Genomic DNA, 259875 nt, shown 5'->3' with positions numbered 1-259875 from the left:
CACTGTGAGAGGATACAATAGGGGGACCTGACCATGTTGGGGGTCATTTGGGAAGATATCCTAGTGAAAGTGACATTTAAGCTCAGACTTACAGATAAGTAGGGGTTTGTCAGGCAAAGGGGGTACAGAATTTCAGGCAGAGGGAAGAGCATGTGTGAAGGCCCTGGAGGGAGGTGTGGCTGGAACACAGTGACCAACAGGGAGGTTGTGCCCAAGATGAGGCTAGAGAGGTAGGCTGGGCCAGACTGTTGGGAAGCTTGTGGCTGTGGTAAGGATTTTGTCATTCTAAAGGCCAAGGGAAGCCAGTGAAGACCATTCCTGTCATTACAGAGAGCTCACTAGTAAAGACAAAAAGGAAAGCTGGACCCCCTCCTTACATGCCTGTCCAAAGTAGAGAGGGCATATAGTACCCCATTTTCTAGAGGAGGGAGCAGGCCCAAGGAGGGTAGGTGACTCACCAAGACTGCCACGCAGGGCGGTAGGTCAGCTGGGGAGCTTGATTCTGAAGTTTTAGTTCGCTCCTCTCGACACTTTACCACATTACAGAGTTGAGAGCTTTTTTCTCTCTTATATCCTCCAAATTGCTAAATTTTGGACCTAAATACCTTGTAATAGTAACTCTCATCTGAAAAATGAATGTCTTTTAAGCAACTTTTAAGCAAGTCCAATAGAGACAAATTTCTATTGAGCGTTATGCTTGCATTTTGCCTAAATACAACCAAATTTTGATGTGTTGTGGGTTGGCGGGGGGGGAAGATTGGCCCTGAGCTAACCTCTGTTGCCAATCTCCTCTTTTTTTTTTTCTCTCCCCAAAGCCCCAGTACATATTGTTGTACAGTTGTATATCCTAGTTGCAAGTCATTCTAGTTCTTCTAAGTGAGATGCCGCCACAGCATGGCCTGATGAGCAGTGTGTAGGTCCATGCCCAGGGTCCAAACCAGCAAACTCTAGGCTGCCGAAGTGGAGCATGTGAACTTAACCATTCAGACACGGGGCCAGCTCCTTGATGTGTTTTAAATTATCCTTAAGATAGATTCCTAGGACTAGAATTACTGTGTCAAAGAAAAAATTGTTAATAAACTCTTGACGCAGATTGCCCTCCCTAAGGCTGTACTGATTTTGATGCTCATCATCAGTACATGAGAATGACTTTCTCACTGCTTCCTAACAGAGACCGATCTAATTTTCCTTAAGCAAAACTGAATAAAGCTGAGTTTCCAGTCATACTTATTTTGCTCATTTGGAGACAGGAAATAACAACCCTGCTTTGACAGTTTTAATTGAGGAAAGAAGATGAAACTACAGAGATAGTGCCCAGGGGAGGCAGGAAACTGCCTGAGGCCTGGGAGAAGCCAAAAGGTGCCTCACATGGGGTCTGGTCATTCACTGACAGGGAGGTGCTCTTGCTTGTGCAGCTGCTGCTGTGGCTCTTGGAGACATAAGCAGGATCTGTAAAGCTGATAGAACTCCGTGAATTGGGGGCCTTAAAAGTACTGACAGTTTGCTGCCAGCAGAATTGAGAGAGTATCAGCACATGGGCTTGTTAGCTCAGCAAGTGGGGACATGGGCCCAAGAGTCAGAGATCTTGGTGGTTGTTACCCTCACTTGGGCTGGTGTGATGGGCCTGTATCTTTATCTTCTACAGTGCCTTACACAGAGTAGATGCTCTGAGTATATTGCAGAGCCAAGCTGAGTTTTCAGTAATTTGCTGTTAATTCAACAAATATTTAATGTGCTAGGCAGTGGAAATAAAATGAAGATTAGGACAACATGGTTCATGCCCCCACAGAGCTTACAATCTGGTCACGGTTAACTGTGGGTAATAACTGTACTGTAGGTAATAAGAGAAAAGCTATGAGAGGAGAAGTACAGGGTACCATGAAAGTATATAGCAGAGGCCCCAAGTCCAGACTTAGCGGATATGGTAAGGCTACAGGGTAAATTCCGATGAGGACAGGGATGGTATATGCCTGTTCACTGCTGTATCCCAGTACCTGCTACATGCTGGATCCTCCATAAGGATCTGATGAGTGAACGAACTGAAGAATGCATGAATAAAGTGATGTCTAAATTGGTAAGCCAAGTCGAGGATAGGAATAATGTTCCATACAGAGATAAAGGGAGTGTCAGGGCCTGGAGAGGTCAGGAAAGTAGTTCAATGTGGCTGAAGCAAAAGTCAAAGAAGCTCAGAGTGGCAGGATTCAAGGCCGAAGAGATAAAAGGAGGTCAGGTCATGGGTCTTTCAAGCCATATTAAGAAGTTTGGATTGTTTTCTTAAGGGAAATAAGAAACCAAGGAAATGATATAATCGGATGACAAAGCTAATAATAGCAGTTAGTTATTACATGTCAGCTATATACCAGAGACTTTACATATAGTATGTCTTATTTTCAGAATCACCTTGCAAGGTATATATTATCCCCTATTTTATAGGTGAGATTATGTGGCTTACTTAAGGTCAAGTAACACATCTGGGATTGAAACCCAGGCCTGTCGGACTCCAAAGCCTGTGTCTTCTTTTCACTATGTCCCACTGCTCTATTGTACTTGCTGCTCTCACTTTCATTTCTGGTTATGGACAATGGCTCCAAGAACACCATCCTTTAGCCAGGCCTGTCAGTAGCTGGTTGGGACAACCCAAAGGCCACACACTATGCCATTGCTGCTGAATTGTTGGGGTGTGGGATGGTGAGAGCTTGTGGCTTCAGGTATGATTCTCCACCTGACTGTTGATCTCCTGTTAGTCTTTTCCCATGGCATCTGCCCAATACAGATTTTAACGCACTGAAACCTAACCACAGTAACAAACAACAATCATTTATGGAGCTTCTATACATGCTCCAGACGCTAACAGGAATTCAGATAATTTCTTTTCATCTTAACAACAATATTTTGAAGTAGGCTTTATTAGCCTAAGTTTGACATGAAAAAATTGAGGCTAAAAGAGGTTAAGTGACTTGCCCAAGATCACACAGTTAAAAAATGATAGAGGGCTTTCTGCTTCTGCTCGTGCAGAGTAACTGATACTGAATTAGCCCTCCCACCGAACAATTATAAAACTGGATACAACATATGAAATAATTGTTTCAAATATTGGACAACAGGCAGTGTAGGAATATGATCCCTAATATAAAGAAAACAAATGCAATGTGCCTCATTATCTGCCAATTTGGAGGCATTTTCTAGACCCTGATGCAGGGAAGGGGAGGCCAAACAGAACATTTGCTAAGATGAGGAAACAAATTGGAATTCGGGGCTACTGAGACAGCTGAAATTTGCAGGACAGGGTTTCAGAGAAAATGGAGCTGCACAGAAAAGGAGCTCCAGTAATATGCATAGGTGTCCCCTACCCATACGTGCATAGGAAGACACTCCATAAGGCCAGGCAGAGAATAACTGCTGAACTGTGAGCTAAAGAACTGCCACTGCATGCAGAGAACTGAGATGTGCTTCCGTTATAACCAGCCAGAATATAGAGATCTCTTTTGAGTACGCTAAGCATTGAGTAGAGCTCTCAGAAAGCCCAAGCCTTAAGGGTAGGGCCAATCCAGCCTTCAATTAAAGGCTACTCCAGACACACCCTAACAAAGCTTTAAAACCAGCCTCAGAAGGATCAAGCTCGTCCACAAGTCAGTTATCTCCCTGTCAGCAAAACTCAACACCCCATTAAGGAAGACAGCAAAGTTCGGACATCCAGCAATGTGGCATCCATAATGTCCAGCATAAAATAAAATAGCAGTAGACGTGCAAAGAAGCAGAAAAGTGTCACTCATAACCAGAAGAAAAATAATTTAATAGAAACAGACCCATAAATGACATTAATGTTGGAATTAGCAGACAAGGAGCTTAAAATAGTTGTAAACATGTTCAAGGCATTAGAGAAAAGTGTAAACTTAATGAGGCAAAATAAGGAATCTCAATAGAGAACTGAAAATTATAAAAAAGAATCAAATAGAAATTATAGAACTGAAGAATATAATTTTTAAAAAATTCACTGCTTGATCTATAGATTCAATGCAATCCCAATCAAAATCCCAGCAAGTTATTTTTTGGACATGGACAAACTGATTTTAAAGTTTATATGGAGAGGTAAAAGATTCAGAAGAGCCAACACAATATTGAAGAAGAATAAAGTTCAAAGTCATTACCTGACAAGACTTACTATAAAGCTATAGTAATCAAGATGGTATGATATTGATAAAAGAATAGACAAATAGATCAGTGGAACAGAATAGAGAGTCTAGAAGCGGGCCCATATAAATATAGTCAACTGATCATTGACCTAGGAGCAAAGGCAGTACAACGGAGCGAAGATAGTCTTTTCAACAAATTATGCTGGAACAACTGGACATTCTCATGCAAAAAAAACCCTGAATCTAGACACAGACCTTACACCCTTCCCAAAACTCAAAGTAGATCATAGACCTAAATATAAAACAAAAAACTATAAAACCTCTGGAAGATAACAGGAGAAAAGCTAGATAACTGAAGGTGTGGCAATGACTTTTTAGATAAAACATCAAAACACGATCTATGAAAGAAAGAATTGATAAGGTAGATGTCATTAAAATTAAAAATTTCCACTCCATGAAAGATAGTGTTAAGAGAATGAGAAAACAAGCCACAAACTGGGAAGAAAATATTTGCAATAGATATATCCATGATAACACTGTTATCCAAAATATACAGAGAAGTCTTAAAACTCAAAAATCAGAAAATGAAGAGCCTGATTTTTTTTAAAAAATGGGCAAAAGACTTAAAAAGACACCTCACTAAAGAAGATATACACATGGCAAATAAACATGAGAAGATGCTCCATGTCATTTGGCATTAGGTAATTACAAATTAAAGCAATCAGATACCACTACACACCTATTAGAAAGATCAAAATCCAAAACAGCACCAAATGCTGGTGAGGATGTGGAGTAATAGGAACTCTCATTCATTTCTAGTGGGAATGCAAAGCGGTACAGCCACTTTGGAAGACAGTCTGGCAGTTTCTTACCATATGATCTGGCAGCTGTGCTCTTTGATATTTACCCAGAAGAGATGAAAACTTATGTCCACACAAAACCTGTACCTGGACACTTAGGGCAGCTTTATTCATACTTGAAGTAAAAACTAACAGAACTTTAAAAAGTAGATAAATCCACAATTTAGAAGGATACAGAATGATGGGGGCAGAACTTCTGGAATGCCATTCCAGATGCCATTCTGGAATGGCAGAATAAAGAGCTCAGAAAATCCTTGGGAAAGAAAAAAACAATCAAAAAGCCAAAACATTAAAATTGGACAAATTTGTCAAAGACAAAAGTGATTAAAGGCTTACAACAAATTGAGAAGCATTTATTCATGAAAAACTACTAAACTCCAGTAAGAACAGTGACAGCCTGTGACATCTTAGTCTGTGGTTGCTCCTAATTCCTCCCACCCCGCCCCCACACACACACACCCCACGCTAGTTCAGTCACCATTGTAATTGTTCTACGGAGAAAGGCAAGCTGTGAAAAACTGCAACTTTTCTTCAGGAAGGGGCTCACTCGATTTGGAATAGAGCTTGAAAAACTCCATGCCCAGGGGCATTGAAAGAAATGGTAGTAATCTTAGTGACAAAAAAGAAAACCAGGGAAGGCCAACAAGTCAGCTTGCTGAGGTTGAGGTACTGGTTGGGGCAAGCAAGGGACCAGAAATTTGACAAGGATATATACAGGGAATGAGAGAGCCATAGTGGGCCCTGATAAGCTCCCACATATCTTTGGCAAAGTGCATGAGCAGGAGAGACCAAAGAGTGCCCTGGCTGTCTACATATTTCTGGTAGAAACTGAGGCCATGCAAACAGCTAGAGGAAACATGAGAGCGCCCAACAGAAAGTAAAAGCTGGGGCAGACTTGTAAACTGCCAGAACTTTTAGTGTACTCTCTAACCCACACGTTAGATTCATCACAGACGCATTGAGGAAGATGAAAGTCTTATGGGCTCAACGTGTTTGAGCACAACTTCTGACCAATCATCGGCTGTCTACTTAGCAATGCTGACACAGAGGCAATCCCTAGAAAGCAAGGCTTGAAAATAAAGACAAGAATTAAAGAAAAAAACAAAAAGACCCCAGTGGCTGCGCACTGTAGGCTCCACAGATTTAGTCCAGGCAAATTACTAAACAAGCAAAAGCAACAACAAGCCCAAGGGGGAAAATATCAGACTTCAGAATTGCTAGAATATATTATCTAACAAAACCAAAAAATGAGATATGCAAAGAAATGGGTAAATGTGGCCCATATTTGGGGGAAAAAAGCAGTCGACACAATAATATACAAGACTTGAAAAATCTTAGCAACCAATTTGACCTGATTGACATTTATAGAACACTACACTCACTAGCTGTAGAATACCTGTCCTTTTCAAGTGCACGTGGAAGATAAACCATATGTATCTTTGCAGAATTCAACTTATTCTTGATAAAAAGAAAAAACCCAACTTTCTAAAAACTAGAAATACAACAAAGCATCCTCAATCTGTAAAGCAGAGTACAAAAAAACCTATGGGTAAATATGATACTTTATGGTGAAATATTGAACACTTTCTCACCAAGTTTAGGAAGAAGGCAATGATGTGCTATCATCAGTTCGTTCGATATTATGTTACTGGAGGTTCTAGCCAATGCAGGAAGATAAGAAAAATAAGTAAAAGCCATGCAAATTGAAAAGGAAGAAGTAAAATTGTTTTTACTTTCAAAGAACATGATCATATACGAATATACCACAAAAAAACCCACAAACCACTATTGAAGCTAATAAGTGAATTTGGTAAAGTGACAGGATACCAGGTTAATATACAAGAATCAATTGTATTTCCATATATTAGCAATAAGCAATTGGAAAATAAAAAAATTTTAAATACCATTTATAATAGCATTGAAACATAAAATATTTAGGGATAAATATAACAAAACATGCAAGACGTCTACACTAAAAAATACAAAACATTGAAGAGAGAAATTAAAATTAATGGAGACATGTACCATATTCATGGATGGGAAGAACACAATATGGTTAACTTTTCTGTTCTCCCCAAATTGATCAATAGGTTCAAAGCAATATCAATCAAATTTTTAGCAGTTCTTTTTAAAAAATTGACAAGTTGGTTCAAAAATTTATATGGAAATATACAAGATCTGGAATAAAGAAGTCTTGAAATAGGACAGAGGTGAAGAATTTACATAACCTGATCTCTAGGCTTACAATACTACAACAATGAAGACAGTGGCATAAAGATGGAAAAAAATTAGATGAATGGGACAGAATTGTTAGTTCAGAAATAGTGAGTGGTTAATTGATTTTTATCCAAAGAAGAAAAGCAATTCAATTTGGAAAGAAAAGTCTGTTCAACAAACAGTGCCAGAAAAATTGGCTATGAAAATGTTTTCCAGGAGAAAACATTAAAGATATATCCATGATCTTTGGATAGGCAAAACTTTCTTAGGCAGGAACCCAGAAAGCAATCACCATAAAAGAAAAATTAATAAAAGGGAATTCAAAGTTTAATTTAAAGCTTCTGCTCATCAAAAGATACCATTAAGCAAATGAGTACGAAAGCCATAGACAGAGTAAATATTCACTCTACATTATCTATCTGTCTATCTATCTGTCTATATGTTTGACCAAGGATTTCTATCCAAGATATATAAACAATTACTACAGCTCAATAGTAAGAAGACCCAATTAAAATCCAACTTTTAAAAAATGGGCAAAAGATATGAACAGACTCTGTACAAAGGGAGATATACAAATGGCCAGTAAACACACAGACATGTATTGTATCATTATTCATCAGCAAAATGTAAATTAAAACAACATCAATATATCACAACATGCCCACTAGAATGGCTAAAATGAAAGAGACTGGCAACACCTCACGTGGTGAGGATGTGGAGTAAGCAAAATACATTGCTGGTGGGAGTATAAAGTATAGTAATGCAACCACTTTGAAAATTAGTCTGGAACTTTCTCATAAAGTTAACATGCATCTACCAAATGACCCAGCAATTCCACTTGTAAATGTTCACCCAAGGAAATGAAAACGTATGTCCGTGGAAAGATTTGTACACTAAGGTTCATAGCAGCTTCATTCCCAAACTGGAAACAACACAAAAATTTATCAGCAGGTGAATGGATAAACAAATTGTGCTATATTCATATAATGGAATACAACTCAACAATAAAAAGGAATGAACACTACCAAACATTTAAAGAAGTGTTCATCCCAATTCTTCACAAACTCTTCCAAAAAGAAAGGAGAAGATACTTCTCAACTCATTCTGCGAGGTCATTGTTACCCTGATACCAGAAACCAGACAAAGACATCACAAGAAAACTACAGACTAATATCTCCTATGAGTATAGATGCAAAAATTCTCAACACAATACTACCAAACCTAATCCAGCAACATATAAAAAGGATTATTCATCATGACCAAGTGAGATTTATTCTAGGAATGTAAGATTGGTTTAACATATGAAAATCAGTTAATGTAACACACCTTATCAATAGAATAGAAGACAAACACCACTTGATCACCTCAATAGAGTCAGAAAAAGCATCTGACAAAATCCAACACCATTTCATGACAAAAAAAAACACTCAAAAAATTAAGAGAAGAGAACTTCCCCAGCCTGATAAAGGGCATCTATGAAAACCTACAGCTTACATCATAGTTAATGGTGAAAGACTGAAAGCTTTCCCCATATGATTGAGAACAAGATAAGGATGTCCACTCTTACCGCTTCTATTAACATTGTACTAGAAGTTCTAGCCAGGGAAATTAGGCAAGAAAAAGCAAAAAAAGGGACCCATATTGGAAAGGAAGAAATAAAACTATCTCTGTATTCAGATATGTTCTTCTATGTAGAAAATCCTAAGGAATCCACTACAAAACTATTAAACCTAATAAACAAGTTCAGCAAGATTTCAGGATACAAGATCAATACACAAAAGTCAATTATATTTCTGTGAACTTGCAATGAACAATCTGAAAATGAAAATAGAACACAATTCCATTTAGAATAGCATCAAAAAGAACACAAATACTCAGGAATAAATTTAACAAAAGCAGTGCAACAGTTATATTCTGAAACCCACAAAACATTGTTGAAAGAAATTCAAGAAGACCTAAGTAAACAGAAAGACATCCTATGTTCATGAATCAAAAAACTTAATATTACTAAGATGGCAATACTCTCTACCTTGATCTACAGATTCAATGCAGCCGCTTAAAATTCCGGCTGGCTCTTTTTTGCAGAAATTGACAAGCTAACCCTGAAATTCACATGGAAATATAAGGGATCAAAAATTGTCAAAAGAATCTTGAAAAGGGAGAACAAAGTTGGAGGACTCACACTTCTTGATTTCAAAACGTACTACAAAGATACAGTAATCAATACAGTCTGATACTGGCATAAGGATAGACATATAGACCAGTGGGACAGAATTGATAGTCCAGAACTAAATCCTTATATTTATGGTCAATTGATGTTCAGCAAGGGTGCCAAGACAATTCAAGGGAAAAGAATAGTCTTTTCAACAAACTGTGCTGGAAAAACTGGATATCCACATGCAAAGGAATAAAATCGGTCCCTTTTCTTACATATACATAAAAATTAACTCAACAGGGGCTGGGGGTAGGGAGAAATGGGGAGTTCTTTAATCAGTATGGAGTTTCAATTTTGCAAGATGAAAAGTTCTGGAGATTGGTTGCACAACAATATAATTGTACTTAACACTGCTGAACTATACACTTTAAAATGGTTAAGATGATAAATTTTATGTTATGGATATTTTACCACAATTAAAAAATTTTTAAAAACATTTAACTCAAAATGAATCATAGATCTAAATGTAAGAGCTAAAACTGTAAAACTCTTAGAAGAAGATGGGTAAATCTTTGTAATCTTGTGTTAGAGAAAGGCTTCTTAACTACTAAAGCATATGTGACAAAAAAAAAAGTTAAATCGGACTTCAAAGGACACCCTCAAAAAATGAAAAGACCACCCACAGAATGAGAGAAAATATTTGCAAATCATTTATCTGATAAGGGAATTGTATCCAAAATATATAAAGAACTATTGCAACTCAACAGTAAAAAGACAACCCAAATGAAAAATGGGCAAAGGATCTGAACAGACATTTCTGCAAAAAATATATACAAATGGCCAATAAACACAGGAAAAAATGCTCAGCATCATTAGTCATTAGGGAAATGCAAATCAGAATTACAGTGAGAAACACTTTACAGCCACTGGAATGGCTATAATAAAAAGGACAATAACAAGTGTTGGTGAGGATGTAGATAAATTGGAATCTTCATACCTTGTTGGCAGGAGTGTAAGATGGTGCAGCCATCTTGCAAAACTTTTTGGTAGTTGCTCAAAATGTTAAACATATAGTTACCATATGACCCAGAAATTCTACTCCTAGGTATATACCCAAAAGAAATAAAGCATATGCCCACAAAAACTTGTACACAAATGTTCATAGAAGCATTATTTATAATAGCCAAATGTATAAACAACCCAAATGTCCATCAACTGATGGACAGATAAATAAAATATGGTATGTCCATATCGTGGAATATTATTCAGCCATATAAAGGGATAAAGTACTGATACCTGCCACAACACAGGTGAATTTTATAAACATACAAAGTGAGAGAAGCCAGACACACAAGATTACATATTATGTAACAATGAGATGCAGAGTAGACTGGAGAGGTCTACATACAATCAGTATTTCCTGGATGAATAAATTGACTAAGTAAAATACCCAAGACCTGGCCAACTGGATTTAGAAGGTGAAAAAGAAATGAAACTAAGGTAATCCTGTTTTCTAAGCTGGGCAAGTGAGGGGCGGGTGGGAGCATTAAAGAGGCCTGGAAAGGCAAGGTAGGATCTGAAGCTCTCAGGTCCCAGAGGGAAGCACAGATTTAAGAGACATTGGCTCAGAGGTGATAGTCAAGGTGAGGCGATGGTTAAGTTCACTAAAGGAAAATTCAGAAATAAAAAGAGCAGGGGGGTTGGGCGCTGAGCCTGCTGCCTTTTCTTGTTCTTGGAAGAGGGTGTCTCAGACTGTGGGATTCAAGAGACATGAGGGGTGTTTTGTGCAGGAGAAAGAACTGAGGACTTGAGTCAGAGGACCCAGCTTCTTTGTTTTGGCTCCATCTTGTTGTGTGACCTTGGGCAGCTGATCTTACTGTGTGAGGCTCAGATTCCTCACCTGTAATCAGGGACGATAATGCCAGCCTGCTCTCTTTCCCCAAGCTGTCACATGGACCAAAAGGGAGAATACACAAGAAAGTGCTTTGTACACTGTGAAAGACTCATCAAATGTAAGGGATTATTATTATTGCAGTGGGAGATGCAGAAGGCCAATAAAATGGATTTGGTTGCAGTAAGCACAGGGGCTACTTTCTGTTTCTTAAAAAAAAAGAGAAAGAAAGAAAAACCAGCAGCAGCAAGTACTGCCAGGTGCACAGCGTGGTTTTTCCAACTTTGGGAAGCAAATAACAGAAAGGGGCCAACTGGCTCATCCCAGGAGGCCTGTCTTCACCAATTGAATCTGAAATCATGGCCTAGGGAATGGCTGCAGGCATGGACCCAGGACACAGGCCCTGTCCTGGTGGGGTGGGACCCAGGAGCATGGGGCCAACAGAGGTGGTCCATATGGGCAGAGACCTGGTCCCTGGGCCCCTGTGGCTTTGAGCTTCCTTCAGGCCCTGCCCAGCCAGATGTACGCCTTAGAGTCCCAGGTGGCCCATGAAGGATGCTGCTCAGCCCCCAGGCCACGTTCAGGAGCATCACCTCAGAGTTAGGCAGAGCAGTGACCATGGCTTCACCACAAAATAGGCCAGGCTGGGTTTCTATGGCTCCCCAGGTGGCCAGCCTCATTAGAGCTGAGGGCAGCATTGGGTTTGCCAGAACTGTGGGACAAGGTCCAGCGCAGGAGGCTTGGGCAAGCTACTTCCAGCTTTTTCCAAGTCAGAGACACATCCCCCCAATGCCTGGCTAGATGTGAGCCCCTGCCATTTGTGTGCCAGCCTAGAGACAGTCCTCTCAAAAGGCACCTTTTAGGCAGCCACACTCTTCTCAAATCTTGGCCAGGGCTAGAGAGGACCTCAGTGACCACCTAGTCCAGCCCACCTGTCCCCATTTTCAGTTGAAGAACCTGAGGCCCAGAGAGGCAGGAACTTGCTGAAAGGTCAGATCAGGGGAGCTTCTCTGAGGCTGCACAATGGTGCTTAGAGCAGAAATCAGGTCCCGGCCTCCCAGCTGTCCACCACCCCACTCCCGTCCTTCTCTCCTCATTACTGGTGTTTTCCAGGCTCTTGCCCTTGGGACTACAGTCCTCCCACCTCTCTGAGCTTCCTGGCCAGCCCTACGGGCCCGAGGTCTCCACCTGAGGCTAAGATCCTGCTTCCCCGCCTCTGCTCAGCACTGACCAGCTCCAAGAGCTTGCTGGCTGCCCTGAGCTGCCTTAGAGATGCCCCCTGGGCAGTGGGGCTGGGGCAGGGGGAGGTCAAGGCGAGGTCAGGGGCTGCAACACCAGGTCCAGTTCTGCCACTAATGGGTGTAAGTGGGCATAGAGAGAATGTCAGCTTTTGAAAAATGACTCTTCCACTGAGACCATATTGCAACTTCTCCTATCCTTCCTTACGCTGCCTCCCCCACCATTGGTTTTTCCCTTCGACACTCATTCTTCATTCCCTGAAACCCTGCTGAGGACTTAGACTCAGTGCCCTGCCTTGTGCCCGGCGCCAGGACCAAATAGTACTTACCAACTCAGCCCTGCCCTCAGTGCTCCAAGTCTGGTGGAGGAGACATCAGAGTTGGCACCGGTGTGATCAGCATATGATAGAGGGAAGCACAGGGGACTCTAGAGGCCCAGAGGATGCCCCCTCTACCCCAGCCTGGGTTCGTCAGAGAAGGCCTGGAGCTCAAAGGGAGCCCGAGGAGACATTTCCTGGGCACACAAGGTGGGGAAAGGCATCTGGGGATGCCCACACTGAGGTGAGGAGGTGAGAGGGATGACAGGGCACAGTGCTGGATTTCGTGTGGCTTAAACCACAGACTCTGCAGGGCTGAGGGTGGGTGAGGCTGAGAGGTTGGCGGAGGCCACATGTGACAGGTGCTGAAGGCAGGTCTGATTCTGACATCACTGTCTTCCTGGAGATAGCGTCAGATCCCACAGGCCAAGTGCTCAGTCCCACAAGACTGCCCCCGCCTGTGCTTCTGACCAATTGGCTATAAGTTGGAGCTTCCCCTCACCTCCTCCTCAGGTTCCATTAATTTGCTAGAGCAGCTCACAGAACTCAGAGAAGTACTTACATTTACCAGTTTAGTATAAAGGGTATCATAAAGGATACAGATGAACAGCTAGATGAAGAGATACAAAAAGCGGTGTCAAGTCCAACCCTCCCTTTTGCCTCATGTCCTGGGCCTCCTGGAAAGGTGCTGGGGTGGGTCCAACCAGCCCACGTCCTTTGTGCAGTGCCAGGCCAGGTATTTCTTCTCCTTACTGAGCCTTAGGCTTCCCATCCAGCAACAGGAAGGATGAAGCCCAATCACATCTCAGGAGATTTCACCCCTAGATGAATCAGAATCAACCATGGAACATTCTAAATGACAAACACGTGGCCCCATCCCAAGCTTACTAAAGTATCCCTTCATTCCACAGATAGTTGTTGAGCACATACCACGTGCTGGACACAGCTCTAGGCAGTGGGGATCCAGCCATGGGCAAGGTCCCTGCCCTGTGCTCATGAGCTGACACCCTTCTCTGGGGAAGGGCCCAGACATCTGTATTTGGAAAAGCTCCACAGTGATTCCAAAGCCCAGTGTTGTGGGCTGGATTGTGTCCCCCTCAAAATTCGTATGTCGAAGTCCCACCGCCAGTACCTCAGAATGTGACTGTGTTTGGAGATAGGGTCTTTACAGAGGTAAATTGAACGAGGTCATTGGGACAGGCCTAATCCTATAAGAGGAGGAGATTAGGATGCAGCCAGAGAGGGAAGACCATGTTAAGACACAGCAAGAAGGTGGCCATCGACAAGCCAAAGAGAGAGGCCTCAGAAGAAACCAACCCTGCCAACACCTTGATCTTGGACTCCAACCTCCTGAATTGTGAGAAAATAAATTTCTGTTGCTTAAGCCACCCAGTCCATGGTACTTAGTAATGGCAGCCCTAGAAAACTAATACACCCAGCCTCGCCCAGGAACCACGGCTTGAAAGAACTGGCCGAAGATGCAGAACACAAATGGGAAGCACGTCTAGGCAGTGTGAGCTAGGTAAGTAAAAGCTGAGAGTTAGCTCTGTAGGTCTGACCCCGGCAGAAGCCAGTGAGCTTCACATGCTTCCCAGAGGCATGACTCTCCGGGAAGCGTGGATGCTTCCGAGCGGCCTACTGCTGGAGCCCTGCCTCAAACCCTGATAGGCCTGGCATAGGCTCCTGCTTAGCCACAAAGAGCCACATCCACAGGAATGACCAGAGAGCCCCAGGTTCTTGCCCTCCACAAGGAGGCTCCAGTGGGACTAGGCCTTGGGAATAGCACCAAGTTACCCATGCTGTCCAGAGAGAACCAGAATGCGCAAGGACCTGGCCTGAGGTCACACAGCATGATGGATGGCAGCCAAGCTGAAATCTCACCCCCTGCTGGTCCCAGCTGCTGTCTCCTCCAGCCCCGGCACCTTGCCCAAACCTGCTGCCACCCACTCTGATTTCCCACCCTCTCCTCCCCACCTCTCTGGCTCTGACTAAGGCCAGGAGCATGATTTCAGAATGATGAAACCCAGCTCCTGAGGTCACGCCGGCCTCTTTGCAGTGGCTGTGATTTTGCACGGCCCTGTCCCCTCCAGGAGGCTGGGGAAGCTGCCAGGCCTTTGGCACATGTCTAGGGGGAATGTGAGGATGAGACAACCAGAAGGGATCACTTGAAGCCAGGTCAAGAGGAATTGTATGTTACAGATCTCCTGACCCAGTCCTGGTCTGGGGACACACAGACCGATAATACAACTTTATGCTCACATCGTGCCTCTGCGCGTCATCCCACTTAATCCTCATAGCATCCCCTTTACACTCAGGCTTTCTAAGTCAACACCACCAGGCTGCTTGTACCTCTGTGCCCCACGCCATGCTGATTCACATCTCTGGGGTCTTGCTTCTGCTGTTTCCTCTGTCTGAATTGTTCTTTCCTCCTCCTTCCCTACCCTCCTTTGCCTGGCTAACTTCTACTCATCTTTAAGGACCAGCTCTGGTGTTACCTTTTCCAGGAAGCCTTCCCTGACCATCCCCCCAGCAGGTGGGCCTATAGATTTGACAAATAAAAATGGCATTCAATAGGATATATTGGAAAATATGAGGAAGCCATTTGGTATAAACCTAATTCGGCCTGACCTTGTCTTTCCAAAAGGGCCTGACCGAGGCCGTTGAGCATGCATTGTATATCTGCTTTAGAGATTCCCTATGGCAAGAGCAAAGGCCCTTGAGATAAAGGTGCAACTTCCCTCCCGGTCCCAACGTTGGCATTTCTTTAAGGATTAAGCATCTTTCCTTAGGCTAGAAACTGATTGCTGCGCTCACCTGTGACCACCCAGCTCGAGACAATAGACTTGCCTCCTGCTACGCCCTCTGAGAGAGCAGACCCACTACCTGCTGTGTCCATCAAGTGCTGTGCTGACAGGGCAATCTTATGACTATTGTGGGAGGGACATTTCAATCACATGTGAAACGTCCTGTATGGGGGTATATAACCACTCTGTATACCTCACTTCTTTGGTGCCCTTTCTTCCTTTGGGAAGAAAGGCTCCGGGCCATGCTCCTCAGATTTCAGCTCAGAATAAACTCACCCAAATTTTCATTTATAGATTGGTTATGGATTATTTTCGTCGACAGATTTCTCTCTGTATACTCATAAAATCTATCCTTGTGTTCCTCACATTCTATTTTAATTACCTGCTTACACGTCGGTCTGTTTCCCTGTCCAGAATGGGAGCTTCTGAAGAGCAGGGATGGGGTTGAGACTAGGTCTGTTTCATCTTGGTGTCCCAGCCCCCAGCACAGAGCACAGCCTAGAATGAGTCACTGAATGTTGGACAAGCCCCCCGACCCGCCAAAAAGATGGATGAGGCAGGGAGTGTTAGTTCCCATTTTACAGAGAGAAAATTGAGGCCCAAGAGGAGTTACCTGACGTGTTCGAGGCCCCAGGGTGAGTTAATATCAGAGCAAGGTCTAGAATCCAGCTCTCCTGGAGCTTAGAATAGCTCTCTTACACTCCAAGGACAGCTTTCGTGGAGCAGCCAGCCAGAAAGACCCACTGAGCCACACTGGGCGTATTAGTCTCCTATTGCAGCTTCAAAAAATCACCACAAACTTAGTGGCTTAAAACAACACCTGTTTATGATCTTTTAGTCCTAGAGGTCAGAAGTTCAAAACGGGTCTCACTGGGCTAAAATCAAGGCATCAGCAGGTCTGCATCCCTTTCTGGAAGCTCTAGGGGAGAATCTATTTTCTTACCTTTTCCAGCTTCTAGAGGCTGCCCACATTCCTTGGCTCATGGCCCCCTCCCATCTTCAAAGCCAGCAACGGCTAGTCAAGTCTTTCTTAGACTGTGTCCCTCTGACACTCCCTCTTCAATGTATTAGGATCCTTGTCATTACACTAGGCTCACCCAGATAATCCAGGATAATCTCCCCATCTCAAGGTCAGTGGATCTGCAACCTTAATTCCTTTTGCCATGTAATCTATGTAATCTAACATGTCCTCAGGCTCCAGGGACTAGGAAGGGGCCATCTTTGAGGGGGGCATTATTCTGCCTACCACACTGGTGGGCAAGGAGGTAAGGGATCAGTCGAGAGTGGAATGACCAGACTTCCCAGTGAGCCCAGAATTGTCTTCGCTTAAACCTGTCATCCTGAAGTAATTATGGATAGCATCCGCTTTCACTCTCAGAAGTATTCTGGTTTGAAGGATTAATGATATGGTTACTATAATCACAGACTATTTGAGCAGGAAGTCCAAGCTTACCTTATTGCAGACGAGGAAACTGAGGCACAGAGAAGGGAAGGAACTTGCCCTCGTTGTCACACAGTTAGTGACAGAGTTGATACTAGAATCCTGATCTTTTGCCAGGAGGAACAGGCCAGCCTGATGCCCAAGTCAGACTGAAGTATTTCTTTCATCAAGTCAAGAAGGTTTCCTACAGGAAGTGGTAGGCAGCCATCGATGATGATGATGACGATGACAATTTATTAAATACTTCCTATATTCCGGGCACTGTTAATTAATGCTGAATGCTTTATGTGTATTATCTCATTTGATCCACAGGAAAATCTTGGATCATTGTACAAACAGGGAAACTGAGATTTAGAGTAGTTAAGTGACCAACTGGTAGGCGTGGAAGCTAAGTTTCAGACCCATGTCTTTCTTATAAATCTAATGTCTTTCCTTGCCACTTGGAGGGTTACTGGGCTTGAGGAACTAGGACTGGAAGCTTTGCTTTGGAGAAGCATCAGCTTCAGAGTAGAGATGGACAGGGACGGAGGGGCCAGGGATTCACTGAGCCTGTGAATCGATGAGGAAAAGGGTCTAAGGATGAGGTGGCTCGAAGAGTTGTGTTTAATTTCCACTGAAGATCAAAATTATCGTCATAGCAGGAGGAATTTATCTATTTATTTTAAGATGTTTAGTTACTTTTTCCATATCTGCTCACATAGAACATTTGGAAAATACCAAAGTGAAAAGAAGATAATAACAATCATGATAATTCCATGCTCCCAAGGAACCGCTGTTAAGGTTTTGGCAAATTTCCTTACAGGGATATTTTTCAACATATGAAAAAGTATAAGAATAATGTTATCGAACACCCACGTAGCCACCCTCCCCTTAAGAAATAAGTAATTACATACATAATTGAAGTGTGGTGCACCTGTTTTCATTGTATTCCCTCCCTCCCTGGCAAGAGATCCTTCCAGGCTTTTCTCTATACATATTGCTTTTACTTAGTTGATGTCACTGTGATTTTACAATTTTGTACCAGAAGAGTTCAGGAGAGACATCAGAGGGTCCCCAACCCTCCCACAGTTAGTGGTTCCAAATATTTTTCTCATGAAAAACAGCAAGCAGCTTTGGACTGGCTCCAACTTTCACGATCTGGCTCTTGGCGGCCCAGCGATGTCACTCCACCCTTGGCAGTTGCTGGTCCAGGTGTGCAGCTGTGGACCTGGTTCAGCATGGCCTCTCCCTGCCCACCCCCCGCCCCACCTGTCTGACCTGTGTGCTCTCCAGTCTCCCTCTCCGTTGCAGCCTCTCCCTTTTCTCCCATTTCAGCCTCACTGCCTTCTCCTGCCAGTCCTTTCCCTCGTCATTCCCGTCTCCTCTCTGGCCCTCTCCCTTCCTCTAAGTGTTGCTCAGCCAGGCCAAGCAGCTGCCCTGGGTGGAGAGAGCAGCTCTGCTTCCTGTCCTAAGGCCCTGATGCCCAAGGCTTATAAAGCTCCCCCCCATCTTCCCCGCTGCCGATGGATGCATAGAATTCCTCCATTTCAGCTAACTCCTTGATTATCAGGACTGGAAGCACACTTAGAGACTATCTAGCAGGCCCCCCCCCCCCCCCACCACCACCATTTTACAGCAGAGGAAATAGGCTGAGAGAGAGGGCTTATCTGCTTGATGTCACTCGGCAGAGTGGATGACAGAGCAGAACCAGACCCTGGGGTCCTGCCTCTTATTCCACTGCTCTTGAGACCCTGCCCACTGGATAGCCCCTGCCAGGGCTGGATCCTTCCTGAAGCCTGCTTCCAGAAGCCTGGTGTGTGGTGTGGTGTGTTGGGTGGGTGGGTAGGGTGTTTGTCACTGCCACTGTCCCATCTGGAGCAAGGGAGATCTGCCGGAGGGACATGGGTGGGGTGGTGAAGGCCTGGCAGCAGCGTCCACTCAGGGGAGATGCTGGCCTCTTTTCCTGAGTTCATGTGTCCCCTCTGTCTTGTTTGCTGAGACACCCTGCTCTCCTCCCTCCCTCCCCTCCTAACTCTCCTCCTCCTTACTCCCCTCCTCCTTACTCGCCCCTCTTTCTGTGCTGGAGTTCCTCCAGATGGAGAGGAGTGGGGCGGGGAGGGGGGCAGCTCCAGGTGGTGAAGGGCGTGAACAGTGGTGGGAAGGAGCAGGCCTGCTTGGGTACAGTGGGGAGGGAGGCTCGTCTGGTCGATGGTTGGAGGTCATCCTGCAAAGTCTTGAATGCCAGATGAAGAATTTGATCTTTACTCAAAAGGCTGTATGGAGTCAGGAGGCGGGATCGAGGCCCAGCTCCATCATTTGCTAGTTGTGTGACCTTGGGCAAGTCGCTAAACTACTCTGAGCCTCCATATCCTCATCTGTAAACCTGGATAATAACATTTAATGTGCAGATTAAATAAGGTGACTCAGGGCGAGCACCCAGCCCAGAGTCTGGGGCACACATTTAACTACGGCAAATGGCCACTGTGTGACTCCTGCAGACGTCCTGGGCTCACACTGGGCTGCTGTTGCTAAGACCCTGAGCTGTACCCAATTCCTTAAACCCCGAGGGCCTGAGCGCATGGAGGGTCAAAGGTGAGGGGGATTCCTTCCTCCAGCCTGTCGACTGTAGAGCTCACAGTCTTTCTGAGGAGCTAGTGATGTGTACACACAGGAGCTGCAGCTTTCACTGGGGAGGGGCCAGATGTGCTAGGGTAGTGGCGGGTGTGCTGGGAGGGCCACCGGGAGATATGGGGCTGAGAGGCAGTTCTGGCCACACCACGTGTTTTTCAGCTCAAGATTCTGCCCTGGATGCCAGTGCCCAGCACTGGCCAGGCCAGCACAGACTTCAGGGAGAGACAGGGGGCAGTCCCTCTGAGTGCATCCAGACCCCTGTCAACAGCATCCACAGGCTGCCAGGGATGCTGCAAAGACCACAGGCCTCAGAGGCAGCTTCTGGGTTCTAGCCCAGCTTCACCACCACTAACAGTGCAACATTGGACAAGCCTCCCCAACAGCCTCCCGGAATCTCAGGTCCCTTATCTGTAGACCCAGGATAATACTCTCCCACCTCCATGGGTCCCCTATTCAGTGGAACCATGCAGAGGGCACACCACACACTGCTGGTGTAGAGTAGGTGCTCTGGTGGTGATTATGTGTTGTGTGAATCCCATCTTCCCCGACAGACTGTGAGCCCTCGGAGGGCTGTGTGGGGCTCTTGAGCCCCCCAAGACCCAGATGGTGCCAGGCACCCAAGGGAGGCTTTTTCTGGATCCATTGACCCAAGGACTGAACACTCTGCTAACCTGAAGGGAGGGAAGAAGGTGAGGATTTGCCATTTGGTGTTTTCACGCTGGTGAGGTCATAAATGATGAATCACGTGTAATTGGATGCCGAGTCTCCGTGTGGTTTCCAATTTGTGATCTCATTTTATTCGCACAACCCCCGCCCCCTGCCAACATCGTGTCTTGTGGGAGGATATGGAGAAACTGGGATTGGTCTCCCCAATTTTCAGATAGGAAAATTGAGCTTAGGAGAGGTTGAGTGACTTATCTGGGTCACCTGGCAGTAATGCCATGGTTGGGGCTTCTCCCTTCCAGGCCAAGAGTGTTTGCAGGAGGCCAGCAGTCAATCTGGGTTGCTCAGGTTGCAAGGAACAGAGACCCACTGAGGTACTACGGGGATGTGCGGGACGGGATGGTGAGAGAGCACAGGACTTCCCAGGCGGCACAGCCTTTGTGATATCTGTGTCTAAAGCGCAGCTCTGCTGGCCCTGCGGCCCCTCCAGCGCCCTCCAGGAGCACATCCTCTGCTCCACTCTTAGCCTCTCCTTCCCACGACTCAGCCTCCTCTGCTTCTCTTTCCTGCCCACTCTCTGGGCCTCCCGTTTAAGCCCATAAGAGACAGAATCTATTAGCTGGACCAGTGCTTTGGTTGCAAGGAGCACAGGCTCTCTCAGGCCATCTTAGGGATCCTTTTTGGGTCTTGGGGAGGGGTACTGGGGGTGGTGGGAGGAGGACACATGACCTGGAACTGGGAAGGGCTCAGACAGCAAGGCAGCCCCCTGCATGCTCCATCCTCCTCCACTTTCGTCTGCCCACTCCTCTGGTCACCCCAGTCCAGACCCCTGAAGGCTAGCTATTCACCACTGGTGAGCTAATCTCCTCACTGGGCAAACTTTTCCCAGAGGCCCCCGGGAGCATCCAGGGAACCTGTGAGCTGGTGCTCTCCCCAACTCTGGTCCCATCAGTGACCTTCCCTGGGCAAACGCCTGCCTAGCACTGCATCCTCGAGAGAGGGTGGGGTAGCATAGCTGTATGACTAGAAGAAGACGTTGGACAGGGAAGGCAGGGCTGCAAACATCCTTAGCGCCTTCAGATTGTGTTTGCCTCTACTTACCCTGGAGTGCCCCTAAGGGGCAGTATTCTGGAGCCAGGCCCCCTCATAGAGCACTAGTCAGTCTCTCTTAGATCCAGCCTAGAGATGGGTGCCTTTGCCTTAGGTGTGGCTTGGGTGGAAGGGGCATATAACTCAAAAGTGGCAATTTATGTGTCCAGAGTGGCCATTTTCATCAGAAGGCGCTGTGCTGGTAGCAAGTTCTCCAGGCAGGGGATCCCAGAGTCTGTGAGCAGAGTGGGACAGCCAGGTACTCCCCAGGCCCACGGTCAGGGCCCTGTGAGCCTACCAGTTGTGTGATAGATGGGGACTCAAGGCAACATTGCATCATGGTGATCTGGAAAGTTCTAGGAAGCAAGTGGGGAGGTGTACATGTGGTGAGGTGCCCCTGCAGGTGTGGGGGAATGGCTGGGGACAATGTGCAGGCCCCAGATCAGCTCACCTGGAATGAGCCCACTGCACAGTAGAATTCACTGCATCAAAAGAGGAAGAAATGGTGCGCAGGTCCCCACCCAGGGTGAGCCTGGGGATCTAGAGGCCACGGAGGGGCAACGCCCAGGGGCTGCTGTGAGGGAGCCAGCACAGCCAGGTCCCCGCGAGGGAGGTCACGTGTGTTCACATCGGCTGACCACCACTCCCCCTGCCCCGCTACAGAACCTGACTGGGCCTGGGAGACTGCAGCTCTCGCTTCCTGTCCCGTTCCAGGAATGAGCGTTTGTGTCTGGTCGGATTGATCCATGCAGAGGACTGGGAGAGCAGGGTATGGAGCAGCCCGGCTTCCCATGAGTTCTCCAAGGACCGGGGTCCACCCACATTGTGTGTCCAGGGGATGCCACGGGATCTAACCGACAGTGAGGCCCTGCCGCGCAATGGGCGTTTCTGGTCATGGGGCCTCCCAGTGCCCTCTTAGCTCTCATCCATGGGGGCATCCAGAACAGAAGGCTTCCCCAAGGAGCAAGTGACTGGCCTCCTACAAGCCATCCCCACTGACAGAAGGAACCCAAGCCCTCCTGAGGCAACATGGGGGAGGCTCCAGTCCCAGCTTTACTGGGTGACCACAGACCATTGTTAACTTCCCAGCCTCCGTTTCCTCAACTGTAACCGGGAAACACAATATGTATTCTGTCTTGTGAGTTTATGTGAAAGCACCGTGACCACAGCAGAGCTCTGTGCACACCTGAGCAGTTCTTGCCATTAGACTGTAATGGAACATACCAGAAATTAGGAGCCTGCCTGTCCGGTTCACCTTTGTGTACTCAGCATCTGACACACAATAGGTGCTCAGTAAATCTTTTCTAAATAAACCAACGATGGAAAAGGAGCATTCTGAGACTCATTATTAATGATGGCCATTCCATCAGCCAGCGGGGAGGGAGACCGAGGGGCCTGCTGGAAAGGGCATCGGGTCAGCAGACCAGAGTTCCACCCAGTCCTGCCACTGGCCTGCTGAGGGACCTGGGACAGGTCACATCACCATGTGGGCCTTAGTTTCCTTGTTGAATGAAAGGGTTGGACAAGAGGAGCTCTCAGGTTGCTTCTTGGCTCTGATGTCCTAAGCATTTGCTGGGGGATGACCATGTGCCCACCCCCATCTGGGCCCATGATGACCATGGCACCACTCTCCTGGCCCTGCCCTCCTTGCCTCGGGTTTCTTTCTTCATCTTCTTGGAGTTTTTTACTCTGATCGGGCTATTTTCATTTGCAGGAGGTTAAACCCTGCTTTGGTCTTTTTGTACATATGTGTTCCCCCCGCCCCCATTTGGGGGGCTCCCTTGGACAACTGTCTCCCCCACCCACCATATAGGCAAGGCTGTCTTCCCCCTCATCTTGCACATCCCCACCCCTCTTCGGATTGAGACAAACCTCATCTTCTCACTGGGTCTCCTCCCTGGATGGGACCCAGGGCTGTGGCCGCCCTCACCACGTGTGGGGGGAGGGCAGAGTGACACGCTTGCTGACAGACTGAGGTGGTGCTCCGAGGGGAGCAGGCCAGCAGCCGCAAAGGTATAGCCTGTGCCAGGGGGGCCTTGCCAGCCGGAGCTATTTTTAGAAGCCATGTTTGCAAATTTTGTGTTAATAGTGTCTCTGTCCAGCTCTGGCTCCCAGGGCTCAGGGAGGGGGAGAGTGAGAAGCCCTCCCGCCTTGTTCTCCTCCTCACAGGTGGCTGGGATTAGGGGAGGACTCCCATCCAGGTCGGAGCCCTCTCCAGCCAGCCATCTTCAGACACAGGGCACATGGGGGTGGGGGTGGGGGTGGGGGTGGGGGTGGGGTGGAGGGAAGTGAAGGGGCTTAGAGCTTGGGTCACTGGAGACCCAGTCTCAGAGGGGCAGCAGGACCCCCAGCCACAGGACACCTCTGTCAGTGCTCATGTCACTGGATGGGAACTGTTAGTTGCTTTGTCTGACACCTTCTCCCCCCAGCAATGAACCTGGGCCCCCACCAGGGTTCTGTGTCTCTCTGACGGCGTACCCTCACCCGAAGTCTCCCAGCCAGTCCTGGACTGAGCCTGTTCTGGGCTAGGCTGAGCTCTGACCCAGAGGTACCAGAGGATAGAGTACTCAATGCATCTTCCCAGCCCAGTTCAGCAAGGGAGTGGACTGGCAGGTGGCAGAGAGGCGAGCAAGGCCCGGCCAGTCCCATCCTCAGGGGCCCTGGTCTGGCTGAGAAGACAATGGCCTTGAGCACATCATTACAACTGCGATGGGTATTCTGAAGGACAAATGGTGGGCGCTGAGAGAGTATAACTTGCTCTGAGCTGACAACTGAAGCATGAGAAGTCAGGTGAAAGGTGGGTGGAAGACAGATCCACCTGGTGGAGCAAGTTCTCACCACAGGAGGCCTGAGACTAATGCAAGAGCATGAGCCTGAGGTTCAGCGATTCTCTGACCATGGAGGCCAGGGGTCCCTCCAACCGTGGGGGCTCCTAAGGAGGCGGCTCCCATCTTTTCCTGGTCCCCACCACCCACACAGACCTGCACCCAGCCCACCCCGAACGCCCAGTACAGCCCGGGATGGAAGGGGCCTCCCCTGCAGGGCAGTGCCCTGTGCACAGCCAGGGATCCTAAAGACCCAGGCTGGAAGGGCCCTCGGAAAGCCACCGCCAGTTGAGTTTAGGGCTGTGCTTGAATACCCCAGCGCTGGGAAGCTCCCTCTAATGAGCAGCTCCACAGGGAGCGAGCAGGCTCTGACCAGGAAAACTCTTCCTGCTGAAACCCATCTTCCCGTGACCTTCCCGGCTGGCCGTAGCCCGGCTCTGCCTCTGCTGCGAGGAGCCTCTTGCAGCTTCTGGAGTCAGTCTGGGATTCCAGGCCTGGCGCTTTCATTGGGAACCTTGAGCAGGGTGCTCGACCTCTCGGGGCTTCGTCTGTAAAATGGGGCTATTAATAAAGTCGGGAGAAGTAAATCCAATGAAGAGGGAAAAGCCTTAGCCCTGGGCCTGGAATACAGCAAGCGCTCAGTAACGATGACTTCTTAGGCATACTACCAGGTTACCGCCATCACCGTGGACTGCATGGGGAAACCGAGGCCCGGGGCGGCAGGGACTGGACCACGGTCGCCCGGGAGGGAGGCGAGGCGGGTGCGCGGGGGCAGCGGGGGCGGCGGCCGTGGCCTCAGGGGACCCTCTCCGGCTCCGGCCCCCCCGCCGCCCGGGCACCGCTTTACGAGCGAAAACAAACACGGCCCACAAACGGCCCCTGTGCGCGCCGCCCCGCGCCGGCCGCCGCCGCTCAAAGCCGGCTTTGTGCCCGCCCCGCCGGCCCGCGGCCCGGGCGATTTAATTAGCGTCTGGGTCTGCGCCCTGCGCCGGGACAGGGAATCAAAGCCCCGTTCTTCCCGCGCCCCCGCCGCCCCCGCCCCGCGCACCCGCCGGCGGCCGCGGGGAGCGCAGCGAGTTCGAATCTCGCCTGTTCCAGCGGAGCGATTATTATTGGCGCTCTGAGTCTCAGTTTCCCCCTTAATAATGGCACTCCGCTGGGTCAGCCAGCCCTTAAGGTGTTGCTGGGAGCCGGGATGAGGACTGACTCGGGCTGAGGCAGCCGGCAGAGGAAAAGCTGCATGGTGGGCAGCGTTTGACCACCGAGATTGTGACTCCTTATGCTCTTTGATGAGGATCAAGGCTGCCCCTGCCCCAGGGAGAAGCCCAAGGGTCCCGCCCTACGTACTCATCTATATCATCCTCCGGGAAGCATAGGACTTCCTGACTTAACCTGGTCTGATTCTTATCTAAAGTTATAAGACCACCCAATAACCAGACCCCGCCTGCACTGATACCATTTTAGTGATTTGTTTTATCCTTCCTTTGTCTTGTACAGAAATAACTCACATGCCTATGCCTTATAAATTTAGCTCTAACCCTCAACACATTGCAGCTCTTACTGCCCATGGGTCCTGTCCCCATGCCTGCAGCTCTTACTGCCCATGGGTCCTGTCCCTATGCTACTCTATGCTATTCTCTGAATAAAAGAGCACTACTGCCAGACCTTGAGAATCCAAGAAATCTTTTCTTTCAACTTCTTGACTCACCGAACCCTCATCACTCTTAGGGGTTTCTTAAAGGGTGGCCTGGACCTTCGCGTCCGCCTGGGGTGCTTGTCCAAAATGCCAAAACCTGGCCTCACTCCACACCTGCTGAATCAGAACCTTTGGGCTTGGGGCCCCAGAATCCGCATTTTGAACAGTCCCCAGGTTGGTTCTGGCGCGTGAATGTGGGATGTGCAGAGGATGAATGCGTCTGTAGGAAAATATGTAGTTCCTGGTCCCCATGGCCCCAGCACCGTGACTGAAGGGGGACATTTGGCCCCACTCCTGAGCCTCATTCCCCTCATAGAGCAGCATGTCCTTCAATGGACCTCAGTGTCATTGCCCAGAAAATGGGCACAGCCTCGCTCACCACCCCCCACCTTTGGACTTAGGAGAATCAAAGGCCCCCTTGAGTGGGAAAGGCCATTAGAGGTAGGAAAACTCTAAACAGTCCCCTCTCCCACTGACTGCCATTAACCCCTCTAGAGGCATTTTTGTGCATGGCTGCTGCTGCTCAACACCCTTCTATGACTCCCAGTTGCCTTCAGAATAAGACTCTGACTCCTTATCCTGGTGTTCCAGATTGGCTCCTGGCCACATCCCCAGCCTCCTGTCTCACAGTCCCTCATTTTGGTCTGAAACAACCCTGCAGCCCCACTGCATCCCAAACACCGTGCATTCCTGCTTCGGTGCCTTTGCGTGGGCTGTCCCCTCCTGGGAAATGCACTTCCTCCCTTTCCCCCTCCCTCATTTTCAAATAGCCGAATTCGGTTATTTCCTTATGACCCTGTTGAAATTCAGGCTCCCTCCTCCATTCCTGCCCCACTCCTGCCCCGGGAGGAGTGATCTTTACTTCCCACGAACCCCTTCAGCACTCTCGTGTCCTCTGGTAAAGCGTTGACTGCCTTCTACGCTGGTTAAAATCTTGGGTTTGAGAGTTTGATAAACCGGTTTGTTGCCCTGACTCCACCACTGAGTGACCCTTAACCTCTCTGAGTCTCTATTTCCTCCGTGATTCCGGAGGGATTCGGGGACATAAGGAAAGGGGAAGGACTTGGGGCGGGGCCCGGTCAGTGCGGGGGTCAGGGTTAAGAGCGCAGGCTCTGAACTAGAGCGCATGGGTTTGAGACCACGCTCCCCCTCCACTCATTGGCAGTATGGCTTTGCGTAGGATTACTAAACCCCTCTTTGCCTCAGCGTCCCCAACTATACAGTTTGGATTGTAATAGTCCCTGGGGTGCCCCGGTGATGTTCACCCCCTGTGTGAGCCCCATCTTTGATCTTTGAGTGTGGCCGGGCCCTGTGATTTGCTTCTGGCCAGTGGAATACGGCAGAGGTGAAGGGATTTTGCAGATGTAATTAAGGTCCCAAATCATTTGATTTGAGTTACTCAAGAGGTAGATTATCCTGGATGGGCCTGATTTAATCAAGTAAAAGCCCTTAAAAGAGGAACTAGACCCTCCCTGGAGTCAGGGAGGAACTCTCTGTTCCTGACTTTGAGGAGGTAAGCTGTTCTGTTGTGAGCGGGCATATGGAAAGGCCATGTGGCAGTCTCTAGGAACCAAGAGAGGCCCCTGGCTGACAGCCAGCAAGAAAACAGGGACCTCAGTCCTATAACCACAAGGAGATGAATTTTGCCAACAACCTGAGGGAGCCTGGAAGTGAATCTTTCCCCCAGTCGAGTCTCTCATGAGACCACACCCCTAATGATACCTGGGTTTCAGGCTGGAGGGACACAAAGGCAGAGAACTCAGCTAGGCTGTGCCCAGGCTTCTGACCTGTATAAACTGTGAGATAATAAATGTGTTTTAAGCTGGTGAATTTGTGGTAATTTGTTACTCAGCATAGAAAACTGGTGAATATCGTATCTACCTCATAGGGTCCTGGTGAAGATTCAGTGAGGTCACTCAGTCCAGTGCTGGCTCGTGGGAGATGCTCAGTAGTTGGAAGTAATCTGCTGCCCTTGTTATTATGTTTAGAATATAACACTTTACAAAAATAAGTTTTTAATCATCAGCTTATTAATTAGCATGTCTTAAAAAAACCATAGGATTTGCAGGCAGGAAACCTACATTTGAGCAAACTTACTACGAGACCTTCCCCTCGCTGGGTTAGGTCTGTTAGGATGAGTTAGACCACGAGTACAGAAGGCCTGCCTGATAGGGGCTGTCTTGGGTTGGGATTCCTAGGAGCAGAACTTGAGACGAGGTGTCATGTGAAAATGATGTTTCAGGAAGTGTTTCTGAGACAAATCCATAGTAAGGAAGTGAGGACGTTGGTCTGGGAGGGGGAGTGTGACATCAAGCCGAGTCCCACAAGGGGGAACTTTGGCCCTATCTTGCAGAAGAGCTGTGGGGACAGTGCAGGTCACTCGTCAGAGCCTGTCCAGATCAGTGCAAGGCAGCTGGAGAACTGACACCTCCATACTCATCTGTCGTTGGTTAAGGGCCAGCCTTGGGGTGGGGTGGGGGGTGTAGATTCCCGGGCTCTTCTGGCTTTCCATGCTCCCAGGCTAAGTGGGCTCTGGCAGCCTAAAGGCGGTCCCCTGACAAGGAGGAGCAGAACACAGGTGCTGGCTGTTGGGAGTGAAGGCACAGTGGGAGCCAGTGTGTATGGAATTGTTAAAGGGATGAAAGCGTTATTGGCAGTGCTGCTACAGTGGCATAAGCTATAAAGACATCTGTTGTTTTCTTTTTTTTTTTTTGAGGAAGATTAGCCCTGAACTAACTACTTCCAATCTTCCTCTTTTTGCTGAGGAAGATTGGCTCTGAGCTAACATCCATGCCCATCTTCCTCTATTTTGTATATGGGATGCCTGCCACAGCATGGCTTTTTGCCAAGCAATGTCATGTTCGCACCCAGGATCCGAACCGGCAAACCCTGGGCTGCTGAGGCAGAACGTGCGAACTTAACTGCTGTGCCACCCGGCCAGCCCCATCTGTTGTTTTCTTAACAAGAAATGTGGGTGGTCCCCAGATTGACTCAGTGTGGGTCATCAATGTCATCGAGGGCTCAACTCCTTCAGCCTTCCTCAGCACTGCTCGCTTTCCTAATCTTCAGCCTCATGGTCACAAGATGGCTGCTGCAGCTCCGTGTCTCATGTCCTTAGCTGATGGCATCTGAAGTAGGAAGCAAAGGGATGGCAGCAGCAAAAAAGCTTTCTCCTCATGTGACTCTCTCCTATGAGGAGAAGCGCCCCCCAGCAGACCCCCATCAGAGCTGGATCATGTACTCAGCCCTAGACCAGTTGCCGGTGGAGGAGAGTTGGGTTGCCAAGGTTGGCTCAGGTCAGTCAACGGTTCACCCCAGGTGCTGAGCACCCACCGAAATTGGGTTCTGTTAGCAAAGAGGAGGTAGAGGAGAGGCTGCTGGGTGGCCAGCCAGCAGTGCCCGGCGCAGGGCATCACTTTTCCTCATTTGCAAAAGAGGAGTATTGGTACCTGCCTCTGGGATTCGTAGTGAGGCTCAAAGGGGCTGATTTTAATTGCTCTGTCTGTCCACGCTGTTTCTCCTCTCTTGCGCTGAGCTCATTGAAGGCAGGGGTCATGTCTGACTCACCCTTGCTTTCGTCGGTTCTGCCCTCTAAGGAGCGCTGAACTCGTCCACTTCTCTCCATCCCTGTCGCCACACCCTAGTCCACAGGCCGTCAGCTCTCACTGGTAGCTGTGCTGACTTACTCGCGGGTCACTCTGCTTCCATTTTTGGCGCCCTCTAAGCCTTTCTTCCACAGAAGCCTGAGGGATCCTTGTAAAATACAAATCTGATTGAGTCACATGGCTGCTGAAAAATCCTCCCAAGCTCAAAAAGTAGGGGTGATATTCAGAAAAACTGCTGGCTTGGAATAGGCCCTGGGCAGTCAGGATAGACACGAGCACTGACGGCCATGCCGGCGCGTTCTCCCCGAGCAGCCGCCTGTTCTGAGGGCCCCGGAAGACCTGGCCTCCGCCTACCTCTCTGGCTTCTCTCTCGAGACTGTTCCCCCGACTCCCTGAGGCCTGCACCACCCGCCTCCCCTGCCCCGCTCCGTTCCTTTGCCAGGCTGGTCTGCTCCTACTTCCCCAAATGTACCACAGTTGCTTGTCACCAGGCCTCTGACACACTGTTTCCTACGACTGGAGCATGTTTTCTCCCCTTTCTCTGGCTACTTCCTTAAAGTCTCTGTTTGCGTGTCCCCTCTTCCAGGATGCTTCCTCTGACACCCATCTCCCCACACCATGTTCTCTACGGCCCCCTGTGCTTCCTTCCATCAGAGTGCTTGTCGCTCTCAGTTGCTGTTGTTGATGTATTTCCCCCTTACCAGACTGGGATCTTTTTGAGGGTGCAGTGGGACAGAGGACCGTTGCATCACGAGTGCTGGTGGTGAGACATGCTGTAGTGGTGCTGATGATGGTGGAGGGCGGGTCCACCCTGAGACTCGGGCAGGAGGGACCCCACCCTGGGCCATGCCTTCTAGAAGACCCCACTCTGACCCTCTTTCAGCTCCACCCCTACCCATAGCACAAGGAGTCCATGGGTTCAAGGGGATGTGTGCGCCCACCCCTCTTCTGGATCATACTCTGGGAACCTAGGGTCCTGGAGTTCTCTGCTCAAACAGCCCAAATCTGCTTCCAGGACTGCACAGTCCTCTTCTCAGGTCTGTTCTCTAAGCCTGAGGGACAGTTTGCCCTGGGAACAGGGAGGAGGGAAGGGGGGTTGGATGAAACTTGGACATTGTTCCAGTGACTATTGCTACATAATAAATTACTCCAAAACTTAGGAGCTTAAAACAACTATTTTTTAATGCTTATGATTTCTGTGGGTCAGGAGCTTGGACAGGCCGCAGTGGGAATGGTTTCTCTCTGCTCCACCATGTCTGGGGTCTTAACCTGGAAGACTCAGTGGCTGGGGGCTGGAACCATCTGGGGGCCTTTATTCGTATGTCTGACGGATAATGCTGGTGGTTGCCTGGGAGCTCGGCTGGGGCTGCTGACTGGAGCGTCTGCGTGTGGCCTCTTCATGTTCTCTGGGCTTCCTCACAGCATGGCGACCTCGGAGTAGTTGGACTTCTTACCTGGTGGCTCAGGGAGCCCAGAGCAGGTTTCTCAGGATGCTGACCAGTGCACAGTGTGTTGTCTGCTTCTTGAAAGAGTTGGTTGGAAAGAAAGTGCTGATATGCAGGGGGCAACAGAGAGAGAACATTCTGATGGTGTCAGAATCCATGATCCAGGTCTTCCTGGAGCCCAGATCCATCCCAGATGGTCAGGAAAGGCAGCAAACTGGACGCTGGGGTGCTGCTGGGAGACACAGTGGGGGAATTGGGGCCAAGGAAGCAGCAGGAGCTGGATCCTAAAGGGCCAGGAGAGGGAGCTTTGATGATATCCTGAGGGCCGAGGGAAAGCGTGGAAGAAGGGGCTTAATGAAGGAGAGGCAGGGTAAGATTTGTTTTGTTTTGTTTTTAAAGGAATCATCTTTTTTTTTTTTTTAAAGATTTAATGTTTTCCTTTTTCTCCCCAAAGCCCCCCAGTACATAGTTGTATATTCTTCGTTGTGGGTGCTTCTAGTTGTGGCATGTGGGACGCTGCCTCAGCGTGGTTTGATGAGCAGTGCCATGTCCGCGCCCAGGATTCGAACCAACGAAACACTGGGCCGCCTACAGCGGAGCACGCGAACTTAACCACTCGGCCACGGGGCCAGCCCCATTAAAGGAATCATCTTTATTTATTTATTTTTTTTTTTGAAGATTAGCCCTGAGCTAACTGCTGCCAATCCTCCTCTTTTTGCTGAGGAAGACTGGCCCTGAGCTAACATCCATGCCCATCTTCCTCTACTTTATATATGGGACACCTACCACAGCATGGCTTTTGCCAAGTGGTGCCATGTCCGCACCCGGGATCCGAACTGGTGAACCCCGGGCTGCCGAGAAGCCGAACGTGCGAACTTAACCTCTGCGCCACCGGGCCGGCCCCAGATTTGTTTTTGAAAGATCGTTCTGGGTTGACAGGCGAGACTTGCTGGGAAGGGGAAGGGCAGGAGGGGAGAGGCTGGCGGCCCAGGAGCTGGTGAGAGGGCTGCTCTCCTCACCCTCAGCCTGGACATCCTGAGCAGAGGGAGAGGTGAGCTTTGGAGGCAGACCCTGTGGGTTCCAGTCACAGCCCCAGCTCCTGGTTGCCGTTTGACTTTGGGCAAGTTCTGTGAGCTCTGTTCTCTGTGGGGGGAGGATAAAGGTGGGCCTGGGGACGGACATCAGATGTCACATGGTCATTCAAACAGCCTTGAGCCTTGACAGAGATCCAGGTCCTAATTCTCATTCTAGAAGGTCTGAGATAGCTCCCTGTACATAGAAACCCAGGCCACCCCACCCCCTTCCAACCTCAGCCAACCTCCCACAGCGCTTCCTGTTCATCTTCTGTGAACTGACCCTGCGGGAGGACATGGCAGGCAGGAGGTGTCTTCCAGGGAGCAGGGTGAGGGGAAGGAGGGTGGCTGGGCCTGCCCTGGAGAGAGATGCCATTGTGCCTGGTGGGCCCCAGGCCTTCCCTCACCCCCAGGCCAGCCCCAAACCACAGGCCACGTCCTGTTTCTCAGAAAGACTGCCATTTCCCAGAGCCCAGGGTTCGTGGGGGGACAGGGGGAGGTGGCTTCACAGCCGCTGGAGGAGGAGGAGGAGGAGGAAGCCGCCCCAGGAAACCTGGAGGCCAGGCTTGACGTCGTAATAGGATGATCAAGTTTGGGGGCCAGCAATCTACCTGGAAAGGTCGACTCGAGCAGAGCCCAGGTCGGCTGCACCTGCCCCAGCCCAGGACCTGGCCCCTCCAGTTCTCTGGGTCCCATCAGGGCACAGAATCACAGGGCTTAGCTGGAATCCCAACCCTCCATTTATTAGTGTGTGATCTTGATTAGGTCCCTTCCTCTCCCCGAACTTTAGTTTCCTCATCTCGTAATGTGGTTGACAATCCCCACCTCCCTGGATTGTCCTAGGGATCGGATAGGACAATGGATTTGAAGGTGCTGTGTTAACTAATGGCGAGGCATTACTTCATCCCGAGCCCGGGCTGTGCCAGCCTGGCCACCAAGCAGGACAGTGGATCCCACAGGACTCCCAGGACTCGTGGAGGGCCCCAGGAGGGGAAAGCTGGGCAGCCCGCGGAGACCACCCCTTCCCTCTCCCTCATCACATTCATGGGGAGACCAGCCCGGGCCACACAGCGAGTTAGTGGCTGAGGAAGAATGGATTTTAACTTGCCCCTAACCTTCTCCTCCTCCATCCTCTCTTCTGTATCTTCTACTTTTCCCTCTCCTGTGAGATCTCCTCATCGCCAAGACTTGTTTAAATCGCTCCTGTGTGGAAAACCTCTCTTCTTCCATCCCATGCCCCCTGCCAGCCGCTGCCCTGCCTTTCTCTTCCTCTCCACCGTCAAAGTTCTTCAGAGACTTGTCTGTGTCCTCACCTCCCCAGCACCTGCTCCTCCCTCCCAGCTCTCCTGATGTGCGCTGCCACAGGCCCCAGAAGCCCCCTTGTCCCCGTGGAGGGCCCTTTCCAGGCCTCATCTTATTGGACTCTCAGCTTCACACTCTCCCGGGTTCTCTCTCGCCTCCATGGTGGTTCCTTTGCTGATGCTCCAGGGTTCTGTCCTACTGCCCCTTCTCTTTTCGCTCTACAATCTCTCCCACGCCGGTGTCTCCCGTCTCCTGGCTTTAGTTACCACCTACAGGCCAACAGCTCCCAAATCCCCATCTCTGGCTCGGCCTTCTCTCCATACCCTTCATACCCTCAAAGGGCTGCGGCTATCTCCTGAGACTCAACATGCACCAGGCCGAAATTTCTGGATGCTCCCCCCAGTCACCACATGAGACACCAGCTACACACTAGACTCTTCTCTCTCCCTCAGCCCTGCGTCCAGCCCGTCATCAGCTCTGCCTTCCCTTCCATCCCCATCGCCTCTCTCCTGCCCAGGCCATTGTCACCCCTCACGTGGATTCCCACAGCAACCTCCCACCTGGTCCCTGGCTCGCTCCGCCGCGCCCGTCTTCACCCAGCAGGCAGAGCCAGCTTTCGAAACCACAGATCTGACAGAAGCACTGAAGCCCTTTCAGGGCTCCCTGCCGCCTTCAGGGTGAAGCCAGAGCTCTCGGCTGGGCTTTCAGTCCCCCCACCCCCTCGCTCTTTGCCTCCAACTTTATTATCCAGCAACAGGGAGCTGTCTGTGATTCTCCCCATAACGTGCTGTTTCTCATCTTCCACGCAGATGTTCCTCCCGATGCCGTCACCCACCGTCCTCTCCCTCCCTCCTCCTTTCTTCTAACTCCTGCTCACCTTCAGAGCCTGGTGGAGTGTCCTCAGTCTGGGCAGGGACAGTGCTCCCCTCGGCCCTGATGCCACAGCTCTTAGCATGGGGCCGTGATGCCCCATCTCCTCCTCAAGACTTTGGCTCCCTGAGGATTGGCAGGGCCAGATTGGTTCCTGACACCCTGTCAGTCATCTAGCATAAGGCCTGCCCTGGAGTAGCTCATGAAGTGTTTTATGAATAAATACATGGAAGGGGAAGATACAACTCAGAGACGTGTATAATCTTGGGAGAGCTGCTCAGAGATTCCCGAGACAAGTCTTGTGTTTACACACGCAGAAGGGGCTGGACCCAGTGAGGAGGTGCTGCTGTGCTGAACACGCTTTCACGGGAAAAGGTTTGGGGTGAACCTCGCAGGTTTCAGCTAAGCCAGGAAGGCAGTCAGCCCGCAGCACCAGGAAAAGTATTGAGGGAAGTCCATTCTTGTCCTGAGGCCCCGGTGCCTTCTCTGATTACAGAGCCCGGCCTCCAAGCCCATGCTCCAGCAGAGAGAGGGGCCGCGGTGCAGAGGGCAGGGTGGGCTGGGGGCGGCAGGGACAGCTTCACTGAGAAGAAGACTTCTGAGCTCAGTTGAAGGATGACCAGAGTTCAGCAGGCGAATGGCTGAGCTTTCTTGTGCTTTAGACATAGGATGCTCAGAACCCATCCCCAGAGTCCAGGCTCAACCCCCGTGGTGAGCAGGTGACGGGGGAGCGGGTAGCTGTGAGGAGCTGATGTCTTCTGACTCAGGGGAGGAGGGAGAGATTCCAGCCGTGTTCCCCAAGCCCCAGACCCTCAGACCAGGCCCCTGGGGAGCTGGCAGAGGAGTTTGGGGAGGGTGAGGGCCCCTGCTCAGTGAGGTGGCGTTGGTAGGCTGCTTAGCACACTTCCTAGACCTCAGACACCCAGGTACAAGACTGGGGCTCGGGAGACAATAGCCAGGGCCCACTAAGTGGCTGCAGGTGGCAGAACTCCAGCCAAAAGGCCACTTTACATCATCTCCCCAGGGCTTCCAGTCAGGCTTAGGGACGGGGGGCCGTGGCTGTGGGATGACTGAGACCGGCTGTACTGGGGAGAGAGCGTGGTCTGGGAGTCAGCAGGCCTGAGTTCTAGTCCTGGCTGCACCGCTCATCACTGAGGCCTTGGGGAAGACGTTGGCCAACCCCTTTCTCTGTTTTCTCCTCTCTAAAATGGGGGTAATTCCTGCAGTATTCGCCTTACGTGGAATTATGGGCATTAAAATGGCTTTGAAATTGCCAGGAATTGTACATGTGGGCATGGTAAATTATTGGTGTTGTCTTCAGTTGTAACTGTTAGGCTTTCTTCCAGACCATGGTGCCAGGGTTGGCAGTCTGACTGGCACGTCTTGGAAATCCTGAGGTGACAACAATTGGGCTGGTAGCATTGCTCACGGTGGACGGTGGATGGGGCAGGGGTGCTCGCCCGGAGCAAGAGACCTGGCCTCCAATTCCCCATCTGCTGCTATCCTGTACTGGCTTCAGGCAAGTTACTGCTCCTCCCCAAACTCAGCTTCCTCATTGTAAAGTGTGGCTGACAACTGTAAGGAGCCCTGGAATATTTGCTGGGAAAGCTTTGAGGCTCCATTCACCCCTCCGCTGGCTAACCAGAGTCAGTCCCCCTTCCTAGGCTCAGTGCCAAAGAACTGTGAACGGGAGGCTGCCCATAAAAGCAGGAGGTGCCGTAGCCGGGGGCCAGGGCCAGAAGCAGTACAGAGCAGGGGAGAGGCCTCAGTGGCAGACAAGGGCCCGGGCGGGGAGGCTGGGGCCAGTCTCTGCCCCTTCCGCAGCTCAGTTTCCATCTCTGTGAAATGGCAACACCAGGCCTGCCTTGCAGTCACTGTGAGAGCACCCGGCGACAGGGTGTAAGCTCAACAGGCAGGGTTGAGAGGTAATGCAATTTCTTATTTATTCATATATAATAACAAAAGTGATAAAGCTCATCTCTGCGACTGTTTAGGTCTTCGTTATAGGGTCTTGGTCACTTTGTCTGGACTGGCTGTGACCTTCAGCTCCGGGGTCTGGGTTAGGAAGACGCTCCAGTGACCTGCATGGAGGAAAGCAGAAGAGATGCGTGTGTGTGTGTGTGTGTGTGGTGAGTACAGGGGTGTGTGTGCACGTGCACACAACAGGGGCACAGTGACTGGAGTGGGAAAAACTTAGGGCAAGGAGGACTGGGTGGGCCTGGGTTTGGAGCCCACAGGGAGGAAGGGGGTGGGTATCCCCATCATGCCCCGTATCCCCATCAGTTCTGGCGCATGACCCTGCAACCACCTTTGGGGGCTGGGCTGGTTTCCTGACACCTGCTGGTGAGGCTCGTATCTGTGCCTCCCTCTCCTCCACCTGAAGCCCCCTCTGGGTCCCTCTTCCTCAGAGTCGTGTAGAGCACAGTAAGGGCACTGGGAGCACAGTGGCGAGGAGAGTTCCAGTACAGAGGGAGTAGGCAGCTCCAGGTTTGGGGGCTCAGACCTCCCTCCTCTACAGCCCCGTCTCCCCCACCCCCAAGACCCAATCCAGCTGGCTCTGCTTCACCCTCCCGCTTCTGAGCTCCGAATTGGGAAATCTCTGGCGCAGACGCCCACTGGATTCCTGTGCCGGGAACTGACGTCTGTGCTGACAGCCCCCCCTCCCGGCACCAGCAGCCTGGAACTCTCCACGAGGCCCCAGCCTCTCGCCCGGCTCTCTTCCCAGGCCCCAGTCCTCAGCCCGAGGTCCCACCTTCGTGGGTGTCGGTGAGCAGCCGGAAGTTCTGTGCCTCTTTCTGGAAGTCTTGCTTCCTGACTTTCTTGATCTGAATCAAGTGGAAGATTCCTGAGGGCAGAGATAAGGGCGTGAGCAGAAAGTCAGGGCTGTGCAGTCAGTGACACAGGGTGACTTCGACTCGGAAGGGACCCAGTCACCTCCCCCCCTCTCCTAGTCTGATCAGACACCAAATCCTGGGGACTAAGTTTCCTAAATATTGTGAGTCTCTTCTCCATCCCCACCACCACCTTCCCCGTTCAGGCCCCATCATGTCTTGCCTGGGTCACTACCCTAGACTTCTGACCCCCTTTTCCCACCCAATCTCTGATCCTAACTATGGCCGTTCCAAAATATGCATGTTACCCTGTCACTCTCCTTCCCTGACCTCCCACTGCCACTCTGCTGACCCTGCTCCTGTCACCATCACCATCCGGCCCTCACACCACTCACCTGTCCCCAGTGTAGAGAGGAGCAGGGAGAAGGGAGGGAGGCGAGGCAGGAGTCTGCCAGGCCCGTATGGACTGGTCAAGCTTTTCTCTGGGCAGAGAACGGATGATAAAATCAGTAGACGTGCTTACTCAGACACCAGAGCAAGGGCAAGTGTCAGAGTCGTGGGCCGCCTTTCAGCACAGGGCTCTGGGCAGACCAACCCGGGGGGGCCTCACCTGTGCTCCAGCTCAACCCACTGCCTGAAACGCCCTGAGGGGGCCAAGCCTTCACATATGCCGCCCCTCTGCTGGAACACCTTCTCCTGTGGCCACAGGGGAACTCCTACTCATCCTCCAAGCCTGAGCTGGAAGTCTTCCTTGATTCCCTTCCCTGCCTTCCCCTGGCCCAGGTAGTTATAACTTCCTCCTTGGGGCACCCACAGCTCTTGGCATCTGTTTGTGATCGTCCCTATTTCTAATGTGCTATCATTGTGTCTATTCCTGCCTCCCCTACCAGCCTGGGAACTCCTGGAGTGCTTTCCTCTCTGGGTCCCCTAAACCTGGCCCACATTAAGCAGGTAGAATGAATGAGTGAATGAATGGATCCCTGGATGGAGGATGTATGGATGGATGGATGGATGGAAGGACGGAGGGATAAGCAAATGTATGTGAACCCAGTCTAGGCCAGGCCCGAGGGGGAATGAGGGATTAGCTGGACCTCCTGATGTTTGCGTTCCATGGGGAGCTGGCCATGGCACCACACGTGATGCTGAGGCCCTGAGCACATCGGCCGTGAAGTTGCACCAGCTGTTACCACCAGGGTCTGTGGCCAGAAAGAACAGATGTGACAGCAAGGCCTCTGCGAGGCCAGCACCGTCCTCAAGAAAACCAGCACTGGCCTTGCTCATGGGAATCTGAGTAGGATCCCACTGAGGTGAACAGACAGCACTGGTCCTGGGACAGAAGTCCAGGAGGCCAGGAATGTCTAGCACTGTCCTTGGGATCCCCCGCCCAGATGCCAAGGACCAGGATGTGAGAGAGACTCGCTCCAAAGGCCCAGGCTGGAGCACAAGCGTGAGATGGTCCTTCTGCCCCAGGCCTGCCACTGCACCAACCCCCGAGGAGGTGACAGGGAGTTGGGTGGGTCCCCACACTGTACCCTGTAAAGCATAACCAAAAGCTTTACAGGTGACTTTGAGCAAGTCATCGTACCTCTCAGACTCAGTTTTCCTATCTGCAGAATGGGGCATTAATACACACCCCTCAGGTTTCTCATCTGGATTAAATGAAGCACCTTACACATAGTGCCTGCTACACAGCACTCACAGAGCGCAGGGCCACAAACCTGGGTCGAGGGCCAGAGTTTGAGGCCGTTGCCACCACCCTGCCTGCAGTGTGCACCTCTTGCTTTTCTAAGTCCTGTCCAGCCCCAGGCCCATCTTCCACGGAGCCTCCCTGACCAGCTCAGCTCCCGGGGAGCTCTTGCTGCACCCAGGTCACATAAGGCCAGAGGCTGGGGTCTGCTCTCTGAGTCCCAGCACCTGGCAGAGGTGGGGAAGCCAGAGAAAACATGCAGCTGGCACCCTCCAGGGCCGATGGGATCTCAAGGTGCAAAACAACTATAAGGGTTAGTGAATCTAGCTCCCCAGCTGCTGGCAGAATCCCCCCAGCCCTTGCTTACACGCTCCTGTGAACAGAGCTTGCTCGCTCCCTTCCACTAGAGGAAGGCTCTAACTATGAGAGCTTCCTCTCATTGGCGGACACCCGCTTCTCTGCAATTCCAACCGACTAATGATGTGGGATGAGGACACTAACATTGTTAGCACCTATTATAGGCCAGGGACTGCACCTATGTTATTTCATTTAATCCTCCAGAAACCCTCCTCCCCAATTAACAGAAGAGAAAACTGAGGCCCAGAGAGGTCAAGTGATTGCCCAAGGCAACACAGCTAAGAAACGGCAGAGCTGGGATTCAAACCCAGGTCTGATTCCAAAGCCCCTGCTTGTTGTTCTGACCCTTGTGGTCACTCAAACACAACTGCTCCCTCTGCCTGGGGCAGTGCTGCAGAGCCATGAAGCCAGTCCTGTCCCCCTGAGTCTTCTCTTCTCCAGGCTGAACAGCTCCGCTTTCTTCGTCCATTCCTCTTACGACAGGGGGCAGAGTAGAGCAGGGAAAGAGCCGCATCTGACGTCACAAGACATGGGCTCTAGCTCCTCCACTTACTGGCTGTGTGGCCTTGGGCCAGGTACTTCACCTCTCTGAGCCTCAGTTTCCTCATCTGTAAAATGGGGATAATAATACCTAACTCTCAGGATCGCTGAGGATCAAATGAGATAACGAATGTGAAAGCACTTCATACACTCTGAAGCGCTTCACACATTGGTTGTTATCGTCATTGTCATCATTATTAGCATCCCCTCTTCCACCCCCACCCCACTCCCAGCCAAACCCACCGGTAGGAAAAGTGACTTCAGAGCTAATCCACACTTAAAGGGTTTCGTTTCTTTTATCCCACCCAGGGGATTTCTGTTTCACGAGAAGAGCCAGAAAACGGACCTCTCAGCAGTTCCCTTCTCAATGAATCTCCTGCTGACCCTCAGCTGGTGATATGAGCAGCCTGTTGAATATGGTGAGTTTCTCACGGTGTGAGAAATATCTTCTGATGTCAACTTACCTTGGAGGGAAAGAACCCACCATCTAGAAAGGGCTGAAGGGGTCTAGCCTCAAGGGCCTCCTGCTCTGAGGATGCTGGGGGGGGGGGGGGCCTCCTGCCTGAGCAGCTCTCCCCTCACAGGTGCTGGATTCTACCCAGAGACATCTCTTTGCTTCACCAGGACAGACATTCCTCGGTCCTGCCTCCCTGCAAGGTGCAATGACCCCTTCCCCCCAGGAGAGGGAGCACTTCCAGGCCCCGGCATCTCAGAGTGGGTGAGCTTATCAGAACTGTCAGTCACAGAATCATGTCTCCTCTGTCTTGGGATCAGGGCCTCTTGAACCTAGAAGGGCAGCCATAGGCCCTTGATCAACCAAATGCCCCTAAGGCCCCTGGGGGCCCAGAGCACAGGAAGGGGACAGGCAGAGGTACGCCCGGCTGGGATGGGCCAATGCTCACCTTCTACCAGCTTCCAGAGGTAGATGTCCACCTGCTCAGAGGCCTCACGCTCGAGGGCAAAGCGACGCAGGTTGTCTGGGCTTGGGGATACTGACGTGTGGACAAGGACTCGGCCCGGCACCTTCGGACACCTGGTGGCACTGATCTCACTGTGGCCAGGGTCTGCCTTGTCCTCTGGGAGAGACAAGGAGCTTGTGAACGCTCTGTCTCCCACCCTTGGTAGGCCCAGGAAGAGGGGCCACCAGTCTGACATCCCCCTCAGGGTGTCTACAGTCCTTGGGGAAGTTCTGGTGTCCCTGGGAAGAGAAGGAGGTCTCTGGGGAAAAGAGAGGAGCATCTCCCCCATCCACTTCCCACTGATTAGCGTATCAGAAAACTTCTCGCCCTTCAGGGCCCGGCTCACCTTCCACCTCCTTCAGGCAGCCCGCTCAGAACAGCTTAGCCCACCCAGTTTCCTCCCACCCATAGCTTTTAAAACCCTTTCTGCTTCTGTGTCCCGCTCATGCCCTCAGTCCCATGCTGCCTTGCCTTGCCTTGTAATTGTTTTACTGGGGTATGTTTTCTCACTAAAAGAGACTCACAAGGTGAAGGGCAGGAATCATGTCCTCCAAGTCTTTGAGTCACTCGCACGAGCAAGCACAGGCTCTCAATGAACACACAGAGAATGAAAGGTTTGGGAAGAATTGAGGTGATGACGGCAGCAGTGATGATGACGGTTGTGATGGTGGGAGAGGTGGCAGCAGTGATCATGACGATGGCGACTGTAGTGGTGGTTGTGGGGGGATGATGGGGATGGTGGAGACGGGGGTAATGTTCTTGGTGCCAAATTGGATCCAGTCCTAAAGCCTTGACATGCTGGAATTCTGAGGATATTCCCCGGGACTTGCCATGTCCCCACAGTCCCAGGACATTTTTCAGGGACTGGAGGACTAAGTCTCACACATACCTCCTTCCAGACTCATGCGAGTTATGGAGCCCTTCAAGCTGTCCAGCTAAGGGCTGTAAGGCTACAGTCTCAATATTTTTAAGGGGAAATAGACTGGGGTCTGGCGGGGGAGCCCAAGACAGGCGTGTTTGTGAAGGAACCCAGGAGCGAGCGAGAATTCAAGTCGAACCCCTACCCTTCATGAGTTCTGGGCACCACCTGTCTAGCTCCCTCCCTGGCCAGCTCCTAATAGCATATAACTCTGAGAAATAAGAGTAATCCCTGATGTTTGGATTTTGATTTACAATCCATAAAGCATTTTCATCACCTGGGGCTCAGAAAGGCAAAGTGAGTTGTCTGAGCTCACAAGAGTACGTTAGGTGAGTCGGTGAGGAAGCAAGCCAACGCAGAGCAAACTTCCTTAAATCCTGGGGGAGGCGGAGACTTAGGATAATTGGAGCCACTCAGCAATCGCCTTAGTGAAGTAACTGAGCGGTGAGGGTTAAAGGAAATGTGTGAAATCAGAGTCCATACCCGGCCCTCGCAGGTTCTCCACTTCTTTTTCTTCCCTGTTCCGCTCCTTTCGGTTTTGCCACCCGAGCTGTCTAAGCAGATGTGTCAGGGCGCAACCTCAGCTCGCACCTTCTACCCGCCTGCCTTCCTTCCAGGCTTGAGGGAATGGGCCCGCCCTTCCAACAGCTACTGTCGACTATCACAGGCTGCTCTGCTCAATGACATGCTGCGATGTTTTCTTCTGCACACTCGTTAATCCTAGGGTCCCATGACGTTGTTAAAAGAACTCAGCCAGCAAGTCTGGAAGCCTGAGTTCTAGTTCCAGCTCCACTACTACTTTGCTGTGTGACTCAGGAAAGTCTCTTCTCTTCTCTGGGTCTCAGTTTTCCCATACGTAGGTGATGGTTGAATGAAGACAACAGAGGTCAAGAGCATTGTCTTGGGAGTAAGACAGGCCAAGGTTCCAATCCCAGCTCTGCACTTACAGCCGTGTGACCTGGGACAAGGTACTTAGCTTCTCATTCTGTACAATGGAGATAGAGAGCTGCCTGTCCATTGTATTGTGGTGAGGGTTACCTTCTTTCATGCATGCAAAATACCTACCTGGCACATGGTAAGTGCTGAGTAACCCTGGCTGTTCCTCTTAAAAGTCCTAATATCCCAACATTTTATGACTTCATAGAATCCAGAACATTAGTTGATTCTATGTACATGTCTGAGAGCCTCCGAATCTGTTGCTGTAACATTCGATGGCTTCATACGTCTAATATTTTATGAGTCTGGCATTTTCCACTCCTGTGCTTCTAACAGTCTGTGCATCTAAAAACCCTGCCTCCCGTGGCTCTGAGTCCATGCCCTGTGCACAGGGGAGATGTCCCAAGTGTCTGTGCTCTGGGGAGAGAGACCCAGGGCTCACCCCAGCCAGTGCCCTCCCTGCTCTCAGCGCCTCTTGTACCTGGGCAAATCTTGCAGCACTTCCCGGGCACTTTCTCTGGGTGACGGCAGGGGTACTCGGTGGGGCAGGTCACCCGCTGGCAGTCCTGGTGGCCGTCCTGACAGGTGCACAGGATGCAGGGCAGGGGTCCGAAGGAGCGGAAGGCTGGGTGCCACACCTCCCCATGGGAGTACGTCTTCCCGCCGTGCACGCAGGCTGGGCCAAGGAGGGCGGGAAGGGAGGAGGGTCAGTGCCCAGGCCCCAGGCCAGAGTCCAATAATGGGTGGGGGCGGGGCCTCGGGGAGCCCTGCTCCACCAGTGTGCCCCAGCCACACTGCCTGCGAAGTGGAGGCCAGGGAATAAAACAGATCCCCTGTCCCTGACTTCCCCCACTCAGCACTCAAGGCTGAGATGTGCCCAGTATGTTCTTGCTGAAGATGGAGAGCCCTCCGCCTGCCCTTCACAGGCCCCTCTGGTGGAGCATGGAGAGGGCTGGCCTGGCCTGGCAGAAGGAGAATGGAGATCAAGTTCTGTCACCGCCTGGCCATGTGAGAGCTCTGGCAGGTCCCTTCCCCCTTCTCAGCCTCAGTGTCCCATCTGTACAAAAAGGGGTGGGGACAGATGCCTCCACAGTGGGAGGAGCACTGCCAGTGGGTGTCCTGCGGTGAGGCCTCTGTCCTCCTGCTCTGCTCCCGCCAGGCCTTGCCTGCTCCATCCCGACTGTCCTTCTGCAGCCCAGCTCTGCTCCCTCCTTCCTTTGTCAAAAACTCTCCCTTGGTGCTTCCTTATATTATAATAATTTATTTACATGCCTGTTTCCACTACTAGTCTACGAGCCCCCAGAGGACAGGAACCATTTTTCATCTCTCTGTTCTGTGCCCCTCAATTCCCAGCAAAGACATGGCAGATGCTCAAAAAAGTATTGTTGTGCTGATCCACAGTCCTGGTTCCAGGACTAGTTCTGTCTCTAACTCAATACTCTGATCCTCAGTGTCCTCATCTGACAAGTAGGGGTTTAGACCTGATGCCCTTAAAGGGCACCTTCAGTTTTTATGTTCTATTAGTCTACGAGCTCATGGCCAAGTTGAGATTGGGAAACCACTGAGTGGGGGTGCCGGGATGGGAGGTGGGAGCAGTCGGGTCCCTCTTTTCCACCTCATGGGTTGGCGGAGGTCCCAGTCCTCACCTTTCTTATGTTTTTCCTTCAGGACAATCTTGACTGTCGTGCTGCCTGCCCCCTTGGGTCGGAAGTGGCGGGGGACGAAGCCCAGAGGGGAGCTGAGGCCAGTGGGGGCTGGGGTGCCCAGGCCTCTCTTTCTCCCACCGTCCCCTGAACACGGATCCTGGGAATGTCTCTGCAAACAGCAGGAAGGATGAAGATCACTGATGGGCCACTGCCAGTGGAGGAGCAGCGGGAGCCCTGAGGGCAGACGCCAGCATGACTTCCGAGTGGAGGGCACAGGTTAGGGATAGAAGGAAGATCTGGATGGAATCTAGGATGTTCTCAGAAAGCATCTTTGAAAACTGTCAGAGGAAGTAGTTTGGAAATCCAGCCTCCCCCAAGCCCTTCTCAGGCTGTCAGAGCCGAGGCCTTGGGACTGGGGTGGACACAGGGTGCTGAGGGCTTGATCTGGGAGCCTAAGTCGTCAGGGACCTGGGGAACTTAATATTTAAGAAATAGAAGGTGAGAATGTAGTGCAGAGGAGAGTCAGGAAATTCTTCTTTGTCTAAGAAGACAGGTGGTGGGACAAGGGGACCAGCCTCTGACGCTCCCACCAGGCCCAGAATCCCACGGGGCAGGAAGACTAGGAGCAGGGCCCATCTAGAGACAAAGGGTCTCCAGAGCCCCTGGAATCCAATTCCCGAGAGCCTGCCCCTCCAGACTAGGCCTTGGGAGGGTTGGCAGTGCCAGCAAAGGGTGTGTGGTGAGGACAGCATGAGAGGGCAGGAGGCTCGCAGCTCCTAGTCTGGGGATTGGGAGCTCAGGCCATGGGAGAGGAGCCAGCGGGCTGGGGGCAGAGCTTATTCCCTCCCTCGCTGACCCTGAGCCACTTGCGCTCCTCCTTCTACTGCCCCTTCCTGCCCTCTACAGTCTCAGTCAGTCCATTGATGGCCCGGAGACTGAGCCCACACGAGCTCCCAGAGTGGAAACTGTGTCCCAGGCTCCAGCACAGGCCCAAGCATAGAGGGCTCCCAGGAAATGCTTGTTGAGTAAAAGAGGGGCAAGAAGGAATCGAAGAGCCCAACCTCCAAGTGGTGACTTGCCCACATCATCCAGCAAGTTAGCAAGGAGCTGCCCAGGGCCTGGAACTAAGCCTGGGTGGGCTTCACTTAGCACACTGCCTCCTGGGGAGAGGATGGGAAGGGAAGAGGATGGCATGGCTCAGACCCTGCGGCACAGGTCCCACCTGAGAAGGTCCAGCCTTGGAAGGGAGGATGAGCTGGGAGGCGAAGGGAGAGCTCATTAGCTCAGAGCCCTGGGGAGTCTCTGAGAAGGGGAACCTAGCCTCCAGTCCCCCAGGGCCCAGGTGACCCAGGCTGAAAGAGCAGGTGAGTTGTTCACACTGTAAACATAGCAAGATGGTGGACAGGGACTTGAGTCAATGTGTCAGCACATCTCCCACCTCCTTCCTCTCTGACCAAAGAGAGCTGAGCATTTTGGCCCATCTTACCTCTAGACCAAGATCGACAGGGGCCAAGACAGAGAGGGGAACAGAGAGGTAGCCCCCAGACAAAGAACCAGTACCTCAGAAGCCAGGTGGGGAAGGCTGACCCAAGTCAGAGGCCACTCCTCGGGGAACGTGCTGCCCAGAGGTGGCCTGAACTAAGGAAAGACACAGGCTCTGGATGGAACAGTGTCAAACAGTTTCCCAGGAGGGAAATCGGGAAGATTGAGGCCTGCTCCTGCCCTCCGTGGTGCTATTCCCCAGGTCCCTCCTGGCCCATCAGCCATCATGGGACCATGATGGGAGGCTGGGGAGAGGGGCTGGCACGTGGGGGGGCTAATGGAGCTGACCTGGAGGACAAATGAGAAATGAGGACAATAACTGGTATTGCCTGCTCCAGAGTCATGGAGATTTAGGCCCTGGGTACCGCCCCTCTCCTCCTCGCCCCACCGTCAGCAAAGCTGTGCACTCACCACCCCACGGTGTGACTGCGTGGAGTCCTCTTCAGTTGATATCTCACTTGACCCATCTGGAAACCCAAAGAGAAGTCGGGTCAGCCTCCACCTCCTCAGCCTTGCTGGCTGGAGCCCTGCAGGCCTCCACCTCTAGGCTCTGCCCCTCCAAGGCCTAGTGCCACTTCTGCAGCCCCCACTCACCAGCAGGTCCCTTTGCCCCAGCGGGGACTTATTCCCACTTCTCATTACAGCCTCTCCTCATCTTTGGGTTAATGAAATCCCTACAACTGGGTTGCTGACTCAGTTTCCCCACACTGACCTGATCATTGAACTACTTGGCTGGGCCAGAGTATCTTGTTCAGTGCCCATGACGGATGCCAAGGACCCAGAATCCCATCCCTGCAGCCTGCTTAGCTGCAGGCCCCTGGGCGGCCACTCTACCCAGCCACACTTGAAGTCACCAGGCCTTGGTCTAGATTATACACTCCCAGGGCCCCATGCTCCAGCCCCTCTGCCCCTCCAGCTGGAACACTCTAGGACTCCTCCACCTCCCAACCCCTGGGAGCCAGCACACAAGGCCCTTTGGAACCTCGTGGTTTCCTAAAGCCCTGAGTGGGATTCCATCTCCCTAGCCCCTGCCTTACACACAGTGTGGCTCCTTCTAAGCATTCCTGGTTGAAGACCGAGAACACTGGAATTTGACTGTCCATCAGAAATCAACAAGGCCAACCTCTCAGTGCACACACAGCACAACTGAGGCCCAGAGAGGGGAAGGAATCTGCAGGAGTTATCTGGAAGAACAAGGACTAAACTAGAGTCACCTGGCTCCTAGTCTAGTGCCCTTCCATGACCCCAACATCTGGGGAAGCATTCTACAGTGGAGCACTCCTCTCCCTGAGTCCTGCCTCCTCCAGGAAGCTTTCCTGGACTACCCCGGCCCACAAGGAACAGTCTGACTATCTGGGCACTTCATTCTGCTCAAGCCATTTGCCTTTCACTAGCCAACGTGTTGGCCTCTCTCTGTTCTATACAGAGACGCTACCTGGATTCTGCTTGACACACGTGCTCTGAGCCTCGGTGAGCCCAGACCTGTGCCCAGCTCTGCTGTGAGGAAGATCGAGGACACTTGGTCCCTGCCTGTATAGACCCCTCTGCTGTGCCTCTTCTGATCCTCTTGGACTCATCTGATTGCGGGGACTTTGTCCCTTCCTTGCAGGCACTGCCACAGTGCCTCCTTTGCACTGGCTCCAGCGACTTCCCTCAGGTTCAGCCCGCCAGCACCTGCCCTCACGCCCCTGCCTCCTGGCCATGTCTCCCCCTCCTGCAAGTTCGGACACCACGGCACTCCTGGCTCCTGCTCCCCAGGCGACACATGCATATACAAGAGGTGGCATGGGGGAATTAACACCCTTGGGGTGAACCTTTGACCAATGGGTGTTGGTAGTGGGTTGACAAATTCTCACTCTTCCTCTATCACCCCCAGACTTTTCTGAGAAGCAGAAGACAGCTTGGAGCCATAGGTCGCACTTGAATCGAGCAGAGGCAGCTCCCCAACACCTTCTTGCGTTGCTTCTCCCTGCTTCCCTCCCCCTTCCCCTCCTTCCTGCTCCCTGGGGTTGCAATAAAGAATAAGCACACATCAGCCTCTGAGACAGGCTCAGCTCTCTGGGGGCCCTGTGAGCCCCACCCTTGAGGAAGGCATGGCCTGCCACATGCTGGGTCCCCTGAGGCTCCCCTGCTCTGACAGGCCAGGGCCAGCTCCCCAGGGCAGGGTGCGTGGGCGCTGCCAGGGCTGCGGACGGACTCACCGTTGCAGGCCTGGCAGCAGGAGGCAGGCAGCGGGAGGGGCGCGGGGCAGCCGGGTTCCGGACAGGTCATGAGGCCGCAGTAGATCTGGCCCTCCTGACAGACAGAGCAAACAGGAGCTGGGAGATGAGCTCTGACGAGGACCAGCCTTGGGGCTAGGACAGTCCCCTTCTCTGGGGGCAAATGGCGTTGAGGTCTCCCCTGAAGTAGAGGAGGGAGCAGCAGAGTGTCCTGGGCAAGGCCCAGCCAGCTCAGAGGAGGGGTCCCCTGTACCCTCCCCGCTCCCACTCCAGCCCCTGAGGGAACATTCGCCCTTCAGCATCTAAAGCCTTTTCACACCCAGTCTCTCCCTAGGCTCTCACAGCAACTGGTGAAGTGAGATTCTCCCATCCTCTGGATGGGGAGAGCCCCGAGAGGGGCCTGGACCACCTGAAGTCGGAGGCGCAGCCCGGTGCGTGAGCTAGAGCCCAGTCTTCAGGCCTTTCCTGCTGAGGTCAATGTCCTTCTCCCCTGGCCTGGAACAGGGGGCCTGCATGGGGGAGCAGGGCGGGTGGGTGACCCCTTAGGCTCATCTTGCTCTTATCGAAAACCCCAGGTCCCCAACTTCAGGACCCAGCCTTGAGAGGCAAGACGGCAGGAGAAAAGGCCTTCTGGGAGTCGGGCGGTCGGATGGCCTTCGGTGAGTCACTTCTCTTCTCTGAGGCTCAGTTTCCTCCTCTGTGAAATGGGGGCACTCCCATCTGGGTTGTGAAGATCAAGTGAGGGAATGGTTGTGAAAACCCTTTGTAAAGTGTGAGGCACACTGTACCCAGGAGGCCTTTCCCTATTCCTTCTCCAATGAGTCTCAGAGGGAAGGATTCTGATTCCCCAGATGAGGCCAGGAAGTCAAGCCAGTCCCATAGCAACAGGGACAAGAAAAAAGAAGGGCAGACCCAAGTATCCAGGGAGAAGGGACCAGAAGAATGCTCTCACCACCCCCTCGCCATCATTTCCATCTCTTCCCACAGGGCCCTCCTAACCCAGGTGCTCGTCCCTTCACAGGAAGCAGCACGAAGCAGGGGAAGAACATGGGTTTTGGAGCCACGTGATCCTGCAACTGAATTCTGGCTCTGCCACTTAACTAACTGTGTGACTTTAGGCAAGCTTCTTAACTGCTCTGAGCCTCAGTTTTCTCATCTGAAAAATAAGACCAGTGCCATCCTTCTCCTAGGGTCGTTGGGATGCTATACATAAACACAAGGCATTTCCATGAACCTAGTAGCACAGTGTACTGGACCACTGCCAGAGGCTCAGGCCCGGCAGAAATAATTGCTCTCCAGGTTGATGTATAAGTGGTCACTCTTGATATTTGTAAACTGTTGGCTCTGCAGCACACAGGCTTTAAGACTCAGAGCCTCGGAGGGGAATGGACTCTCTCACTGAAAAGACGGGGAGGCAGGCGAGAGAGAAGTGACTGGCTCAGGGTCACAGACGGAGCCACGGCAGAGCTGGAGCTCAAACGTGGGTGTGCGACACCTAGTCCAGGCCCCTCGCCCCTGCAGCCCTGCTAAATCAGATGATTATCTGAAGCAGGGAGGACACTGGAGACCACCTGGGCGGACTCCCTCAGCACTCAGAGGAACTGAGGCCACAGCGGTTTGCTGACCAGGTGGTGAGGACACTGGGAAGGCAGGAAGTCTCTCCCACCAATGCACAGACGAAGAGCTGAGCCCAAGGGTGAGGAAGCCATGCTGAAAGCCACCCACAAACCTGTAGCGGGGCCACGCCTAGAACCCCCTGAGGAGGAGGATGAACTTTCCAGATCAGGCCCTGCTTGGCTTCAGTCTCTGTCCCCTGAGAACACGGCAAAGTCGGCGCTGCCTGTCCCTAGACCCAACTCTGACCACAGGCCGGGGGGGTTTAAGTGCTTCAGATTAAATTCCATTTGCTTCCAACAGTCTGGCCCTGTCTCTGTGCCCCAGGACTGATAACTGATCATTTACTCACTCCCTCACTCATTCATTCATTCATTCATTCAACAATCATCACACACATCCTCTGAGTGCCAGGCCCTGGGCCAGGAGCAATGGAGGACACAGAGATGAATTGGGGATGTTCCCTCTTCCAAGGAGTGCAAAGTCTACTGGGGGAACCAGAAACAGGCAAATGTCAGTGTGAAGTGACCCGTACTATAACAGGCAGCTCAGGAGGGTGTGGAAGCCAAGGGACGGGCAGGATGTTCAGAAGTCCCTTCCTCCTGTGCCCGCCCATTCACTCTCACTTTGCTCTGACCAGAGGGAGCAGCTCCCCCCAGTGCACACCACTGTGCTTCGCAGGCCCAGCCCACTGCTCTGCTAAAGGGAAGTAGAGGGGCTTACGGTACAGCTGCAGAGGACACACTGGTTGGGCAGGCGGGAAGGGAGCAGCTCATGGGCACTGAAGATCTCTCCGTGTTGGTACATGGTCCCATTGTGCTGGCAGGACTTTGGGGAGGCCCGGAGCCCAGAGGGAGTATGAGGTTCTGCAGGTGGAGAGAGGCAGGAGGGAGAAAAAAATGAGGTTTTATGTAGATCTAAGAGCTTCGCCAGAATTAACTGGGCCACTTTCCTGAAGATTTTGCATTTCATCCCATCTTGGGATTTAAACCGAGCTCTTGCCTCAGCCTTCTCAGCCAGTCCCCATATCAGCTAACCCAGAGGTCCCGCTGACACCTGTATCTATCTGACCATGTCACTCCCTCCCATGGCTCCCCACTATAGCCTTTCAGCCCCTCAGTCTCTGAGCTGGCCCTGACCAGAGCAAGAAAGCAAGGCCAGAGGCCTCAGCTCCACTGAACCCCACCCAGTGGGGACCTGCATTAGCTCATTCAGCACTCAATGAGTGTCTGTGGAGCAAGTCCTAGTGAAAGCGCTGTGCTAGGTGCTAGGGCTACAGCAGTGAACAGAACAAAGCCCCTCGTGATGTTGCATTCTAGCGGAGTCAGCTGGGGTGACCCAGCTGGCCCTGTGCTTGGCGTAAGCTCCTGTCATTCACTGGCCATCAGGGCCCTCCTCCTCATCACCTGCCAAGTAGCCAGTCCTCATCCTGCTGGGCAGAGGGGTATGCCTCCAGTCCTGAGAGAACCCACTCGTTCTTTCAAGACACCTTTACTAAGCAGCTTCTCTCTACCAGGCACCATGCTACACACTGGGGACAGAGTGCCGGATAAGACGCAGCCCCTCCCATCTAGAAACTCACAGTCTAACTGGGTAGAGACACATGGCAAGGGCTAGGGTGATGGAAGCATAGTTGTGGCAGCACAGAGGAAGAGACCCTAACTCAGCCGGGTTGGGGGGGTGATCAGGAAAGGCTTCATGAAGAGGCTGATGGCGAGCTGAGTCATGAAGAACATGTAACGCCAGGTAGGCAAAGGGGCAGGGCCCGGAAAGAGAGAGGGAGAGAGGAGCACGTGAGAAGAAGGGGCCTGGGCAAGGCACAGTCCACAGGGAGCAGTGGGGACTCCCAGAGTCAGCCCCAGCCCGGGAGGGTGGCTATGTCTCCTCATTGGGCAGGAAGCTCAGAGGCCCTTTCCCCGAGGATCCTAGAGCCAGGGATCTCTACAACCCATGTCAGAGCCACGGTCAGCTCCCTACGGGGATCCTACCTGGAGAATGAGCCCCTCTGCATACATACTCCACACAGGCCCCCAGCTCACCAGGAGAGCCTGGAGCCGAGGACACAGTCTGGAAGGCCCCTTCATCACCTTCTTGTTGCTTCTAAACCTTGATTCTCCTCTCAGTATCTCCCCCTCCTTCTGAGTTGGCCTCCCCACTGGCTGCCCCTCATCAGCCACTCGGTTATGGCAGTTTCTTCTTACCTCTCCTCTCCTCTTTCTTACCTCTGCTTCCTACAATCCCAGTCTCAGAATCTTAAGATCATAGAACCATGGACATTTAGCTTCAGGACACAGAGAGTCCCTGGACCTCGGCGCTGGGAGGAATCTCAGAGGGCGTGTTCTCCACCTCCTCTGGTCAGTCCCAGCCCCAGGGCGGGAATCCTGGGGTCTCCGTACAGGGCATCCCAGCCCCGGCTCACCAAGCCACCCACACAGGGCCTGTCCACTCCTCCAGCTCTGTCCAGAGAGAGGCTGGAGCATGTGTGTGCTGTCAACACACCAAGCAGCCCTCTTTCCTTCAGCTACTTTCCACGTCTCCCTCCGCCTGCCGTGCACAGCTACTTCAGAATGAGAAGTTTGCTACCCCAGTTCTCCTTGAGGATCTGGGATGTTTCTTCTCCTGAGCACCTTGGTGTCTCAATATCTCTGGTGGCTAAGGACTGCCCCTCTCACTCCAGGGTCCCCTGAGCCAGAAGCCTGCATCAGGAGTAAGAGAGGGGCCAGCAGGCAAGGGCAGGAGCAAGGCTACTCACCCACACACCGGGGACAGCACTGTTGTGGCTCTGTCACAGGCTGCGGGCAGTGGACAGGAGGGCAGTGCAGGCGGTAACAACTCACGTGGGCACTCTGAAGGGGACACAGGGGTCAGTCCTGGTTCCAAAGAGCCATTGCCTCCCATGTGAACCCATGCTCTCCCAAAACCCCATCCCACTGTGGGATACCGCCCTTGTTAAACAAACAATATAATAAAAATGATAAACTCCATTTGTCCACCCTCTCCCCTTCCCCTGCTTACTTGCAGGGCTTGCCCATCTGCGTCTCTCCACCACCATGGAGGAGGGCACAGTGTGCATGGATTTGAGCAGACTTTGTCTCCCCTTCATGATGTTTGAGAAATACAAGCAAAAGGCCCGAGTTATTCTGACACTGATCTGGACTGTGTTATTTTAACTCTGGGGCTTTGTTCTTTTACCTCGGGGCCTGAGCCTCATGGTTAAGAGAAGAATGTGACAGGAATGGGGACACATCTAGAAAGCTGATGTGAAGACTGGGGCTTTGTGATGTGCTCCCTAAATCTCCGTGGGGTTTGGGAGGCCCTGGCCAAGGCCTTTGGAGGTGGCACCAGAGAAGGAGGGGCCTGAAGTGCTTATGCTTTCTGAAGTGCAGCAAATGAAAGAGAACGGGGCAGAGAAACACATGGAAAGAGAGAGACGAGCAGACACAGAGGGCTGGAGAGAGAGGCCACCACCCCTTCTGGAGGTTTTCCCAGCTCCCTTGGCAGTTCGGCAGCCCGTCCTCGGCAGCCCACACTTTACTTTCCCTCGGTCATAAGGGTCACTGCGTGGTGTTGTAACGAACCATTCACATCTGTCTCATCTATTCAACCACGAATTCCAAAGAACAAGGACCAAGCCTCCCTCTATTCATCTCTGAATTGTCAGCACAGGGCCTTGCTCCACCTTCGTGCCTGCTAAAGTTTGAACGAATGAATGAGCGAATGAATGAGAGGCAGGAGAGGAGGGAGAGATGCTCTCTCTCTCTCAGGTGAATGCAGCCAGCTTTGTTCAAACTTTGGAGTTGGCAAGTTTGTTCCTAGCCACCTTGCCCGCTTGACTTTCCCGACAGCACCTCTCCCAGAGCAGCTTCTTGCCCCAAGGAAAACCCTGGACCACGCTCTAGTCCCTCTGAAGCCACCGCTTCCCAAGATGGCCAGAGGTGATCATAAGGACTGGTCGGTGCTAAGGGGCATCCTAGAATCCACAGAATTTGTCTGGGCTCCAACGGGGGCCTTCTAGAGGCTGGCACACATGGGTGCTTAATAAATGTCCAGAGGGTGAACTGAGCCCCTCAGATGAGGAATGAGGGTGGAGTGCGAGGAACTGTGTGGCCTGAAGGGTTAGAACCACTCCTTAATTCCAGCCTTGGAGGAGCCGAGGGATGGAGAGGATCAGCAACATGTGCAGGAAATAAGATGGAGACTGGCTAGGGGTTGAGAGGGCAGGGGGCAGGCTGGTGGCCTTGCAGCCAAGTTGTGCCTCTCAGGGAAGTTGTAACTACCATTTATCGAGTGGCTACTAGCTAGGGGCTTTATGTTATATAGAAATGCATTGTCTCACTTCTTCTTAGAGGTAGGTACTATCATCCACACTTTCAAAATGAGAAGAGAGCCTTCGAAAGGTTAAGTGGCCAAAGATCACACAGCAGGTAAGCACTGTCTCCAGGTCTGTGCGCTTCCCATGATGCCCAGCTGCCTATGGTGGATGGGGCAAGAGCTCATTCATTCTCTCAAGATTTCTGGCATTACTACTGGGGGCCAGGCCTTCTGCTGAGCACTAGTGATGCAGCAGTGAGTGAGAATGACAAGGTGTCTGCTCTCACCGAGCTCACCTCCTAGTAGCAGGAGACAAGACTATAAAAAATAAAGAAGTAGGAACAAGATCATTTCAGATGCTAAACTGATAATAATAATAAAACAAGATAATGTGATTGAGCTAACAAAGTTAGACTGTTTTAGAAACGGCTGTTAGAGAAAGCGTCGTAAGGAGGTGACATTTATGTGATGAGCTGTGAGATGAGAAAGGACCATTCATGAGAAGATCCGGGGGAAGAACATTCCAGATGGAGGAACAACAAGTGGGAATGAGTTTGAAGTGCTGGAGCAGGTAGGAAATGAGGTTGGAGAAGAAGGCAAAAGTCAGATGCTGTCCAGCCCACAGCAGGGAGTTTGAATTTTACTTTAGGTGCAATGAAAAGCTATTGGAGGGTTTTAAGAGCTTCCAGAATGACACGATCAGTTTTACATTTAGAAGAGATTCTTCCGGCTGCTGTGTGGAGGACCCATTTAGAGAGGGGGTTGGGGAGTCCCACTGGGAGGCCTGTGTAGCAGCCCAGGTGAGAGATGAAGGTGGTTTGGATTGGGGGGAGCGGTGATGGAGAAGCGGGGGGATTCAGCGTATGTTTGGGGGATCTCGGCTACAGCCCCCTGGGTTGAGGAAACCGTATGTGTGAACCCTGGGGAGGGAGAAATGAATTAGCTCCAGTGGATCACAAAACTTGGACTTTGTCAACTGGACCGCATGATATGTCTGGAATTTTCTGTTATGGTTTCCTTCCTGTCCTTTGGCTATATTTCACGAAGTTCTTTTTGAAAAAGTTGATTGGCCTCAGATGTGCTAAGGAAAACCAAGGCGAGGCAGTCACGGGGGCCTGTGCCTCCACCGGCGTCAGAGTTCTAGGTGGGGCCAACATGGTTGAAGCAGTGGGGAATCGGAGGGACAGGCTCCAAGAGGAGGGAGACCCCAGTGGTCAGGGTCAGGAGAGGGGCTGGCTCACACCCCTCCACCTCCCAGTGTCTCCTCAGAAGCTCTTCTCTGCTCCCACCCCGAGGACTGTTTTAACAAGGGAGGCTCTTACTGGCCTTCTGCATTCCTCTCTCGGCTTTGTGCAGGGAAAGAGGGCCTAAGGGGCTGGCTCCAGCTGGGAACTGGGTACCCCACCTCCGCAAGCACCAGCACCCGGACAGAGAGAGCTGAGGACACCCCACCAACAAGGCTGGGCCCCAGGCAGCTGAGCTAAAGCCAAGGGGGTTTCACATCATGACTCCTTCCCCGCTCCTCCAACCTCATATTGGGCCTGAGAATTCTGGACCACATGGGGGTCTCATTTATGCCAGCCAGTTGACTGTACAAGGCCCTGTGGCGGGTGCAGGGGTGGGGTGGGCCAGGAGCAGACAGAGGTGAACAAAAAGACCTGGTCTCTGCCCCAATTTGTTCAACCTTTGGCAGGACACCAAACTGGACATGAGTGAACATCCAGGAAGACCTGCTCTCAGGGGCTCCGTCTAGGAGGGGCAGTAACGGACACACACAGGGAACTACTATAGCGACCAACAGTAGTCAGAAGAGAGGGACAGAGAAACTTATGTGGCATCCCAGAAGAAGAAAATACTCCCAGGTGAGGCATCAGGTTAGGCTCCTGGTAGAGGTCGCAGTTGGGTGAAGCCTTAAAGGATAAATATTTGGACCAGTGGCATTGGGAGAACGTATCCTAAGGCAGGTTGGCAAGAGAGGTGACTGGAGGAAAGAGGACAAGGAAAGGAAGGAATGGGAGGTCAGGTCAGAAAGGGTCTGTCTTACTGCATGGGAGACAGGGAGGCTGGCACCAGCAGGAAAGAAGGCTGGCATGAGAGGAGGGAGGGCCTGGGTCCTCATCCCAGCCCAGTCACTGATCACTGTGTGACTTATCTCTGGGAGGTGCACAGAAGCCGTCTACTCCTACGTACTGAGTACTCACTAGTGAAGTGGCGTGGCCACAAGTCCCTCAGCTGCTGCTGACAGAGCAGGATTCTAGGGGGCCTGGTTCTAGAGTTCCCCTGATCTCCAGAGTCAGGCTGTCCTCCCTCCCTCTGGAGTGACTTCTCTGGAGGTCTCCCAGACATACCTGTGGCAGGTGGCAAGGTGGCCAGAGGAACCTACCTCGGAGCAAGTACAGCGCAGGCAGTACATCAGGCCCTGTGGCTCCAAGTAGGGGTGCCAGCTCTCGCCGGGGGAATATCTCTTCCCGTGGAAAAGGCAGAACATGTCTGGGCCTGGCAAACCAACCAGCGCATTGTCAGTCCCAGAGGGCTCCAGCCCAAAGACGCTGCCCCACCCCTCCTTCTTTCTGACTCTAGGAAGGATGTCATCAGGACCACTCAGGCAGAAGAGTCCACTGGACATGCTCTCCCAGTCAGGGGGCCAGAACGCCTGAGTTTGAATCTCAGCTTGACCACACACTTGCCGTGTGACGTTGGGCATGTCACTGCCCCTCTCTGAACCTTAGCACTTCTCTCACAGGGCAGTCAGGGGATCAAGCAGTGAAAGTGCTTTCCGGATTTAAATTGTGGTATAAATGTTAGTTACTATGATTAGATGAATAATTGAGGCCCAGAGAGGATAAATGACGCCTCTGAGGTCACATAGAAAGTGAGTCACCAAGCAGGGATGACAGCCCATCTCCTGACTCAGCCCAGTGCTCCTCCAGCCCTTATAATCACACTTGCTTCCTTCTCCTTTCTCCCGTTTTGTTAGTTTACTTACATCTCTGCACTCTCCCCTCCCTTGCCCTCTGCTGCTCCCCTACTGCCTCACACGTGCGTGCATGCACACACACACACACACACACACACACACACACACACACACACGGCCTGTCTCTGGGTCCTGTGACCTGCGTTTTGCATGAGACCGCTCACAGCAGCTTTCTCACTTCTCTACTCTACTGTGTCCCTGAATCCCAGCGAGCCGTGTAGGAAAGTGCTTGCACTGGGAAAAGAAAGTGCTGCTTGGTGAAAGATTCTTAGAAAACTGACCTTTAAACATCCTGAAAAATGGTTATTGGTACCATGTGATCGCCCAGTCGGTTGATTATTGTGTGTGTGATTGCACATCAATGGATTACTTTTGTAATCTGCATATCAGTCGTCGACATGTACATGAATGCCTCTAAGATGACTGAAGGAGTTTGTTTCCTTCTGTGGGTCAGACATCTCTCGGGCAATCCTCCTTCCTGACCCCTCCACCTCTCTCTCACCTCCCACAGCCAATCAATCACCCAGTCTTTCAGGCTCTCTCTAGAACATTCCTGCTCTCATTTTTACCGGCTCACCACCCAGCCCTGGGTCAGGGCTCACATTCCACGTGTGTTGCAGCCCCAGCCCTCTGCCTCTTGCCCTCTCCCTGCCAACCCTCTTCCATACAGGTACCTGGGGATTTTTACAACCCAGAAAGGATGCTATCATTCCCATAGGAAAACTCTCCATTACCTAAAGAACAGTCTGAGCTCTTTCAGGGATGAACTGGGAGGCCTAGCACAAGCTAAGCATCTCCGAAGTCTTGTTTAATTAAATGAGATTGAAATACGGAGAAAGGAACTACCATTTCTTGACTATCTTCTCTTTACACGAATTACTTATCTTATTAACATTATTGTTTCAAGAATTAAATTGGATAATGCTTATAAAGTGCGTACTTAGTTCACTTCCTGACACTTAGTTGAATCACTATTCAAGATGATAATGTTGGTTTTGCAGGGTCGTTGGGATTGCTACCATAATCATGAGAGAACTGGGGATCACCGAGACAAAGTGACTTGCCTAAGGCCATCCAGCTCGTGACTTGAACCCAGGACTCCAGGCTCCCAAGCAGAGCTCCCTTCAGTTCACCTCACCTGCTATGGCTTTCTGCCCAATCCCAGGGCGTCTAGTAGAGGTTCCTTCTCTCTCTGCCCCACCGGCCACCAGCCCCCACTCCCTCTTTTTCTTTCCTGGTCCCCTATTGGTCTGGAATCTAGAGGTTGCCTTTCATGCCTCCTGTGGCCCACTTTCTAGAATCTCATACTTTCTGAATCATTCTCTTAGACATTTAAATTCACAGAATCGTGGAGCATTGAAAGCAGTACACTAGCAGGGGCAACTCATGCACAATGCAGGAGTTCCCTCAGTGTCAGGGGTGGACTGGAGCACAGTCCAGGCACACACCTCCAGAGCAGAGAGGCCCCGGGGCTCCTCCTAACCTTCAGTAAGCTTCCTCTGTAAGAAGCTGAAATGGGCCCCCCTCTGGCTCCTCACACTCATGCTCTGCCTCCTGCGCCTCCCAGAGCAAGGATTTGAGGCCATGGTCATGATGCCCTCAGAGTCTGTGCTTTGATGGCCCCTGGGGACTGTAGGAACACACGGCTTAGTTCCCTTCTTACCCCCTCCTCAGCTCCCCAAAATAGAGGGGGGATCAGGCAGCAGATCCCGTTCCCAGCAAGGCCCGGCTGGCCCGTATCAAATGAGCTGTGTTTATCTCTCAGCCTCTGCTGGCCGAGAGGGCGGGACACAGGCCCAGCTGGGGTGCTTGTCAGAGCCAGCCCAACTCTCCAAGGATTGAATAACGTCTTTCTTCCTCAGGCCCCTCCCCCTACCAAGGAGGGGGTGATTGCAACACCACCGCGGCCTTAGATCTCGGCCTTGTTGCTGAAGAAAGCCTGTCCCCCCTTCCTCGGGGCGGCCCTGTAGCCTGGCCCCTGTGCCAACTGGCACCTCCTCCCCGTCAGCGCCTGCTCAGAGCATGAAGACAGAGAGAACGTCTCAGCCCATGCCCAGGCCAGGAGGCCCCTCCTCCACCAACAGACCTGGCAGTGGCTGAGAATGTGGGGGGCCTGGCAGGCCATTCCTCAACCCCAGGAGGCCTCCTGTGGCCACCATCTCCACCCTACCATGCCCTCCAAGATGAGAGACACAAGGAAGGACGGCATGGCTGGAGCTCCCTCTTCTTCTAGGGAAATGAGTGCCCAAGGCCATGCCAAAACCAGGCGGGAGAAGGAACTGCCAGGCCGCAGGCTGCCTCCCTCCCTGCAGTCCTGGCAGGAACCCCAATCCTTGCACGTGGCTGGTGGAAGGAGCTCTAGGTCCTTACGCCACAAATTCACTGTGTGACATTGAGGGAGAATTTCTTCCCTTTTCTGAGCCTCAGTTTCCCATCTGCAAAATAAGAGGTGGTGAACTTTGATCTTCAGAGGTTTTCTGCACAGATAGTTTATGAATCCATGATTTCAAAGTTCTAAGACTCCAAGATTCTAGGTTTCTAAGATTCTAGAATTCCATGTTTCTGAGAGCCTACATTTCATTCAAACATGAAGCTTCTAGCATTGTACGATTTTTTGGTTCTAAGATTTGACCATTTCAAGCTTCCATGATTTAGGATGTGTTGATGGTCCCATATACCCAGGATCTCAGGGGCTCCAGGTGGGCCAGGATTAGGTTCATGGAGCCAATGGGGCCAATCCTGAGTGACATGGAGAAGGAGGCAAAGTTTGTCTCTCATATCCCCTCCCTTCCCATCTGCTCCCTTTGGTCCTCAGTTGCCTTCCCACTTCTGCCCTGGCCTTTGGCCTGCCTTGCTTCCTCTCCCCATCCACCACCATATCACATCCCACCCACCTGTGCCCATGTCTCTTCCCCAACTCGGGAGGGCCAACTGGGCCTTTTCTCAGGGATCTTTAGGAGTGAATGGCCCCTGGCAGTGATGTCTAACCCAGGAAGAAGACGTTAGTGGAGGGGGTTTTTGTCTGAGGAGTTCAATAGGAGGGTAGGGGTGAGAGGTCAGCGATTAAGCTGGAGAGAGAGCCTCACCAAGGGCCTCAGAGCCCCGAGGGCAAAGGAAAGCCATGGAAAGTCTTTAAACTGGAGCATGCCTGTGATGGGGTTTTGCATTTTAGAATCACCACTGTGGCCACAGGAATGGAGAATCGATTGGAGGGCAAGGCTGGAGGTAGAGAGACCAGGAAGAGGCTGTTACTGTCATCTGTTTTGAGATAATGCTGCCCTGGACCAAGAGAGAAGCAGTGCTGATGGGCGAAAGTACAGGTTTGAGAAAGTGGGCAGTGGGCAGGCTTTGGGACAGGCTAGATATGGGAGGAGAGAGTGAAGGAGCAGCCAAGGATGGGATTGAGGTTTCAGACCTGAACAAATAGGTGGACATGGGAGACTTGGCACAATAAGCAGTAATTGTTATCATTAATTATGATATGTGATCATCATTAGGAATAGTAACATTATGTCCGCTATTCATTCATTTATTGAGCTTGTTGTACATCAAGTCTTATCCATGTCCGTGGGACTGGTACATGACTTAATAAGACACAGCCTCCACCCTCAAGGAGCTCACAGCCTAATGAAGATGGATAGATAGAATGCATAGAGTTTGGCAAGTGCTATGATATGGAAGCATAGGCTCTTCAGGGAAGGCTTCCCTGAGAAGATGCCTGAGCTGGGTGTTGGAGGAGTTAACAAGGTGCAGGCGCGCAGCAGGAGCTCCATGCATAGGCACAGAGGTGGGGTCTGCCTTGAAAGTCCCACAGTCTGCCTTGAAACTCTCCTGCTCTGAGAAAGGTCTCATAGCGGGTCAGTTAGGAGTGGATAGTGTGGTTGGGAATTTTTCCAACAGGAGGCAGAAAAGACAACCAGAAAGAAGCTTCTGGGCTGCGGGGGAGGCTGGATAAGGCCATGAAAATGGCATCAGGCAGGGCTGCGGTGAGAGGAGAGAGGGCTGGAACTGTGGCTGGCCTGTCCCCAGCCTGCAAGAACTCAGGAAACCTGAGTGAGCCAGGCTGCACAGGAATGTGAGACCGTTTACATCTTTCCCCTCACGCCCACACAGCCATACTTTCTCTATTTATTTATAGTCCCCTTTTCACACAAACAAACTTGCTCCCCTCGGAGACATAAGCTCTGCTCTGGGCGCCAGCACCCGATGGGGGAGGCCTCTTCAGGGAATCAGAAGTGAAAACCTCAGCTCTTCAGTGGCTGAGCTGTGCAGCCTGGGGACAGGGCCCTCACTTCTCTGAACCTGACTCCTCTTCACTGGCACATTACAGATGCTTGGGAGTATAGAAGGACCTCAAAGGAGAGTCTCGTCAAACCAGGAAAGGCAGGTCTGTTACCTGGCAAAGGCAGAGATGAGACCATGTCCATTCTACTCTGCCTTGGACATACACACTTAGATCCACAGAATCCTAGAAAATTACGGACTGAGAGATGATGTGCAATCCCTATTTTACAGATGTAGAAACTGAGTCCCAGAGAGGGACCAGGACTTGACTAAGATCACTGATTGATTCCAGCACAAACTCCACTGCCAGTCTTCAGATCTGAGGTGGGGGGTCTTATAGGGACACTCGTCCCCTAAGGGACAGGACCAGACAAAATGGCTTTAAACTGCAAGCAAATGGATTCAGGTGAGATATAAGGAAGCATCCTGACTACAAGAATGGCTAACAGAAGAAGACTGTGGAATGGCCGTCTCTGAGATGGGATCCCGCCCAGAGGCAGGGGAATGCCAGAAACAATCTCGACACTGCACCTCCCAGGGGCACGGCTCTCACGCCAGTCCTTTTCTTTGGGAGTCCAAGGGATTCAAGGTCCCTCTCTCAGAGCCCGGCGCCGTGGCTGGCGGCTAGGGGAACTTGAGAGGCCAGTCCCGGAACAGGTGCAACAGCTGGAGCAACTGCGCAGCTGTTGCCCTGCCCTGGCTCAGCAGCCTGCAGGCGAGTGAGTGAGACAGAGACCTCTACTGGTGGGAGAGAGGAAGTGCAGAGCCTCCTAGACAGACCCAGAGAGGCGCGTGACTGGAGCCAGATGTCACTCAGGTGCCCCCCACCTCCGCACGTACATCTGGTCAGGTGGATGCGGATGCAACTAAGCTGAACAGCAGGACGGGGTCCCCACTGGCCAGTCTCCCAGGGCCTCCAGGTACTTTCTCCTGGTGTCTGAGGGTCTGTCTATCCACTCCTCCCTGGCAGGCAGGAGTACCAAGCAGCAGACCCACACTCCCCCAACTCCCATTCCAAAGGTCAGAGTGGGCTCAGAATAAAGGCAACAGCATCTTTGGATCTTAGAGTCTTAGAATCACTGGATGTTAAAGCTGGAATGGTCCTCAATGATTATCTATTTGCGTCCAACCATCTTGCTTTACAGCTGGGAAAGCTGATGGGCAGAGAAAGGTGACTTGCCCTGGGTCACAGTTGGAATTGGTGGCAGGGTCAGGGCTGGAGCCCTGACTTCCTGATTCCAAGATTTCCCTCTGCACCACATCGTACCAGGGGAAATCCCTTCCCACCCTGTCTCTGATTCTGGGGTTTGGGATTCTGTTACCTGGAAACAAACACTTTGAGTCCCACAGTACACATAACACTTGGAGAAAGAATAGAGGAGTCGATGTTTTTACCTGTAACTGACTCTTTGCTGAAAGCAGGATTGGCTGGAGGGAGAGAAGAGAAAGCAGAAGCATGCTGGACACCTGAAGTGGGGAAGGGACAATTAGTAAGGGAAGAGCAAAAAGGAGAGGAGCTGACATAGGGGAAAGAGCACTGGAGAGGGAGTCAAGACACTGAGCAGGTTGTTGCTCCATAGAGTGGTGGGGGTGCCCAAAGTGACCAGCATCACACATGTATGCGGCTCAGCCTGGGGCTGTGATCAGTCCTGGTCAGTGAGCAGGTCAAGGATCCGGCCTGGCTAAAGGTTCTAGCCCTGGGGTAGAGTTGGGGTTCAATATACAGTCAGGGTTTGAGGATCAGAGCTCAATCTATGGCTGGAGTTGAGACTCAGTCTGGGCTGGGATCAGGGCTCAGTCTGTGGCTGGAAATACAGCTGAGGATAGAATCACCTTTGTTTGAACAGCCTTGCACTTTAACCGAGGAGCAGGCTGCCACACGAGCTCACAGCCCCTTGGCAGTGGGCAGGACTGGGCCACCTCAGGAGCCTGATGCCATGCAGACTTGAGAATTTCCATCTGTGGCACCACTTCTAAAAGCACCTAAGCTGTCACCAGGAGATGTCTCACCCACAAGAGGCCTGAGATCTTACTTAAACTAAGATAAGGACCTTCATAAGAAATCTTCAAATAGGACCCTGGCAAATCCAGATCTACAAATCTAGACTTATAGATTGTTAGCACTAGACAAAATGAGGCTCAGAGAAAGGAAGTGATTTGTCCCAGTTCTCACAACCAATAAGTGACAAATCAAGGACTAGGATCCAAGTCTCTGTTCTTTAATAAATTTGCAGTGTGACTTTGGGCAAGTCACTCCCCCTTTCTGGACTTCAGGTTAATTATAAGAATTGGTAAATTGAGGGGCAGAAGCAGATGATTATCAAAGGTTCTCCCAGCTCTGACAACCCCTCTGTCTACCAGGCCACTTCGCCTTAATGCAACAAGTCTGCTCCAAGTTTTTTTCTTGCGTGTCTGGAGCTAGGCTCCAGGTTGTAGGGGAGACGGAACACTGGTAGCACCCAGGGAGAGGTACGGGCCCGAAGGCCAGTGGAGGCACAGAAGGGGGGAGATCAGAGTGGATCAGGCGGCCAGGGAGAGTTTACTGGAAGCAATGTGACCTCAGCAAGGCTGTACACAGGAGGGGTGGGTAGGACATGAGCAATCCTGCATAAAGATCTGAGATTCTAGAACGTCTTTCTAAGACGCATCAAGGGCAACACATCTGGAGAAAACCCCTGGGGGCTAAGAATGATGTGCCAAGTGGAAAGGAGGCAGGCATGGAGGGCATCCTGTGCTAAGTTTCTTTTAAGAAACGGCAGGTAGGTGTTAGGAGGAAACCTCCAGGGCTCAAGGAGGGGGAGGAGCATTCACTGAGTAGTAGGCATTGTGCTGGGCACTTGAACAGTCACCTCCTTTCATCCTTCCAAGAACCCTTTGAGTTCCAGGTGATTATGTGTCTTGGACACATGAAGAAACTTTCAGAGAAGTTGTGATTTATGAAAAGTTGCACAGCTACTAAGGGGCAGAGTCAGGACTTGAACCCAACACTGAGTTCTTTCTATTACTTGCTGCTAAGGACTTCTATGAGTCTCATGCTGCTGGCAGCCCAAGACAACCAGACACGCAGCCTGTCCGGAGGAGCAGAGACAAGAATGAAACAAAATCCAGCACTGCCGGCTTCAGACAGTCACATGCAAAATAAAGGCAGAGATGGAGGAGCTGAGCTGTGGAAGGTAAGAGCACGAGGCTGACAGCTGGGAAACTGGGGTCTTCATCCCAGACTCTGCCCTGTGAAACCGGGAGCAAATCACTGCCCCTCATCGGCCTCAATTTCTTTATCAGGTATTTTGGGGTTTGAACTAAGCTCCTTCCTCCTCATTATGAGAATCTTTGGTTTTGTTCTCCAAACTCATAGCATTCTAAGAGACTGGCAGGGGACGGGAGGTGGTCCACCAGCCTATTGTGGGGCAGTGAGGAAACGGGGGTTCAGAGAGATTGTATAAACTGTTTGGGGTCACACTGTGTCTAAGTGGAAAAGCATGAATTAGGGAACTGATTTTTTTTTAACAACCCTACCATGTACCAGCTAGTTGCTTTACATATTTTCTCTAATTTAATCCTCACAACAGTCCAGGGATTTTTACTCCCATTTTATAGATCAAGAAACTGAGGCTCAGAAAGATGTCCTCCATGCCTGCCTCCCACTGGTTGGTATTCAACAGATCTGGGATGGTGAAGACCCTGGTCTCTCTCACTGTGCCCCGCTGCCTCCCAGAGTCTCACAGCTCCAAATCAGGGTTCCTTCCAGATGCCGTGGGGCAGGGAAAAAAGCATGGGCTTTGGAATTGGAGAGTTCTGGCTCTGGATGGCTTACAAACTCTGTAAATTCGAGCAAGTTTCTTCTCTCGGCTTAAGTTTTCTCATCTGTAAAATGCAAATGATAACACCCATCTCATGGAGTGTCCTGAGGATCAAGAGATGAAGGAATGGGAAGGTTATTCTAGTCAGATCTTCTTTCTTTCCAGGCTCTGTTTAAATGCAATAGACTTTTTGTCTCCTTCACACCGTTGCAGCCACACATACCGGACTCTCTACTAGGAAAAAGCACCCCCCTCCCCGGAAAAGCACAGTGCCCTGCCCTCTCCCACTGCCCTCAGTCCCCCATCCTCAGGTCCACGCAGCAGCCCCTTGGCTCTGAGTCTTGCCAAGTTCCCCATCTCCCAGACTTATCAGCCCAAACTGGTCCGCAGGGGAGTCTCCACGTTCCTGGCGCAGGTGCTGCCTGGATGGCTGTCAGAACAATTTGGGGTCCCAAGTCCTGACACTTTCCCACACATCCTGGGGACTCGCATCCCTCTTCTGCCCACCCAGTGCCTCCCACCCCTCTACTTACGGGCTCGAGCGTGGGAGTCCAAGGGGAACCAGAGCAGCGCGAGTCCCAGCAAGGAGGAGAGGACCCTTACCTCGGGAACCATCCTTCTTTCCCCCAGGGCCAGGCCGCCAGGCGCTGAGCCGGGAGGGGAGTGGGGAGAAAGTGAGATGAGGGGGACACTGAGGCGCAGGGGCCACAAAGCAATCCACACACCCAGGGAGGGCTGCCGCTACAGTGGAGAGTCAGAGAGGGGTCGAGAAGAAGGTGGTGAGGACAGAAAGGGATGTCCAAGGTGGGAATAAGAGGAAGGTGGAAAGAGAAAAAGGAGAAAGGAAGGAGAGGGAGAGATGGAGGAAGGTACAGCAAGAGGGAAAAGCAATAAAAGCAAAGGAGAAAGTGAGAGAGGGGAGGAGAAGAAAGACGGGAGAGGACAGGGGTCTGCAGAGCGCGCAGCGCCGGGCGAGGCGCGCAGAACCAGCCGCCTGTTCCGGGCGCGCGGGCTAGGAGCGGCCGGCGCCCCCTGCTCAGTGGGCTCGGGGTCGGGCCGCGGGGTCCTGGGGCCCGGCTGGGCGGCGGTACCGGCGGCGGCGACTGCGCGGCGGCCGCGGGGGCTGGCTGCGCGCGGGCCGGCTGTGCACGCCAAGGGCGCCAGGCGCCGCGCTCGGGCGCATTTGTACTTTGCCGCGGGAAGCAGGCAGCCCCGGCCTGACGCTGGCCTCGCGCTGGCGCCTCCTCTATGGCACCACCGGCTTGGTGGATTGGCCACCCGAGAACCAGGCCCACTTTTCCCCCTCCTCTCTCGTGTCGGCTCTGGGACGGACGCTCCAGGCGCGGCGCCGAGAGGAGACGAGGGGGCTGGGGAGGGGGAAGGGGCCCCCCCGGGCCACGGTCTTTAACCCCTGACTCCCCGCGACGCCCAGACTGCAGGAGGATGGAACCCAGTTAGGCTTCAGGTGGAACTTTCGGGTGGGGAAGGATGAGATATCGGGGTCGGAGAGGGGCAACCGGCTGCGGAACCGAGAGGCGCTCAGGCTAAGGAGCTCGGCGGTGCGCGCGCAGATCTTGGCCTCGGGATGGAATCAGGACACGTGCCGTTCTTAATTCTGTTGGTGGTCTTGGCCGCTCCACCTCAGAGTGTTTCCCCATCTCCAGGACGGGCATCTTAATATCTTTAGTGTCTTTTAATATTTTTCATATCTTCCCACAATTGTTGCGAACGTGAAATGAGATAATGAACGTCAAAACATGCAAATCTCAGAAAGACGGTCGTAATTCCAGGTGCCGAGAATGCCCTTACCAGTTCTCCGGACCTATGTGCCATGGCCAGGTTGAAATCCAGACCAGCTGGGTCCTTGGTCCTTCCTTCCCTCCTCCCCCTCCCCAAGCAGGACACAGTCTCTCCTTTGCCTCTGCAGGTAAGGCCTGCACCTCTCTGAGAGTGTTGGCCATGTTCAGTTCTCTTCAGTCACAGCTGCTTGTCTTCCACCAGACAAAAAGGAAGTGTTTTCTTTCCCACCAGAAGGCGAGCTACCTGAGGGCAGGGCCCTGCAGCTCCCCACCCTCGGTGCACGGTTGGTGCACTGTACCTTTTGTTGAAGGAGCACATGAGTTAACAGGACCTAAAGAGAGAACAACCAGCTCTGTTCAGACAAACATCCAGACTCTGAAATCAAAGAGCAGGATCTTTGTCCTGACTCTGTACCTAGCTTGCTGGGACATTTTGGGTAAGAACATCCACGTCTGCTTTGGAACTCAACTTCCTGCCCAGCTTCGCTTGCAGAGCTGCTGGAAACTCTGGTGAGTATTGGAGGGAAGAACACTGGGAGGAGTGAGAGATGAGATGGCATGCTGAGCCACATCCCACTCCGGTAGGGAATCACATTTCCAGGTTGAAACACTTCTGACTGGCTGTCTGTAAAGACACTTTCCTGGGCTAAGGCTGGGCTCCCCATTCTGCTGTGCTGCCAGTCCACCCTCTCCAGAACAGAGAGCACCAGGAGGAACCCGTGATCCCAGAAACAGTGCTTCCCTAGGGCTCTCAGAATCAGGGACAAATGTGATCTGTTTCAGGTGCCCTTCGTGCTTAACTTCTCCCACTCTGATCTGGCCAGTTTCTTCCTCTCCCCTGAGCGTACTTTAACAGATAATGAGAACCACGTAAATCATCATGCTTCCCTTTTTGCCTTGGCTTTTAGAGAGCTCAGAATTAAATTTAGTGCTTAACTGCAGAAATAATCTCATCCCAAGGATCTGGGAGAGATCTTTTCCCTTCTCCATTTTTGTTGAAAGTCTGCTATACACATAAATTCATGTTTCAGGTGTAAGAGGTAGATTAAGATTGGCGTTCCCTAGTTAATTTCCCAAATATATACAGAACTCATACAATTCAACAATAAAAAAGTGAATAACCTGATCAAAAAATGGGCAGAGGATCTGAACAGCCATTTTTCCAAAGAAGAAATACAGATGGCCCACAGGCACATGAAAAGATGCGCAGCATCACTAATTATTAGGGAAACCAAAATCAAAACTACAAGGAGATATCACCTCACACTCGTCAGAATGGCTATAATTAACAAGACAAGAAGTAACAAGCATTGGAGGGGATGCAGAGCAAAGGGAACCCTCATACACTGCTGGTGGGAATGCAAACTGGTGCAGCCACTATGGAAAGCAGTATGGAGTTTCTCAAAAGATTAAAAATAAAAATGCCATATGATCCAGTGATACCAGCACTGAGTATTTATCCAAAGAACATGAAATCAATAATTCAAAACAATATATGCACCACTATGTTCATCACAGCATTATTCACGATAGCTAAGACATGGAAGCAACCCAAGTGCCCATCAACAGATGAATGAATAAAGAAGATGTGAGATATATATATATATATATATACACACACACACACAATGGAATATGACTCAGCCATAAAAAGGACAAAGTCGTGCCATTTTCAACAACATGGATGGCCCCTGAGGGTGTTATGCTAAGTGAATTAAGTCAGATAGAGAAAGACAAATACTGTAAAATTTCACTCATATGTGGAAGATAAACAAACAAACAAACACACAGATAAAGAGAACAGATTGGTGGTTACCAGGGGGAAAAGGGGTCGGGGGAAGTTGAAAGGGGTAAAGAGGCACATATCTATGCTGATGGATAAAAAAGAGACTATTGGTAGTAAACAAGATGCAGTCTATACAGAAACTGAAATATAGTAATGTACACCTGAAATTTACACAGTGTTACAAGTCCATATGATCTCAATAAAATAATTTTTTTAAAAGATTTTATTTGTTTCCTTCTTCTCTCCAAAGCCCCCCGGTACATAGTTGTATATTCTTAGTTGTGGGTCCTTCTAGTTGTGGCATGTGGGACGCCGCCTCAGCATGGCCTGATGAGCGGTGCCATGTCCGCGCCCAAGATTCGAACCGGTGAAACCCTGGGCTGCCGCAGGGAAGCACGTGAACTTAACCAGTCGGCCCCGGGGCTGGCCCCTAGAATAATTTTTTTTTAAAGAGATTGGCTTCCCCTGCATCCTGTCCATTCTATTTCAGGAAAGGTCTCTACCATGAGACCAATAAAGGTCTCAACCCTCTTCTCTATTCTTGTTGTCCTCAGAGTTCAGGCCATCATCAGCCCTTACCGGACTTTCCCAACAGCCTCTTAACGAGTCTCCCATCCCTGGTCTGGGCCCCTCCAATCTATTTTCCTCACATTTGCCGTAAGAATTATATTGATCATTTCTACTGACAAATCAGATCATATCACTTTCCTACTTAAAACCCACTAACGGAAGTAAAAAAATAAATAACATTAAATGCAATGTGGTATCCTGGATTGGATTCTTGGGCAGTAAAAGGACATTAGTGGAAAAATTGGTGAATAAAGTCTACACTTTAGTTAATAGTAAGGTAACAATATTGGTTTTTCAGTCTTGACAAACGTGCCATGGCTCTGTAAGATGTTAACATTGGGGGAAACAGGGTGAAAGACATATCGTTCTTAGATAAGAATTCTGTACTATCTTTGCAACTTTTCTGTCAATCTAAAATCCTTCCCAAATAAGAAGTTTATTAAATAAGTAAATAACAGGAAAAAACCCTCATTATTAGCTTCCTATCACTTACAGATTAAAATCCAAACTTGTTGGCATTGGGTTCAAGACGATGCACATTTCGCCTCCTCCTTACCATTGCATCTACCCTGATTTTCACCAACCACTCGCCTCCCCAAACTGACCGTGCATTTTCACACCTCCTTATCTTTGTATATATTTTCCTTCTGCCGGACTATCTTTCTCCTCCTTCATCTAGTGAATTCCTTTTTACTTTTTAAAAGTCAGCTCTGGGTCACTTCCCTTCTGAGGTCTTTCCTGAGTTGCCCAAGCAAAGCGAAGTTTTGGTAGCACTTTGTATTGTAGCTGTTGGCGTGTAAATATTTATTTGCATTTTGGAGGGTAAATATTTATTTGCATTTCTACCCTGCACTGTGAGGGCAGGGGTCTTTTTTCATTTATATCTACATTTCCAGCACTTAGCAAAGTTCCTGTCACAGAAAGATACCGAATAAATAATTGCTTCATGACTGAGTGGAGACCTCAGTGATTTGAAAAGATTGTTCTTTCATGGGAGAGCCTTCAGCAGCCTATGGCCTTCATCTTTAATGAATAAGAAACAAGCACTTGAGGACAGTTTCTGTGTCTTCTCTAGAATTGCTGTTGCAGATGCTTGTCCATATATTATCTATTATCCTTTCAGAAAGGAGAGCTGATAAATTCTTCCAAAATCTAGACAGGAAAAAAAAAGGTATCTACCCATAACAATTTATTGCACCAAGTTTGTCTGGCACCTGCTTTTTTCCCTCTTAGGGAACTTGCTCACTGCCTTCCATGGCAGCCCATTGCACAGCTGGACAGCTCTGTTAGAAAGTTCTCTAACTGAAATCTGATTCTCTGTGACTCCCCGCATTGCTCCTAGCTCTGCCCACAGGGCTAGACAGAATAAGCCAACTCCTTTTGTCTTTTGAGAGCTCCACAGAGGTTCGAGGCAGACAGCCCCTCTTCCCTACTCTCATCCTTGCCAGTTCTGGCCCCTGGACCCCTCATGCCACATTAAACTTTCCCTTTCCTCAAATGTGCTGAGCTCTTTCGTCCCCCATGCCCCTGCACAGATGGTTTCTTCTAATGTCCTCCCTCTTCTCACTCTAATCTGTCTGACAAGCTTATTTTTCCAGGGTCAAGGTAATTGCTACCTCCTTCATTCATCCAATAGTTACTGACAACCCTGTGTCAGGCACTGCACTAGGTGCCAGGGATGCAGTGGAGAACAAGACAGACATTGATGCTTCTAGTTCAGGTCCTAGCTGAAGTCTCTTTCATGGCCTCTGAGTTAGCTTTTCTCTCCTCCGTGCTTCTGTATCTCCATTATAGCACTTACCACATGGTATTAGCAAAGGTTTTGTGTCACCTCCCTTAAAGTGAGTGCCTTGAGAACATGGACTACTGTCTATCGAATATCTTCCCTAGCCTTCAGCACACAGTTCTGTACACAGTAACTGCTAAATAAAAGTTTGTTGAATAATATCCTTGTTCCTTCAAATAATCCTCTTGTGACATGTTGTTTTGGCTAAAAGGCCTCCTCCTGGGCTGCAGGCTGCTTGATGATGTAAAATTAGCATAAGGATGAGGATCATAGAGATCAGTGTCAAGGAAAGACTTCTTAATCCAGTCTGGTTAATTCTGTAAGTAAGAGTCTAAAAGCAGATTCACCGTAAGCGAGTTAATATAAGAGGACTACATGATAGAAACTCTACACCAGTGCTGTGCTGGTAAATGTTTAACTATCAGCTCGCCAGGGGAAAAAAGCCCTGGTTTACGGCAGTTGCCACTTTCCATGGTGTAAATACTCCCACCATGGCCAATTTCAAGCTACCAATGTGACATCATCAACTGTGGAGTTGATGTGGTGTTTCCACCATACAGATCCAACAGATGTAAATAATTCCAAGAACACTGATAGTAAAATGGAGTAAAATAATTAGGAGGTGGTGAGTTTGAGTGTTTTAAACATAAGTTATTTCATTGTCAATTTATATAATTTAATGTTTAGCAATGATTGTGCTTAACAACCAGCTTGCAAAATTCTCGAAAACTTAACACTGAGCACTCCTGAGCCCTTACAAGCCAGTTTTAGTAAACTGCCTTTACCTTTTTTTTAAATAGAGGTATAATTGACGTAAACATTATATTAGTTTCAAATGTACAACATAAGAATTCAATATTCGTATATCCTGTGATCTCCACAGTAAGTCTAGCTAACATCTATCACCACATATACTTACAGAATTTTTCTTTCTTGTGATGAGAACTTTTAAGATCTACTCTCTTAGCAACTTTCAGATATGCAATATAGTATTATTAACTATAGTTGCCATGCACTGCTTTTACTAGATAATGTCCTGAAAGGGGGGAACAAACTGACTCTTTAAAGCTGGGTCCAATCTAGACAGATGAAGAGGAAATTCTTATTTGAGAAGCTGTCAAAGTTAATTTATTTGTAAAGTTAATAATCCCCACTCTATTCCCACCCTTCAGCCAGGTCAGAATTACTTATCCACGTAACAAATAGGTATTTAAAACCCACTATTAGGAGCCGGCCCTGTGGCTGAGTGGTTAAGTTCATGCACTCTGCTTCTGCAGCCCTGGGTTTTGCTGGTTCGGATCCTGGGCACGGACCTAGCATCGCCCATCAAGCCATGCTGAGGTGGTGTCCCACATAGTAGAACTAGAAGGACCTACAACTAGAATATCCAGCTATGTACTGGGGGGCATTGGGGAGAAAGAAAGAAAGAAAAAGATTGGCACCAGATATTAGCTCAGAGCCAATCTTTCAAAGAACAAAAACCTACTATTATTTTAGGACATGCTCCTTTGGATCTCCAGATAGTGTGCATATAGTTGGCCTAAATAAATGTTTGTAGAATTGATGAATGAATCCTTAACATACCCGAATAGTGCCTGGTACATTGTGTGTGCTCAATACATACATGAGTAAACGAGTGAATGGATCTTCTTAAAGTGAGGCTCACCTGCATTTATTTCTATGGTTCTTATGTGGCTATGTGAATATTCCCAGGTCTTTTTTCTCCTTTGGTGGGCCCTCGCTTCCCAGGACCACCCGCATACAGAAATCCTGACGGAGGAGGTATCAGGAAACCAGGATGGTAGGAATGAAGAGGCACCAGAGTCATCTTTTAAAAATGTAAATCAGGTAATGTCACTTCCTTGCTTAAAACCTTTTCATTGTGCTTAGAACAAAATCCAAACCCTTTACCACATTTTGTAAATCCCTTCCTGACCTGGCCTCTGCCTACTCTCTGACTTCAGAGCTTTCTTTCTGTACCCACTGTGCCCTCACACACTGGCCCTGGGTACACCAAGCTGCCTGGTCCCACTGCAAGGTTTTGCTCTTGAAGTTTCTCCTGCTTGGAATGATCTTCCCTCAGCTTTTCCCCTGGCTGACACTTTATTCAGCTCAAATGTCGCTTGCTCAGTGAGGTTTCCCTGGTCCAACTTATCTAATGATGTCCCAGTCATTTTCTATCATATTGGCTTGTTTTATTTCCTTTGTGTCACTTATTATCTAAAATGTATTTCTTCACTTGTGTATTATTATCTGCCTCCTCCATGAGCATGAAAGCTCCATGACAGCCTGGGCCTTAATTCCTGATCACCACTATATTCCTAGCTCCTAGAACAGTGCCTAGTACATAGTAGAGGCTTAGTGAATATTTTTTTTTAAATAAATGGAGGATAGAACACTTATCTGGGTTATCTGATTCATGTGAGGAATGAACCCTAAACTCAAGACTCCAAATCCTTAGAATTCAACCACATTAGTATTTTCACCATTATTATTACTTCCCTCACTTTTATTATCATCTCACAACCATCATTATCAACAACAGTGCTGCATGGCACAGGGGGGTACTTACTGCCTGTTGAATGAATGAATGGACAGGCGTCCAGTTTACAGCTGACCTCAAACTTCCTTTCTGGTCTTATTTACTACTATCTCCTCAGTCCAGCTTCTTATATATACTTTGCTCCAGCAACTCATAACCAGTCATTTTCATGTAACACACCATGTCTTCATGTCTCCGTGTGTTGGTTTATTCTACTATTCCTTCTCTCTGGAATTCCCATTCCCCTTCTTTGATGAGTTCACATTCTTCTTTTAGGATCTTGGGACTCATCTCCTGAATTATAGTTGTTTGCTGACATATCTGCCTTCTCTCTAGATAGCGAGCTCCTTGAAGGTGAGACTGTACATTTTCATCTCTGTATTCTCAGGAACCATTGCTGGGCCTGTCACATAGCAGTTTCACAGTATTTGTTGAAATCCTCCATCTGGTGTCAAGCATAGGCTGCTTGCAGAGCCGTGTGCTAGGTGCTAGAGGAAAAGATGTACAATGCTGGTCAAAACACGGTTCCTGGTCCAAAGGACTTACAATCTAATTGGAGAGACAAGTTGTTTTCATAGAGAAGGTATATTAAAAGCCAGTGTATTCTAGAATTAAATATGAGACAGGAAAAAGCTTGGTGTGGAGGAACACGTACAGGGCTGGAGCAGCCAGAAGGCTTGGTTTCTCGTTCCTGCTTTACCATTAACTCACTATGTGGCCTTGACAAATTACTTCTCTTCTTTAGACCTGGGTTTTCTTCCCTGTAAACGAAGAAGTTTGGTCAGAAGCCTTGGATGATTTCTGAAGCCGATTCCATCTCTGACATTCTGAGTTTGGCTCTATGGAAACTGGCTGGAAAGGAAGGTGGGGAGAGCTCAGTAGTCTCGGCTTGCCCCCTGGTGGTCGCTCGGCGAAATCACAGTCCCGGGAGACTTGGCCTCAGGCTTTTCCCAGGGATGGAGACAAGCAGAGCTCAGAGCCTAGTAAACAAAGAACTGTGGGACAACGACCATTCTAGGAGAGAACCAATCAGGTTTCTCACTGGTCTGTGGCTCTTTGTTATAGAATCCTATCCTCCTTCAGGATGAAAGAACTTGAGAGATCATGCTCTTTGTTCTCCCCAGACAGCCAAGGCCAAATCCGTCTCTTATCTGTTTCTTTCCAAACCAGGGGAAGTCAATCTTTCGGAGGCTGTCATTGTAGTTCCCCCTGACTTTTCCTTCTGCTCTCATCACAGTGCTCCGTTCTGAGCACTGTGTAACAGTGTAACTATTTATTTATGACGAAATGGGGGTTTTCTCTCCTTCTCAATCTTTTCCTGGAATAGGGCCATGAGTCCCTCTTTCTGGGTCACTTGGCCCAGACAAAGTGACGATAGAAGAAGAATTTCTTTGGTGAGATGAGGAAAAGAGACAGACTCTGCTAGAATAAGACAGGTGATTTACAGTGTCAACGACGGTCGACGGGAGCAGAGAAAGGGTTGTCTTTTAGGTGTTTCACTCCAAAGCGGGGTGGGGGAGGGCCATTTGCCCATTTACTTCCTTATTCTCTATATGTCGAACCTAAAGGACTTCTTAAAGCCACCTCTATTCCCTCAAAGAAAAGAACAGCTAAATCAGAGAGGGAATTGGTTGCTTGGAATCTTGGGCCAGAGCCTAGCGGAAGAAGAATAGGGGCTCTGAGGCTGGGGAAGAGAGGAAGAAAGAGTGAGGGATGGGAGAGAGGTGCAGAGAAAGAAAGAATGAGACCAGTTGCTGATTCTAGGCGAATTTATGGATACCTAAAGGGAAATTTAAAAAAAATTAAAGAACTGTTTTTCTCCACCAGTATGCTTGTTAAACAAAATTTTTTCTTTCTGACAATGCACTGTACTTTGAATCTTGCTAAACATTAAAGGCATAACTAAGGGGATAACATTCATTCACTCCACAGCATCTGGAATGTGCCAAATACTGTACCTAAAGTTAGCCCCACCAAAACCAGCTCAGCGTCCATATCTTGCCTCCCTTTTTGCTGCTGAATTCTCAGCACCCATATTATCCTGCCACACTGTAGGTGCTCAACAGCTATTTGTTGAACAAACGAATGTTAGCTGCACTATACTTTCTCCAATGATATCTCACCTCCATAGGGGTGGGATGAAGTCTGCTTAGGTTATTTTTATTCCTTACTGATAATTATAGGATCGAGAGTTACCCTTATAAACTGTAAATCCATAAGTAACACTCCTTTGGTCCAACTATTAAATCTTTCAATGGTCCACAAATATCATGAGTTTATTCCTTTGCAAAATGGAGATAACAGTATACTAACTTCACAGGGTTAATTTAAGCTTAAATGAGATACATACATTATTGCTTAGCATGTGCCTAGCATATGGTAGTTACTCCATAAATTCTAGTTCTTTTTCTTTCCAATTTTCCAGCCTAATGTCCAGCCCAATGTTCTAGCCACATCGAATTCCTTATCTGTCCCACACAGACCCTGAACCTATACACCTGTGTGCCTCTGCTCTTGTTTTCCCTCTGCCTGGAATGCGTTCACCTCTGTCGACCTGGTGAACTCCTCTTCATCCTTCAAAACAGAGCTCAAATGTCCCCTCCTCTGTGAAACCTTTCCCAACCCCCCATCTTTGCTCTCTGCTTCCACAGCACTCTGTATGTGTCTCAGCTATAGAGCTTTTAATTTTATTATAATTCGTTTTTTATGTTATAATTATTTATACTTGTGCCTCTATGTTAGGCCGTGAACTTGAGGGGGGCAGAGACCAAGTTTCATCTGTATTTGTAGAGTGGAAAGATTCTGGAGGAGGCTGGAAAGATGACAGGTAGAGGGTTTACCTTTGCAAAAAGAACTACTTCTTCCTCTGAAGCAAAAGGGAAGGAACTGAAGAAGAGTGATAGTAAGAATGTAGCAAGAATCTTTAAAGCAAAAGGGAAGGGGCCAAATCTCAAGGGGAAATCTGGCTCAACCAAGAGTACAGGAAGAAGATGCCACCCAGAGAGACGAGGAGGATAAAGGAGAGGTGGCACTGGGGTGGTCTGAGGAAGAGATCCTTCTCGTTCCTAAATGTGTGAGGTCTCAGGATGGACTCAGCGCCTGGGCTGGCAAGAAGAGGTTCTTGGGCCTGCAGGAAGAAACAGCCTGTCACCACCTGGAACTAGGCTGAATGGCCTTGCTGCACATCTGAGTCTTTCAGTCCCGCAGGGAGAAGCTGGAGCCTCCAGCTGGAGGGAAGAAGAAAGGTTTGCAGTGATGTGGGTGAATACTGAAGGGATAGTGGTGGTACGGAACTGTGGAGAGCTATTTAGGTGGGCACACTATGAGAAGGATGGCAGGGAATTTTGGCAGCAACGCAGTCCTCAGAAAGTATGGCAGCAGTGGCAGAGCCAAAGCTGCTGGAGAGGAAGCAGTGGTAGGTGTGGCCGCACTGCTATCTGTTCCAGTTGGCACCCTTGATGGCTGCATTAAAGTGACTCTGTGAGTACCTCCTCCCTTGGTGGTCTGTGGTACAGGTGGGGGCTTAGAAAAAAAGCAACACATACAACTCAGGCCCCTTCTACTCTAGATTGTTGGACCAAGCTCCTTGGGTCATTTTATAACTTACAAAGCACCCTTGACAACCATTTTCAGGTGACATTTCAAAAACAGCAACGAAGGAGCGGCCCGGTGGCACAGCAGTAAAGTGTGCACGTTCCGCTTTGATGGCCGGGGGTTCGCCAGTTCGGGTGCAGACATGGCACCGCTTGGCAAGCCATGCTGTGGCAGGCGTCCCACATATAAAACAGAGGGAGATGGGCACGGATGTTAGCTCAGGGCCAGTCTTCCTCAGCAAAAAGAGGAGGATTGGCAGCAGTTAGCTCAGGGCTAATTTTCCTAAAGAAAAACAAAACTCAGCAAGTCAATGTCTCAGTCAGAATACTTTGATGCAAACAACAGACACTGTGAGTAATTTAAGAAAAAGAAGAATTTACTGAAAGGATACAGAGAGTTGACAAGGAAAGCTGGAGAGTCGGATATGGAAAATGGGTTGTAACCTAGGAAGGCAAGGCAGCAGGCATCACAACCATCTTTGTACCTCAAGAACATGAGGCACATGTCAGGGCATGTCCACCCTCACTATGGTAGGGACACCATCCCTCACCCCCAACCCCCATCAGGGACCCAGTACAGGTGGACATCCATTGTCTCTGTTGAAACTTGTCAATATGCCTTTGTGTCATTCTCTGAAGATTCAAAGATCAGAAAGGAGTGGCCAGGTGGCCGAGCCCGGGTCATATGTCATGCTGGGGGAACGGAGCAGAGTATCTCCCTGCTTCAGCTCCCCAGTCTCAGTAATACTGCTTAGAATGGGGGCATTCCCACAAGCAGGAAGGAGGTTTGGATGCTGATGGTAATCTAAACTAAACAAAATATCCACCATGCCCTCATCTTCCAGACTGGTTTTGCTTTCTAGTTATTCTGTTTTTGTCAGTTGTCAATTGTGATCATAATTTCAGCGCCCTAAGCTTGAAACTTTAGAATTATCCTCATCTCCCTCATTTTCCCACAGATTTCTTAGATTTGCCTTGCCTTCTGTCACTGCCACTGCTTTGGTAAGATTACTTTGGCAACAGCATAGAGAAGAGAAGAGACTGGAAATTGGGAATAAGACTTGTGGAATGTTAGCGCTAGAAGATTCCTTCGCATTTATCTGTTGTAGTGGTCTTATCTAGGTGTAGACATTAGAATTCCTATGGCATTAAAAAATATACATGCTGGCGTCCCACCTGCAGTTTTGGGGTTCAGTAGATCTGAGGTGGGACTTCAGGGTGTGTGTGAGGTACATCCCAGGCTGAATACTGCTGAATTCCAACACCCTCATTTTAAAGATGAGGAGGTTGAGGCCAACACAGGCCAACAAAGACCTCTTTGAAATCACACAATGAGTTAATGAAGGCGGGGGGAAAGGGCCAGGAACAATCTCAGATATCCCAGCTTTTGGTCCAGGCCTACTCAGACCTTTTGCTTTTTCCTTCTGCAAAAGGAAATTTCCCGTCTTTATTTGTATCCAAGAAAGCATGCTACACTTCCGTGGTTCAGCTCCTCCAACAGCAAATAGGTTTCAGATTAAGAGCCCAGACTGTCAAGAGTGAGCAGCCTGTTTCTAGTGGTAGTTGGCTTGATCTCTGGACCACAGGCCTCCCTTGTCAGAATCTGGGCATAGTGTCCTCAAGCACCTTAAGTCGGGAGGGAAATGAGGAGGACCCCGGGATAAAGGACAGTCCAGTCCAAGCCATACTTCTGCGTTTGGCAGGATTCTGACTGTGTGGGCCTCTGTGTACACAAACCCTTATTTCAATTACTCATTGACCCTTCCTCAGTTCTTGACTGTCCTTTAGCCATCTGGTTCTCATCTTGGGAATCCACTTCTTTTTTCTGCTGACTTCCACCAATCACTCCACCTTGGATTTGTTTACCACCAGCTCAGGCACTGTTTCTGGGCAATCTCATGGAAACCCATGTGTTCCATTACATTATGTCGCTTTTTAAAATTTTGTTCTCCTTACAAAACTTGTGTTTTCCTATAAAGATTCCCAACAGGAAATGCCATTTACTTAATGCTTTCCTGCTCCAAATCTACCTTAGTGCAAAAAAGCAAAAGGTGGGAGAATTCTTTTTGTAGAACTATCTTTCTATCAGAGGACCATAGATAGACTTCACCCTCTGCATCCAGAAAGGGTCTGGCATCAAAGTCTAGGTACCTCACCCAGTGACTCGTCTAAACAGGAATGACACAGTCAGAGCTGTCTTTTAGGAAGCAACTCTAAGAGCTGTGGAGGATGGATTGGAGGAAGAGAGACTGGGCAGGGAGACCATCTGTAGAAGCTACTGAATAATCTAGGTGAGAGACGAGACCTGAATTGGGCAGTGGGAGTGGGATGAAGAAGAGAGGATAGCTGGGAAAACAGACGTTTGGTGAGAGACTTGACAGGACTAAGAAACTGACAGATGTGGGAGAGGAAGGAGAAGTAAAGATTACCAGATTTCGAGCTTGAGGAACTGGGAGGATAGTACCTTTAATAGAATGAGAGAAAAAAGAAGAGCTGTTTTGAAAGGAGGGTGGAAGACAGTGACTTTAGTGCTGTACATGAGTGATGCAGACATCCAAGATGATGTTTCCATCAGGGCTGCACTCAGGAAGTCTGGACTGTAGATATCAACGTGGGAGTTTCAGCTGGAAGAAGTGAGAGGCGGGGGCGGGGGGCGGGGCTCACGGAGAGAGTAAGAAGAGAAGAGGACTGAGGCCTGAGCCTAAAGGAACACCCACATTTAAGCCCAAAACAAGGGGGAGGGCTCAAGGAAGGAGTCTGAGAAAGAGCTGAGGGGTTGGGAAAAAGCAGGAAAGTATGGTTTTGCCAGCCAAGGGAGGGAGTTCCAGGAAGGGATGCGGAGAGGGAGCATATGGACACGAGGATGACAAGAAGCTGTTATTTTTGGCAGTTAGTTGCTGGTCACAGTAGGCCTGGTCTCAGTCACAACAGCTACCCTCGCATCCAATGAAGCGCTGAGGCAGGGCTCTGGATAATTTGCATACTCCCCACTCACTTCAGCTTCAGTTATCAGCGTACTGGAGGACAAATAAGAGTGATTCACAAAGTTTAAATATCGCTCAGAATTTCCAAACAAATCCCCTCAGTTCTCAATTTCATTTGGTTCAATAAGAGAAAATTGCATAGACTGGAGGGCTAGGGTGAAGACCGGATATATAAAGGGTAGCTAATAAATATTAATGAGTCTCACCTCCCACCAACCAGGTCCTGGGAGAGCCTCCTCCGGCTCCCTGGAGCCCCGCCCCCTCATGAATATGTAGATAGAGATGCCCGCCGCGCACTGCCCCGCCCTCTACTCTTCTCCCTCGCAACGGACTCTCCCCTCAAACGGGAAACAAGATGGCGGCAGCAGGTCCGAGTACTCGGGCCTCTTCTGCGGCGGCAGCGGCGGCTCTCAGTCGGCGGGGCCGGCGGGGCCGCTGTGACGAGATGGCGGCTGCCAAGACTGGGGCCCCGGGCCCGGCCTCTGGCCCCGCGCTGCTGGTGTTGCCGCCGCCGTTGCTGCAGCCGCCGCCACCGCCGCGGCCGGAGGAGTCGGGCTGCGCCGGGTGCCTGGAGACCCCGGGGGAAGCGGCGGCCCTGCCGTGCGGCCACTCGCTGTGCCGAGGCTGCGCCCAGCGCGCCGCCGACGCCGCGGGCCCAGGTTGCCAGCGCTGCCGCGCCCGCGGCCCGGCTTGGGCCCGCCGTCGGGCCCGCGACGACGGCCAGGCCGACGCGGAGGTGCCGGGCGAGCGCGCCCGCCGCGGCCAGCCCGAGCGCTGCCGCCCGCGCCGGGACGGGGGCGCGGCCGCCGCGGGGCCCAGGCCGGAGCCGGAGCCGCGCGCAGCGCCCGCCGAGCCAGGTGGAGCTTCCCCTCCCTTTGGGGTCCCGAGCGAGGCCGCGCGCCCGGCCCGGCCTGCTTAGGGGGTGGAGGGTCCCAGGCCCGACTCGAGCGGGGCGGAGAGTTCTCGTGGGGTCGAAGCGGGCTCTGCCAGGTGCGGAGTCCGCTTCTGCATGTGAACTTCGGGATGGAGTCCGGGCGCGATGGATTGGGGGGGCCAGGGAGGGGCCCCGGCGCTTTGCGTAAGTCAGAAGTTTGGAGGGAACCGTAGCGTTCTTGTAACAACTTAGGGCAAGGCTGGAAGCGGGCTGTGGGAAGAGGGCACTGAACTTTGCAGGGGCCGTGGAGGACCAGAGAAGTGCTTGATTTCGTGTTGTGGAAGAGCTTGGGTTCGAATGGCTTGGAGAGATGTGGCTCCTGGGCCCGAGTGGGTTAGTGTGGAGTGTCCGGAGTTTTGGGGACAGGTTGAATTCGAGGATGTGAAGGGAGCCTTTCAGACTTGAGAGTAGAGTGGGTTGAGGGAATGAGCTTGCCATGTCCAGTGTTCGCAAAATCTTGAGCAATGCCTGTTTAGCACAGAGCTTGGCACCTAGTGAGGAAGCAATAAATGACGGCTATTTTGTATTTATAATAATACTAATAATAAGCTTCAGTAGAACTCGAGGTAAAAAGCTGGGTGGGATTTAAAAGTTTTGGAAGTGGAGATTTGGAATGGAAATGGTTGACAGGGGCTGCTTCTATCTCCATGGCAGCATAGGTTTCCTTCTGTCATTCGGGCAATTAAAAGTCTGTTGCAGGACTGTTGACTTCAACTTCTTTGCCTGTCCCCCCCCCCCCCCCCCCCCCGAAGCCTGCCGCTCTTTGGTGCTGAGCTTGACATAGAAAGTGCCCTGTTTAAAACACAAAACAAAACTGTGTTATAAACTTAGGACTCTTTTTGACACACACCCAGTCAACACAAGATCTACAGCTCTTTGATAAGAGACACTTACCTAGGAGGAGATTTTAAAGACACATAAGACACATAATCAGGAAAGGCCAGATATTTGCACCTCTTGTGTTGGGAATTCTGCCATGTGTTATTTTCAGTAGGGAAAAGGAGGCGTTGCTTGTGAATGAAAGTCCAGTCCCTAGAAACTACAGGTTCCAGAATGCAGTCTGTTTTGGTTCAAGCGCTCAGACACTTGCCACCGTCCTAGGATACCTTACTTTTATTTCTGTGTCTTTCTATGTCCCTTATTATTTATATTCTTTTAAGCTTCACAACATTCTTATGAGATAGGTTTTTTAATTTCCATTTTACAGATGAAAAAGAGGCCCAAGGAGGTTAAGTAACTTGCCTAAGGATGAAAACCCAATTCCCTCTGATTCCTACTCAAATCAGGGATGAAGGCCTCCCTAGATGTCATCTAATTATTGGATGCTGTGTGATGATCTCATATGCTATTTAATTGCTTCAAATTCTGAGATTATGGCCAAAAATAAGACCCTATTTTTCTGGTCTCCTTACTAGTACTATTGATTATGTGGTCAAATAGAATAGAAATTTCTATTTTTATTTCCAAAGCCTGGACTCCCTTGTGATATATCAGGTCTGAAATTTGAACCATGAGAGGGAGTATGGCTTCATGATTTGTGCAGACTTCTTCCCTTGAAGAAATTCGTCATAAAATGTGTATCAGTGATCAAGGAAAATGATATAAAATGAGTTTCCAAATTAGGATCTATAGAATAACTGAGTATCCACCAATTGCTTTATATGTTTATATTTGGACCATAATGAAAAATATTTTTCCTTAAATGTTCTTGTTGGATCATTGAGGGTGTATAATTACATGCTTATTAAATCAGTGCATTATAGAAGAATATTACTGAACAGAGTTTAGAAATTATCTTCTAGCTTCAGTGGGTTGTCTGGACCTCTTGAGGTTATATATATATTTTTTTATTCAAAGTTTAATAGGGCATTCACTAATTCAAACAAAAATATAAGAAAGTATACAATGAAAAGGTTCCTCCTACCCCTTTCCTTATTTCCCACTTCCACCAAAGATTCTTGTTTCTTCTTCCACAGTTTCTTTGTGCTCCTACATGGAAATGCAAATATATTTATTTTTTGATCTTTTTATACAAAAGGTTGTACACTGTTCTGTAACTTGCTTTTTTCATGTAACAATACATGATGAAAATCTTTTCATACACATACATGGAAGGTTTCTTTACTTACAGTTGCAAGGAATTTCATCAAATAGATACAGCATAATTTATGTAACCATCTATCGGTGGACATCTGGGTTGTTTCCAAACTTTTGCTATTATAAATAGTTGTTTGTAAAATTGTTATTTGTGTATGTGCATTTTTATGGAGAGGTCACCTGTAGCTTTCACCAGATTCTCAAACGGTTGCAAAAAAACAGTTAAGAACTATTGTTTTAACTCAGGTCCCTCATTCTACAGAAGAGAACTGAGGACCAGAACGGAGAAGATAGAGACTAAGCTAAAGGTCATCGTTAGTTAGTAGCAGATAAACAAGGGGTGAGAGGGTAACCCATAAATAAGGGCTAAAACATAGCCTAATTTACAGTTAAATGCTCATCATGGCTTTTTTTTTTTTTTTAAAGATTTTGTTTTTCCTTTTTCTCCCCAAATCCCCCTGGTTCGTAGTTGTATATATTTAGTTGTGGGTCCTTCTAGTTGTGGCATGTGGGACGCCACCTCAGCATGGCTTGATGAGTGGTGCCATGTCCGCGCCCAGGATCCGGAACCAGTGAAACCCTGGGCCGCTGAAGTGGAACGTGCAAACTTAACCACTCGGCCATGGGGCTGGCCCCAACAATTTACTATTTCGTTTTTTTTTCTGCTTTTTCTCCCCAAATCCTCCCAGTACGTAGTTATACATTTTAGTTGTGTGTCCTTCTAGTTGTGGCATGTGGGGCGCCACCTCAACGTGCCTGATGAGCAGTGCCGTGAAACTGCGATCTGAGCCAGTGAAACCCTGGGCTGCTGAAGTGAAGTGTGCGGACTTAACCATTCGGCCACGGGGCCGGCCTCATGATGGCTTTTAATAGGGAAAACTAAAAATAACAGTGTCATAAATGTTTACATTGTACTTTTAGTGGTGGGAAACAGCAACAGAATTGGCAGTTTTAGGTATATTCAGAAATATATTGCTTAGCAGTATTCTTTTGGTGTAGTTAGGTCAATTGATAAAAGAAATGTCAGGCCTGCTTTATAATACTGGAAATGAAATTTTGTAGTAAATGCACTGCTGTTTAAGTGAAATCCTTACAGTTTTTGTTGCTGTTGTTGAAGCTCCATGGCTCTTTCGGAATTGAATTGTCTAAAAAAAAGTGCAAAAATTTGTGCTTGTTGAAAATTTTGATTGTGCCAGTGACATTTTTGTTTTTTGCCAGCTCTTTGGCAAGCTTTAAAGTTCAGAATCTTAATGAGTCCTGTGAAAAATGTTTTATTTTAGGTTCCTATGCATTGTCAGTTTGCTTTTGTGTGTAGTATCAGTTGTTTTGGGCAACACTGTGTGTGAGGGCTAAGTCAGTGATGATTTCAAGATGAACCCAGACCTCCTCTTGATGTTCCTTGAGGACCTGCAGCTCGTTGTGTATACTGACATGTTAAGTTTTTGGACCATCTTGAGCAGTGTTCAGCAAGTATGTAATGAATGCCTGCTCTGTGCCAAGTACTCTTCTAGATCCTTGGGAGACATCAGTGAATGAAATATTCAAAGATCTCTCCCTTTTGGAGCTTATATTCTAAATTTACAAAGAGTCCTAGTCCATTGATTTTAAAAAAGAGAATTTACCACAAAGATGTGTATGGGTAGATTTGCAGCTATGTACAATAGCAACACTTAAGCCTCACTGATAATAATTAATGAATTTTAAGAATTCCTTTAGTCTTTTGATTTGAAATCAAGGATCATCATTCTAAGTTATACTGGCTTTGAACTTGAAATCAAGACCTTTTTAGGACAGTCTTTTTTTTTCCTGCCATGGGCAATAATTGAAGAGAAAAGCTAGACAAAGGCTGATGAATCTTTTAAATTGACAGTGAAAAAATTTTTTTTATTTATAGTGTTAAAAGTACATTTCAGAAATTGAATAGATCAAAAAAAATTAAATAGTGCCTCATTTATCCCTCCCCTTTATCCCACCCCAGTCTCCCTGTTCACTTAGGGTTAACATTTATACATTTACAAAATTTCCTCTTTCTGTGAAAAACAAGTAGTTCTGGTTTATTACTCAGTTGGCAGACAATGTTTGCTATGTGTGCAGCCTAAATTGCATTTAGGACTAATGAATAATGAAGTCATGTGATTGCAGTGTAAAAGGACAGGAATTTCCCTCGTCTGTAAGGATTTGTTTTAAAATATATAAAGTAGACTCAACTTTTTATCCTTAATGACACATACTCCAGAATTTGAGTGTCTTTATGTGTTTACTCATGCAGGAAACATTTGCCTTGTGCTTATGTGTTGTTAAGACTCAGGATGAGATTACCTCACCAAGTAAACATTAATACCATTGAAGGACTGGTTCCATTCTATAGAATTGAGGATTGAGCAGCAGGAACTCAGGAGGTATTTGTTTTGTTCATTTGTATCTCTACTCCCTGTCTAACTTTCCGTTAATCTTGGAAGAGTTGCCTACCTTGAATTCATTTATATTTGAGTTTGCTTGAGTGTAGGATGTAGGATATGTTTGTCAAATTTCATTCCACTAATTCGGTGAGCATTTTGGGGGTACACACTGTGTAAGAGAATACAATTAAAAAGATGAATAAGACATGGTCCTTGTTCTTTAAGATTTCACAGGCTGGTCGGGGAAACACTGTATCAGATAACAATACAAAGTGCTAAGTGAGGTAAATGCACAATGCCAACAGAGTATAGGAATAGGATAACTAACAGCCTAGAGGAAACCTGAGGAAGGCTCTTGAGCTCTTACCAGGTGAGGGAGGAGGGGATGGCCATTCGAGGCAGAAGCACCTGCATGCACCAAGGCATGAAGGCACTTGGTGTATTGAGGGACTGAGAAGAAGTTATAGATGGAATGTGGGACTAGAGTGGGGAAGGAGAAGAGAAGAGACTGCAGAGGTTAGGTCATGAAGGCATGGTATGTCACGCTAGGAGAATCTGGGACTTTGTCCTATAGACAGTGCGGAGCCCTTAAGGATTTTAAGTAGTGGAATGACAGCATCATAATGTTCCTTAGAAAGACAATATTGGTTGGAGTGTGGAGGAAAGATCTGAGTAGAAACTGGAGGAAGGATGTCCAGTTAGGGGACTATTTTAGTAGTTCAGGCAAGAGATGAAGAGGGACTAGACTAAAGCAGTGGCTGTGGGGTGTTTCCTTCAGTCATTCATTAATTCAGTAACTGTTTGAGGGCCTTCTCTGTGCTAGGCACTGGAGCTTCAATAGAAATGAAGCATGATTCTGTCTCTTAAAGTCAGTGTAGTTGGGAAGATTGGTATATAAACATGCAACTGAAATGTGGTATAATGCAATTATAACTGTAATGTAAGGTATAATTGTAGAAGGCAGTGTGGTATATATTAATAGAGCAAGTGAATGGGGCAGGATCTGGAGATAGACTACCTGTGTTGGAACTCCAGCTCTGCCGTTTATAGCTGTGTGTTATTGGGCATATTCCTTAACCTCTCTGTACCTTAGATTCCTAATTTCAAAAATGGGGAAAGCAACAGTAGCAAAATTGTAAGGTTGTTGTTAAGAGTAAATGAGTTTTTAGAATGCTTGGTATTTAAGAGCTCAATAAATGTTAGCTATTTTCACAAAGAAGAGAACCCAGCTTGGATTGGCTTGGCTTGGATTGGTCAGAAATGGCTTCACTGAAAGGCAGACACTTGACCATGAGTATTCAGTAGGTGGATGAGGACAGGATAAAGATGAGGGAAATCAGTACATTTAAAAGCACAGGAGTATGAAACAAGGAGAGGTCTAGGGATTGTAAATAGGAGTGGTTGGAATATAGAGTTCGTCTGGGAGAGTGGAAGGAGGTGGAATTGCAGAAACAAGCAGTTACTGGATAATAGTGGACTTTGAATGCCATGCTAAGGAGTGAGGATCTACTGAAGAGTTTTAAAGAGGAGTTCGTCTTTTCTTAGAGAGATCACTCCTGTGGGGATAACGTAGCAGACGGATTGGAGAGCCCCAGTTCTCTTTTAGCAAGATGGCTAACTGAGATAAGCTGAAGATTCCTACGCTACAAATATCGAGAAAAGATGGGTGATATAGAACAATTCTTACATATTCCTGAGCTTGCAGGAAAGACAGGAAAATCTCCAGGTTCCAGAAACAAAAAGGGAACTAAAAACCAAAACTTTAGTAAGCCCTTGAGCTCATGCTGTGTTACACTGGAGCAGGGTGAAGGGGTGGAGTGAGGGGTTATTTCTAGTTTTCTATTCCTGGTGGATTGAATTTTAACCATGTGTAAAAGGGAACCAAAACTAAGACTTCTGCATAAAGCTGAGCTTCTTGATGTGCTGCCTTCTAGGTGAAAGGGTTGGTTCGAGAAAAATCTTCCCACTGACACAAGGCAACAATAAGAAATCTTGTCTTGATTTGCCTGGGCTCTATGCAAAGAGGAAATGGAAAAAAGCTCCTCTGAGAAATTGAAGCATAAGACATATGTGTTGCTCATATTTGAGATCTGAGTTTATAATATATGGTTTAGGTGTCCCCATGCTGAGAAATTAATGTAAAAGCTGGCTTCAAGCTAGTGAAGTCACCTGTGAAGGTAGTGAAGGTAGTGAAGCTACCCTGAGTCACCTGGAGAAAGGAAAAACAAGACTCCAAGGGGGTACTCCCATATCTTGGGCCATGAGGGATTCTTACAGAAGAAATAAGCCCAACTGAAGATGAATTTATAATTAAAAATGACACTTAAGGAAACAATTTTCTACCACAGATGAGAGTCAGCAGATATAACAAGCAAGAGGATTACAGCTCTAAGAACTGGGATAGTAGAATGGCAGTTTGAAAGATAATGTAAATTAGCATATTTTAAGTGACTAAGGACATTAAAGAATTAATTGACATCCTGAGAAATGAATAAGACATTATGAAACAGGCACATTTGAAAAAGAGCTAAGTATAATGAAAAATAGGTTAAAAAAAAGCTCAGTAAATAAGTTAAGCAACAGTTTACGCAGATGAAGAGAAAATCAGTAAGCTGGGAGTTAGATAGGAGGAAATCCTGAGAACGCAAAACAGTAAGATGAAGGAAAATAGGGAAGTCAGGTGAAGAGAAATGAAAGACAGATCAAGAAGACCCAACATCTAATAGTAATTCCAGAAGGAAAAAAAAAGGAATAAGGGAGACGTGGAATTTAAAGAGATGATGACTTGAGAATTTTTTGGAATTAATAAAAAGGCATGAATCCTTAGATTAAAGACTCGTGAGGCCCTAGCAAGAATGGAATGAACAAAACAAAACCTCTGCAATGAAACTGCTGAACGCCAAAGCCACTTTTAGAAGCAACCAGAAAGGAAAAACAGAGGCACAACACTCAGACTGAGAGCAGATGTCTCTTAATTAACAAGAGCGGCCAGAGGAAAGCTGAGTATATCTTCCAAGTGTTGAGAGAGATCTGAATTTCATACTCCCCTAAGTTATCGTTCAAGAGTGAGGGCAAAATAAAAATATATTCAAATAAACAAAACTATAGAGAATTTACTGCACTCTTTCTGAAAGAACTGTTATACTAAAAAATGTACTTCAGGAAGAAAGAAATGTAACTTAGGGGAGAGTAGGCTACAAGAAGTATCCTTAACAAAGAAATCAGTAGGTAAACTAAGGCAGCATTGACTGTATAAAACAAAAATAGTTGCGACTAATTCATAGGGGCTGAAACCAAAGTGGAACTAAAATTAGAGAAGGATAAAATGTAAGCTGAGGGGGAAAGTGATCAGCATTAAAGAGTCCTAAGGTTCTATATGTAGTTCAGGAGGAAGATAAAGATATTGATTAACTTTAGGCTTACATTCAGGTGCATATTAAAAATTTAAGGGTTACCACTAAAAGAAAAGAAATACAACGTGTAACTGATCTACTGCACATATATAGAACCATACACCTCCCAAATTAGAGAATATACATTCTTTCTAAACAAATACGGAACATTTACATAATTAGGCACAAAGAAAGTTTCAATAAATACCAAAGATTGATATATAAACCATGTTATCTGACCCCAATACAATAAAATTAGAAACTAATACCAAATATAACCAATTCCCTCTACCTCCAAACCATGTTTGGAAATTAAAAAAGCAAAACTAAAAGCAAACTTCTAAATAATGTATGGATGCAGTACAGAATCATGGGAATTGGAAAATATTTAGAACTGAATAACAGTGGAAACACTATTTGTCACTATCTGTGGAATACAGCTAAAACAATACTAAGAGGACAATTTAAGTGCCTATGTCATATTTCATTGAGTCTTAAGATGCCATCATTTGTAAGATGCACTATTATTTTCCAAATATACTTTCCTATCACTTAGACTTTTTAACTCTTGTAAATATATTTAGATATAGATTTAGCATATCACTCATGCAGACATTTATAAAAGGAAATGAAGTAATTAGTAGAATATTCCTGTGACGACCTCATATTCGGAGTCTGATTCTTCTAAATCATTTTTGACTGAATCCTAAAGGTTTGCATTTTTTTTACATAATGTTAGTCACTGTCGTTGAGAGCATTGGTGATACAGCATTTCTTAAAAGACTGCTCCACGGCTACCTCCAGCTGCTGGCACCTGTCAGGTTTTTTTTTTTTTTTTTTAAAGATTTTATTTTTTCCTTTTTCTCCCCAAAGCCCCCCGGTACATAGTTGTGTATTCTTCGTTGTGGGTTCTTCTAGTTGTGGCATGTGGGACGCTGCCTCAGCGTGGTCTGATGAGCAGTGCCATGTCCGCGCCCAGGATTCGAACTAACGAAACACTGGGCCGCCTGCAGCGGAGCGCGCGAACTTAACCACTCGGCCACGGGGCCAGCCCCTGTCAGGTTTTGATGGTGATGCTTTCTTGAGCTTGCCAGAAGGTATCAACAAAAGGTTTTCAGAAGAGATTCATAGTTTTTCCTCAGATGGTTTGTAGCAGGTTTGTTGGCTAACATTGAGCGGTTACCATTGTCCAGTCATGCCAGCACTGCTGATCAGAATCACTACATTTTTTTTGCAAGCTTATTATTATTATTGTTATTTTTGCTGAGGAAGATTTGCCCTGGACTAACATCCATTGCCAGTCCTTCTCTATTTTTTTGTATGTGGAACACCACCACAGCCTGGCTGGTGAGCGGAGTAAGTCCATGCCTGGGATCTGAACCCGCGAACCTTGGCCGCCAAAGCAGAGCACACAGAACTTTAACCACTTGGCCGTGGGGCCGGGTCCTGCAAGCTTATTTTTTAACTGTCTATGTTCATATATATAAGCAGTGACAATGGCATCATCCCTGCTGCTGACAATGATTCTAAGACTCCGATTGTAAGAAACATCCCAATTTGAGAGGTGTTAATATGAAAAAATGTATGTCTTAGAATCTAAAAGGTATTTGAATAAAAGAAAGCCTGAAGATAAGTGGCCAACTGAAGAAGTTAGAAAAGTCACAGCAGATTAAACCCAAAGGAAGGAGAGAAGATAGGAAAGAATAAAGATAATAACAGGAATTAATGGAATAGAAAGCAAACAGTGGAGAGGATTAATAAAGCCAAAATCTAATTCATTGATGATATTAATATAGGATTTATATTATAGACAGATCTGGCAAGATTGTTCAAGGAAAAAGAGAAGCAAGAAGGCATAAATAACATTAGGAATGAAACAATGCAACTGTAGATATGATAAAGATTTTTAAAAACCTCATAAATATAGAATGTAGAAAACTTTATGCCCATGAATTTGAAAAATTGTATAAACTAGTCAGTATCCTAAAAAAGACAACCTATCCCAGCTGACTCAAGAATAAATAGAAAGTACAAATAGAAATGAAACAAAAATTGAACAACTAGTAAAATCTATCTACTAAGTAATACATGGATGCGATGAGCAAAATCCAGAATGTGGTAAACAACAGGACAGGCCCATTTTCTTCCACAAATATGTGAAAAAGGAGAAGAAAAAGGAATAGAAGGGAAATGTATAGATTAAAAGACACAACCAATTTTAGTGTATGAACTTGCTTGGATCCTGATTTGAAAAACTATAAGAACTTCTGACAGGAATTTGAATACTGGTTGGATATTTGCTGGTATTAAAGATTATTAAATTTTTAGTGTGACAGTTGTTTTCTGGTTACGTATTTTCAAAGAGTCCTTATCTTTAAGAGGGATGCTAAAATGTATATAGGTAAGATGATGTGTCTGGGATTTGCTTCAAAATAATTTATTCAGAGGAGGGGGGCAGATAATGATTAGGGGAGTAGATGAAATAAGATTGGCAATGACTTGAATGAAGCTGGGTGATGGATATGTTGGGGTTCATTATACTGGTCTCTGATAAATATTTGAGACTTTTCCATAATAAGATGCGGAAAAAAATTCTATTCATTAAAGAAGCACCAGGCACAGATGGTTTTACAGATTACCCAAATATTGCAGGATTGGTGATCCTTATGCAGACTATTCCAGGGAATTAAAAATGTTTCCAGACTCATTTTGGGGGGCTTTTACAACTTAAAATCACACAAGGACAGTGTAAGAAAGGAAAAATACAGGTCAGTCTCAGGAATGTAGATTTTAAAAATCCCAAATGAAATATACACTAATCGAGTAGTATATTTAAGAAAAATGACAATCAAGTAGCATCTATTCCGGGACTGGGAGTTCAGTTGAACGTTAAGAATCTATTGTAGTTCACCACATTACTTTACTACAGGAAAGTAAAACCATGTGATTATCTCAAAAGATGCTCAAAAGAGCATTTGACAAAATTGACCATTCATTCATTATTTAAAAAACTAGAACACTTGAAATAGAGGGAAACTTTTTTTTGAAGTGGAACTTGTCAATAAGGATGGTTAGTGGCCAAAAACAGTCAAGATGATTTTGGAGCACATTGCTGTGTAAAATATTGAGCTATTATAAAGCCATATTAACTAAAACAGTGAAGTATTGGTGTCAGGATAGTTGAATAACCAGTGTTATTAATTATAGAGACCAGTAACGTGCCCTCATATATTTGAATTTGGTAGATGCCAGGTGGCATTACAAATCAGTGGCAAAGATACCATTATTAGTTGTGTGGGTAGTTAGCTGACCTTATAGAAAACAAGAAAAGATATCTCACACCGTACACAAAAAGTTAATTCTATATGGATTAAAGATCAAACTGTAGGGGCTGGCCCTGTGGCCGAGTGGTTAAGTTCACATGCTCTACTTCGGCGGCCCAGGGTTTTGCCGGTTCGAATCCTGGGCGTGGACGTGGCACCACTCGTCAAGCCATGCTGAGGCAGCATCCCACATGCCACAGCTAGAAGGACCCACAACTAAAAATATACAACTGTGTACCGGGGGGCTTTGGGAGAAAAAGGAAAAATAAAATCTTTCAAAGAAAACAAACAAACTGTAAAACTTAGAACATACTAAGAGTATCTCTAAGATGAAATAGAGAGGGATTCTTTATACAAAAAACACAAAGCATAAAGGAAAATATAATTTGGCCACGTTAAAATAAAGAACTTCTGTATGATAAAAGATAGTAGTAAAGTAAGAAGGTAGACCATAGGGTGGGAGAAAATATTTGCAATGAAATAACTGACAAAAGGTTAATGTACAAAATATATGAAGAACTACAAATCACTATGACAGATACCTCATTAGAAAAACGGTGAGGGGATTTCAACAGACATTTCACAGAAGAGGAAAACTGAAAGGCCAATAAACATCTGGAATGATGCTCAATATCAGTAATCAAGGAAATGCAAATTAAACCAGTGATGAGAGGCCGTCATACTGGCCTTATAATTTATGCTTGATTAATTATAGTTAATAATGGGAACCTACATGCTGCTGGAGGTGTATGAGTTTGTGTAACCATTTTGGAGAGCAGTTTGGCTATATCTAGTAAAAGTGAAGAGAGACATTCTTTGCCATGTGGTGATTCCATTAGTAAGTGTCTGCCCTACTGGAACACACAATGAATAATGAAAAACGATACTCCTTACAGTGCTGTAGTACTGGCAAAAGTAGTAACAGCTGTCCTGATAGGAAAAGGGGTAAAGGGATAAATTGTGGTTGAGACAGTTATTTGTCTTACCATAGAAAACCATTGTTAATGATTGTGTATTTCCTGCTAGACTTTACTAGCTTTCTTTTTCTATGTATAAATATTATATATGGCTTTTTAATTATAAGAATTAGTGGAAGAAATGGCATTCCTTTCTTTTGCTACATAGGGTCAGATTGATGTTTAATCAATTATGTGTTTTTAGAGATTCTAGGTTCTGTTGCCTCAGAATATCACTCACATTTTTCCTGTAGTATCTGAAATGCAATATGTATCATCTTTAGGTTCTTTTTTCTTGCGGTTCTTTTAAAATGCAGGTACTTCTGAGAGAGAAAATAGATAAACTTGTTCATGTAGGGTATGAAGGATTTATCAGATTTATGCATTGTTCCTTAAAGTTGGGATAGTTTTGGTGTGGGGAGATTAGCGTTTATGGAATTTACTTTATACTAGGTCCTATATGTTAGGTTTTATAGTTTATTCCTTAGACATTATTTATAGAGTGCCTACTATGTGTAAGGCCTTGAACTAGGTGCTTAAAAAGGATGGACTTGAAGAGATCAAGAGTGTATAAGAAGGAGGAACATTGAAGGAAGAATTATCTTTCATACTCAATAAGTGTGCCTCAGTCTATTTTAGAAGATTAGGTTAAAATAAGTTTTAGACAATTGTGATGGAGATGTGAAAGCAAAGAATGGCATTTGCTGATTATTCTTACTGATGAAGATGATGCGAGGATGTCCAATTTCAGCATCTCACTATTCTTTCTTGTTTTCCATACGAAATGGATAATATTACCGCGAAGATAGTTGTATGCTAAAACTGAGCTAGTTCATCCCAGATTGATAATAATAAATACCAGCCTTCAATAAGGCTGGCATTAGCTGTTTTGATTTTAAAGAGCCTTAGTTCTTAGGCTAAAGATTCTGTTTATCAGAGTATACCCATTCATGGAATTCATTTGTGCCTATACTATAAACCAACCCTGGGGTCCTTGGAGGTCTTTCTTGGTGACTTTAATAAGAGCAGTTTTGATAGAGCGGTAGGACAAAAAAAAAAAAAGGATCCTAATAGAAGGGGTTGAAGTGACAATTAGGAGAGAGAAAGCAGAAACAGTGAATATGTAGACTGCTTTTGGAGGAGTTTTCTATAAAGGGGAGCAGAGAGGGAAGTCAGTATGTGCTTGGGGACAAGAGCTCAGGAGTCTTTTAGATAGATGACATTAAGTCATGTTTCTGTGTTAGTTTTGTATATTATCATAGTAGAGAGGGGAAAATTGATGATGCTGGAGAAAGTGGAGAAAACTGAATAAGCTAAGTTTGTGAAGAGGTGAGAGAAGATGAGATCTGGAACACCCAGGAGACATTGATCTTATACATGAATAGGGATGCTTCTCCCATTCCAGTAACTCTGTGCTCATTGCTCTTTATTAGTGGACAATTTTAACTGTTTGAATGTTGTTTTCTAGTCAATCAAAATCTGCTTCCCTAGTTTCAGTGTTCAAGTATTTAAAGACCATGATTGTTTCTATCAAAATTTTTAGGTTAAACTTCTCAAATTCATTTCTTTGGTCCTCTTCCTCCGGTTCCCAAGATTCTGATCATACTACATTACTTAGAGCTCTTGGAATGTAGTATGCTTTTTGAAACCTTTTGACCTTTGTCACCTATGATTATTCTTCCTGGAATACTCTTACCTCTTATTTTCCTGTCAAATTATAGCCATCTTTTAAGACCCAGGTGCAACAAGTGCTCTGTGAAATTTTTTCTCACTCAGGTAGGAGTCAGTTACCTTCCTTTGTGTCACCACATAAGGAGGTGCATCCCTCATGTCCCTGGATTTCTGTTTCTTGTTGGTGTGTCTGTTTCTGGCACTACACTGAACTCTCTGGAGTCAGGGATTATGTCTTTGTGTATTTAGCACTTGATATGTTACCTAGAGCGTATTAGATATTCAGTAAATGTTTAATGAAGGAAAAAGATTCCTTTAAAAAAATCCTTAAAAAAAGTTTTTGATCATATGTCATGATTCCTTTATCTTTCTGGTCATCTTTAAGTATGCCATTCAGAACTGACCCTCATACTTTAAATATTGCTTGACCACTGCAAAGTGCAGTGGCACTTACTGTCTCTCCATCTGGATGCTAAATTCTCACTAATATTGCCAAAGATTGCATTGGCCTTGCTCATACTAAATTTATAGGCAACAAAACTGCCTTTTTTTTTTCTGCATGAACTGCTGTCAAGTTCCTCATCACATGTATGTACAATGAAAGTTTTAAGCCTGAAGACAACTTACATCCAATTTTGGTTTTTACTTTTTTGAATAGCAGTGGGCTTATTTTCCCTTTACTCCCTTCTGTTTTGCCATTTTTCATGTGTTTTTGTCTAGTGTTTGGTTCTGTATAACTATTATAGTAAAACCTTAAAAGAGTTGAGTCCATTAATTTGGGGTTGACCTCGACTTTACTAAAGTTTACCTTTGTCTTACTTATAAAGAAAAGCTTTACTAAATTCACCTCCCTCCAGACTACAGATTCTTTTATTAAAAGACCATAGTACAAAATGGTGCTAGTGTTAAAGCACCTTCTCATTGGTTCATTCAACAAAAAAACTTTTAAGCCCCTGCCGTATGCTGAGACACATACCTGCAAATCATACCTATCTTCAAGGAAATCTCTTAGTTTGGGGAGTCAGAGGAAGACACAAGTAATTATAACATAGGTAATTAATGCTACTACAATCAAGATAAGTGCAGAATGTCGTAAAGGCCTCCGGGAGGTTAACATAATTCTCTCTGTGTTAGTGGGAAAAGCTTCACAAAGGAGAGGGCAATAAACAGGGTTTGGAACTAATCATCATATAATTAATAGAGCGTTCTGGGAGGAGGAAGTGGCATATATAAATACAGTCTCAGAGGAGATAGGTATGGCATATCTAGGAAAAGTGAGATGTGGGAAGGCTAGGGAGGGGAGAAGTATTGTGGGAATAGTAGAAAATGTCGCTTGGAGTGGTAGATTGGGTCCTGTTTGTAAATCTTGGAGGCAGAGGAAAGCCAGTGAAAGTTATTAAGCAGAAGGATGATAGGGTCATTTCTCTGTTTTATAAAGAACTAAGGAAGCAGAGTTGAAGATAGATGGAAAGATAAAGAGTCTAAGAGACAGAGAGGCCAGTTAGGCTACCGTTTAATACACAAAGACTCTGTACTAAGTAGGTATTGGAGAATTAGATGAGATAAACAACCCTGTTAAGGTAAGTGTTACTCCCATTTTGTGGATGAAGAAACAGGCTTAGCAAGGATAAATACTGGTAGATACACAAAGCCAGGGGGTGGTAGATTTGAATGCAGGTTCCTATGGTTCTAAATCCTGCAGTCTTTCTCATTTTGGTATCATTCCACATTGTGGACTATTGTGAATGATTCTTTGCCTCAAACAGCAGAAATTAAGTCCGAAGGATTTTGCACCAGAGTGGTGGTGGATATAGTGATGGGGCAGTTGCATGATCTTGATCTGCATAGGTCTGCAGGGCCTTCATCTCTGCAGCATTCTCACACCTGCATTTGCTTCTGTGACTTCTTTTATTGTGTTCTTCATGTTAGCTTTGATTGTGCTGATCCATTGTAGACTGCCCAACTATGCCTTGTTGTTTGGGCCATTTCTGGATTCAACAAGGAACCTTATGCTTTGACTCTACTCTTGTTTAATACCTGCTTTTGCAAATCTTGTTGGTCTTTACTCTCTTACTTTGTCTTCTCTAATCTAGGTGTCTTAGTCAATTTGGGCTGCTATAACAGAATACCATAGACTTGGTGGCTTATAAACATCAGAAATTTGTTTCTGACAGTCTTGGAGCCTGGGAAGTCCAAGATCAAGATGCTAGTAGATTTGGTGTCTCATGGGGGCCGCCTTCTGATTCATAGACAACTGTGTTCTTGCTGTGTCCTCACTTGGTGGAAGGGGCAAGGGAGCTCTTTGGGGTCTCTTTTATTAAGGCCCTAATCTCATTCAACATATGAATATTGTGGGGAGCACAGTCAATCTGTAGCACCAGGGGTTGGCAAACTATAGTCAGCAGGCCAGATCTAGCCTGCTGCTTGTTTTTGTAAAGTTTTATTGGAACACAGCCATACTCATTCATAAATATTGTCTATGGCTGCTTTCATGCTACAACAGCAGAGTTGAGCAGGTGTGACAGAGATCTTAGGATCGGCAAAGCTGAAAATATTCATTGTCTGACCAAGAGTCTTATAGAGTCTCAGGCTGCTTAGGACTACTTCTTATTCTTCCCAGATCAAGATTCCAATCAGGTAAGGGGCCGGCCTGGTGGCGCAGCGGTTAAGTTCGCACGTTCCGCTTCTCAGCGGCCTGGGGTTCGCCGGTTTGGATCCTGGGCACGGACATGGCACCGCTTGGCACACCATGCTGTGGTAGGCGTCCCAGGTGTAAAGTAGAGGAAGATGGGCACGATATTAGCTCAGGGCCAGGCTCCCTCAGCAAAAAAGAGGAGGACTGGCAGTAGTTAGCTCAGGGCTAATCTTCATCAAAAAAAAAAAAAAAAAAAAAGATTCCAATCAGGTAAATTCTTCAAGCAAAGGGTGCAAGATGCACCTTGGAATTTGAATATCATCATTAATTTTTATTATCAGTTAATTTAATAAGCACTTTCCAGTTGTCCCACTAATATAAAGAAAAAAAATCTTTGGTGCCTTTTTTTTTCATTGAATTCCTTATACTTTCCTACAATTCTGAGAAATTTCTACCCCTGAAAAGGTTAAGTAGAATTTTTCTTCTTCCTTATAGGGAAGTATCTAACATTTAATGAATATCGGTTATATACCCAATGCTATACCAGACATTATATTAAATCATGTCATTTAATCATTCGCAACAACTCACTTGAGGAAGGTATTATCCTTTTGGGAAGTGGGGAAACTGAGGGCTAGAGAAGTTGTAGTGTGCCCAATGTCACCCTGATAAGTGCTGGAATCTGATTGGGCTCCACAGCCTGGAGTGTTTCTACTTATAGAAGTTGTCAGGCATACTGGTGTGGCTGGTGAAGTGCTACGTTAGGAAAAGATGTTGAGCTGAGTGACCAACCCAGACAGGCATTCCCGGTAGAGTTCCTGAAGTAGCTCCCTCGTACTGTGTGTAGGGAAGATTCTGCTCAGATTTGGCATTGTTACCACCTAAGATTAAAGAACACCCTATTCCCCAAGCATGCTGGATAACTGAGGTTTTATTGTTTATTCATAGTCTTACCATGTTGATAAGATTAAATATGATAGTGTTATCCAAGACAGGATGATGTTTAGATTCCTTAGCCTGATGTTGAAGGTTCTTTATAACCTGGCCCCAGCCTACCTTTCTGGCCTGGACAATTCTCCTATGTAAACTTTCTGCTGGTGCAGAATATATGTATTCATTATCCAGCTTTCACATTGAAAAAGTTTTTTTTTCAAATTGTGGTAAAAACCACATAACATGAAACTTACCGTCTTAAGTGTGCAGTTCAGTAGTGCTATCACACTTCTGATCCTACTTTGTTCCCCTGAATTGCTCTTCATCTTTTCACTTATCTGAGTTTTAGCAGTTCGACCCAGCTTCATCCCACCTTCTTAAAGCCTTGCCTCTCCTTCCCAGCCCTTGTTCTCTTCCTCCAACAGACGCTTGTTGCAACATTTGCTTGTAAGATTGATTTGGCAGTTGTTTATTTTGTGACCACGTATCTGAAATTCTCTCTGCAGTAATTTGTTTGTTTTTAAAACTTTTATGAATTTGTCTTAGCTAATAAACTCTATTATAAATGGCTTGGGGAAAGGGTCTCATGCCTTTCTATGTGTGTATTTTCTCTCCCACAGCATCTCCCTTCTTCCTCACTGCTCACTCCTTCTTGAACTTCCTAATCTCTGGTAACTGTTTCCATTATTATTACACACTTATATATGGTAACTTGATATGTTATCACTAATGTTTTCTTTTTCTCCCTTTGTGACTTCTACAGTTGTATTGCCCTTTCTTTTTCCATTTCTTATTGCCATTTCTATATTTAATGTTTTCTTATGTTTGAAATTATAAGGCATATTCAGTCTGGCAACTTGCATCTCTCATTGCACCCAAATGCTTTCCTATCCTGTTAAAGCAATATCTTACATTAAAAAATCTTTCTATATAATTTTAAAGGCAGAATAGAAGTACATTGTATGGACTGTCCATAATTAGCCTAACCATTCCCTCAATATTGGACATTTAGGTTTTTCTCAGTTTTTGTTTTGCAGTGAACAATATTGCAATGAAAATCTTTTTATGTAAAAGTTTTTCTATATTTTAGATTATTTTCTTAGATAGATTCCTAGAAATTCAATTATTAGGTCAAAAGTTACATTTTCTAAATTCATGGTATGTGAGCTGTGACATTTTGATTTGATTAGTTCTTTGCCGAAGGATGGTTTTAAAACACAAACAGTGTAATTAATGTGTAGTAATCTGTGATGTTAATTATGGTACTTGAGTAAGCAGCCTTAAAATTTGATCTTGACATTTTATTAGCTTTTAATGTTTTCTCTGTGTACTTCCTCTTCTTTTCAGGTAAACTATTTATATTGCCTACTATAAATTGCTGTTTGTCTTGCACGTGGGCACATGAGCAGCTGCATTTGTTTAGGACAGGTGGTACTTGGCTGTCAACTGTACTCTTCAAGAATTAAAAGGAGTAAACCAAAAAATAGTCGATGAAATGGAAACCACTTTAGTTTGGTTTTAGAACACATTTGTGGTCACTCCCCATGTTTCTACCTTCCTACTTCTAAGTGGTGTGCTTAATTTAACATTAAAATTTCTGCTTTCACATATTCCATTTGACAGTGGTTGTTCAGAAGTTTGGTGGGTAGTATAAGCAGGTAGTGTAGAGATTAATATGGATAATGGCCTCTTGTTTCCTGTGTACCTCTGCACTTACATATGTTTTGTGGTAGAAGATGTGCTTTGACTGTCTTCCTTTTGCTGTGTGTACTTCTACTCTTGCTGTTCTATGCAGCACTTAGGTGTTTATTTTTATAAGTTGCTGCCATTCTATAGTTTCACTCCTGTGTGATTTTCCTTCCCTAGTAAGATTGAAAGTTCCTTTAGGACTTGGACCACACATGTTCTACCTTTATTTTATCCCTTTCTTGACTTTCTTAAAGGAACCTTCTCTACTTTTGTCTTCTTCCTCACTGCTTATTCCCTCTTTAGTAATGGTTTGTGGTTTCATGATGAAAATCTTGCTTCTTCACTGCTTATGAAGAATGTAGATTTTGCGTCTGGCTATGATGGAGCAGATTGTGGCAGACCAAACCTCCTGCTGAGAATAACTAGAAAAACGCCTGATTTTTAAAAAAATCTATATGAAGGCATTGGTAAGTTGCCAAGGCAGCCAGGACTTCAGACATTCGTGGATTCTTGGCAAAGGGAGAGTACAGCTATTAAGAGGCAGAAAAGCCAGCAGAGCTTTCTTCATGGGGTTGGAGATACAAAAATTGTACTTTAGGGCTTCCAAGGCAACCAAAACTTGACAGGCCAAGATCCCAGAGAGAAGGGAGGTGCCTCCCCTTGTCCCTGCCCCCCTCCACCTGCTTTTTTCTCTTGAGCCATTTGCTGATTCTTAAACTGTGCAGGATGAAAGGCTAAGAAGCTTCACAGAAGGCTACTAAAAACACACTCTGTTAGCAGTTCCTCAGTGTTGAGAAAAAAGCTCAGGACCTTCCAAGGAAGGTTGGCTTGGTAAACACCCCAGACTCTGAGTTGGACCCTTGGAGGGCTAGACTAGGGTAGAATAAGCTTTACAAGCTTTGCAAAGACTGGCCAGCCTCAAATCAGCTCCTGTCCCGACTGGATTGTGAGGTGATCTACCCTCATGGTAACTGCCTGTCAAAGAACGTGGTGAATCCTCTGTAGGAATATAATATCGTCCAGAGCTTGTACAGTTTTTTATACGCAATGAATGGCATTCTAACGAAAATTACCAGGTAAACCAAGAAATGAGACCAGGAATAAAAACAGATACTATAGAAATAGATCCATGGTATCCCAGTCATCTGATAATTTATTCAGTCAGTCTAATTGAAGAATATTTAGGTTGTTTCCAGTCTTTAGTATTGTGAGTGGTCTTCATGAATATTCTTGTACATATCTTTGTACACATGTATGATGTTTTTAAGATAAAAGATACCTTTGCTAATTTTTGTCATTATCAAACTTTTTGATCTTTGCCAATCTGATACATAAAAGTGTTTTGATTTTAGTATTGTGAAATTGAACATATTTTAATATGTTTATAAGCTATCTGAATTTATTTTTTCTATGCCCGTTCATGTCTTGTGCCCATTGTTATATAGGGCTGTTAGGCCTTTTTTTTTTAAATTAAAGAGGTAATAAGGCATAGTGGATAAGAGCACAGATCCTGGAGCCAGATTGCCTGGGTTTAAATCATAGCTTTTCCACTTATAGCCATGTAGCTTTGGGCAAGTTAAATGCTCTGTGCCTCAGTTTCCTCCTCTGTAAAATGGGGACAATAGCCTCTCCCCATTGGGTTATTGTGAAGATTAAATGAGTTAGTAAATAAAGAGTGCTTAGAAGTGAGCCTGGTGTAAGTGTTACATAACTGCCAGCCATCATAATGATGCTGCTGAAGTGATCGAGTTAGAAATTAGCTGAACAGATTTTTTTATTTGCCCCAGGGCAAATAGCTAGGAAGTGGGAGTATTCAAATTTGGACCTAGGTCTTGGGAAAGTTCTTTTTCATGCTGCTGCACTGATAAGAAGTTGAACCTACAGGGGTGAAAACTGAAGCATAGTTTAGTACCAAGGGATGGTTACTTTTGGATTTGAGAGTTGTTAGGGTAGCATCTTCCCATTATGGTTGAGTGAGGTTCTTTTTCTAATTTTGTATTGATGTGGATGCTTTGACAATGACACTTCATTCCTGAGGGTTTGGTGCAATTAGCAAAATGCCTGTCTTGTAGTTTGTTTTGTTTGTTTGCCTTTATTAATAACCGGTTACCTCGCCCCAGAGAAAACCCTTTTCAGGAAGAACCTTCAAGGAAGTACAGCTGCTCCTACAGTTCATGTTAGACGGAATGCAATACTTAGCTTAGGTCACGGCCACAGGTGTGTGTCATTCTTAAGGCATTGGATCCTTAGAGAGTTTTTCTTCCTGTTAAACATAGTAGTCAGAGTACTGGCATTAAGAAAGTACCTCAGCCGTTGGATTTGTTTACAAATACGAAGATATTCAGCATCTCAGTGACACGTGAAGTAGTTTCTAGCATTTCTTTTCTGTGAGGTGAGGGAAGAGTGAGTGGTTGTTTCTGTGCTACTGAAACTCTTGAAAATCCCTGTAGAAGCTGGTGGAGGGATTGGTGGGTTTGGGACTAACTCCTCTGGACTAAAGAGAGTGATGTTGCCTTTTCTGGTTCTTTTGAGATCTTGTTGCTCTGACTTTTTTTTTTCCCCAAGAATTTTTTAAAGAATTTTGTTTTACAACAAAATTGAGAGGAAGGTACAGAGATTTCACATATACTCCCTGCCCCTACATGTACATAGCCTCCCCCATTATCAATGTCACTCACCAGAATGGTAGATTTGTTGCCAAGGATGAACCTACAATGATACCTCATAATCACCCAAGTCCATGGTTTACCTCAGGGTTCCCTCTTGATGTTATACATTCTATGGGTTCGGACAAATGTACAATGACATATATCCATCATTATAATATCGTGTAGAGTATTTTCACTGCTCTGGGAATCCTCTGTGCTCTGCCTACTCATCTGTACTCCCCTCCATCCCTGGCAACCACTGATCTTTTTGTTGTCTGCATAGTTTTGTCTTTCCCAGAATGTCATGTAGTTGGAATCATATGTATGTAGACTTTTCACGTTGGCTTCTCTTACTTAGAAATATGTATTTAAGGTTCCTCCATGTCTTCTCATGGCTTTGATAGCTCATTTCTTTTTAGTGCTGAATAATATTCCATTGTCTGGATGTGCCTTAATGTATTTATCTGTTTACCTACCGAAAGATGTCTTGCTTGCTTCTAGGTTTTGGCAATTATAAATAAAGCTGCTGTAAACATCCATGTGCAGGTTTTTGTGTAGACATAAGTTTTCAACTCATTTGGGTAAATATCAAGGAGTGCAATTGCTGGATAATATGGTAAGACTATGTTTAGTTTTGTAAGAAACTGCCAGACTGTCTTTCAAAGTGGCTATACCATTTTACCTTCAGACCAGCATGAATGAGAGTTCCTACTACTCTACATCCTTACCAGCATCTGTTATTGTCAGTGTTTTGGATTTTGGCCTTTCTAATAGATGTGTGGTGGTATCTCATTGTTTGAACTTGTAATTCCCCAATGACATATGACGTGGAACATCTTTTCATATGCTTATTTCCCCTCTGTACATCTTTGGTGAGCTGTCTAACGTCCTTTTCCCATTTTTTAAATCAAGTTGTTTGTTTTCTTATTGTTGGGTTTTAAGAGTTCTTTGTATATTTTGGCTAACAGTCATATCAGATATATCTTTTGCAAATATTTTCTTTCAGTCTGTAGCTTGTCTTCTCATTCTCTAGACATTGTGTTTTGCAGAGCAAAAATTTTTAATTTTAATGAAGTCCAGCTTATCATCCCTTATTTTATGGATCATGCCTTTGATAGTATATCTAAAAAGGCATCATCATACCAGCATCTTCTAGATTTTCTCCTGTTGCTCTGCTTTTACAGTAGTCTTGCAGGTATTTCAACCACAATTTCATCTTTTGGAGTGGAGGAAGCTGACATATGACCCTAGGAATGGGGAGGGAAGTAAAGAAAAAATTAAGAAAAATGAAGTCCCACATCAGCAGACAGAAGCTGTTTTATTATAAACAATTGTTCTTTCTTTATTAAAAATCAGAGAACCTGAAAGGTTAATTATGATTGATAAAGATCTTAGTTTAATTAATAATGTTGAGTGTCTACACGTCCTCCAATCAGCTTTAAGAGACGTTGTAAAAGATTTTGATTTAAAAGCGGAGATTTTTGTTTTTCTGGCCTTTTTCTGCCCAAAAGGCACAATGCCATTTAATGTAGCACAGTACTGTTTGGACAAAAAGTGGTCTTGACTATTTAGCATTTTGTATTTTTAAAGCATTAAACGTCGTTAATCTTAATCCAAGATTAAGTTAATCTATATCAGCACTAATTTTGGTGAATGTGAATTGGTGCTCCACCCTACCTCTGCTCATTCCCTTTTACTGTCAAGTGAGTGAAGGCATAATAAGATTTCCATCAGTATGCTGAGTTCCTCTTTGGCCTTATATATGAGCTTTGAGATTTCTTAATAAGTATCCAAAAGGGAGTTTAACTTTTCATATAATATGTGTATCAAAGCAGTTGGATCATTATCTTGGTTTCTTATAAGTTGTACTTGCAAATAAATCAGACCAAACCACAGTTTCTTTATCTCACCAATGCCAGAGACAATTTTATAGTTTTAGATTCTACTGCAGGCCACTTTACTGGCTGAAATAGTTTACAAAGTGTTTTCACTCTTGTTACACTCATTTTGATCCTCATAATAATAGCCTGTTGTGATGGATATTATTCTGATTTTGTTGAAGAGGAGGTTGGGACTGACTTATCCAAAGCTTGAGAAGCTTCTAAGTTGGGGATCAGGTATATTATTTACACTATATAATGAAGATGTTAAGCTCTTTGGACATTTTGTTCTAAATGTCAGCAAGAACCATTTTAGAGAAAGCAAATCCTCCAATAGTAAGTAAAAATTGTCATCATTTCCACCAAGCTATCACTAAAATACTTTTCATCCCTTGTGTTGGATAGTAGACTTACTTTTTTTTTTTTTAAAGATTTTATTTTTTCCTTTTTCTCCCCAAAGCCCCCGGGTACATAGTTGTATATTCTTCATTGTGGGTCCTTCTAGTTGTGGCATGTGGGACGCTGCCTCAGCGTGGTTTGATGAGCAGTGCCGCATCCGCGCCCAGGATTTGAACCAACGAAACACTGGGCCGCCTGCAGCGGAGCGCGCGAACTTAACCACTCAGCCACGGGGCCAGCCCCTAGTAGACTTAATTTTAAGCCTGAGTAAGATTATGCTCTTATGTTGCCCCCCCAAATAAAAATAAAGATTTGATTTTTTTTTTTTTTTAAAGATTGGCATCTGAGCTAACAACTGTTGCCAATCTTTTCTTTTTTTCTGTTTTTTTTCCTCCCCAAATCCCCCCAGTACATAGTTGCATATTCTAGTTGTGGGTCCTTCTAGTTGTGGCATGTGGGACGCTGCCTCAACATGGCCTGATGAGCAGTGCCATGTCCACACACAGGATCCGAACCAGCAAAACTCTGGGCTGCCGCAGCGGAGCATACAAACTTAACCACTCAGCCACAGGGCCGGCCCCCAAGATTTAGAATTTTTAAAAGTAGATATGAGAAGAATTTTATACTTTGTACCAGGAGAAATTATGATAGAATTTGTTATATCTTGGCCCGAAGAAGGTCTTTCCAAATATGATACAAAATGCAGAAGCCATAAAAGAGAAGTTTGATTAATATAACTACATAAAAGTAACCACTATAGACAAACTCAAGGCAAATGATAAACTAGGAAAAGAATTGCTATTCATACCACATAAGGCTAATTTTTCTTATATAGAGAAAGCTTTAACAAATCAAGAAGAAAAAGTCAATAGGAGTAAAGGAAATGAATATATGTTTCTTATCAAAGGAAATGCAAATTACTCAAACATGTGAAAAGCACTCAATTTCATAAGTATATAAGATACAAAATTTCACCTATTAGATTGGCAAAGTTAAAAAGTTTCAACACTGATTGTTGTGTTGGAAAAGGTATGAAGAAATACATTAGTGGTGGGACTATAAATCCATCCAGGCTTCAGGAAGGAAGGGTGATTTGGTATTGTCTGTCAGAATTACAAAAGCATGTATTGTTTGACCCAGCAATTCTGATTCTAGCAATTTAATCTATGGATATACTTGCAGACATCCAAAATTATATATATATATACAAGATCTTTTCTGGTGCTGGCTCTGTGGCCGAGTGGTTAAGTTCGCGCGCTCTGCTGCTGTGGCCAGGGTTCGGATCCTGGGTGCGGACATGGCACCACTCGTCAGGCCACGTTAAGGCGGCGTCCCACATCCCACAACTAGAAGGAGCTGCAACTAAGATATACAACTATGTACAGGGCGGGGGTTGGGAAGATAAAGCAGAAAAAAAAAAAAAGATTGGCAACAGTTGTTGGAGATTTAAATTCACCTTGACATCTGTATTTTGGTTTGTCTTCTTTATTCTTAGTTTGTCTTCTCTTTTTTTTTCCTTAACCGGTTTTACTAGAGATTAGTTTATTGGTCATTGCATAGTTCCATGTAAAAAAATAAAATCAACCAGGGTTGTTAGTTTTAATCAGCAGAAATCTACTCTGGCAAGTTTAAGCAGAAAAGGAATTTATTGAGAAAGAATGTTGGGTAACACAGACTAATCAGCCAGGTAGCTAGAAAATTTGGCTTGGAAAATGACAGCTAGGATCTAGGAGCAAAGTCTGCATAATATGAATTCTTTGAAATTTTTTTAAACTTCTTTGTGACATAGTGGTTTTTTTTTTTTTTTTAAGATTTTGTTTTTTCCTTTTTCTCTCCAAAGCCCCCCGGTACATAGTTGTATATTCTTCGTTGTGGGTCCTTCTAGTTGTGGCATGTGGGACGCTGCCTCAGTGTGGTTCGATGAGCAGTGCCATGTCTGCGCCCAGGATTCAAACCAACGAAACTCTAGGCTGCCTGCAGCAGAGCGCACGAACTCAACCACTTGGCCACGGGGCCAGCCCCTGACGTAGTGTGTTTTTAATTGTTCCTTGTTTGCTTTAAGGAATATATATCGTGTTCATTGGGTATATACATATATATGATCAAGTTTGTTAATTTTATTGTTCAATGTTTCTGTATTTTTACTACCTTTTGGTCTGCCTGATCTATCTGTTTTTAATTGTGGTGTGTTAAAGTTTCTTACCATTATTTTGGATTTATTAATTTCTCTTTATAATCTTATTAGTTTTTTCTGTGATGTACATTCATACAAGTTCGTGATTATTATATCTTGATTGGTTGCCTTTTAATCATTATGTAATTTCCCTCTTTATTCTTATTAATGTTTTTCTCTTGATTTTGCCATGTACTAGTTCTCTGGCTTTGGGCAAATCATTAACCTCTCATTTTCCTTATTGTAAAATTGGTATAATACCTACTTTATAAAGTTTCCGTGAAGATTCACTGAGAAAATATGTACGAAGTATCTTACATCTAATAGGTTCTCTATAAATGGATTGAAAGTACGTTTTTGTCTTAAGGGTTTTGCTTTTCCCTCCCTTCTTCCCTCATTCTTTTGAAGCATCTAATTTTAAATACTACTTGCCTATAATTGGAAATGTGCTTAAGGGATACAATTAAAATAGTCATCAGGGCTTTTTTTTTTTTAAAGTGGGTGAAGGTGATGGAATGTTTGCCTCCCAAACACAGGGTCCAACAATTCTCTGTACTTGATAGACCTTTCAGTTACTGTTTTCTGCATCTGCATTAGGTTCATGTTTCTATCTCAGTAGCTTCCACATTTCTCAGATGTACTAAATAAGAGTCTTTCTAAAATAGTTGAGACAACTGAAAAAGGACAAAAGTCAAGTTTTTGAAGAGCCTACTTTTCTGCATCAAATATTTATCAACCTGAATGGAGAGTTATTAGTAAGTCTTAAATACTGTGTTTAAATCACTAAATATACATAGGGGTATACAGAAATGTCATGTATATTTAAGAAGGCAGAAATGTGTACTTCCCTCCCCCTTTTTTTGCTGGGGAAAATTGGCCCTGAGCTAATATCTGTTGCCAATCTTCATGTTTTTGCCTGAGGGAGATTCACCCTGAACTAGCATCTGTGCCCCTCTTCCTCTACTTTATATGTGGGTCACTACCACAGCATGGTCAATGAGCGGTGTAGGTCCATGCCTAGGAACTGAATCCTGAGCTGCTGAAATGAGCACACTGAACTTAACCACTAAGCCACATGGCTGGCCCCTGTTCTTTTTCCTTTTTGATAGCATTTAGCACCTATCTTTTATTCCTGTTCTTAACTTGGATTTTTATCATCTGTTTATATAATCAACGTGTATTGTATGCCTCCTGTGGGCCTGGATATCTCAGATTTAAAAATATAGACAGAGGGGCTGGCCTGGTGATGTAGCAGTTAAGTTTGTGTGCTCTGCTTTGGTGACCCGGAGTTCACTGGTTTGGATCCCAGCCACAGACCTGTGCACCGCTTGTCAAGCCATGCTGTGGCAGGTGTCCCACATATAAAGTAGAGAAAGATGGGCACAGATGTTAGCTCAGGGCCAGTCTTCCTCAGCAAAAAGAGGAGAATTGGGAGCAGATGTTAGCTCAGGGCTAATCTTCCTCAGAAGAAAGAAAAGAAAAACTATAAAAATATAGAGAGAAGGGGAGAAAACAGAATTTTAGCTGAGAAAACAGTATAAAAGTTTAAAAAATATATGGCATATATATATTATACTATATATATATATATAGTAACTAGATAGTCAAGGGTTGAGAGATAACAGTGCTTTAGAAAGATTAAGTTGTGATCTGTCTCTGGAGAACCTTGAATGACATGTTGAAGAGTTTTGACTTTATTCTATAGGCTGATCAAAACCACTCAAGGCTTTGAGGATAAAAGATCAGGTTATATACTGAAAATACTCACAGGTTGTATATAGGAAAATATTCTGATGGCAAGGTTGAAAAAGAAATAGAAAAATACAGTATTATGGATAAAACTTCAGCTCATTTAAAGTGTTGCTTTGTAACACTGAACTAAAAGCTTAAAATATAGTTTTTCCTTGAGGCCTTTTAACATGTTACTTTATCAGTGAGGCCCTTCCAGACCACTCTATATAAAATAATCTTTTTCTTCCGTCCTACATTTATTTTTCTCCATGGTGCTTAGTACCATGAGTTGTATTATATACACACGCTTGTTTGTGTATTGTCTGTTTCCCTCCACAAGGTTATAAGCTCCATGAGAGTAATGACTGTATTTGTTCAGTTCTCCTCCCCAGTGGTTAGAATTGTGCCTGATTTATATCCCTTTTTTTTTCACTGAGGAAGATTAGTCCTGAGCTAACATCTGTCCCAGTCTTCCTCTAGTTTATATGTGAGTTGCTGCCACAGCATGGCTGACAAGTGGTGTAGGTCTGCGCCTGGGATCCGAACCTGTGAACTCAGGCTGCTGAAGCAGAGCATGCAGCCATGGGTCTGGCCCCATATATCCTTTAATAAATATTTGTTAAATGAATTTTGAATATTCACATTAAGATGACCACATTTTTTTATGTGGTTTATAATGTGGGGGCAGCAGTCAGACAAGGTCTTGATTCCTTCCTAGAAAGTCTGTTGAAAGGTGTTTTCTTTTCCCTTTCTTCCAGAGTTTATATTCAGAGCACCAATCAAATTAAGCAAGCCTGGGGAACTTCGTGAGGAATATGAAAGCCTGAGAAAGGTATAGTATACATATTGTTGTGCCATTCATTTTCTTAAAGTAAACTGAGATAATGACATTAAAGAATACTTAGTGGGAGTTTTTATTTACTAGCAGTTTTAAAAAATTTGCAATGCAGAGGGGCCGGCCTGGTGGTGCAGCGGGTAAGTGTGCACATTCTGCTTTGGTGGCTCGGGGTTCACCAGTTCAGATCCCAGGTGTGGACCTATGCACCGCTTGTCAAGCCGTGCTGTGGCAGGCATCCCACATATAAAGTAGAGGAAGTTGGGCACTGATGTTAGCTCAGGGCCAGTCTTCCTCAGTAAAAAAGAAGAGGATTGGTGGCAGATGTTATCTTAGGGCTAATCTTCCTCAAAAAAATAGATAAATAAATAAAATTTGCAATGCAGAGCCGTTCTCCACACTACCTTATACAGGCCCAGTTAGATTCTATAGCTATAATGGAGGTAGAGTAAACCTTAATTAAGAAGCCCTTTTTAGCTGTCCTTTCAAAGATGAAAATGTAGCTCACCAGGCCTTTCACACACCTGCTGCAATAACTGGCCACCAAGAAGGATATTCTTGGCACTGAAATGTTAGTGAAAAGCTAACATTTAAGCTTTAATAATAATAGCTTGTATTATTTTTCCTTATCTTGCAAAGTTTCTCTAATTACATGTAGCTCGTGTTATCTTTTACTGTATCTTAGGCCAGTAAGCAGGTAGTGGAATAATTTCCTACAGAACGTTTACCACTGGGAACGCTTTTAGCTGTGTCCACATCATCTTATTTTTGATATTTTCAAGCTGATTGTCTGGGAATTACTTAGAGAAGTAAGACTTGAAGATCTGTGTCATCCTTCCCTAGCTTTCTTTCTGTACCACCATCCCTTACCCACCTTTATAAATGATTAGATAATCTTCTACATGTGGATATTTAATATTTTGTAAAGGTAAGTAATCCACTTTATCTGAATCAGACATCATCATAAAACAGAGGCAAGACAATAATGTTATTGTAGCCTTTTATACGGAATATAAAAATTGATATTTAACAAGGTTATGTTAAAAAGAAAAGATAGTAGAAAACTGTGCTTAATTGCTATACATTCTTTGACCTTCTCTTTGAAATGAGGGTGTCAAATGTTGACTTGGGTCCTCATGTGTCTTTTAGATTGATACTGTGAGGGTTTTTTTTGTTTTTTCTTCTTTAAATCACTTACAGAGCATTTTTCTATATAGGAAGAAATTATTCTGAGGGGCCACATCAAAAGAATGACAGATTCCTCTTAAATAAAGTTCCAGAATATGCAGATATTTAGTTCTAATACACCTTTTCAGAAACTTGGAGAAATGGAACTTTTAAAGCTATCAGCTTGAAGATAAAGAGAAAACAACGAGTTGGAGGTAGAAAAAGGAGGTAAAGCAGAAAAGTATAGTAAGAGTAGAGGTTTTTAAAGCCTTGGGAGAGAGAAAGAAACCTGGGGGAACTGTACTTTTGTTCCTGTTAGGAGGGAGGGACAGGAAAATGACTTTAAAAGAGACTGATGGCATAATGTTGAGTGAAGCTAGGACACTCTCATCCTGTATAATACACTGGATTGGGTTTGAAAAACACTCACTTATGTCATTTAGGTTAAACAAGAGTTAGCTGTAGATCCCTTCCCCCGCACTCCCCTCCCTGCAAGTAACCAAGTTATCCTGTATCCATTGTACAACCGGGAAAATGGAAATCCAAGTTGTAAAATAAAAAAAGCACTAATGTGGCATATCCATAAAATGGAATACTATTCATCAATAAAAAGGAATGAATCACTCATACGTGCTATCACATGGATGAACTTCAAAAAAGATGCTAAGTAAAAGAAGCCAGATACAAGAGACCACACATTGTATGATTTCATTTCTAGAAAATGTCCAGAATAGGCAAACATTTAGAGACAGACAGTGGATTAATGGTTGATTGGAACAGGCAGTAAGAATGGGGCTTAACAGTAAATGGAGATGAGAGATTTTATTGTAGTGATGAAGATTCCTAAAACTGATTTATGGTGTGTTCTACAACTCAGTAATTTTACTAAAAATCATTGACTTATACTCTCGAAGTGGATGAATTATATAATATATAAAATATGCGTCAATAAAGGTGTAAAAAAATTAAAAGGCACTAGACATTTAGATGGAGAACTTGATTGAGAAAAAGATGTCTCCTAGAATGCATATTTTCTGAAACAAAACAAAGTAAATATATAATTATCTGGATGAATCTCTAGGGGAGGAAGATCTTTAAAAGCTTCTACTGAGCAAGGGATGGTAAGTGGAAATTAATTCTACAAAACTCATCATTGCTAATTTGATGTGTAACATACTACTAGTATACTTTTTATTTGGTATACTTTATTATTTTGTTTAAGAGACAGTAAAGGAGCTATAAAAAGTTAACAGAAAATTTTATTCCTCTAATTCTAGTTCTTTTAAAAGATGTTTACTTAGGGGGCTGGCCCAGTGGCACAGCGGTTAAGTTCACAGTTCACATCTTCCTCTTCAGTGGCCCGGGGTTCGCCAGTTCAGATTCCAGGTGCGGACATGGCACCGTTTGGCCAGCCATGCTGTGGTAGGCGTCCCACATATAAAGTAGAGGAAGGTGGGCATGGATGTTAGCTCAGGGCCAGTCTTCCTCAGCAAAAAGAGGAGGATTGGCAGCAGATGTTAGCTCAGGGCTAATCTTCCTCAAAAAAAAAAAGATGTTTACTTAATAATCATAGATCCTCCTACCTGTGGGCTAGTAGTATACTTACTGAGGTTACTGTGAGTTTCTAAATTTTATGATTCTATGAATAGGTTTATATTTCTAAGTATGTTTAAAATTTTCTTTCTGCAATGTGTTACAGTTAATTTTCTCTTTTTTAAAGAAGAAAAGTAATGTAGAATGTTATGATTCTGTAAATAGGTTTATATTTCTAAGTATGTTTAAAATTTTCTTCCTGACGTGTTTTGTAGTTAGTTTTGTCTTTTTTAAATAAGAAAAATAATGTGATGTGGAAATTTCTGTTTTCCGTATTTTCCACTGTCTTCCCCAGAAGTAACTAGTGTCAACAGTTTAGTGTATATCCTAGATCCTTTATATACTTACACACACATTCATACACTTTAGTCTTTTTCAATGTAAATGAGATCATGATGTGTATTCATTTATTAATCAGATATTTATTGTGTCCCTACCGTGTGCCAGGTACTACGAATATGGTGTTGAAGAAGACACCCAAAGTCCTTGCCCTCAGGGAGAGTCCATTCTTGTGGGGAAGACAGACAGTAAATAAACAAACATATTTAATATAAATAAAGCAAGATAAGCAGAATTATAGGGGATTGGAAAGGAAACTTGAAGAGACACAAAAAGACTGTTGTAGATAGAATGATCAGGGAAGGTCTTTCAGAAAAGGCAGCATTTGAGTTGTGAATATGAGGGAGCAAACCAAGTAAAAGTATGAGGAAAGAGCATTCCAGACAAAGGGAGCAGCAATTGCAAAGCCCTTGAGACAATCAAGTCTGGTTTGTTCAAGGAACAGTGTGGCTGGAGCTGAGTGTGCAAGTGGTGGGTGGAAGGGAGGTATGGGAATTTGGTAGGAGATGCGCTGGGAGAGAGAGCAGAGCCAGATCACAGAAGGCCTAGCTGACCTGGTGAGGAGCCAATTATATGCTCTGACTTATTCCTTTAAAAGGTCACTGCTTGCTGTGTGGGGAATAAACTGTAATGGACCTAGGAGTTAGGAACTGTATTTACTGTGAATAGTAGAGACCTAAAAATAGTGACTCAAATTAGGAGTTTTATTTTTTTCGAGTAACAACAACAACAACAAAAACGGAGATAAGCAGTCCAGGGCTGATAGGGCAGCTCCATGACACCAGGGATTCAGGCTCCTTTGTCTTTCTGTTTAGACATCTTCAAGTATGCCTATCTCCTTGTGCAGGATGGCTGATCCTTGTCTAGAATCACAGACGGAAGGCAGAAGGACACATGTCAGCTGAATTGGATCCTTTTAAAGAGCTTTCTCCAAAGCCCCACCCAGTGACCTCACCTTATAATTTATAGTCCAGTATCACAGACTCCCTCTAGCTGGCAGGGAAGCTGGGAAGCATAATGTTTTAGCTGGGTACATTAACTTCCTAAGTAAAATCAGGGTTCTTTTAGTAAGGAAGGAGAAAATGGATATTGGGTAGGCAGCTAGAAGTCTTTCCCTCATGGGACAAGAATGGAAGTAATACCAATTAGGACATTTTTGGAGTAAGCTATGTGTTGGGTTTATCTAGGATTAGGGTTTTGCCAGAAGTATGACAGAGGGAGAGATGCAGTGGACTTTAAGGTGTATACAAGGGTGGTGTTACAGTGTTGGATGATGGTTATTTAAGGAGGTGATTTAAGGAAGGAATTGAGGACATGAGGGATATAATGGACAATGAAAGAATGGTGGGGTCAGTGGACTGGAAGTGTTGATGGTGATAAAGAATTGTGAAAGCATGGTCCCTAGCATACAAGTAAAGCCTAGGAAGAGGTGGTCTAAATGTGAGAGGCTTAGAAGTGAGACTAGGAGGACGTGGTTTAGTTATTGGACACGACAAGGTTCAGGTTATGACCATGGGAGTAGATAACTGAAATAGGATGGAAGAAAAGATTTATTTAGGAGGAAGTGAAGGAACTGAGAGAGTATACTGATATTGAAAGCTTCAGGAATGATCACTGGAATAGTTGGAGAGAAACTTAGGTGTTAAGTTTTTCTGTGAATGAGGGGAATGACAGAGAGGTAGTAGGTGACTACCACAAAGAGAGGTTGTGGCCGTTACAGTCTGATGGTAAATATTTCTAAGAAGCTGGGATTTTTGAAGAATAGTATGATCTATTGTCTAACTTGCTTTTTTCCCCACTAACAATCAGATTTTTGGGGGGAGAGTCTTTCATGTAGGTACTTTTTCATCCTGAATATATTTCATAGTATGGATGAGGCATAATTCACTTAACCATTCCATATCATTGGTCATTTAAATTGTTTCCCATTTCCCCCAATTTTAATGAGATTCTTCACTGAACACATATATGTGAGGAAATAGTTCCTTAGATTCCAGAAGTGAAAGTGCAGAGTCAAATGGAATATAAACTTTCTATTTTGGTGGATATTAACCAATTGCCTTTTAAAAAGACTTTTTCAACTTACTGTCTCACCAACAGTAAAAGGGAGTCTCTTTTTTTCAAATTCTTGCCAAATCTTTATCATTATTTTTAATATTTTGCTGATCTGCTAGATAAAAATGGTATCTCGTTGTAATTTACATATCCCTGATTACTAGAGAGGAGAAGCATCTTATGCTTATGGCCATTTACATGTTTTCTGTGAATTGCTCGTTTATAACGCTTAGATGTGAAAACCAGCTCCATTTTTTGAGTACTTGTGATTTTGACTGCTAATGGGATGCTTTTGTTATTTTTCTGTGCTTTTATAGATGTAGTCTATTAAAAAGTTTTCTGGGGGCCCAGACCTTAACCCTGACCCTAAGTTCCATGTGCTCTGCCTTGGTGACCCGGGTTTGCAGGTTTGGATCCCCAGTACAGACCTACTCCATTCATCAACCACACTGTGGAGGTGTCCCACGTACAAAAAAATAGAGAAAGATTAGCACAGATGTTAGTTTAGGGCTAATCTTTCTCAAGCAAAAAAAAAAAAAAGAGGATTGGCAACAGATGTTAGCTCAGGGGGAATCTTCTTCAGCAAAAAAAAGTTTTCTGACATTTTGTGGAGTATTAAGTGGAAGGAGACTAGTAGCATGTGCTCAGTCTTCCATCTTGTTATGTTGCTTGAGGAAAGAAGTTATATTCATTCTTGAATATTTATACATATATTTGTTATATTCTTGTCTGCAGTAGATATATGTTGAAATGAAAAAGTAATTTTTAGGGGGAAATTATTTCAATATTGACTTCTTTTTATATTTCCATTCTATATGAGACTGACAGTCATTTTTATCTTTTGAAATAATTGATTCATCTCTATAAATTCTGTTCATTGGTTGGATTAAGCTTATTAAGTACACCATTATTTCTTCTTCTTATACAGTTTGTTAGGTGCTTAACTTTGACCACATGCTTTATGTTAGAGTTGGCAAACATAGAATCCAGCATGCTCTTGTTTGTCTTCTTTGAATCATTGGACTCTGAAAGGTTGAAGGTTGGGGAAAAAACAGCCTTTGCTTCCGGACTGCTTCTCTCCCTGGTTACTGTCGTGGGAAAGACGAATTGCTTTTGATAATTCTGTGGATCACATGAGTGGTTTAGACTTTCTCTGAGCTGGTTTACTGACCTATCTATTTTCTTTTTTCTCCCTCTCCGCTGGTTCGCTTTTGAGGATTATTTTCTCCCCATTGCTGGCTAAATTATTCAAGTAGTGAGTGTGCAGTTCTTAGTCCTTAGAGCGCAGAGTAATCAGATATGGTCAATGGGTTACTAAAGCAAGTAATGTCTCTATAAGGCAGATATTAACTTTTGTGAAGGAATTTTTTTTAACTTTTAGGACCTAATTATCTTTGAAATTATATTTCTTTAAAGTCCCTTTTATTATCTTTCTGCCATGAACTGTAAAAATATAAGGTACATTATTAAAACTCGAATATTTCGGGGCTGGCCCCGTGGCCGAGTGGTCAAGTTCGCGCGCTCCGCTGCAGGCGGCCCAGTGTTTCGTTGGTTCGAATCCTGGGCGCGGACATGGCACTGCTCATCAGACCACGCTGAGGCAGCGTCCCACGTGCCACAACTAGAAGGACCCACAATGAAGAATATACAACTATGTACGCGGGGCTTTGGGGAGAAAAAGGAAAAAATAAAATCTTTAAAAAAAAACTCGAATATTTCACTTAAATCTCTTTGACTGTGCAGTGCGTCATGAGCTTAATGTTGAGCTGTCCTTTCCCTTGTTTTAAATTTACTTCTTTTAAAAGAACCTTGTATTTACCTGGAAAGTTTAAAATATGTAACATCACACTGCAGAAGCTGCAGGTTATTGACGTGTTTTAAAATGTTTTTTCATATTAGATTATAAAAATCTTTCACAATGGATCTGCTTGTTTAGACTCTAACTCTCCACCGCATCTAATATAATATATCACACACAGGTATTCATCAAATGCTGATTGAATTGAATTGTTGATCATCTAGTTTCAAAGCCCTTTCTTTTAAGAGAAATGACATCTATAAGAATATATGGTTGGCTCATGATAGAAATAGATGTATTTAAGATTTCTAGAGTTCTTTTTGCTATATTATTTGTTATTTTTTCTTCTTCCTCTGAACTGTTATTATGTAATCTTTGAGGAAATGCATACTTTTGGCATGTGCTGACATGCCTCTTTCTAGAACCAGAAAATGGATACAGAATCTCATAGTACATGTTTAAGAGCAGGTAACTTGTATAGTATTAAGAAGGAAAAACTCTCAAAAGAACAAACGTTGACTGCATGAGGGAAGAACAGTTAGCTTATTTTATTGTTAGTGCTGTTGAGTTGGTTCTGGTTCCTATGGACCCTGTGTCCAGCAAGCAGAACCCTGCCTGGTCTTTTTTGTGCCATCCTCTCACCTTCTGGCAATATATTAGACAATGCTCCACTGCTATTCACAGGGTTTTCCTGACCAGTATTTTTGGAAGTAGGTGGCCAGGTCCTTCTTCCTAGTCTGTCTTAGTCTGGAAGCTCTACTGAAACCTGTCCACCATGGGCAACCCTACTAGTATTTGAAATACGGTGGCATACCTTTCAGCATCACAGCAACATGCCACAGTATGACAACTGACAGGCGGGTGGTGTGGTTCCCTGACCAGAAACCAACCAGGGCCGGGGTGTGAGAGTACCAAATCTCACCACCAGGGCTGGCTAGTTAGCTTATAGGATGCTCAAAATCTAAAAATGTTAAACATGGTTGTTTTCTCCTTTTGCTATTTACAACTACCAGATGAGGAGAAACAACTTTATCAAGTAATATGCTTTTCAAAGAAAGTAAGACATTTAGGAAACTCAAAGCATAATCAAATTGAATTAGAATAGCAGGTTATTTCTGTAATGTGCTGTCTTTCCTTGTCTCCTTCATTTATAAGAGGAGAGGATCAGTAGTTATAAGATAACTGTATTATTATAATAGTTTTTGTGGCTTAGAGAATAGTTTAAATAAAATCATTTCCATGCTACTTGAAGGCCAAATGAGAGAATTTTCTAGAAGCGATTGCAACTCTTCTGTCTCTAGTACAAAATATTTTGTTAAAATATCTGATTAGTGAGAGTTTTAGTAAATTAAAGTAGCTTTCTCCACCCACTTATAAAAGTAAGCAGAATTGTAAAATTCTATGAATTGTAAAAAGGAAAAAAGTTCAGGTTATAAAAAGATTAAGGCAGAAAGAGAAAATTATGAGTAATTCTGCCACCCAGTGACCATATTTAATGTTTATCATAAATTTAAACTTAAGACTTTTTACAGAATTTTAAAGTCTCATTTGCTGCTTACATCTGACAGTCAACTTTTTTGTTTATCTCCAAGTTTTTTAAAAAATGCATGTGCTCAACAAGTCACTATATAGATGATATGGACATTTAACCCTACACTGAGAGACAGTATAGGATAGTGATTAAGAGCCAACTGTCTGAGTTCAAATTCTGGCTCTGCATATGGATTTGGGCAGGTTAGTTAGTCTCTTCATGTCTTAGTTTCCTGGTCTGTAAAATGGACACCATAGTAACTAGTTTATAGGGTTATTGTGAAATGGTGCCTGGCACATAGTAACCCATATATAAGAATTATTCTTTAAAATTTGGAATTCTAAAAAATCTAGCACAAAGTAACCCCCCTCCATTGCTGCCATTTGTTTGCTTGCTCATTTGAGTAAGAAATGGCTAGCTGTAAAAAAAATCATGCTTGGAAGCTGGAAAGTTAGTGATATGAACCATAAATGAATTCCGTATTTTCTTGAACTCTGAACGGTGAAGGCCTGTCTTTACCTTTCATAATCAAAGACTTAGAGCTCTAACTTTCTACTTCTCCTAAGTGAAATGAAGCCCTCCCCGTCATTCAGCCTTTTAGTTTGGCCACTAAACATATGACTTAACTATATCTGCTGGTTCAATTTACATGTAGACTTGAATACCTACAGTTAATTTTATATGCATTTTTGCATAATGCATGTAATAATTTAAAACCTATATTGAAATAATTTTAAATACTGTATTACAGAAAGAAGAAAATTTGTAAAATGTTATCTTGGCATAAATATTTAGGTATACTTCATTCTAAACAGAACATTTAAATTGAAAGGTGTTTGAGAATTTAAAGTGAAAAGAGCTAGTATCATCAATGTTATTTCTTTAAAATTAGGTAAGAATCATAAGAGCAAATTAATTGCTTTGGTTCTATTTGTGTGATTGCTTGAGTAGAAGTCATGGCTTTAGCTTTGCATGCAAGAGATCATTTGCTGTGATTTCAGGATGCTATGAAATAGAAGCTTCGTGAGTAGTCCTAGTTTACCCAAAACACATTTCTTTTTGTGGCTAGCATTAACATCACCAATTGGACCCTATACAAGGGGTAACTGTTGGTATCAAATGAGAATCTAGGAACCAGATAGAAGATATAAAGCATTGATTGCTCTAGATACCAAAGTAAATTGAAGAGTTCTGATGCTAATTTGATTATCTAACAAGTTCATCATGTTCTGAAACAGTGATTCTGAAGCAGTGGTCCCTAGCTTTATCAGCTTGTGTTATACTTCTTTCATCACCCCCATAAGAATTTAAAATATTTTTTTAATCTCTTCTGTTAAAGAGTAAACCTTAGCAACAAAAATGTATGCAACCTATTTATTGAGATGGTGATATTTAGTGGGTACAATCTTATGGACTATAAGTGTACGATTTGTTAAATTATTAAAAATATATTGAAAATTAACTTAAAGATTCCCATCACTACCTTTGTGAGCCCCTTAGACGTCTTGGGTCCCAGTTTGAGGAACTTTGGCCCAGAGATAACTAGAAAATGAGTTAAAATGTGTGTAACTCATATAATTTAGTGAATGTTTTCATACATCATCATCTTATTTTATAAGAAAAATATGTTATTACATGTGTGTGTGGGGAAGATTAATGAAACACCATGTAGGACCATATGGTCCTACAACTCCCACAAATTATTTCTGTAGACTGCTGTCATTGGGTGGTAGACCTTTAACCAATTCAGATAAGAAAACGAGAAAATTATGGATTCATGAACTTCTAGTCTTTAAAGTGCCATTGGGCAGCACTCCTCCCACCAGCCATGTGTTCATGGCACTGTCAGGTTGGTTACCTTTTATTGTGGAATTGAGAGAAGCTCCCCAAATCATGGAGACTGGTACAGTCACTACAATAGGTATAGTTTGTGTCACAGAGAATATTTGTTGGAAGCATCTTTTAAAAATCCTCTAGTCCAACCTCATCATTTACTTCAACAACATTCTGCTAGAATGTAAGCCCCATGTGAACAACTTTGTCCTTTTTGGTCAGGCCTGTATCCTCAGCACTAAAAATAGTGCCTGTAAATATCTGTGGAACTGAACTTATTAAACACAAACCCTGTGTCTAGAACTCAAGTAGGAAAAGGGAAATCAAGGATGAATAGGACATGGTCCCTAACGGAAAGAAGGAAGCTCGTAGTATCTAGGGGAAGAGAGATTTGAAAACAATTAATTGGACATGAGTAATTTGTGTTAAAAATCCATGACAGAAGTATGTTCTGGGTGTTACTTCATTTGAAATGTATGTATATGTGTTGTATTCTATACTCTAAGGATGGCTGCAAAATTTTTTACCATTTTAATTCCTACCAGTAGTGTATGAAAGTTCTGGTTTCTCTCAATCTTCACCAACATTTGGTATGGTCAGTCTTTTTACTTTGATCAGTTCTCATTGTTGTGTAGTGGTGTCTCATTGTGGTTTTAATTTGCGGACTAAGAGATTTAATTTGAAGGACTAAGAGAGAATACATACTCTGGAGTAGTTACTTAGCATTTGAAAGACTATAATCAGAACCTTCACTGCATAGGATCTTATAAACTATTCAGTTATTTCTATAATCACCCACCCCTGAGGTTTGTTAACTAGCATAATGTATATTATAAATGATTTCTAAATTTTTAACTTTTGTAATAGTCAAACAAATATCAAAGTGGAGAGAACAATAAAATGAACTCCTATAGACGCATCACCCAGATTCTAAAATGATGAAGATAGATAAATTTTCATGATGAAATGAGTAATATTCAAGACATGTGGGTTAGCTACACATACTGTGTAGGCATCTCTGCCTTTGCATGAACATAGTTTAAGAATCTAGTGAGCTCAGTAGTCTGTTCCTTCTATGGAACATTACCCGGTGTGTAGGAATTCTGTTTGGCTCTGCGTTTAGCTGATAGTGGAAAATTCAACTACCTGGTTCTGACCAGATTAGTTGAATCCTGCTACTGAAATACAGCTGTGAGTAACTTGTCATGCAAGATGTTTATATTGTAGTATCTAAAAGGATAGAAAGCTAACTGAACTTCACAATACTTTTAGAATAGGTTATATGACACTTCAATTTTTTTAAGTGTTATAAAATTTGCCATTTTAACTATTTTCAGTAACCTTAAGTACATTTACAGTGTTGTGCAACCATCACTGCTGTCTTTTTCCAAATTTTTAAATCACTCCAAACAGAAACTCTGTACCCATTAATCAATATCTCCCCATTCCACAATGCCCCCAGCCCCTGCTATCCTCTAACCTACTTTCTTTTTCTACAAATTTGCCTATTCTAGATCTATATGTGGAATCATACAATGTTTGTCCTTTTGTGTCTGGCTTATTTCATTTAGCATGATGTTTTCAAGGTTCATCCATGCTGTAGCATGTTTTAATACTTAATTTCTTTTTATGGTTGAATAATATTCCATTGTATGTATATATCACATTTTGTTTATCCATTCATCTCTTGATGGACACTTGGGTTGTTCCCACTTTGTGACTATTGTGAATAATGCTGCAGTGAACACTGGCATACAAGTATCTGTTTAAGTCCCTGTTTTCAGTTCTTTTGGGTATATACCTAGGAGTGGAATTGCTGGGTCATACTATAATTGTATGTTTAATTTTTTGAGAAATCATCAAACTGTTTTCCACAGCCGCTGCACCATTTTACAATCTTACCAGCGATGTATGAGAACTCCAATTTTTCCACATCTTTGCTGACACCTGTTATTTTCTGGGTTTTAAAAGAATTTTATTATAGTCATCCTAGTGGGTATCTCATTATGGTTTTGATTTGCATTTCCCTAATGGATGATGATATTGAGCATCTTTTTCATGTGCTTATTAGCCATTTGCATCTCTTCTTTGGAGAAATGTTTATTGAAGTCCTTTGTTCCAATTTGAATTGGGTTGTCTTTTTGTTGTTGAGTTGTAAGAATTCTTTAGGTATTCTGTATATTAAATCCTTATCAGATATATGATTTGCAAGTATTTTCTCCCATTCCGTAGGTTATCTTATCACTTCTTTGATAATGTCCTTTGCACAAACTTTTTAATTTTGACGAAGTCCAATTTATCTGTTTTTTTCTCTTATTGCTTGTGCTTTTCTGTTTGGCTTTTTCACTCAGCATAATTGTTTTAGATTCATTCACTTTTTGCATGTATCAATAGTTTATTCTTTTTTATTGCTGAGTAGTGTTTCATTGTATGGATATGTCAATTTGTTTGTTTGCCTGCTGATAGACATTTTGGGTTGTTTTCAGTTCTTAGTTATTACAAATAAAGCTGCTATGAACATTCATGTGCAAGTCTTTGTATAGACATATGTTTCTTTTTCTCTTAGGTAAATACTTAGGCGTGAAATGGCTGGATCATATGGTAGGTGTATGTTTCATTTTTTAAGAAACTGCCAAACTTTTCCAAAGTGGTTTTACCATTTTAATTCCTACCAGTAGTGTATGAAAGTTCTGGTTTCTCTCAATCTTCACCAACATTTGGTATGGTCAGTCTTTTTACTTTGATCAGTTCTCATTGTTGTGTAGTGGTGTCTCATTGTGGTTTTAATTTGCGTTTCCCTAATGACTGATGTTGAGCATCTTTTCATGTTTATTTGCTTTCCATATATTTTCTTTGGCTTAACGTCTGTTCATATCTTTTACTCTTTTTTTTTTTTTTTTTAAGCAGGTCATGTATTTTCTTGCTGTTGAATTTTGAGAGATCTTTATATATTCTGGATACAAGTCTTTTATCAGGTATATGCCTTGCAAATATTTTTCTCCCAATATGTGTGAGTCTTTTCATTCTCTTAGAGTTTTTTGAAGAGCAGAAGTTTTTAACTTTCAAAAAATACAGTTTATACATTTTTTCTTTGGGGATTGTGCTTTTGGTGTTACATTTAAGAATTCTTTGCCCAGCCTAAGGTCACAAGGATTTTCTCCTATATTTTCTTCTTGAAGTTTTATACTATTAGGCTTTACATTTAGGTCTATGATTCATTTTGAATTCAATTTCATGGTGTGGGGTATAGATCTAAGTTCCTTTTTGTACATATGGATGTCCCAGTTGTTCCAGCACCATCTGTTGAAAAGGCTATTCTTTCTCCATTGGAATGCCTTTGCGCCTTTGTCAAAAATCAGTTATCCATATATTTGTGGGTTTATTTTTGGGCTCCATATTCTATCTGTACCATTGATCTTTTTGTTTATATTTACTCCAATACCATGCTGTTTTTATTACTGTAGCTTTATGATAAGTTTTGAAATCTGGTAGTGTTAATCCTCCAACTTTGTTCTTCTTTTTCAAAGTTATTTTAGCTATTCTTGGTTCTCTCTATATCCATTTGAACTTTAGTATCGGCTTGCCAGTTTCTACAAAAAAGCGTGTTGGGATTTTGATTGCAATTGCATTGAATCTATAGATCAATTCGGGGAAAATAGACGCCTCAATAATATTGAGTCTTCAGACCCATCAGCACGGTATATCCTTCTTTTTATTTAGATCTTTAATTTCCTTCAACGATGTTTTGTGGTTTTCAATTTCCACTCTTTTGTCAGGTTTATCTTAAGTGTTTCACATTTTTTGAAGTAACTATAAGTGATATATTTAAATTTTTAATTGTTTATGTGAGTATATGAAAATACAGTTGATTTTTATATTTTGATTCTATCCCACAACCTTGCTAAACTCATTTAGTAGTTCTGGTAGGTTTTTGTAGATTCTAGTGGATTTTCTACATGGAGGATTATGTTGTCTGCAAATAATGGCTGTTACTGGAGGACTTTATTACCAGATTTATTACCAGATTTCAAGACTTACTAAAATACTAGTCATCAAGACAGAATGGTATTGGCATAAGGAAAAGACATATAGATCAATGGAATAGAACACAATCCTGGAAGAGACCCACTCATATGTAGTCAACTGATGTTCACAAAGGCACAAAAGTAATTCATGGCAAAAGAATAGTCTTTTTGACAATGGTGCTGGAATAAACCGAATATCCTACAAATAAGTAAAAGTGAATCTTGATCTTTATACAATACACAAAAATTAATTCAAAATGGATCATAGACTAAATGTAAAAGCTAAAACTATGCCTAAGAAAACACAGAAGAAAAAATTTTGACATTGGAGTCGGCAAAGATTTTCTAGGTAGGAACACAAAACATCCTAATGGCAGAAGAAAAAATTAATGCATTGGACGTTATCAAAGTTAAAAGCTTCCACTCATTAAGGAAATAAAAAGGCAAAGCAAAGATTGGCAGAAAATATTCTCAAAATATGTAACAATGGACTTGTATCCAGAATTTATAAAGAACTCTTGTACCTAGTGATAAGGTTAAAAAAAAAATAGGGTAAAAAGTTTGAACAGAAACTTCACAAAAGAAGACATGCTACTAAGTATGTGAAAAGATGCTCAACATAATTAGCCAGCAGGGAAATACTTATTAAAATACAATGGGATATACCTTACATCCTCTAGAATGGCTAAAATTAAAAGGCTAACGATTCCAAGTGTAAGAATGAATGTGAGAATGTGAATCAGCTGGAACACTCATGCATTGCTAGTGGGAGTATAAAATGGTATAACCACCATGAGAAACATTTTGCATTATAAATTTAAACATATACTTACTATGTGACCCAGCAATTCCACTTGTACCTCTTTAGCCAAACAAAATAAAAACATCTCTCCACAAGAAGACATGAATGTTCATAGCAGCTTTATTCATAATAGCCCCAAATTAAATATAACTCAGATGTCCAGCACTTGAATGGATAAACAAATTGTGATATCTTCACACAATGGAATATACCTCATCCATAAAAGGAATGTATTAATAATAAACTCAGCAACATGGATGAATCTCGAAAATAGGCTGAGTGAGTGAAGCCTGATACAAAGGAATATATGCTGTATGCTTTTATAATAGGCAAAACTGATCTGTAGTCATAGTTATCAGATTAGGGGTTGCCTAGGGCTGTGTAGGGTGGGGTATTGATTGCTAGAGGACTTAAAGGGACTTTCTTGGGTGGTAAAAATGTTCTGTATCTCAATTAGGGAGATGGTTATGTGGCTAGAAACATTGGTCAGAATTCATTGAGCTATACATTCCATATGTGTTCATTTTATCATACGTAGATTATGTTTTAACATGGTTGATTTTAAAAAATCAATTCTAAGAGGATCGTAGATCTAAATGTATATGCTCAAGTAATAAGTTCCTTAAAGATAACATGGGAGAATTTCGTAAACAAGATATAAAAAGTACTAATGTTAAATTAAACTGCATTAAAACCTGGAACTTCTTGTCTTCAAATGTGCCACTAAGAGAGTGAAAAAGGCTAGCTACCATGTGAGAGGGAAAAGTATATGCATACACATATGTTTACATATATATCTTGTATGTATATGTATGTATATGTTATTTTCTTGAAAACTGCCTCATATCCAAAAAATATAAATAACTCCTACAAATTACTGGAGAAAAAAACCCACATATCTAAAAGAAAAAAGGGCAACAATGTGAATAGGCACGTCATAAAAGAGGATTTCCAAATAGTCAATAAATATGTGAAAAGCTGCTCTACAACTTTAGTCATCAGAGAAATGCAATTTGAAGTCATAATGCAGTACCAATATATACTCACTGGAATGGCTAAAATAGGCAAATAGTACTGAGTGTTAACAAGGCTGAGAGCAACAATCATTCTGCTACATTAGGGGGTAGGAGTGTAATTTGTACAACCAATTTGGAAAACTATGGCAACATATACCTTATGACTAAACAGTTTCTCTTCTAGAATATACCCCACAGAACTATATGTGTATCAGGTTACATATTCAAGAATGTTCGGTCCGGTGGCACAGCAGTTAAGTTCGCACATTCCACTTCAGCAGCCCGGAGTCTGCCAGTTCGGATCCCAGGTGCGGACATGGCACACTCATCAAGGCATGCTGTGGCAGGCATCCCACATATAAAGTAGAGGAAGATCGGTACAGATGTTAGCTCAGGGCTGATCTTGCTCAAAAAAAAAATGTTCATAGTAGTTGATTTGTACATAGCCAAAACTTAGTAACTATTCAAATATCCATTAACAGTGGAATGGTTAAATTGTTTTATAGTCAAACAATGGAATACTATAAAACAATGAGAGGGGACAAGCTACTATACGCACCTACATGGTTGAATCTCACACACAGAATAGTGACTGAAGAAAGACGGATTCAGTACACATATGAGATTCCACTTATATAAAATTCAGAAGTAGGTAAGATGGTTTTTTGGTGTTGAAGCTGGGATCTTGGTTACTTTTGGGTAAAGAGTAGGCACAAGGGATAGTGGTAATAAACAGTTTCTTGATCTGGGTGGTTGTTACATGGATATGCTTATTTTGTATAATTTATCATGCTTTACATTTATGATGTGTACACTTTTCTGTGTATAATGCTTTGATTTTTAAAAGTTTATTTTTAAAAATTAGTGAGAGCAAAGTAAAGATATTTTCAGGAAAAAACTGCATGGTATTCTTGGTAGTGTGACTGAGTATGAGATTAAACAGAAGGCAATAGTTTTTTCTAGTAGTTAGCATCTGAAAATGGAAGCAGTGAAAATCATTCCACTTAGAGTGGTGGGCAGTTTCACTTTGGTACAGCCTGAGATCTTATTTAGACTCCTACTGCTTGCCTCTTGCTTTTAGCTCTGGGGCTTCTCTCTTGTCACTGCTGCAGTGCCTGCTATAGGAATTTACTCAAGTTGTACAAGCTAGTGTGAGGGGTGTTTAACAGCCCATGGAGCAGATTTTGGTCAGTGGGGAGGGGGGAGTCAATAAATATTCCCTTTTTCGCACTTGAGACTGACAGTCTTGAGATGCATTTCATACAGTTTCTCATATTTTCCTCTATAGCCAACTATTGGGCCAACTGTTGCACCACTTTTATTGGCTCTCTGTCTTTCCTTTTTATGCTACTACATCCTTAACTCCTGCTCCCCAATAAAGTATTCATGTATAAGCCTTCTCAGGCTCTGATCAGCCCCCTCCAACAAAGAATTATCTAGCCCAAAATGTTGGTAGTCCTGAGGTTGAGAAACCCTGGTATCCGAAGCCAGTGGTTTGCTTTAAAATCCAAGCTCTTCAATATTCAATCATTGTGACTTTGAGTCATAGTTAACACCACTGAGTGTTAATTTATGTATCTAAAAAATGATAATGATAGATGCAAACAGAGCCATTAAGGAATAAATGAGGTAAGCTCTATAAACTTAATGCCTGGAACATAGAAGAGGTCAATAAACAGCAGCTATTGATATTTCTTATTCAAGTTTATATACTACTTTCTGACACTCCCTGAGGCATTTTCCCTGAGTATAAAAACTCTTTCCTAGAGAACAAGTTCTCAAGTCCTTATAAATAACCACCAAAAGGGACAAAAAATTAACTCCTACAGAACCCAGTTTGGAAAAACACCAATGTCATTCATATGAAGATTTAAATGGATATGTAGGTTTTTCAATTTTGTAAATTTTTAGCTTTGTTAAGATGATGCTTTGTTAGCAAAGGCTCAATATTACAATAAAAAGGTTGTTTTGCCAGCAACACAAGTCCATTGTCAAAAACTTTGAGAGCAGCAACAAAATTATTAGGAGGCAGAAGGATACATTCTAAAACACTAGAAAAGCCAGAGACGTAGTATGTAAACACCATTGAGCACTAAACAAAATAACTCTAACATATATATATATAAAATGAAATTTAATATTTCGTTTTTTAAAAAAATAGCAACATCTGTGTATGTACATATTGTTGGGGGCTGTCCTCTGCATTTAGGAGGTTTAGCAGCAATCCCTGGCCTCTACTCATTAGATGCCAGTAGCACATAGACCCCACCCCGTCAGGTGTGGCAACCAAAAGTGCTTCCAGACATTGCCAAGTAGACCCTGGGGGACAAAATCATACTTGGTTGAGAACCACTGAGATAAACCTAGATTTGAATTCCACCTCCAGGGCTATGGGTCTGTAAATTTGAACATATTACCTAACTCTTAAACCTTTTCTAAGTGAGATAATGTATGTCCAGTGCTTAGCTCAGCAGCTGACACCTAGAGTTCAGTAAATGGTAACTATTATTATGATGCTAGAACTTGTTCTCTTTTGTGCCACTCGGCCTCTGTCCACTGAAAGTGAAATGCCCCTTTGTGTAGGCTGTGGTCAAGTTGTTGAACAAGAATTTCTCATCTAAGTTCATCAAAAGGCATTGATCTTTCATGTGGGCAGCTAGCATACATTTCAGGTTTGCTTTCTCCCTGGCTAAGGATTTACTTTTTTTCCTCTCATGTTCTTGTTTGACTTGGGCAGAGTTGGGAGTACATTATTTCATTTGAATCTCCTCTTGGGATAGCATTGTGTGTGGTATTCTTTGCATATTCATAACCTCTTGAATTAGACTTACTATATTAAAGACTAGTTCACGCTTATGGGAATCAGACCTATAGAAATTGGAAAGATAAGACACTAAATCATTATTGTCATTTATTGTTATTGTTGTTTTTGTTTTTTAACCCTGAGGCAACAGCCAATGAAAAATATTTATTTGTTCTTTAGCTTAATTTTTTTTGCAAGTATGATTAAAAATGTTAGTAGCCTGTAATTGCTTTGATATATATTATGTCATTTAAATTTTATTAAAACTCTGGCCAGTGAAAAGAGAATAAAAGGAGATAAAGGGAACGCTTGATGTACTCTAAGTACACAGCAAGACACTATATTAAGTTCTTTTATTATCTCATTGACTTCTTACCACAATATTTGCCAAGTAAGTAGCATTACCCCTATTTTGTAGATGAGCATGTGGTGGTTCATTTGCCCAAGATCATATAGCTGGTAAATAAGTGACAGAACCACTAGACCCCAGGTTTTTTATTCCAAAGCCCATCTTATTTTCATAATGCCATCGTACCTCCCCCAAATGAGGAGCATATGCCTCTGCCTTAAATTTTTCTGTAGACCATGTATCTTGACCTATCCCATGGACCACAAGATAATAGCATAAATTATAGGACATTAGAACTGTGATAAGTCATTTTTTTCTGTTGCCACTAAGCTTAAAGAGACCTGTCTTGCCTAGCCCAGCTTCTCTGGCCCTCTGTGGCCTTCATCTTTGCTGTTCTCTTGGTCCAATGCAATTAAATCCATTTTATGGAAATAAGGAAAGTTTTTAGGTTCAGCCTTTTTTGGCTAAGTGAATAAACCTTATTTTTTGATTATGTGTATTTTAGCTTTTATGGCTTCATCCTGCTCAAGAATGCGGAGCAGTTAAATCTTAAGCCGTGAAGTGTATGTTTGGCACAAGTCAAGTAAAAGCAGACTTATTTGAAAATTACTAGAGCTTTATATCCAATGAGAAAAATAGTCTCAAAAATGCCATGTGATCTGTTTGTTCTAATAGACTACTGAGATGCCTGTAAGTCTATAGTTGCCTAAAACTCTACTGTCTTGGTGTGATTTGTATTTTTAGCTGAGAGAAGAAAAGTTGCAAGAGGAGAAAACTTCTGAAGATCAAATCCACAAGCTGTCACCAGAGGATACAGAAACAGGGAAAAGGAAAATGGATGAACAGAAAAAAAGAGATGAGCCATTAGTACCGAAAACAAATCTAGAGCTTGTAAGTAGATCACCTTTTTGATGGACATGTGCCGCAAAATTAGCAATTAGCCCAGGCGACAGGGATCTGAAAAACCTATGTTGGTGGACTATGAGACCAGTAACAGTCATTGCAGCTTAAGAGTACTGAAGAACTTAGTGTCCAGATGAGAGCTGGAGAAAATAATTTATGAATGGGACAATGGGACTCGCATGGAAAGATTAAGGGAACAGTGCGGAAAAAAGGCAAGTGAGAGGAAAAGTGTGGTATATAGTATACTACTTGTGGTAAAGTTTAAATGTATATTGTCATTTTGACTTGTGTTATTATTTGAATTTGAGTTTTGTATGTCTTATATCCTAAGCTAGATTTCCTTAAAGCTTGTGTTTTACTTCCCTTTATTCTTTATAATGCCCTAAATTATATATAATGCACAATGCTAGATATAAGGTAGGTCCTTAATATTAGATTAGTTTAAACTTAACCTAATTAGACTTCTAATTGGGCCAAATCCTAACTGAATTCTTTTCATTACTTATTTACCAACAAATTACTGGAACAGGTTGTAAGTGGTATATTTAACTTATAAAAGAAAGCACTTTTGGAGGGTCCACTGATTACACTCAAATGGACAATTACAATTGAATTTTTTTTTTAAGATTTAAAAATTTTTTCCTTTTTCTCCCCAAAGACCCCCTGTACATAGTTGTATATTTTTAGTTGTGGGTCCTTCTAGTTGTGGCATGTGGGATGTCGCCTGAGCATGGCTTGATGAGCGGTGCCATGTCCGCGCCCAGGATCTGAACCGGCGAAATCCTGAGCCGCTGAAGCAGAGCGAGTGAACTTAACCACTTGGCCAAAGGGCCAGCCCCTTCCATTGATTTTTTTTTCTTAGTAAGTCATATTGGATCAGACACTTTTTATTGCTTGCTATATGTACTTAACATATCAATAGAGTCATATCTTTTAAAATATTTTGTGATTCAGGCTTGTTAGTATTTTAGGTTATCTTTCTAATTAGCTGGAATTAACAAAGCTTTACCATAAAGGCAGACAACGTAGCAGAATCGAGGAAAACAATCTCTAGACCAGATATCTTCTCTTAAACAGGCCCCAGCATTGTAACAGGCCGTATATCTTTGGTTAGGTTACTTAATTTCTCTGTGCTTTTGGCTTACTCTTTGCAAAGGCATTTTTCCTGAACTTCAAAAATTGAAATCTTTTAAATTTTCTTGGATTGATAGTATTTGTTGACTGTCAACATACATGTGGGGCTTTTTGATTCTGGTTATAATAATAATTATTATTCAATTATTATTAAAAATAACCACTTGCATTTTATAGTTTCAACCTTCAAAAAGATTCAGTTTAACAAACGTGAAATACTTGTATACTCTTAATGCTCTGTTCGTTGGGAGCTACAAAAGGAAAAAGACTAGCTACTGGAGAGGATACAGTTTACGTAGGAAGGCAAGAATGAAATATATGATAGTCTTGTACCATATAGTATGTCTTCTGACTAACAGCCCCAACTGTGGTCTGTGGTCTCTAAAGACTGCAATTTTGCCCTTTCACCCCAACAGGACTATCCATTAGGGCTCTCAGGCAAAACAACCCAGAAGGACCTTTCTTTTTAGGATAAACCAATCCTGACAAAAGAGAGCTTACCCTTCACTGTGGGCCTTTGATAGAAAGAACCTGGTGTTTTTGGCCTTGCCAGATCCAGGTTTCCTCTACGAAATGATCTCTAGTATTAATTTATGTCAAGACTGGGAAATCGCTCTAATTATTTTTTCTTTTGCCACTACTGTCTCTGAAATAGAAATCAATTGCATCAACCTAGTTTTAATTTTAAAAGAAATCAAGAAGCACAAATTCTCAGACTCATTTTTATTGGTAATAGCCAGTTTTACAAAATTTTCTATGCAAAAACACATTGAATGAAATCCAATCTATGAACACTTCACATTTTAGTTTTTTGTGATTTTACCTTTTTTTCTGTTTGCTTTTATACTTTTGAGGACTTTTGAATGGCTCTAATTTTGCTTTAAATGTGTTTTAAGAGTTTTTGATGTTGAACAAAGAATTTCATTTAGTTTAGCCAAGGCTGCATTCAAATTGGGACCAAAGAAAAGCTCAAATGGTCTCAGTGGAAAGCTAGATGAAGGATTATATTTTATATAAAGAGTATTATAATTAGAGCTGGACTGATCATTTCACTCTCCTGCCCCCAAAACCTCAGTGACTCCCCATTTCCTGTGGAATTAAATGAGAACTCTTCACTCCCACATTCAGGTCCTTAGTATTATTCTAGTTTATCTTTCCATCCTTGCTTACATCCCAAAATTCTAGGGAACAGAGCTGTTTTCTTCCCCCAAAATATATATTCTATGCTTTCCCTCTTTAGAGTCTTTGCTCTTGCATTTTCATCTCATTGAAATGGCACCCAGCTTACCTGTTGAAAGGCTATTCACCTCTCCATGTCCAAGTTCAAAAACTGTCACCTTCATGGAACATAGAGAGATTCCTCACTTGTTTTTCCACTCCTATCATCCACTCTCTCCCCTCTCAATTCCCTCCCCCTACTTTGTAACCTTACAGGACTTATTTCATTCTTCCTTTTGTGGTTATTTGTGTGTTGTGTTTCTCTACTAGATTTGTAGGTCTGTTGAACGTAAGAAATGTGTCTTACCTATTTTTAAATCTCCTGTAGTACCTTCCACATCACAAATGTTTGGTACATGTTTATTATGTTGAATTCAAATAGAGGGAGGAAAGAGATTATTCTAGAAACAGAGATTATTATCTTTTATTCAGAATGGAAATAAAATGGGCACAATGTTTAATTTATTATGATTTGTTATGGTACAATTAATACCAAAAATAATTGTAAATTGTTGGAAAACAATTTAATATAACAATTATAGTCATACCAAAGATTTGAAAGCAGAAAGCGAAAAACTTCTTGTCATCCCACAAGCTAGAGATAACCTCTATAAACATTTTGGTAAATATCCTTCCAGACTTATTTTCTAAGTGCACATATACATACATACTATATATTCTTTCTCTTTTCAGAAAATGCAGCCAAGTGTACATACTGTTTTATAATCGTTTTTTATAAACTATAAATCGTGGATGTCTTTCCATGTAAATAAAGAACCCCATATCATTATTTAGTGGTCTCTTAGTATTTTTTACTGTAGAATTTATTTAATTAATCTCCCATTGATATTTTGCTATCTTAAGCCACCACTGTGATGAAATCCACTTGTCTCATTAGTTCCTTAGAATAAATTACTAGAAGTGGAATGACCAGGTCAAAGGGAGTATCCTCCCTAAGACTTTGGGTACTTATTACTAGTTGACCTCCAGAAAGTGTGTATATAGTTCTGCTCCCACCATTAGAACATGAAAGTACTAAACTAATTTCCTCACACTCTTGCCAACTCTGGGTATTATCATTCTTTTAATTTTTGGGGGTACAACATTTTCTAAAATATTGCTTCAGGGATTTCATTATGTGTGTTTTATACCATTTTTAGGAATCCATACTGCTATAGGCTTATTTTTATCCAAAGTGAAATATAAGAGGTAAATATTTTCCTATCTTATGATTCTAAGTTTTGTGGGAGTAGAAATATAGAGGGATGGGGGAGTACTTTTTGTCTATATAATTATTTATAATAATGTAAATTTATTTTTCAACAATTATTATAATACTAAAATTTTTTCTTAAAAGATTAATAGGATTTAAATTGATACAAACAAAATCTATGTTTTGTTGAGCACTTACTACTTGTTGGCTAATTTACTAGGTGCTTTTAATGGGTTATCACAATCTATGTGGTAGATGGAGCAATATTTATTTATTTATTTTGGTGAGGAAGATTGGCCCTGAGCTAACATCCATGCCAGTCTTCCTCTATTTTGTATGTGGGTCGCCACCACAGCATGGCTTGATGAGCAGCGTGTAAGTCCACACCCAGGATCTGAACCCGTGAACCTTGGGCCACTGAAGTAGAGCATGTAAACGTAACCACTGCATCACTGGGCTGGCTCCAGCAATCTTTATTTTATAGATGAGGAAACTGAGGCTCAGAAAGATAAAGCAGCCAACCCACAGTGACAGTGATAGCTAGGTAATAGAGTTGGGGTTTGGGCATTCTTGTATTTAGTACTGAATTGACTATAGTCTAAGACCTAAATAAACAGAAATTGCCATTATTTAGCTCCTGTTGAGTCTATTGATGTCAAAGCTTTTTCTTTTTCCCCAGAGTTGTGAAGAGAATATTGTATAAAATTTGATAATGGGTTAGTGGTATTAAAGTTTCTCTGGTGATTGATTTGTACAACAGGGTTCTTTAAGGAGGAATGCCCTATAAAATTGAAAAGCTTCTCTGTAAATTGTAATCCTTCAACTCTTTCTCAAAGGCTAACTGTTTAGAAACATAGCGTATTGTAAGTATGTGCCTATCAGCCTCCAGAATAACAAAACATTTAAGAAATGTAGGGTACTCTGAGCCAAAAGATGCCTTGTATGCGTCTGTCTATAACTCTGATAGTCATTTGATCATTAGATAACTGGTTAATCATTAGATGAGTAGATAGTTTTCATTTACCTGCTATATAATGGTTTGAGAGTTTTCAAGAAAAGATGGTCACTTATTCTCACAGAGTTTATTGTCTAAAGCAGAAGACAGACTCCTAAATAAGAAGCTACAGTTCAGTATGATTAGTTGCTTCCCTTAAAAAGAAGACGCTCATATTGAATCAAGAGGCAAATCCTCACTATATGTTGTATGCACAAGGCACATGTAAAAAAAAAATTCAAATGGAAATTGAAAGACTCAAAAAGAGACTCTAAAATAAAATGAAGGTAAATGAATGAGTATCACTAAGATGGGAAAAGCTGAGTGTAGGGGTATTTGGAAGTTCTTGCAGAGAAAGTAATATTTAACATTCTTCTGAAAGGCCAATGAGTATATTTTTAAATTTTTATTTTTTTTTAGAATTTTACTATTCTTTTTGGTGAGGAAGATTGGCCCTAAGCTGGTCCTAAGCTAACGTCTATTGCCAATCTTCCTCTTTTTTTTTTTTTTTCTCCCCAAAGCCCCAGTACATAATTGTATATCCTAGTTGTGGGTCATTCTAGTTCTTCTATGTATGATGCCACCACAACATGGCTTGATGAGCAGAGTGTAGGTCCACGCCTAGGATCTGAACTGGTGAACCCTGGGCTGCCGAAGCAGAACTCGTGAACTTAACCACTCAGCCATGGGGCTGGCCCCTATTTTATTTTTTTTGCTGAGGGAGATTAGCCCTGAGCTAACATCGGTGCCAGTCTTCCTCCACTTTATATGTGGGTTGACACCACAGCATGGCTGATGAGTGGTGGTAGGTCTGTGGCCAGGATCCAAACCCATGAACCTGGGCCACCAAAGTGGAGCCCACCAAACTTATCCACTACGCCACAGGGTGGGCGGCCAATAAGTATTTTATAGGCAGAGAATGTGGAAGGGGAATTTCAGGCTAAGGGAATATAGCAGGTCCAAAAGAAGAGAGGTTTTGAAAAACTGTGATGGTGCATGTGGAAAGTAGAAAGTAGTTGGGTTGTACTAGGGCTCAGGTAGTTCCCTGGGTGGGAGCTGATGGGAGAAAAACTATGAAAGAAGGTTGGGTCTTGTTTGTGAAGATTATTGTATCATAGACTTTATCCTGAAGTCACCAACTGTTAAGCAGGAAAGTGACAGGATTCTGTCTGTGTGCTTGATGGCATGGAGGGGATTGGAGGGAAGAAAGGCTGGAGAGAGCAAGACCAGTAATTAGATTATTGCAATAGTCCAGGCAGAAGATGAGAGAATCAAAGGAAAGGCACTGACAGTGAGTATATGTGGGAAGGGTTAGATCTGAGAGACGTTTGAGGAGTTGGGTAGAGTCGAGTGGAAACAACATGGAGGCAGTTTGGAGACAGACGCCCTGGATTTAAGTACTAGCATTAGCTGCTTATTAATTCTACAATCCTGGGAAAATTAACTACTGTACTCTGAGCCTCAGTTTGCCATCCGTAAAAGACAGGTAATAATCCCTTTTTTTATAGGGCTAATATAAAGAGTAAATGAAATGAAATATCCAGAGGTGTTGGGGTATCAAAACCTGTATACGATTTGGTTATGCCTTCGAAGAAAGGGAAAGGAGAGTTTTGTAGATGACATTTTGAGGCTTCTGCTGGGTTGGTAGTGGGGCTTAGAGAAGAGAAATAGTAAGTTGATTTTGGATATACTAAGTTTGAGCTGCATTTGGGATATCCAGATTGGGATCTCCTGGAGGCAATTGGAAACGTAGATTGGAGCTGAGAGAGAAGTGACGTGTAATAGATTTGAAACGATAGCTGTGGGAGATTCCATGGGAACCCCAAATGGACAGTTTTTTTCTTCCTTGTCTCCTGCTAGTGTCCTGCACGTCTCTCAGATTCAGAGAATGAAGAACCTTCACGAGGCAAGATGACACAGACACATCGCTCGGCATTTGTTTCCAAGAACAACTCCTACTCCTTAGCTTTCTTGGCAGGGTAAGAGGCTGATACTGAATTCAGTCATGGTTCTTTCATTTTGGGGTAGCAGACAAAAAGGACTGGGGGAGCAAAAGCGTTTGTTGTAACTACTTTGGGGGAGGGGGAGTTGGGAAAAGAGATGGGAACTGGTTTTCAAATATGGATTAGGGACAAGGGGCTGACCTGAATTTTTAAAGAAAAATAAAATTTACCCATATCTAGTTTCCTTTGGGTAGGATTGTGCTAATTGCTCTGCTGCAAAGTGTGAACTTTCTATCCTAGGAGGAAACAACAAAGCCTTCAGCTGACAATATTCATGGATTCTTTCAGTGGACTTTTCTCTCTTAGTAGGAAGTGAGGCCAGAGTTGATTTTATTTTCAATGCCTAGAACTAAAATATATTTAGATAGGTTCCAAGAGGGCAAACTGAAAAGTTTTTAAGACCCTTGTCAAAGAATCTCTTGATCCTCTAGACTTTGCAGGGCCTGTAGAGGAAAGGAGGGAGGAATTGGATGGATGTTGGATGATGGAGGAATACTGAAGGGCTAGATGGAAGGGAAAAAAGAAGAAAGGGTAGATAGACAGATAGAAGGAAGGAAGAAAGGAAGGGAGGAAGAAATGGAAGAAGGAAGCTAGGAAGGCATAATTCATTCAACAGGCATTTTGTGAACAGCTATTACACGCCATGCTTTCTGTTTTAATATAAAGATGAAAGGACACAATCTTTACCCATTTTGTTGTCTTTTAAACAACGAAAAGTGGTATTGTTCACCTTTATTTCTAGGGTTTCTCTCTTCCTTCCCTGCAGCACTGTGAAGTAGATCTTTCCTTGCTGCCCCTCTGAACATACACCTGGACCCTTTTTATCTTAAAGTTTTTTATTGCTAGTTACTAATAAATATGACCCAAAAAAGCTATTAAGTTTAAGAATGTTATAAAGTATGTACTGTTGTGATTTCTGATGTTGTTTTTATATCTGAATCCTTTTTGTCTATGTTCTTTTGGAGCAGTCTGATTTTTCTGTTATTTCTGAGAGTAAAATTCACTAAACCACCCCTTCCCCTAAATGCCTCCCTTCTCTAGGAAATGGTAACTCCTTCTTCCAGGAAGGCCCATTTGACACTTCTTGAATGGCCACTGTATTGTAGCCACTTAGGCTTGATTGATGTAATCAGGACCCAATAAGTAAGATGTAAGCCAGTGTACTTTCCATTTATGATGAAGATGAAACTCTTGCAATTGTGCATATAAGCTTGAACTATAGATGCCCTCTAAAGTTAAAACATTCAAGATTGCTTGACTAAGGGTTGTTAGCTGTTGATTGTGTATATGGATTTCCCCCCATTTATAGCAGGCATATCTTAACAATTATAAGAGGGATCTACTGAAAAGAGAAAAAGATCGTATTATTCATTCCAATCAAGTTACAATAATACTCCCCGAAACAAATAAATGTTGCTTTGGGCAATCTATGATTAGTTAATTAATATCTCATAATTTGAAATGACTTGGAAAAAGTTTTTTATTAAAGTCCAAATAGGATTCCAAGGCCAAATTGCCCCAATTAGTTGGAGTGGGTATTGAACAGGTGAATTACTTATTGCCAGTTTCACTCTCTACCCTTGTAACTCATTCTTTTAAAGGGAGTAACAGGTTAATATTTCATTACTTAGAAATGCCTAGCAAGGAACTTAGAAAATTCTTCTCTAAAGGGCAAAATGTAAAGTGTATACATAGGGGTGTGCTTTTGATTATGTGTGGCTCTGGAATATCTGTAATGTATCTTCTTTTCCTGCTCCTTGGCCCATTCTTGCCCTTACCCTATATTATTGAGCCACAATTTCCTAATTTATAGGAAAATATTCACTTAACATTTTACTCTTAAGAAATGTTTGTAATTGGTGTTACACATATCTGGATCTCAGCATTCATTTTTTCCAAATATCCAAGGCTGTTGGCTGAGTTCAATTATTAGTAAAGTTACTAAAACAATTAATTGGATTTGGTTTGTAGGGTTATCACATTAGGAAATAGTTTGCTCATGTCATGGAAATGAAACCTTAGGTTGGAAAATCTGTTATGGTAATATGGTGAATTGCATCTCTTATTTAGTCGACAAACTTTTTTTCTTAGATAAGAAAATATTAAGTTTCAGTTCCAAATGATATTTAGGAAAGCAATATGGAGTTGTTAGTGCTAGCAATGAGATGTAGCATATGGATATATTAAAAAAGAATTAGCGTGGCAATGGTTGCAACTCAATGTGACCGTAAACTTAGAATAGTTAAAATGGTAATTTTTATGTTCTATATATTTTACCACAATTAAAAAAAAGGAATTAGCACCGTCAATATTTTTTGGATATTTCAGATACATGTCTTTCTATCTGTTAAACAACAACAAAAGAAGAGGTTATCTCTACAAGTTCTTTCCTAAAGAGAGTTCATATGTAAAAGCTTTTAAAGTTTTCATAACTGTATTTAAATCAAATGAATCTACATTTGTTTTACTTATTTATTTTATAAACTTTCTTAAACTCAAAAGCATGGAGGTTAAGAGTGAGTTGGCATGATAGGATGGTTATTCAGGAAGGAATCCATCAGTGGATTCTGGCTATGAGTCTTGCCAGCAGCTCAGTCTATTTTCATTTGAAAAATTCAAAGCAAAGAGGGCTTTGCAGCACAATTAATGAAGTTCTACAGGCCTTTGAAAATGAACCTTCTTTCAAATAGGCAGATAGCGTAATAGTTAACCCAAGGTCCTTTCTAAGTTAATCACAAAATATATCTTAACTGAAAAAAATTAACTTGAACCATAAGATATATAATCATAAAGTCAAACTTTTAAATATCTGAAAAACTGGTTTGTTTAAATTTATTTCCCTTCACTCTTCATTTCCCTTTTCCCTACTAGAACTGAACAAAAAACCTGGTAACAAATTCTTCTAAAAGCTCAGCCTGAAAAATCTTTCTCTGTTGAGCTGGTGTCTTTTCGAAGACCTATGTGTCCAGTTGTGTTTTCATCTTTGCTTTGGCTGTCAGAAAGTTTAGGATTAGGACAAAGTTTTCAATTCGGTTATCATGGCTTTCCAAATGGCCTATAATTTTTAAAAAATAATTTTTGGTATACTCTTCCCATATTTATTACTTAATGTGGTCTTTACTTTCTCTTAAGGCACAGTCTTTATTTTTACTGTAAGTCACTTCAAATTCTTCTTGGAAATAGAGCATAACCATAAAAATAAATACACACACACAAATATAATCAAATCTTTCCAGTTTAAAAAACTTAAAAAACAAAAATGATGCAGTAACACCAGGACTGCCATTCCGTATCTTAAGTAAATGGTGCCTAGCAAGATTTCTGGCACATGATAAGCCTTCGGTGAGTATTGCTGCCACTATTTTATCTTCTTTTAGAACGTGGACTCTTAAAGCTGAAAAGGACCTTTTGTTGTTTGTGCCATTGAGTTCATTCTGACTCCCGGCAGGGGAACCCTGCCCAGTCTTTCTGCGCCATCCTCTCTTATGATGTGACATCAGACAGTGCTCCACTGCTATTCATAAGGTTTTCAGGGTCAATTTTTTGGAAATGGGTGGCCAGGTCCTTCTTCCTAGTCTGTCTAGTTTGGAATCTCTACTGAAACCTGTCCATCATGCATGGCCCTGCTGATACTTGAAATATTGATGGCACAGCTTTCAGCATCACAGCAACATGCAGCTGCCACAGTATGACAACTGGTAGACGGGTGGTGTGGTTCCCTAACTGGGAAACGAACCTGGGCCATAGTGGCAAGAGCACCAGATCTTAACCACTAGACCACCAAAGGAATATCTAATTCGTCTTATCTAATTCTTTTGTTTTATGATTGAGGAGACTAAAGCCCTGAGAGAGAACATGGCTTGCCAAATCTTAGACTACTAGAGTAGTAGGAAACTGAATTAGAACTGAGGTTTCTTGGCTCTTTCCACTCTACCCCATTATTCCTCATGACCTTTTTATAGATCCCTCTGCTGCCTCTGCCCATCTTCCCACTAGCCTTTAAAATCCTTTACAAGCAGGGCCAACATCTTGTTCACCATTATATTTGCAGTGCTTAGTACAGTGCCTGGCGCATAGTAGAGGCTCAATAAATACTTGTGGAGTGTTGGAATAAGTGTTATGCCTGTGGGTAGGTTAAACTGGGGTGTTGTCAGAATCGATTGTCAAACTTACAGCGTAGGGTCTTTAGGAGGGAGGACTGCAGGAGCTGTGGAGGAACTGATTGACTGGTGGCTGGTTTTTAGACTAGATTTCATAGGATAGATATGGGATTTAGGGTGTCTGGTGACCACATTGATAGAGCTTTTATACTATAAAGTTGCCTTTAGCCTTCTAATGCATTAGCAATAGCTTATGATCATACTTTTGATAGATTCTATAAAAGAAAAATCTGTATTTCACTGAGTAGTAGTTAAGCCTTAATTAAGTAGAAATTAGTTACATTGTTTTCTGATGTCCAGATATTTTAAGCCTGAGTCTGTGGTTCAGAGTGGGGCACATCCAAAGATATCTGAAATGGCTGTGCTTACTATAAGGTGTGTGTGTAAGGAGAGATATAGACAGAGACTGAGCAATGTTAAATGCATGCCCAGTCAGTGTTGGAGTGAATTACAATATGCACACGTGTCCCTCTTCCTTAAAATGAACAAATGAAAATACAGACGCTTTCAGGTAACAGACACCAAACAGACACATAAGTGATATGATATTGGAGGACTAGCTCTTATGGAAGGAGGCAGAGCCAGAGAGGTGAGGAGGCTAGTCTAGGGGAGGCTTTAGGGACGAAGCGGCAGGGTGAGCTTGAGTGAAATCAGTTGACCTCCTTCTATCTCATGTATGTAAAATGCAGGTTTGTTGTCATGTCCTACTTACATGCTGGGCAGGGGGTTTTAGTGAATGATTTCTTAAGATTCTTTTTGCGTCTAAAATTGAAGTGTTTAGAAGTGGCTTAAAGCAGAGTGTTAAAGAGCGGGGGAAATGAGGCCAGGGCTGAAAAGAAAGGGGTAAGGGCAGTTAGAAACTTCCATAAAAATCTAAAGATTAGACATAGCAAGTTGTGGGTGAGGAATAGTCAAACTGTAACCATGAGGGAGAGGAGACTGTAAGAGAAGGATGAGGTAGTGAGTTAAAAGAAACCACAAGGCTTTATGATGGCCTGGGGCAGGTTGTGTGTGTGTGTGTGTGTGTGTGCTGGGGAGGGATAAAGGAATTGAAACAAATCAAGTGGATGAGCTGGTTATTAAGATGTCAGGTCCTGTTAAAAGTAATGGAATATGGTTGGAAAAGGAAGATAGCTTAAGGAGAAGTGATGTGGAACTTAAGGAGAGTGGTAGGTTTTAAGGTGTCAGTAATATCTGCTGTATTAGAAGAAAAATATCCTGATAGTTTTTAGAGGGGCCTGGTGGGATGGTGAGGGATAGCATCAGGGGAACTAGCCTTTTCCCAGTGCTTCCTGCCATGATGAACTTTAAATATGCCTCATTTCATTTAGTTCTCACATTAATCCTACAAGACTTGCAATATTATTCCCATTTTACAGCTAAGGAAAATGCAGTTCAAAGAGGTTAAGTAACTCACCCAAGAACTTCTTACCTCAGTAGAGTGACAGATGGAATTGGAACTCAGGTCTCTCTTGAGTCCAAACCTGTGCTCTTTCTATCAAACCATTGTGAGAACCCTGTGACCAAAGGCCCTGCCCTTGGATCTTTGTCTTGAAATGATCTACCTTTGCAACAGAAAACTGCCTTCCTTTGTTTAATAATTTATGCCCTGCCTTGTTCTAAAAAGATACAAGGTAGCTACAGAGGTGGGTAAGAAGCTGTCCAGTTATCCTGCTGTTTGAGGGAACTCAAATCCTTCTGCATTATGCTAGGCCTTTCGAAATACAGCTGTGAAAACAGTGTTCCTCCCCATCAGCAAACAAATACTAGTGTATGTCCAGAATAGGTAAATATGTAGAGATAAAAAGTAGATCAGTTGTTGCTTAGGGCTGGAGGGGAAGGGGAAGTTTAGGAGGGATAGCTAAAGGATATGAGGTTTCTTTATGAGGTGATGGAAGTGTTCTAAAATTGTAGTGATGGTTAAATAACTCTGTGAATATACTAAAAACTATTAAGTTGTACACTTAAAAAAAAGAAAGAATACTAGTATACACAAGGCAGGTAACCCAGATCATAAAAATATAAGTGCACATCATATAAATATCATATAAATATATAAGGGAAGGATTGTTACAAAGTCTTACCTATTTCTGGGTGCATGACAGCTAAAACTAGGCCTAAGGAAGCTGCTGGTTTCATTCAAGTATGTGTTGGGATGCGGGGGGAGTCACACACGCAGGCGAGGGGCTGGGAGGAAGGTTCTCTCCAGCCTTCAGCTTCCTGGTGGGACTCAGCTCTTCCAGACCTGAGGGTTTGATTAAGAAACTAATGTGGTGTGGGTATGTGAGAGACAGAACGATGAGTGAGTAATTGAGAGCGTGAGCTGTCTGATGTTTTATATCATGTATTACCATTTGAAAACCCCTTAAGCAATGTTTTATAAGTATTAAATCTTTCAGCTTTCCAGCTGCACATTTATATTGGCTGTCCCTCCTTTTCTTTGTTTGTAAGTTAGATGCATTGTGGTTGAGGGTATTTTTAGCCTAACTAGATATCCCAGAAACCATCTGGTCTCTTGGCAGTGAAAATTTTAAGCCAGTTCCTTTCAGACGATGCTGCTTTCTCTTGTTTATGACTTCATTATGTGTTTGGAAGAGAGAGCTTCCCTAAATGTGCTGAGTCTGTTCTATGGCAGAGTAGAGTAGAACGTGAGATCAGTATGCTGTGGTAGAAAGAGCACCGTCCTTAGAATCATGATATAGGTTTAAATTTTGGCTTCAGCTCTGTGACCTTGGAAAGATCACTTCCCTCAGTTCTTTGTCTGTAAATTGAGGAGGATGATACTTATCTCATAGGGTTTCTGTATGGATTACATGAGATATTTAAAACACACTTGGCACAGTGCCTGATAGGTAATAGATTCCTAATAGATGTTGAAGTTTTCTTTCCTCTCCTTAAGGAGAAAAGAGGCATTTCTGTACATATTTTTATTCATTTATAATAAATTTATTGAATATATACACTCTATGCCAGGCACTGTGTGAGGATTTCAGGTTACAGAAATGGATGTGCATACAGGTGGGAGGAGTAGTTACTTCCTCTATTTTTTAGCACAGGTATTATTTAAGCTCTTTCAGTTCTAAGAACATTATTCACTGCTCTTGACCATTCTCAGCCAGCATTGTGAAGCCTCTTAACCTGACTATACTACAATAAATACTCCAATAATATCTGTATGTTTATGGTTTATACAATATTATCGCATTTATGATTTTTGTAACTCTTCATGTGACAATAACACATAAGGAGGGGATAGAGTTACATAGGAACAAAGTTTTTGTATGCTATTGAAAGTAAGTTGGTATTAATTTGAAATAGACTGTTGTAAATTAAGATGTTGATTGTAATTCCCAGGGCAACCACTAAGAAAATACCTAAAACATATATAGTGAAAGAAATAAGAAAGGAATCAAAATGATACACTAGGAAATATCTAACACAAAAGAAAGCATTAATGGAGGAATTGAGGAACAACAAAGGTATTAGGACATACAGAAAACAAATAGCAAAATGGCAGAAGTAAGTCCTTCTTTATTACTAATTACAATAAATATAAATCAATTAAACTCTCTAATTAAAAGGCAGAGATTGGCAGAATGGATTTTTTAAAATATGATCCAAATATATGCTGAGACTCACTTTAGATCCAAAGACAGAAATAGTTTGAAAGTGAAAGGATAGAAAAGAATATTCCATGCAAACAGTGAGCAAAAGAGAACTGGAGTAGCTAGACTAATATCAGACAATATAGACTTTAGGACAAAAATTATAACAAGAGACGAAGATGGGCATTGTATAATGATAAAAGGGTCAACCCATTAAGAAGATATAACAATTGTAAACACGTATGCACCTAATAATGGATCTGTAAAAGATATGAAGCAAAAACTGACAGAATTGAAGGAGTAATAGACATTTTAACAGTAATAGTTGGAGACTTTACCACCCACTTTCAGTAATGGATAGAATATATAGATGAAAGAAACAAGGATATAGAAGACTTGAACAATACTGTATACCAACTAGAACTAACATATATAGAGCACTCTACACAATAACAGCAGAAATACACATGCTACTGTAGTGCACATGGGATAGACTATCTTAGACCATAAAGCAAGTCTCAGTAAATTTAAAAAGACTGGAATAATACAAAATATCTTTTTTGACCACAGTGGAATGAAGCCAGAAATCCGTAAGATAAGGAAAATTCACAAATATGTGGAAATTAACACATTCTTAAAAAACCATTGGGTCAAAAAATGAAATCACAAGAGAAATTAGAAAATACCTTGAGAGGAATGAAAATGAAAACCAATGTACCAAAACTTATGGGATGCAGTAAAAGCAGTTCTTAGATGGAAATTTCTAGCTGTAAAAGCCTACATTTAAAAAGAAGAAAAATTTCAAATAAATAATCTAATTCTTTTTTTTTTAAAGACTGGCACCTGAGCTAACAACTGTTGCCGATCTTTTTTCTCCCCCTCTTCTTCTTCTCCCCAAAGCCCCCCAGTACATAGTTGTATATTGTAGTTGTGAGTGCCTCTGGTTGTGCTATGTGGGACACTGCCTCATCATGGCCTGGTGAGTGGTGCCATGTCTGCGCCCAGGATCCGAACCGAGGAAACCCTGGGCCGCCCAAGCGGAGTGCACAAACTTAACCACTTGGCCACAGGGCTGGCCCCTAAATAATCTAATTCTTTACCTTAAGGAATTAGAAAAAGAAGAGTACACTAAACTCACATCAAGCAAAAGGAAAGAATTAGTAAAGATTACAGTGAAGATAAATGAAATAGAGAGTAGAAAAATAGAATCAATGAAACCCAAAGTTGGTTCTTTGAAAAGATCAACAAAATTGACAGACCTTTAGCTAAACTCATCAAGGAAAAAAGAACACTCAAATTATTAAAATCAGGAAGGAAAGTGGGGATATTACTACTGACCTTATAGAGATAAAGACGATTATAAAAGAATAATAAAAGAATATTATGAACAATTTTATGCCAACAGATTAGATAACCTAGATGAAATGGACAAATTCCTAGAAACACACAGAGTACCGAAACTAACTCAAGAAGAAATAGAAAATCTGAATAGACTTATAACAAGTGAAGAGGTTGAACCAGTAATCAAAAAACATTCAACAAAGAAAAGCGCAAGATCAGATGACTTTACTGGTGTTTCTGCTAGACATTTAAAGGACAATTAACGTGAATCCTTCCAAAAATTAGAAGAGGAGTGAACACTTCCCAACTCATTCATTCTTTGAGGTCAGTATTACCCTTATACCAAAGCCAGATGAAGACATCACAAGAGAAGAAAACTACAGACCAATATCCCTCATGAATATAGTTCCAGCATACCATTGGAACAAAAAAAAAAAAAAAAAAAAAAGAAGAATTTTGACACATTTGAGAGGGTAAGGGGAAAAACTTGACTTTTTCTGCATCACCCCTTCCCCAAGGCAGCACAGCTCAGGGCCAAGAGAGATCTTCCTGACCCATGGTTTCCCCTGCAGGAGAAAATGAGAGCATGTGAGTGAGCACCTGGCTTCCCTTGCTGTGTGGGACCCTGCCAAAGAAGCCCATTTCTCTTCTGCTTCATCAAGAATACTGAATCATGAGCTGCATGACTGAGGGGAAGGAAGAGACTAGGAGAGTGGCAATAGGACTCTAATCCTAAATGGATTAGGATCCTACTGACTACATCACAGACTCCATCCAGAAGCCTGCCCACAAATCACTGGGGATGCCTTGCCCACAGATCCTCTCAGCTGGCCCACAGTCACTCTTAGCACTTTGCATGCCTCACTCACACACACCTCCACCCTGTGGCTGGCTCCCTGTGCATACTCCCTGTGGCAATGAGAGTGAGTTTTGGCAGATAGCTAGTGAGTATGCATAGAAAGTCAGCTAGAATCTGTGGGCAAGGGAGAATTCACAAACTAGAGCTATAGTGCCACCCTTAGGAAGGCAAAAGGGAGGCTGTTTTGAAGGCAAAAATTCAGCCTAGTGTGTTGCAGGATCAAGAGAAGACATACAAGCTTTAGAATTCTGCCACAAGAGGGAGCAAGTAGCAAGTAGTAGGTGTATTCATTGAAGGTCTGAGAAAGCCTTAGAATCCCTACCAGGGCTGATGGAAGGTATTTCTCTCCTGAAGGCAGTTAGTAAAGACTGGAGGAGGTGACTGCCAGTTGAAATGTGAAGACAGCGATGCAAAACTTAAAGGAACATGAAAAATCAAAGAAACATGACACCATCAAAGAATTATGATAATTTTCCAGTAACAGATCTGAAATATGTTGAAATCTACAATTTACCCAGTAAAGACTTCAAAATAGCTATTTTAAGGAAGCTCAGTGAGCCACAAGAAAACACAGGAAAACAATTCAATGAAACCAGGAACACAACACATAAAAAAATGAAAAGTTTAACAAAGAGATAAAAATCATTAAAAAGAACCAGTTTTGGAGCTGAGTAATACAAAGAATGAAAAGAAAAATGCAATAGAGAGCATCAACAGCAGAGTGGATCAAGCAGAAGAAAGACAAATGAAAAAGAGTGAAGAGGGCCAGGCCCAGTGGCCTAGTGGTTAAGTTCAGCGTGCTCTGCTTTGGTGGCCCAGGTTCAGTTCCCGGGTGCAGACCTACACCACTCGTCTGTTAGCAGCTATGCTGTGGTAGTGGCCCACATACTAAAAAAGAGGAAGATTCTTGGTGGATATTAGCTCAGGGTAAATCTTCCTCAGCAGAAAAAGAAAAGAAAAAGAGTGAAGAAAGCCTACATGATCTATGGGATACCATCAAAAGAAACAATTTGCAAATTATTGGAGTTCCAGAAGGAGAAGAGAGGGAGAGAGAGAAGGGAGCAGAAAGGTTACTTAAAGAAATAAGAGCTGAGAATTTCTCAAATCTAGAGGGAGATTTGAATATCTAAGTTCGTGAAGCTCATAGGTCACTAAACAAATTCAAAGAGATCATCTCTAAGACACACTACCATAAAACTGTCAAAAATAAAAGATAAGTGAGTATCTTAAAAGCAGCAAAAGAAAAGAGGCTTGTAACTTACAAGGGAACCCCCATAAGACTCTCAGCAGAATTCTCAGCAGAAACATTACAGGCCAGTAGAGTGGGATGATATATTCAAAGTGCTGAAAGAAAAAAACTGCAAACCAAGAATACTCAATCCAGTAAAGTTGCCCTTGAGAAATGAAGGAGAGAAAGACTTTCTTTCCCAGATAAACAAAAGCTGAGGGAGTTCATCACCACTAGACCTGCCTTATGAGAAATGCTGAAAGAAGTTCTTCAAGCTGAAACAAAATGATGCTAATTAGTAACATGAAAATATGCAATGCACTGGTAAAGGTAGGTATATAGTCATATTAAGAATACAGATCTTGGGGCCGGCTCTGTGGCCGAGTGGTTAAGTTCACGCACTCCGCTGCGGCAGCCTAGGGTTTGGATCCTGGGTGCGGACACGGTACCGCTCGTCAGGCCATGTTGAGGTGGTGTCCCACATCCCACAACTAGAAGGACCTGCAACTAAGATATACAACTATGTACCGGGGGATTGGGGGAGATAAAGCAGAAAAAAAAAAAAAGATTGGCAACAGTTGTTAGCCCAGGTGCCAATTAAAAAAAAGAATACAGAGCTTTGTCGACTTATGATGGGGTTACATCCTGATAACCCCATTGCAAGTTGAATATATCGTAAATTGAAAATGCATTTAGTAAACTTAACCTACTAAACATCACACCTTAGCCTAGTCTACTTTAATTGTGTTTGGAACACTTACGTTATCCTACAGTTGGGTGAAATAATCTAACACAAAGCTTATTTTATAATAAAGTGTTGAATATCTCTTGTAATTTATTGAATACTGTACTGAAAGTGAACAACAGAATGGTTGTATATGTACAGAATGGGTGTAAGTGTATCAGTTGTTTACCCTCATGATTGCGTGGCTGACTGGGAGCTGCAGCTCGCAGCCATTGTCCAGCATCAGGGGAGAGTATTGTGCTACATATCACTAGCCCGGGAAAAGATCAACGTTCAAAATCTGAAATTTGGTTTCTACTGAATGCATATTGCTTTCACACCATCATAAAGTTGAAAAATTATAAATCCAACCATTGTAAGTTAGGGACTGGCTGTACTCTAATACTGTAAGATGGTAGTGTGTTAACCACTTAACCACTATAAAGGTTAAAGGACGAGAGTATTACAAATAACTATAGCTAAAATAATTAGTGAGTACACAATATAAAAAGGTAAAAGCGTAAAGTTTTTTATGTGATCAAAGTTCTTATCAGTATAAAATAGACTGTTATATCTATAAGATGTTTTATGTAAGCCTCATGGTAACCACAAAGCAAAAAAAACCTATGGTCAGTTCCCAAAAAATAAAGAGAAGGGACTCAAAGCATACCACTATGGAAAATCATCAGTTCACAAAGGAAGGCCGTAAGACAGGCATAAAGGATGAAAGAAACTACAAAACAGCTAGAAAACAATGGCTAAGTTGGCATTTGTAAGTCCTTACCTATGAATAATTACTCTAAATGTAAATAGATCAAGTTCTCCAATCAAAGGGCATGGAGTGGCTGGATAGATAAAAAAAATAAGACCCAATTATATGCTGCCTACAAGAGACTCACTTCAGCTTTAAGGACATACATAGGCTCAAAGTGAAGGGATGAAAAAAGATATTCCATGTAAGTGAAAACCAAAAGAGAGCAGGAGTAGCTAATTCTTATTTCAGACAAAATAGACTTTAAGCCAAAAATGGTAACAAGAGACAAAGAAGGTCGTTATATAATAAAGGAGTCAATTCATCAAGAGAATATCACAGTCATAAATATATATGTACCCAACATTGGAGCACCTAAATATATTAAACAAGTACTAATAGATCTGAGAGGAGAAATAGACAACAATACAATAACAGTTGAGGACTTCAGTACCTTATCTTCAACAACGGATAGATCATCCATACAGAAAACCAATAAAGAAATGTTAGTGTTGAACTATACTTTAGACCAAATGGACCTAATACACATATACAGAAGTTTCCGTCCAACTGCAGCAAAATACACATTCTTCTCAAGGGCACATGGAGCATTCTCCAGGATAGATCATGTAGGTCACAAAACAAGTCTTAGCAAATTTAAGAAGATTGAAAGCATACCAAAGTATCTTTTCTGACCACAATCATATGAAACTAGAGATCAATAACATGAGGAAAAGTGGGAAATTCACAGATATGGGGAAATTAAACAGCATGCTCCTGAACAACCAATGGATCAAAGAACAAATCAAAAGGGAAATCAATAGTATCTTGAAACAAATGAAAATGGAGACACAACATACCAAAACTTATGGGATGCAGCAAAAGCAATTCTAAGAGGGAAGTATATAGTGATAAACACCTACATTAAGAAAAAAGAAAGATCTCAAATAAACAAGTGAACTTTACACCTCAAGGAACTAGAAAACTAAGTCCAAGGTTGCAGAAGAGGGAAATAACAAAGATCAAAATAGAAATAAATGGATACCAGAAAGACCATAGAAAAGGTCAATGAAACCAAGAGCTGGTTTTTTGAAGACATAAACAAAGTTGACAAACCTTTAGCTAGGCTAGCTAAGAAAAAGAGAGAAAAGACTCAAATAAATAAAATCAGAAGTGCAAGAGGAGACATCACAACTGATACCACAGAAATACAAAGAATCATAAGAGATTACTTTGAATGTTATATGCCATCAAATTGGATAACCTAGAAGAAATGGATAAATTCCTAGAAATATACAACTACGAAGACTGAATCATGAAGAAATAGAAAATCTGAACAGACCAGTAATGAGTAAGGAGATTGAATCAGTAATAAAATACCTCCCAATAAAGAAAAGTCCAGGACCAGATGGTTTCCCTGGTGAATTCTACCAAACATTTATAGAAGAATTAATGCTAATCCTTCTCAAACTCTTCCAAAAATTTGTAGAGGAGAGAACACTCCCAAACTCAATTTATGAGGCTAACATTACTCTGATACCAAAGCCAGATAAGGACACTACAAGAAAAGAAAACTGATGAATACAGATACAAAAATTCTCAACAAAATATTAGCAAACTGAATTTAACAGCACATTAGAAGGATCATACACATGATCAAGTGGGATGTATCGCTGGGTTGCAAGGATGGTTCAACACGCAAATCAATAAATGTGATACACCACATTAATAGAATGAAAGATAAAAATCATATGGTCATCTCAATGGATGCAGAAAAAGATTCAACAAAATACATCCTTTCATAATAAAACTCTCAGCAAATTGGGTATAGAAGGAACATACTTCACCGTAATAAAGTCCATATATGACAAACCCAGAGCGAATGCCACACTCAAGATTTTCCTCTAGGATCAAGAACAAGATGAGAGTGCCCACTCTTACCACTTCTATTCAACATGGTACTGGAAGTCCTGGCCAGAGCAGTCAGACTAAGATAAAAAAAACCAACAGGCATCTAAATTGGAAAAGAAGTAAAATTGTCATTGTTTGCTGATAATATGATCTTATATATAGAAGACCCTAAAGACTCTATCAAAAAACTCTTAGAGCCAATCAATGAATTTAGATGTCGCAGGATACAAAATCAACATACAGAAATCAGGTGTGTTTCTACACACTAACAATGAAATATTTGAAAAATAAATAAAGAAAACAACCCCATTCACAACAGCATCAAAAACAATAAAACACTTAGGAGTAAATTTAACCAAGGAGGTGAAAGTTCTGTACACTGAAAACTATGACTTTGATTTTTAAAAAAAATTGAAGAAGATACCAACAAATGGAAAGATATGCCGTGTTCATGGATCAGAGGAATTAATATTAAAAAACCCATACTACTCAAAGCCATCTAGATTCAATGCAATCCCTATCAAAATTCCAATGGCATTTTTCACAGAAATAGCAAAAACAATCCTAAAATTTTTATGGAACCACAAAAGACCTCAAATAGCCAAAACAACCCTGAGAAAGAACAAAGCTGAAGGCAACACACTTCCTGATTTCAAACTATACTAGAAAGCTATAATAATCAAAACAGTATGGTACTGCCATAAAAATAGACACATAGACTAATGAAACAATTGAGAGCCCAAAAATAAACTCATGCATACATGGTCAGCTTAATATGCAAAGGTGTGGAGAAAAGGGAACCCTTGTGCTCTATTGGTGGGAATGTAAGCTGGTACAGCCACTATGAAAAACAGTATGGAGGTTCCTCAAAAAACTGAAAATAGAACTACCATATGATCCAGCAATCCCACTTCTGGGTATATATTGGAAGGAAATGAAATTGGGATCTTGAAAAGATTGTTGCATTTCCATGTTGATTGCAGAATTATTCACAATAGCCAAGGTGTGGAAACAATCTTAAGTGTACATCCATGGATGAATGGGTAAAGAAAATATGTTATATGTGTATAGTGGAATATCATTCAGCCATGAGAAAGAAGAAAATCCTGCCATGTGCAACAACATGGGTGGACCTTGAGGGCACTATGCTAAGCGAAATAAATCAGAGAGGGGGTCGGCCTGTGGCCCAGTGGTTAAGTTCACACACTCCGCTTCAGCAGCCCAGGGTTTCGCCAGTTTGGATCCTGGGCACGGACATGGCACTGCTCATCAGGCCATGCTGAGGCCGCATCCCACATAGCACAACCAGAGGCACTCACAACTAGAATACGCAACTATATATGGGGGGCTTTGGGGAGAAGAAGAAGGGGGGAAAAAAAGAAGATTGGCAACAGTTATTAGCTCACGTGCCAATCTTTAAAAAAGAAAAGTCTGAGAAGGACAGGTACTGTGTGATATCACTTATACGGAGAATCTTAAAAAGCCAAACTCATAAAAACAGAGAGTAGAATGGTGGTTTCCAGGGAGTGGGGGAAATGGGGAGATGTTGGTCAAGGGGTACAGACTTCCAGTTATAAGATGAATAAGTTCTGGGCATCTAATATACAGCATGGTGATTATAGTTAACAGTACTGTATTAAATACTTGAAAGTTGCTAAGACAATGAATGTTAAATGATCTCGCTACAAAAAAAGAAATGGTAATTATGTGAGGTGATGGAGGTGTTAACTATCCTTACTGTGGTAATCATTTCGCAATATATAGGTATATCAAATCAACACATTGTACACCTTAAACTTACATAATATCATATGTCAATTATATCTCAGTAAAGCTGGAAAAAAAGATTGCAAAGGAAGAAGTAAAACTATCTCTATTCACAGATGGCATATTATTCATAAGAAGTCTTAAAAAATTCATAAAAAACCTTATTAGACCTAACAAACGAATTTAGCAAAGTTACAGCATACAAGATCACCACACAAAAATCAGTTGCGTTTCTATACACTAGCAATGAACAAATCTGAAAATGTAATTAGGAAAGCAATTCCATTTATAATAGCATCAAAAAGAATAGAATAGTTATGAATAAACTTAACTAAGCAGATGTAAGACTTGTACACTCAAAACTACAAAACATTGTTGAAAGAAATTAAAGAAGACCTAAATAAAGGGAAAGACATGTGCTCATGGATTAGAGGACTAATATTGTTAAGATGGCAATACTCCCCAACTTGTTTTACAGATTTATTGCAATATCTATTAAAATTCCAACCTCCTTTTTTGTAGAAATGAACAAACTCATACTAAAATTCACATATGGAATTGCAAAGGATCCCAAATAGCCAAGACATTTTTGAAAAAGAACAAAGGTGGAAAACTCACCTGATTTCAAAACTTACTGCAAAGCTAGAGCAATCAAAAGATTGTGTATCTGAAACAAGGGTAGATATATTCATCAGTGGAATAGAATTGAAACTCCAGAAATAAACCATGGGTTTATTCTATGGTCAGTTGCTTTTCAAAAAGGATGCCAAGACCATTCAGTGAGGGAAAGAATAGTCTCTTCACATACGGTGCTGGGATACCTGGATATCCACTTGCCAAAGAATAAAGTTGGACCCCAACCTCACACCATATACAAAAATTAAGTCAAAATGGATCAGATACCTGAATATAAGGGCTAAAACTGGGCCGGCCCAGTGCGTAGTGGTTGTTTGCATGCTCCACTTCAGCCACCCAGGGTTAGCAGGTTCAGATCCCAGGCGCCGACCTAACCTATACACCATTCATCAAGCTACCCTGTGGCAGCATCCCACATACAAAATAAAGAAAGATTGGCAGAGATGTTAGCTCAGGGACAATCTTCCTCAAGTGAAAAAGAGGAAGATTGGCAACGGATGTTAGCTTGGGGCAATCTACCACCCTTCCCCCAGAAAAAGCTAAAGCTATAAAACTTTTAGAAGAAAACACTTGGAGAGTTTAGCTGTCTAGTTACTGCTCTCTTATAGCACTTTTGTACTATGGTGTGGTAGACTTCAGTGACTGCATGCTCCTGTGGGTTAAGATTATCTTTTCATCAATCTGTCTCTAGTACTTTGTACAGAGTTGGTACTCAGTAAATTCTGCTGACCACATGAATGGGAAAGACAGTGACAGTTTCAGCCATACTCAGGTTTACCAAAAAGATTTTAGATTGTCAGAAACTACTTTGGGTGTTCTTGTTGTATGCTTGAGTGCTGCAAGTGTGAGTTTCCTCCCTGGGCCTTTTCTTTCGCCAAAGTGGAATTTAGGGGGCATGTGAAGAGGTTCTCCCCAGCAAAAGATAGGCGTCATTTGTACATCTGATAACTTAGGCATGTAACCAGTGTCTTTAAATTTGACTTGGTTACTACTGACAAAATGGACTCATAGTCTGTTTTTTAAAATTATATTAATTATGGAAGGTTTGGACCCTAAAGTATAGGTCCAGCTTCAGTTTGAATACCTGTAATGACATGGAGCTCAGTACCTTCCAAGGTAGCTATCAGTAAACAGCTCTGACTATTGAAAGTTACAAAGTTCTTTCTTATGTTGATCAGAAAACCTTTTCCTCTAAGTGTCTACTTGTTTCTCCAATGGAATCATGCCAAACAAGTCATATATTTGAAATGATAATGCTGTCTTTTTCAGCTCTATATTCATTCGTCCTGACCCAAAGTATATGTTATTCACCTCAGCATTTTAATCTGCCATCCAGTTTACTTCTAGGTGGCTTACACCAATGACAGTTTGTGTGAGTTCTTGGAATGCAAATGAATTTTGATACTATTCTAGGTAAAATACAAATGAAGCTGACATCTAAGCACCTGCCTTTACAGGATGATGTTGATGTTTCTTGCCTGTTCTAAGATACATCTCCCAGTAGATAATACAACTCTCACATTATTTGTTGAGGTTCAGTGTTGAATGTTCTTGGTTAAGTGCAGACATGTGATGCAAGTTGGCCACCACTTTCTCCTATTAATACCATAATATAGATTATCAAATTGGAGCCATCTAGGAGGGTGATGTGACCAGCAGACATAGGATGAGAGAGTTTCGAATGGGAGGAATAATACAGAAATTCTGGAATGGAAGCCATTGTGGGTAGGTAGGGCAGGTTTTGCTAGAGATGTAGGGAGAAGAGAGGCAGCACCCTGGGAATGTGCCTTATTACCTCCTTTATAAGTTTTCTCTGAGCTAATCCTGGCATGGTAAAACATTAAATGTAAATCTTTTGCTACAAAGGAGTAGATACGATGTGTTCCATTTCAAAGCTAAATAGAATCATTCAAGGAAGTAATTTCTGTTTGGGATCATCTGCATGGCCATGTGTCCACCTTGACTTCTGGCAAATTCTTATTTATCCTTAAAAATACATATGCCTCAGGAAGTCTTTCCCAACCCCATTCTCACTCCATCCCAGGTAATTAATAACTCTCTCTTATGCCATTCTGTCTCTTAGGCATACTTTTTTTGTTGTAACATTTCACTGTATCATACTGTAATATTTATTTGTCTGCCCAACTGGACTCTGATTCCTTGAAGACCTAGATTGTATCTCATTCTCCTTTGTATTTATTCCCAGCGTCTAGATAGTGCTCATTGGTGACTGACTTATAGTAAGTGTGTAATAAAAGCTTGTTGAATAGAATTATAGCACAGGTGAAATATCAGTGGCAAACATTCGTAAAAGCATTTTTCTCACGAGGTGTCTATTAGGCAAAAGTTGGAGAGTAGGAAACAAAGGTGAGTAATAAGATAATCAAGACCCCCTGTTTACAGTCTCTGGAGCAAATGACAGTCACCTGCACATAATTCTTACGCAGTAAGATTAATGTTAGAATACTGCTTCTGTGGGTTTTGGTTTGGGTTGCAAAGTCATAACGTAATTCATGCATAAGATTAAATAATCATGTGTTCTTGAAGTCTCTTAAATCACCAGGATTTAGGCCTTTGGAAGCTCAAATTTAATGGATCAAGGGAGAAGAGACTACATTTAATTTTGACTCCCTACATAAAAATCTAGTGTACTGCTATGCATTTTTGTAAGTACTTAAGTATGTGTTTCATGGCTGATTTAGATTGCTTGAGGAGAGGTCTGGGCCTCATAAAAGGAAAAAGTTTGTTGTTTGTAAGGTAATTTAACCCTTTCTTCACCCTATTAAGGCTGGCGAAGTACCCCTACATCTCTCTAAGCTTGAGCAAGACAGCCATTGGTCTTGCGTCATTTATGCAGGGTCTACTTGGAAACAAAGGCTTAAACCAATGTCCTTTCTGGAGAACTCTTTCTCTTTTGACAGCATTTGTTCTTAGAATGTGTTTTGTTAATAAATTAACTCATTTTCTATTGTATCTTCCCAAGGGAATTGTCTTTCTTGGTGAGTGGCTTTGAAAGCACAGAAGAGTTGTTATTCTTTTGCCTTAGCTAGCATATGGACTACTTTTGACTATTTGTCTTTTATTTATTCTTTTTTAGGAACCTGAATTCCAAGGTGGAAAGGAGTCAAAGCTGCAGTGACACTGCTCAGGACAGAGCGAAGAGCAGACTCAGAGCAGCCCCAACCAGCAAAGCCAAAGTATACCTCACATAGGCTTCTGGGCTTTCTAGTCCCATCCCGTAACTATTCCAGATGAGAAGAGGCAGAATGGGTCCTAGGCATACTAGTTATGTTGGGGAATTTTGCAAACAGATGTGAAGGAATTAGAGTTTGAATTAGTAGCCAGATGGGTGGAATGAGGGCCAATGGAACCTTTTTCAAAGTTCTAGATGATGTTTTTTTCCTATACATTTTCAGTTGTATTGTTTCAAATGTGTAGGAATTTCTGCAAATGGTGTGCATTCTAGGTTAGGGATTTTCCCTATCAGGCTCACATCACCCTTTATCCTGTTTCTTACCATTCCCCTCCCTATCCCTCTACCATCATGAAGGAATTATCAAGAAAAAATATATATATATATGTATGTATGTATAATCTTTTTAATCTCTTTCAGGTCACAACTATGACCCCTGCCTCCAACCCCATCATTGGTGTTCTCTTGTCCACTCAAAACAACCGCTGCCTCTCAGCCCCTGATTTGACCATCGAAAAGCGTCTACCCTTCAGCTCCCTCCCATCCTTGGCTTCCCTGCATAAGCCAGAGCGCTCCATCAGCCCTGAGAGCAATGACAGCATCTCTGAAGAACTAAACCATTTCAAGCCCATTGTCTGCTCACCATGTACTCCTCCCAAGAGACTCCCTGACGGCCGCGTGCTAAGTCCCCTCATCATCAAATCAACTCCCCGCAACCTAAACAGAAGCCTGCAGAAGCAGACTTCTTATGAGGCCAGTCCACGGATCCTCAAAAAGTGGGAACAGATCTTTCAGGAGCGGCAAATCAAAAAGACCCTTTCAAAAGCCACCCTCACCTCCCTGGCTCCAGAAACGGGGGAAGACTTCCCAGTCTCTGAGGTTATCCATTCTAACAAAGAGAAGCCACTTCCGGCTTTAAATACAAGACTGTCCAGTGGGCAAGTACTCTCTGAGTATACTGGGCCCAACCCCACTGACCTTGATTATTTCCCCTCTGTTAGCCAAACAAAAACAGAACAGGGCAGTGATAGTAAAAGGAGCACTGAGATCTCATTGGAAACCTGCTCTTCTTCAGAACTCAAAGTGGGAGCCAGTGGGACATCTTTGGAGAGAGAGCAGTTTGAAGGGTCAGGGTCAACCCCAAATGCCAAGTTAGAAAAAACCTGTGTAAGTACAGCCATGAAGATCTCAACAGTTAATTCAGTGCTGCCCAAAAACAGTGTTTTGGGTGGGGTCCTCAAAACAAAGAAACAGCTGAAGACAGTGAATCATTTTGATCTGCCTAACGGTGTTCTGGCAGACAACCTAGGTGAGGAGTCACTCCCTTCCTTGCGTCGGGGCCGGAAAAGACACTGTAAGACTAAGCACTTGGAACAAAATGGCTCCCTTAAGAAACTGCGACAAAGCAGTGGTGAGCTGGGTCTGGCCCCGACAGATCCGGCACTGCGAGAGATGGAGCAGAAACTGCAGCAAGAGGAAGAGGACCGACAGCTGGCTCTGCAGTTGCAACGCATGTTTGACAATGAGAGGCGGACTGTGAGTCGGCGGAAAGGAAGCGTGGATCAGTATCTCTTACGGTCCAGCAACGTGGCTGGAGCCAAGTAGCACCTAATGAACAGTGTTCCTATTTTTAAGAAGTCTTTGGGCTTGATCATTTATTCTGAAGAGCTGAGTGTTCTCACTTTGGGTTTCTTTTAATGGCAAAACACTGTCTGATATGGTTCTGAAAGGTTCCAGGGCCTTTGCAGTCCATATCTAAGGGAACCGTGTCTCTGCCTCCCTGTGACCCGCACCAGAAGCACTCCTCACCCCTCAAGTGACCCACCCCTGAGGGCTTCTGGGCCAAATCTGGCAGCACCCACTTGGAATGAGATTCAGGAGCACAATCGCCAGAGTTAGAAATGGTAGAGGAAAGAGGGGATACCTTCTCAAACCGACAGACCTCCTGACTTCTTTCAACAGGGTGTGGTTTTAAATCAGTCTTGCAGATAAAAATTAGTTCCATCTTTTTCAAAAGTCGAACAGTGTAGTTCTTTGGCAGATCTAAGAAGATTATGTTCCCCTGTCTCCTTACCCTTACCACAAGTAAATATACCTAATGAAATCAGTTGAGTTTATGCTTCTACGAAAGTTAATTTAGAGTCCCTGTTTAAAAAATATTTGATTAATGCTATATAGTTGACATGTGCAGTCATTGTTTAATTTGGTCTTCCCAGGAGACCTAACATGTAAGTGGTATTAGCTCCATTTTTAGATAGTGAGACTGCCATGCAGATGCTCAAGTTCTCTCAACTACTAAGTGGCATAGCCCAGACTGACTGCTGGGTCTCCCAACAACAAATCCCATGGATTTTCCACACAAACAGGCTGCCATAATGGGCTGCAACCCAAGGGCATGCCAGGGGAGCCTAGGGAAAGGTGGCTGGGCATTGCATACTGATCATGCAGATAATAGATACTAACTAGAAGTATAAAGATAGACTGTGCAGTTATGCCCGCCCCCACAGTTGATAGCCTTCTGTTTTCCTGGAGGGTTCCACTCTGTGAGATAAATTACAATTGGACTTCATTATTACTGTCCACATGGCCAAGGGTTATCTGCAATGTTGATCTAAAATCAAAAAAATTTGCCCAGAAGTCAGGCAAGAACAATGCTGAAACTCCATACTATGGAAACAAGGTATCTAGCTGGATGCAGCTGGTAAATTCAGTCCCATGGACCTTTGGGGTTTATTTTCCTTAGCAGCTGACACCATGTGTCTTTTGCATCCCTGGTGGTGCTTGGTGCTTCTGCCCATCTGGGCTCATTGAGAATAGGGATTAAGATATGATTTTAGGGAATCTCAGACGGGCTGGCATTCCCTGTGCATGTATGAGCTGTTGCTATAAGGTCATGTGACTGGCATTTTAACAAACCTTTCAGAGCTTATATATCCCAATGTATGTTGTTCCCCTTGAATGGTCCCAGCAGGATACTGCATAGTTTTTCCAATGATGTTGCCGTTGGCAAGAACATTTCTGGAACTGTCTTCAAAGTCTAGAAACATCGACTCCTAAAATGTTAGAACTGGAAGGGACCTTAATGGTCATCTATTCTAACCTCCTCTTCTTCCTAAAGCGGAAGCTAAGATCCAGAATACTGACTCACTGATCAAGGTCACTAGGGATTTACTATATCACCTTCTTTTGATTCTTAGGAGATTTGCCCTTCTTCTTCTCTGGGCAAATCTTTAATCTTTTGGGGTTATGGGAAAGAGAATTTTGAGTTTGAAACTAGCCAGAAGCTATTTGAAGCCTCTGGAAGAGAAGGTAGGTTGTCAAGAGGGTTGGAGTCCTAAGTGAGGTGCAGCTGGAAAGCAGTCAGAGCCATTTTCTAGTGCAGCTCATCGGCAGTTCCCAAAGAGAAGTTCCAGAGATGTCGTAAGCATTTTGGTCATCATTGAGATATGTGGAACTTCCTCAGTGACTACTTTGGTGGGGAGTGTCACTCACCTGAATGTGTGTATTCTGTGTTTTGTGTGTCTGTGCGTGTACACGTGCAGATGTATGTTTAAAAGACATACATCAGTCTCATTACTTTATATTGACACCACTTCAGTTCTAGGTCCCACCAGTAACATAGACCCTCCGAAGGCTGCTGGAGGGTGTGCTGGTGCCCAAGATAGAAGAGCTGGCGCTGGTCTGCAGAGGACAGGGAGGGTGACCCACTAAACGCCCTTAGAGAAAACAAGTTACTGCCGTTTCATGTAGTTCCTTTCTGGTTTTAGTAAATATTATTGGAAGGCTAGTCTCAATGGTAATAGCAAAGACACTTATTTTTCCACCTGCCATCTTTTTTTATAGCTCCAATAATTTGAAAAAATACTTTTCAGTTGGAACTGATTTTTGGTTTTGGGAAAAAGAAATATTTTTAATAGAAAAAGATATATATTTTAAATATTTCCCCAAAGTAATACTTTCGTTTTAAGAAATTGCATAGCAGTAGCAACAAATTTTAGCTTCAGGTGCAGAGTAAAAAGCTACTACTTCTTCTTAAGGGAATATTCCAAACGCTGGATCCAGCTGACTGACTTTCCCACTTTGTACCTACTGAGGTGCCTAGAATGGTATTGACAGTTGTTTTCCAAATTTCCAGCTGAGCAGTAGTCCTTCAAATATAGGCCAAGCAGTTAAGTTAAGGAGGGACAAGATTTAATCTTTATTCTGCTTGGCTTTGGAGGAGGAAAAAACCACTAAGGTATTATCTCTATTTTAAGATCCTTCCCATACTTAATAACTAAAACCTGAACACTTTTTCTTTCTGAAAAATTTCCCTCCTGTTTGCTTGATTGTGAAGTTGGTCACAAATGGAGTTGACATGAATTCTTTGGAGAAAAGGAAAGACAAGGAAAATAAAATGATGATGAGGGTTTGTGAGCTAGAATGAGAGATACACTATTTCACGAAACATATTTCTCACCAATCACTGGACTCTGATTCACCATACAAATTTCCCATGTTCTACTAACTCTGTTCCTTGTGTATATGCATTCTGTGTTTTTTCTCATTAAAGGGGAAGTTATGAGAGGTTGGAGGATGGAGGTCTTTCTGATGGGAAGTCCAGGAAATGTGGTGCCCTGAGAAGGGGGCTCTCGGCCCTTTTTCAAGAGTGGGAAAGACACTTTGGGAACACGTTCAGGATCCATTGATTGTATCTGCTGGAAGAAGGCATCTGGGCCTATTGGGTTGGTGTCAAATCATGGCATTATGCATCCAGCCCCTGGCTCCTTTTATATAATTGCCTCTTTTTGAAAGGTTAATTCTTCTTGGCTGAGGCTTCCCAGGAAAACCTTTTGTAGGTGGCTTCATTTATTTTAAAATTTTTAAAAATTTTGCCTGGAGGAAGCACTGGTGATGAATGCCTTCTGTGTTTTTCGTATTCCCTAAAAGAAAAATGCCCTTAAGAGATTAAAGCTGCTTAGTTAATTGCTGTATGATTACAAAATGACAGACTGACTAAAATGGGAAGCTGCCACTGTGCTTAACTGGTGAAGCTGATGACCGAAGGCTGTGCTGTCCGCCCTTTCTGTTCCATTTGACAGACATTTCCTGAGCTTCGAACTGTGCCAACCCTGTGCTGGGTCATGGAGATAGAATGATGGAAAAGACAGTCCCTGCTGAATGTCTAATGGAATGTATTTGAATGTGTGCATGGCTGGAGAGTTTGTTAATGGTCTTATAAAAGGCCGGTTCTTTTATAACGATGATCTTGGATGGTCCCATTCAAGATACTGCCCAGTACCCAGCAGGCTGCCTTGAACATTTTGGATACCCCCATCAATATTTGTGAATTTGATTGCAACACTGCTTTCCATTTGCTAAGTAATTTTACCAGAGGAGAGTGAATTTTTTCCTCCATTGATTACAGGACAATAACATCTCTTCAGGAGCTGCTTTTAGCATAAGCCCCAAGAAATGAGGCAGGTTGTGGATCACTGACATGGTCAGAGGAGGCCCACATCTCAATTTAGTAACCTCCTAACCTCTTCCCCAACCAGACAGACCTCTTACCAGAACTGGCAGCAGCCTGGGATTCCTTTCCTTATTCCTGCCTGGCTTTTCATTCAGCAGGAGAGGAAGGAAAGAAAAACTGAAGGCTTGATCATAATCATAAAATGTTAGAGCTGGAATGGGCATGGAAGTCATCCAAGTCAAACTCTTCCCCCTGCCACCCCTCTTTTCTTTTTTAAGAAACGAGGAACTTGATTGAGTTTCAGTGCCGTGCCCTATTTTATACTGTAGCTTTCTAGGGTCTGAATAAATAGTTCTTTAATTTACACACACACACACACATACATACATACATACATACACACACAATTTGCTAGTGAGGGGGACACCCAAATGATACAGGCTTTTTAACAGCTTTTTCTTCCTGATTTTTTTCAGTTAGAATTAAAATGTACCTATATCCCCTGAACATACACCCAGGTAGGGAAAAGCCTCAGAGTGTGAGTAATGTGAATATGGAATCTTGGAAGTTATATATTTTGATTGTAATAGTCATCATTTTGGCCTGCTTTTTAGAAGTGAGCATGGCTGCTTATAAATTCTGTGACTCAATGAGAAAGCAGGTCTGTTTTTGAAGGGGGTGGATTTGAAGGAAAGAGGCTGCCGAATAGATTTTCCTCCAAAGATGATCCAGAAATGCATCTTTACACGACCGTTGTCCACTGTAGCTTTCTGAAGATTGTTCTGCAGAAAAGAGACTGACAGATATGCAGAGGTCACCAGTTTAGAGACTGGTTAAATTGGATGAAGGAAAAGTGCCAAGACTGAATGTGCACATTGTTCTATGTATTAACAGTATTTTTTTCTTCCTAAGAAAAATATTTACACAGTTTGTGAGTAAATGCTTCCTTAATGTCTTGTCAGCGTGGGAGGCAACCTCAAACTTGGGGCAGGCTCCCTCTAGCTTTCCTGGTGTCTTAAATCAAGAACTAGTGTTCATCTTCCTTTCCTCTCTTAATAAGGGTAAAAACAGGCAGTGCATTCCTCAAAGATCAGGCCCTGTGAGCTCAAGAGTAGCTTTTGGGCCCTGGCTCTAGATGGCAGCAGTCAGATTCTCCCTTCTTGGCCCTGCCCATCCTCCAAGCTGTGCCACCAATGGGAAAAGGCGCTCTTCCTCAGTGGGTTCAACCCTTAGCCTCCAGCAGAACACTTAAAGTCCTAATGAGAGAATGGATAACTATGCAAGGGAAAAATGATTATCTTAAACGCCAGCTAATGGGTTTTTTGTGTGCGTGCCTGATGTTGTTTACTCTGTTCTTTGTACAAACACAGTTGTCCTTAGGGCCTTTTTCCCTCTCACCTAGAAATAGAAAATGGGTTGTATATTCGTTTTATTCAACCTGCTGTCTGTATTAGAATTGGAGAAGGGACCTGGATCCTTGTGGACTGCCACTGCTGGCTGCCTCCCTCTCCGACTCATCATAAAGAACATTTTGACAAAGACAGAGGACTCAGAACAGGGCGTATACCCTGTCAGGGATGCTTCTGCCAACAAGGAGTCAAGTGGGATGATGTGTTGTTTATTTAAACAGTACCAAAGTGCATTCTTCAATGTATGTTTGCCTGCTTGAGGAGAGGCCCAAGTGGAGAATACAGTAAAGCAAACTCATGAAAGTGAACGTTCTGGTTCTAGTCAAAGTCTTATCTCTGGAGAGCAATCTCAGACAAAACCCGGCTAAGCCTAGACTATGTGTGGTTGATTTTTGGTGTTATCTTGGCTCTGGGAGATGCCCCACATTGGAATGTCTTCCTTTGGCATGCAGATATTGGGAGAAATTAGGTGGGATGGGGTGGAAAATGGTGCTATATCTTTTGAGTTCTAAGTTATTTTCAATTTACAACCGCCATTCTCATATTTAACCATTCTTACTCCTAATAAGGCACCAAGAAAGAGTTTGAGTAAAGAACAAATGTACAGGATGACATTGTCCTTGTACATCAAGGCTGTACTCAGAACATCTGATTTTTTAAAATATCCCCTTTTGGAACCATTGCTCAGGAATTCATCAAAATCCCCTTGGCGTCAGTTTCTCATCGAACAGAGAACAAATGTATCCCTGTTCCATCTAAACTTGTAAAATCAATTTGAAAGACTGATGTAAGAGTCCATGCCATGCACAGTAAACCAGCACTTGAAGGACCTTTGAAATCATCTGGCCCAACCTCTTCCAAAGGAGGGTCATTAAAATGATTTGCAAGAAACAATGTAGCTAGTTGGAGATACCAGAACAGAACTCGATTGTCCCTTGGCCCCCAAAAGTAACAGAAAATGCTCTACATACCACTCTTAGTAATTCCCTTATAGCCTAGTGTGGTAAAGGGGGTGGTCCTCGTTTACGGCTGGGAAACTCTGGCCCTGACGTTGCCTGGAAGCTGGGTCCTCTGACTCCAAAGCCACTGATTGCTTTCTCCTGCTGCCCTGGCTCAAATCAGCCTCAGGGTGGTGCCATCCTCCTCCACTGGCCTTGGTAACAGTATGGTTCCAGTTGCTTTCTGGGTTGGATCTCCTCCTAATTGGGTCTGGCAGGGCTAGAGAGATCAGAGTCTTCCCTCTGCACCTACTGTAGGGGTGGGAGGTATCTTGAGGTAGCAAAGACTGTGAGGCACAATCTGCATCTGATGCAGTTTTCTCTCCTGTGGCCACATCTCACTCTCCTCTGGTGCTCAGTGGCATCATGGATAAGTGATTAGAAACACAGGTTGGACCTAATTTGGGAGAATTGGTGGTGGGAGAAACTATTTCTTCTGGTTTTCTCTTGTTAGAAGATTGGAGAAGGCTCAGAAGAGTGTGGCTGCTGGCTTCCCATCTGCTTCTGGAAAAGGAAGGGGGCTCCGGGTGAGAGGCAGCCAGGGTGAAGCATCCTTGTGGTAGACGAGATGTGGGGAGAGTGAGTGAGTATGCTGGCAACAGGGTGGCTACTGCCCCAAAGGCCTCCTTGATTAGTTAGGAATTCATGTTTATCTGATAAATCTAGTTTGAGGCTTTACTCGCTGAGACAAGCACTAGGTAATGTCTCTTCAAAAGTACAAAACTCAGAAAACCAAGCAACTGAAATTTGTTCACTCCAGAGCCCTCAAAGTTTTCTTTTTTAACACCACAAGACCCATAGAGATTGAAAACCCCATTGATGCTATGAGTAGGGTTAAATGACCTGCCCTATGTCATACAGCAAATAAGAGATAGGGTTAAAAATTGCACCCTGGTAATGTGACTAAGTCCGGATGACTCCTGAGATAGAATAGACACAACTGGTAAATGACTCTACGGCTTCCAGAGATGTAGCAATTCACCTGTACGGTGGGGCGGGGGTGGTGAGTGGACGGTGATACCCCACCTCGCATACTTAAAGCAGCAGGCAGGTTGGAGTGCTGTTTTTCTTGATAGGAACACATGGTTTTAATAAGGGGGTGCTCAGGTATTGCCTGTGGGAACATGCCCAGCACTGACTTCTAGTCGCCTTAGCCATAGCTGTGTATAATATGTATAATCTCATTAAGACAGCCGGCATGAGCTAGTTCCCATTCCTCCCAGCACATTCATTCAATAAATGTTGAGTGCCTCCTGGACCTAGACCCTGGGCTGAGCACCAGAGGTATAATCAGTTCTTGGTACATTGCAGTGTGATGCCAAATGAGGTCATACAGGGTTGCAAAGAAGAAAAGCCCAGTTCAGTTTGGGAGGGGAGTTCAAGGACATCCCTGACCTAAGGCTGAAAGGATGACTAAGAAACATTAGCTCCCATATGGTCTTACGTAGGGCTTCCTAGGCGAGTAGCAGAGTTGCTGGGTAGCCTCCTAGTGGCTTCCTTCCTGGGAGTTCTACACTGACATGATTTAGCTATACGTGCGGGCAAAGGGGTCAGAGCTCTGTACACTCACTCTGTAAACAGCCTCCAAGATGGGGAAGTTAACAATCGAGAAAGTAGAATGAGCCTGGCAGCCTGGAACGCCAGGCTGAGACTAAGATGATGAAATGTAAAAATCCTGCATCAGGTACCAAAGGTGAATTTAAGCATAAAACAGGGAAAGCAACTCTGATATTAGTAGTCTGCTGATAAAGGATCAATAAAGCCAAAAGAGTAATGCCATTGTTTTAAACAGTGAGCAAAAGGCAAATAAAATGTGAGGCTGTATAAAACAATGTATCCAGAGAAGGGAGTGGCAATGCTGCTGTGCCCTGCACTGGATACAGCTGGAGTACTGCATCTAGCTATCATGAGTAGGGGAGAAAACCACAAACTTAGCAAGGCCAGGAGAGGCAACCAATTTATTCAGATGGATCCTATGTAGAATAACTTAAGAGTATTTGGCCTGAAGTGTAGCCACTTGAGATGGTCTCACACTAGTGAAGGGTTGGCCTGGCTGCGCAGAGAGCAGATATACTCTTGGCCAGAAAGCAGAGCTAGGATTACTGAGGGGCTTAGGGAGACAGCTTAGCCCAAAGGCTGGAACTGTCCGATGGCTTTCCCAACAAAGGAAGGGATGGCCTTTCGAGGGAATGAGCTCCCTGTCCCTGGATGTGCAGGCAGGAGCTGAGTGGTTTGCAGGAGAGACTGCAAGAGGCTTCCTGCTTTGAGATTGGAATAGCATGTTCCCAGAAGCCTTCCAGGCCTGAGAGCCTATGGTTTGGTGGTGTTTCTGGCTGAAGGCAGCAGTCCAGTTCTCCAGAACTAGAACCTAGTGAGGTTTACAGTGTGACTGTTGGGGTGGATTCTCGTTCCTAATGTTAAGAGAAGGGTGGTTTTGGGCCTCAGAAGATCCAAGGGGGTGAATCAGAATGTGCCCCTGTGCATGAGTGTCACTGTGGGTAACACTTTCTTACCTGGATCCTTCCAGGTGCCTGTGTGAATGAGTGAGATTAACTGTGGAACTTGATATGTGTGACTGTACGAGTGTCAATGTGTGTGTCTGGTATGACCACAACTGGGTGTAAATATTTTCTGGCCAGATGTGTGAGACTGTGTGGTTGCATACAACAGTATGCAGATATTTCTGAGTCCTAACAGAGCCTCACTTGCAATACGGCAGATACTCCACTGCGCTTCCCGTCAGACCTGTGGCTACAAGACTATGCTTCTATACTCACCTTAATTGCAACTTAGGCTGTGGGAGTCTGTGCCTTGCTGAGGATCCTTAAGCCTTGTGCTACTGCTTCCTGGACCCTGGGAACTGCAGGCCTGCTGCCCAGGTCTGAATTGTAGGCACTCCCTGGAGAGTAGCCTTAGGAGCAGGGGTTGCCCAAGTGAGCAGGCCACACCCAGCATCCAGCCCCAAATGCACATCTCCTGATTCTGCCCTAGTGGCCTCCAGATCCTCCTCTGTAGCAGGCACTGACTGCTGGGTACTCACAAGAATGAGGCAAGCCACAGGCTGCCTTGGCCAGAATTAGTTTACTTACTGTGAGCCAGGGCTGACCTTGCCCAGGGTCCGTTATAGAGCCACAGCCCACCATGTCTGCATGTGGGACTTTGTCTTACGTCCTGAATTAGAGGACATTGGGAAACTCCACATAAGCCCTCCCCTCAGCTTGTCCCACCTTTGTGGCCACAGCCATCTGATAGGGGAATTCCAAATCTTCTCTTCCCCTTTGCCCCCTATTTGCCCTCAAAATGGAAAAAGCTGCCCAACAGAAAAAGCACCATTTCTGGAGCCTGGAGGCCTTAGTTTTGTTCCCCCCAACCTCACCCCAACACACACACACTTTATTGGCTGTGGGCGAGTTAATTAACGTCTCTGAGCTTAGATTCTGTGCTGCTTCTCTGTTCCATCAGCCCCGTTTTCTGTCCTAGTGCCTATCACAGCACTGCTGGACATGTGTGGCTTGGGCAGGTTTCCCACAGGACTTTAGGGATGCGCATCAGCCGGGGATCTATCCCCAGTGTGACAGCCCGGCCCAGGCTCCAAGAAAGAATGCAGGCTACCTTGTTCTATGCACCCACTCTTTATTGCTGCTGTGCCAGGCGCCGGGTCCTGCCCGGACCAGGGAGGGGAGGTCCTGACGAGCTCCCAATTCTGTGTGGCCAGTGAGCAAGGCCAAGCCAAACTCAGAGGCCCAGCTCCAAGGTTCGGTGGAGGGCGAAGAGCCCTCTGGGAGGGCGTGGGGCCCACGCTGGGCGGTGCGCATGGCCCCGTGCATAGCCCTAGCCTTTCGAGTCACCTGCCGTGGGCTCCTGGCAGAACTCATCCATGATCTCGAGGAAGCGGCCGAACTTAGGCTGGCCCTCGCTCAGTGCCGGGTGGGCAGGGGGTGGCGCAGTGGCCCTGAACACCGTCCGTAGCGAGCAGCGTACCAGCCTCCGGTAGCGCAACCGAAACTCCTTCAGCAGCCGCTTGGCCTCCAGGTACTGCTTCTGGTTCACCAGACGCTGCTCCGTCCGCTGCTGCAGGACAGCTCCTGCAGGGAGAGAAGCCAGGAGGGGAACCAAGCTCGCCCTGGGTCCCACCTAGCCCAAAACAGCAGGGACTGGGTCCAGAGCCCCCAGAAAGTGGGATGCGGTGGGAGGAGGATGTTAAGGGGACTTAAAATTGCCTCTCCAGCTTGGGGCATTAGGAAGCCAGCGATGTCCCCTCTTGATTCTATCTCAAGCCTTAGTTCATAGGTCTATAACATGCCATGTGACTTTAGGCCACTACCTGCCTCACTCAGGCCTCAGTTTCTCCATCTGCACACGGGAAGGCTGGGGCGCATGCTCTCTAAGACCATTCCTGCTGACACAAGCCCTTTGCCTTATACCATCAGATGAGTAAACCTGTAGATCTCAGGTCCTGGCAGCTGAGACTGGGGCCAGAGCCGTACCTAGTGGAGCCTCTGTAATATTCCGGGGTTCCCGCATGCGAATGAGGATGTCGTCCAGCAGCTGGGCTCGAGTCTTCCTTGGGGGTGGAATAGGGATCCTCTGGGCCTGACAGAAGGTAAGAGAGGCAAGTGTTATCCTAGTCTTATGCTCAGGCTTTCCTGGCCTCACCTCCTCACACAGTCATAGCAACAGGCAGGGAGCATGTGGGGCACTGGGAAAGCATGGCCTGTAGAAGGCCTGAGGCGACAGTCACAGCTGTACCTGTGGGAGTCCCAGGGGGCCATTCGCATGCTCAGGGAGGCAGAGGTTTACCCGTCTCTCCTTGGGAACGTAGTGTTTCTGAAGCGTGTCGAGCTTGGGCTTGGAGGAGCGGTAGAGCAGCGGGTGCTTCAGCATGTGCTGCAGAGCCTGGGCATTCTTCTGGATTCCTGCGCACAAGGGAGGGGCGAGTGAAGTCATTCCCTCTCCTCCGGCTGCAGGCCTCCTCCAGTTTCTTCATCCCCAGTCTCACAGCAACCCCAGCTAAAAGGATTTGCGAGGCCCCGAGGAGGAAACCCTGCTCCCACATCTCCCCCGGTCTGCTGCAGTGCCTGACCTTCCACCACTCGTTCAGGGCACACTTGTCCCCTGTGAGCACGGATCCTAATAGAAAAGTGACACTGGAGTGGGGAGAGGGGCTGACCCCAGTGTAACCCCATTAACCTCAGGGGGTTACACTGTGGGGACTGACACCCCAGAGAGCACAGCTGAGCGCCACTTCCTTTCAAAGGACAAAAGTGTTAACACATCTGGAAATAAGGGGCTCAGAGAGGGCACTGCCTCCTTTGCCTCAAACCCAATAAGGAGGATTTTGGACGTTCAGTTTGGGGCTTATGTGGGCTGCGGAGGAGCTCGGGAATCTGGCCGGTCTGGGTGTTTGTTCATCAAACCCTTCCTGGAGAGGCTTTTCCCACCAGAGTGTCTGGTCCCAGACTGGCTGGAATCTCGAAACAGCTGTGTCTCGCTAAAAGCCAGCGAAGACCTAGGCCAGGGGTCCCGACATGCAGGGCTCCAAACCGGGACACCAGCAGGGGCCCTTTGACAGACATTCAGACAGAGGACAACACTGGCCTGGAAGAGGCTTGGCGTCAGCCTTGGCTTCGCCCTGACTTGCTCTGGGCAGTGGAGAGGGCCCCTTGCCCTGGAGCCATTCTCCACACATACCCTTTGGCTCGGTGAAGGCGGGATCAGGCTTGGCCGTCAGCAGCTCCTCATAGCCACGGTACTTGCTGGGGAGGGAGGCAGATATGCGCTTCCTCCGAGTCCTCTTCACCTCTCTGGGTGCTTTGGGTGGTGGTCTTTGGTCTTTCTCCTTCGTCTCTGAAACCCCCCTCTCGAGGGTGGAGGCAGGCAGCCCACTCACCTGTGCCCAGGAAGAAAAACACATGCATTCATTTCATTAACACTCTGAGCATTAGCTCTGTGTGGGTCCCCATGCTGGGCCCTGTTTAGGGCAAGAAGCAAGACTGGGGTGAGAGGAGGCAGACATGAAATAGACAATGACCATTCACCTTGATGAATGCTGTAACAGAAGGGAACACAAGGGTTGTGGGTGAGCCGCAGGAAGCCCTGACCCAGCCTGGGGGGACAGGAAGCTTCCTGAAGGAGGTGATGCCTTAGCCTGAACTAAGTCTCGAAGAACCAGGAGAGCCATCCCCAGGCAGAGTCGGGAGAGGGGTGGGCCGCAAGCAATGAGGAGGACTGTTGCAGGCAAGGAATGGCATGAGCAAAGGCGCACAGGTCAGACACAGCAAGGTGCATGTGGGGGAACTCAAAATTGGTACAGCTGGAGGGCACTGTGAGGAGACAGGCGGCTGGAGCAAGAAGCAGGGCCCCGATCAGTAAGGACCTTCCAACACCAAGCTGAGGGTGTTTTGCTTCTGTTTATATTTTCTTTCTCCTCACTGTGATGCCAGCCATGGAGGAGTTTTAAGAGGCTGAGTGAACATTGTTTGAATTCACATTTTTAGCCTGCTCTAACGGTTTTATAAGAAACATCCTTCTGAAACCTGTATTTCATATAGGAATGTAGTTATACCCTTTATTAAAACTTATGGTTGTCTAAAGAAGAAACAGAAAATCTGAACAGACCTATAACAAGTAAAGAGATTGAATAAGTAATTTTAAAACTTCCCACAAAGCAAAGCCTACCAGATGGCCTCAGTAGTGAATTCTACCAAACATTTAAAGAAGAATTAATATCAATCCATCACAAACTCTTCGAAAAATCAGAAGAAGAGGGAACACGCCCAGCTCAGCCTCTGAGGTGAGTATTACCCTAAAACCAAACTAGAGAAACACATCACAATAAAGGAAAACTACAGACCAATATCCCTATGACTGTAGACACTAAAATCCTCAAAAAATACTGGCAAATTCAATCAACAACATAAAGAAGAACTAGATTCCATGACCAAGTGTGATTCCTGCCAGGTATGCAAGGTTGGTTTAACAACTGGAAATCAATTAATGTAATATACTATATCAAAAGATAAAGGACAAAAGCCACAAGATTGTCTCAAATAGAAAAAGCATTTGACAAAATCTAACACCCCTTCATGATAAAAAAAAACCACACTCAACAAACTAGGAATAGAAAGCAATTTCCTCAACCTGGTAAAGGACACATGAAAAATCCACAACTAACATCCTAATTAATGATGAAAGACTGAAAGCTTTCCTGCTAAGATTAGGAATAAGAAAAGGATGTCTCCTCTTGTCATTTATATTTAACATTGTACTGCAGGTTTTAGCCTGGGCAATTAGGTAAGGAAAAAATAAGATTATTTTTTTCAACCATGGTGACTCATAATTGATTGTATTGCCTTGGCTGCTGGGAAGCTCAGAATTGCATTTAAGCAATACACTTCTATTATGAGACAGCAGTGCATCATGTGCATGTTTGAGTGACAGATTATCCTTGGACTTATTATTTCCTTCCCTCTCTATATTTTTCCTTGATCCAACTCTCTCAACTGTTTTTTTATATTTATTTGTTTCTACTCTGCTTTGTTCTACAAAGGTTCAGATATAGTTCATAAAGATACTTTTATACTGTATGAATTTGAATGTCACCACAAGTCATCTGTGGAGTAAGTGAGAGATGGATGGAGGGAGAGTTAGACATAAATGTGTGGAGAGATGTCCATCTTGGAAAGGTCAGGCAGATTGGAGGGGCAAGACCGGAGGTGGGGAGATCAGGAAGGGCAATGGTACAATAATAAAGTTCAAAGGGGCCTGCCAACTCCTCCTGCCGTATGTTTCCCTTTTCCTACATGTCGCCCTTCTGCTGCACCGACACTGAACCATTCGTGGTCCTGCACATACCATTTTAACTTCCTCCCTCTGCACCCTGCTTCATGCTGTTCCCTCTGCCCAGAATGCCCTTGCTGCCCGCATCTTCACCTTGTTATTTCCACCTCAGCCTGCAAAGCTCAGCTCATCTGAACCTCTTCCAGGGAGCCCTCCTGATCTAGGGCAGAGACATCTCTCCTCCCTCTAGGCTCCCAGCCCCTGGGTTTTCCTCAGGCTCAGCACTGATTGCATGCATTGTTCCCATCCGTCTCCCTCACTAGGCTGGGGACATCTCAAGGGCAGGACCCACATCTCATGCATCTGTGTTGCCAGGATTCAGAGGCAGCATCAGAAGTGAGGTGACCTTAAGCAGACAGGCAGAGGCAGCAGCAAACCTTCCCCCCAAATTTGTCAGAACCAAGTCCCAGCCAGACCCTAGATGTTGTCTGTGCTACAGGGCCATGACTTGTCCCCACGGGTGTCCCTACCAGTAGCCTTCTATCAGTGGATCTCCCACAAGGGGCTTGCAGGCCCTGCCAGGGGTGCTGCCTTCTGGTTTCCAGACCTGTCTGTGCTTACTTCCAGCTGCCCACAGAGGTCCAGCCATCCACAGGCTACGCAGGAACCTGTGGGAGCGGGAACAGGCGGGCAGGGGCAGGTGGATTCAGACACCTGGGTCAAGAAGATGGACTCTGTGCTCTCGGTGTCCTCATCTGACTGGTGCGGCTCTGGGCTGAGGCGGCCGGCTGTGTCGCTCTGGTGGGCTGTCGTCTCTTCACTATGCACAGTGGAGTCGGAGCAGATGGGAGGCAGTGGTACGAATGTCCGGTGGGACAGGGAAAGGCCCGCCAGGCCCTCGACAGGCATCTCTGGCTCCAGAGTAGTACTTTTGACAGTGGACGGCTCTCCAGTCAGCCCTGCCACTGACTCCAGCATCTCCTTGGAGGAAGACTTGACCGGGGTCACGGGTAGGTGGTGGACAATCAGAGGCTGCTTTGGCACCTTCGGGACTTGGGTTTTCACCTGTCAGGGGAGAAGGGCTGGACTAATCTCTCCTCCTGGACCTCACCAGCCTAAGACCACTCGGTATGGTGATCAGAGCTCTGGGTGAGGGTTCATGGGGGAGACAGGGGACAAAATCACACTTACTGGGCATCTATAATGTGTCCTGTGCATGACATACGTTGTTTTATTTACACCTCAAAACTACTCAGTGAATAATTATCCTCATTTTATAGACGAAGAAACAGGCTCAGAGAGGTAAAATGACTTGTCCAAGGTCACAGAGTTATGCAGAGGCAGAGCCTGGACTATCTGATTCCTGTTCTGGGCTCCAGGCCTCATTCTGCATCCCTGACCATATCACTGCGGCCCTCAATAGCCTTATTCCTCAGATTGAGGTTTAACACCCTGCCCTTGACTTTCCTCAGGGACTCCTAGGAGGGCATGGGGGTGATGGTCCTGCACTTTCTGGAAGGCGGCAGCACCAGGCCCCTTTCAGGATGCTGGTCCCTGTCCCTCATATAAAGACCATGAGGCAAATCTCTCTCAGGCAGGTTCAGGACCAGGGAGACAACTTCTTTCCTGCTGAACTGCTCAGCTTCCCTAACTAGCAAACGACTGTCATCCATCCTCCCCTTCCTCTGCTTCAGCTGCCACGGGGAAGCCACGTGCTCAGCTTCCCTTGGCTGGCCTAGTTCCCCCTCTGCTCCCTAGTTACACAGTAGGTTGTTTTTATTCTTTGTCAAAGGTGTCTGGCCCACTTATGTCTGTCCTTTCACAGACCATGTAGTGTAGTGGAAAGATCCCAAGCACTGTTGTTAGAAAAGTATGGGCTGGAACACAGTTCTGTCCTCTGAGCTCTGTCTCCTCCTGGTGAAATGGGAGAGCGGTCCCTGCCCTGGCTGTCTGGTGGCGTTCTCCCAACAAGATGACAGGTGCAAAGGTACCTAACAGTGAGGAGTGTGCAGGATGACTGTTTTCTAAAATAAGGTTCTTTTTAAGAAAACACTTCCTTTTTACAATATGGAAAACTTCAGGGTTGAAACCTGAAGGCTGAAGGACCCAGAGTCTTTTTTCAGAACCCATGCCACAGCGTCCCAAACACCAAGTGCCATCATTTGCCGGCTGGGGGGAGGGCCAACAGGTATTCCTCCCCCTCACAGGTCTGTTCCTGAGTGCTGGGGGAACGCTCTTCCTCTATCCTGCCACCACTTTCCCAGTCCCTTCCCGAGGGAAGACTGGGCAACCTCATTGGTCAGAGGTTGACGGTCATGGGTCCTTGTCCCTGGTGAGCTGGACTGCCAAGCATCTAGGCAGGCAGTTTTGTCTTCCATTTGTGTTCCCACACGTAAAGGGCTCACTCAGCTGCTTGGTTACATGGTGGCTGGGTCTGCGCCTGCTCTGGCAGCTTCTCCAGTTTCCCTGTTCTGTCCGTGGCTAGGCACATGGGAGGGTCAGCAGCCTCCGTCCACGTAACTGACTGAGGGAAAGGCCCGGAGTCAGCTGCGCACCAGCACAGCGCTGGAAGCACACTGGCGACATGCAGGCATCTCCAATCCAGCTAGAGGCCTAAACCCCTCTCTCCAGTCTGGCCTGCACTGGGGGGTAGACAGTGCCCGCCCAGATTAACAAAGCTTTGCTCTGCTTCTCATTTGGCCACTGGTATTAGTGTTTCTCCTCTATCAGTCGGAACCTTAGAGCTTCCCTGGGCCCCAACACTAACTTTTAACAAGTAAGTTATTTCAGCTCTCCAAGTCTGTGTCCTCGTCTGTTGTGAGGATTATGGGATAGCAGAGCATCTGTACAGAGATCTGTACCTGGAGAGAGTATTAAGTATCTGGCTCACTCTGCTTCTGCCCCTCCCCCAGCTAGCTGACGGGAAGGGAGGTAGGAGGATCCTTAGAGGAGGCAACAGACAAGGGGAAGATGATGGAAAGCCTTTGAATTTCTGCCTATTTCTGACTTTAAATGCTGCTCTGGTCCTCTGAGGGCTGCAGACAAGAGCCTGGCTGGACAGACGCAGGCTGCAGAGGGGGTGGAAGGGAATAACTATATCTAACGTTTGGGACCAGCAATGCCCAGTCTAGCTTTTGGCTATAGGAAGACTAACGTTCAGAGGGGAGGAGCATTTCATAGAAAGTTCTGAAATCCTTCAGATCACGGAGGGATTTATTTGACTGATTAATCGCATCCCAGAAAGTACATCTAAGACCACGGGTTGGGGGAGGCCCAGAGACGGCAGATCTCTCTCAGCGTCCCGAAACTCTTCTCAGGCAGGAGGTGTGCGTCCTGGGCCGGGCGCAGCCCTTCACGACCACCGTAGGGGACTATCACTTGCACTGGAACGGATGCTGGGAGTTTACAATGTATTTTCCTATCTGCTGCTTCATCCAGGCTCTCAGCAGCTCTGAGAGGTTTTAGAGTTGAGAAGCTGAGGCTCAGAGAGTGAAACTCCTGCCCAAGTTCAGACAGTGATGGAAAGTGATGGAGCCAGGCTCATACTGGACTCACTTCTCCCCACGTCTCCACAGCTTTTTCTCTGGGCCTCAGTTTTTCTGTAAAATTAGGGGGCCAGACTCAAGGGCCTCCAAGGCTCCTCCCGACTCTGACTTTTGGGTCTCCTGACTGACTGTCCTGTTCCTCCTGGGTATCTGTATTAACAGATCACGGAAAGAAGACACTACTGCTCCTCCAAACCTAAGGGCAGGGTCCAGGCTTCGTGGGCGAGAGCAGCTCCACGGCCGGATGGTCTGCAGGCATTAACACAGGCTCCACTCCCCCTGGGGTTAGGGCTCCTGCCTTGGAAACCTTACCTTCCATGAATCCTTTTGAGGCATCAAAATATGGTGCTTAGCCTTTACTGTCTTCCTTCGAATTAAGTGGATTCCCAGCCGCTCCTGGAGGAAGCTTTTCAGCAGTGAAGGCAGCCCTGGGCCATGGTAGGAAAATAACATTACGATTAGCTAACGTTTACTGGGGGCTTACTATGTGCCAGGCATGGTTCAATTGCTTTACACGTATGAACCTACTTAATTCTCACGCCAACTCAGGATGTAGGTACCTATATTATTCCCATTTAATAGGTGAGGAAACTGAGGCACAGAGAGGTTAAGGAATTTATCCAAGGCAACAAAGATAGTTTGGAGCAAGGATGAGAACTCTGCTGGTATCACTCCAGGGCCCAGGATTCTAAAATGCCTCCAACTGCTGCATCTTGAACAGTGGGTCCCACTGCTCATGCAGCATCCACTGCATTCAGCATGCTCCAGGAGGGGAGGGCCCTGCACCCCTCCCCAACGGGGAAGTTGGAAATGAGGTCACTATAGACCTACTCTGCAAAGCGGGGTATCACCTAAAGAGCTCATGCAGTATCTAGATAATTCTGTGTTCCATTCCCAGCTCTGCCTCTTTCTTGCTGTGTGACCTTGGGTAGCTGATGAACCTCCCTGATCCTCAGTTTCCTCCACCCTGCATGGGAACAATAATGCCTGTCTCGCAGGGTTGCTGTCAGGATGAGCTGGTGCAGAGCAGGTGCTTAGCAGTGCCTGTTGTTTTCTCCACCCAGCACTGCACCATGAACCTCGTCCACGATGCAGAGCGGAGGCCAGGACTTGGCACTGAGGAGGTGGAGATGAGGGTGCCCACATGACTTCCTGGGCCCTGGGCTGGGGGCGCAGCTTTGTGGGCACCATACCTCGTGTATGGGCCACCAGAGGGTTGTTATGGAAGACGAGCTCACAGAGAGATGGGAAGAGAGCTACCGGCAGGATGGCGTCTTCCTTTGCGATCTGTAAGGAAGGCAGGAGAGGGCCTCAGGTTGACACTGCCCCCCAGCACTGCCCCAGTGTCTCCAGGCTCCACACCGCACACATGCTCGCTAGGACTGGGCTGCAGGTGGGGACAGACTCGCTGCTGGGCAGTGTCTTATCCCTGCCAACCTCACCTGCTCACATTCAGAATACCTTGCCCTTCCTGTCCCAAATTCCATCATCCCTGTTTTGTTTTTGAAAATTAAAAACTTCTCGCCCTTTTTTATACTAGCTGTGTAGCCTGTGCCAAGTATCGAGGATGTTAATGACAAAGTAAGAACAAACACATAAAGCACTTGTCTCACGAGGAGTCCGGCAGTTTGGCAGGGCACTGCCTTTGACTTCAGGACACAATCTGTCCAACACTTCACCTTCCTCTTCACACCCCATCAGTCTGTCAATGGCACTCCTGATGGTCTCTTTCCCTGAGGCGTGTCCTGGCACTGATCTGGGGAGGGACAGGGGACGGGAGGTCAGAGGGACCCAGTCCTCTAAGGCCTAAGCAGAGCCAACGGTAAGGGAGGCCTCCTGGCGGGCTGGGGCCCAGGGGCTGCTCTGTCCCCGTGAAGCCAGCTCAGAAAGGCAAAAACTACACAATCCTTGTCGAGAAGAGTGGCTGGAGAATCTGGGGAGGGTTGTCTATTAGCAACAGAAGAGCATCAGATCCGTCAGTATCAGAGGGGCCAGGGGTGGGGCAGCGGCCTTTCAGATGCCTGGACACGCTGAAAGCTGTTGGGTCAGATTCAGGGCCCACAGAAGGCAGTAAGGGCTGGGGGCTAGTGGGGCACTTCCGTTTGGCTTCCTCTGGAGCCTCACTGGGCAGCACTACATGCCCACTGGGCAATTAACCTATTCATTCGCTTTCATTTTTGTTCATTCAATCAACAAATATTTACTGAATGCCTACATGTGCCAAGTGCTTGGTTAGGAATAAGCAGGACAGACCCAACTCCTGTCCTCAAGGAGCACTGCCTAGTGAGAAACAAGCATTGAAGAAACAGGAACAGAAAGGAGAGCAGATTTACAACAGTGATTAGCGCCACAAGAGGGAGGTGCATGAAGTCCTAGGGTGATTTGACCTAGGCAGGGAGGTCACAGAAGGCGTCCCCACCATCGAAGGATGGGTAGGAGGTGATTAGTGACGCAGTGGGGGATGGAGTATGTGGCAGAGAAAGCTCTGTATTAACCAAAACCACTTCCTCTGCTTTCTGGGCACATGGCTAGACTGTATCTTCTTGCTTGCCAGGCAGGTGGTGTGGTCTGATGACTCTGTGCTAGCCAGCGCATCCTGGGTGGAAATGATAAACCCCATTCCAGGCACAGCCCACTCAACACCTCCTGCATCATCCTCTACATCTCTGCCACCCTCCCCCACGCTCAACCATCTACCCACCAGATGCATAGGCTCCAAAAAGTGCTCTTAAGGCTCTGTGGGATGACAGATCCACGGCCAGAGGGGACCTGGGTCTCTGAATGAACCTCTGAAAGGCCACCAGCCAACCTGGAATATCCACAGCAGACTTTGTGAAAGCAAGAAAGAAACTTTGATTGTATTAAGTCATTGAGATGTTTAAGTTTGTTGCAGCAGCTCGTATCACTTACTCTAACGCAGAGAGGAAGTGTTCCATGCAAAGAGCACACTGTATGAAAGGCCTCACAGTGAGGAGAAGAGCCTGCTGGTGGGCTTTAAAGAAGGCTAGTGGCTAAGAGCAAAGAGAAAGGGTGCTTGGAGCAAAATGAGGCTGCAGCTCCAAGTAGGGGCCAGACCAACGCTAGTTAAAGATTTTGGTCATTGAGAAGCCTATTAGGTGGATTCTTAGAAATATGAGGATCTCATCTGACAAGACTTGGTAATGGATTAGATATAGGTGGGGAGGAGAGATGTGAAGGAAAAAGAAATACCAAGGACCACAACCAGGTTTTGGCTGGACTAACTGGATGGATGATGAAGCTATTCACTAAGATATGGAACAATGGAAGAACACCAAATTTGAAGGGAAAGATCAATAATCCATTTTGGATATGTGTACTCTGGAGGTAACTTTGAGACCTACAAGTAGAGACGTCAAGTAGGAAGTGGATACACTGGTCAGGAGTACAGAGGAGAGGTCCGTACGGGAGTGATAAATTTGTGGGTCACTGTTCATGGGCCAAAGGGTATGTGAAGCCATCCCTGGAGAGAGAGCATAGGGTGAGGGGGGAAAGGGACTAGGATGGGCCTTGAGGGACCCTAACATTGGATTATCTACATCAGGGATTGGCAAACCCTTTCTGTCAAGGGACAGATAACAAATGTTTTAGGTTTTGTAGTCTATACAGCATCGTAACTACTCAACTTTGCTGTTATAGCACAAAAGCAGCCATAGACAATTCATGAACGACTAAGTGTGGGGGCTCTTTTCCAACAAAACTTTAGTTATGGACTCTGAAATCTGAATTTCATATAACCTTAACATGTCATGAAGTATTATCCTTCTTTTGATTTTTTCCAACCATTTAAAAATGTAAGAATCACTCCTAGCTCAAAGGATATATAAAAACCAGAGTTGGCAGATAGAGCCCACGGGCCAAATCTGGCCCCCAATCTGTTTAATAAAGTTTTGTTAGAGCACTGCCATGCTCGTGCGTTTTTGTGTTGCCTCTGTGCTACAAGGGCAGAGTTGAATAGTTGCAACAGAGTAATATATTTATTATCTGGATCTTTACAGAAAAAGTTTGCTGACGTCTTTTCTAGGCTCTAGAGGAGGAAAGGAGGATGAGCCTACAAAGAAGCCTAATATGCGTTAATAAATAACTACATAATGGTGGTTAAAGAGGATGCAGGGTCTCCTGTATGCAAATCAGGTGGTCAAGAAGCAGTCACAACAGTATGGGGCATTTAATTTTGTCAGGATGCAAAATTCCATCCATCTGAATCAGGCAGATAAAAAGTCGAAGAAAGTGACAATTAAAATTGGTAGAAAGCTGAAAGATACCCAGGTCATGGGTGTCACATTTTTTGTGAAATTAAGTCCCAGCTGAGAAATATGGGCTTAGGATTCTGGCCGATGTTGTAAGCAGAATTTGGCCCTCGGGCTAGCCTGTTCCCTATAAGGTGAGTTGAAGGCCCCTGGAAATAAATTCAGGTTCCAATGACAACTTGAAATTTCTGCCCAATTTCCTTCGGTTAAGGCGAATATAACAATCTGTCAAATTTATGAACTAAGTAAATATTAGGTAAAAGTTTAGTGAAAGTGATTATTTTACTTTTGGCACAAAAATTACTAGATTTCTCAGTGAATATTCTAGATGCATAAGGTCTGTTTGAAGGCAGAAGTGGTTTTAAAATTTGTAATTTTAATATACCAAACATTAATTTCAACACAGGCATTCCCTGATATGATCAAATCGTTTGTTCATCTAACAAACTTCCTGAGCACTCATCACGTATCAGGTGAGATGATGAGGATAGAGTTGTGAGTAAAACAAAGTGCTAGCTCTCAAAAACCCTACCTTCTGACAGCAGACAACTGACAACAGACATAAAGAGACACTGTTAGGTGGTAACTGTCATAAGGAAAACATCTCATTTAAAAACCCAAGTGAGAATGTAGAAAAACGGAAATAGTGCTGCTCCCCTCCTAACTACAAGAAAAACGCTGAATAACCTACAACATCATAACTTCTTGAGTCCAAGAGAGAGCTAAGGCCTCAAGGCAATCAAGTGGCCGCAAATCTAAGGAAAGACAGGCACCTCCAAGGATAGATGGGAAGCGGCCCCCAGCTCACCTGTGGCAGAACGTGGGAGGAAGAGAGGGTGAGCGCTACACAAGCATTTAAGAAGAAGTCAGCTAAAAATGTTAATGAATTGCTAAAGGCCAAGTGTGGGCTAGTAAGAGGCCAGAACTGCTGAGAGCCGCAGACACAGGGGAATTCATAGTCACTGGTGTGGGAGAGACTGGACGCAGGGAGGGAGACGGGAGAAGGTCTCCTCGGGGGTGTAGGCCTGGAGGAGGAGAGCAGCTGCCACCGCAGGAAAGGCAGGAAGCCTTGCTAAGCCTTCTCCCTAGTGAACAAAAGCCTTGAGTTGCTGAGGAAGGTCAGCAAACCCTGTAGGGCCAGGGCCCTGCATCTGGGGGAGGGAAAAAATTAAAACCTGGTCTCCAGCAGCAGGGCAGGAAACCAACCTGGGCCCACTACATTTCAGAAGTCTCCTGCTGCTGCAGGAAGGGTAGGACCCCTGAGAAAGGCCCGTTCCTGAGGCACAGGAACCTAGGGCCTGCTTAAGTCTGGGGCTGGACCCTCCCTTTGGCCCCCTACCACCAGCCTGGCAAGTGCTAAGTAACAAGCAAAAGCAGTCTATTGCTTGGCTGGGGAGGAACTAGAGTGTAGACATAAAGCCCTCAGTGTAGGAACCCAGGGAAGGCTGCAAGCTGAGGACAGAATGGGAACAGGAGAAAACGCTCCAGCACCCCAGCAAGAACCAACTCCATGCTGTCCAAAGGAGATGCACTTTCAATCCAGAGCCCTAATTAGGTTGAAAGTAAAAGGATAAAAAGAGGTATACTATGCAAATAGTAAGCATAAAAAGGCTGTGTATCTATATTAAAATCAGACAAAACAGACATCAAAACAAGGAGTATTATTAGAGGCAAAGCAAGACAGTCATAATAATAAAAGGATCAACACATCGGGTAGATATAAGAATTCTAAATGTATATGTACTTGATCTCCAAAATACATGCAGCAAAAACTGACAAAACTAAAGGGAGAAACAAAGGAATCCACAATCATGACTGAGGATTCTATCTCACCACTCTCAGTAACTGACAGGACAAACAGACAAACAACAGCACAGAAAAGATCTGAGCAACATGCCTAACCACCTTACCTTAACTAACATCTATAGAACACTGTCCCCCAAACTGACGAAGACACACTTTTTTATCTAAGTGCACATGGAATGTTCACCATCATAGAATATAGGATGGACCATAAAACAAGTTTAAATAGATTTCAGAAGAATGAAATCTTACAGATTATTGTTATTTGACCACAACAGAATTAAACGAGAAATCAACAAATGTAAGACATTTAGAAAAGTCCCATATATTTGGAAATTCAACAACTCAGACTTCTAAGCAACCCACGATGGGTCAAAGAAGAAATCACAACAAAAATTTAAAATATTTTAAGTGGGGCCGACCCGGTGGTGCAGCGGTTAAGTGTGCACATTCCACTTCGGTGGTCTGGGGTTCGCCAGTTCAGATCCCGGGTGCGGACATGGCACTACTTGGCAAGCCATGCTGTGGTAGGTGTCCCACATATAAAGGAGAGGAAGATGGGCATGGATGTTAGCTCAGGGCCAGTCTTCCTCAGCAAAAAGAGGAGGATTGCCAGCAGATGCTAGCTCAGGGCTAATCTTCCTCAAAAAATAAATAAAAATTTTAAAAATTAAAAAAATAAAATATTTTAAGTGAATGAAAATAAAAACACAAATCACAGTTTGTAGGATGCAGCTAAAACAGTGCTTAGAGAAGAAATTTATAGTTTTACATGCTTATATCAAAAAGAAGAAAGGTCTAATCAATTATTTAAAATTACACTACTTAGGAAACTACAAGAAGAGGAGAAAATCAAATTCATTGTGAGTAGAAGGACAGAAACAGAGTTATGAACAGAAATCAGGGGCTGGCCCCATGGCTGAGTGGTTAAGTTTGCGTGCTCCACTCTGGTGGCCTAGGGTTTTGCCGGTTTAGATCCTGGGCGCAGACATGGTACCAGTCAACAAGGTGCGCTGAGAGGATGTCCAGAGGGACCTACAACTAGAATATACAACTATGTACTGGGGGGCTTTGAGGAGAAGAAGGAAAAAAAAAAAGATTGGCAACAGATGTTAGCTCAGGTGCCAATCTTAAAACAAAACAAACCTGTTTGAGTTTAATTAAAAAAAAAAGAAATCAATGAAATGGAAAACAGACAAATAGTAGAGAAATCCAGTGAAAACAGCAGATAGTTTAATAAAAAAAAAGTCACTAAAAGTCAATAACTTCTATTTTGGATGAATAAAATAAGAGAAAAGACACAAATTACCAATTTCAAGAATGAAAGAGGGACCCATAATGCATTTTTGGTCCACTGACTTTCTACAAGGGTTAGAAGACCACACAATGGGGAAAGAATAGTCTTTTCAATAAACAATGTTGAGAAAACTGGATATCCACATACAAAAGAATGAGGTGGAACCCCTATCTCACACCATATACAAAGATTAACTCAAAATGGATCAAAGACCTAAATATCAGAGCTAAAATTATAAAACTCAGAAGAAAACACTTGGAGAGTGTAGCTGTACCAACTGCTTACCTTAGAAGGAATGTAAGCAGAGTACCTTAAAAGTTGCCTGCATTTCAGACTTAAGTAGGGCTCAATAAGTGGGGTTTACAGGAAGTCAAACAGGACACGGATATCGGAAAAATAAGTTAACACAGAAGATGTTAAGGAAAAACATGTTAAATCTGTCTCACGGACTTTACATCTGCTGTCCTTTAGGCTAGAACAAGTCTCATGTTACTCCACCCTTACTTTTCACCTCACTAGACTCATTCAGATCTTGGCTTCAACACCACTCTCCCGAGACCTTCCCTGACCCCGAATATTAGGTTAGACTCCCCTGTCGTAGACTTCCTAGCACTGTGAATTTCTTCAAAACACTAAGCATGCTTATATTATGATTATTTGCCCAGCATCAGTCTTCTCTATAGGTGACGAGCTCCACAAGCACAGAGGCTGAATCTGTCTTCATGCAGCTGTACACCCAGTGCCCAGCACAGACCCTGGCATGTGGTAAGTGCTAAATAAATATCTGTGACTGAATGCATGGACTCCTGCCTTGGCCTGGACTCCCTCCACTTCACCCACTCTGAGAATTCCTGAGCCCGCATACCTGTAATGCAGGGAATCGGAGGGCTGGCCTTGAGGCCAGAGCAGCTGGCATCCCACCCTCCCATCTGTGCCCCTGAAGAAATAGGGAGAGAAGCAGAGAGTCACCTTGTTGTAGGCCAGGCTAAGGTACCTCAGCTCTGGGAAGGGCGGGGCCAGCGTCTGGTTCCTGGCCTTCAGTGACTTCACAGGAAGAACCTCGAATATGGGAGGAAGTGCACATACCTTGGTCGTCTTAGAAGGAAAAAAAAGTCAAAGTCAAAGTGCCTTGATGACAAAGAAGCGGAATGCTGCCAAGGGCCAAAAGACGCTCTGTATGGAGTGTGGTAGGAAAAATGGCCATTCTAGAAAGGCTTGGCCAAAAGAGACCTCTAGGGTCATAAAGGGATATGTCACCAAGGAACCAGAGTTCTGGCTCCAAGTTCTCTGAGGTCACACAGTGAGCTAATTCTTTGGTACCCAAAGTTCCAGTTTCAAGTTCTGTAAGGCCAAAGGATAATATAGCAGTGATGTAGACATCAGAGGTTCTTTGCCCCCACCTTCCACCCTCTGTCCTACAGGAAGTTATCCTGAACTGGCTCAGTTCTACAAAGTTGGGCTAAAATTTCTCCAGAAGGCAAAGGGACAGGTGCTTGCATTGTTAAGGGGACTTTTCCTAGTGAGGAGATGGAGAGGAGGATTGACATGAGCCTTAAACACCCAGTTTGATGGGCTAGCTCACATCCTATAGTGGAGGCTCTTCATTCTAGGATGAAACGAGCTAAGCCCTGAATGACTTGAGGCAGGCCTTGGGGCCTGAATGTGGCATGGTGCATCTGGGTCATTTGCAGGGTCATGGTCTCTCAGCACAACCCAGCCTGCCTCGGGGTCAACATGTTTGATCAAGCAGAAAATGGAAACTGCTGGATTAACCATGCCTAAGTCAGTTCATTCACTGATTCCTTGAGTTAGACGGGACCAAAGGAAATTACAGGGTAGATGTTAGGCTAATGACTGGGTTCAGATGAACTAGATTCTGTTCCAAGCTCCATTAATTGCTGCATAATCTTACAAGTCACTTAAATTTCACTTGTTTGTTCAATGAACGTTTGTGGAACACCTACTTTGGGCCAAGTATTTTGTACGGTTCTGGGGTCTAACTTGTAAAGTCACACAAGTGGGACAGGTCAGTCACGGGCAAGAGTAAAACAAAAACCAGTGATGGTGCTTGGGAAGTTACAGAACTCTCCTCTCCAGGTGATCCGAATGCAACCTCCAAGAGGCCAGAGTGGAATGTGGCAGTAGTCTGGTAAGGCAGTCTCCTCAACTGTGCCATTCCCTACTGGAGCAAGGCTATGTGAGCTGAAGGGGGCAAGTCAGACTGGAGCACAGAAAAGAAAAAGCCAGACAGTCAGGCTCAGGGGTATCTAGTACTGTCCAGGAGCATGAGTGTCTTGACCTGAGGGCACGACTGACCCTGTTGGGGACAGAGAGGGCCCTGTCTTAGAGGAGGATGCACCTGACTTTGATAGAGACCACCAAAGTCTCAACCATCCCACTCCCCTCTACATTCTCAGATACCAAAAAGCTGGGTTCGGAGCACTGAGCAACCTACCAATTATCTTTCACTTCTGTGGTAGACTATTTAATGGCCACAAGGCCCTCCATCCCATATGCATACACTTTTGCATGTGACACTGATGTTCCTCCCATTCAGAGGTGGAGTCTATATCTCTCCCACCTTGAAACTTGACTGGCTGTTGTAAAATAAAGAATTTGTCTGGCCTTTGTCCTGGGTTCTTGGCACTGAGCTTCTAAAACCCTTGGAATTTCCTGAGTGATAGGAATGTCTTTGTTATTCACAACCCCTTGGATCACACCTGAGTTTACGCTAAAAAGAAAACTCAGGGCAGGGGCTGGCCAGGCCAGAAAGACAACCATGTGATTTGACAGTTGGGGCTTTGAGGCAGTCTGACCTCTGAGGAGGGGAGAGGGGCTAGAGATTGAGTTCAATCATGTGGCCAATGATGTAATCAACCATGCCTATGTAATGAAACCCCAATAAAAGCTCTGGACGCTGAGGCTCAGGTGAGCTTCCTGGTTGGTGAACATAGCAGATGTGCTGGAAGGATGACACACACTGACTCCATGGGGAAAGGGCAGAGAAGCTCTGTATTGGGACTCTCCCAGACCTCACGTTATGTGTCTTTTCATTTGGCTGGTCCTGATTTGCACCCTTTATAGTAAAACTGTAATCATAAGTATAGCACTTTTCCTGAGTTCTCTGAGTTGTTCTGGCAAAGTATTGAACCTGAGGGAGTCGTAGGAACTCCAGAATTTATAGCCAGTTGGTCACAAGTGCAAACGGCCTGGGGACCCCTAAACTTGAAGCTGGCATTTGAAATGAGGGCAGTCTTGGGGACTCTGCCCTTAACTTAAGGGGTCTGTGCTAACTCTGGGTGGGCAGTGACAGAACTGCTGTGCAGTATCATACTGGCCTTATGACTTGCTTTGACCAATAGAGTGTGGCTGAAGTGCCATTGCTCGAATTTCAGAGCCTTGCAATTCGCCCTTGCTCTCTTGGAACCCTGATGCCGCCATGCTGGAAAGAAGTCCAGGGTGAAAAGACCACATAGAGATGCCAAGCCATGCCAGCAGTCCATGAGCCCAGCCCCTAGCTAACCAGCCAGCTGCATGAGTGAGCTATGGCAAAACCAGTAGAACCATTTAACCAACCCAAATAATTGTGAGAAATAATAAATTGCTATTGTTTGAAGTTAGCAACTGTTGGGTTAGGCAGCAATAGTTAACTGATATAATTTCTCACCTAGTTGTATCTGTGGGGAAGTGTTGTACTGAGCTGCCTCTCAAGGACGCATGTGGGCTAAATATGTGGTTGTACTTACCGTAAATGAATAAATCAATATCTAGGTAGTGCATCAGTCTTTGTAAGCTTGGTTAGTGAGCGTCTACCTTGAGAGAAAAACCAATTTTCTGTGCTGACAAAAATCAAGTGTCTAAGCCTGTGACACCAAGGATAAGACCCCAGTGGAGGTGCATTTGGCAAGGATCACTCGCTTTTGGGAGCTCTTGTTAGGGAGCTGCTGGGCATCATCGTGGCAGCAGCCTCAATTCAATGCCAGCTTGACCACTTGAGGCAGCAACCATTACCACTGAACAGTATCTGAGAACAAGGTAGGCCAGCCTGTGGGCTGTGCAAGGTCAGCAACCTGTCTGTCTAGTCCACTTCAGCACCACCACAGGCCAGCACAGTGCCTGGCACACAGTAGGTACTCATTATTTGTTCAATGAGTGGGCTTCCTCAGTGCGATATATATAAATGCCTCTCATGGCTCCATTAGCTTATTTTTATTTATTAAAATTAATGTTGTAACCCAAGGACACAAATATAAAACAGGCAGTTCCTACCTCTGAGGTTGAAAATCCAGGGTAAGATGAGAACACAACCTCTGAAACAAAAGAGAAACAGAACAAACGTTGGTGACAGCATGGACTGACCCCCAGAGAGGCCAGAGTCTGAGTCTGCCACCCACTGTGTACAGCAGGGTGCCTCCTAGAGGGGGTCCTCAGCTCCACTGCTAACTGGGAAGAGGAGCTGGCTGTGACATCTGTCAGATAATAATCCCTTTGAACTTAGAATAAAATCCAAACTCCTTGGCCAGGCCTCTGAGGTCCTGCCTGATCTGGCCCCTGCCTACTTCTCCAACCTTATCTCATGCTGCCCTGACCCTCACTCACTCCATTTCAGCCACACTGACCTTCTTTCTGACTTGGGAACAGGCAAGCTCTTTGTAGCCTCAGAACTACTGGGCAGTCAGTATTGATCAAAGGCAAACCAACTGAAGAGAGCGACGGATATAAAAGATACTCTGTCAGAGGATTTGAAAATTCTGTGTGTTATATTAGAAACAGAATGTGTTAAGACAATGAATTCAGGAGAGATACCAGCAACGCGGTAGTTAAGGAAGAGGCTGCAGAGTGATCTCACTCCTGGGACTATTAGAATGAGGTGAGCCAATAAACAGATGAGTTCAACCTAATAAAGAACAGCCTCTGCTGGGACTGGATCCTGTGCAGGCATCACTCACCTGTGCCCTGGAAGACCACACGGCATAAACAATTTCCTCTACGACAAGTGTCTAGAAAGGAGTTTGGGAAAGGTTTGTGCAAGGAACAAAGGAGTCAGCAGGAGGATGGACCATGACTGCAAGTGTGGGTGCTAAGCAGTGATCCCCTGGAGAGACAGAGCCCCATATGTGGAGAGATGAGCTGCAGTCCACTTGGCCTGAACGCATGTCCCGCCCCTCCCCAAAGTCTCAGGAAGCAGCCCCAGAAACCAGAACTGCATCCCAAGCTTCTGATTGGATAATGTTCAACAAGAAGATGGACAATCAAGAATCTCCTAATATTTGAGGAAAATTAACACTATGAAAAAAAGCCATGAAATATACAAGACAGAAGAACTAGGATGGGAAAAAATCCCACAGTTTATTTAACAGAAAGAATAAAGACTTTAAAATAGAATAATTGGTATCCTCTGAGGAATTCAAAAGGCTATTTCATTCAAAAAACAAAAGCAGGTTATTATGGAAGAGAAGCTATTAACAATTCTGTGACTTTAAAATATGACAATCAAATAAAATATTTAAATGTGCTGGACAGAAAAACAGACCCAGCTGAAGAGCTAATTCATAAAATGGAAGACTGAGCTGAGAGACTCTCTCAGAATGCAGTACAAAATGGCAAAGAAATAAAAAGGAATAGAAGATAGATCCAAAACTTTCAGCATCTGATGGCATTTCAGATAGAGGCTACAAAGAGAATGAAAAGAGGAAAAGAAAATTTCTCCAAGATGAAGGAGACCACACATTTTTGATGGGAAGAACCCTTGAGGTACTTGACAGCATAAACAAAAGAGAGCTGCATACGTAGACGCATCTTAGCAAAATTTCCAAAGGATAAAAGGGAAATCTTAGGAGATTCCAGACAGCAAAAATAGGTTTCCTACAAAGAGATGAGAATCAGATTGGCATCAGACTTCTCTTTGGCAACAATGAATCTAGAGGGCAATGGAGTAATATCTTCAAAGTTTTAAAGGAAAATTATTTTAAGCATAGAATTCTCTATTCAAGCAAATTAGTATTCAAGTATGACAACAAAATAAAAGTAATTTTGGATATTTTAGGGACTCAGAAAATCTACCACATGCAAACTTTCTTTGAAAGAATCATTCAAACAGCAAAATGAAAAGCAACACAAAACAGGAAACTATCTTTGTGACTATGAGAAAGGGAGATACTTCTTAAATAAGAACACAAAGGCATAAAGCATAGGGTAAAATTGGATAGATTTGGTGTTACGGGCTGAATTGTGTCCCCCCCAATTCTTATGTTGAAGTCCTAACCCCCAGTATCTCAGAATGTGACTGTATTTGGAGAGAGGGTTTTTAAAGAGGTAATTAAAGTTAAATGAGGTCATTAAGATGAGCCCTAATCCAAAGTGAATGGTCTTCTTATAAGAAGAGGAGATTAGGACACAGAAAACACAGAGGGATGACTGCATGAGGACACAGCAAGAAGGTGGACATCTGTAAGCCAAGGAGAGAGGCCTCTGAAGAAGCTAAACCTGCCAACAGCTTGACCTTGGACTTCTAGTCTTCAGAACTGCGAGAAAATAAATTTCTGTTCTTTAAGCCCCCCAGTCTGTGGGTGTTTTTTTGGCAGCCCTAGGAAACTAGTATATTTGGCTAAATCGAAATTAAGAATTTCTCTTCAAAATGTGATCTAGACCATTATAAAGTTAATAGGCAGGTAATGACAGAATAAAAGACATTTAAGACATTAAAACTGTCAAGGGATATTAAATGAAAATTCATAGAAGTTGAAAACCAAATGGCTAAGAAAAATGAAGGAATGCTTAACATCACCAGTAATTAGAAAAACACAAATGAACATAATGAAATATCACTTTATACCTACCAGAATAACAAAACTTAGAAAATTAGAAAGTTGGGTAACACTAAGTGTTGGCAAGGGCATAGGGAAATAGGAACCCTAACGTACTACTAGTGTGTATGTCCACTAGACCCGCCATTTTGAAGAACAATCAGGTGGCACTTATTCAAACTATGTATGTAGACACCCTGTCATCCATCACTCCCACTCCTAGGTAAATATTCCAGAAAAACACTGGCACAGGGGTAAATGTAAGAGATATACACAAGGTTGTTCACTGCAGCACTATTTGTGGTAACAGAGAGTTGTAGGCAACCTATGTGTCCATCAGCAAGGGAACAGACCACAAATGTGGATAGAGCATAGTGTGGGATATGAAGCATTAATTAAAAGCAAGGAACTAGATGGGTATACAGCAACATGGAAAAATCTTAAAATAGTGTTGGGCAAAAAAAATGAAGTAGCAGAATGAGTTCAACAGCATATTACAATTATACAATTACAAACACATTACCCACAAAATAATATATATTTTACAAAGATACATATATCTATGAAAATATATCCAGCACAAGAAGAGATATTTATATGAACATGGGAAATGGGAGTAAGGATTAAGGATGAAGGAGAAAAAAGAAAATAGGGCAAGAGGAGCTTTGCATAGACTAACACACTGCACCATGCCCTGAGTTGTGTTACTAACTCAACTCTCTGCTTCGAAGTTACACAAACACACACATGACAAGGAATCTAAGAAGGAGGAAGACTGGAGTTACGAGCAGCTATGACAAGGAAAGACTAACAGTTTAATCTCTCAGTGTAAAAAATTGTTGATGCATAATTAAAAAAATTAAAACCAACTCAAATTATTAGGGTTTATTACATTAAGGGAAGGGACAGGGGTAGGGTGGAATAGATAAACACATGTTAAGATTTTTTTCTTATTAAAGAGGAAAGTTTGGATTTGGTTGGTTCTAGGTATTGATAGACAAAAGTGAGTTTAAACATGTGGATTAAAATTTTTAAGGTAATCATTAGAAATAGAAATGAGATGTGCAACTTTAACAACTGGAGGAAAAAGTGGAATTGAGGGAAAACTCAATTGGTGCCCACAAAAAGGCAAAAAAGAAGGAAAAAAAGCATGGTAAATAGAAAACATGAATTACTGATAGTAGAAATAAGTCAAAACGTATCAACATTCACCATGTGAGTGAGTTAAATTCTTATATTAAAAGAAAAAGATCCATATTGGGAAAAATAAGGATTATATTGTTTTTGAGATATCCTAAAATCAATATTCATATCAGATAAAATGGAGGCCCAGGCCAAGGCCAAAAGTATGAATAAGACAAAGTGGAGTGTTTTACAGTGATTAAAAGACACAATCTACCAAGATAATAGTCATGAACATAAAAGGGAACTGAACCAACTTAATAGTAAAAACTGCCAGAAATGCAAGGAGATACTCACAAATCCACAATAGAGGTAAGAGACTTTAATACACCTGTTTCTGAAGTTAACAAACCAAGCAGACACAAACATAATCTTAGGGGAAATCTGAATAACATGATTGTGCCAATTACGAAAGCTATTATTTTTTACTGCCAAACCTACCCATCTCTATTCTGCTGTGGGATGCTGGAGCTGGGGCTCTGAAAACCATGTTTCTGCTTTGCCAGCTGGTTTCTGTTAGACCCTGACAGCAGTGGGTGCTGCTACAGGGAGACTGTAAAGCCGGAAGAGGAAGAAGGGGCTTGCTTTCCCTGGGGGTTTCCCCTGGGTTTCCGGTCTGTGATTCCCATGAATGTCACCGGAGTACCGTTACTTCACCCCACCTTCAGCAAGTCCTTCCCTAGCCGCAGCTGAATCCAGTTTGCATTTCCCAACCTTTATAAACCAGCTTAGTTTTAACTCCCTCACAGATACCAGCACCGACTGGCCAGTATTCTCGCCTCAGCGAGCAGGGTCTCAGCTCCATGAGGCCCATCTGAGCTCAGAGCTACCAGCAGCCAAGCAGCGTCTCCTCCTCAGAGGTCTAAGTTTCAGCTCTAAGGGGCTTCTCCTCCAAGCTTCTACATTTTAATAATTCCAACCTCTTCCCACAAAGAAAACTCCAGGCTCAGATGGCTTCATGGTAAGTTCTTCCAAAATTTAAGGAAGGAATAATATCAATCTTCTACAAACTTTCCCAGGAAACAGAAAAAGAGTGAACACTTCCAAACTCATTTTATCCTAACAAGAACATGATAACAAAGGAAACTAACACACCCACATATCTCCCGAACACAGATTCAAAAATCCTTGACAAAATATCAGCAAGTTAAATCCAGTAATACACATCATGACCAAGTGGGGTTTATCCTGGGAATGCAAGGCTAAAATCAGTGTAATTAACCATATTAATAGGTTAAAAAAGAGAAATCACATTACCATCTCAACAGATGCAGAAAAAGCATCTGACAAAATTCAATACCCATTCATAGCAGAACTCTCAGCAAACTAGGAAGAGAAGGAAATGTCTTTAATCTGATAAAAGGCATCTACAAAAATTTACACATCTAACTCATAATTTTGAAATACTGAAAATTTACCCCCTGAGGTTGGGAACAACATAAGAATGTCCACTAGCACGACTTCTATTCAACATTGTACTGGTAGTCCTAGCCAGCAAAATAAAGAAATAAAAAGGTTAAGATTAGGTGTAAGATTGGAAAAGAAGAGATAAAATGGTCCTCATTTATAGGTGTCATGATCATGAACACAGATAATCCAAAAGAATGATTAAAAATGGTAAATGAATTTAGAAAGGTTACTGGATACAAGTTCAATATTCTATGTACCAGCAACAAACAGGTGGGAATGAAATATAAAAAAGCAATACCATGGACAATAGCGTAAAAAAAAAGACCGAATACCTAGGAATTAATCTAATGAAAGAGGTGCGTGATCTCACCACTGAAGACTACAAAGCATTCTTGAGAAGAATTTTAAAAGACCTAAAAAATGGGCTATATTATTCTAATGAATTACAAAACTCAATATTGTAAAGATGTCAGTTCTCTCCAAATTGTTCTGTAGGTTCAAAGCAATTCCAATAAAAATTCCAGCAGGATTTTGTGTAGAAATTGACAAGCTGATTCTAAAATTTATATGCAAATATAAAGGCCTTATAATAGTTATAGTGATTTTGAAGAACAACACAGCTAGAGAACTTCACTATCAGTTATCAAAACTAGTTATAAAGCTACAGCAATTTAGACACGCACACTGTCACTCGCCTTACCACAGTGCCTCGCCTACAACTCAGTAGGGAAAAAGATAGAGTCTTTTCAATAAATGGTGCTGGGTCAATTAGATACCCATATAAAATAAAGTAAACTTTGACTCTACTTCACATCATACACAAAAATTTTAGACAGATCATACACCAAAATGTAAAAACTAAAACAATCAAGCTTCTAGAAGAAAATATCTTCATGGCTTGAGATAGGCAAAAAAATTCTCAAACAGGAAATAAAAAGCACTAACCATCAAGGACTGGTGAATTGAACTTCATTAAAATTAAGAACTTCCGTTCATCAAAATTCATGATTAAGAAAATGAAAAAACAGGCCAGAGACTGGGAAAAGATTTTTATAATAAATACATCTACAAAGGACTTGTATCCAGGATATATAAAGAACTCAAACAAATCAACAAGAAAGAGATATATAACCCAATTAAAATACATGCAAAAGACTTGAATACGCACTTCCAAAAGAGGATATCAAAATGACCCAGAAACATATGTAAAGGTACTCAGCATCATTAGTCTCTTGAGAAATGCAATGAAAATGACAATGAGATACCACTACATACCTAAAAAATAAGTAAAATTAAAAAGACTGCCATTATCAAGTATTTGTAAGGATATGGAGTAACTAGAAGTCTCATTAATATGGGAATGAAAATTGTATAACCACATTGGAAAAGTATTTTGCGGTGTCTACTTAATGCTAAACATACTTTTATGTTCTATGACCCAGCAATTCCACTCCTGGGTATATATCCAATAGAAACGAGTACTTAAGTCCACCAAAAGATTTTTAAAAATATTCATAGTAGCTTTATCTATAATAGACCCAAACTAGAAATAACCAAACGTCTATCAAGAGTAAAAAGGGTAAATAAATTATGGTATAAATGGAACAAATAGGAGAAATGAAAAAGAGTAAACTATTGATATACGCAACAACATGAATGAATCTCACAGACATAATACTGAGTGAAATAAATCACACACAAAAGAGCACATGCTGTATGATTCCATACATGAATTTCAAATCAGGCAAAACTCATCCATGGTGACAGAGGTCAGAATGGTGATTATTCTTGGAGGATGTACTGATTGGGAGGGTACCACATGGGATACTGGAAAAGTTCTATATTGTAATATGGGTGGTGGTTAAAAGAGTGTACAGGGCCAGCCCTGGTGGCCTAGTGGTTAAGTTTGGCATGCTCCACTTTGGTGGCTGGGGTTCGGTTCCCAGGCACGGACCTCTGCCACTCGTCAACCAGTGGCCATGCTGTGACGGCAGCTCACAAACAAAACAGAAGACTGGCAACAGATGTTAGCTCAGGGTGAATCTTGCTCAGCAAAAGGAGGAAGACTGGCAATGGGTGTTAGCTCAGCAAGAATCCTTCTCAGCAAAAAAAAAAAAAAAAGAGCATATATATGTAAAAATTCAAGTTCTACACAAGATTTCTATATGTTACTTTGTTAGTTATTCCTCAATTTAAAATAGATGCTAAAAAAAAGACCAGTGTGGTATTGGCACAGTAATAGATAACTAGACCAGTGGAGCAGAATATATAATCTAGAAATATACTCATGTATAAAGGGATTTGGGTTTATTATAAAGGTGTCATTTCTTTTCTTTTCTGCCTCTGAATGTTCCCTTTTGGATGTGATTCTTGGCACTGTGGTAGCCATCTTGGGACCTAAATGGGAACCAGCCTACAGGGACAGGCAAGAAAGCCAAGGATGGCAGAAAAGTGGATGGAAAGAACCTGAGTCCCTTGAGAACATCAATGTACCCTGGAATTAACTACCATTGGAAAGCCTTACTTCTGAGTTTCTTGTTATTTGAAATTAAAAAAAAAAAATCTACTCAATTAGATTTTAAAAGCATCTTAACTGAGAACCAGTTAGGAGCACTGAAATAATTCATGTGAGACCACCACCTCCCCAGGCCCAGGAGCTTAAGTGCAGCTGCTCCCCAGGGAGTCACAGACTTGCAGAATAAACTCTCAGAAGCTTATTCCCACCAGGGGGCTAGAGTCTCTGGAACAAGAGGCGTCACTCACCTGTCCGGTCAACATCCTTTTTCATGGGCAGTACAGTATAATCCGGTTGCTCATCTGAGGACTCAAAGATCCACGACTTGGGCTGCAGCGTGGATTTCCGGGGACTCCCCCTGCCTCCAACCCAGTCCCCCGACCCATCTCGGAGCTGAACCTGCTGTAGGTACGGGATCCGGAAAATCCTGTTTTGGTCCAGGCTTAATTTCTTCAGTCTTCAATTAAGGAAAATGAATACAGAATCACAGCAATAATGACACATCATGGACATTTACCAAGCAACTTTAGGGAAAGAACATGGAATCATGCTTGAACACTTACTCCTCTTGTGTGACCTTGAGCCAGTGACTTACCCTCTCTGGATCTCAATATCCTTATCTCTAAATTGGGGATAATGTTTATTAACGTTTCAAGGTTCCTGTGATGATTAAAGGAGACAATGTAAATGGCCTGGCACCAAGTAGTGGTCAGTAAATGGTAGCTGAATCCAAAGGAAATTTTCTAGGGATCTAAAGTTTAACCATTTAAAAGCCAGCATTTTCATTACTTCAACCAAATAGAACTCAGCAGTTAAACTTATCTTCTGATTCTGATTTTTTTTTCTGTCTCCTCTCTCAGTGTCAGGATACTTTCTCTGGTAATATCTCCCCCTACCCTCCCTTCTCTTTGCCACTTATAATCCAGTTATCTGATCAGAAATGTCCTTATTGATGCCCCACCTGCATGGCTGAGCTCAAGTTCAGAGGGGAGAAATGACTTACCCATGGCCACACAGCAGGGATAAGTGGTGGAGCTGGGATTTAAAGCCAGGCCTTTCGGCTTCCAGAGCAGCAGTCAGGGTGTGAGCAAGGCTGGGGGTTACAGAGGGCCCTGCAGAGAGAGGCTGTTACCTCCGGAGCCCGGCCAGGCTGGCAAAGCAATTGGGGTTGGAGAGTTCGTTGTCATCCAGCATCAGTGTCTCCAGCGCTGGGAACCTCAGGATGTACCTCTTGCTTGTCAGCGATGTTACAGATGCCTCCCTGTGCGTGCAAAGATCTTGGGTAATGAGCAAGGGCAGGGGACAAGCTCCACTCTCCCCAGGAAGAAACGGAGGATGGGGAATCGATCAAGAGGCCTACCCAGCTTGGAAACTTCTCTAGGGCCCAAGAGAGGTGCCTGCAGAGAGTCACTGGAAGGTGGAATTCCCTCCCCAACTGACCCCTTCTCCAAAGGTCACTCACACGTGCAGTCTTCTGTGTGGAGAAAGGCTACACACATTCGCTGAAGGACTCAGTGAGACCAGGTTGGAGCAGGAGGGGGCGCACCAGTAGTGCTCATGGGAAATACCAGAGTGAACGAGGCATGACCAAGTTGGGGGGAAGCACTCTGCAGGGAGAACACTGCACAACTTTGGATCAGGGCAGACTCCCGGGTATGTTGTGTCACCCCCAGGACTAGTAACCCTCAGAGCAGCAGGAGACAACGCCATCGGCATGGACACAGCTTTGCCACGGAGTGGGCCAAGGCAGGCTGGCCGCGGTGAGGCCCTCCTCTAAGGTGACTTCACAAAACGCACACATCAGTAAGGAGATGAAAAATCTCTTTTTAAACCCAAACTCTTGCAGACTCCCAGGAACACCCAAGAGTAGAATTTAACAGGCCGAGGTCCTGAATCACACAGGTGGGGCAGGAAGAACTGGTGGCATTTTAGGTACTACCATTAATGTGACCTCATTTGTGTTCCCAGGTGGATGAGGCCTAGGTAATTCTTTTTAAGTACACAAAGGCAGATGACTCAAATCATGTTTTCATTCCTCCCGCCAACTCCATCCTTTCCACACGCCCAAATAAATACATCAACATCCAGTCACAGATAGATATACATACATATAAACCACAAATGTGCATACAACAAGAGGAAGGGAAAGAAACATTTCTTCAGAGCCTACTGCATTCTTGGCACTGTCTTAGGTGTTTCATATATATCATCTCTGAACAGCACTGGGGAGGACAGGGGTTATCTCCTTTCCAGATGAGGAAACTCAAACTCAGAGTGACTCGCCTGAAGTCTTATAGGTAGAAAGTGGTAGAGCTCAAACTTGACTCAGAACCCTAGGCTCTTTCCTGCAGCACCCACCTCTCACATCATTTCTTCAAGCCCCATGTGGATTAAAGCATGGGGAGATGGAAAAGTAGCTATTGCCTGGGCCAGAGTGTGACGAAAGTACGCAGTGCGTTCAAAAGTCACAAAGGCCTGTAGCAATACATCTGAAGTCAGGAATATTTCAGAGGTAAATATAGAGAGGGTATATAGTCCTTCACTTATTCACATTCATGAATTTCTTTAACGGACACTTATGGAGCCAGATACTGGGAATAAAAAGAGAAAAAGAAGACATCCCTCCCCTCAAGGTGCTTATAGTCTTGCGAAGGAGGTGGACACACTGCACGCAGTGGGACAAATGCTGTAACAGAGGCAGGCACAAAGCTTGGTGGGAGTCACCCACTCTAGTGGGGAGGACTCAGGAAAGGCAATGTTTAAGCTAAACCATGAAGAATGGAGAGAGAATTTGCTGTGTTCTTAACCACTGTGAGAGAGGAAGAGGAACACAGAGAAAAACCATTCCCTTGTGGCTGGAGCTATAATGACTTTAGAAGCTCTGGGCAGTCATGTTTCCCATCATGGGGCCCAGAGAGACACAGGCAGTTCACCTGTAAAGAAAAACGGGGTGAGGCTCAGAGAGGAGCAGCTGCAAGAGCTGAGAGAAAACTTCCGGGCTGCTCCCTAATGCTCAGGACCCACATCCAGTAGGTCCCTATGGCATGACCATAAGATGCCCCAATGTTCTTATAGCAAACCTCTCCTTTTCGTTACTCTAATACTGAGGGACTTCTGTAGATTAGAACCATGGCAGGTGTGACTAAAAAAGGCACAGGTCAGACACAGTTTCAGAAAGAGCCCAGGCAGTGTGTGGGGAACAGGCTTGACATCCAAAGACTAGAGACACTCAGCAGAGAAGGAATGAAGCCTTTAGTTCATGGTATTTGAAGGTCACAGACGACTCTTTTCCTCCTCCTAAAAGGACCAACTTTCATACACTGAATTACAGGAGGGTGCCCCGAAGCTCTGCTGATTTATAATTAATTGACCAATCTTAATTTTACTCCAAGAAATACAAAACAACTAAGAATAAGCCTTCAGAATGTTTCTCCTAAACTCCATAATAGAGAAGCTGGCTCTGTCCTGTCTCTTGTGCCAAGTTATAGTGCTTTCCCTTTTAAAAGTTTCCCCTTAATTATAACATAGAAAAGTTTCATTCTGCCTCTAAAAGAGATGCCTTAAAATAGTGGGACATCCAACAGGTGGATGAGGAGGACAAGACGCAAGGCTTCAGAGGAAAGCACCAGGCTCCTCCACTGAGCCTTTCCCACAGCAGTTTTTGGAGAAGAGCGCTTTGAAATGGCAGGAATCTGTTAGTAGTGGATTTCCAGCTGTTTCAAGGGGTGCTATTTTTATTATACCTTCTCTTGGCAAAAAAGAAATTAATATCATGTAAAATCTGATAGATTTAACTTAATTTTTTTAGAAGCTAAGAGTATGACCCAGTGGTTGGATTCAGGAATGTGTGAATATTAGAAGCATATTAGAAGCAGCACAGGCGTGAGGATCAGGAGCCCTGGGCTCTGATTCTGGTGCCGCTGCTGCTCTGTTTGCTGTGTGACTGCTAGGTGGTGTCAAGCATCTCTGGGCCTAGTCAGTTCCTCTATCTACATGATGAAAGAGGATTTCTTTTACTTTACATTCTAAGACTTTGGATTAGGCTAAAAATAATGCTCAACAGACTGAACCAAGGGCTGTGGCAAACAAGACGAAATTTAGCAAGCTCTGTCTGTTCAAATGTTAATCAGCTTCTGTGATAAGATACAGACAATCCAGCATGCAAACACAGGATGAGGGCTTAAGACGAGTGTAACACACGGCTCAATAGCTTGCTTGTGTAAAACAGGACTTACAATGTGGCTGCTAAAAAGCTAGTGCTTTTCCAGGTGGCATCATTAGGAATACAGTGATTAAAAAAGGAGGTAACGGTCCCTCTCTGCTCTGTGCTGGTCAAGCCTGAGACAGTCGACTTATGCGGTCCAAGGTGGAAAGGGGATAGGCCTAATGGGAGAGCCAAAGTATCAGACGTCAGTCAAAACAAGTAAGAGAGCAGTCTAAAGATGGAGGAGGTCAAATATGACCCCCTTAACTCACTCAGACAGAGATAATAGAGTCATCTATCCAGAAATGGAGATGCAAACGTTCAGAACAGGTGCGGTGTATTGTGAAATAGAAAAAAGTGAAGAGAAAAGAGGCTAGAGAAGTAGGCAGTCAGGTCATGAAAAGCCTCATGATCAACGTTAGTGGAGTTTATCTTTAGAACCCTGGGAAGCCGCTGAAGGACCTTACGCAGGGTGGTGATAGAACCAGATGTGCATTTTAGAAACATCACTCTGGCTGATGGTAAGGAGGATGGGTTGGGAGGTGAGAAACTGGAGGCTGACATCAAACAGGAGGATAACAGAAATGGGAAGTACAAGTCACAGCATCAGGTGACTGAATGGATGGGGTACAGGGGGAATTCAAGCTGATGCCCAGGTTTCTAGCCTGGACAACTGCACAGCAGATGCACAGCAGCGCCTGTCACCGTGGGCAGGGACACAGGAAGAGGAGATTTTGGAATGGGCGTGTGTGTGATGAGTTTGGCATGATAAGTTGGGTATACGGACTTCTAGTTCAGAAGACAGAGGTGAGGTAGAGAAATACCTAAGACTTGGGAAAGGATGAGACTACTAAGAAAGAGCATAAAGATAAAAAAAAACCAAAACAGTGGGTTGAGAGTGGACTACTGAGGATCACCAACACTGAAGAGGTGGGCAGAAGAGGAGTCCACAGAGGACAGTGAATGTGGACAGATGAGGCCTCCTAGCCTTCAAAGCACAATGACTTCAACTGACACTCTGATGTAAGCAGGAGCACATTTTATTCTCCCCACCTTATATGCAAAGAAATAGAAGTGTAGAGTGGTGGCATTTGCTTTACTTTATGTAACAACCCTTTCTACTGAAAACAACTAGACTGGTGAATAAAATATAAAAAGAAAAAAGATCTATCATTTAAAAACATGTCAGAGATGTCAAAACAGTAAGGAAGTAGTATGTCAAAATCTAAAATCAAGAGACAGAAACTGAGCACAAGAAGCCACCTTTGCCTTGAGGACATTTGCTGATCTTGTTGAAACAGACGGTGGAGCATGTAATTGGAGACCCCCAGGTGAATCTGGGATCCTAAAGAGATATACCCTCAGGAGAGACTGAACCAGAACTAAACCCATTCTCCTCAGCCCAGGGCCAGGGGATAACTGCCCTGGAGTGAACAGAGAAGGAGAGCGGGGCAGGGCAGGCTGGTCCTCTTGCAAAACTGCAGCCCAAATTCATATCATCAGAAACTATCCAGCTAGTTTGGTTTAGTTTAAAATGGTTCCATACTGATTGCCCCTTGGCACCTGGCCAAAATAAATGGAAAGGTTCATGGTACTGCAGACTAAATACCGTGGGCCAACTCTCCCCTGAGTGAAAGCTAGAAAATCCAGACAAAATCAATGTATTTAAAACAATCTTCTTCAAGGCATCTGGGAGCTAACAAGCTGTGAAAAATTGGGGGGCCAAGATTTGGGAGAAGGAGGAAACCAAAAGGGGTTCATGCAATATTTTGGGCCATTTTCCCCTAGGGCTGTCTGCTGACTCCGAAGTAGCAGAAAGGCTGAGAAGCTGAGCAGAGATTCTGACAACTTGCTAGTCCGGGGGCCAAAAACTGGAGTCCAGTGCGTGCCGCAGAAGGGGAGCCCTGATAACCTGCCCTTGCTTCAAGTTAGGACATTGAAGGACTAAATCCTACGAGAAAGTGTGAACTGGAGACAGTGTGGTGCTTGCAGAGACCGAAGACTAGCTTCAAACAACTTTAATTTCTATAACTGAATTAAGATGATTTGGAATTGTTAGCGATCTATACAATCAAAAAACTCTAGATCTGGTGAGGAAAAAAAGTGATTTGAGTTCCCAAAAGGGAGAGTCATGGCCTCTCATTCAGTTTCCTAACTATTTACATTTAAATTAAAACTAATTAAACTTAAATAAAACTAAAAATTCAGTTCCCCAGTCACACTAACCACATTTCAAGTGCTCAATATGACTAGTGGCTACTATGTCGGACATGCAGATATAGAACATTTCCAGCATTGTAGAAAGTGCTGGTGAACCAGTGCTAAACTAGGACTTTCTAGAGGATTACTAGACAATGTCAGACAATATCTGCAAATTGGTGCTAATGTCTGGAGATATGAAAAGCACAGTGGTCTATCACTCAAATTTGGGGATTACGAAGGCCAGACAGATGGAAGAATGGAAATTTAGCTTGTGAATGGACTCAGTGAAGTCATAAACCCACTTTGTGGTTAACTCCCCAGCTCCTGAATGTATAATTACTACAGACATACTAAGCAACTGACAGAATAACTACATTTGTTTACTGACCCACAAAGTGAGAGCTATTATAGTAGGAAGGGCCAAATTGAAGCCCCAGGAATTTTGCTTCTACAACAGTAAACCAAAAATAATTCTCCATCCCTGAGGTAACTGCAGAAATTACTGCCATCACTAAAGACTAGAAAGGTACAAAGATAATGAGTCCTCTGACATTCCTGTTTAACTTGTTTATCTGGCTTGTGCAGAAGACAGGTCTTGAAGAATGATTTTAGATTACTGTGAGCTTAATCCAGTGGTGATTCCAATTTCAGCTGCTCTTCCATATGTGAACTCTTCTCATGATAGCAAATCAACACAGCCCCTGGGACTTGTGATAAAGCTAAGGACCTGTGAAATGTTTCTTTCTCTTTATCAATGAATGAGAATTCCCAGAAGCAGTCTGCTTTTGCCTGACAGGCACAACAGTACACCTCTATCCTCTTCTCTCAGGGCCGTATCAACTCTATAGCCCTATCATAACCTATTACACAGGGGTCTTGATTACTTTGGTATTCCACAGAACATCACGTTGATTGGACCTGATGGGCGGGAAGATGCAAATACTCTAGATACCTTAGTAAGATAGGTGTGTGCCACAGAATGGAGGTAAACTCCTCCAAAATTCAAGAAACTGCCACCTTGATTAATTTCCTTGATGTGGAGCATGCTGGAATATGCCTCCAATGTGAAAGACAGAATCCTTCGCTTTGTACCACCTGTTACTAAGAAAAAGGCATAACGCTTTGTTGGCCTTTTTGGATTTTGGAAGCTGCACATAAAGCATTTGTGCTGTCCTGATCCATTTACTGAGTAGCCCATAAGGCTGCTAGTTTTGTGTGGGGCGCAGAGCAAGACAAGGCTGTGCAGCAGGTCCAACTGTACTGCAAGTTGCTTTCTGGGCATTATGTCACTAGGCATATGACTCAGCAGGTCCAACTGGGCTCTAAATGCCTAAGGCAAATAGGCATGCTGTATAGATAGGGGTGCTGAAACCATCCATCCTGGTTTTCAAGGACAGTCTGAGTTTTCACCTGTTATCCCCAAATAATTAATAGTATTCCATTTCCTTCTCAACTACGTCCTGGCTCAGATGATAAGTTACAGGGTCACTCTATGAATACAGCCTTTTGTAGGCACCAATTACAGAATCATCTCTGAGCAAAGCTATGCTCTATTATGCAGATAAATATTTTCCTTTTGACAGTTTCTGGCTTACTACTGAGTGATGGAAGAGACCGAATATCTGACCACACTAAGTGACCACACGACCTGAGCTGTTCACCACGGACTGAATGTGCAGCAGGACTCCCGCATCAAGTGAAAGCAGGACTGGAGATCGGACTCAAGCAAACCTGGAAGAGGTCCCTGAATGAAGACCCCTCCGAGCCCTCCGATGCCTGCTCCTGGTGTACCGCTCCCTCTCCATCAACCCACAACCGGGGTCCTGTGACCAGCTGATGTAGGAGAAGCATCTCCAGCTGGGTTTACAAATGATTTTGCATTATACGCTAATACTAACCAAAGCCTGACTGTTACAGTATTATAACTCCATACAGAGGTGGCTCTGAAAAGGCAGGAGAAGAGAAATCCTCCCTACAGGTAAAACTTAGAGCAACAGATCCGATTGTTCATTTTGCTTGGTTGGCGAGATAGCTAGAATTTCAAGTCCAGGCTGATTCATGGGCAGTGGCTAAGGGTTCAGTTGAAAAGTCAAAGCTTGGAAAAAACAATGTAAAGCTGCTGACAGGGAGATCTGAGGGGAAATGATGTGACCGGACCTCTCCGAATGGATACAGAGGGGGAGGGTTACTTGTGTCCCATGTGAACGCTCCCAGAGACTATCCACTGCAGCCAAGCCTCTCAGTGACCAGGTGGACAAGATGGCCTAGTCCATGAGTGTCGGCTGGATACCCCGGCACTTGCCAAACAGCCTTGGCAGCAGGGAAGGAGGCTACACACTTCGTCACCAAAGCAGATCTGGCCACCACCCCGAGCACCCCACCTGCCAACAGCAGAGGCCAGTGCTGAGCCCCCACCATGGCACCATTTCCAGGAGGATTGGCCGGGCATCTAGCAGGAGGACAACTACAGCGGACACCTTCTTCACAGCAGGAGCAGTGATATTTTCCTCACTGGAATAAATACGCATTTTAGATACAGATTTTCATTCTCTGACCACAATGTTCTGAAAGCATCACCATCTGTGAACTCACAGAATGTCTTATTCATTATCCCGGGACCTCACACAAAATTGTTTCTAACCATGGACCACATTTCATGGCAAAGAAGTGCAATAACGTGCTCACAGACATGGAGTACTCCATCACGCAGAAGTAGCTGACCTAATAGAATGGTAAAACAGTCTTTTGATGATTGACAGTCTTTTATTTATTGCACTAACTAGAAGACCACCCCCTGCGAGGTCGGGGTGCTGATTTACAGGATGAAGTATCACATAAACCAGGAACCAATAATGATGCTTTTTCTCTCACAACCAGAACACAAGGGTCTAGGAATTAACGAATGAAAATGAGAGTAGTTCCTCTTACAATTATACCTAACAATCCACCTGCAGCATTTTTGCTTCTCATTCTTGCAACTTTGAGCTCTTCTGAGTTAGAAGTCTGAGTTTTCTAGGGAGGAATACTTTTACAGAAGACGAAAGAACAATTCCACTTAACTGGAAGTTGAGTTTGCTACTGGCCACATGCCTTCCTCATTCTACTGAACCAACAGGCAGGATAAAGACAGGTGCACTATATCGGCTGGGTGATTGATACTGTTTATCGAAAGTAGATATGACTGCTGTTATGCCTTGAGGGCAAAAAGGAATATGTTTGGAATCCAGAGGATTATCTGGTGTTCCTCTTAGAAGTGTCATACCCATTAGTCAAAGTTAATGGAATTTTTGCAAGATGAAAAGAGTTCTGGAGAGGGATGGTGGCGATGGTTGCACAACAACGTGAATACTGAATGCCACTGAACTGAACACCTAAAAATGGTTAAGATTGGAAGGCCTCTGACAGGGAAAGGAGGGGGGATCTGAGCTGGGCCTTGGAATATGGACAGATTCTACATAAGAAGAGAATGTAATGGTCACAAGCATGGTCTCTGGAGTCAGACGGACTTGGTTCAAATCCTGGCCTGCCACTTACTAGGCTTTGTAACTCTGGGTGAGTTATTTAACCTATCTGTGCCTTAATTTCCTCGTCTATAAAACGGAGATAATAATAGGACACTAATAATAATAGGGTTGTCATGAAGATTAGATGACTTAATACACATTAAGTGCTGAGAACAGTGTCTGGCACATAGTAAGCACCACATATGTGTTATTATTATTAAGAGAGGAAGGACCAGTGCATTCTAGCTAGAGGCATGGCCTCAGCAGGTGTACAGAACGGGAATATGCAAAATTTATTTAGAGGGTTTATGAAGGGGAATAGTCTGGCAAGAACCATATCCACAACTTACCCATGACCAATCAGAGGCAGGGGGAGTGACTTGCCAGCACCTGTGTCTCTCCTAATGGTACCCATCTGACGCCTCCCCATCCTGTGGGGCCTGCTTCCATGGCCGCTTTCTCTGGGAGCTATGGCAGGTGGCTTTCTCCCTGCTTTGAGCACTCAGAGCCTATCTTCACAGCACTTCTGAGCTGCTTTGGACTATTCCCTTGGATGCTTGCACCCAGACAAAGGCTCATGAGGGAACACATGGGACGGAATCTGGGATCTAGAACTTACTGCTCTGTGACAGCCAAATTGGGTGGCAGGGAAGTGAGCCCATTGCCTGTGAGCAGCAGAACACGGAGGTGTGGCAGAATCCCCAGATCACAAATGGCCTCTGCAGTCAGGCTGTTGAAGGAAAGGTCCAGGAACTATGGTGCAAAGATAAAAGATGGGGCACTTTGCGTGACAATACTGCTTGTACATGAGGTGGGAGCTGGCTACTTTTTTCAACTTTCTGGTGGCCCCACCACCCACAGGCTAAAAGCCTCCTGACTCCGCATTAACATTCAAGGTCTACTAGAGTCACTTCCCGACCTACCTGCCAGCCTTAGCCCCCACTGCAAACCTTCGTTTATCCTGTGCTGCTGGCCAAAGTGACTCCTCTCTGCCCCCCCCCCCCCCCCCCCCACCTAGAGATCTCCTCTCAAGCTTTTCACTCAACCAGGAATGCCCTTTCTCCATGCATCTGAATCTAAGCTCCAAGAGGCCAGCTCAAAAGCTGCCTCTTTATAAAATCTTTCCTAATTCCCCAGCCAGGAGGAATCTCTCCTTCCTCTGACTTTGAGTGCTTTGTTTAGACTGCTCTGGGAGATTTCTCACAGTTGGCTAGGTTATCTGGGATAGGTGGATCTATGCCTGAGGAATAGGGATACTGGTACACGGATGTGCCTTGCAGAGTCCAGGCACACACTGGTGGACTAGACCATAAACTCTCTGAGGTCAAGGGCCATGCCACTCTGTCACTGTATCCTTATAACTTAGCATAGGACCTGGCACATAGTAGGTGCACATTAAAAAAGTCAGCTGAAATGAACTGGCTTATGAGGACAATGACCCAAACTATCATCTCAACATCAACCACTTCCTAACTGGCCACCTAGATTCAAAAGATAGTTGACTGGGATCAGGGGACCGACAAATCAGGAAACTGGGTTTCTCTCTGCAAAGACACAGGCAACTAGGATAAATGACATCAGCCCAGTCTTTGCTCTCTCTCTTCTGAGCCTCTCCAGACACTCACTTTAGCTCTTATGTACAAGTCTGCTCCCTCCAATCCATTCTTCATACAGCAGCCATAGTGGTTTTTCTTTTTTTTCCTTCTTCTTCTCCCCAAAACCCCCCAGTAGACAGTTGTATATTCTAGTTGTGAGTGCCTCTGGTTGTGCTATGTGGGACACTGCCTCAGCATGGCCTGATGAGCAGTGCCATGTCCATGCCCAGGATCCGAACTGGTGAAACCCTGGGCCGCTGAAGCAGAGCATGAAAACTTAACCACTCGGCCACAGGGCCAGCCCTGCTGGTGGTTTCTCTAAAACACAGTTCTGACCCTATTACTCCACAGCTCCAAATCCTTCAGTGGATCCCTATTCTCCATAGGATAAGCTTCAAACTCCTTAGCAAGGCTTCCAAGGCTCTCCACGTTCTCTCTCTGGTTACCTCTCCAGGCTTATCTACCACTACAGTCTATTGTGTCTCTCTCCATCTCAACCACACTGAGCTGTTTCACCACTGTTCTAGCTCGGCAGCTTGCAAACCAAGGCCTGAAAGCCAAATCTAGCCAGCTTTGCATGGCCCATGAGCTAAGAATGATTTTACATCCTTTAATGGTTGAAAAAAATCAAAAAAATAACATTTTGTGGAAATTATGTGAAATTCCAATTTCAGGATCATAAAGTGTTATCGGAACACAGCCGTGCTCATTTGTTTACAGACTGTCTATGGCTGCTTTCCTTCTACCACAGCAGAGCTGACTAGTTATGACAGTTATGACTAGTCGTGACCATGTAGACCGCAAAGCCTAAAATATTTGCTGTCTAGCCCTTACAGAAAAAGTTTGCTGACCCTTATTCTAGCCACTTTGGCCGTTTAATGTTGGGTCCAAATTTGCTTAGACTTCAGGGCAGCTCAAAGAAATGAATAGTCTTAGAATCACAGGTCACAGAATTTCACAGCTGGCCCAGAATTTACAAAAGGGGAAACTTAAATCCCAGAGAGGGCAAGTTACTTGGCCAAGGAGGCACGCCAGGGTGGTGGCAGGACTGAGACTAGACACAAGGGCTCCTGAGTTTCCGGCCACGGCTCCGGCTGACCCTTTTCCAGACTTGTCTGCAGAGAATCAAATCATGGCGGAGTTAAGTTTTTCTAAATTGACTCCTGAAGAATTCTGCTTTGGGTGGCAGCCTTCCTGGCAAACAAGGACAGAAGATTCCTAACCTGGCTACTGCCTCTGCTGACTCACATCAAGGTTTATTACACGTCAAGGTATTCATTACTGTGAGCAGCAAATTCAGGACATTTGACAGGTTTATCCTTCTTCTTAGTGAGCCCTTGCAAATCACAGAGAGATGAAAACAAATGATTCGCCAGGAGATTTCCTCTTCTCATTTATATCCGGCATCTTGACTTTGGTCTGCTCTCTTACGTAAATAAATTCCCTTGGGTGAGGGCTTCCAAAAAGCCAACCATGATCAACCAGTAGATCCAAGCTAGTCAACTGTGGGGTCAGAGTCTGTAGTCATATCCCCTCACCACAGCCCACTGGCACTTAAGACAGGGGTTTGAAATGCTAGGAGTGAGCAAGGCAAGATGTCTGGCACAATGTATGACACACAGGAGCTCAATAATGACTTTTAAAAAAAGTAAAAAAATACGTGGAAGTTCACTAGAAGCTCCCAAGCCTGCAGGTCAAGGAAATGGCTCCCTGTATCTCTAGGAATCTGGAACCTGTTTCCCACTGCCTATGCTCAAATGTCACAAAACGTGTTTTTAACAAAGCACAAAATTGCTTCATTTGTTGTAAATTTACTCTCTCTTTGTTTTATTGAACTTTCAAGAGCTTTGCTTCCTGGACAGATCTAAGGACCACTTCCGTTCCAAATCACAGTAAATCACTGTTATCCTCAATATGACTTGAAGCCAAGGAGAGAAGCTACCATTAGATTCAGTGCAGCACGCTTAAGAATGCAAGGACATATAATACATTTTAGCAAGATTGCCAGCCCAAGCAGTTAAAAATTTTTAAGACTTTGGCATATAAAGGGTATCAAGTCTCTGAAAAATTCACTCCTGTGGAAGGTCTCTCTCTCCCTGGCAAACCAGGTTAAGTGAAGCTTTTGTGAAGAATCGCTGGCTCTTGATGTTTGCAGATTAAATAATTTAAGTTAGCAACTCTTTGAGATCAACCCCCAGGCTCTGACATGCAGACATCTTGCTGAGGTTTGAATCTCAAATACTTCTACGATAGGGCCAAAGTGTGGGCAAGAGTCCATTATTGAGTGAGGGAGCCCAGCCAGATGCCCAGCCCCACACCTCGCTCCAGTTCTGTCATTCTCTGCTCTCCACGTATGCGGTGACTCTCAGGTAGTGATAAAAGCTTTGTTTCTTTGTGAAAAGTGGCCCTAAAGTTTTCACGAAAGTTGAAGAGGTGATTAATTTGAAGTATGAAAACATGCATAGAAAATGCATGACTATGGCAAATTTAATCAGGAGAAAGACAAGAATGCAAATTTTTCTGTATTTTCGAACCTGGGGTTTGGAGAACAGCTGTGGATGTACAAAGGTCAAGAGTCTGCTGGAGAACCCAGAGGAGACCTATTTTATTTCAATCATCCCTGGGCCTATGGTCTAGGCCTATAGCCTGCCTTATCCAAGCCCGCTGAAAACAATCTGGCTCACTCAGACCAGAATGGGTCTCTGGAATCAGTCCATAATGCCTCAAGTTCAGCTGGTCCAATCTGCTGTGCCTAGCACTTAATGTCCATGGTTCCTCAACCCCTATTGGATCCAGATCTCCCCTCCAACTCTCCTTCCTTGAATATTCTGTTTAACTCACTTTTCTGCACAGACGCCTTTGGACATGACCTTTGGCATTTATTTTCTAGGACCATGCACCATGGCCATAGGTATAATATATTCTCATCTATTTGCCACTGCTGCCACCACCACCACCACCGACCCTGCCAGCCTCTCCAGAGGACTGCCTGGAAGCAAGGGTCTGGCTGTAAAGGCCCAGAGAGCCCATTCCCAACAGTTACAAGCAGTAGAGACTTCCCCATCCATTCCTTACAGAGAATCAAGTGGGCACCAAAAACTCCCTACCTCCAACTTACTTCCAAGGACTTAAAGTCGCCATATTTCACGTAGACTGTTTTGATGTTGTTAAATGCGAGCTCCAGTTCCTTTAAGGCTGGAAATGTGTGAAACGCCTCTACAGGGGAAGGAGAAAGAGAGAATCTGCAGCTTGGGAAGGACTTAAGAGAAAGATATTAACAGTGGTCATTTACTGCTTCCCACTGGGTTAGGTCAAGCACTGTGTAAGGTGCTTCCCATACACGGCCTCTAACTCTAACAACCCTGAGAAATAGGCATTACTACTTCCATTCTACTGCGGAGGAAACTCAGGCTCAGTGAGGCTGAGTGATTTGCTAGAAACAGAACTGCTGGCAAGTGGAAGGGCCAAGAATTGAATCTAAGTCTAACACCAAAGCCCATTTAAAAATTATCTATAGCATTTCCAATCATAAAAGTAAAAATGCCCACCAAAAAGGTCAAAAAACACAGAAAAATAAAATTTCCCTTTAATCTTAACACCCAGAGATAAGCATTGAAAGTTTCATGTATAATACTCAGACTTTTTCTCATGTGTATACTGAAACACACACACTTTGCACAAAAATGGAATCGTACCATACACATTGTATTGTGACTTGCTTTTTTTCCCTTAATAACATGACTTAAAGATTGTTCCATGTCAAAACATATAGATCTGCATAATGTCTGAATGACATTCTATAGTGTAGACATACCCTAGCTTATTTAACCATTCCCCTACTGATAGCCTTTAGATAAAAAAATAAGAACAGTTTTTCCCTTCTGTGTGAGAACTGGACCTTGGGTTAACAATCTAGCTCTGTTTCCCTGGTAATCTGAAGCAAATGGTACGGTAACTGTGTTACTAGGCAATATCGCTATGGTAAAAATGACCCCAGATTGCTAATTGACATCTGGACCAGGAGAAACTACAAATGAACTACAAACATCTGATGGGGGCACCATCACTTTGGGCTTCCCTGTGTGTGGTGACTCCTATAACTGGACATGTCCTTTGCAGAAACTCCAGGAGCTGTGTCCATGGAGGGTTACAGTGGCTACTTGCTCCTGTGGGAAATGAGGTTTCTAAGCCAGGGTGGCTCCTGCATCCACCCAATGAGAACCTCACTGCCTCGGGCCTGAGCTGGGTGCCACAGAGAATGGGTCACAGACGGCAGTGTGGACTGCTCCATCAACTGCTGTGAGGACTCCAGTGAAGAGGAACTGCTGATGCTGTGCTGCTGGCACACTGTGTGGAGTTACTCAGAGCCTTCTAAGTGAGCCTGGTGTCAGTGTGGCCTGTGGTGGTTTCGTGAGTTAGAATGTTCACTAGGGCCTATTAAAAAAGACTGGTAGGTATTTCAGGAAGTTGCCAATGAACATTCTTGTACAAGTATATTTCTGTGGAATAAATTCCTGGAGGCAGAACTACTAAATTAAAGGCAATGACTATTTTGAGAGACATTGTCAAACTGCTTTCCAAAGATATTGAACCAATTTTTTATTACACTTCTGCCAGTTGAATAACGAAGGTATCCACTTCCCCACTAATGCTGGCTGTCATCAGTCCTTCTCATTTTTGCCAACATTTGATAGGCAGAAAATAGTTTTTGACACAGTTTTAATTATTAGTGAGGTTGAGCATCTTTTCACGCGCCTGTTGCCTTTGTATTTCAAGCCCATGTTCCTGCAGGCCACACTGTTTCCTCAAGGGCAGGGACTTTGTCACACGCTTCCTTAAAAACACCTCTTAATCTCAACACATACCAAACTTAACTCATCTTATGTCTCCCCAAACCTGCCTCTCCTCTAGCACTCTCTATCTCAGTGAATCCCCTTGGTTCCTCTCTCTCTTCATATGCCCATTAGTTACCAAGTCCTGTTATTTCTACCTCCTCCTGAATCTCTCTCTCTCAATTCCCTTCACCCCTGTGGCCAAGCCCTGGTTCAGGCCTCCCCCCCCCTCCCCTGGAAGCATGAACTGTCTCCCAGTTCCCCTGGACTCCATCGTCCTCCTTGTAAGCCACCCTCCTCACAGCCACCACTGAGCCTCTCTATTTAAAAGCCTTTGAAGGCTCTCTCCTGCCTGTAGGATTAAGTCCAAGTCACTCCGGGCCCTTAAGAATCTAGTCCCTATGGACCTTTCTAGTCTCTATTCTCCCCTATCCACCTCCTTTACACACATATAACGCCTTTTCAGGGTCCCTGATCAGGCACTGCCCTGTCGGCCTGAAATGCCTCCTTACCTTCCAGCTCCTGAGTCACTCCTACTCGTTCTCTAGGTCTCAGCTCAGGAGCTCCTCTTTGTGGAAGTTTCTCCTGACACTTTGGCCCTGGCTGAAGTCCCACTTATATGCTCGTATAGCATTTCCTGATTCCCTCTATCATTGCACTTACTGCATCCTGCTATAACTGTCTGTGTCTGAGCCCATCTCGCCCACCAAACTATAAGCTCACCAGAACAGGAACTGGACACGTTCATTTCTAAAAGCTAAGCAGTCACACAGTCCTGACACCCAGCAGGGGTCGCTGTGGATTTGCTGAATAAACAAGAACTTTCTGCTCCTATAGGAGCTCCTATGGGCTTAAAAACACTTTTACATGTCTGTCTCATCTGAGCCTACAAGGCATCCTGACTTGGGGAGGGAGAAAGGAAAGGAATTATTTCAACTTACAGACTTCAAATTAAGACAACTTACAGACAAGCAGGAGCTCAGAGACATGTTTTAAGTGGGGAGTGCCAGCTCTGGGCTAGGATCCAGGTCTGTGTGTTCTCCAGCGCCCAGCTTATCGCACTCCAAAAAAGAGACGCATGGCCAGTCACGGATGGACGGACAGGCAAGTCCTAACACAAGTGACTGGCTGCCCCGGCCAAGAGGCAGAAGGCAATTTTCAGGGAGAAAAAGCTTACCTAGAGGCAGCAGGTTTTCTGAGGCATTGATGTAAATCACAGAATGAAAATGCCTGAAGTCTTTTTCCTTAGCCTGTGGGAAGGCAGTTCAAAGAACACGAGATTAGTTCCCTGCCTGGAGGCCTTGCCAAAGCTCCAGAGCTGCTGTCAGAAGGAGCAAAGACCTAGAGGAGTAAGACACATCCTTGGCACAAGTGCAGCCACTTGTTGAGGGCTGGCGGGGCTTTTCTGCTTCTTTTATTTTATGAGAAATAGTTCAAATGTACAGAAAAGTACAGGGAATGACACTCTGAAGACCCATGGAACCACTACCCGGCTTTAATAAATCTGAATATTTTGCTGTCCTTGCTTCAAATTTCCTTAAAGAAATAAAACATTACAGAGTGTTGACTACCCCCCAACACATATCCCTCCCCCGTTGCATTCTTCTCCCTCTTGCCCACAGGTTACAGCTATCCTGAATTGGTGAGTATTCACTCCTATACGGGTTTATACTTATATTTCATACTTGTGTGTCCATAAAGCATATACAGTATTTCTATTTACATGTTTTAAAACTTTACATTAAATGCAGTCACACTGTAGATATCATTCTGCAACCCACCTTTTTCACTCAACGCTATGTTTCTGAGAACACTATGCTCTGTTTACTTGTGTTGATACACATAGATCTTTTGAGATTTACTTATGTTGATACATGTAGCTACAGTTAATTCATTTTAAGTGCTGTACAGTGTAACACAAGCAATCTCTCTTCATATGCCATGGAAGGCTTACAAACCAAAAATATATGCCATAATACCCTGTACATACATTGGGTAATCATGGGCCACAAATTTGGCTCCGAGCTACCTACTAGCCAATGCAAAGAAAGAAACATGACTCATTACATGAGTCACAGTGTCTCTAAGTTAAGAACAAACTAGCATCTCGAGAGAACCATTAGCACTCCTGGCACTGAAAGCTGAGCAAAGAAATTTCTCCTGTAGGCTTTTGGATGGGAACTCAGCATCACACAATGAATCATGCCCCAATAAAATTCAATGGCAAAGTCAAACCCACTTCCATAAGGCTATTTCCTTTAATTCACCTCACACGGGACAATGGCAATACCAAATTCACAGCAAAAGACTGTGTCTGAAAGTTGTTTCTACCCAGTGAGTTCTTGTCTGACCCTGTCCCTCCCTTGTGACCAGATTCTCAGTCCCCAGGGACTGTGGAAGTACAATGGACAAACATCCAGGAGCTACCTCAGGTCTGGCTCACCCCAACTACATCTATGCTGGCTGGCCTTACCTTGGAGAGCTTCAGGCCGCTCACGTTAATGTTGCACAGGTCTGACGGCTTCCTCACACAGTGGTGCTTCAGCTGGAACACAGTGCAGAGAGTCAGCTCTCAAGGCCCCAACAAAGTATACAATTGGCCAAGACAACAAATGACTCCCTGTGGAGGACGGCGGCCTGATACAGTGGCAAGAGCATGGGCTTTGGAGTTGCTAAGAACAGAGCTGCCATCTCAGCCCTTCCACCTCTCAGTTTCCCATCTGTAAGACGGGGAGAGGAACAGTGACTTTCCAGGGATCTTGGGAGGATTCCTTCCTCTCTGCTCCTTCTCTGTCTTTTCTGGGCCCCACTTCCTCTACCTGGCTCTTAAAAAAATCTGTATTTCTGGGGCTTTACCAATCTCATACATTTGTGATAATCTGTTTGCTTGTTCACACATTCATTCATTCATTCATTCATGCATTCATTCACCAAATATTTACTACGCACTACTTTGGGCCATGTATTATGCTAAATACATCAACAAACTTTCTACTAATCCTAACTAAACCCTTTGACATAAGTATGAGCATCTCCTTTTTTAAATGAGAAAAGCAAAGCTAAGAGAGATAAAGTCCCTTGTGTAAGGTCCCACAGCTAGTAAGTGATAGATTTGTGATTTGAATTCAAATTTATAATCACTAAATTCTGTGATTTTTTGACTACCATATGTTGCCCCTCATAATTAAAAAGTTACATGGAAATCTCAGCTTTGGAGCTTCTATTTCTGTTTAACCAAACCTCATTCCTTTTTTCTGTTAATCCTTTTTTTATTTATGGTATCTACTATGTTTAGGTATGGAACTAAGCATTGGGAGGACAACAAAGAAAAAGCAGAAATATTTCATGCTTTCACAGAACTTATAACTGCATGGAAGCCAAGTAGCAAGCAAGCATTTCTAATGTGATAGATATTTTAAAGGAGAAATTCAAGATGCTATGGGAGACAATTTCAGGAGGTCCTAACCTCAGTCTGGAAGTGACAAAATATTTACTTGAAGAAATAACATTTCAGCTGAGACCTAAGAGCTATGTAGGAGTTGGTCCCATGAAAGTGGGTGGCAGGAGTTGTGAAAGCTATTAAAGCAGGAAAAAGCAAGGTGCTTTTCAGAGGATGAAAAACAACAAGATAAGGATGGGAGGCAGTCATTAGATCATTTGGGTCCATGCTGGCTCTGTAAAGGAGTGTGGATTTTATCCTGCCGTCAATGGAAAGCTGTCAGAGGGTTTTTGGCAGGGGGCTGATACACCTGGAAAGGATGAGGAGACAGAAGAGCAAGGGGAGAGACCAATATACCAGACATTGTTAATTACCTTCCCTAGAGCCATTTCTCTACTTCTTCCTTGTTAAAGACCCCCAATGTTATTCACATGTCTCCAAGTGGATGTGTCCTTTAAGCCCCAGCTCCAAGGGATAAGTCTTGACTTGTCTAATCCAACTATGGAGGTCATGTGCCCCTAACCAATGATTGTTGAGACACGTGATATAGGTCTGGCCAAAGAGACACTGGCTGCTGGGGGCGGGAGGTCAGTTCTGGGAAGCTTTTTCTTACTTTTAAAAATAAATATAAGACAGTGGCAATCCCTTTTCTACCTCTGAATGTTATCCTTTACATGTGATGCTGGAGTTGCTGCAGCCATCTCGGGCAATCAGCCCAAGAAGACAAGTTGACAAGGAGATAAGAGCAGAAAGAAGTAGGAACCTGGGCCTTTGAATATGTCATTAAATCAGTAAATTAACCTACTTTGGAATAATAATGCCTCTGGCTTCTTTTTATGTGAAATAAAAGCCTCCTAGTTGGTTTAAACTAGTTAGGAAGTTGCTGAATTAGTCCAATAAAAGATGATGTGGCCCAGATTAGGGTGGTGGCAGTGGAGATGAGGAGAACAATACAGATTTGACCACTATTTAATAAAAGTGCCCAGGCCTGGTAACAGTAGGGGTAGGGCGGTGAGGGAGAGACAAGGATCACGGATAACCCCAGGTTACTGGCTTGGTGAATGGGTAGATAACAGTGCCATCCTAGAGACACTATAGTAAAGAGTAGAAAAGAGGTATGTTTGGGGCCTTGGAGTAAGGTGACTGGTGCAGTGGGTCAATATGAGGTGCCAGTGAAACATCAAGTGGAACTATCCAATGGTGGGAGGGTATTCCACTACTCGGAAAAACATCCTTGTTGCTTCTGCTATCCAAAGAGGCAGCAGAGGTAACAAGCTATCCTGATTAATGTGGGAATGTATATGTTGTTGGAAACAAAGGGAAAAAGAGGATCATTACAGGAAGCGTTTCTGCCCCCCTCAATACTGTTGTTTCAGTCCTCGTCACCTCCAGTGAGAAGTGGACATAATAATGAAAGAAATTCCACAGGACTCTGCAGAAAATTCCACTACTCACCTTGTGGTGAGATGCAGCCAGCTGCCTCCTCAAAGCTCTCTTTCAACATCTGATCTGTGCAGAAACCCATCTCTCGGGAACCATAAGCAGATCCTGGGAACAAAATAGGCTGCCAGAGAATCCTTCTCAGGGAGCTAAGAGAACTGGATTGCACATTAATATTGGTTTACAAAATGTGTCTTTCTTTGCAAAGCCACTGAGGCATTGCACAGAGCAGATGTGAAACTACCTGGCTGGTCTCCAACACAGCCACCCCAGTCCTCTCCGTAAAGCCTTCCCCAGGCACTGGGTAATATCTGGTCGGCTTCCCTGGCCTTCAGCCAGACACTAAACCCAAAGGACAAAGGTTATAGAGTGTAGGACCTCCCCAGTCCCCTTGAACCTGGAGAGATCTCACCAGAGCAGAGCAGAAATTTGGAATTTTCAATTTACTGTTGCCCCTGACCTACTCCTTTGCCTCTCCAACTCAATTAAGAGGTTTTACCTGATATAGTGTAAAGGCACAGGCTCTGGAGTCAGCAGCCCAGAGTTCTAATCCTGAGGAGTTCTAATCCTGAGTAGACCAGAGTTCTGATTACTAGCTGTGGGACCTAGGCCAAGGCAAATTACCTCAGTTTTCCCATCCACACAACAGCAACAATAGGGATGATAATACCTATCTCACAAGGTGGATGTAAAGAAAGCTTTGGGTCCCTTCATCATCCTGGTTGTACATTCTGATCATTTGCCAAGATCACTCTAGTAGTGTGGGGTGGGTTGGGAGTAGTTGCACCAGAGTAGAGCAGGGCAAGTCCTTGCCCTCCACCAAGACAATCACCAGCGATGCTGCCAGCCATTCCAGGATGTATTAACTCTCACCAGAAAAGCCCGGTCCAGCACACGTCCAGGAACGTCCGCTTGGCTTTCCCGTCGAGGCCCTTTCTTCCCTCCAACCTCAAAAGAAACCTTCTTCTGGCTTTCCTGACCTTCTGTTGGTGCCTCAACCACACCCTTGGGCTTCCTCTTGAGGTTACATTTTCGAGCCATTAACCAGTATCCTCGGCCTGTTCAGAAGATCAGAACAGTGAGAAGGAACAAACTTCTCCAAAGCCACAATTAGAGCACTTACAGAATGTTTATCTATAACACTAAAACCAAAAATAGCTCCTCATTACCTAAAATGCACCAGATACTGTGCTGCTGCTGGGGCTGGGGGGATGTCCACCTACCTATCTCATTTAATTGGCCCAAAAACCCAGTGAAGTTATATTACTGCTCCCATTTCACAGATGAAAAGGCTAAGACTCAAAGAGGTGGAATAGCTTGTCCAATTCCTTCCTCCACAATTTTGCCTCCAACCTCTAATTGCTCCTTCAAGACCTCAGATCAAGCACTCCCTGTTCTGTGAAGCCTTCCCTGACCCCCCTCAGCAGAGCTGATCACTCTTTCCTGTGCCAACTATTTACTACCACCCCCCAACCCCCTGCCCATTTGTCACCTCTTGGGGAAAGTCCAATGTGTGACATCAACTCAATGGTCTCCATCTTCCCAGACCTTACTCTGGATTCTATCATTATAGGGGAAAGGTTGCATTCAGAGCTCAGGATGAGATAATTATAGGACAGTTAGTATTTTTAAAAACTACAATACATGTTCACTGTAGAAAGAACTAGAAAATGTATGTAAGCAAAAAGAAGAATATGAGGTTTACTAGTAAGCCTACCTAACAAAAATCATGACAACATTCTAGAATCTGTTCTCTCCTTCATCAGCAGTTTATTTACTACAAGGCATTCAATACAATCTGTAATTATTCATTCACTTGTTTATTGTCTGTTTTGGAAGAGCACAGACTTTGTCTGATTCATTCATCTCACTATTCCCAAGGCCTGCACAGAGCTTACCACACTGTGAGTGTGGCCGAACGAATGGCTGAACAAACCGTGAGCCACAGCCTCCCACCTATGATCATCCATTCAGAACTTTTCTGAGCATGTACTTTGTGCTGTGAGTTGGGCTATGGAGAGGAATATGACAGAGGCTCTGACTCAAAGGAGCTCAATAATATAAGGGGTCCTGTGAAAGCCCAGAGGGGAGCTACCAGGCTAGGACATGAGCTAAATCCAGTAAGGTGAAGGTTGACTAGGTGGAGATAGAAAAACCAGGCAGCCTGAGCAGAGGGAAGAGATCAAGGAGTACCCATGGGTAAGAAAGATCCAGGCACTCCATTTCCCATGGCTGTCCCCAGCTAGGGCATGGACTTTTGTCCTATCCCAATACCCCTGACTTCTGGAGACTCCAGACTGAGTTGGTCCCCAAACCCCCAACATGGCCGGGACGGAAGGCTCAGAGTGTGTCAGGAGATGAACATGAGGGAGAAGAGATGAGACTGGGGAGATTAGCAGTCAGATCAGAAAAGGTACTGAGGACCAGAATAAGGAGCTTGGGTTTTAATGGGGTGAGCTTTTAGCAGGAAGAGTATCCATGGGAGGGTTTGTTTTCCTATAATTTTTCATTTTAAGATAATATGAGACTTCCAGAAAAGTTGTAAAAATAGTAAAGAGTTCCTGTACAGCTTTTACCCAGTTTCCCTAATGTTAACATCTTATATAATCATAATACAAGGATTGAAACGAAGCAATTAACACTAGTACAATATCAGTAACTAATCTATAGCCCTTCTTTGAATTTTGCCAGTTTTCTCATCAGTGTCCTCTTTCTGTTCCAGTAACCAATCCAGGATCTCATATTTTATTTAGTTGTCATGCCTCCTTAGTCTCCCCCAATCTGTGACAATTCTTCAGTCTTTCTTTTTTCTTGTGTGATCCTGACACTTTTGAAGAGCACTAGTCAATTATTTTGTAAAAAGTCCCTCATTTTGAACTTGTGTGATGCTTCCAATAATCAGACTAAGGCTTTGCATTTTGGCAAAACTACCAGAGAAGTGATGCTGTGCTCTTCTCAGCACATCATATCAGAGGGCACACGATGTCAGCATGTCTTATTACTGGTGATGTCAATTTTGGTCATTCAGTTAAGGTGGTGTCGGCCTGGTTTCTCTACCAAGAAGTTACTATTTTTCTCTTGTAATTAATAAAGATACCTTGAGACTATGCATATATTGTGTTTCTCATCATACTTTGACCCACTAATTCTAGCATCGGTTGATGGTTAATTGTATCTGTCACCTTAACTAAGCTATGATAAGGAGTTATTCAATCAAACACGAATCGAGGTGTTGCTTGGAAGGTGTTTTGTAGACGTGGCTGACATCTACAATTAGTTGACTTTAAGTAAAGTAGACTATCCTTGATAGTGTGTGTGGGCCTCACCCCATCAGTCAAAAGACCTTAAAAGCAAAATTTTGCCTTAAAACAGTAGCATCAGCTCCTCCCTGAGTTTTCAGCTGTCTCCCCTACAGGTTTCATATTTGCCAGCCCCCACCATTTCATAAGCCAATTTCTTGAAATACATAATGCATATATGTGTGTGTCTATATACAGTCATGTGCCACATAATGATGTTTCAGTCGATGACAGACTGCATGTACGGCAGCGGTCCCATAAGAGTAGTTCCATATAGCCTAGGTGTGTAGCAGGCTATACCATCTAGGTTTGTGTAAGTACCCTCTATGATGTTCACACAACATCACCTAACAACGCATTTCTCAGAATATATCCCTGCCATTAAGCAATGTGTGACAATATATACACAAATACACATAAATGTATATGGAAACAGAACAAGAAGGAGATACATATATATATCCTATTGGTTCTATTTCTCTGGAGAACCCTGATACAGCATCCAAAGAAGTTTCTTACCTGTGAAAATTATTATTGTTATGTTTTAATAGTGATTTTCTATTTCCCTCATTCCTTCTACATTTATTAACTGGAATTCTACTGTAAGGAAGAGCTGTTCCTCCTCCCCAACTTATTTATGTATTGATGTATGTATAAACATTTATTTATATCAGTATGGGCTCATGGATATTTATTCATTCTATGGTTTACAACCCAATTCTACCTTTATTTGCTTTTTGGCTCAGACTGTCCCAGCTTTGGCCATCGGGAGCTCCTTCAAGTTGGCTCCTATGTCCTTTTGACACACCCTCATCATTTTTCTGAGCACTTCTTTAGTTTCTGGCACCATACAATGTACCAGGCTCAAATGTACCAGGAAAAAGTGTATTTTTCCTGCCCCAGCCTAGGAAACAACTTCTTCTCTGAGGAGCCCTGGCTCCTTTTATTGGAGAATGGTATTTAGAAACCAAGATCTAGGCACCAGGCATGCTCTTCGAGACTGTGGTGTCACTGCTTTCAGTGGACTAGGAAATATAGGTACATATACCAACACATGCAGATACACACAGCTCTGTCCATGTCTCTATCTGTCCATCTATGTGTGTATGAGGGGGTGTGGGTGTGAAATCATGAGTTCATACTGGGAGCTCCATAAAGAGGGTTTTAAACAGGTAGGCGGCCAGAGAAGGTCTTTATGTGAAAAACGAAATCACTCTAGAGAAGTGGGAGGACAGGCTGCAGAAAGTTCTTCCAACATTCCACATGCAGAGAAACCAGCAAGTCACTTCATCTAAAGTAAACAAGGGGTACTTCTCCCTTGCTCCACCCTTTCAAAGCAACAAATTCAACCCAGTGAACTCGTACTTCTCAATTAAGTTCCCTCTATAGGGCTCTGCTCAGTGTTAGGAGGAGTCCCTGCCCCAGGAGAGTTTTTAACTGGATAAATGTTTGAAAAACTACTTAGCAGACTCAAGTTTAAGCCATTTTATTTAGGAACTTGGCAGAATATGATTACTCATCAAATAAGAAACACGGAGAGGAGGGGACAGACACTGAGGGCTGGAGTAGCTAGACCTGACTTATGGAAGGAAGGAGAAGAGCTGAGCTTTATGGGATGGGAAGAGTTTGGATAACTGGAACAAGGGCTGGAACATTCTGGGCAAATTAAAAAAACCTATATGAAAAGAGAGGACTAAGGATTTGGGCATAAAAAAAGGGAGTGCGATTGTAGCAAAGGATAAAGGGAGGTTAGACTCTGAACATAGAACAGTGGGTGAAGGAGCCAGCAGTGAGAAGTCACTGAACCGAAGGGAACACTATGGTTAGATATGCACTTTAGAAGGCTCCCTGAGGCTGCTGGGGGAAGATGGACTGGAAGGGACGGGATTGGGTGGGACAAGGAACAGCAGTGAAGGGGCTGGAGAGGAAGAAATGGATATGAGACATTCTAAAGCAGGAGCTGGGTGTGAGGCAAAGGTACCCATTTGAGAAGTCACCTGACCTTCCTCTGGCATCCGAAGCAGATTTTTGGCTGGAAAGCAGTTGTTCAGGTAAGGATTCCCATCATCCAGCTTGTAGATTCCTGAGGAGGCCATCTTCCTGAGAGCCAAGCAAGGGAAGTGAGGAAGTAGAAGAGTGAGAAGACACAGCATTGCTCTCTCACCCCAACGCAGCTGTGATCCTCCAGGACCACCACATCGTACACACACCCCATCGCTGAGGTCCTAGAGGCCCACTGCCCTGCTTCAGAAACAGGTTGGCCCTTTAGATGAAGAGGGAGACGAGGCCCTGGGTTTTTCATTTCAATCAATCCTAACTCAGTGGGACACCGGAAAGATCATCTTTGGGCCCAGGCAGACCTGGTTTGAATCTCGGCTCTGTCTTCCCTCGCTCTATGACTGTAAAAGTTACTCTTCTCCTCTGAGCCTCAGTTTCCTCACCTGTAAAATGGGGGTAATAATACCTACCTTAACAGACAGATGAGAGGATCAGGTTAGAAAGGCATGCCTGGTACATATGAAGTGCTTGCTAGAAAGGTTCTTTAACAGAGTTCAGGGAAGAGGGGGCTCACATTTTAGGGAAGATGATGCGTGAATAATGAGATTTGAGCTGGATAAATAGGATTTGAAAGATGAATTGAGTTTGCTGAGGGAGAGAAGGATAAACATGCCAAACAGGAAGGGCCACAGGGCTGAGGGAATGGTGGTGGGCACGTGTGGCACAGTGAAGAAACAACCTGACCCAGGAAGGAGAGGGCTGTGTGTTTGTGAATCTTGGACACTATGGCTGGACAGGAAGGACAGTGTCTGCTCCTGAAGGGCCTGCAGTGCCAGGCTAGAAGCTCAGGCTCCACCCTGTAGGGAACTGAGAGCCACGGACGATATCTGAGCTGGAGAGACCCATGACTCAAGCTGTGCTTTAGAAGGAGGTCTGACAAAAATAACGTTAGGTGAAATTGGATTCTATTAACTGGTCACTGAGACATGACAATTCCAGCTCAGAAATACTGTTCCAATGTACTTTTCTCTGTCTTTCACCATTTCCCACCTAAAATATTGCCACAGTCTTCTGGCTGGATTCCCACTGAGCATGAAAGCCAAATGCTTGAGCCTGGTCTTGAAGTCCCTGGAGTCCTCTGTCCTAACCTTTCCAGTTCCAGTTAGCCCTGCCCATCAGGCTCACAGAATCATCTTCTATTCCCAAAACATACCACTCACAATGAGTCTTCCCTGCCTTTGTTCTTGGTGTTCCTTTGACCTAAAACAGCCTTCTCCATCTTGTTCATCTGGTTGATCTCATGCTTTAAGATTCAGGTCATATGCCATTTCCTTTAGGAATAAATTTCTAATCCAAGATCTAAATTTCTTAAGCCTTGAGCTCTTAGAGATTTGCGATTTTTCTTTAAAGGCATCTAGCCATTCCCAAAACTACTTTGGGACAGCTTCAAACAACTTGGGGTAGCAGAAGTTTGGGAGCCTGTTTGCCCCTTGCCAGGGGAAGGGAGGCCATGTGGGACCCTGAGATGGAGGATCTGGGAAGAGATTCATTAAAAGGAAGGAGGAGAGTGAAGAGCTGGGATCGAGTGTTTCCTGGAAGTGACAAATATGAAAAGTAGAATGGTGTGGTAGGAAGGGCAACAATTTTGGAGACAGGAGGCTTAAAATTGAGTCTAGTTTCTACCACTAAGCTGAATGATCTTGGGCAAATAATTTTACTTCTTTGTGCCTCGGATTTCTCACAGAGAAAATGAGGATAAAAACCTGTACCTCAGAGAATTGTTGTAAGGATTAAATGAGGAAATGAATAGAAAAAAAGCTTCTTTCTAGACCTGGTCCAGATGCCACCCCTTCCACAAAGCTTTCACTGAACCTCCCAGAGGGAAATAATTGCTACTTTGGCTAAATCCTTGAGTATTTCCTCTACTTCTTTTTCATGGCTGGAGCCCCTTCTACTTCATAAAATTACTAACAATCATGTGGGGGCTCTTTCAATGGTCTATGAACCTTCAAGTCTGGAAACATGTCTAATTCACTGTCTCTTCTTCCACCCTTGGAATGCTCATAGGAAACATCCAACAAACGTGTCAGCCAAATGAAGGGATATAAAGGTACTCCCAGGGCCAAGGGTTTTTATACGTATTTCTTATCTCCCTAATTAGACTCTAAGCCCCTCCAGAGGAAAGACAGCATCTATGGTGCTCATCTCTTTATTCCCAGCAACTAACACAGCACCTGGCACATAACAGATTCCATAACTATCTGTGAAATGAATGAATGATATTGATATCTTCTTTGGTCCAACACAGGGCACTGTGAATTTCCTGATCCCTAACCACCCTAAAAATGGTTGGAGGCCCCTTCCACAACACCCTCTACTTCTCCTAGTATAGTACCTATCACTTTATTAAAATTGTTTGCTCCACTACCCACTTCCCACCTGCTGTGGGGTATATAATACCTTATTCACCTATGTAATCCTACACCTAGCATAGACCTTAGAATTCACTAAAAAATGTGTTGGGGAATGGGGGCTGGCCCCGTGGCCGAGTGGTTAAGTCTGTGCACTCCGCTGCAGGCGACCCAGTGTTTCGTTGGTTCGAATCCTGGGCACGGACATGGCACTGCTCATCAAACCACGCTGAGGCAGCGTCCCACATGCTACAACTAGAAGGACCCACAACGAAGAATATACAACTATGTACTGGGGGGCTTTGGGGAGAAAAAGGAAAAAATAAAAAATATAAAAAAAAAAAATGTGTTGGGGAAGATGAATGGACAGATGGATGGATGGGGAAAGATCAATAGTCATTGAGTCAATCTGTCTTTTAGGAAGCCTCTCTTGTAACCAACCACATCTATCTGTTAGATAGGTGAATGAATGAATGAGTAAATAGCTGGCTGGGAGACGTCAGAGATGACAACTGTTGGAAAAGGCTCCAATAACTTACAGAATATAGGGAACTTGCTTCTGGTCTGCGTAGTACTTACTTGATCTTTGACCTTGGGAAAGGCCCCTTGACTTCCTTTTTTTTATGTTTCTTCACCTGTAAAATATGTATTACACTCCTTCTTAGCTTGCTATTCAGAGCCTTGAATTTTCTCATTAATTATATCCTACTGTGATGCTTCTGCTTCAAAAAGTGTCTCACCTGGGGCCTAGAAAAATACCACAGGACTAAAGACCCCAGAAATAGACAAAGAGATAGAGACAGAGACAAGGATGGGAAGGGGGAGCAGGAGAACAATTTTATGACAATGACGTAGGACTAGAGGGCTTAAGTAAGATGTGAAAATCATAAATCAGAAAGAAAAGGATCGTTTCTATGCTCATTTACACAAAATAAATTTATGATGGTAAAAGGAGCAAAGACAAAGTTGAAAAACAAGAAACAATCTGGGAAAAGATACTTGCTATGCATATAACACAAAGGCTGAATCAGACTCAAGCAGATGGGGGGCATACAGACCTGGATACAACTAATCACAGAAATTCCAGTTCCCTATGAGGAACACTAGGTGAGAAGGTGTGGATTTACAACTACTGGGCGAGGAGGAGCACAGGAACCCCAGGTTACACTATCTAGAAAGTAACCCTAGAAAAGTATGAACTTTATCTGTATGGTGGAAAGAAGAAAGTCCAAGTGCCAGACTTAGAGGCTGCCTGCCTGGTTAGCTGCAGCTACCTCTGGTCTCTATCTTGAACTTGAAGCAGCTAATCTCAATCTAATTGTAGAGCCTCTCAGCTTCAAAACACACACACACGCAATTTTTTTCATCTGCATACATTGCTTGTTCCATTCCTTTGGCCTACCACACTTCTGCCCCTCTTCTTTGCTTGGCTCATATAGGCAGCTTTCCTCTATTTCCCCTCCTCAGGTTGACCCTTCTCTGTGTTACCATCTCAGGTCCACCTCTTAATAGAGACACTCTGCCACATTGTACTTTAAGAGCCTGCTTACCTGTCTTTCCCCTACTCCTTATACCCATAAACCTAGGCTGAGAGCCCCACCAAAGCCAGGCCTGGGTCCTACCTATATCTCTATCTCCAGCACCTCAGACAGGTCCTGGCTCATTGAAGAGGTTCAATGAGGGTTTACCGAACTAAACTGAACCATGAACACAATGCCATGGAGCTCTTCATTCTGCCTGAGAAGAAGAAAGAAGTAAGGATCAGGGAAGGCTTCACATTGCAGATGATATTAGAGCTGGGCCTTGAAAAATGAGAAGTTATAAAACATGAACAACGAAAAGCACAGAGGTGAAAAAATCTCATCTCATATTATTCAGTGATAATTATTATCACATGAGTGTTAGCTTCACCAAGACAAGTATTTTGCCTGTTATTTAGGGGTACATCCCCAGTGAACAGAACAGTGACCTTACATAGTAAGCATTCAAGAAGTGTTTGTTCAATCATTTGGACACTTATGAAGGATTCATGAGGATTAAAAAAAAAGTGATGCAACGTAATAGATCATAGTATAATACAATCCTGTTATGTGCTAACACGAGGTCACTACAGCAGGAGCTCCACGAGGGTAGGGAACAGGTCTGTCTTGATTCCCCAGTATCCTTTATAGAGTTCTAAGCAATGTTGGTGCTCAACAAATATTTGTGGGGAAAAAAATGAATTAATAAAAATCTAGAATACTATTATATCCTAAAACTGTAGAAGCAGAGCGGCAGAAGGAACATACCACGGGTTTTGATGTCAAAAAAACCCCCCTGGCTTCTAAAGTAGGTTCTGACACATGCTATCTGGCCTTGGGGAAGTTCCTAGTTTCCTCATCTGACTGGGCTGTTAGGGGACTAAAGGAGAGAATGGACGTAAATGCACAGAGGACACCGCCAGGCGGACAGTAGGCATTCAGTGAACGCGAGTTCTCTGCAACGAGAAAACATTACTAACAGCTAAGAAGACAGTCACCGGAGAGAATCACCGGCAAGCGTTGCAGCAGGACTAGAAAAGGATGAAAGAGGAGCTCTTCCCGTCCCTTTGGAAACTCTAGATCTGGGGTGGGAGAGACGCTAACCCCTCATGCAAACTAAGTGTCCAGTCGCACCTGCCTCCGGCGTCGCTTCCGCCTTCGAGGCGCCCGCGGGGGCGACGTCCCGGTTAGGCGGGATGCGCGCCTGCGAGCCTCCCGGGGATCTCGGAGCCGCTCCACGGTGGCGCTTGCCACAGCCTTCTCCACTCCTTGGTAACCGCGACGCGGTGGCTCCCTTGTAGGCGGCAACCGGCGGCCGGAGCTTCTAACTACTACAAGTCCCGGCAAGCTCCGCGGCCACTTCCGCAAGCAACGACGCGTCAGCCAACCCCGAACTACGGGTCCCGATGGACTCCGCGCCGCGCGTCACGCCGTCAGCTTCAGCCAATCGGCTTCGGACAAGTAGGAGGGGGAGACGTAGAGGCAGACAAGATGGCGGCGGCGGCTGCACAGGGCGGGAGAACTGGAGGTGGCGGAGGCAGTAGTGGGGCTGGCGGTGGCTCAAGCTGTGCGACAGGCAGTAGCCGCAGCGGGTTGTTGGATAAGGTGAGGAGCCGGTTCTTAGGAACAGTCGAGGCCTGGGGAGGCCCGGGGGGCGGCGAGCGCACCTTCTCATCCCCGCCCCCGTTTTCTTCTGCGGCTTTTTGGGGGAAGGGGGGCCTCGTCTTGCCCACCCTGGGAACCCTCCGGGCGCTGGTAGCCCGCTCTCCACACCTCAAACCCAGGCTCTGTCCTCTTCAGGTCTTCTTTCCTTCTCGGGAGTGTGCCTGGTCCTCAACGCCAGCCGCCACAGCTTTAGGGTAATTTGATTATTCCCACATTTCAGTGCAGCCTTCGTTTTTCCTCGGTGGTGCTGGGGGCCACTGCTGAATGTGTCCATTTCACCGACCGGGAAAACTGAAGCCGGAAGGAATGAAAGCAACCACTTGAAGTCAGTAGTCCCCAAACTCCGAACCACGACCACCACACTTGCATGCTGCTGCAGATTCCAGAGTGCTCTTTGGCCTTTTGTTTGCTGAAGTTTCTAGGTGTTTTATCACGATACCCTGGATATTGAACTTATTTGAGTGTTGACTTCCCCTACCGGATTGACAGGAAACCTTTAAGATTTATCTTTTTCCTCTCGACTTCTTTACCCTCCCCCGTCTTTTTCCGCTCCTACCTGCCACCAGGTGCACTGGTGAATCGAATTTATGAGCTTGCTGCCTGCTCTCCCTTGCCTGTTACCCCATCCGCCCGTGCTTTTTTTTTTTTTTTTTTTTTTTTTAATTGCATTCCTAGCCACAAGGGCCTGAAGGAAAACTCTCCTCCTGGGTTGGCCCTTCTTGCCCTTTACATAGCATCTTGGAAGAAACAACTGCATGGAGATCTGAGTCCTAGTACTGGTTCTGCCTTTAATTAGCTGTGTGACCTTGAAATATACTTGTTCTCCTTATGTCTGTTTCCTCATCTGTAAAGTGAGGGACTTAACCTTAATGTACCCTAAGGTCCTTTGTAGTTATCTCATTGTAGGGCCCTGGGCCAGTTTGATGAGAAATGTTAAGCATGGGGTCTTTATTATAGGAAAGAGGATTTTTTACTTCAGTTGGAAACAGCTTTTAGGCTTCTCTCTATCTAACACATGGTAGGTGCTTAAGAAATGAATTTGTAATCATATTGAGGACTTCAGATCTAGATCTTTTTGCTTTCTTTTTGGGTCATTGGTTTTGAATTACGTGGTTCTCAGACTCTTAACCCTTCTTAAGAGACGAGAACATGTTCTGGTGGTTGGGATGATAAATTGCTCCAAGAAATTTGAAACTATTGGGAATTAATGGCCATTTTCCTACGTAAATCCTGTCTTCCTGCTGGGTGAGTGCCCTGCAGCCTGTGCTCGTCCTATCCCTTTGACTGCTCCTGCTTTTTGCTCCACTTGGATTCTCACCAGCAAACATTAAGCATGGGCATTCTGCTAAGGCAGTGGTTACTGAAAAGTGTATGGCATCATTGTGGTAATGAAAGAACCTGGATTTGAGCATCATAAGATCTAGCCTTTGAAGTAGCTCTGCTGCTTTCAAACTGTATGAAGACCAGCAGGTCAGTTAACCTCGCTAAACGTTCCCGTCTTCATCTGAAATATTGTGGTTTTTGGGACAATCAGATGAGGTGATATACATGAATGATCTCTGTAACCTGTAGTGTCTAATACAAGTGTGTGATGGCAGAGGAAAAAATCAAGAATCCTACTGTCAGAAAGTACTCAGTATAGCTGAGTGTAGGACATGGGATACCCAAAATATTAAACATAAAAGTATTTGGTGTATTCAAATGTGTACTTTGTATAGAAGTTCAAATGAGAGAGAGAATGATTGTTGAGATGTGGTTGATAAGGGGGTGAGGGCCCTAGGGGAGGACCTTGTGTCTGAGAGTAGAGTTGGGACCTTATTTTGGGGGAGAGAGAGGCAAGACATACCAGGTAAGGATGTCCTTGAGCAAAGGTACACAGATGGTGCCTGATGTTTCTCAGGTAGTGAGTTCACCGGACTGTTCTCTAAGAGACCTGTAGTGACAAGCAGGTAGAATCAGATTGAGGAGGGCATGGATTGCTTGAAATAGGAGCAGGAAGCTGTTGAAGGTTTTGAGACTATGTAAAGCTATTTTAGGAAAATTATTCAGATAGTTTGGATTGGTAGAAATTAGAAGACTTCCAATAAGGCTTTATAGTATAGATACCATACCGGTGTATAAGGTTTAGTGTAACCCCTTTAGTTTGAATTCTAGTGCAGCATATTAAAAGCTACTTGGTCTTGGATTAGTTACATAAGTAACGTGAACCTGAATTTCCTTATGTAAACAGTGTGGATGCCCATATGTATTATAGGCTTCTTGTAAACATTAAGTTGTGTATTATTGGTAAAGGTTCTTCGTAAAGAGCTATAAAAATAGAATGACAAGGTGACGAGAACCCCAACTTGAGTAGCAGAAATAGATAAAAAGTCTCACAAAGGAGCACTTAGCAGAATTAACAGAGAAGTGAGGGTCAGAGGAGAGAGAAAATAAGTTAAGAGCTGTTTAGGTACTTTTTCTTGGAAAACTTCACCTCAGCCTTACGTTGAGTTGTTCCCTGTCTGAATTCTCTAGCATTTATTGCACACGGGAATTAAACTGTTACTTAATATGACGTACTGTCTTGTCTACCAATTTGTATTTGTCTGGTTTCCTGTGAGAGGTCCTTAAAGTTCTCTATAGAAATCAGCACAGAATAAATACTTGCAGCATTGAATTTAGCAGAGAAAAAACTTAAGATCTGCCACCTCAGTCTTCATGAACTGCCTAGAGGATGATGCCCCTAATTGTCTGAAGACTGAGGGTACTGTGGAAGAGAGCATGGGAAAAAAATGTTATCCTCAGTGGAGGAGAATCTGAGTGAACAGAGAAGCTTTTGCTCTGTAAGAGTGAGAGGCTGTTCAACCTTACAATCTCTTTAATTTGATTGTTCTCGATTTTTTGGAGGGTGGTTATTTTATTTCCTGCAGCTGTAGTTTCACTTGCCAGTAAGGAAATGTAATAAAGAGATGCAAATGTGCTTCTAGCTTTCCCTAAGCAGATGTGAATTTCAGCTAGTATGAAACTGACTTTAAGAACAAAGCAATTCTAGTTTTCTGATCTTAAAATAGGTATGCAGCGGTAATTTTCCAGCCTCCATCACAGAATAACTTAGATCACTGCAGTAGATTATTTTGTGCAAAATACATCAAAAAACATTTTGTTCTTCATAGCAGGCTATAAAGAAAAATTGCTTGCTTAATTTGTTTTGGCTGTCAAAATTGATATGGTATTAAACCATGCTTTCCAGAAGCTTTATCCAAATGCTTTTAACCTCATACCTGGATTTCTGTCTCCTGGCTGGATTTGTTTTGGCTATTAAAATGTGGTCTTAAACCATGCTTTCTAGAGGCTATATCCAGACCCTTTTAACCTTATACCTGTATTTCTGTCTCTTGGCTGGACTGTCCGCCTTTCCTGTCTTAGTAGTTGAGAACACAGGCTCTGGAGCCAGCCTGTCTGGCTGGCTTTGAATCATGGCTCTGCCTCTTACCAGGGTTATGTTCTTGGGCAAGTTAATAAATCTCTTTGTATCTCAGTTTTCTCATCCATAAAGTGGGGGAAATAATAGTATTTACCTTAAAAGATGCTGTCTGGCACATAGTAAATACTCAACAAAATATATATAGCTACTGCTAACTAGCTGGTTACTCTGGGCTTCAGCTTCCTTACGTAAATATTTTTCATAACATGATATGAAGACTGTCCGTATCAGACTCCTTTGGGGATTTAGTTAAAAATACAGATGTATGGACCTCACCTCAGACCTGAATCAGGTTCTCTAAAGGTGGGGCCTGGATATCTGCATGTTTTTACACATAGCTATTTATTTATTCCCTCTGCTTTTTTTTTTTTTTTTTTTTGCTGAGGAAGATTAGCCCTGAGCTAACATCTGTTGCCAATCTTCCTCTTTTTATATGTCAGCTGCCACCACAGCGTGGCCACTGACAAGTGGTGTAGGTCTGCGCCTGGGGACTGAACCCTGGCCACCAAAGCAGAGTGTGCCAAACTTAACCACTAGGCCACCAGGGCTGACCCTATTCCTTCTACATTTTAACAGTTACTTCCAGGTTGAGAACTGTTGTCTTAGATGACTTTTTAAATCCCTTCTGGTTCTGATGTTTTAAGGGTTTTTTGTTTTGTTTTGATTTTTAACTATTCTGCTTAATCAATAGTGGTTTCTCTAAAATGTTTGTAATGAAGAGACCTTGAAGCTCGTCTGTTGTGTTCTCCTCATTTTATGGACATGGACACAGTTGGAGAGGGGAAGGTGAAGCAACTTGCCCAAGACCACACAGTGAGTTAGTAGCAATTCTAGAACCTGGCTTCCCCAGTTCTTAATCCAGCACTCTTTCCTTACTTGGTACATTGTATTTCATACTGGAGCAGACCATGTGCTAGCTAATGTAGTAGTGGAAAGAGCCTCTCTTTTGAGGCTGCAAGACCTAGGCACAAGCATCACCCATCAACCATGTGTCCTGAGGTCATGTATCCTCTTTTACTCTCCTTGATGGTGTCTCAGCTTACTGGACTTCTGGGTGGTGTGCCTGTACCCTGATGCAGCTCTGACAGGAGGGACAATTTTATGACATTACAGTAATCGTGTGTGTTTGTGTTTAAAGGAACAAGATGCTGGCTTTTTAACATTGTTTTGCAAACTAAACTTTAGTAGCATCCCAAACTCATTATTTTTGACTTCATCAAAATTAAGAATGTTTTTGTGTCAAAGGACACTATCAAGAAAGTGAAGAGCCAGCCCTGATGGTCTAGTGGTTAAAGTTCGGCATGCTTTGCCTCAGTGGCCTGGATTCAGTTCCTGGTCATGGAACCACACCACTCATCTGTCAGTAGCCATGCTGTGGCGGTGGTTCACATAGAAGAACCAGAAGAACTTGTAACTGTATACAACTACATACTGGGGCTTTGGAGGGTTAGGGAAGGAAATAAAAAGGAGGAAGATTGGCAACAGATGTTTTAGCTTAGGGCGAATCTTCCCCTGCACAAAAAAAAGTGAAAAGACAGTCCACAGAATGAGAGAAAATATTTGCAAATCATATATCTGGTAAGGGTCTAGTATCTAGACTATGTAAAGAATCTTACAACTGTTTCCCCCTGGGTGCCTTCTCTTGGAAAACAGACATGACAGTTCAAACAGTTGCCCAAGCCCGAATTCTAGTAGAGTGGTCATCTCTGTCTTCTCTCTCTCGTGTTCCTTTTAACTAGTCTGTCAGTAAGTCCTGCCAGATCTACCTCATAAGTATTCCCCTTTCATCCCCTTGCTGCTGCTCTAATTCAGGCCTTGCATCTAAATCAGGCCCATCTGATGTATTTATCCCCAGTGTTACTCCCCTCCAGACCATCTGCTGGTTGCCACTAAAATGACTTTTTTTAAAAAACATAAATTTGATTGTGTTGTTCCCCTGCTTGAAATACTCTCCATTACTTGTCTCAGAATCAAGTCGAAGTCCCTTAGCCTAGTAAACAAGGCCATCTAGGATATGCTCCCTCTGTCATGCACTTCATCTCCTACTCCTTGTCCTCTTTGAAGCCTACATCCCCTTTCTAAACCGGGAAAGATCAAAGAAAGTAGAGAAAAAGTTTATTAGTTTTTCTTAGAGCCATGCTCAGTTCTTTCTAAATCAGAGTAGAGTCCTTCCACTGGCACCACTCACCTCTGGTCTCCTTCATCTCTTCAGTGTGAATTGAGGAGTCCTTTGAGTCTTACTGCCCAGTCGTCAAGGTAAGGACCCTTATGAAGCAGTCCAGCAAGGTCTTTATCACTGCATGACTTACTTTAATAACTTTATTACAGTTATTAAAAAAGAAGAAAATGGAAGTGTTCATTCTGTTATTTCATACTCAAGACAATTTTGTTTTGCTGGACATGCCTTTATGACCAAGGATTTTGTCCTTTTTTGACATCCTACTCCCTTAAAGCCGGAAGATGCATGGGGAACAGGAGAAGTCTGTAATTGCCAAATCAGTAAGGTCAGAAAATGCTTTTCTACATTGTTCATTGTTTACGCATTCTTCAGACCTGGATTGTGTTTAATATCCTTCCTAAGTCCTAGAGACCTTGATGCTGTACCTACAGTGAAATGTCTTTGTAGAACTTTTTATTATTCAGATTTGTGGCGGAGAATCATAACTGAAATGAGTTTTTGTAGTGTTCTATCAAAGCCGTCAAATTCATCTTTTCTCTGAGCTGGTTAGCTGTCCAGGTCTGGCAGAAGGGATGCTGGTTGGTAAAGTGTTTTAGCTCTTCTGTTGGTAGTGGCAAGGAAGTCAAGAATTTGAGAATTTATTGGTGATAAATACATTGTATGATTAAAAGAAACAATGAAAACAGCAGTAGCTCCAAGGAAAGCAAAAAGCTATGCGGGAAAGAAAAAGTAATTCGAGTATACTCCATGACTCATCTCGAAATAGCATTTATGGTCATAATGTAATCTCCGAATGATGATCTAGCCAAAAGTAACGTATGATATAAGACCAAATCAATATTGATCTACTACGACTGTCTTAAAAAGATGGTGGGGAGAGGCAGAAGAAACAAAGGTGAGTGTGACAGGGAGTAAAACAGCCGAATCCCATCTTTCATGGTGAGAAGTCAATAGATTTAGTGCCAGAAACTGAAAAATTAAGAAATAACAATATGAACTTTTTTGTTTTTGGAGGTGAATACCAAAAAATATCATCCAGAGGAGATGAAAGTAGAGTCTCTCTCTCAGGAGTGGGAAATGACAATAGCAAGGATCTTAAGGGGAAGCAGGGACTGCTATTTTTTCATAACTCCCAGAACTCTTACTCTTTAAACTGTGCATATATGACCTGGGTACAATATAATAATGACTAAATAAGTCAATACTTGTGATTGTTGATTGTACCCAACATACAGGTATCTATAACATGCAGGAGGGAATGAAGGGAAGAAGAGTTGTGTGTGCAGTTACAGCATCTGATATATCTTAATTGGCACTACTGTCGGTATCAGGGATCTCCAAGACCACTCCGTTCAGTGGTTCACTAGGAGGGCTCACAGGACTCAGCATGTCATCATACTCATGGGTAAGATTTATTACAGCAAAAGCATACAAAGCAAAATCAGCAAAGGGAAAAGGTGCATAGGATGAAGTCTGGAGGAAACCAAGTGCAAGATTCCAAGAGTCTTCTCCTGGTGGAATCCCATAGGATATGCTTAATTCCTCCAGCAACTATATGATGTGACAATGCATGTGAAGTGGTGTCTGCCAGGGAAGCACATTAGAAATTTAGTGCCCAAGTTTTTTAGTGGGGACTGGTTAAGTAGGCACCCTCTGCCTAGCCCGAGCCAAAATTTCACACTCCTAGAAAGAAAATAGGTGTTTGGCATAAATCACATTGTTTATACAAACAGTTTAGGCACAGTGAGCCACTGTTGTCTCTTAGGGGAAGATTTGTATCAGTGTAGGAAACTGTTTACCACCCAGCTTCCAAGATGCCAGCCAAGGGCCATCCTTTTAAGCACGCCTTTCTAAGGATGGCAGTCTCAGGCCTATATTAACTCTTTTCTGCACAGAGCCTTTCTTCGTAATTGATCCTGTGAGGTCCCACATGAAAGAAACCAACTTTACTTTGTCTTTTTATTATTATTTTTTAACTACAAAAGGAAAGCAATTTGCACTTAGGATTGCGGAAGATAAGAGTGAGTATTTTAGAAGATAAGAGTTTCTAAAATACTCTGAATAGCAGTAGAAGGAACATGAAAAGTAGCATACATTTTAGTTGATGAGCAGTTTTTGAGAATGATGGAAAATAAATCAGAAAAATAAGCACTTAGCATTCACTTCTTGCCCTTTTTCCAGATATGTGTCTGTACTAAGGCAGAGATGCTATTTGCTTTGAGATAGGCTAAGGTTTTTCATGCACTCAAAATGTATGATGCTCCGATCTCTTCAGAAATCAAATTATAAGCTTTCTTGTGATTCATAGAATTCACTGGAGATGTTTCTGTTCTGCGTACTGAAGATTGCTTCGAGGTACCAGACAGTGGAGTTAGAACAGAGGCTATTTAAGCACATCCTATAATGGCTGCTTCTGCATTTTATCCCCCAAAATTGCCAAGAAATTATCCTCTGAATTGTAGAGGCAAGTTTCTTTTCTGTGATGCACTGCAGGGCGAGTGGTGTGTGGCTGAGTTTCTGTGAGAACATGATTTTTCTTTTTGGAGTGACCCAAAATTTTCTTAATAACTTTGTTTCACAAATAATTCAAATTCTCTGGTGGATTCTGGCTGTACAAGATCTTTCTTTTGCTTGCTGTTATCAAAATGAGGTTTACTTAACTAAATGTAAATGAGCTATTTAGCTAGAAAGCCTGTTAATTTTTTCTTGGTTCAATTTGTATGTTTAAAATTAAGTGTCATGTTTGATTTGTAGGCTGGCTGGCTGTGAGAATCAGTATTACAACATGCTGCCACAAGTAATTTTCTCAAAGAAAATTATTTTTTTAATGAGACACCAAAAGGAGAAAATCTTGACTAACATTTAATTACTTGATATATGGCTGTTTTAGTTCATATTTTTTCTTCCAACGAACTTCACAGAACAGTTTTTCTTTTTTGTGTAATAGCATATAGAATTACAGTAAAGAAAAAATCAAGTTAAATGGCCGGCCTTGTGGCATAGTAGTTAAGTTCACGTGCTCCACTTTGGCGCCCCAGGGTTCATGGGTTTGGATCCCAGATGCAGACCTACATACCACTTATCAAGCCATGCTGTGGTGGTGTCCCACATACAAAATGAGGAAGATTGGCACAGATGTTAGCTCAAGGCCAATCTTGCTCACCAAAAAAAGAAAAAAAGGGAAAAAATCAAGTTTGATGAATTATATTTCTACATTCCTTTAAAATCTTCTCAGTTACTTTTTGCAAATGTTTGTTCCATACATGCATGCAGTATCTCTGAACTTGTGCTCAATCAGAAAGATAAATATGAAGTTCTCTTCTCTGTTCTTCAGTAAAATCTATTCTAAGGCCAAATGAATTTTGACTTACTTGCTAGTCTGTAAATTTTATGAAATATTATTTGTTCACTTGAGCTAACAAATTAAGAGTTGGACATTATGATCTTTAAAAGACAGGTTTATCAGGTTATTTATAGCACCGTATTCCACTTAAGCTATGTTCACATAATCACTTGCATTTGAGAAAGTTTTTACTATATAATACATTCACATGGTTAAAAATTAAAAAGGCCTGCATTGAGAAGTCTCACTCCCATCCATGTCCCTTTGCCTTCTCAGGATATCTGGGTTTACCATAGCTTGTTCAACCAGCCCCCTATCAATGAGCACTTGAGTTACTTTTTACTTTTGTAAATGCTGCTGCAGTAAGTAGCCTTGTATTTTATTTCATGTGTGTGCAGATAGGGAAAAATTCCCAGAAGAGGGAAGTGGGATCCAAGGTGCTAGATTGTCTCCTGTAGATATTGTACCATTTTGAACTTCTACCAACAATGTGTGAGAGAATCACTTCCCTCTGACGAGCACAGTGTTTGGTAACCTGTCTAAACCTCTGTAGAGGAGGGAAATTGAAGCAGGGTTTGTCCAGAGTCACATAACTCAGTGGTAGTAGACTTGGTTTTTAATTCAAAATGTTCTTTCCAACAGACTACACTGGATTTGCTGTTTCCTTGTATTTAAGACATGCTGGTAAAATAATAAAATTTTTAGCTGTCAAAGATGTATTAAAGAAGACCTTTCTCATTTTGTTAGTGTCTGAAAGTTCATGAACGTCTTATTTTATGAGTTTTATGGTCACAGAATGAAAGGATGAAAAGTGGAGTTCTTTTCTGTACCCATGTTTCGGTAAAACAAGGATGGGCTATGTGAATTCACATCGTACTCTTTGCAGCCCATAAAGTGTTCTGGTTTTGGGCTTGTAGATTTTGACTTCTCAACATGGAGACTGGCAACACATGAGTACCATGTGATTCTACTGACTTAGTTTCCCGCAACTTCATTTTTAAGTGTTTTGTTTTTTTAGCTGTGCAAAGTCAGAAGACAGAGAGTAAATGTTACCTCTACTGGAGGATGCTCTTAAGGAAGTAGTTCATTTTACTTTCAGTAAGATGCCATGTCTCCTGATGTACAGCTCTTCTGTTTGTTTTACAGTGGAAGATTGATGATAAGCCTGTGAAAATTGACAAATGGGATGGATCAGCTGTGAAGAATTCTTTGGATGATTCTGCCAAGAAGGTACTTTGTTGAGGAGTGGGGGTCTGTTAGCACATGTACGGCTGATGGCTCGTCTTCTGCAGGATCTTTTCTTCTGTGACTTGTAGAATGACCTTAGTTTTTAGTGTTAGGAATTCAGCCAGAAAGCAGTTCTAAAATCCTTACAGTATATGTAGGGGAACATGTATTAAAATACAGATGTTAGCTACCTCAAGCTCCTCCTCAAATTCTCTAATTTTTGAATTCCAGAAAGCTGGTAATCTATTGTTTTGGAGGTTAATTAGCCTAGAGCCAAGAAGATTGAGGGACTAGAAGACATTCTCCATGATTGGTCATCTCTCCATTTAAAAAGGAAAAGAAAATTTTAGCTTCATCCTAGGGGAAAAGTTGAGGATTTAAAAAAAAATGTATGAGAAATTGATGAACTTTTTCTCTGGGATCCATTGTAAATAGCTTGAATCTTTTTTTTTGCTTAGACTGGTAAAATCTTAATTGGAGAGAACTACTTGGTAATTTATATAATTCTTTTTTTTTTCTTGTGAGGAAGATTAGTGGTGAGCTAACATCTCTCCCAGTCTTCCCTTATTTTGTATGTGGAACACTGCCACAGCGTGGCTTGATGAGCAGTGTGTAGGTGCATGCCCAGGATCCAAACCTGTGAATGCTGGACTGCCAAAGCAGAGCATGCGAACTTAACCACTACACCACTTAGCGTGCCCCCATATATGATCCTTAACGTAACTTTTATCTTGGAAATTTAGAGTAAAAGCAGGTACTAGCAAGGAAGCATTCCTGTTAGCTTGATTCCTTGTTCTTTTCACTAGGTACTTCTGGAAAAGTACAAGTATGTGGAGAATTTTGGTCTCATTGACGGTCGCCTCACCATCTGTACCATCTCCTGTTTCTTTGCCATAGTGGCTTTGATTTGGGATTATATGCACCCCTTTCCAGAGTCCAAGCCTGTTTTGGCTTTGTGTGTCATATCATATCCTTTATTTATGCTCAGGTTTGTTTTCTAGTGATTATTTTTAAAAATCTCTACTGATACTTCTCCCTGCTCCCTACGAAAAAACAAACCTTGATTCTGGGGCCTGCTAATGTTAGAATTGAACATTATGAGCTCTGGGCATCTGTAAATTATGTGGTAATTATTAATGATATTTTAGATTTAATATGGTTATTTTCTCTTTAATTCTGTGTAGTTATTAATATAGAGGTTATTATAATCCAAGTGTGAGCACCTGATAGCAAAATACACAGTAATAGTGAGACCCAGCTCTGCTTATTTCTAGTCCAGAACTTTTCCCATTAGACCAGGTTGCTTCAAGCTGCTCATTCCAGGATATTAGGAAAGGATCCAATTTTGGAGGTTGAGATCTCTGTTAGGTTTTCTTGAGGCTGAGGGGTTGGACTGGGAGTTACTGAGCATGAGCTGTAGATGTGGCTTGTGTAACTTTCGAATTAAGAACCTGTTCTGGAGCTAGAGAACCTGGGTGTAAAATCCAAAGTGTTTTGTCATCTTGTGCTAATAAGAACTGAACTTTTTTGAGACTATCTGAATGCTGCTCGTTTATAAATATGGGTAATACACACTCAGAATTATCATAAAGATTAAATGAGAGATTTTATGATGTGTTTGGTATATAATCAGCTCTCAAATGTTTCATTTCCCCTCTTCTTTTTATGATAAATGTGGAATCATGTTTGTTACCTTCCCAGCTCTATTATTTCTCAAAAAGCTGAATACAAAGGACTTTTATTATACTGTTACTGTTATTACAAAAATTATACATGTTCATAGAAACAGTTTTCTTGCAGTTCCACTCCTTCCCCCCGAGTCAGTCCGTACATACTGCACTTTTCTTTTTAACTTAAAAGATATATTGGATGTCTTTTTATGTTAGAATATACAGGGCTATCTCATTCTTAATAGCCACATAATATTATTGAGTGTCTCCTATGTGCCAGCACTGTACTAGTGGTTTAAAACAAATTATTTTGGTAAGAGGTTTATTTTTCTTAATAATTTTTCTCATTACCTGAAATATTTCTAAAAACTCTCCTTTGGGGACTTTTCCACAGAGGCAGTTAGCAAGCCATTTAATAAAGGAGATCCAAATTAAAAAATGACATTATCCAAATTGATCCCAAATCATGCTGTCCAGCATTGGTACCTTGATTCTTTTTAGTAATTAGATAGATCATCTCAGTATGAATTTTTCACTATTAAGGCAGTTCAAAATAATATGCTGTAGGTTCTGGAGACGGTTCCCAAAAGAGTTCCAAAGAGGTTTGAACAATAACAGCAACATAATTACACAATATGGCCTCCCAAGAGGGCTACCTTAACGGAATTTTATTTGTTAGCTTATTTGTTTAAAATAAAACAAGATCTTGCCATTTTTATAATCATGTTGGTTATTAATAGTAATGACTACCATTAGAAATATCTTTGTACTAGACACTAAATATGTGTATGTATGTATATACCATCTCTAAATCTCATGACAATTCTAAAAAGTTAGTAGTATGCCCATTTTAGAGGTGATGATATTAAGCCTTAGGGAAGGAAGTAATTTGTCAAGGTTACTTTGGTTAAAAGCCAGAATTCAAATCTAGGACTGCCTCACTCCAGAGTCCATACACTTTGCAGTATACTTGCCTGCCTCTGTCTCTAAATTTTTATAGAGTTTAACTGACACGGTGTACACAAAGCTCTTATGCCAGTTTCTGGCACACAGTAGGTACTCAAATATGATAGTTAATACTATCAAAAACTGAATATAGTAATAAGCCTGTATGCATGTAGGTAGTAATTATTCTTATAATAAACTAGTTTGAAGTCACTTTTCTTCTCTTTTAATGAGTCTTGAAATTGGTTAAGCATGGTCAAGTCCACTGTGATCATTAGTTTTGTATTTTATAGAAAAATAAGCACAAATCTTGACAAACTAGGTGACTGGGTCTTTCCTATGTGTTATCTTTGAACAGGAGAGATGAGAGCTCGTTTATGCCCTGTACCTTTTTCCTCATCTTCATTTTTGAGGTGTTCTTTGAAGAATTAACCAGAGAGAGTCTTGCTTCTCTTGGTACATAAACATAAGAATGAAAATGAAATAGCCAAATTTTCAGTGTTTTTACAGTGAGTCAAAACTGCCTTCTCTAGGACTATCATTATGAAAGTTTTCGTAGCTCTTGCTTGTCAATTTGTGTTGTCTTTTGCCTGTATGTTTGTGTGTTTTACCCTTAACTTTATTTGAACCTATTTCGTGATGATGGGGATCCTGACCATTTATACCTCATATAAGGAGAAGAGCATCTTTCTTGTGGCCCACAGGAAAGATCCTACAGGAATGGATCCTGATGATATTTGGCAGCTGTCCTCCAGTCTCAAGAGGTATGCCTACCCTCACAGATTCTTAAATCCTGATACTGGGTTTTCTCTGGGTATTGAGTCATTATCAGCAACAGACTATTGTATGCCTATTCTATGCGGATCATAGTGCTCGTCATGTGAAATGAAGAAAGGAGTATGAATGATCTAGAAGGTTTTTCCTAGCATTGCACTTCCTGGATTGCATTATCACAGAAGTGCTCTGAGGATAAGCTGTGGGAGAAAGTTCTTTGATGGAAGAACGAAGAATAATTCTTTTTCCTTTTGGCCAATTAACTGAGCCAATTAGAGTGCAGAACTATGAAGGCCAAAGGTGTGAAATCTTTGTTATCTTTGAAGAACCCCTTTAGCTTCTATATCTTCTATGATCCTGACTTCACTCTGTGCAATTGGGAATCTCCGAAGCAATGTGCTGGGCAACTCAGAGAAGCACAGTTCAGTCTGTTTCTGACCAGCGGTGGGTATGACTTTGGGAACCTGACAGAGGTCTTTCTAGGATCCAGAATGGGGTTCAAATTCCAGCACCTCTGTTCCTGATTGTGTGACTTTGGTATATCACGTCAACTATTTGAGCTTTAGTAGGGTCAAAAATGACTTGTAGAGTTGTTGGGAAGATGAGATACCAGTTATAATAGCAAATGTCTGTTGAGCATTTACCATACAATGAGTATTATGCCAAGCGCATTATCTCATTTAAACCTTAGAACAACTCTTTTTATAGATTAGAACACAGGCCCAAAGGGTTTACTTAATTCTTCATACAGCCTCAAAATGAATTCCAGCAGGTATTCCAGCCCATGCCTGAGCCCAGAACTCATGCTCTTAGTTGCTATCCTAAAAACACGTGGTATAGTTCCTAGCGTGTAGGCTCTGAAATTAGAAGTACAATTATTCACATACATGTAGGTGAGTATAGCATCAGCGCCAAACAGCTTCTCTCATTACCGACTTGTGGAGATGCCTGTGAGGAGGAGCAGACCTTCATTCCGATGTTGCAGCCGAGTTCTTGTCTCCTCCTGGCAGGGCTCCTAGGTGCCCTCCTGGCCTAGCCATCGTAAATCTACACCCTGTGCCAGGCTACTGAAGCAGAGTTGCAGAATCTAGACCCTGGCAGCATCTTGATTTCATTATTTTCATTCTGACTTATTATTTTTTTTGACAGCTTTATTGGGAGAGAGTTTACATACCACACACTTCACCCATTTAAAGTGTACAGTTCAGTGGTTTCTGGCGTGTTTACAGATGTTTGTAGCGCTCACCACAGTCAACTTTAGAACATTTTCATCACTTCAAAAAGAAGCCCTCTACCCTTTAGCTGTCATCTCCCTATGCCCGCAACTCCCCAGCCTTAAATAACCACTAAGCTACTTTCTGTCTCTATAGATTTCCTTGTTCTAGGTATTTCCTATGAATGGAATCATGTAGTATGTGATTTTTTGTGACTGGCTTCTTTCCCTTAGCATAATGTTTTCAAAGTTTATCCATGGTGTAGCATGTATCAATATTTCATTCTTTTTTATGTTGATTGTTTCTGTTGCGTGGATACACAACATTTTGCTTATCCGTTTATTAGTTGATGGACATTCGAGTTGTTTCCACCTTTTGGCTGTTATGAATAATGCTGCTGTAAACATCATGTACAAGTTTTTGTGTGGATGTAACGTTTTCATTTCTCAGGTAATATACCTAGGAGAGGAATGGTTGGATCATATGGTAACTTTTTAATTGCTTGAGGAACTGCCAGATTGTTTTCCAAAACAGCTGCACCATTTTATAATCCCACTAGCAGTGTATGACTGTTCTGATTTTTCCACATTCCTTGCTGATTTTTACCAACTGACATATTGTTGGTACCTGTGGAGAGGAAATATACCACCTCTGTTCCTTCTCATTGCAGTTAAATATAGATGCACTTCTCTTTGCTTGAAGATAGCTCCTGACACATTGGCACTCTCTAACATAGCTCCTTTCAGAAGTCTTGGTGATTCAGTGTCCAAGTAGATGGTTATTCCAGTACTCTGGCCTCTCAGTTTTACTTCCTCTCCTCTGATTATCTTGTTTTCTACTGTGTCTTCAACACTTCCCTGGATATACCCTCGACCTTGCTGTTACTGATAACTAATTACCTTCAGTTTTAAGTATTCCACTGACCATTGCTTCCTTTTTTCCTAGTTTCTCTCCTGCTTATTCTCTTGTCCTAACAGTTCTCCAGCCCCAGTGGCATCTGTAATCCACTGAGAATGCCACCTGTTCACAGTCCCTCTGCCCCTCACTTCCTCCTCACCCAAGTTAGATTTCATGGCACTTCTGTAGTCCAGTTACTACTCTCACTGTCCTAGAGGATCTTTCATGCCTTCTCTATCCTCAAACCTCCTGCCCTCCTCCTCCACCTTTACTCTCAGCTGCTTTTGTTGCTGAGAAGATAGAAGCAATCAGAAGTCTCCCATCACTCCCTACTGCAGTGCTCATCATATTCTGCCTGCTTTCTGAGTTCCTGTCCAAAGCCTCCTCTCCATTTGTCCACTGGATTCTATCCCTTCTCATTTATTTGATATTTCCCTTTCTTTCTGGCATACAACATGGTGTGATTTCTCCCAACTAAAAAAACTTTCTTTCCCCTTATTCTCTGTGCACAGTGTTCCCATTCTCTGCCCCTCTTTTCTTCCATTATCTCATGGATCTGTTCTTGTCTTCACTTCTCTTTCCCCATCGTACTTCACCTGTCAGCAACATTTGACACTGGATCACTCTCTCCTTATACTTTTTTTTTAAAACTAGACTTCTAGGATACCATAATCTTCTAATTTTCTTCTTACTTTAATGTCTGTTCCTTAGTCGCCTTTGTGATTCTTCCTTATTTCCTTTCTCTAAATTTGAAACGCACTAGTGCTTGTTTCCAGCACCTCTTCTCTATCCATATTCACTTGCTAGATGTAATCTTATCTGGACTTTCAAGACTTTAAATACCATCTATATGGTGAAGATCTCTAAGTCTGTATTTTTTTTTTATTGCGGATACGATAATTTACAACCTTGTGAAATTTCACTTGTACGTTATTATTTGTCAGTCATATTATAGGTACACCACTTCACCCTTTGTGCCCAACCTCCCCTCCCCGCTTCCCCTGGTAACCACTAATCTGTTCTCTTTGTCCACGTATTTGTTTATCTTCCACATATGAGTGGAGTCATACAGAGATTGTCTTTCTCTGTCTGGTCTAAGTCTGTATTTTTATCCTAGATCTCTACTCTGAACTCCAGGTATATCCCACCTTTCTGTTTGACATTGGATCCTAATAAGCACCTCAAAATTAACATGTCTAAAACCTAACTCTGCTGTCCCTCATCCAAGCCTGCTTTTCCTCATCTCAGTAAGTGACAACTCCATCCTTCTGAATACTCAGGCCAGAATTCTGAAATCATTTTGATTCCTGTGTCTCAGTCCTTCTAATAGTCTGTCAGCAAATCCTGTTGCTCTGCCTTCTAAATATATTCAGCCTGACCACTTACCATCTCCACTGCTACCGTCATCTGTCAATTAGGTACTGAAATAATGTCCTAATGGACCTCTGCAGCTGCTTTCCCTGCCCGTAGTCTGTTTCCAGTACAGCAGGCAGTGATCCTTTTAAAACATGAGGCAGATCAACTCAATCCTCTGCTCAAAACCCCCTCACTCAGTGCAAAAACTTAAAATCCTAAGATTTAAGTCCACACTTACCTATTCTCTGCACCCCACACACATATGCAAACACACCCTTCACCTCCTGTGACTCTCATCCTCTCCCACTCCATTCTGTTCCCATTAGCCTTTCTGTTCTCAGACATTCCAGGCATATTCTTGCCTCAGGGGCTTTGTGTTTGCTGTTTCCTCTGCCTGGAATATTCTGTTTCCAGATAGATTGTTCTCTTACCTTCTTTAGGGCTCTGCTCAAGCATCTGCTTAGGGAAGCCTTTCCTGCCTGCCATATTTAAAAGAACATCATATTTTTTATTTTATTGTTGGTTCCCTCACACACACTAAAATAAAAGTCCCAGAAGGCAGAGATTTGTCTGTTGTGTTCACTGCTGTATAGCCTACCTCTAAAACTGCCTGACATGTATAGTTGGGGCTGAATAAATATTTGTTGAATTAATGGGTAACTATTTCTAAAATGCATCAGATCACAACTCATCAAATCATGTCCTGCCATCAAAGCCACGGAACTGCCAGTAGAACTGGGCCCAAAAGTCCAAAAATTACTGGGATATCAGTTAGTAGCAGTTGGTCAGAGCTTGAGAGAAATTTTTGAGGTGTTAAAAATAGTTCAGGGACCTTCACTTCCTGGCTGTCCAGGTCAGGAGCACTGTAACTGGCTAGACAACAATTTATTGAGCTGTCATTGTTTTGAGCACTAGATGGTAGGCACTATTTTAACCATGACAGGGATCCTGAAAAGTAGGTGGTAGCTTTCTTATTTTAAACGTGCAGAAACAGGCTCAAGCAGCTGCTTCCTCTAAAGATAATACCAACCTGACGATCTACTGAATATACCCTAGTTAAATGGAAGCAGAAACGGGGCTGCGGCGGGGGGGACGGGACACGGCAGGAGTGTCAGCCTGCCAGAGATTGATATTACAAACCCTCTTGAATGGGTGGAAGTAGTAAAGGCATTCAGGATACTTCAGGGTATAGCTAAGGGATCTCTGGAGTTCATGTAGTAAAAGACATCCTTGGCCTGGGATCAGGGTAGAACTTGGAGGTAGATTTTTTTTTTTAAAGATTGGCATCTGAGCTAACATCTTTTGCCAGTCTTCTTTTTTTCTTCTTCTTCTTCTTCTCCTCCTCCCCAAAACCTCCCAGTACATAGCTCTATACTCTAGTTGTAGGTCCTTCTCATTGTGCTATGTGAGACGCCGCCTAAGCATGGCTTGATGAGCAGTGCCATGTCTGCGCCCAGGATCCGAATGGGTGAAACCCTGGGCCGCCGAAGCAGAGCGTGTGAACTTAACTGCTTGGCCATGGGGCCAGCCCCTGGAGCTAGATTGATTACCGAGTACAAGGACTGAGCAGTGTGGAATTGGGAAATATCTGAAAACAAGAGTTCTTCGTTTATTCCTAAAAATTTGATTCCCTACCAAGTGCCAGGCTAAGAATAGAAAACAAGGAAGACAATATCCTTGCCCTCAAGAATCCCTGAGTTTATTGAAGAACATAAATATATAAACATCATTTTAATAGGTAATTTCATTGACAGCATGGGAACCTATCATTAGACCTGGCATATGATAGGCGCTCAGCATTTGAGTTGACTGTTGATTCCCAGTGCTGTGGAAGACAAAGGACAGACATCTGACCCAGTTTGGGAGTTTTGGGGAAGACTTCCCCAGGAGAGTTTCTGCCCAAGTATAGAGTTAACAAATGGGAACTAAGTCAGGTGAGATTGAAGAGAAGTGTCTGCTAGGAAAACCCTTCTAGCATAACAAGTATGAAGTCCAGAGGTGAGAGAAGCTGGTCCACGTGGCTTAATAGTCTAGACAAGGTAAAGGAAGTGCACAGTAATTAAATCAGGGATGACGTGGCAAAGCCTACAAATCAGAACTTGTATCTTGCAGGCAGTTAGGAGCCCCTGGGATTTTTTTTTTTTTTTTTTTTTGAAAGAGTAGATCTGTGTGTTCCCTACATCACCAGTAGCCAGCTCAGTGTTGTCCTTTAAAAACATTTGGTGCTGTATTGTTACTGGTTGAATCTTTGTGTTTGATTTTTGATTTATTATCTTTGCTTAGGTTCGATGACAAATACACTCTGAAGCTGACCTTCATCAGTGGGAGAACAAAACAGCAGCGGGAAGCCGAGTTCACCAAGTCCATTGCTAAGTTTTTTGACCACAGCGGGACACTGGTCATGGATGCATATGAGCCTGAAATATCAAGGCTCCATGACAGTCTCGCCACAGAAAGAAAAATAAAGTAGCCAATTCTAAAAGCAGCCATCTTTCTGCAGGATCATGCGGAATTACTGAGTGAGGGGAAAAGAAACAGAGAACTTAAAATGGATAAAGTAAGAGATGTTCAAAATGTCCCTGTTTTGTCTTGAAATTTTAGTCCAATCTGGATAAATAGGATTTTCCAGCTCAGATATGAGAAGTTGTAGCTCTGATACCTAGCGGTAGCCTCCTTAGTCTGCTGATTGCGTTGTTTTGATTTGCTTTTCTGGGAAAGCATTTTTGCTAAAAGCTGTACAGACTTCCTCCTTCGTACCTAGCAGTACTTTATAATAGTATAGCTTTGTGCCATGCAGCATTTGAAGACTCAGTTTTTAAAATTAACCTGTTACTGACTTTATTGTGTTAATTCCTGTTTCAACAGCTGTTTCCCTTAATTCAGGATACAACTTCTTGTGTACAACTTTACTTCACACACCATTTTTGTGGGTGTGTATATATCTGACTTGGTGAGAATTGGGAACAAAAAAACACAGCTTTTTAATTTGTTTAAAACAGACCTTCTGCCTGTTACATTTTGTGCTCTTAACCAATTAAAGAAGCCAATGACATTTTTAGTTTTATATTGTCCGTGTTTTCCACTAGTATATCCCTGTTGATTTGTTTGTGCCCTTTATTAACTACCATTTTCTAAAATTTTTTTCAATAAAAGGAAAGAAGATGTGAAAAAATGGAGTCATAGTCTTGATGGAAGGAACAGAACAGCGAGTGTTGACAGTCTTACTACTGTCGGTTCCTTTCCTTTCTAGGCCGTTTTACTGGTCACAGGCTCCTGGGAACCTGGAGGTGAGGAACCGCTAGCACTGATAACAGCCATGGCGCTCAGTACTTACTTGGTGCCAGGTAGTGTTCCAAGTACTTTACGTGTGTTAACTCATTAGTGATCCCAACAGTCCCAAGAAGTAGGTACTGTTACTATCCCCATTTTACAGCTGAGGGAACTGCGGCGCACAAGTGGAATAATTTGTCACGCAGCTAGTGATGGAACTGGGATAGAGCCTGGGCAGTGTGGCTCTGGAGTTGTGAGCCGCATGTTTTCCAGTATTTTCCCACTGTGGTCAGAGAAGAACTGGGCACTTACCCAGATCCTGTGAGCTATGGGAATATTGTCCCCCTAGCCTCACAGAAGTACAGTTAACTGAGCCTAGTACCTAAAACTATATTCAGCTTATAAGAAATCACGCTTAGCCCCTTTTCCTCTTTGACTTGGGGATGTTGCCCCATGTAGCGCCACGCAGTAGGGGATTGTGGAACATCACTGAAGTTTTGGAGTCTGTACTCTTTATTCCTGTAAACCTTGGTAAATCATGTAATTCTCTGAGCTTCTAGTTTCCTCTTTTTTTTTTTTTTAGGTGATAATCCTATTCTGTCAGCAACTTGAAGCTTTTGACAGTGTGTAATCAGATAATCGTATTTTTATAGTGAAGGAGTTACTGTTAGACATAGGGGTCCCAAGGCTTGTGGATGTAGACAAGGAATAACCCTCTTCGAGATGACTCCTTGGAGTTCTTTCACACCATGTGTACCTTTTTCTTTACTTACAAACATGTAGCTTCACTTTTTTTTTTTTTTAACAAAAATTGAATTATGTTGAAATATGCTCTGTAGTTTTTTGAACTTAATATTTCTTAGGTAATTTCCCTGTCGGTATATATAGGTCAAATTCATTTTTAATAGTTGCATGATATCCCACAGTATAAATGTTTTAAATTTAACTATTTCTCTATCAGTAGATATTTTTGTTTGTTTCTAGTTTTTCGCTCTCCCAAGAAAGGAGTGAGTCTGGGAGAGAGGGGAAGAGAAGAGGTATGGGAGACAAGACACCTGGGTTGTTTCCAGCTTTATTCTAATTTGTGACCTTGGGCAAATTTCATTCCTTCTTTAGGACTAAGTGTCTGAACCTGACAAAGGCATTTAGATAATGTATCCTTTTGAGGTTATGAAGGCTCCTTACCCCCTAGAAATGCCCGCATACAAAATATTCCTTATGATTACAAAGAATATGAGTGGTATACTCTTTTAAATTTGCCCATAAACCCCAAATCTGGCATTTCTTAGGGTGCATGGATCTTTTACAGTTTTTCCCTGACTCCAGGAACCACTTGAGGCCGTATCTTTTTGCTGAAGAAGTGGGTTAGCAGCCCAGCCATGTTGCACTTGGTCATCCACCTCCCCCCAAACTCTGCTGCTTTGCACTTGTAGTATTTTAGGACAGTTTCCCATCAGTTGAACACGCTCAAGCCTCAGCCTGTCTGCGGTTTGTGAGGCTGCGGAGTGCCTCTGGCTGGCTGTTGACACTGCGTTGACTGAGTGGTCACTCCAGCCTGTTTTGAATGCTGCTGGGCTGCTCTTTACCCTCTTTAGTGGGTCTGCAGCACCCCTCCTGACGTTTTGTCACATTTTCCTCCTGGCTCTTAACTCCTCACACCTGCCCAGGATGAACTTATGTCTTCCAAAAAATATATAAGACTGCTGAGGAGAGTGGGGAAAGATAGTTAATGTTTTTCATTATTTGCAAATTTCAGCTGCTAATGTGTATTTGAGGTTCGGTGCTTTTTATATTTTTAGAAACAGTCTTTTTACTTCAGAACAACCTTAGGGAATGGAAGAAAATGCAGTTCCTTTGAATACACACAAGTTGTATTTTTCTCTGGATTCAAGTTTCTTCTTAGTTTAGAGGCCTTCCTCTTACCAACTCTCTACCTTATCTCCACCTGTCTAGACAGCCCCCTCTCTGCTGGAAACTTTGTCTCCCTGATGGAAATCATCTGGGAAAACTGCTAATATCACATTAATATTCTTTGTAGAATGTGTCCTGTCCCCCATGATAGCCTTTTATGTTATTAAATAGAATATTCTTAACAACCCAGCCTGAAAACACGTGTGCTCAGATGACTCCTAGAATGGTTGACAAGGATGCTTAATCTTTTTTTCGCTCTGGATCTTTTTGACAGTCTGGTGTTATATGTGGCCCCCTTCTCAGAATAATGTTTTAAATACATAAATACCTTATTGCTTGTTAATGAGGAGGAATTGGGGAGGTGGTTGCAGGCTCTGAGTACCAGGAAGCAGGTTCAAAGACAGTTTCTCAGAAGGTGCCCCAGTGGTTGTTCACTCTCCTCTGGGAAGGATCACCTCCTCACTAATCCAGCCATCAGCCTCACGTCCACCCCATTGTGACTACTGACGCTAGTATTCAACCTGGGTGGAAGAAGCTTCCTGCTCCTTTCAGGCAGCAGTTACAGAGACACACACCTACACAAGCATGAAAGGAGGGAAATTCCCCACTTCTATGGGCAGAAAACAGGTGAATCGTTAGAACTTTGGCTGGTCTGCTTGGGAGAAGAGGGATTCGGGTGCGTAACGCTTGTTAAGGAAGAATGGCAACTGTGGGGTTGTTTTACACACAACCCGGTCCCGCAGTCTATCATGCCAACCTTAGATCCATTCCGAGTCAATAGGAAAGGTCCCAGATTTTTTTGCAGTGTATCTTGGCTGCTGTAAGAGGGTTTGGCACATTGCGGGAAATTTCTCTATGGCAAACTCTTCTGGGAAACCACTGGTGAATATTGAATAGTATTCAGGCTCTTCATGCCCTGGATTTGGTTTATAATACTGTCGAAAGTGACCCTCTGAAGAATGAGAAACTGTTGGGAGAGGCAGTCTGCCATGAGCCCTGAGCATCCCTGCATATCTTGCTTCATATGAATGTAAGACCCCACCACTCTTTTCCAGGGCATTCTCTCAGTGCTCTGTGGGCAGTGAGCAACCTTGAGAGTAAACCAAGGAGCAGGGTTACCTACTGTTCACTATAAAAGTGTTGAATTTCCCAAGCTCAGGATTCTTTTCCTGTGATAGAACCCACTAAATGTGTAGGCATCATGCCATCTAGGCCTACCCCACATCACTTTTGTTGTGGGGGACAGGGGGAACTGACACAAACATGCTCAAGTTGCTTCCTCTTCTATAGGTAATAAAAGTTCTTTGATCCAGGAGTCTCTTGTCTTCCACTAGTATCCATGAAAGAATAATAGACTAACTTGTCAGTTTGCAAGTAAGATAAAATTCTAGATCCTTCATAGACTGTTCTGACAGTTTTGGTAACAGATGGGATGCTGACAGACATGGCTTTCTAGAAGAGAAGACATGGGCCAGGTGAGGAGGTATGAGAAGATAACCTGGGCTCTGGTAGCAAATGCTGCTAAGCCAGGGTGGAGGAGTTAGGCTCCCTTGTTGTCCTACCCGTTAGTGAATATTTTGAGGCTAAGTATCGAGAAGTAGGATTGAAACACACTGCCCAAATGGTTGCTTAGGTTGTTGCTCACTCTTCTCTGGGCAGGAGGAGGAAAAGATATTTGCTTGACAAAGCAGCAACCCTGTGGCCCCAGCTGAAGGCAGTATAGCTATGACTCGAGCAAAGTGTTCCCCAAAGGTGAAATAAATGGTGTCAGCAGTAAGGATATAGAGCTTTGAGTGCACCAAAAACATTTGGGAGTTTGTTGAGTCCAAGCAGGTAGCCTCTTGGAAGTAAATACATGACCCTGCATACTGGTGCAAAGCCACTCTTCCCTCTGTAACCGCTGATCCCTACCCCCCCCCCCCCCCCCCCCACTGCTTTAAGGAAAGAAGTTGTGTGTGCTGGGGGTCTTTGAGGAGATCCCCTTTTATAGCTCTGTTGAATATAAACACCTAAATCACCATCCTACTTGGTCTCAAGGGGACAGGGAGCCCTGAATACAGGGATGGTCAGAAGTGCCAAGGATTGTGGGACAGATCCGTGGTGGTGTGCAGGGATGCAGAAAACTAAAACTAAAATAGGAGCCCTTGAGCCTTAGGTGCTCATTGGCGCCAAGAGTTAGACAAGGGAAGAGGCAGCACTGACCCTGGAGCAAAAGTCAGGAAAAAAGTTTCCCTGACCCAGCTGCCCCCTGCCGGCTAGCCTCTCCCTCTCCTGTGATGTCCACATACTCTTGGCTGGGAGAGCGTAATCTCTTGGTGGCTGTAGCCTCCAACATACCTATCTTAAACTGCGTGGTCTGGGTTCCCACAGTGGGGAAAAACTGCCTGAATTCAACTGATGTAGCGTTTGGATGAAGTTTGCAATGGGAAAGGAAAATTAAAATGACCTGTAGGGGGAGCCTCTAAACTGATTCAATGTCCTACTGTTGTATGGCTTTCCCATCAATGTGTTATTAAAGTCAGTTATACATTTGACTGAATTGTGAATGCTTATATGTCTCTCATTGAGGGACTACTACATATAGAGAAATGATCGCTGTTTCCTCTCAGGTAGTCTAACAAAAACAATATAGAACCCTAAGAGGAAAGAAACGAAAATCACAGCTTTAGTTCAAAACTTGGTGACTGCTGGAGTACTCAGGCTGTTTCCCAGTACAGCAGGGCCTCGTGCCCTTTGCAGGCACCAAGTCCACCTTTTAGAAGGTGGACAGCTGTCAGGCTGCTACTGAGCTATTGCTGAAACTGAATATCTGACCCTAATGCTCGTAACTGGCCTAATGCTTCCATCTTGGACCATGCTAACTCAGATTTGACAACTTACGAGAAAGATCCCAGCAGGCTTCCCTCATCAAATGGAAATGGTGTGTTCTGGGATGCAAACAGCCTGACTATCTTAGTTTGACATAAAAAAGTGACATCTACTCCTTTGGAGGAAATGTATTCCCCACTTGGCTGCCTGAAGCAGAGCCACTGGCTCAGTGGGGCACTTGATTTACAAAAACTTCTGCAGTCAAATGCCTGGGCCTGGTTTCACCGATGGTCCAGCTAAGTTAAAAGCTGCTGGTGTCCAGTGACAATTCTGGAAGACTGACTACAGTAAGCGCTCATCAGCACAATGGGCTGAATTGAAAGCTGTGACCTTTGCCCTAGACAATTCCTAGAGACCAGACATGTTTTATTTTTACTGACTCTAGGCCTATTGTCAATGGCCTAGTCTTCTGGTGTCAGAAGACTACAGGCTGTCAGATTAAAGACATTCTTCTTTGGGGCCACAAACTATGAATGAGTTGAACTGTTGGGGTCACTCATGTAGATGCCCATAGTGGGGGCTCGTTCTCTGATGAGACCAACTGGAATCAAGCTCCTGACGGAACCTCTACCACTCCGATTGCCACTGTTGTTGCCTGGATTTGTCGTACTGACATGGCGTTAACACCTGCCGTCATAGCCTGGGCACAAAGTAAAAGACTTAGACTTCTGATGCAGAGACTACTGCTGCATGCCAGGCTTGTGACTTCTGTCAGAGTCCAGTTTGTCTAGCTGTGAATGAGGCCACATAGCACAGAGCCTGGCCTCCACCCACTCCTGGCTGGTTGATTATGTCGATCAACTTTGCCTCCCTCTGGGGGTTATTGAGATTGCCTCACCACTGTTGATACTTTCTCAGGTTACAGCGTTGCTGTTCTCCAGTCAGCCGACTGCAACTATACTGTTTTGGTCTTGAAACTAATCTGTCTCACGTTTTTGTTTTTCTTGACCATATACAGTCTGTCAGTGGTACAAATTCATTACACAAGCCACTCAGCAGTGGGCTGATACTCAAGGTATTTGATGGACCTTCTGCTCTCCATCCACAGGCATCTAGCGTTGTTGAGTGTTGGAACAGCCTACTCAGAAAATGTACTCAAAACATTTGTGACTCTGCCTCTCTTAGCTCTTCCTGGTCAATACCTTAGTAAGACAGTTTGGTCACTGAATGTGGCAGTACCTAGAAAGCAATCACTTCCTCTTTACTGCTGTATTATTGTTCTCCAGAGAAACAGAACCAATAGGATATGTGTGTGTATATATAAAGAGATTTATTATAAGGATTTGGCTCACACAATTATGGAAGCAGAGAAGTCCCGTGATCTGCCGTCTGTAAGCTGGAGAGCCACTGGTGTAGTTCCACTCAGTCAAAAGGCCTGAGAACTGGTGTAAGTTCCAGTCCAGAAGCAGAAGACTGATGTCCTAGCTTGGAAACAGGCGGAGAGAGTGAATTGTCCCTTACCCTGACTTCTGTTCTTTTCGGGCCTCCAACAGATTGGATGAGGCCCACCTACACTGGAAGGGCAGTCTGCTTTACTGAGCCTACTGATTCAAATTGTAATCTCATTCAGAAATTAGACATACCAAGAATAATGCTTAACCAAATATCTGAGGACCCTATATCCCAGTCACATTGACACATAAGATTAACTGTCAGAGCTGCTTGCTGAGTAATGATCACAATGAGAGAGGTTGGGGAGTGTTGTATAAATTTATTTTGAAAATTCAGTATTCTGCACTGACCATTGCTGGGCGTGATGTTTTCTTTACCCTAAGAGCAAGCTTGTAAAAGCAAGCCAGCTTGGTTGCTACATCCTCCACGTGGTAGCCTAGCCAAAAGGAAGCCTGGAGTATTCACATTTAATTCTGCTTCAGCCGCCTGGATTCTGTTGTTGGTTTGACACGGTCCTTGAGCATAACAGTTTGAAACAGAGTCACCCCTGGAGCCCTCCTCTCAAAGGAAAATGGCCTAGTACAACTCTCCCAGACTGTTGCAAGTTCCTTAAACTTGACTGACTGTTGGGTTTGCCATCCCCCACCACAGAGCTCTGACCGCAATTTGATAGCAGTTACCTTTAACCTACTGAGAAGTCTATCGAAACATCAGGTGCACTTCAGTTCCTATATCTCTCATGCAAAACACTTGTCACAACATCTAGATATCTCCTTCACCCCCATTCTTGTAGCTGTTGCCCAATCATCCTGTGGGGTGGAATCCCACCTGCTTGGTGGCATGGACATATGGGACAGGTTGGACTAACTGCCATCAGACAGTCTTTCCAAAAATAAGGACTGGTTTCAATTATTCTAAGTGAACTGGGAGCTCTGAGGGCTACCAGGTGGTCAAGAGGTCACAGTAGGAACACTGTCAACCTGTGTCACCTGAATAGTGTAGGTCCCACTTGGGAGGCCCCAACAGTCATAAACAGCAGCATCATATATGCCCTCAGGCCTGTACTTCCTGTGTGGAACCCAGGCATTAACTTGCCTTCCTGAAAACATGGCGCCTTGCACTTTAGAGAGGGTCATAAGCAACCTTCAGATGTTTAAGGAAGCACCACCAGTAGATCATGTTGCACTGAGATGACTGTGGAGATTGCTCCAAAATGAAGCTGTCCTTGCTTACAAGGGGGAGCTTCCTGGGGGGGGGGCGGTGACTGACTCTTTCATGCAGACTCTGCAGGAGATTATCCCAGTCTTGAGAGTCATCCTATTAGAAATGTTGGTATGAAATTCATTCCTGACTTTAGCTGAAGCCATCAGTCAGACCACTTCAGTCCTAGAAGGCATTCAGGTGAGCCTCAACTCACTGACCAGTGGGGTTATGGATAATAGAATTGCTCTTGACTTCTTTGTGGGCCAAGGTAGAGTCTGCAATCACTAATACATCCTGTCGTACCTGGATTAATGCCTTGGGCTGGCTACAAGGTCAATACAGAAACCAGAGAATGCTGCCTGGCTTTCTAAGGTAGACCTTGATGGCTTACGGTTGCTTTTTTGGTAGTGGTTTGTTTTTCCAGCTGGTTGGGTCCGGGCTGTTGGGTGTGGTTGAGGTCAATTCTGTAGATTGGTCTCATCCTTTTGTTTGAAGTTCTGTTGATAGTATCCTTAATTAAAGGCTGTATGAGACTATTAGAATGGATTTGGTCCCCATTTCTGTCGGATTAACCAGAGTGGCTGATGGAGTGGCAAATTCAGAAAATTCATCAGAAGCCATCTGTACAAAGTGCTGTGGAGGCTGGAAGAGGAGTTAACTGTCTTAGCATGGAGACCTGGGAGGTCCTCATTCAGGAACTGAAACCTGTTTGGTCTGAGCCATGAATGAGGAGTTGAGTAGGGCTAAGTGTGCCCATTTTACAGATGAGGAACCTGAGGCACAGAAGTTAAATAACATGCCAGGGTCACTCAGCTAGGAAGTGGAAAGTCAGGATTGGAGCCAAGATCTCTGCACTTCTAAATATAGAGATTGTTCCTAAACCTCATTGCCTCAGGCGTAAGACTGAAACCAGCAAAGAAGAATTGAGAGAGAGCTGTGCATTAGTGTTAGATATTTTTCTAAAATTGACTTGGTGATCCACAGAGTTTGTGATTGTGAATTTGGGGAAGTCTGGCAAAGAACCCTGGGACTTTGTATGAGGCACTCTTTAAAAATGAAATATTTCAGACAAATAATGTTTTAAGAATAATGAAATGAACATTCGTGAACCCATTGCCACCTTTAAAAAAAAAATTACTGATACAGTTGAAGTCCCTTGGGTATCCTTTATCACATCCTACCTCCTGCACTCCCAGAAGTAACTACTACCCTCAATTTGATATTTGTTATTCCTATGCATTTTCTTCATACATATGTGTCCATTAACAATATATGGCATCGTTTTACATGTTTTAAAACTCTGCATATAATATTTGGTTGAGGGTTCTCAAGACCAATACTAGGTTCAGAGATTTGCCAGGACTTACAGGACTCAGCATATAGTTGTATTCACAGCTAAGATTGATTACAGCGATGTGGTAAGGATGCACATTGGATCATAAGAGAAAAAGACACAGGCAGAGTCTGAAGGAATCCTTCTGGAGGCTTTCTTATGCTCTCCTCTCATGAGGGCTCGCACTAAGCACGCTTTCTCCCCCAACGAAAATGCCGCGTGTGTGCCGTGTTTCTGCCCAGGGAACCCATTACAGACTCAGCACCCACAGTTTTTATTGGGGGCTGGTCATGTGGGCACCCTCTGCCTAGCATGTACAAAAATTCTAGACTCCCAGAAGGAAAGCAGGTGTTTAGCATCGACCACATTGTGTTCAGTCTGCACACAGTCTGCATTTCTTAATAGGAATTCTACTATAAGAAGAGCAGTACTTTCTCCCCCGTTTTTTATTCACTATTCAGTTATTCATATCAATATGCACTTATGTGTTTTTATTTAACTCAGTAGGTTATAATCTAATACTATCATTTTCTCACTCAATATATATACACACACACACACATAACATATATATTAATTTTTTTAAGGGACGGGTGACCCATCGCTCTGGATCTCTAGTCCTTTCTGTGGAGTCCTCTCTGAGACCCGGAACCTTTGCTTGACACTCAGGCTGTGCAGGGAAGTTTTAGGCGGTGATACCTATCGACCCACCGGTCACCAACAGACAGGAGCTGGCGGGTCGGGGCTGAAGAGAGCGAGTAGGGGAGGAAATGGAAGCGTGGGGGGCGGAGCCAGGGAGCCGCGAGGCCCTTGGGAGCCGCGGTTGGCCTGGGGGCTGAACTTAACTTGGGCCTGGGCTGGAGCGGGCGGTGGGAGAAGAAGGGGCGGGTCCCACGCCGCGGCTGGGACTGGGCTGGGGGCTGGAGAGAGGGGACTTCCGAGGCCCGGCCGGGAGGGGCGGGGCGGGGCCGGCAGGGGGCGGGGCCGACTCCGCCGCGGCCTACGGCTGCTGCAACCGCCGGGCGCTGCGGCTTCCGCGCGTCCCCGCCGCGCGCGCCCTCCGGTCTGCCGGCTTGGAGTCCTGGCTGCCCTCCTGTCGGCGGCCCTGTCGCCCTCTTTGTTCACTTCTCGTGGTCCGTGCCCGCGGGCCCTCTCCCTCCGGCCTCCGTCTCCCCCGCCTGTGGTTCTCCGGGGCTTCGGAGTCCGAGACCTGAGGGCCCGTCCTCGCGCCCTGCTCTGCCCCGAGAGCGACGGAAGAGCGGGGTCCCGCGCAGGTGAGCGGGCCCGGGGACCGGAGACCCCCGGGAGGAGGGGCGCTGGGCCTGGGGACGGGCTCCGCACAGCGGCTGGGCTGGGGCTTCCCGGCGGGGGGATACTGAGAGCCAGCCGGTCGGCTGGGGTCTCAGACACAGCCAGAGAACGTGCCTGCCGCGCTGTCTTTTTATTCTCCTTCCTCGGAAGCCAAACTTCAACCTTAGAGTTAGGATTTCATAGAAGGGCGCTTAAACTGGGGGAACCGTTCCTCCTAGAGGGGGTCTGTGGGCCAAGGGAGCCCTGAGCTGGAACTTGGGAGAGCTGGGTCTTGGCCCACGTTTTGCAGCCCACTGCTTGCGTGGCCTTACCTGAGTTTCTTCCCCTCTCGGGGCCAGTTTTCCCATCTGTACCATGAGAGGGGTTTGAACTGCCGGGCCTCCCAAGGCCCGACATGTGATGGGTGCTCCTTAAATATTAGTGATTCGGGGTGAATAAATGAGGTAGGGAGGCCTCCTTCTGGGGTTCACTGGAGGCTGCCGGCTGCGCTGGATTAATTGGAGTCTGTGGAATGACGTTGGTCTAATAGCCTGAGAAATAGGTGGTACTATTCCCATTACAAGCGACGACACTGAGGCTCAGAGGTAAAGTGACTTCTTAGTAAGTGTCAAAGCCAAGTGAGATTTCAAAGTCCATGCTCCACCATACTCTCTCCCAGTAAGAGAGCAGGGAGGACTTGACTGAAAGGAGCAGCAATTAATAATTTGAATTCTCTGCTACAGTGAACAGCTCCGAAGCAGAACTATATCTGATTCTTCTCCATCCCTAGTTCTCAGGATATGGTTTATGTGAGATAGTTTGGGTGTCAATGCGAGAGCCCCCATCTATGTTAACAATGTCATCAACATGATCATCATAACCATAATTAATAAAAAATAATGATAGTGACTCTAATTGTTATAGTGCTAGCAAAGCCGTAAGTGAAATTGTGAAGACGTCAAAATTTATAATAAAGACTCTTATTTATATAGTATTTTGAAGTTTATAAAGCGCTTTTCGAGTGGTTCTTAATATTGATCTTCTTAGGTAGGTTTTATTATCATCCACATTTTACAAGCAAGGAATCCAAGACTTAGATTAAGTGGCTAGCACAAGGTCCCACAGTAAGAAGAAGAGCTGGGACAGGAATCCAGTCCCATATGACAAGTTGTGCTTCTCCTTTGGTACTTTCCCCTCTTCCTCGCCCTTTTTTCCTAGTCCTTCCTCCCCACTCCAGCCTATCTTGTGCTCCATTCTTCCTGTCACCCAAAGAATTCCTTTCTCTGTGTTGACAATCATGTGTTGGCTGATGATTAATAGCATTGGTATTAACTCATAATTAAACTATTAGCTTATAAGAGTGTAAAATATGATCTCTCCCAGAGGTGTAGAGGGGAGTTTTAATTGTTATCATCATCATCCACAGGTTTCAAGGAATAAAACTAGAATATGCAGGGATTGACAGTCTAAAACTAACTGTCATATATTGATCTCATACTATGTCTTAGGCCCTGAAACAGCCACTTAAACTTTCAACTGAATTCTCTCAACCACTGCTGAATGTTATAGATGAGGATCCTGAAGCACAGAGAAGTTAAATTACATGCCCAAGGTCATGTGTCCTGGCCTGGTTTAAATCCTCTGTTCTTAATGGTTCCAGCAGCCTGGCTCAGGGACAGCTCTTTACTTAGCAGAAAGCCTGAGCCTCCTTGACGAGAGAGCCTGATCTGGGGAGAGAGAGGTGTGCCCTAATGTTGTGTGAACAAGACAATTCCCCCTTGCCCTTCTTTCAGTTCTGCTGTTGAGAGCTCAGAATGAGTGAGGGGAGGCTTTCCTTCTGGTCTCGGGAGGCTGCCTCCCCAACCCCTCATGATAGTGAGCCACGGTTCTTCTCTTGAAGTTAGAAATAAGTGACTATGAGTCACTCACATGCTATTGGTGAGCATTTGTCTTGGTTGACACTAGGAGGCTGTAGCCAAAAGCAGTGCAACTTTTGCTTTCAGTTCATTGCCCACAAGGCTGCCTGAGAGATTGGTCTAATATGCACACGTGATCATGCCATTCCTCTGCCAAAAACTCTGAAGTGGCTTCCTAACTGTGATAAACCCCTTAATAAGGTGTCAAAGCCTCCCAGGATCTGGGCTCTGCTGACCCCTTCAGTCTCATCTCTGCTCACAGCTTTTGCACTCCACTCTGGTCATGCTGAAGCACTGAGAGTCCCCACGGCTCACTGTGTTTTCTGTCACCTTTAGGCTTTTCACGTCTACTCCCTCACCCCTTCTTTTCACTATTCAGTTAGCTAATCCATTATTTATCCTTTAAGATCTAGCTCACTCATTCATTTGGTCATTCAACAAATATTTGTTGAGTGCCTGTCATATACCAGGCATGGTTCTAGGTGTAGAG

General features: G+C 44.1%; 5 protein-coding genes and 1 long non-coding RNA gene across 32 annotated transcripts in view; 4 read left to right on the top strand and 2 right to left on the bottom strand.

Moving 5' to 3' along the window:
• Positions 1-36152: 36152 nt before the first annotated feature.
• Positions 36153-80061, bottom strand: CHRDL2 (chordin like 2). Of its 6 annotated transcripts, none has more exons than XM_023645727.2 (13): positions 79928-80061; positions 62452-62523; positions 56179-56291; positions 52237-52330; positions 50208-50350; positions 47853-47946; positions 46063-46118; positions 44110-44278; positions 42945-43139; positions 40552-40725; positions 39663-39717; positions 36987-37079; positions 36153-36315 (listed from the first exon to the last, which is right to left on the bottom strand). In XM_023645727.2, exons 3-13 carry the CDS (start codon positions 56281-56283, stop codon positions 36225-36227), a joined length of 1269 nt encoding a protein of 422 aa, XP_023501495.1. In that variant the 5' UTR covers positions 56284-56291; positions 62452-62523; positions 79928-80061; the 3' UTR covers positions 36153-36224. The 6 variants fall into 6 exon arrangements, with proteins under 6 accessions (XP_023501495.1, XP_070129412.1, XP_070129414.1 ...); XM_070273311.1 differs by lacking the exon at positions 79928-80061 and adding an exon at positions 65390-66015; XM_070273313.1 differs by lacking the exon at positions 39663-39717.
• On the top strand, positions 48177-48988 carry LOC106783447 (uncharacterized). Its single transcript, XR_001381241.3, has 3 exons — positions 48177-48301; positions 48446-48529; positions 48858-48988. It is a non-coding gene; the product is annotated as an uncharacterized lncRNA (long non-coding RNA).
• Positions 80062-80238: 177 nt separating the features above from the next.
• Positions 80239-163731, top strand: RNF169 (ring finger protein 169). The gene is made up of 6 exons (XM_023645724.2): positions 80239-80773; positions 109535-109608; positions 129667-129813; positions 136245-136363; positions 156467-156566; positions 156983-163731. Exons 1-6 carry the CDS (start codon positions 80272-80274, stop codon positions 158165-158167), a joined length of 2127 nt encoding a protein of 708 aa, XP_023501492.1. The 5' UTR covers positions 80239-80271; the 3' UTR covers positions 158168-163731.
• A 4306-nt stretch (positions 163732-168037) lies between these two features.
• On the bottom strand, positions 168038-226817 carry XRRA1 (X-ray radiation resistance associated 1). 22 transcript variants are annotated; one of them, XM_005612040.4, is made up of 19 exons: positions 226604-226817; positions 224529-224584; positions 221543-221640; positions 217115-217299; positions 213836-213907; positions 212540-212612; positions 209649-209746; positions 205555-205688; positions 196159-196287; positions 195275-195483; positions 187383-187423; positions 184083-184208; positions 176939-177032; positions 176058-176173; positions 172915-173265; positions 170113-170311; positions 169222-169337; positions 168909-169014; positions 168038-168506 (listed from the first exon to the last, which is right to left on the bottom strand). In XM_005612040.4, exons 3-19 carry the CDS (start codon positions 221634-221636, stop codon positions 168253-168255), a joined length of 2397 nt encoding a protein of 798 aa, XP_005612097.1. In that variant the 5' UTR covers positions 221637-221640; positions 224529-224584; positions 226604-226817; the 3' UTR covers positions 168038-168252. The 22 variants fall into 22 exon arrangements, with proteins under 22 accessions (XP_005612097.1, XP_070129403.1, XP_070129400.1 ...); XM_070273302.1 differs by having other exon boundaries at positions 209638-209746; positions 226604-226741; XM_070273299.1 differs by having other exon boundaries at positions 169171-169337; positions 205555-205665; positions 226604-226741.
• A 71-nt stretch (positions 226818-226888) lies between these two features.
• SPCS2 (signal peptidase complex subunit 2) lies at positions 226889-247254 on the top strand. The gene is made up of 5 exons (XM_005612037.4): positions 226889-227074; positions 237266-237349; positions 238153-238313; positions 240591-240725; positions 246486-247254. The coding sequence occupies exons 1-5, from the start codon at positions 226961-226963 to the stop codon at positions 246670-246672; spliced, it is 681 nt and encodes a 226-aa protein (XP_005612094.1). The 5' UTR covers positions 226889-226960; the 3' UTR covers positions 246673-247254.
• Positions 247255-257148: 9894 nt separating this feature from the next.
• Positions 257149-259875, top strand: part of NEU3 (neuraminidase 3) — a 12232-nt gene continuing 9505 nt past the window's right edge. The window contains 1 exon segment of the mRNA XM_001917401.6: positions 257149-257453. The gene's annotated coding sequence lies outside the window, so the exon portion shown is untranslated.

This window comes from Equus caballus, chromosome 7 (assembly GCF_041296265.1).
Source record: "Equus caballus isolate H_3958 breed thoroughbred chromosome 7, TB-T2T, whole genome shotgun sequence".
Taxonomy (NCBI): Eukaryota; Metazoa; Chordata; class Mammalia; order Perissodactyla; family Equidae; genus Equus; species Equus caballus.
The sequence above is the reverse complement of the archived record's forward strand: the minus strand, read 5'-3'. Positions and strand labels throughout refer to the sequence as shown.

What these genes read in the sequence shown, in the direction of transcription:
- SPCS2 (XM_005612037.4), top strand. Translation starts at nt 226,961, where the DNA reads ATGGCGGCGGCGGCTGCACAGGGCGGGAGAACTGGAGGTGGCGGAGGC. An exon ending in TTGGCTTTGTGTGTCATATC is followed by an intron (nt 238,314 to 240,590) that starts ATATCCTTTATT and finishes CTTTATTTGAAC; the next exon opens with CTATTTCGTGATGATGGGGA. An exon ending in CTGTCCTCCAGTCTCAAGAG is followed by an intron (nt 240,726 to 246,485) that starts GTATGCCTACCC and finishes ATCTTTGCTTAG; the next exon opens with GTTCGATGACAAATACACTC.
- CHRDL2 (XM_070273311.1), bottom strand. Translation starts at nt 65,471, where the DNA reads ATGGTTCCCGAGGTAAGGGTCCTCTCCTCCTTGCTGGGACTCGCGCTG. An exon ending in CGCAGTCACACCGTGGGGTG is followed by an intron (nt 44,279 to 46,062) that starts GTGAGTGCACAG and finishes TGCTGTTTGCAG; the next exon opens with AGACATTCCCAGGATCCGTG. An exon ending in GTGCTGCAAGATTTGCCCAG is followed by an intron (nt 40,726 to 42,944) that starts GTACAAGAGGCG and finishes TGTCTCTCCCAG; the next exon opens with AGGACAAGGCAGACCCTGGC.
- XRRA1 (XM_005612038.4), bottom strand. Translation starts at nt 221,636, where the DNA reads ATGGCCTCCTCAGGAATCTACAAGCTGGATGATGGGAATCCTTACCTG. An exon ending in AATTTGGCTGTCACAGAGCA is followed by an intron (nt 196,288 to 205,554) that starts GTAAGTTCTAGA and finishes TTGCACGCACAG; the next exon opens with GGAGGCATCTGTAACATCGC. An exon ending in GCCCCCTGGGACTCCCACAG is followed by an intron (nt 169,015 to 169,170) that starts GTACAGCTGTGA and finishes ACCTTCTGTCAG; the next exon opens with GCCCAGAGGATCCCTATTCC.
- RNF169 (XM_023645724.2), top strand. Translation starts at nt 80,272, where the DNA reads ATGGCGGCAGCAGGTCCGAGTACTCGGGCCTCTTCTGCGGCGGCAGCG. An exon ending in CGAAAACAAATCTAGAGCTT is followed by an intron (nt 129,814 to 136,244) that starts GTAAGTAGATCA and finishes GTCTCCTGCTAG; the next exon opens with TGTCCTGCACGTCTCTCAGA. An exon ending in CCCCAACCAGCAAAGCCAAA is followed by an intron (nt 156,567 to 156,982) that starts GTATACCTCACA and finishes AATCTCTTTCAG; the next exon opens with GTCACAACTATGACCCCTGC.